Raw genomic sequence first — 275954 nt, 5'->3', positions numbered from 1 at the left:
CATGAACGAAACGGTTCTGGAGGCAGAAGCAGGTGGGGTTTCATACATGAAAAGAGCACAGCAACAGTGTACCAGCTCTGGCCCATGTTCTGACTACCGGCAAAGAGTAGGACCTCGAGAGAAGTGTTGACCGCGTCAACACCATGGTCAAAGAGCTCGCCGAGCGGTCCGGATTGGTGGGTACGACGTCTGTTTTGTTTTCGCTCTTGGTCAGCGTTTTCCATACTTGACAACTCTAGGTATCCTTTCCCACCGCATTCTTTGCCCGTGAACTTACGCCTGCGTGCCGTCGACGGCATCAAACGTCTGGTACAAGAACAAGCCGAGCGCCCAGCTGTAGTAGACCCAAGGTGGGCAGTCCTGGTCGAGAGTGGGGTTGTACCACAGCAGGGTGAGAAGGTTCGCGACGACAAATGTAAATCCGGTCAGGGTGATGAGGTTGGGTGCCATAGACATGGGGAAGATTTTGATGACGACATTGGTGTAAAATGGCTTGAGGACGTATTTGGACAGCAGCGAGTGGTCGACCCCAGAGTACTTGTACTGCTTGAGCGCCGGGAGCTGCTCCTGACGTACGTAGACCATCTTGGGCGATTTTCTAAACTCGTCTGTTTCGTGATGGGCCGTCGTCGCTGTCGAGCTTGAGGGTTTGGTGTGAGCCTGAAGAAAATAAAAACCCGAAAAAAAGAAGTCGATGCGATGCACGTCGAGGGGGGGATCGTCGACTTTTCTTTGGCGGGGGACCCTGGCCGGAAGCAGGTGCGGAAACTAGCGGACAAAGGCGACTAGCTTCGACTTGGGCGTTCAACGACGAAGCTTTCTTTTTGTGAGCTGGTAGCTAGCCCCTACTGCTTGGGAGGGCAGACTAAAAAAGAAAAGAAAAAGCCACCGATGAGATATGCAGACGCTTATTAGTTGATCAAATTCAGATTTCAATCAAGGCGGCAAAGCTCTCTCCTGAAATCGAGGTGGAGCTCATTACCATGTGCAACGAAATGGTAGAAACGTTGTTGGAACCAAATTGCTGGAGGCGGTCGCGTCTGGACATGTTGCAATTTGCAACGCGCGACTTTTTTTTTCTTTCTTTTTTTTTTTCCTCTGTTCCCTTCTTTCCTTTCCTTGGTACCAGTCTTCCGACAACTGTAACGTCATTTGACCACCCCCCTGTCGGTTTTTTTCGCAACACCTTAGCGAGTCTTAAATGCCACGACACCCCGTACGGCGGAGAGACAGGGGTGAGGGGGAACCGGACTGCCGTTTGATTCGGTCGGCACCGCAGCCGGGAATAAACGGCGTGCTCAACGTACCCGTACCTTACCCTCCAGAACCTTTCATCTTCATGTGCCTATTTTACGCAGACTAAAGTCGGCTGGGAATCTGGTTCCATCCAAAAGTGACACTAATGATCGAGCTTTGGCCTCCTTGTGACCATGAGGTTCACATTGGCATCTTGTCGCGTGGTTATACTAAGCTACAGTTCCTAATCCCTTCTCGTCTCACCCACACGTTTTTTGTTTTATTTAGCGTTCCTGCCACCATAGACCGACATCTGGGTCAGTCAGGTTGACAGTTTGGTTTTTGTTGACATGTGCTTTTAGGTTCTAGTCATTAGAACAACTTTTCTCCTACATGTGTGTTCATACCTTAGGCAGGTATGCATGATGATGCTGCATGGCGATGGATTCATGTGCGCTGGCATTTGTGTTTTGTTCTATCATTTGTTCCGAGATCTTCTGGTTGCTTCTTCTAATGAAACCCCGCCGATGATTTACCCGCCCAGAGTCAATCAATCGGATGGATTGACCGCCGCGAGACGAGTGACATGCCCGGACCTTAGGGTTCAGAGTTTCCGAGTCTTTGATCCTTAAACCGACGGAAGGACAAAAAAAAAAAAAAACGATCTTCCGGAGCATTGCTCGACTTTAGACTTTCTCTTTATATAGTGTTTGCATAACCTGTAACGGAACGAGCAAAACGCCTGCTGTTACTTTTTCTGTCAAAGTGACAACTAAACGAAATAATAAAAATGCGTCTCAAAAAAAGTACTACCTCTTCTACTCGACTGATGCAATGACCAAAGCAGCGACCCCTTCTTCCTCGCTGCGTACTGTGATCTTTGTAGTGACACCCGATTTGGAAGAGTATGCCATCCGCACGTTTGCAACCACCTTGCCGCCGTTCACCGTCTTTCCAAGCAGCTTGAGTGTGTGCGTCGTCTGATTGACTGGCACGTCCGTGCCCTCTAGCGCCTGTAGCGACAGGGCCTTGGACAGCTGTTCTGTGGCTTCTATATGGTTGAGAAAAACGACACGTCAGAATTTGTACATTGCAAGCAGACAGTCATGCTTTATAGAAAGGTTGACGCGGTGTAACTTACCTGCTATGCTCTTCATAGCACTCAACTGCAACGTCTCCTCTGCTTCCTCCCCAGCAGCACCGACCTGCTCCCAGAGGTGGTTGAAGTTGCTAGCAAATGTCGGTATAACATAGTCGCTGCCTGATAAGTCAAACTCGGCAACCTCGTACTCGTCTTCGTATCCTTCATCCTCGGGCTCGTTGGTTGTCGGATCGATCTCCTTGGTGGTAAACTTGAGCGAGTTGGAGAAGGTGCTGATGGGCATCGAACCCTCGCCGGAAGCCTTCTTGAATGCAACGTATACCTTGCCTGGCTCGTCCGTAGGCAGCTTCTCTGCCTCGATGATGAAGAGCTCCTCGAGCTCCTCCTCATCTGAAGGTGTAGCGACCACGGACACGTTTTCGAGAACTGTAGAAGGCAGCGTGTTCTTCACCTCGAACTGCAGAACAATGTGTTCCTTGAAAATGTGCTTGACGACGCTGACGACGTACTCGGTTTCTGCCTCGGTGAGTTCCACAATCGGAGAAGACTTGAGCACGCTGCCAAACTCCTTCATCTCTGGGATCTGCATGAGCTCCTGCGCGTACTTCTGCGCAATCGCCGTGGCAGAAGCGGCCGCCTCGGCGCCCGTCGGAGCAGCCTTTGTCGGACCGACCTTCGGGGGCTTCAGTGATGGCGTCGTCGCCGTGAGCTTCTTGGTCCTGTCCTCGGCATCGGCCTGTTCCCTGGTGACGACTGGGATCTTGGAAATGTCGAATGGAGAATCAAATGTAGACTTGTCGTCCGAAGTCACGTACATGACAAGCTGGTGCTCAAAGTACGGAAGCGAGAACATGCTGTCTGTTTCAGGGGTCAGCATTCAAACTCGTCACTTGGAATGTGGTCTCAAAGCATGGACATACCGTTCTTGACAAACTTCTCAGCCAAAGCATCCTCCTCGTCCATAAGACGGAGGTTCAACGCAGCACGATCTCTGACTTCATCGTCGACGTCGTCGAGACAACGGGTGAGGAGCACATGCACACTACGCTTGACCTCCGGGTCCTTTTGACCGACACCGAACTTGGCAAGGGCAGTGACTGCAGCGGCGCGTACGATTGCATTCTCCAGAACCACGCGGTTGTAGATGTAGCGGATGTACTTTGTCGGCTGGGACGTCTTGGGACCCTCAAGGCCTAGGAGGTGCAAAATACGGACGGCAAGCTTAGTGAACTCGCAGTCTTCGATGAACTCGCACAAGTGCGCCAGGGCATCCTCCTTTGAGTCGGGCACAAACTTAATCAAGTCAAACATGCTCTCGACCACGGCCCTCTTGAACTCGTAACCGCCCTCGTCCCGCAGGATACCACTGAGGAAGGCCAGCATGCCGGCTTGTTTGCTGGGGAACTTGAGGCAGAGTGTGCGGATAGCCTCGACGATAGTAATCTTGAACTCATCTGTGATTTCGGACATGAAACCAGTGATCTGCTTCATAAGCCTGTCGACGCTAGCCTCGTTGCCCGTCTTAAGCAGAGTGGTGATGGCAAAAGTGGCAATGGAACGGTTGCTGTTGGAGATGAGAAGCTCAATGTCCGGATTGCACACGTTGACGGTATTCGGCTTGAACGAAGCGAAGTTGTGGAGAATGCGCAGAGCAGCGAACTTGGTGACGGCACGCGGCGAGGTGAGGAAGAGCTGCAGAACGTGTACTGCTTGGGAAACCTCGGCGTCGGTAACATCCCGCATGTCGCAGATGGCCTTGGCAGCCTCAAAGTTGACCATCTCGCTCTTGTGTCTCAACCACCCATCCAGCAACTGCATCATGGGCCTGCGAAGCTGAGGGTCCTCCTCTGCGAGCTGAGCGGCGAGACGGACGAGCATGACAAGGGCCGCGGGGCTCTTAACAGCGCCTGGGGCGCCAAACTGCTGAACCATCTTGACGAGGGCCATGCGATCGTGCATGCGCATCTGGTAGAGGAGGCCAATGGCATGGTACTGCGACATGGTCGAGTTGTTAACGGGCATGGAGCTGGAGGCAGACGAGAAGCCAAGCGAGAAGCCGCCTGAAGACTTGGTGCTGGCAGCAGCCTCTTGCGTCTCACTTTGCCATCTCCTCACGACGTCCCTGGCAATTGGGAGAAGATGGTACGAAGACACAAGGGCAGCCGAGGAAACTGAGGGGTTCTTGTCCACAATGGCGGTCTTCATGACACGCTCGATCGATTGCACAGTCGACGCCTATGTATTGAGCACAAGACCTGTCAGCAACATTGAACCAGGTTTACCGATCCATCGCCTGACATCCCCGAGTAGGAAGTTTGGGTTGCCATACATCGATAATACGGCATAGTGCCCGGATAGCGTTTGGCCGGAAGATGATGTCGGTGCTGCCGCCGGTATCCTTCATGATGGTACTGGTGACCATGATGATGTCCTCTGCAGAGCTGGCGAGCTCCTTGATGACGAGGTGAACCATCTGGCGCAAGCTGGCATCCTTGTTTTGGAAGAGCTTCGAGATACCGAAGAAGAGAGTCGTGGCTTCATTCTGGGGGAACTTCTCGCCCGTGTAGAGAAGAAGGGCGATCTTGGTGAGGAGGATTCGACATTGTCGAGGCTGAATCGGGGAGTTGTTGAAAAGTCGGGCTGATGGCGTGGTGAGCGGTGGCCATGGTCAGCGAACTGTATGTATATATCTCGAATCTTGGGCGACCACCAGTTCTCAATGCGGTGGTGGAAGCTCTATGTCTATGTGCGCCCACTTACCTTCTTGAAAGACCTGGGTCCGGTCAACCTTGACCAGACCATTTTCGGCGTCCTCGTCCTTCTTTCCGTAGTTCATGATTGGCAACCAAACGACAGAAAGAAAGGGTTCAAAAGTGTTGTGGTGGGCGCCGGGCCGTGCTGCTTAGGAGATAACACCTTCAACGTGGTGTTTTAAGGTAGGTAACCAGGCCCAAACCATAATCGCGACGTCGCCAATTCGACCCCACACAGGGATGGATGACCGCCATTGTGGCAGAACTTCGGAAGTGGAGTGGAAGTGGGTTCAATCAGACAAGGCTGCACGTGATTGTTTGAATTATCCTGCACCTCTTTGCTAAATACAATTCCGACTCGACTGCAATTGATACATCTTATCCATGGTCGACCTCGATTCCTTGCTTCGATGTTTAAACACCTCTGTCGGTGTTGAGCATGGTGTACCAATTTTGGTCGACAAATTCTATGCGGCTGTGCTTGCGCCCTGAACACAAAAAAAGACACTAAAACGCACCTACCCTGCACTCGAACCGGCTGGCGGTGACACCGTTGCGTGCAACATTTTCAGCAAGGCGCCACGACACGTCGATATCATCGTCGAGTTGAATCAGGACCCCTTTGGACAAATATGTCATAACAACCTTCAAATTGTCGACAAATTGACGACTTGCTCCGTTGAGAGGTGTGACTTGCTGCTAAACTGTTAAGCAAAACTACTCGCCGCTTGCTCGGACATGTTTGCGATCCTCCTCCACTCGGTTTGCGGACCTAAGGCGGTAGTATGTCAACATCAACAAAACACTGCCCGGGAGAGCTGCGTATCAAGCCTGAAATCTTGAGTTCAAACTTAGCCTCAACCATCTCCCGCGCTGTAGCTTTGATGGCATGTAAATGGATCGGAACATCAGCTCACCTCTGTGCGTAAGCGCCACAACGGTAGTCCACTTATCACACAATACTCAGTGATGCCCTTGGGACTCAATTATTCGGCCGAGCAGGCAGCTTTGCAATCAATGGGATAAGCGAGATTTGGGTTGTCCTATGCAGTCATGAAAACATCTTCCATGGATACTTTACACATCTAGCCCGTGGGAGCAGGCATGGTTTCATCGTCAATTGGATTTTGCACACAGCATTGAGAAGTCCAAAGCACCGCCCCGCTAGGCTTGGTTCCTCATTGAGAGTTAATCGAGTAGTAATAGCTCTAACAGGTAAGCATATCACGTTATTTGAGTATGGTCTCTAGGTAGGCAGTGAATTCTGTTACCACATTTGCATTGTTGTTCTGGCCCGCTGCCGTTATAAGCCGTGAAATTTTACATATCAATAACAACCCATCTCATCAGAATTAGCAGATTCGTACTCTACCAGATTGGAAGAGGCTTGGATGTTCTCGGCAAGCTCTGCAAATATGTTCAAGCCCACTAGGTCTTGAAATAGCAGCAATTGCCGGGATAAATCCAGGGCCGAGCATCCCATGGGCATTTATAACCGCATCTCAAGTACATCTGTATGCCTAAAAGGCTACAGAGATACAGGCTATACTATGTAGAGATGTTATCATGCTTGCACAAGTACAGGATTCATGCGATCGTAGGCGGCTGGTCCTGGTCACCGGACATGACCGGTAAAGCACTTATTACTAGGTAGTAAATAGCAGAAACCTTGATATAAAATTCTTGATATCAGTCTTTTCTGCTATCCTTTCCTTCATTTTGTTCACAACAACTTCCTAATTCCTTTCCTGAAAAGAGAACCTCCCTTATTATAAGTTCTCGACAACAATAAGTACAAAGGCCGACAATTATACAAATTGTCATTATCCAGTTTTTCGATTTTCTCGTAGCCGCTGCTGCTGGTTAGGTCGCCATGCCGAACACCGCGGTGGCCATTCCTGTAAAGCTAACACCAATTCCGTCCGACGACCCGCGACTGCATCGCGACTGGCAAAGTACCTGTCCACTGGTTTGTGAAACTAACGACCCTAAATTATGAAAACGTACAGATCTTGAGAGATTTATATGATAAGGCTCAAGTTGGTGGCGGCACTTAATTGAATCCTGGAATGAAAAGGCTTTTAAATTTACAGAGGGCTATGTAGACATGAAGTGATCCTGGCTCCCTGTTATCTTTGTTTCGTGAAATGTCCTCTATAAGCGAATCATTCTTGCAGAGCCATACGATGAGGTTATAGCTGGACGACTGGGAAAGGGCTTCCGCGTAAGCAGCCAGACCTGAAAAATGGCAACAGAACGCGATTTCATACAGAGGAAAAGAACAACCAGTGGAGGACAGACAGAAAGCGCCCGGAGTAATTTCGTGCGTGATTTGCAATTACTCCGGTCCAGATGGGTAACACTACCTGGTGAGACATCAAAAATCTTTCGTATCATGCAAGGTCATCAAAAGAAGCAAATTGCATCCTTGCCCCGCCTCCTTGAGGACGTAGATTGCCTACCACCACTCTGAATTTTGCTAGCAGAGAAAGAGGCGAAGGCGGTAGAGATTATCCCTTGATAAGGCCATTCCATTGTTTTCTGTTGTTAATACAGGCCGTGAACAGGATTGGCTCTTCTTGTCTGTCCCCTAAGAAGAGAGGATAATAAACAGCAATTTGATGTGAGGGGTCTCATACAGCAGCATGCTGATATGATACATTGTATATTATCCATCTCCATCAGTCTGTACACCATCACTACCTACCCTGCGGTCACCGCCAGTCCTCGACATATAGAGCCCCCCTGTGCAACGTATCTTTGTTTCTCGGACTAAGGATGCAGCTCCGGGTTCCTGGGATAGAAAAGCGGGAAACGAAATTAAGACTTGAAGGATTCAGCTTCTAACGGGAAAAGCGACTGCTGTCAGCCCTCGAACCCCAGACCCATTTAAGGGATTACTCCGTAGAAATTGCGGATTAGACAAATAAACCCTGAATATCTTGTCGAGTACGCGTCTGTTCTGCACACCCCACCACTCAAAGCCCCCCTACCTACACTTTAAACCCACCGTTGTTGGGAGCCGAAAGTGGCTTGCTCACCAACTCGCTTCTCTTGCTGGCGACATTCTGCAGAAAAGGCTGCACAATTCTTTTGCTTTTTCTGATTTTAGTTGCTTCTCGCTTTTATTTCTCTCCCCGTACGGATATCTCCGTAGTAAACTCCTGTTATACTTCGTATCCGTATCTTTGAACTTTTGACTCTTGTCTTTTTTTGTTGCTTTGAGAAAAAAAAAGGCGCTACTGCGCACTGAAGGATGTGTATTCCTAGAGTTCACCGTAGGAGCAGGTTGAATCGGGGCAAATCCGGCGCCAAGTACTAGGCTTCTCAGCTGATAAGCCCCTGTGACAAACTTGATCAGTTCCTACGGGTATACTGGTCAGGGGGACAAAGTAAGAAGAAACTAAAGATGAAGACTTTTGGACGCACGCAAATGTCGTCTTGTCTGCAGCTTTGGCTTGCTGGACATAAACTTTCCAGGTAATGAGTCCAATAATTACCGCGTAGGTACGTGTTGCAGTGAAAGGGGTTACGAATCGTTCTGCGTGGTCGCCGCCCCCGCCGTCCAATCAAGTACTTATAATGCAGGCGGCCGTTTTGGGAAGGTCTGATATTTATTCTTGGTTGGTAGTCAAGGTGACAAAAGTACGGTACTGTACGACAGCCTGTACAGTACTAGGGTTATACGGAGTAGGCGACCAAGCAATGCATGAATAGGTTGTGTGCAGTGTGATTCAGTCTTTTAATGAGATTGTTTTTCTGCGAATGCAACACACCAAGAACCAGGAGTCATGCTAATTGAGGCCACCAGCCATTCAAAAAGGACTTGTTTCTTGCTGCCCAGGCGGTTCATCACAACCGAACTGAAAGTTAAAGAAGCAAAATTTAGCCCAAGGATTATGGAGGGGTAAACTCGGCACGGTGCCTTGCTTGCTTATGTACTCTACCTTAAATTCATTCACAGTTCTCGTCAACCGGGTAGGGGCAGTCTGGCGAGAAGGAGACCTTGGAAAGGACAAAGAGAGATCTGGATCGTAATCCGGGAATCTCGTTGTCGATTTGACATGATGCAGTTAGGTCTGTTCAATCCCCGTCTCATATTACCTTGGAGGCGTTTTACATGTCTTGGATTCGATGGTTGACAGCTGTCAGCCACACACCCAGTATGTGCCTTGGGAGCCTACCAGGTACCGACCACAGATCTAGTTAAGTAAGCGCGCCAGGGAGGGGATGGATGGGTTTGAGGCGTAGGGCACCACGCGTTGGAGCGTGATAATACCGTCGTAGTTGACTGATACCTGCGAGTACTTTATTTATCCAAATTACACAATAACATAGCAGTAGTAAATGTCAAAACGAGGCTGCAGCCTGCAGGCCAGCATGTTGAAAGGCCCGAAACTTCCTTTTTTTTTTTTTTGGCTACGACCTTGACCTTGACCGGTGAATAGAGCACGGAAGACAGATCGCGATCGTCGTCTCCGCGGGGATTGTGATTGTTTGTTTGGAAGGATCTCATGCCCCTCAAGCCTTCCAACTAGCTGTCATTTGACTTGGACTAGCTAATTGAAATCAACCTAGCAACAAAACAAACAGTCTGTCAAACGGCAGCTTTTCACCGGAAAAAACCGACCCATGGACTTGGGCTGGTCTTGGCGAGAGGGGAGACGACGGTAAAGCCCTGTGATTTGTGCCTGTACAGTACTCACATGTTTCGAAGCCCTCGGAAAATTTTGCTTCTTTTGCCCACATTCCAGTTTAGGGGTGAGTTTGGTTCTGTAACGGGGGCGCGCCAAACATGAACCAGATTATGAAAACCCTGTACTGTACATTAGGTTCCAGTAGGATTTGCGCAAATGAGCTGCACCATGCAGTCCGTGGTGATAATCACAGCAGGCCAACACATGCATGCATGCCTTTTACCTTACCAGGTACTGAAACGGCTCTTTTCGGCTTTTGGTGCATTTTGCAACGAGTACACACCGTACCAAGGTGTGTAGGTTGACTGGAAGCAAAACCAGATGAAGAAGAAGAAGAAGAAAAAAAAAGATTGCCTAAAGCGAGCGAGAATGCATAGATGATATACATACTTGGAGACCAAGGTAGCATTATAGGACATGACATGATATCACTACGACAAGCATCTCACTGTACCACCTAGAATACCTTAGATTGTGAGGTACATTATATACTTACCATGTCTCAAACCCTTGCCTCGCCCTTTTCGCCGCCACAGTCCCTGCGGAGCTCCGCATATACAAGAATGCAGATCTCTCCTTCTCCTGCCTATCTCTTGCGAGTTCTCTATTTGTCTGGTTTTTTTTCTTAATTACTATTTACTTACATTCCCTGACCCTCTTTTTAAGCTTGCACCTCCCGCTCCCGCCTGGGTGTCAGACGTTCCCGCAATTCCATCGACTGCAGGTCTTTGTTTTAGGTTTTTTTTTGACTGCCTTGACAGTGGGACCTTGTCAAATCTGACAAGAAAAAAAAAAACAGCAAACAATATCCAATCCAGACGGTCCCACGAGCAATGTATATTCCGGGTCACCAAGAACAGCAACAGCAACAGCAACAGCAACAACCAGAACAGACAATGGCCACAGAGATGGTACAAGCAATGCTGTGGGGGTTCATGTGCTCCGCTGCAGTTGCTGGGTTCCTTGCCGTCATCGCCGCTTTCGGGTATTGTGTGGTGCACTTAAACTCCAGAGACAGAAATAGTAAGTTTTCTATCGTTTCTTTTCTTTTTCCCCATTAGGTCTCCCCCCAAAAATTAGTGCAAGTTGAATTCATGTGTCATGTATCAAAGTCCCAGTTTATATTTCCATATCACAATCCTGGCTTGTCTTATGCGGGTTTACAAGAAGCATCCGCCTTCAATTTAGTATATAATGCACTCACTAACGGGATACTTCGTAGAAATCACCACAGCCCGCGGTCGGTACGGGGACACAAGGTACATATACAGCATGACGGCGCCGCCGATCCCGTATGTCATGTCGGAAGCGGCAGCCCAGTCAGGAAGGGCCCATCACGACATTCACACTCCCATCCATGGAGGTTCACAGTTCAGCATGAAGGAGCTTTACGACATGATGCGCAACAACATTTTCAGCTCGGATAGTGATGGTAGCAACGCAAAAGACGACGATGATTGCGTCAACCAGTATTCCAGCCTGCTCGCAAACGCTGACTTCGGGCAGCACAACTCGTCGTTCGACAGCTTTGGAACGACCACTGGGGGAGAAAACGTTGCCCCTACCCAAAGTGAGGTAGCTGAGCCATGCGTTTCATAGCTTGCGGGTCAACGATATTCGGCGAGTTGCCTGGCGAACTAGATTTGAGCAGCCGATTGTGACGCGAGCCCTATCTCTGGAAGGGAGGAGTGGATTCAATGGTCTCTCCTATACGTCAACGTTTCAACAGGATTTTGGTTTCAACTTTCCTGGTCAAATTCAAACGGATAATGCCGCTCTATTACAGCGGTGTTGGATCCAGCGGCCATTAAGTAGTAACATGTTAGGAAGAACATATCTAGGGGCCAAAGGAAGCCGAATAAACTGTTATTTCTTCTGGCTGAATGTCAATGGTGTGTAACTGAGAATTGCCCTGTGCGTCTCCTCTGATCCAAACCTGGAGGGTGGCTTATCTCTGCTGATGTTGCACCAACGTCGTCGGGTACTCGCATGATCCAAGAAAAACAAATTAGATGACAGGTAAGATTCTTTGGATGAAAGAATAGCCAGAAGTGCACGATGAAATGTTATTAGCATAGATGCATCCGAAATCCCAATAGGTAACTAACTGTGTCTACTCGCTTCGACGACTAGGGGGACTATCCTGCGCCATCTGCCCGTGACTCCCAGATTAGATCTGATACGCAGCATCGGTATGGAAAATAATAAACGCAAAAGTTGAAAATAGCGAGCATTCGTTAGCTTTCGTTGTTTTTACAAGGTGCTGTTTATCAGCCAGGCTCATTGCGCGCATCGACGATATTGACGACGCCACCGTGCGTGCCTCGCCATATTCCATATTGGCTTATACTTCCCCGCCATTTTTTTTTCCCCGAAGCAAAGCAAGCAAGATGTCAGCTCTCAAGCAATCGACATTATGCCATCATTGGTGGCCCCAAGTTTCTGCTTTGACTGTGCAGATTTTTTTGCATTCGAAATCTTGGCCCTTTCTCACGCGATAACTGTCACTTGCTGCAACACATTGGAGTTTTATGAGGAAAAGTGAGAAACAACATGTCCATTCCTCGTTTATTCGGAGGCTCGGGTTTATCAGTATTCGGAGTATATCAAAATGAGTGATCGCTGAAATTTGTTGCACCAGAGCCCAAAAAGAAAGTCCTGCCAGCCTCCCATACCAAAAAGCCTTCGGTCTAGACTCTCGCACGACAAACATAAAAACACCACTTGCGTCTTTCACTGAAGATTTCTCAAAGACCATCTCATTTCATCTCTCCTGAACCAAGAAATACCCACAACAAATAAAAGCAGCCAACACGCAATCCTCCCATAGCCGTTATCAGACGGTTCCGAGAAAGGAACAAGAAGAAGAAGAAGAAGAAGCAATCCTCCGCCACCTACCTTCTCAAGATGTTGCTCAAGCACGCCAAAGCCCTAATGACCTCACTCGTCCTCCTCCTCGTCCTCATCCTACCCACTGTCTCGGCCCATTCCAGAATCCAGGGCAACATCAAGTGCGGCGTGTGGATGGCACCGCTCGAGGCCAACACGGCAACCAAGCGGGCCGCGCTGCGCTCCGTCGCCGAGGCGGCAATCCATCGCCTGTGCCGTGCCGACCGGTCCGACTGCGCCGGCTCGGCCGACGTGCTGCACAACTACTGCAACGACGACGAGTGGAGTGACGACGGATCCACCCACGTCATGATCGACCTCATCACGAGGAATGGGGTGAGGCAGGACAGGATTGCTGTTGATGATTGTCTGGTTAGTTCCTTTTTTCACTCCCCCCTTTTTTTGCTTTTTGTGGCTGGCTTAGCTTCTTTTGCGTTGCTTCTTTTCTCTCTCTCTCTCTCTCTTTTTTTCCCTCTCCTTTTGCCTTGACTGTGTTGTCACTCACTGACGTGTTCCCAACCAACCCCCTCTCTTGATTAGGAAATGTTTGACAATATTTTGAAACACTGCGTTGAGAGCAAGTGGCAGGAGGGCAGTTTTACGGAGGCGAATGGGAACAGGATTGTCAACTTGGTGTACGAGCAGGAGTGCGATTCCTCCCCGACTGGGCTGTGTGGATGATGTTGACGACTAAATGAGTTTTATGAATTGACGAGGAAATTGCTATTGTGTCAACGACGTAGAGAGAGAAAAATGAAAAAAAGAAACTTGTCCAAGCAGATGATGCCAGATGGCAGTACCCTTTGAAATGAACAAAGGAAAGTTCATAATAGTCTAACGTCATCCAAGTAAAAGTGAGAGAAACCTTCCGCAAACCAATCATAATCCATCCAATACTCATTACCATAACCGCCAACACCCTCGAGCAAAAAAGCCAAAGCCCGAGCATTAACATGCCACGCCAACGGAAGTCCCCCAAAGAAAGCCAAGCAACCCCAGATAAAAACAAGTTTACGCAGACAACCACTCCAGATACAGAAACAGGAAGTAAAATAGGGTCAATGGTATCCTTTGCACGCTCCAAAAACTCACCCACCCGATGCCAAAAAGAAAAAAAAAAAAAGAGAGAGAGAGAGAGAGAGAGAGAGAGAGAGAAGAGGCCCAACAGATCTCAAGCCGCAAGCGACTCGGGCCTCAACAGCACCTTCTCCACCAACGGCAGCATGTACCGGCAAGATGCGAGTGCGTTGGCAGGGTACACATGCAGATGCTGCAGGCAGAGAACGACGTAGGAGCGGCCCCTCTGGAGACAGCGTGGCGGTCTGCATTGCTGCGCGGGACTTGCCGACGACCATGTCCAAGCGTGACGTCGCCATATTGATAGGTCGGGATTGCTCAGAGCTCTCAGTTGATGGTGTCTGCAAGGTTCCTATTTCGATTATGGCTGTTAGCAAGGAAACATGCCTAGCTTTGATACACCAGAAGATCTGTTGCAGACTCTGATGTAATTCAGAATGAAAAAAATGTTGGATAAACTAGCGGTCAGGAGTGGGCTTACTTTTGTCGGTGCCGAGCGGCGCTGCCGACGCCTCGGGCCAAAGCAGAGCCATCTCGGGCAGCAGTTCAACGTCTTCCTCTACTGCGTTGGGCCGTCAAAGCATCTCGATCTTGTGCATATAATGATGGCCGATATCTGACGTCCTCGGCTCCATCCTCAGAACAACCCAGATCATGAGTGGTGACCGGCTGGGGTAGAAGAATCCCCAAGGGATCGCCTCGCGGCGCCTGCACTCTAGACGGCCTGGCGCATGAGCCGCAGCATGAAGAGGGCGTTGTGATAGCCGGTGTGCAGGTCGGTGAAGGGCGGGCTAGCGTTGCCTTCCAGCTCCAGCTGGCACAGGATATGGTCTAGCCTTGTAGCAGGAATTCATGAGGAACGCGCCGACACTCGCGATCATGGCCGTCCGCGGCGGGCAGGTGGGACAGATGCCCCGAGCCAAAGCCGAAGCCAATGATAAGTTGGTGGGCATTCAATCGAGGGTAAATGCATGAAAAGAAACGAGGCTCGAGCCTTGAAGAGCCCAGTACGCCGGCATATTGTATGCAAAGGCAGAGGTGCGCGCTGGAGAATTCAATAGTGTCGGCAAAGTCCCGCCAGTGGCTGTTGTTGAGAAAAGAGCGCGGAGGCGCATGATCCTTGACGTACCCCAGTGGAGGGAACCCTGAGGTGTGCCCAGCATTATGGCTGGATGCAACATAGCCACTGGGGATACATAGTCTGGAGAATGGGGCACGGCGTTCGAGCTAAAGAAGGGAGATCGCCACAGCTGCCGCGGGCTGTGAGGCATGCCTGCTCGTAGCGGTAGAGGCTCACCAAGGCACCGACTGGAACCATTGCAGGGAGAATAAAATGGAGAACCACACTGTGGGTATGAGGTGAAGAAGCTGTGAAGTTGTGATATACATGGGCTGATAGCTGTGAATGTCGTAGAAGGCGGAGTAGAAGGATCAATATGCTGGCTCCTCGATAACAAAGGGGACAGGCTCACTTCCAGAGCAAGCTGTGTCTCGAATCATGACGACAATGAGCCGGCCGGTCTGACTGCTGAAAAACGCGTGATCGTGAGCGTCCTGGTGTTTTGATTGTACGACGCCCGCTGGCTGCGCACGATAAAATTGGCTTGGCGGGTGTCTTTGTCGAAGGTGAGGGTCAACCTCACTGGTGACCAGACAGTTGCTCGGCGACGGGCTCGGCGAGCCCTTCTGAAGAACTTGGTAGTCCGGATGTGCATCATGACTGGATCGCTTCTAGCGCTGGCCAGATAGGGCGGAGGTTTAGTTTGGTGGAAAGCAAAGCTGGTGGGTAGGCAAGACATTGGGGAATCAGGGACGAGACAGAGGGCCAGATGATGCCCTTGATATACAGGTTTTTAGTCTTGTCCAAGACCTCTTTCTTTCTCACTTGTGGACCATCAAGAGATAATCCAAAGTGACGCTCTCGCCATGTCTTTTTTTTCTTGGCAGGGTTAGAGGCGAGGGGGAGGGCTCGGGACAGAAAGCGAAAAGTACAATTGCAAGCCCCTTTCACTCTATTGCTTTTCTTAGACAACGAAGGCGAACAGGGCATCAGGGGATCCAGTCTGTTATCCTTGCAAGGACGATTTTGTTTCTCGAGGCCCGGCAAGCACCCCGCCGGCTGATCCGTTGTGCGCATACATTACTTCTCTTCCCCATCATCGTGCTCCTCCCTTTTTTGGTTGTTTGATAACAAGTGCGCTTTCCGAGCCGTGGCATTTCTGCCACGCCCTGTTGGGCAGACCTATTGTTACTTTTCCCCCTTAAGATTCTGCAGGCCTGGATGAAAAAGGGATGGCTTGCGAGCAAGTGTACAACCCTGTAATAATGGGTTATTATGAACAGATTCTTTTTTTTTTTTTTTCTTTCATAGAAAGTGGCATGGCCAAAGTTGCTTCTGGGTGAGGGGTCCTAGATAGTTGAGGCAAGCACTATGGGCTAGATTGCCAAAGCGCACCTAGAATTAGTCAACGTTCAACTACAGAAGTTGCCAAAACCACAATTTCAGGGTCTAGCGTAGTCTAGACAGAAAATGGTATGGCTTCACTAGGGGATCGTACGAGCATGGGCAAGCGAAAAGGGTCCTGATTAGATCAAGTTCGAGTCGGCTCAAACCAACTTCAAGCTTAAATTATTGAACCTCATCTCAAGCATCAGTCAAATCAGGATGCGCTGCTCGCTTTGATTGGCGGGCAAGTTGCTATTTCTTTGATGCAGCATGCAGCTGCTTGTGGTTACTGAGGCCCTTTTTTGTGGGTTCCAAGTGCACAACAGTGGAGACAGGTCCTTTCGAGATAATGTCCTAAGGTAGACCTGCGCCCCACCGGCTCTACGGTCGCGGGGCAAGGTCACTGCCGACATGGACAGAGACTACGGAATCACGCTTGCGTGTTCCGTGGTGGTCAGCGATTAATTGGATGTTCAATCCGGCGATCGCATCAGAAGGCAAAAAGAACGAGGGTCAGCACGAGAGGGTGTGCATGTTTTGCACTTGAACTTCAGTCTGGGCTCCACTGTCACCCAGAAAGCTCGCCTGTCCAAATCAGAGACAAAAATGTCAAGCGGCATGTAGAGCTGGAGCGGAGGGCATTCAAGTGGCCCTGTACCTTAATGCTGTGACCTGGCCCGCTCAGCTGGCAGCCCTTTTGGCGGGTCAAATGATGACGTCGACGAAGTCGTTTGTCTTGAAGGGGCGCTTTTTAGGTCAATCCTACCTCACTTTGAGGTAAGGTGCGTGCAGTACATAAGAAATGTCGATGATGGAAAGTTCAACAAACGGCCCTCTGCATCACTTTTGGTTTATTTTCAAATCCAACCCACCTTTCTCCTGTCCAAGTTGACGTGCCACTCCGCATCATATCCGCAAGATCCTACCGACGAAATTCTTCCAAACTCCATAACCCTCGAGAATTCAAACTCTCTTCACAGCTCTGCTGCCTTCTCAGCTCTCCAGCCCGTGGACCGCCACGCCGAAAAAACCCATCAACCACGCCGCACTCTTTAAAGCACTGATTCGTTGGGGCTGTTTTCTCGCAAGACAAGGGGCAGGTTTGCATCCTTGTGTGGTTCTTCACGAAATTAGGGAGAGCAACAATATTGCTTCTTCGGAACCCCCCACTTCCCATTTATCATAACCTGAATCTGGTGCTCCTGGTAGGCGGAGTGCCTACAACCACATCACGGAACCCAGGCCGCCAATAATTCTCCGAATCCTGTAAGGGAAGAAACGAAATCAAATCATCATGTCTGAAAATCAAGGAATTGCTGCGTCTGTCCAGGCTAGGGCACAAGAGGTCGCGTAGGTTTTCCCGTCGCGCGATATGCATGGCCCATTGATTGATACCCATACGCCCATACTGACGCGCGAAACTCTACCTTCCAAAACAAAACAATAGCAGGGAGGATTTCCAGCAAGCCAAGGATTTGGTCAACGATGCCACCAAGAGTGGCGCGTACCTTTACCCCATCAAGGTTTGTGAACTGAGCAATCAATCAAAGCCCCCAAGGGCACAAAACAAAAGAGTGGATATGGCAGGATCGACGGTTTCCAGATGACAGAGATGAGCTAACAAGCCTATCAACCTTCAACTCTACAGGGTATCTTTTACTTCCTAACCCACCGCTCGCTCTGGAAGCCCTTGCTGTCCCGCATTGGACCAACCATAGCCCTCTCCGTGGGTGTCACGGTGCCCATGTTCATCTTCACCTACGTGCCTCAGCTCACGGTGCTGGTGTTTGTGAACGGGCCAGTTGCCGTCTTCACCACAGTTCTGCTGATCCTAAGCGAGTCATCTACCATTATTTCGGTCATCTCGCGCAACTTTCTCCTGCAGGAAGCATTGCTCGACACCTTTGATGGTACCCTGGTGGCAAGGGGCGCCACCAGTATCGTGCAGGAGGGCCGGGAGCTGCAACCAGGTTCCGACCCCATTGCCAAGCTCGGAAAAATTGTCAAGTCTCCCTTTGAGCGCTTCAGCCCGAAGGCCCTGGTCCGGTACTTTATGTATCTGCCTCTCAACTTCATCCCTGTGGTGGGCACCATCATATTCATTCTCATTCAGGGCCGTAACAGGGGACAAAGTATCCATGATCGCGTACGTCAAACATTTGAGATAAGAGCTTCCCTGAGTGGCAGGACTCCAGACTAACTTGTTGATGGCTGGGACCGAGATAGTACTTCCAACTGAAGTCCTGGTCGGCCTCACGCAGGCGTGCTTGGCTGCACGCTCACACCGGAGCCTACTCGGCGTAAGTGTCACGAACTTCCCAGAACCGTTACTTTGATGGATATAATCGTTTCAGTTTTGCAAACTTTCCCATATTATGTGGCGCTAACGCTCGCCTGGTTGCCGTTCCCCAGTTTTGGTGTGGTAGCCACCCTCTTGGAGATCGTGCCGGTCGCTTCAATGTTCTTCTCATTCACAAACGCAGGTACGTTTGAAAGAGGCCCGGTGCTTTTCATTTTTCACTGTTAATTTTCTTCTCCTTTTCTTTCTTCTTGAAAACCCTGATAAGACATTGTGTACACAACCCGCTGACTGGTGCCACCCCCTCATTTCCCTACTACAGTTGGCGCTGCGTTGTGGGCTGCGGACCTGGAGGCCAAGGGGACCCAGGCAACGGAACCATCGGACCAGCCTGCCTCGAGCAATAACAAAGATGACTGAACTTATGGATACGGAATCAGTCCGGGTCTATAAATGGACTCCAAATCAGTTTTTCGCTTTCTGCGTGTGGCTTTCTAGCCTGTTTGCTTTTTAGTGTTTGGTCGATTGTTTCCCCGCGAACAAACAATCACATCATCCGCATGCTGCCGTGTTGGCTAGGATGACCCGCTCGACTTTGACTTGGAGCTAATGAATGTTTTTCCGGGCAAGGGAGGATGCAGCTGAGAAGTCTCGAGTTTATTGCTGACTCTACTTGCTGTCTGCGTTATCATTTTAGTCTGGTGGGATGCTTTTTCTGATTTCTGATTTATGATCGATCATATTTTCCAAATCAGCTCGAGGCCAATCACTCCTCAGCGTAAGTTTATTGTTTGTTTGATCACTGTAGATAGAAACAAGGCCCGGTATCTCGGTTTCTTCGGTCAGTGCGTTCCGAACCCAGGCCTGATTGCATGACGCCCAGAATGACCAGGGCCTTGTAGCCAATGACGGCTAACCCGGATCCCCGGATTTGTTCCTATCTATTTTCTTTTGGGGGGATCTAAGCACCCATGTCGAACGGCTCGACTGTCTTGGCGACTCGAGGCACACCAAAACCTGCCGTAATAATTTTGCTTCGTTACACTTTGTGGTAGATGGCGGTGCTACTTGGTCTCCGATGCATCGCTCCTTGATGTCCGTGTGTTGATACGATGGTATACTTGGTGTCTGCTGAATATTTTTTTTTATTTTCAGTCCGAGACGTATAGTATCAAAAATGTGAACATACACTACTTGTTGATAATCATGTTACGATGTCTGCCCATCCAAGTGTATAGATATATGTATTAGCTCAGTTTCCAGCACAAGTCCTCGTCAGCCCTCATGGGTCTTGACAGACCGCCTTACCAAGCTGCAATGCCTTAGGGGAACAAGACGCAGCAATACATGCCACAAAAGATGGTGATGGCATGCACAGGTCTCGGCAGCACGATGAACCAAATTGTCGGTCTGCTCTGTACGATTTACTGCAACATTGTACCATCTCGATGGGTTTCCTGTGCTGCTTGGCGTTTTCTTTTAATACGGACTGCAAGCAAAACTATGGGTTGAGTAGGTCTTTTTATTTTGTTTTTGTGTGCCGTGGATTTGATGAGCAAAACACTCACAGAAACAAGACGGCCATGAGGATGTTGGATCAACGTGATGTGACGTGGTTATGGAAAGAAAAAAAGTAGTTATATTACCAGCTACTGGTTCTCAATAGCTTCTCACCGCTTTTGAGCTGGGCAAGAAGTCTAGGAGATGGGTTTCGTCCAGGCGAGACAACATCAGCTACGTATGATGCGGACGGTAGATTCTTGGTGATACTGTCCAACACGACCCAAACTGCAAGCAAGCACCGCATCCAGAGGTTGAGCTGGCGGTGAATAGGCCGCTGTAACTTTGATGTCCCTACTGCCTTGCGCTAGGAAGTCTATGTTTTAATGTATATCAGGAAACTGGATCTTGAGCCGTGCGTCTGGTGATCATTGACTACATGGTTTTTGCACATGTCCACTAGACTAAATCAGGGACATTTATCAACCTTTCCTCGGACTTGAGACTGCTGCTACGCAATCATGTCCTAGTCGGTAAAGTGCACGTATTGAAAGTAACGCACCTTCCCAACAATGCTTGGGTACTCAACCCAGGGAAGTACTTGAGCTGTCTCCAATGGCGTATTCCAACGTGCTCTCGTTCCTTCCCCACTGAGGACTTTTCGAGGTGTACACGAAGAATGGCTAGGTCTTATATTCTCATAATTGCTACCTCTCTCCCTCGTCCACAATCTGTCCTGCTTTTTAGAGCAACTGGAGATTGCATTTTGGTCAGTTTTTGGGATCTTGATTCACACTCGCTCACTTTTGATACGCCCTCACTTTGGAACGTCTCCTTGGGAGAAGATATTCAATTCGAGGCCCTTATCCATAACTCGACCTGCTCTCTCGCTCGCTTGTCCGTCTTTTTGATCAAACACATATCCCGGTTGAGTGCCAAGGACATTCAAGCTCCTTTTCTTGATTGTCCACTCTCTTCATGCTAATGTTGCCTTCTTTGGACTGTTTGCCAAGGCTTCATTCTCATCAGCTCGCCCAGGTCTATTGAACAGTTCTCGGCCGGAAGCAAGCCAGGAGACACAGCAATGGAAATTTCCGACCCTCCCGGCCTGCCTCTGAAGCTTGTCTGGGTGCGGTGCTTGCTGCTAGGGTCTCCACTGATATGCATGGTAGGAGCACGCGATATTCCGGAAGCCCGCAATGGGCAAGTCGTCTCCGCCTTTCATGGCCAGCAACAACAGCTAGGGAAAGAAGCCCAAGGCCAGCAAGCACATTCTACAACCCTGGTGCACAGCCAGTCCGAGGTCTTGGTTGTTGAGCCGCGTGCCTATCCTGCTGACTCGGCTCCGCCTCAGCCGTACGGATATGACTATCTCGACCCTCTGTCCGCGATTTCGACAACTGCAGATGGTATGAGATTCACTAGTGAGATGATTCCAGCCCATATTTGCTATTTCGTCAAAGTATCTCTTCATGATGGTGCTAACAGTTGCTTTGCACATTCAGCTGCTTCTCATCCCAATGCCACAGGTGACGACTCTTCAGTTTTACTTCCCTCGTCAGCCTCATTGCTCCAGGCTCTCAGCCAAACGTTTGCCTCTACAGACACAACGTCCGAGATCAAGTTCACTTCAGCTTTCTTGCCGGAGGTGGGCTCCAGGTTCTTGCCCCTGACGTCGACAGGACCAGCAGCGTCAAACTCCATCTCAACCGGATCCAATACGCTATCAGCTCTGCCAGTCGTGACACCACCTTCCCCCATAGAGTCCGAGATATTCCCTTTATCACGGAGAAGCTCCTCGAGGACCGTTATTTTTGATTCTACAGACAGCATAGGCTCATCCCTTGCTTCGGCTACAAATATCATTGAGACATCTGCTGCTCTCTCCGATGGTCCTCAGCAAGCATCTCAGGCCCAGAACTCTGCGAGCATTATTACGGACGCAACCAAAAGTGATGCGGTATCTGAAAAGAGCACATCTACGAGTACACGACTTTCGGGGTTCACAACATCGGCTGCGCTTCCAGTGGGTGGTACTCGACAGGCAAGGACAGCTTCAGCTACCTCGGCAATAATTACACCTACTTCGGCAGGTTGCAGAGGGAATGAACAATGCCTAGGAAGCGTGTCTGTAGCTACGCCAGCAGTAGTTGATGCTCCTTCTCCAATTACTAGCGGAAACGGCGGAGGATGGACGAGCACCATCGGCTTTTGGACCAGTTCGTGGCACAAATGCTTTAAAGATGCCACTGGCACCGAGTTGAGATCTTGCCCTGTCACCACGGCGAACATGAGCTCAACAGTCACCCCAAATGCAACGATTACCTCAACTACATCTCTTGCGGCTTGTACAGGAGGAATCATGTCAGGATCCTGCATCGGCAGCACCGCGCTACCAATTGAGACCTCGTTGACAGATGAAATCAGTACATCTCGCGTAACGAATGCAAGTGCTTCAAACACGACCTCGACGGCACTGGGCAGAGAAACATCTGCCACTGATGCGTTGAGGACTTCTCTTCCTCCTTTATGTACCTCTGGTGCTACCACAGGGTCCTGCGCGGTGACCACCACACCGTTGCCCATATGCACGGGTGGCCTAATGGTGGGTCCCTGCCTTGTCTCATCATTGCCGACAACGTCTACCTCAAGCCCCGTACAGACAACGACAGAGGGGACAACAGTCGCCTCCTCAACTTTGCCAATCTGCACCGGTGGTGCATTGTCGGAGCCATGCAGAGTTCTGCCACTGCCTACAAAGAACTCGACCTCTGCATCATCACTACCACTGTGTACCGGAGGCCCGATGACAGAGCCTTGTCGGGTCCCACCACTCGGCAACATCAGCAGCAGCAACAGTAATGACATGACTACAACATCGGTTTTGCTCCCATACTGCACTGGGGGCATCATGGAAGGTCCCTGCTTGGTTACTGGGGCTTCAGGGGCTCCCACATCAACAAGGCTACCTGCTTGGACGAATAGTACTACAGCCGTGATATCAGCGACTGGTCCAGAGTTAAGATCGTCACCAACGGACCAGCGTCTTCCGGCGTGCACGGGAGCAATAATGAGTGGTCCTTGTCTTATCAGTGGTTCATGGGGACTCGCGACTTCAACGCTACGTCTATCTACTACGTCTGCAGCTGTCGAGTCTACAGCGCAAGCTCCTGAATCTTTAGTCGCCACTACAGCCAGCGCCCTCGACTTTTGTACTGGGGGAGTGATGAGTGGACCCTGTCTCATCAGTGGTACGGCAGACATGTCGACATTGATGCCTCCGCTTACATCTGCCAACACTACTTGGACAGCCATAGCAACAACCAACTCGAGTTCGGCGTCTACTGCATCTTTGCCCTGGTGTACAGGCAGAGTAATGGAGGGCCCTTGTATTGTGAGTGGCTCTGGGGGTATGTCCACGTCGTCGCCTTCATTTTCTCCCACGAATGCCACTTCTTCGATTGCCCCAACTGCAGTACCCTCCCTGCCAAGTCCTCTTCCGCTTTGTACCGGAGGTATTATGAGCGGCCCATGTCTTGCTAGCGGAACAGCAGGCTTTTCCACGTCGTTGATGTCTCCGCTGGAAGGGTCAAGCTCGAGCGCTGGGCTTGTCACTACCAACACTACCATCAGCGACAAGCCACCTGCCAGTACATCGGTTGCGGAAGCAGAGCCCATCTGTACAGGAGGAGAGATGAGCGGTCCTTGCGTTGTGAGCGGCTCTGTGGCAGCCTCGACGCGCCCGCCGACATCAACGTCTCCCACGCTCAATTCAACAGCAGCTACGACAGCTGGTCCTACTACGTCTACGGACAGTCTTCCAGCCCCATCATCAGGCTTGCCTTCTGAGAGTAGTGTTCCAGTTTGTACAGACGGGGAGATGAGCGGTCCTTGTATCGTCAGTGGGACTCCCGGCCCTGCTACATCGATACCCTCGGTGTTACCTGCAACCACTGGCACGATCTTTTCAACTCAACGAGGGGACACCTTGACAGAATCAACATACATCTCTACCTCCTCTGCGCTCCCGTGGTGCACAGGAGGACTGATGAGCGGGCCCTGCATCTTGTCGGGCTCTCGTGGCAACTCGACTTCAATTCCAACAACCAATCCGATTTGGACCAACGCAACAACGACCGCCGAAGTCACGTCAAGTGCCCTTTCAATCTGTAGTGGAGGAGTGATGGGCAGGCCTTGTCTGGCCATTGGCACGAGTGGGAATGTGGCGACCTTCTCCCCGGGAGCTTCTTCTACCTTTGGCGGATCTGTATCCACACCAGAGATTTCAACCACTCCAAAGGCTTCACCAACCAGCAATAGCATGTCGCCGGTGGCCTTGCCCGGTCCCTCATCAATTACTTTGCCAGTTTGCGTTCAAGGCGCAATGAGCGGGCCTTGCATTGTCGTTGGCACCGCTGGGCTTTCCATATCAACTCCAGGAGTCACTGCCGCCGTATCAACCGTGGCACAATGCTTACAAAGTCCTCCTGCCGCCTCTGGTTCTCTTGAAGGCCCCGGGATGGAAATGTCGACCGGCTCTTCACTCAATTATACCAGTCCCTTATCTGGCTACCCGCCAAAAACAACCTCTTCTCTGTATGATCCAACCGCAGCTGTCCCGAGCATGGAAGTCACCTCAAAGAGCACCAGCAGCTCTTTTGACATGGCTACTAGTTTGGCGGATGCTCTGAGAGGCTCACAGGCACAAATCACTGCGTTGGCTTCGAATCAAACCGTAGCGATCAGCAGTTCCCCGAGAACAACAACGACTACAGAGATTGCAACAGTCTTCGCGGATGTCCCCGAGTCGCCGTCATCGACGAGTAGCTCTGGCGACATGCCGGGGTGGTCAGGCCCAATAACAGGTTGGGGTGAGTTCTTCTGTCTTTCGTGACGAGGGGAGAGGGAGGTTCCGCAGGGAGTCGGCCGCGTACTGACATAGATCGCTAGATGGCGCAACCACATTTTTGACAGAAACCACATCGGCATCGACTGCGTCCAACAGTGTCAGCGTAGCCCTGAGTGGTGGCCGCCTAGGACCGGGATATCCGCCTCCGGGTCACAATCTGCAACGGCGGCCCCAATAACATGGAAAAGACCGAAATTTTGGCACCTCTGCCAACTTTGATATCACTTGATAGGAGGATTTTTTGCTGCGGGCACTAGGTAATTATGTGACAAGCAAACTTTGCATTTGTCGTATGCAGGTTTTAGTTTCGTGTAATCTTTTGCTGCTTTGAAGCCTTTGAAAGGAAATGAGCAAAACATTTAGTGCATAGTTGGCCTTTTTGGTGGAGTTATTTTGTTGTTGTTTTGTACCGATTTTGGAAGCTTGAGATACGAGACATATTCCTACAAGTTGAATCTGAGATATTGTTTTTAGCCAAGGAATAGCCAAGGATCTTCAATTCTTAGTGGTTGGTTGCCGTGTTTGTCTCAAGGCTCAGAGGAATAAAACCAAGCTATGGTGCAATCAGTTTTGACAAGTCACGGCACCGACCAACCGACCGACCGACGAACCACGGACCGGCGGCTATCGGCGGGTAATAAGGGAAATTGAAGTTTTACCACATAAAAAAGTCGACTTTTTCCACGGAATGAAGAGCGTATTCCTAGTTTCGGGTGCGGCAGTCAAGCCTCTCCCGATAAATAAAGAGGGTCTTGTGGTTCAAAGCCGAAACAGATCCAGGGCTGAATGGACGTCTAGGCGTACAAGTGGAAAGGAGAGCACGTCATTGCGGGGGGACGGTATCCTCCCGCCCGCTCAGCGACAGAAACGCGGCGGGGCAAATGAAGCAATTGAGAGCTATCAGAGCCTTCACTGAGGGAGGGGCTAGCCTCGCAACGGGTTCTCTTCGGTTTCTCTCTATCCCACGCCAAGGTTAACGAGCCCGATATACACGACTCGCCAAGTGGTTGCTAGTCTTTGGCAAGTGCCAGTTGGTCTACACAAAAAATTGCCATGAGCACGTCATCGCGACTAATGAGCATCCCATACAATGGATTACATATCGCAGAAGCCGACGGTCACGATCTAGGCTGTATAAGACCCGCTGTTAGCTTTTTTCTTTTACCCGGAATAGTGCCACCGTTGAGAAACCGATTCTTTTGATCTAAAATGCTCCGTCTGTCCATCCCATCTTGTGAACATCTTTAGAGTTTTTTACTTACTTTCTCTAGTCGCGTGGAAGTAAGCCTTGGAAAGAAACACCCACTAAACCGTTAGAATTCTTGTGAACCAAGCTTCCAAACTCGCATCTCACCTTGAACTTCCTTTTTACACAGTCCCCCCCACGCACGCCAATAATGGCCAACCCTCCCCACGGCGGCGTCCTCAAGGACCTGTTGGCCCGCGATGCCCCCCGCAATGCTGAGCTGGCCGCCGAGGCAGAGACGCTGCCCGCACTCCTGCTGACGGAGCGTCAGCTTTGTGATCTGGAGCTGATCATCACCGGCGGCTTCTCTCCTCTCGAGGGCTTTATGAACGAGAAGGACTACAATGGCGTCGTAAAGGAGAACCGTTTAACCGACGGTGCCCTCTTCAGCATGCCTATAACCCTTGACCTGTCGCAACAAACCATTGACGACAACGGGGTCAAGCCCGGTGCGCGCATCACTCTGCGCGACTTCCGAGACGATCGCAACCTGGCAATCCTCACGGTCGAGGACGTCTACCGCCCGGACAAGCAGCTCGAGGCCAAGGAGGTCTTTGGCGGCGACCCCGAGCACCCTGCCGTCAACTATCTCTTCAACACTGCTGGCGAGTTCTACGTCGGCGGTAAGCTCGAGGCCGTCAACCGCCTGCAGCACTACGACTTTGTTGACCTGCGGTACACCCCCGCGGAGCTGCGCACACACTTCGACAAGCTCGGCTGGGGCCGGGTCGTCGCCTTCCAGACGCGTAATCCCATGCACCGCGCCCACCGTGAGCTGACGGTTCGCGCCGCCCGCTCGCACCACGCCAACGTCCTCATCCACCCCGTCGTCGGCCTCACCAAGCCCGGCGACATTGACCACTTCACGCGCGTGCGCGTCTACAAGGCCCTCCTTCCCCGCTACCCCAACGGCATGGCTGTGCTGGGTCTGCTGCCGCTGGCCATGCGCATGGGCGGGCCCCGTGAGGCCATCTGGCACGCCATCATCCGCAAGAACCACGGCGCCACACACTTCATCGTGGGCAGGGACCACGCCGGGCCGGGCAAGAACAGCGCCGGTGTCGACTTTTACGGGCCGTATGACGCCCAGTACGCCGTCGAGAAGTACAAGGACGAGCTGGGCATCGAGGTGGTGCCGTTCCAGATGATGACCTACCTGCCCGACAGCGACGAGTACGCGCCGGTCGACACGATCGAGAAGGGCGTCAGGACGCTCAACATCAGCGGCACCGAGCTTCGCTCCAGGCTGCGCAGCGGTAGGGACATTCCCGAGTGGTTCTCGTACCCCGAGGTGGTCAAGGTTCTTCGCGAGAGCCACCCGCCGCGGTCGCAGCAGGGTTTCACCATCTTCCTGACGGGCTACCAGAACAGCGGCAAGGACCAGATCGCGCGTGCGCTCCAGGTGACGCTGAACCAGCAGGGCGGCCGGTCCGTGTCGATGCTGCTCGGCGAGACGGTGCGGAGCGAGCTCTCGTCGGAGCTGGGCTTTTCACGCGAGGACCGCGACAAGAACATTGGCCGCATTGCCTTTGTGGCGTCGGAGCTGACGCGGTCCGGCGCGGCCGTCATCGCGGCCCCGATCGCGCCATTTGAGGCCTCGAGGCAGCACGCCAGGGAGCTCGTGGAGAAGCACGGCGACTTTTACCTCGTCTGGGTCAGCACGCCGCTCGAGCACTGCGAGAAGACGGACAAGCGCGGCATCTACAAGCGCGCCCGCGCCGGCGAGATCAAGGGCTTCACGGGCGTCGACGACCCCTACGAGAACCCCGTCAAGCCGGACCTGACGGTCGACGTGTCGAAGCAGTCGGTGCGTTCGATTGTGCACCAGATCGTGCTGACGCTGGAGAGCAAGGGGCTGCTTGACCGTCTGTAAAGAAAAGAAAGAGAAAAATAGAGGTTTTTACACTGCTTTGATTTTCATTTCTTTTTTTTTTTCTGGGTCCTTATTACTTCAATTTTCATGATCTAATGAATGGTTCAAAATCTTTTTTACGAGAGGTTGGGTTCAAGGGGGAAAATTGGGTACCATCCCCCTGGTTGTTTTTTTTTTTTTTTTTTCTTGGTGATAAGGAATAGACGGTGAGAGCCCTGGGAAAAGGGATACCGCTCAATGAAACAATATAGCGTGATGATCTATTTTTTTGGTTTTGTTTTTATCGCCTTGGATTGTTTCATTCGCTTTTTACTGATGTATGCAAATGTAAACTTACAAGAATAACTTGAATACCAAACAAGGTTCCGTAGGTAGAAAGGTATGTAGACTGGATAGATTACGGTAGACAAGATCTCCTTCAGCGTCGGTTGTACATCGTCAACAAAAACAAAGATTGATTGACTGCATTTAAGCAGCGCGCGCCGGGCCGAGAGCTCTAGACGCCACTCACGACACCCCCCTTGATCCTCCGAGGGTGCATTGGCGAAAGGGGTGATTGGGAACAAAGCGAGATGCGGCTGGGCAAAGCGCTTAACGGGGAGGATCAAAGGCCATTACGGAATGTGTTACCGGTCACAATGCCTGGCTGCCCAACCGTAGAAATCAACCCAAGTCATCAGCGCAGCAATGCAAGAGCGGACGTGGTGGTGCGTGGTGCTACTTGAACACATCGGACGTGCCCCTCCCTCCACAAGCACACATCCAGGCGCCCGCTTCCTGCGGGTCAGCCCCATATTTCAAGAGAAGTCTGAGCGAATCATCTCTGGCGTGTCCCCCTCTCTTGCCGATCCAAGTGAGCAATCGATCCACAAGGTGCCAGGGGGTAAAGTCTTTGGCCTTAGTTTACCGCCGGTTCAACTGGTTTACTGCTAAAGTCGAGGTAGTGTGATGTGTGGTAGCGTTAGGCTTTGCACACCCCCTGGAACCTAAAAAAAGGCCGACTTGTGACTGAGCTTCACTTTGCTGCATTGCCAACGCGCATCCATCCCCTCTCCAGCTTTTTTTTGTGCCTGCCATCACATCGTGTCGTTTTTTTTCCGGTTCTATCAGGTTCGACTCTTGAGATACCCCAGGGCGCGTCTGATTGTTTTCTTCTTTACAGATTGCCCTTTTTGTTTTTCGGCGATCTTTGATTGGGAGACTTTTGTTTTTTCTTTTTTCTTTTTCTTTTGAGACAACCAACCACCCCTCATCATTTTTTTTTCGTTTTCGAAATCATCCCCGTCTCGTCTTGGGAGCTCCACGCCCCTACACCGCCGAGTGAAGCCCAACCAACCTTGCCTTGCAATCCATAGCAACCACAGACGTTCCGAACCGACCCCCCATTACTCAGCTATCATCTCGAGTTCTTGGGGGACCGTTTCTTCTTCCTCGCACGAACTCTGTTGATTTTCTTCTCTGCGAAGCTTCAAACCCTTTTGTCGTCCCGTCTCTCGAAACGAAAACGTCCAAATTCAGCTTAGCCTGATCTCCAACAACCTTTTTTTTCTCTATCTCGTCTCACAGCACCCTCAAGGGTGTTGGCATGGTCCACCATGCCTTCCAAAGAGTACGACAGGGATAACATCATTCATGTCGACATCGACGAAGAAGAGACCGCTTCTGCGCTGCCGAAGCGGAAGAGCAGCAGGGCCGAACGTCCTTCCGGCGACAGGGACAAAGACCGGGACCGGGACCGGGACCGAGATCGAGATCGAGATCGGGACAAGGACAGGGACAGGGACAGGGACAGAGACAAAGACAGAGACCGAGAGAGGGACCGCGACCTCCGCCACAAGTCGTCACGTTCCTCGAGACACCCCCGGACCTCGGCCGACAGCGATCTGCAGTCTTCGTCCCATTCCCACCGCAAGCGCCGACCCAAGGACCGGGACCGCGACAGAGACAAAGACCGCGACAGATCACGAGACAGGGAACGTCACCGGGAGAAGGACCGCGACAGGTCGAGGTCGAGATCCAGGTCCCGCGACAGGCCGCAGAACCGATTCGATGGCGTGGAAAAGTCGGAGCTGAGCGCGGACGTCGTCCCTGAGATTGCACGTACCCGCGCGCCGCGCCCGTACCCTGGGTTCAGCAAAGCACACAGTAAGGAGAGCGTCGCACTAGACAGCAAGGAGGACCTCTCACAGCAGCAATCGTCCGCAGTGTCGAGGACCCGCCGCAGCAACGATCCGCCGACCCCCGAAGCCACCGACCTCGGCGGCGGCGATGCAGGCAGCGACAAGCTCAAGCGATCCAAGTCGGTCGACGAGAGGAAGTCATCCTCGAGCCTCCGCAAGAGCAACGACCGTCCGCCCAGCCCCCCAGAGACGAACCTATCGGAGCCCAAGGATCGGAGGAGTTCGGGCACTCCAACGTCTACGAGATCGCGGGATCGAGACGACGCAGAAGGAGGCGGAGTTAGTGGGGTGCGCTCGACCGTCACGTCGTGGCTATCGAGAGCATCTTCAAAGCATGAAGATAGGTCCAAGGTCTCAACAAAGTCCAGAGCGTCTTCGAGCCAAGCCACCTACCTACGTGCGCCCACCGAGACGGAGACCAAGGCGACCTCGAGATCAGGTGCTCCCTCGACGGCGTCGTCGAAGCGTACAATTCACGTTCGCACAAGTCGACCAGACCCAATTGACGTTAACCTTTCTCCAGAATCGGCGCAGGATTCGTCCCCCAAGACACCAACGGCCACTCCACAGTTCCCTCCACCGCCGCCGCCCATGTTCGCCGACAGCAAGCACGGCGCCGGTGGGTTGCGCATCCACGATCCGCCAGAGCCCGTGCAGACGCCCTCTCACGAATATGGGCCCCCGCCACCGCCACCCCCGCCTCCACCCCTGAGCATTTCCGAAACCCCCAAGGTCAACTACCTAATGCAGCACGGCGGGCTGCCCAAACCCGTCTCCAAGAACTTCCTAGACGCCCTCCCCCGTCAGAACGGCACCAGGCCCTCCAACCCTCCGCTGAGCGGCACCGAAACGCTCTTTGCCCCCTTCTTTAACCTTCTAGACCAGTATCAGACGGTATTGGAAAACCAAGGGTCCGTTGCCGTGGCCACGGGCCACAAAACCATCGCCAGGCGGATACTGGATCGTCTGGACAATGTATTCACCAGAGACCTGCCCGAAGACGGGTGTAGCTGCGTCATGTGTGAGAAAACTGGCCGGCTTGCCCGAGGTCTAGGATGGGGAGAGGTTTTGGAAAAGTACAAGGGCGAGAACCCACCTTGGCCGCCCTTTGACCTGAGTTCTCTAGGCATTAGAGATCCCGATGAGGTGGTCGACAGTCTTCCGCCGCGACCCGACTCGCCTATAAAGATGGATCCGGATATTGCAGAGGAGTTCCGCGGCCACTACCTACGGCAGAACAAAAAGGTTAAGGCGGCTGTTGACAAGTGGTTGACTAGTTGCGCCGAGGCACCGCCGCCGCAGGAGGTCGATGATGAAACGCTAACCTTTGCCATCCTCACCAACCTCGACATCGAAGAGCAGCCCTACTTTAACGCGCTCCTGGCCGGGTCGAAGGAGTTACAGCCCGCGATGCGCGCACCAACACCGATGCGCAAGAAGCCCCGGCAGGACTTCCTCGTGCGTACCGGGCTCGCCTTGCAGCGCTGGTATGGTCTGCAGCTGGTACCGCGCGACGCCGAGACGGCCGTGTACCTGATCAAAAATCTGCACATGCACGACCTCCTCCGCGCCGTCAGCGATATCAACACCTCCGAATGGGAGCTACTGACATCAGGCCGCTTCGATGGATTTTTGTGGAACGGTGCCGATGATTCGATGAATGATCTGCTTACGCCGATCGCCGAGACGCCTTCGTCGCGTGCTGGAACGCCCAATGCGAGTGGCTTCTTCTCCCCGCGGAACTTCACCCCTTCGCGGGGTCCCACGCCCTACAGCCGTGGGCCGACACCGGCGTCGTTCATCAGCGGCGTATCGTCGGCAGTCGTCGTACCCCCTGGGATGCCGGGTGGCGGCAACAATGGCGGTAAGACTGCCGTGACGCTGGACGAGGAGCTCGAGGTTCAGGTCCTGTCCGAGGTTGAGCGGCACATCTACCAGGGCATGGAAGCGCTCGAGGACGCCTTTGAGGTGCTCCACCAGCGGGCCGAGGCGGTGCGCAACGCACTGCGACAGCGCAACGCAGGCCTGCAGATCGGGCTCTCGCGGCGGCGGGCCGGTAGCACGGCTCTGCCGACGGTGGCTTCTGGCGGGAGTGTCGGCACGGCGGGCCAGGACGGCTCGCCGAGGTTCGATACGTTCTACGGCCAGGACGATGATACGTTCTCGATGGCTAACGAGTCGGATTGGGGCGCGGACGAGTTTGGAGAGCTCCGGCCCGACGACTCGGCGAGCAACATCAGCAGCTCGAGGCACAGGCGGCCCAAGAGGAGGAACGAGAGGAGGACGCCGGCGCCGATTGAGGAGGAGGAAGAGTAATTTAAGAGAATTTTTCTTTGACGTGTTGTAAATGAAAACGAATTTGATGAACTATGACGGGTAAGGGAGGGCATGGCGGTGGTTTTCTGTTTTCGTCTTTTTTTTAAGTGGCATTGACGAATTTGTCTAGATTGCCTTTTTTTTTCTCTCTCTCTCTCTTTTGCTTCTTTCAACTTCTGCAAGAGCATCATGTCTGATATTATCATTGCATCTTTGCGGCGAGATACCATTGCATAGAGACGATTTGAGGACCTCTAAAATGAATATACATTCTCGGGGTTCCATTGCTTTTTCTGCCTTGTCCTGCGCTGTTTTGTGTAAAGGAGAAAGAAACGGACCGTTGTCTATTTGCCAAATTATCTACGCACTTACATACGTTTTTCCTCCCTGGGTTGTGGCGAAACCTGACCAGCATCTTCCCCAAAAGCTTCACGGGCGCCATCCTATGTGCTTATGAGCTCACGTGGGTCAACGGTAACATTCAAAAAACTTGAAAACGCAGGCGTCTGTAAAGGAACAGGATCCATTTAATTTCAGTCCAAGAAATCCTTTTTTGTTTCTCAATGCGAACAAGGCAAAAAGGAGGAGGATGAGAGGTGGGGGGGCCGAGAACACAAAAGCTTACAACAACTGAGCCCGAGGGTGATGATATTGAACGCCAGGCGGCACGCCTCGATGCAAGGGTCAGGTTCGCATTGGAGGGCCTTGTGGTTGGAGGTGGGCGAGACCACGGCGGTGCTGTTGTTGTCGGTCGTGACGTTGACCATTGTTCCCACGTCGGTCTGGGGTGGGATTCCATCTCGGCCTCCTGCTGGTGCGGATGAAGCAGGGGAAGACTGCGAGGGCAAAGAAAGGTTCAACGCTCCTTGGTGGGATGGCAGTGCGCAAGCAAGTGCCACGAAAAGGCAGGCGACGGCGCTGAGAAAGTGCATGTTTCTTGATTGTGTTCTATGATGGAGTGAATACAAGAAAGATGGATGTTGGCAAGGCTGATTTGAGGAATGGATAGAAGCTGTTGATGACTTGCTGTGATGCTGTCTGGGTATAGGGACACGAGGGACTGTCAGAGAGAGGAGAGCGAGGCTGATTTATACAGACGGAATCTCCCTATGATCATTGCTGCCTCATCTATTTGGATCTTGCGACTGGGCAAGCGTATCTTTGTCCCTACTCACAGACTCCGTCTCTTCCACCCATACTTCCCCGCGCTTGCTAGCTGCCCTAGTTCTGCATGAATGAATGTATGGTTGAGGCATTTTTCATCTCGCTTGATCAAGTGTAAATCTAAAACCTTGAACATTAGTCTTGGGTAAGTTGGGGACATCAAAGGTACATATTTCACCAACGCTCAGCTACCTGTATCTCCAACTTCATGCGAATATATCTTGTCTATCAAGAGAAAATGCCTAATAAACTTTGATACCATATGCATATTTTACGAGAAGAAAAAGGGGACTTAGCTCAAAGTGACAATCGGCCTAGATGCCGTACATGTGCCTCTTGATGGGTGGCTAGATGCTACCCGCAACTGGCCTCCCGCGCTTCAAAAGGCAATTGGCTTCTGTTATAATGGTCACATCACTAGCTCAAAGCAAAAAGATGTTTAGCAGCCTTGACGAGAGTGATGGGAGCAACTTACTTTCGTACACGAGCAAGAGACGCTACAGACCCGATGAAGAATTGCGTGAAAAAAATCAGTTAGTGTCTGACGATTTTCAACAGCAGTTGAGAGCCCAGTTGCTTATCTAGCCCAGTTACTCATGCATGCTCAGTGAACACCACATTCCCAACTATCGGTCAGTGGACACTGCTTTTGGGCTTTTCTATACCATTCCAGGCAAGCCTCAGCGAAGAGGCCAGACCACCGCCTCCATAGGAGCACCTGTGAGTCTGGCTTTTGTCCCGCATAGGGTAGTGCAGGTAGCTAGTTAAAGGAGAGGCAACGGATGGCCGCCAATTCAAACAAGCCATCAGAAATAAGCATGACTCTAAATCGGTCGAGTAGGCACCTCAGAGGACAAGATAAGCCAAGCTTTCTCGAGCAACTGGACTAGACCATTAACCAAAGGCAATGTGGTGCTTGACGGTGGATCTGCCTGGTTGACAGATACGGTGTTAGGGCTGAACCAAACCAACAAGACACCTTATTAACGTAAAAGGGACAGCTTATCAAGATGATGATAAAGAGAAAGTCGAAATCAAGGTCATAGCTCCAGAAGCTTGGGACGCAAATCAGAAAAAAAACAATCTAACTCACGATTGCTCCTGAGCTTGCCTTGTACATTAAATCAAGTGTGCACACCAAGTCAAAAGCTTAATCTAACGGAAGCAGCGTTGAACCTACCCTGGACCCATGGACCCACTCAGGGGTCACCCCTCAATACTTGTTCTACCTGGGGCATAGACCCAGTATAGGAGGGAAGTCATCACTGGTCTCTCGACACCAAAAGATAGCAAGCTCCAGGTCGGCGTCCCTTTTGCCTCGAGACCGATGCAATTCAAATATTTTTTTTAATGATCGTGTTTGTCGACCTGGACGATCACATCTCGACGTCGATGAGGCTCCGCATAACAAACCGCGCATAATACCAGCTGTTGATTTTTGTTAGATGGATACTAGTGAAGCTAGCATGTGTCTCTTTTTTCACTGAGATCTGAAGGGCAAAAATTAGACGTCATTACTTCCACTGCATTGTGAAAGTTACTAGCGCAAAGTTCGTGATCTCTAGTTTATACATGTTTTGGCTGTCCCGTTGGTGGGAACGAGATAGTTACGGATTCCTTACCTACCTTGTAACAAGTTCAGTGGGCGAGAACAGTGATCTTGCTTGCCAACACAAGCATATAAAATTGGAAGGTGATTCTCTCAGATTAGGTCTGGATTCACTGTGTTTCTCAATCAGCTCTGCACTACTTTCTCTGGGTTATCAGCCACAAAAACCTATCAATTTACCCTAAATCTCCTGAAACTTTTAAATAATACGCTCGACACTCATCTCTCTCTCCATCTCCACAGCTCTTCTTTCCAAGATCCAAACACCCAAGGCACACAAGCCACGCAAGACCAGGCTACAAGTCGATCCAGCCCTTCCCACAGACAAGACCATCTTTTCAAAAAAAACATGTCTGAGAGCATCGGTGCAGTACTGGCCATCGGCTCGGCCCTGGCCCCCCTCCTGGACCCGACGGGCATATCGCTGGCCATATTCACGATCGTCTCACTCGTCCTGGGCATCGCAGAGCACCCCGCACAGCCCGACAGCCACCGCCAGACGGCGTTCCGCATCCACATGGGCCTGGACTCGATTTCGGGCCAGAACAAGGGCGGGCACATTCCCGACGTGCGGGTGTGGGACGAGCGGGGCAACTGGTTGGGTGCCGTATGGGGCGACGATAAGGACGTAGCAGCGGGCGACTTTGTCGACATCACGGTGGATCTGGACAAGCCACACCAGCCTACGTACTCGCTCTTTACGGCCAACGAGAACGACGTCTGCATAGCCTACGTCACGCAGACGCTGGCCACGGGCGAGAAGTACAGTTGGACGGGGCAGTGGGCGCGAACTTGTTCGAAGCCATGGTACTTTTCAGAAGTTGTCTACGACGGCCGCGACAATCTGGCCTGTGCATGGCTTTCGATGCACAACATTGACAACAAGAGTACCTCGGCGTTGCAGCTCCACATCCACGAGTTCAAATACACGGATGATAACAACAAGTCCCTTGAGTAGTGAGTTTGAGATTGTTGATGCAGAAAAGTTGTCATATGACTCTCGTTGATCTGATGGCTGACCAGCGCCACCATATCGAACAGCTTCTGTGCGGGAAGTCCCACGATGAAATTCTACACACACTTTGATCCAACAGAAATCGACCGGGTAAGATGCTCCAACTCACTCGTCGCCCTTTTTTTTTGCTCCGCCGCACACCAAGCTAATCCAAGCTCCGTGCCTCACCATCGCAGTGGGAAACCCGCAGACCCGAAGACCAAAACTTGACCCGCGCCATCGTCCACGTCCCTGGGAAGACAGACTCGCAACATCGAAGCATCCGCCGCAGCCGGGAGAACAACAGCCTGCAGCCCAGGCAGCTCCCGCCCGTCTCCCGGGCCTCTGGACCGTCCAAGCCGCGCGGCGGCCACAGAGAGCGGCCGCGGTCCGCCCACGGCAGCTGGCTGATCAAGTCGCGGCGTGGGCAGAGTGCGTCAGTGCTGTGCGCGGATCCGGCGTCGTGGGGCCCCGACTTCGTCTCGTACTCGGAGGGCTTGTACTGCAACATGGAGACGAGGGAGGTGCTGCCCCTGTGCGACGCGGCGGCTGGGCTGGTGACGGGCTGCTTTGACGATGGGGTCAACATTGTCAGGAGGAGTAAGGTCGAGAGGGGCGATGTCCTGGACGAGTTGGGGTATGACAAGGTCGACGAGTGGCTCTGAGTATAGCGTGAATTTTAAATCGTGGATCCTTCCTGCATCTTGCATATGTTCAGGGCTCATGGTCTGGTAGTGGCATGTGCCTTTTTGTGCGGTGGCTGAACTTTTTTTTTTTTTTTTTGGGAACGTGAAGATGGCCCATAACTATAAGAAGCCAACCATTTCTGGTAATGCTGCTGGTTGCTTCCAACCATCTGTCCTCGAAACTGGCCATCAACAACCTAATCCATACCATTCATTCATTCCTGTATTTTATCAAGATATGAAGATTTTCGCTTGTGTTCCCTGGCTTCTTGCAGCCATAGCTGTGGCCCATCCAACCCTGGAGGGAACGATGGGCAGCAACAGCAGCAACAGCAGCAACAACAGCAACAGCACTTGGACGCCGCCACTCGGTCCTGTTGACACTCTCGTCAGCCCCAAATGCCCATATGAACCCTGCGAAGCGGCCTGCAATTTCTGGCCTATACTTTTCTCTTTCGGTGCAAGCTGTGGTGAGTTGCCCAAAATATCCCAGATTGCATGTTTGGACTGTTCATTTGTGTGGGAGAGATTGACTGAAACCTTGTTTTGCGATGGCAGCCATCTGCGCACTTCATCATCGCCATTGCTATGGTTGAGGAGTTATACACCGGGAGCGGGGGTGGGTGGGTGAACGTTGGATGTGAGCACAAGGATGGATTCTACGGAAAGCTGGGTTGGAAATCGATTTGCCCCACACCTATCTCCCTACCTACCTACCTACCTACCTACCTAGGAGCTTACAGCTTATTGTACATAGTTCTTCTACACTTTCTGCAATTGATGATGCCTGGCTTTCGGAAGATCCACTGCAAATCCCTTCGAGGTGCACGGCGTGCATCCCGTTCCGCTCGTCACAGGTCCAAGTGACAAGTCGATGGACAACTGCCCTTGTGGCGTAGTGGTAGCGCGTCGCACTTGTAGCACATCTGTTGTGGTCTCCATGCGAAGGTCCCTAGTTCAATCCTGGGCGGGGGCAGGTTTCTGTTTTGGGCGGTGTTCGTTGCCGGTTGCCTTGGTGCGACATCTCCCTGGAATTCTTTTTTTAAGTGGTCACTAACAGATAGATACACACGGCATCCCACAGAGTTGATTGAATGGGGTGTGTTTTGGATGCCTAATGCCTATAAAGGCGATGCTCAATTGGGAGCTATTGCAACTTTGCCGTAGGCGTTGGGGACCAGAATGGTGCGGGGCTACTGACTGTACAACTCACTGGGGTCGGGACGGGTGCGGCTACGAATAGAATAGCGACTTCGTTAACGAAAAGAGGTTTGCATTTCCGTCAAGATTAAAGTTTTTTTTTTCTTTTTTTAAACTTTTCTGTCAAAATTCGTTTTTTTTTTAAACTTTTTTTTTAAATTTTTTAATTTTTTTCGCATCATTTTCTCGTTTTATTTTCGACACAGGGTAATCTTTTCAACGGCGTCTGCTGGGATTTTATAGTCCGCTGCAATCTCATCTTTATGCGTTTGTATATCCATTGTAGTCTCAGTGCTCAGACTAGACCCCCCTGCTTCGCAGTGGGGACCGAGCGCTCCATGTACCTTTCAGCCACATGGCTTTTCGACCAATTACATTGGCCGAAAAGATCGCGCTCGTTCTAGTCTGAGGACAACTTTGGGCATTTCGCAGCTCGTAAAAGGTATTTGCACTGTATTCGCACTGTGAATGCATTGCATACGAAAAAAATAACAGCATAACCACTGTATGTAATTAAATACTCAAATAAAAAATTAATAAAAATCGTAAAAACATGGGGTAACCTACGTTGCGATATTTGAATTTTTGTTATTTTTTTAACGCAGACGGTATGATTATAACAGCTTTAATTACGTGAATTTTCAAATATCAAGTATTATCTTTATTTTTTTTTCTAGTTTTATTAAAATTATTATTATAGATAATAATAATCAATTTCAAGAAACCATATATTGTAGAGCTCATAGTTTTAGCAATTTAACGATGAAAAATGCTAGTCTCAATGCTCAGACTAGACCCCCCTGCTTCGCAATGGGGACCGAACGCTCCATGTACCTTTCAGCCACATGGCTTTTCGACCAATTACATTGGCCGAAAAAATCGCGCTCGTTCTAATCTGAGGACAATTTGTTAGTCTCAGGGCTTATCCCTGAAGCCCAAAGCTCCACAATTGATCCATTTCGTTCGCTTCGCTCCATTTCGTGGCTTAATTGCGGTTTTGCAATGTATTTGTGGGTCCATCCAAAGAACGTTTTGGTTTAGGTTTGAGGACAATTTGTCGATTTTCGCCGTTTATGGCGGTATTTTTGGCCTTTTTGCGACCGACACTCCCTTATTATTCCACAACCACGCAAAATATCGAAAAAAAAAATATCGTTGAAAATAGGAATTGTTAAGCTTTTTTTATAAATCCAAAACTTTTTGCACCCGGTACGCCAATTAAAAGTTGGATATAACCCGCCCTTAATCCGTTTATGGCGGTACTGTTTTTTCGATTTTTTTTTCGATTTTCGATTTTTTTTAATATTATTTTTAATTTTTGACCAAATTTTATACTTTTTGCACGTGGAGGGTCGTATATATGTATATATCGTTCTAAAAAATTTTGGTGTTTATATCGGATTATATAAGCAGTTAAATAAGCGGATAGGTAAAGTATATACTTTTTTATATATAATTTACAATCGAAACTCGCTTATATTTTTACCAGTTTTAACGATAATGAAACCAAAATTTCAAAGATTCGATTACGTATATAAACAAACGTCCAAATCCAATTGTACTTACAATATCGGCTTTGAAAACTGTTTAATAAAAACAAATGGTAAATGTGTATTTTACAAATTTTTTTGCTTTATTTAATTAATTTTATATTATTTTTGTTTTGCAGCAGAATTTTGTGGTTTTTGCACGTGGGGGGTGGCATATATATACTTAATATAATATCACATTTTTGTACGTATACCTAGTTATATAAGCCCTTAAATATACGGATAGGTAAGGTATATCCAATTTTATATATATTTTACCATCGAAATGCTTTTACATTTTTACCAATTCTAACATTAAGAAAACCAAAATTTGAAGAAGTGGATTATATATATAAATAAACGTTAACGTAAAACCCGATTTGCAATACCGGCCCTTCTTATGTTTTTATATAAACAAATGCTAAATTTGTGTTTTTTTTGTATTTTTTGCTTTATTTAATTGAATAAAATTTATAAAAAAAAACTTATATAAAATCTATTAGCAAATTGATTAAGGAATATATCAAGTGAAAATATTTTCATTCTACCAATATTTGCGTAAATTATTTAATTTTTTAACAAATTGTTAATTTATATAAGAATATTAATAAAACTTTTATTTTAATCGATAATTGCATGCACTTTGCAGTATTAGGTTTACTAAGGTATAAAAGCTGTAAACTAAATTAAAATAATTATTGCATACCATTATTTAAAACAAGAATTAAATATAATAAAAAATTACAGATTTTATTTAATATTTTAATATCTTTCCAAATACAGTAGCTATAAAGACGCGGCCGGCATTCAAGTACTCAGCAAACTCCAATAAACTTAACGCAAATTACTATATATTTTTATAATTTTTATTTATTTTTTTATACGAATATTTAATTGCATACTATGGGTACATTATTTTCTTTTACCATTATAATGCGAATATATTGCATTTACCCGCTACAAACGGCAGAATACCACAAATTATCCTTATATTAATAAAATAATTATAAGCGATATCGTAATATTAAATATATTATTAAAAATACCGTTATAAACGGCGAAATGCGACAGATTATCGTTGGTGGTACCGCCATGAACGGCGAAATGCGACAAGATGTCCTCAGACTAGAACGAGCGCGATCTTTTCGGCCAATGTAATTGGTCGAAAAGCCATGTGGCTAAAAGGTATATGGAGCGCTCGGTCCCCACTGCGGAGCAGGGGGGTCTAGTCTGAGCACTGAGACTAACAATTTGTCGCATTTCGCCGTTTATAGCGGTACCACCAACAAAACACCCAATGCTGCGATATCACCAACCACTATTCCCCCCGATATACAAAAAAATAAAAAAATTTTACCATTATACCATATATTTACGCATATTAACCTTTATTCGATATATTATTAAACCAAATAAAACCCGAATCCAATAATGGAAAATATATTTCCAATAATATTAATAAATATACCCGAAAAAGTATTCCCATCCGCGTAATTTATAACCCAATATTTTACATCCGACCTAACCCTATTACCTTTATCGATATCGCAATTATTTTCGTTTTTATCGTTATCCCAATTATTATCGCCCAATAGTATATTCGAAAATAAATAGGAATTTAGGCCTTTTTTAATCGATTAAAAACAATTACCGAAAAAATCCGAATCCGAAGCGGAAATAAACCCCGAAACCAAATTTATTCGCGATATTACCAAATTTTGGCGCAACCGTTACCGACGCACCAATTTTACACAATTTATCCACGTTTGGGTAATAACGGCAAATTTTCACGAAATTACCCGATTTACCTTATCGCGAATATTTTTTTTTAAAAAAACATTACGAAACCCTTAAATCCGAAAACGTTTACGCGTTAATAGGGTTAAATACCGTTTTAATAATAAATTTCCTGCGTTTATTAAAACCGATTTTTTACGCAGGGAATTGCAGCAATTAATATAATATTTACGCTTTTTTAACCGGTTCGAACCCACAAATTTCCAATTTTCGGGAATAAAAGATTATTCCGCCAAAAACGTAAGCGATATGGATTAATTTAAACAAATATTCGATACGTCCACCCAAAAAATTCCGTCCAAAACGCCAATATTATATAAATTTATATTTTTACTATTATTGCATTCCCGGGGTTACCGCCCGTTTTATTTATCGTTACAAATTTCGAACGTGGTACACCTGGAACTAAATACCTTTTTAAAAACTATAAACCCCCCAACGTTAAAAAATTAACGCGTTATATTAATATTGGCAATTTTAACCCACGTGTTACGATCAAGGTATCGGGTAACCTGTTCTTAGGGTAAAGTATAGTGGGTTGAAGCAACTGAACGTTTTGACTGGGTAATTGGGGTTCTCAATAACTGGGGTGAAGTTATAATCGTTTTCAAATAAGTATTGAGGTTAATTAGAGTTTAATTGCTGCTAAACAATCCTAAAATCGAATTTATTTACATAGCAATAAACGCGTTTTATATAAACTATATTCCAAATGTAATTTCCTTTAATTTATTTAATCTGTAATTCCCAATCGAAATTTTACAAATTACTGAAATCACTTTTTTTGGCGATTACGTGGTATTACGTAATCTTTTCCTTTACGTAATTTTGTTTCCTATCGGTCGGTGTTTTCTCAGGTCGAATATTGTCAGGAAAGGTGTAACCCCGCTTGGTTTTACTGGTACTGGCCCAATTTATTTGGTCGTAATATTAGGTTTCCTTTCCCTTGGTTAAATCTTTTTGGCCTTTAAATAGTTTGTATTCCCTTAATTTTTGTTTTTGTTTCCATATTCCTTTTTTGCTAACCTTTTTGCGCCATATTTAATCGCGTAACCAAATTAAAATCTGGTCGTTCGTCGACAAAACGTCGTTACGCTTTTTTTGTTTCCCTTTTTCCTTTTTCGGTGGATATATTTTTTTATTTTTATTGTAAATTTCGCGGTATAATGCGTTACGTAATATCCCCGCAAAACTCCTTTCGTTGTATCGAATATTTCCGTATTAACCGTTTTAATTGCGACGTGCTGGGTATTTCGAATACCCAATTGCGTAATATCGGTCGGCAGCATTCCAAACTTAATATTAAAATAAAGGTTTTGGAAAAAAACATTTTGGTAAAATAACAAAGGATTTAAAAAAAGCAATTAAAGTTTTTCCGTTTGCGAAAATAAAAGAAATTATAGTTTAAAAAAATAATGCGAATTATATTTCGCGGGATTAACGATTTAAAGGAATTGGATCGAATCGAGCGTAAAAAGGTAAAACAGGAGGAACGGCGGCGATCGGCCGAAATTTTTCCTAAAATGTCTTTGGAATCGCTTTTTCCGGATTCCAATTTCGTTTGGGATTCGACTTTCCCAATAAGTCCTTTAAATCCTTTTTTGTTGGACGAAATAAGTGTTTTTACGCAGTATTCGGTCGGTAAATTGTTTTTATCCGTATATTTTGGTTTATTAATATATGCTAATCGTTTTTTTATAAATTCGTTTGGTGGTGTGGTTTTGAATCCTGGTTAATTTTTAGTTTTTAGGAATGGTAAATGGTACTTTTTTAAATCGTCCTTTTTTTTGGTTAATTTGCTCGCAAATCCAATTCCTGGTAATATTAACGGAATAATTCCTGGTAATTTTGGAGGTGGTTAAGGGGTTCCCAAATGTTTTTTTCGTATCCGTAGTTTTCCCATTTAATAAGGTATTTTGTTTTACCGTAATTGCGTTTGTGGTCCAATATTCGTTCGACGTCGTATGTTTCTTTTTCGTCGATTTCGATTATTTTTTATATATTGGTACCGGGTGGTACTGGTTCCAATAATAATACGTGGAACGTTGGGTGGATTTTTATAATTCCTGGTAATAACAATTTGTAATTGGTTTTACTAATTTTTTTATCGATTTTAAAAGGTTTAAATTTTTTGTAATTAAATTTGCTATTTGGTCGTTGTATTTTAATATTGCGTCGAATAAGGTAAACGTTATTTCTTTCCTGGAAAAATGGTCCCTTTATCCGATATTGGTTGGCGTATTTGGTTATTTTTTTTCGTACGAATTCCAATTCCTGTTGGAGTTTTCGGTGGAATTTTCGTAATTCGTTTGTTTGTTTATCGGCTCGTGGGGCCGTAATCGTGGTTTTTGGTTTTCCATATACCGTAGGGTTAAATCCGTAATTGGTATAAAACGGGGTTGTTTTGGTATTTTCATTTTTTAAATTATTATATACGAATTATGCTATGGGTAATAACCGTACCCAATTATCCTGCTTATGGTTTACATAATATTTTAAATATTGTTTTAATATTTGGTTTGCTCGTTTTGTTTGTCCATTTATTTGTGGGTAAAATGCTGTAAATAATTTGTGGTCGGTTCCTAACTATTTTATTAAAAATTTCCAAAATTTTAATGTAAAAAACTTATTTTTATCCGTAATAATGTTTTTTGGAAATCCGTAGTTGTTAACAATTATTCGTAGGAATGTATAAACGATTTTTTCGGCGTTGCTATTTTCCTTATAAGGTAAGAAATAGGCGTATTTAATAAATTTGTCCACTATAATTAATATGCTATTATATTTAATTTTAGTAAATAGTTTTTCGGAAAGTGGTAGTTTAACGATAAAATCCATTATAATGGTTTGCTAAGCCTTATTAGGGGCTGGTAAAGGCTGTAAAAACCCGTAAAGTTTGTGTTTGGCGGATTTGCTTTTTGCGCAGAATTCGCAATTTTTAATGGTTTTTCGTATTTTTTATCGTATTCCTTTAAAATTATAGTGCTGTTTTAACCGTTTCCATGTTTTGGAAATCCCTTAGTATCCGTAAATTTTGTTTTCGTAGATTTTCCGTATTTTTTTTAATATAATTACCGTGTTAATCGTTATAAAATTTCGGTGAATTGGTAAAAGGTTTCCGTTATCGTTTACCGTAAAAATTTTCCGTGTTTTTTCGGGTATTATATTTTTATAGTTTGGTTTTTTGTTAAAAGCGTCGGCCCTACCATTTTTTATTCTTTTTCGGTAAATAATCTTAAAATGGAATTTTAATAGGAATTTTGCCCATTTAATTTGTCGTTTGTTCAACACTTTGCTAATAGTAAAATGGGTTAGGTTTTTATAGTCCGTATAAACTAATATTTCGTGTTTAGTTCCGGATAGCTATAGTTTCTATTTTTCAAATGTTCGGATAATAATTATAAATTTTTTATCGTGGATTTGGTAATTGAATTTTAGTCCATATAATTTTTGTGAAAAAAAGGCGCAAAAATGCAGGCGTTTTTTTTCGTTTCGTTGGTTAAATTATCCTCCGATTACGTAGTCGGATGCGTCGGTTTCGATTTCGAAGGGTTTCGTTAGGTTTAATATTTTAAGGATCGGTTTTTATGCTATTGCATTTCGTAGTTGTTCGAAAGTTTGCTGTATTTATTCCGTCCATTGGAATTTTAAATCTTTTTTGGTTATATTAGTCAATAGGGTGGCGATCGCGCCGTAACTTTTAATAAATTTTTTGTAAAAGTTTACGAATCCAAAAAATACCCGAACGTCTTTTACGTTCTATGGTTAAGGCTATTCCTTTACTATTTGGATTTTTAATTTTTCCATCCTAATTTCTCTAAAAGCGATAATATATTTTAAGAAATTAATTTATTTGCTGTAAAAAATGCATTTTTCGGGTTTAATTAAAAGTTTAGCGTTTTGTAACTTTTGTAAAACTGTGTGGACGTATTTCTTATGTTTTTCCAACGTTTTGGAAAAAACAAAGATATCGTCCAGGTAAATAACGACAAAAATATCTAGGCATTCCTTAAAAACGTGGTTAATTATGGTTTAAAAAGTTACGGGGGCGTTGGTAAAACCGAAAAACATTACCAGGTATTCGTAATATTTTCGTTTAGTGCGAAATGCTGTTTTCCATTCCTCGCCTTCCTTTATACGGATTAAATTATATGCTCTTTTAAGGTTTAATATCGTAAACCATTATATTTGGTAAAATATGTTTCGAAATTCTCTTATTAGTGGGAGCGGGTAGCAATTTTTTATTATAATGTCGTTTAATTGTTTGTAATCCACGTATAATTGTAATTTTCCGTTTTTTTTTAGTACGAAAAAAATTAGGTATCCTACTGGTAATATCGATGGTTTAATATAATTTTTTTTAAAGTTTTCCGCGAAATATTCGTTTAAAACCTCCATTTGTGTCGGATTTAAACCGTATATTTTATGGAATTTTAATTGGGTTTTTTTTTTTAATGGTATTTCGTAGTCGAACGGACTGTGTTCGGGTAATCCTGTTTCGAATTTTTGGTTAAATAACCGTGTATAATTTTGGTATTTTTCTGGGATTTTGCCGTTTTTGGTCTGTTTTTTCGTGGTTTATATTGTGTAATTGGATCGGTTTTGGCCTGTAAATAGTCGCTTTTTTTCCGATATTGGCTCCGGGGTTGGTCGTCCTTCCTGTAAATACGTTATTTGCTTTATTTAATTTTTCCGTGCCCTATATTTCCTATATAAACCCTGCTGTATTGGAGGTCGTTTAATAATTAAATGCTTTTCCCATTAAATTTGGCCTATAGTCCAATTTATCCGGGGGTTGTTTTTTTTAAACTAAAGAATTCCTAAAATTATATTTTTATTCCCTATTTCCGTAATATCCAAAATAATTTATTTTTTTCGTCCATAATTTTCCATCCAAAAATGTACGGTCTTTGTTTCGATAATGCCGTTCCCGTATAAAATTGCCTTTCCTTTTACGGTTTATAATCGATATAGTTTTTCTTTTTATCGCCAAAATATTCGTCGTTTTTTCACAATTTTTGGAAAAATGTAGTTGCTTTATGCTCCGCTATTAAAAAGCGTTTGTATAAGTTTTCCATTAAATCGTATATTTAGGAATATGTGTTCGTGTGCTATTTTCGTGGCTTGCGTGGCGTTTAGGGTTTTTTATTCCGTTTTTATTACTACCGTTTGGTGCCTTATACCGTTTAGCTGTCCTAGTTTTTTGGTTTGTTGGATTCGCGTCGTGGGTCTTTATTTTTTTTATTTCGGGGCGTATGGTTGTTTTTAACGTTAATTTTATTAAATCGGTGCCTTATTGGTGCAGGCGTTTTTCGTACGTTTATAGGTATTTCGTTGTTTTTAACGTTGGAATTCCACACAATTTTGGTTATAGGTGCGGGTTTTGGTTATCGTAATTTCGTTTCGTATTATGCCTGTGTTTTGGCTAATATATGTATTTTGCAAATATTTCGGGTGTATTCGTATTATAGGAATTGTTTTTAGTTATAATATACCATAGGGTAGTCGTTATAAAGGGTAAAAATTACCGCTGGTTCGGTGTTAAATCTTATTTTAATTTCCCAATTGGGTAATTTAATGGTGGTATATATTTCGTGGATGCCTATTATTTTGCGTCGTCGTGGGAAAAAATCGTGGATTATTTTTTTGCTAAAATGCAATCCGTAATTGTTTCGAAAACATTTTGCCCAAAAGATTTTTATATATTTAGGATATTTGGTATTTACAATTGGGTGGTTTCCGAAAATTGGATCGATTAATCCTATGGGGTTTTGTATTTGTATTCGAAATGGTATTCCGGGAAATTGCACTAATTGGTCGTTTCGGTATAAATCGATAAATTTTTTCTTATATATATAAGGGTTGTTTTCCCTTGCTGCACTATATAAGTTTAAAAATATAGTTTTTTTTTCGTTAAATTCGTTTTTTAACTCGTTATTAAATTCGTCCGTTGGGGCTTATTGGATTATCCGGATGCAGTGGGTTTATCCCAATAATTTTAGTTTTAATTTTTTTAAAATATTTAATTCCGTAAGTTCGGGTAATTTGGTGTTTTACCTGCGTAATTGTACCGGTGGTTTGGTTTTAATAAATACACGGTTTCCTATTGCTAAGGTCCAAATGTTTTTAAATTTTTGTAGGTATTATTTTGCGTCCATTTTTACGCTATTATGGATTATATAGTTATCGTCGTAACATATGGTCCAGCTTTTTAAATTGTGTTAATCCGATGGTATTTATTAGTGGGTGGTGGTATTTAATCCTCGTGGTTTTTTGGAATCGGGGTGTAAATCCGGAATGCTTTAGGGACAAAATTTGGTTATATATTCTAATTTTTCGCATTTAAAACATTTACCACTTTTAAAATCCTTGCGAGGTTTTTTATATTGGATCGCGTTAAGGTCCATAAATCCGTTATATATTCCGTAAAAAATATTATATTGGCGAAGCGGTTTGGGGTATTGGTATTTGCGTCCCGTGTTAATTTGTCGTAAAATTGGCCCCTATACGCTGCGTTTTTCGCGTCGTTCCAATTTCCGTTCGTAAAATCGGTTATCGATTTTAACTGCTAATTTTACGTATTCGGTTAAGGTATCGGGTCGTTCTTTTTTAACAAATTCGTTTTTAACTTTTTTTTTAAATCCCGCATAAAAGCGTGCCATTAGGGTTTCGGGGCCCTATAATAATTTAGCGGTAATTTATCGAAATTTATTAATATATTTGGATACCGATTTAGTTTAGGTAAAGCGTACCAGTTTACGCTTAGCTGTGCGTTCTTCGTCTGGGTTGCCGAATGCTCCCCTAAAGCATTTTTCGAAATTTTCGTAATCGTCGAAAATGCGGTTAGTTTTAATTTTACGGTTTTTTTCCTTATTGTGGTCCAAATAATTTCGTAGGATTGGTTCGAACCAGGTAAACGTATCGCCCTTTAATAGCGAAGTTGCGTAAATAACCTTTTTTGCGTTATTATCGAAATTATCCTCGTTAAAATGAAAATAAGCCCGGGTTCCCGTAAAAAATCCCTACAGGGTACCTGGGGTATTATTATAAGGTAATAATAAAAAGTATTTAATATAATTCCTATTAGTTCGATTAATTTGTTCGGTTACTCGTTCCTGGAATTGTCGATTTTTTGTTTGGAACGTCGCGACCATTTAACGCAAGGCGTTAACGCTGGCCGGAACGTTAATGGTAAAAAGGGTTTAAAAGGTGGTTTTATTGGAAGATATTATTTCGGCGATATTGCTCGGTATATTTTAAGGTAAAATACTAAATAGGAGCAATTAAAATATTACGATTAAAATATCGGGTAACCTGTTTTTAGGGTAAAATACAGTGGGTTAAAACAATTAAGCGTTTTAATTGGGTAACTGGGGTTTTCAATAATTGGGGTAAAATTATAATCGTTTTTAAATAAATATTAAGGTTAACTAGAATTTAATTGCTGTTAAATAATCCTAAAATCGAATTTATTTACATGGCAATAAGCGCGTCTTATATAAACTATATTCCAAATGTGATCTCCTTTAATCTATCTGATTTGTAATTCCCAATCGAGGTCTTACAAATTACTAAAATCACTTCTCTTGGCGATCACGTGGTGTTACGTGATTTTCTCCCTTACGTAATCTTGTTTCCTGTCGGTCGGTGTTTTCTCAGGTCGAGTGTTGTTAGGAGGGGTGTGACCCCGCCTGGCCTCACTGGTACTGGCCCAACTTGTCTGGTCGTAACACCACGGATATTCCCCCCAAAAAAGCAATTATTTGCTACGCGTATTCGTATTATATTTTATAAATAATGGAATTCCACAACGTATTGTAAATACATTATCCGGGTTTGGAATATATTTATTTTATAAAATTATTAAACGGTAAACCCAACAACTTATCGCCGTTACCCGAATACGTTATTAACAATATTTATATTTATATTTAGCTTTTACCGCGAACAGCAATAATAATTTTATATATATATATATATATATATATATATATATATATATATATATATATATATATATATTAACATATAAATAAATTTAAAAAGGATCGCTCGTAACCCAATATTATCTTTCGTATATAACAATTTCAATTTTTTGGACAAGGTATAGGACCTTGGATATGGAAAACGTAACCGAATGCAAAATTTAACATCGTGTCTCCTTATATTAACGCCAAAATTTAAACGATATACGCAATCCCAATGGCACGCCACCGTACCTTTCCGCCAAAAATGGTTGCAAACGCCCGCTTTTTTATAATATCCGGACACCTATTACGAAAACGCCAAATATTATATAATATACCAAATTTATAGCTTTTTATTCTTTAACCGCCCATATACGCCTGGAATAATCCCACAATACCTTACCCTCGCACGAATTACACCAATTTTTTATTTTATCCAAACCCCCGCTATTACCGAAAACGAAGGGGAATACGTAGGAATTATCCAAATCCACGAAATCCTTTTTAAACGTTTTTTAAACCTATTATCCGATTATTTCGACTATTTTTCCGTCCTGTTTTTCGTTTATAGGGATTAAAAAATAACGTTATATATCCGTGCTATTTAAGGAACCTATATCGAATTATTTTGACCTTTTAACAAAAAATAATGGATATTACCCGTACCAGCGTTTTTTTATATCGAATTTAATTTTATTAACCAATTATAACAATATTACGCCCCCATTATATTTATAAGTATAATAAGGTTAGGGAAATATAACCAGTTTTAAAAAAATAAAAAAAAGTTTTACCACGTTTTACGGTTTTTATAAAATATATTCCGGTCCCGCATTTTGTACATTATAATTGCTATTTTAATCCAAAACGGATTATTGGACAGGGATTAGATTTTTAAAAACGCTTTGGAAAAGGTTTTTACCGATATATTATATAATACATATATTTCCGTGGTAAACCGTATTTATAATAATATATTCGCTAATTATATTAACGGTTTAATAAATATTGGATTATGGGATATAAAACCCAAAATTAATATCGTTTTCCGCACGCAACGCCGTTATTTACAAATAATTAACTTTTTATAAATAATAATAAACGCGTTCCACCAAAGAAATTACGGCGTATTGGAAATTATAATACCGTAATTAGTCCTATTTTTTTACGGTTGTAAAATAAAAAACTATGGCCCTAAAATGCTATATTTAACCTGGTTATTACGATTAAAGGTTATAAATTAACCGCTACGCACCGGGATTTTAAAATTAGTGTTTGTAAAATATACCACGGCCGGGAGTGGATTTAAACCGGCAAACTTAGCAATTAAATATATTAATAAGGGTTTCGCCATAAATATTAAAAATAACCGCAATTCCACGCACGATTTGCGAAAAACATTCCTAAATTGTGCAGCGATGGGGCTAATCGCAATTACGGTGCGCAAAACATTGGAAAATATCGCCCGTACACGTATTAATAACAAATACCATATAATATTAACCAACCAAAATATAATCCATTATATATATTTGTTATTCCAAAATGGTTGGGGAAGCGAAAAGGCCGAAATATTACCCAGTTTCGATTTCGACGGCCCTAATTTATTATACCTGGGTTTGAAAAAGCTAATAGGCGATAAATTGGAAGTATTTAATAAAAAAATTGTACGCCTTAATAGCGTGCTATTTTAGGCGGATATTAAAAAAACAGGGGCAAATCCAAAAAAGGGATATAGCCGGACAAACGGTTTAAATATTAATGGTATAATTAACACCGAAAAGAATTTGCTGGACGGAATATACGAAAAATCCGACGAAAAAGGCGTATAAAATTTAAAGTAATAAAAAGCAAATTACGTAAATTAAAACGGGTAAAAGCGAGGATCGTTTTATTATAAAAAAGAGTTAAATGGACGAATAACGGTAATTTTACCCGCGAATAACGGAGGTAAAATAGCGTCCGCAAAACCAGTAAATACAAATAAATAAATACCAATCGTAAATTTGGTTTAAAATAAAATGCGAGGTATAACCTCCTCCAAAATCCTCCGTATAAATAACCCGTTTCCTATTTATTTTCCTTACCCAAATAAATTATATTTTCCATCCACCGCCAATTATAAATCCAGCAAAAAAGATCCTGGTAATAACCGTTATTATAATACCCCATTAATTACGAATAATAAATTTATTAAACCGGATCCCAATAGTGATAATTATTATAATATTATATATATAAAACCCCTAATTTTATAGCACTAAACCCCAAAAAAAAACAAAATAAAAAAACCCAAACCGATTAAAAAAGACGAAAACGTTTAATAGCGTTAAATATTTTTTTAAAAATGGGTTTGTTAACGCCACGCCTTTTTTTCCAAACTGGGGTCGCGGTAAACGATCCAGGGACCGAATCATTTTCCTCCTTATCCTTTTCTAAAATAGGTATGCAGGGTTTTTTTAACGAATCGAATATAAATTTATCGTAATTAAGGCCAAAATCGATAAATAAAAAAAACGGAATAACGACCGCTAAAAAATCGGCGTTATTATTATTAAAAATACCTTTTTTAAACGGTTTATTAATTTCCCGGCGTTTAATAACCCAGGAACCAAAATCCTTTATTAGGGCCCCGATAACCCGCGCGGTCGCGGTTTCGTCGTAAAATCCATCGCTATTTTTAATCCATTTTATTAATTTAACCACAAACCCCTAATCCATAATAGTAAAATCGAAATAAGGTAAATATATACAATTAATATAATTAATAAACGTATTACGGCCACTATTTTGTTTTTGGTATTAGTAATTAATATAAACTGGACCCAACGTTAAAATGAAAATTAACGTTTTTTCCACCAAATCCTGTTCGTTAAACTGTTTAAAAATATTTAACATAAACATTAAAACCAGGCGAAAATAAAATTCGCCCATGCGGCGCGTCCTGTTAAAACAAAAAACATTAAAATGCTAGGGGGGTTTTATTATTCAAACGAAACAGTTAAAAGGCCAGAAAAATATAATTGCTATTATTTTATACGCCAAAAATTGTTTAACAATTGGAAACTGGATAATTTTGAGGAAACGTATACGCGTAATATATTTAAATAATATTTATTATATATTAATAACGGCCGGAACAGTAAAAAAAAGGGCATTAACCTTCCGGAATATGCGATTTTTTACCCAATCGAAAAAGGTATTTCGCATTTCGAAAATGCGCCAAATAACAGGTTTATTTTAACCCAACCGAATTAAACGACCATAAATTTGCAGTTGTATATTGACGTTCCATATTAAAGGGATAATAATGCTAATGCAACAATTGGGGTGCAAATTAAAACTAACGTTAAAAATATTAATATTTAGGATATAAACGTTAAAATTGGAGCTGGAATCGGTGAAATCGGAAACGGTTTTATCGCGTTCGGTTTGGGATAGGTTTAATCGGATAATAATTACACCGAAACTGGCTTTTTCCAAAATAAAAGCAATAAAATTAAAAAAATTAGCAAATATATTAAAAATTGTAACAATTGTTACAAAAATGGAAAAATAACAATTATTATAATATTTATTACAATCCAAAAATATAAAAATTGTAATAATTGTTATAATAATTGTAGGGAAGGAAAAGGATTGTAATAATTGTTATTATATAACCAATTTACGTTTAAATCCAAGGATTGGGGGTTATAACCAGAACGCGTTAACCCTTTTTTTTTTCCTCCATGCAAATTTCGACCACGCGGGTAATAAATAGCGATTCGTTTAATATAAAATGGACCATTTTAACCCTGCTGTTACGACCAGACAAAATGGGTCGGTACCAATGAGGCCAGGCGGGGTCACACCCCTCCTAACGACACTCGCCCAAAGAAATCGCCGACAACAGAACATCGATTACCTAAGGGAGAAATCACGTGACGCCACGTAATCGCCAAAAAGGTAATCTCAATAATCTTTAAAAAATCACAACAGATTAGGCGAAATAATCTCTACGATCTGTAACAAATTAAGGGAAATCACATTCGGAACATAATTTATATAAAGCACGCTTATTACCATATAAATAAATTCGATTTTAGGATTGTTTAACAGCAATTAAACTCTAATTAACCTCAATATTTACTTAAAAACGATTATAATTTCACCCCAATTATTAAAAACCCCAATTACCCAATTAAAACGCTCAATTGCTTCAACCCACTATATTTTACCCTAAAAACAGGTTACCCGATACCTTAATCGTAACATTTTAATTGCTTTTATTTAATATTTTGCTTTAAAATATACCGAATAGTATCGCCGAAACAATATCTTCCAACAAAACCACCCCTTAAACCCCTTTTACCATTAACGCTCCGGCCAGCGCTAACGTTTTGCGTTAAATGGTCGCGACGCTCCAAGCAAAAAATCGATAATTTTAAGAACGAATAACCGAACAAATTAATCGAACTAATAGGAATTATATTAAATACCTTTTACTATTACCCTATAATGGTACCCCAGGTACCCTGCAGGGATTCCTTACGGGAACCCGGGCTTACCTTTACTTTAACGAGGATAATTTCGATAATAACGCAAAAAAGGTTATTTACGCAGTTTCGCTATTAAAGGGCGATACGTTTACCTGGTTCGAACCAATTCTACGAAATTATTTGGACCATAATAAAAAAAAAAACCGTAAAATTGAAACCAACCGCATTTTCGACGATTACGAAAATTTCGAAAAATGCTTTAGGGGAATATTCGGTAGCCCAAACGAAGAACGCACGGTTAAACGTAAATTGGTACGCCTTACCCAAACCAAATCGGTATCCAAATATACCAGTGAATTTCGACAAATTACCGCCAAATTACTATGGGGCCCCGAAGCCCTAATAACACGCTTTTATGCGGGATTTAAAAAAAAAATTAAAAACGAATTTGTTAAAAAAAAACGACCCGATACCCTAGCCGAATACGTAAAATTAGCAATTAAAATCGATAACCGATTTTACAAACGGAAATTGGAACGACGCGAAAAACGCAGCGTATAGGGGCTAATTTTACGATAAACCAATACGGGATGCAAATACCAATACCCCAAACCGTTTCGCCAGTACAATATTTCCTACGGAATATATAGCGGACCTATGGACCTTAACGCGACCCAATATAAAAAACCGCGCAAAAATCCCAAAAATGGCAAATGTTTTAAATGCGAAAAACTAGGATATATAACCAAATTTTATCCCTAAAATATTCCGGATTTACACCCCGATTCCAAAAAACTACGAAAATTAAATACCATTACCCACCAATAAATACCACCGGATTAATACAGCTTAAAAAATTGGATTATATGCTACGACGATAATTATATAATCCATAATAGCGCAAAAATGGACGCAGGATAATACCCACAAAAATTTAAAAGCATTCGGACCCTAATAGTAGGAAACCGTATACTTATTAAAACCAAACCACCGGTATAATTACGCAGGTAAAACGCCAAATTACCCGAATTTACGGAATTAGATACCTTAAAAAAATTAAAACCAAAACTATTGGGACAAACCCACCGCGTCCGGATAATCCAACAAACCCCAACGGACGAATTTAATAACGAATTAAAAAACGAATTTAGCGAAAAAAAAACTATATTTTCAAACCTATACAATACAGCAAAGGAAAACAACCCCTATATATATAAAAAAAAACTTATCGATTTATACCGAAACGACCAATTAATGCAATTTCCCGGAATACCATTTCGAATACAAATACAAAACCCTATAAAATTAATCGATCCAACCTTCGGAAACCACCCAATTTTGGATATTAAACATCCCAAACATATAAAAATTTTTTGGGCAAAATGTTTTCGAAACAATTGCGGACTGCATTTTAGCAAAAAAATAATCCACGATTTTTTCCCACGACGACGCAAAACAATAGGCATCCACGAAATATATACCACCATTAAATTACCCAATTGGGAAATTAAAATAAAATTTAACACCGAACCAGCGGTAATTTTCACCCTTTATAACGACTACCCTATAGTATGTTATAACTAAAAACAATTCCTATGGTACGAATGCACCCGAAATATTTGCAAAGTACATATATTAGCCAAAGCACAGGCATGGTACGAAATAAAATCACGATAACCAGGACCCGCACCCATAACCAAAATTGTGTGGAACCCCAACGTTAAAAATAACGAAATACCCATAAACGCACGAAAAACGCCTGCACCAATAAAGCACCGATTTAATAAAATTAACGTTAGAAACAGCCATACGCCCCGAGATAAAAAAAATAAGGACCCACGACGCGAATCCAGCAAACCAAAAAACTAGGACAACCAAACGGTATAAGGCACCAAACGGCAGCAATAAAAACGGAATAAAAAACCTTAAACGCCACGCAAACCACGAAAATAATACACGAACATATATTCCTAAATATACGATTTAATAAAAAACCCATACGAGCGCTCCTTAATAGCGGAGCACAAAGTAATTACATTTTTCCAAAAATCGTAAAAAAACGACGAATACTTTGGCGATAAAAAGAAAAACCATATCGACTATAAACCGTAAAAAGAAAGGCAATTTTATACGGGAACGGTACCATCGAAACAAAGACCGTACACTTTTAAATGGAAAATTATAAACGAAAAAAACAAATTATTTTGGATATTACGGAAATAAGGAATAAAAACATAATTTTAAAAATTCCCTGGCTTAAAAGGAGCAACCCCCGGATAAATTAAACTATAGGCCAAATTTAATGGGAAAAGCACCTAATTATTAAACGACCTTTAACACAGCAGGGTTTATACAGGAAATATAAAGCACGGAAGGACCAAATAAAGCAAATGGCGTACTTATAGGGAGGACGACCAACCCCGGAGCCAATATCGGAAAAAAAACGATTATCCACAGACCAAAACCGATCCAATTACACAATACAAACCACGAAAAAACAGACTAAAAACGGCAAAATCCCAGAAAAATACCAAAATTATATACGACTATTTAACCAAAAATTCGAAACAGGATTACCCGAGCACAGTCCGTTCGACCACGAAATACCATTAAAAAAAGGAACCCAACCAAAATTCCATAAAATATACGGTTTAAATCCGATACAAATGGAGGTTTTAAACGAATATTTCGCGGAAAACCTCAAAAAAAGTTATATTAGACCATCGATATTACCAGCAAAATACCTAATCCTTTTCGTACCAAAAAAGAACGGAAAATTACGATTATACGTGGACTATAAACAATTAAACGATATTATAATAAAAAATTGCTACCCGCTCCCACTAATAGGAGAATTTCGAAATATGTTTTACCAAATACAATGGTTTACGATATTAGACCTCAAAAAAGCATATAATTTAATCCGTATAAAAAAAGGCGAGGAATGGAAAACAGCATTTCGCACCAAACGAGGATATTACAAATACCTGGTAATACCTTTCGGTCTTACCAACGCCCCCGCAACCTTTTAAATTATAATTAACCACGTTTTCAGGGAATGTTTAAACATTTTTATCGTTATTTACCTGGATAATATCCTTATTTTTTCCAAAACGTTGGAAAAACACAAAAAACACGTCCACATAATTTTACAAAAGCTACAAAACGTTAAACTTTTAATTAAACCCGAAAAATGCATTTTTTACAGCAAACAAGTCAACTTTTTAAAATACATTATCGCCCCTGGAAAAATCAGGATAGAAAAATTAAAAATCCAAACAATAAAGGAATGGCCCCAACCACAAAACGTAAAAAACGTTCGGGTATTCCTTGGATTCGTAAACTTTTACAAAAAATTTATTAAAAGTTACGGCGCGATCGCCACCCCATTAACCAATATAACCAAAAAAGATTTAAAGTTCCAATGGACGGAACAAATACAGCAAATTTTCGAATAATTACGAAATACAATAACATAAAAACCGATCCTTAAAATACCAAACCCAACGAAACCCTTCGAAATCGAAACCGACGCATCCGATTACGCAATCGGAGGATAATTTAGCCAACGAAACGAAAAAAAACGCCTACACCCTTGCGCCTTTTTTTTACAAAAATTACATGGACCAGAACTTAATTACCAAATCCACGATAAAAAACTTATAACTATTATCCGAGCATTTGAAAAATGGAAACCACAATTATCCGGAATTAAATGTGAAATATTAATTTACACGGACTATAAAAACCTAACCTATTTTACCACCAGCAAAATATTAAACAAACGACAAATTAAATGGGCAAAATTCCTATTAAAATTCCATTTCAAAATTATTTACCGAAAAAAAATAAAAAATGGCAGGGCCGACGCCTTTAACAAAAAACCAAATTATAAAAACATAATACCCGAGGAAACACGGAAAATTTTTACGGTAAACGACAACGGAAACCTTTTACCAATTCACCGAAATTTTATAACGACCAATACGGTAATTATATTAAAGGAAATACGGAAAATCCACGAAAATAAAGTTCACGGATACCAAAGGATTTCCAAAACATGGAAACGGTTAAAACAGCATTATAATTTTAAAGGAATACGATAAAAAGTACGAAAAACCATTAAAAACTGCGAATTTTGCGCAAAAAGCAAATCCGCCAAATACAAACCTTACGGGCTTTTACAACTTTTACCAACCCCTAATAAGGCCTGGCAAACCATTATAATGGATTTTATCGTTAAACTACCATTTTCCGAAAAACCATTCACTAAAACTAAATACGATAGCATATTAATTATAGTGGATAAATTCACTAAATACGCCTATTTCCTACCCTATAAAAAAAGTAACAACGCCGAAAAAATCGCTTATATATTTTTACAAATAATTGTCAACAATTACGGATTTCCAGAAAATATTATTACGGATAAAAATAAATTTTTTATATTAAAATTCTGGAAATTTTTAATGGAATAATTAGGAACCGACCACAAACTATTTACAATATTCCACCCACAAACAGATGGACAAACAAAACGAGCAAACCAAATATTGGAATAATACCTAAAATATTATATAAACCACAAACAGGATAATTGGGTACGGCTATTACCCACAGCACAATTTGCATGTAATAGCTCAAAAAATAAAAATACCAAAACAACCCCGTTTTATACCAACTACGGATTTAACCCTACGGTATATGGAAAACCAAAAACCACGATTACGGCCCCACGAACCGATAAACAAGCAAACGAACTACGAAAATTCCACCGAAAATTCCAACAGGAATTGGAATTCGTACGAAAAAAAATAACCAAATACGCCAACCAATATCGGATAAAAGGACCATTTTTCCAAAAAAAAAATAGCGTTTATTTTATTCGACGCAATATTAAAATATAACGACCAAATAGCAAATTTAATTATAAAAAGTTTGGATTTTTTAAAATCGATAAAAAGATCAGCGAAACCAATTACAAACTATTATTACCAAAAACCATAAAAATCCACCCAACGTTCCACGTATTACTATTGGAACCAGCACCACCCGGTACCAATATACAAAAAACAATCGAAATCGACGAGGAAAAAACATACGACGTCGAACGAATACTGGACCACAAACGCAACCACGGTAAAACAAAATACCTTATTAAATGGGAAAATTACGGATACGAAAAAAATATTTGGGAACCCCTTAACCACCTCCAAAATTGCCAGAAACCACTCCGTTAATATTACCAAAAACTGGATTTGCGAGCAAATTAACCAAAAAAAAAAGGACGACCTAAAAAAGCACCATTTACCATTCCCAAAAACTAAAAATCGGCCAGGATTCGAAACCATACCACTAAACGAATTTACAAAAAAACGATTAATATATACCAACAAATTAAAACATACGGACAAAAGCAATTTACCGACCGAATATTGCGTAAAAACATTTATTTTATCCAACAAAAAAGGATTTAAAAAACCCATCGGGAAAGTCGAATCCCAAATAAAATTGGAATCCGGAAAAAACGATTCGAATAACATTTTAGGAAAGATTTCGGACGATCGCCGCCGCTCCTCCTGTTTTACCTCCTTACGTTCCACGCGATCCAATTCCTCCAAATTATTAATCCCGCGAAATATAATTCGCATTATTTTTTCAAATTACAATTTTTTTTGCTTTCGTAAACGAAATAATTTCGCCTGTTACGCGTAAATTTGCTTTTTAAGCGCTTTAATTTCCGCATCCAGCTTCGAATACTGGCGACCAATATAACGGATTTAAACAGCGGATAAACCCAATACGTCGCAACCAAAACGGTTGGAACGAACGCATTCCATATAACGAGCAAAATCCTGCGGAAACACCTAATAAAATATTACGCCCTTAGCATAGCAGGGATTACAAAAAGGCATTTCGACAATATCGGTCGATAATAGGGAAAAAAGGAAAACGTGGCGACGTTTTATCGACGAACGACCAAATTTTAATTTGGTTACGCGATTAAATATAGCGTAAAAAAGTTAGCAAAAAAGGAATATAAAAACAAAAATAAAAATTAGGGGAATACAAACTATTTAAAGGCTAAAAAGACTTGGTTAAGGAAAAAAAGACCTAATATTACGACCAAATAAAATGGGTCGGTACTAATAAGGCCAGGCGGGGTTATACCTTTCCTAACGACATTCGCCCAAAAAAATCGCCGACAACAAAATATCGATTATTTAAGGGAAAAGTCACGTAACGCCACGTAATCGCCAAAAAAATAATTTCAATAATCCTTAAAAAATCACAACAAATTAGGCGAAATAATTTCTGCGATCTGTGATAAATTAAAGGAAATTATATTCGGAACATAATCTATATAAAGCACGCTTATTACCATATAAATAAATTCGATTTTAAAATTGCTTAACAGTAATCAAATTTTAATTAACCTTAATATTTATTTAAAAACGATTATAATTTCACCCCAATTATTAAAAACCCCAATTACCTAATTAAAACGCTTAATTGCTTTAACCCACTGTATTTTACCCTAAAAACAGGTTACCCGATACCTTAATCGTAACATTTTAATTGCTCCTATTTAATATTTTGCTTTAAAATATACCGAACAATATCGCCGAAATAATATTTTCCAACAAAACCACCCTTTAAACCCCTTTTACCATTAACGCTCCGGCCAACGCTTACGTTTTGCGTTAAATGGTCGCGACGCTCCAAACAAAAAATCGACAATTCCAGGAACGAATAACCGAACAAATTAATCGAACTAATAGGAACTATATTAAATACCCTTTACCATTACCCTATAATAGCACCCCAAATACCCTGTAGGAATTCCTTACGGGAACCCGGGCCTATTTTCATTTTAACGAAGATAATTTCGATAATAACGCAAAAAAGGTTACCTACGTAGCTTCGCTATTAAAGGGCAATGCGTTTACCTGGTTCGAACCAATTTTACGAAATTATTTAGACCACGATAAAGAAAAAAACCGTAAAGCTGAAATTAACCGCATTTTCGACAATTACGAAAATTTCGAAAAATGCTTTAAAGGAGCATTTAGCAGCCCAGACGAAAAACGCACGGTTAAACGTAAACTGGTACGCCTTACCCAAACCAAATTAATATCCAAATATACTAGTAAATTTCGACAAATTACCGCCAAATTATTATAGGGCCCCGAAGCCCTAATGGCACGCTTTTATACGGGACTTAAAAAAAAAATTAAAAACGAATTTATTAAAAAAAAACGACCCGACACCTTAACCGAATACGTAAAGTTAGCAATTAAAATCGATAACCGATTTTACGAACGGAAATTGGAACGACGCGAAAAACGCAGCGTATAAGGGCCAATTTTACGATAAACTAATACGGGACGCAAATATTAATACCTTAAACCGCCTCGCCAATATAATATTTCCTACGGAATATATAGCGGACCCATGGATTTTAACGCGACCCAATATAAAAAACCGCGTAAAGATCCCAAAAATGGTAAATGTTTTAAATGCGAAAAACCAGGATATATAGCCAAATTTTATCCCCAAAACACTCCGGACCTACACCCCGACTCCAAAAAACCACGAAAATTAAATACCACCACCCACCAACAAACACCACCGGATTAACACAGCTTAAAAAACTGGACCACATATTACGACGATAATTACATAATCCACAATAACGCAAAAATGGACGCAGGATAATACCCACAAAAATTTAAAAACATTCGGACCTTAGCAATAGGAAACCATATATTTATTAAAACCAAACCACCGGTATAATTACGTAGGCAAAACGCCAAATTACCCGAACCTACGGAATTAAATACCTTAAAAAAATTAAAACTAAAATTATTGGGACAAACCCACCGCATCCGGATAATCCAACAAGCCCCAACGGACGAATTTAATAACGAATTAAAAGACGAATTTAGCGAAAAAAAAACTATATTTTCAAACCTATACAGTGCAGTAAAGGAAAATAACCCTTATATATATAAAAAAAAACTCATCGACTTATACCGAAACGACTAATTAATACAATTTCCCGGAATATTATTTCGAATACAAATATAAAACCCCATAAAATCAATCGATCCAATTTTCGGAAACCACCCAATTTTGGATACCAAATATCCTAAATATACAAAAATCTTTTGGGCAAAATATTTTCGAAACAATTGCGGATTGCATTTTAGCAAAAAAATAGTCCATAATTTCTTCCCACGACGACGCAAAACAACAGGCATCCACGAAATATATATTACCATTAAATTACCCAATTGGGAAATTAAAATAAAATTCAACACCGAACCAGCGGTAATTTTCACCCTTTATAACAACTACTTTATAGCATGCTATAACTAAAAACAATTCCCATAGTACGAATGCACCCGAAGCATTTGCAAAATATATATATTAACCAAAATACAGGTATGGTACGAAACGAAGTCACGATAACCAGGACCCGCACCCATAACCAAAATTGTGTGGAACCTTAACGTTAAAAACAACGAAATACCCACAAACGCACGAAAAACGCCTGCACTAATAGGGCACCGATTTAATAAAATTAACGTTAAAAATAGCTATACGCCCCGAAATAAGAAAAATAAGGACCCACGACGCGAATCCAGCAAGCCAAAAAATTAGGACAGCTAAACGGTACAGGGCATTAAACGGTAGTAATAAAAACGGAATAAAAAACCTTAAACGCCATATAAGCCACGAAAGCAATACACGAACACATATTCCTAAATATACGATTTAATGGAAAACCCATACGAACGTTCCTTAATAGCGGAATATAAAGCAATTACATTTTTCCAAAAATCGTGAAAAAACGACGAATATTTTGGCGATAAAAGGAAAAACCATATCGACTACAAACCGTAAAAGGAAAAGCAGTTTTATACAGGAACGGTACCATCGAAACAAAGACCGTACACCTTTAAATGGAAAACTATGGACGAAAAAAACAAATTATTTTGGATATTACGGAAATAGGGAACAAAAACATAATTTTAGGAATTCCTTGGTTTAAAAGGAGCAACCCCCGGATAAATTGGATTACAGGCCAAATTTAATGGGAAAAACACCTAATTATTAAACGACCTCCAGTATAGCAAGGTTTATACAGGAAATATAGGGTACGGAAAAATTAAATAAAGCAAATGGCGTACCTATAAAGAGGACGATTAACCCCGGAGCTAATATCGGAAAAAAAGCGATTATTTATAGGTTAAAACCGATCCAATTATATAATATAAACCACGAAAAAACAAACCAAAAACGGCAAAATCCCAGAAAAATACCAAAATTATACACGATTATTTAGCCAAAAATTCGAAACAGGACTACCCGAGCACAATCCGTTCGACCACGAAATACCATTAAAAAAAGAAACCCAACCAAAATTCCATAAAATATACGGTTTAAATCCGATACAAATGGAAATTTTAAAGGAATACCTCGCGGAAAACCTCAAAAAAGGTTATATTAGACCATCGATATCATTAGCAGGATACCTAATCCTTTTCGTACCAAAAAAAACGGAAAATTACGATTATACGTGGATTACAAACAATTAAACGATATTATAATAAAAAATTGCTACCCGCTCCCATTAATAAGAGAATTTCGAAATATATTTTACCAAATATAATAGTTTACGATATTAAATTTTAAAAAAATATATAATTTAATCCGTATAAAGGAAGGCGAGGAATGGAAAACAGCATTTCGCACTAAACGAAAATATTACGAATATCTGGTAATACCTTTCGGTCTTACCAACGCCCCCGTAACCTTTTAAACCATAATTAACCACGTTTTTAGGGAATGTTTAAATATTTTTATCGTTATTTACCTGGACAATATCCTTATTTTTTCCAAAACGTTGGAAAAATATAAGAAATACGTCCATATAGTTTTATAAAAGCTACAAAACGTTAAACTTTTAATTAAACCCGAAAAATGCGTTTTTTACAGCAAGCAAATTAATTTCCTAAAATATATTATCGCCCCTGGAGAAATTAGGATGGAAAAATCAAAAATCCAAGCAATAAGGGAATGGCCCCAATTATAAAACGTAAAAAACGTTCGGGTATTTTTTGAATTCGTAAATTTTTACAAAAAATTTATTAAGGGTTACGGCGCGATCGCCACCTTATTGACCAATATAACCAAAAAGGACCTAAAGTTCCAATGGACGGAATAAATACAGCAAATTTTCGAACAATTACGAAATGCAGTAATATAAAAACCGATTTTTAAAATACTAAACCCAACGAAACTTTTCGAAATCGAAACCGACGCATCCGACTACGCAATCGGAGGACAATTTAACCAACGAAACGAAAAAGGACGCCTGCACCCTTGCGCCTTTTTTTCACAAAAATTACATAAACCAAAACTTAATTACCAAATCCACGATAAAAAACTTATAGTTATTATCCGAATATTTGAAAAATGGAAACTATAATTATCCGGAATTAAATACGAAATATTAATTTACACGGACTACAAAAACCTAACCCATTTTACCACTAACAAGGTATTAAACAAACGATAAATTAAATAGGTAAAATTCCTATCAAAATTCCATTTTAAAATTATTTACCGAAAAAGAATAGAAAATAGCAGGGCCGACGCCCTTAACAAAAAACCAAACCATAAAAATATAATACCCGAGGAAACACGGAAAATTTTTACGGCAGACGATAACGGAAACCTTTTACCAACTCACCGAAATTTTATAACGACCAACACGGTAATTATATTAAAGGAAATACGGAAAATCCACGAAAATAAAGTTTACGGATACCAAAGGATTTCCAAAATATGGAAACGGTTAAAACAGCACTATAATTTTAAAGGAATACGACAAAAAATACGAAAAACCATTAAAAACTGCGAACTCTGCGCAAAAAACAAATCCGCCAAACACAAACCTTACGGGTTTTTACAACTTTTACCAACCCCTAATAAAGTTTGGCAAACCATTATAATGGATTTTATCGTTAAACTACCACCTTCCGAAAAACTATTTACTAAAACTAAATACGATAGCATATTAATTATAATGGACAAATTTATTAAATACGCTTATTTCCTATTTTATAAAAAAAGTAGCAACGCCGAAAAAATCGCTTATACATTCCTACGAATAATTGTTAGCAACCACGGACTTCCAGAAAGCATTATTACGGACAAAAATAAGCTTTTTACATCAAAATTTTGGAAATTTTTAATAAAACAGCTAAAAACCGACCACAAATTATTTACAGCATTCCACCCACAAACAAATGGATAAATAAAACGAGCAAACCAAACATTGGAACAATACCTAAAATATTATATAAACCACAAATAAGATAATTGGGTACGGTTATTACCCACAGCATAATTCGTATATAATAGTTTAAAAAATGAAAATACCAAAATAACCCCGTTTTATATTAATTACGGATTTAACCCTACGGTATATAGAAAACCAAAAACCACGATTACGGCCCCACGAACCGATAAACAAATAAACGAACTACGAAAATTCCACCGAAAATTCCAACAGGAATTGGAATTCGTACGAAAAAAAATAACCAAATACGCTAACCAATATCGGATAAAGGGACCATCCTTCCAAAAAGGAAATAGCGTTTACCTTATTCGACGCAATATTAAAACACAACGATTAAATAGCAAATTTAATTACAAAAAGTTTAAACCTTTTAAAATCGACAAAAAGATCAGCGAAACCAATTACAGACTATTATTACCAGGAATTATAAAAATCCACCCAACGTTCCACGTATTATTATTGGAACCAGCACCACCCGGCACCAATATATAAAAAATAATCGAAATCGACGAAGAAAAAATATACGACGTCGAACAAATACTGGACCATAAACGCAACCACGGTAAAATAAAATATTTTATTAAATAGGAAAACTACGGACACGAAAAAAACATTTGGGAACCTTTTAACCATTTCCAAAATTGCCAGGAATTACTCCGTTAATATTACCAAAAACTGGATTTGCGAGCAAATTAACCAAAAAAAAAGGACGACCTAAAAAAGTACCATTTACTATTCCCAAAAGCTAAAAATCGGCCAGGATTCGAAACTATACCACTAAACGAATTTACAAAAAAACGATTAACATATACCAATAAATTAAAATATACGGACAAAAACAATTTACCGACCGAATATTGCGTAAAAACATTTATTTTATCCAACAAAAAAGGATTTAAAAAACTTATCGGGAAGGTCGAATCCCAAACAAAATTGGAATCCGGAAAAAACGATTCGAATAATATTTTAGGAAAAACTTCGGACAATCGCCGCCGCTCTTCCTATTTTACCTCCTTACGCTCCACGCGATCCAATTCCTCCAAATTATTAATCCCGCGAAACACAGTTCGCATTATTTTTTTAAACCACAATTTTTTTTACTTTCGCAAACGAAGCAATTTCGCCTATTGCGCGTAAATTTGTTTTTTAAACGCTTTAATTTCCGCATCCAGTTTCGAATGCTGGCGACCAATATAACGGATTTAAATAGCGGATAAACCCAATACGTCGCAACCAAAACGGTTGGAACGAACGTATTCCACATAACGAATAAAATCCTGCGGAAACACCTAATAAAATGCTACGCCTTTAACACAATAGGGATTGCAGGAAGGTATTTCGATAATATCGGTCGACAATAAAAAAAAAAGGAAAACGTGGCGACGTTTTGTCGACGAATAACCAAATTTTAATTTGGTTACGCGATTAAATATAGCGCAAAAAAATTAGCAAAAAAGGAATATAAAAACAAAAACAAAAATTAGGGGAATATAAACTATTTAAAAACCAAAAGGATTTGGCCAAGGAAGGGGAGATTTAATATTACGACCAAATAAAATGGGTCGGTATTAATAAGGCCAGGCGGGGTCACACCCCTCCTAACGACACTCGCCCAAAAAAATCGCCGACAATAAAATATCGATTATTTAAGGGAAAAATTACGTAACGCCACGTAATCGCCAAAAAGGTGATTTCAATAATCTTTAAAAAATTACAACAGATTAGGCGAAATAATTTCTGCAATTTGTGATAAATTAAAGGAAATCACATTCGGAACATAGTTTATATAAGGTACGCTCATTACTATGTAAATAAATTCGATTTTAGGATTGCTTAGCAGCAATTAAATTCTAGTTAATTTCAATATTTATTTGAGAACGATTATAATTTTACCCCAGTCATTGAGAACCCCAATTACCCAGTTAAGACGCTCAGTTGCTTTAACCCACTGTACTTTACCCTAAGAACAGGTTACCCGATACCTTGATCGTAACACCTGCCCGACGGAAATAACGTTTTAAAATTAGTGCAAGTTTTCGAGTAAACCCAGTTAAAAAAACCGTCGCCGTTATATTAAATTAAAGCGTCCACAATTACCGATCCAAAACGGGTTTTTTTTTCCTATAGGTTTTTTTTAAAATTTTATCGGACGTTGCGGTATTTAACTTTAAAATCCACTTTTTTTAACGCCAGCATTTTACCCAATTCCGCCGAATTAACATCCCGGGTATCGTTTTCGGCGTAAATTATTAATTAAAAAAGGTAGTTAATTACCAAAAATTGCAGTAAACGGATAAAACCCATATTAAAAAAAACCGAAATTTAGCGGTTACCAGTTATAACATCCGCATTAGTGGGAATTCCTAATGGAACGGGACCAATATCGTCGGTATTTTCGCCCACGAATGCGGTAATAATGGTTTTAAAAATTGCTTCGGTATTCGTTATAACGTTTTCGAAACGGTGGGCAAATTGGAGCTTTTTAATAATAATATTATAAAACGGAATACGTTTACGGGGATAGGTGATTATACCGTTGGGCAAAATAAACCCGGTGTTTATACCCCTACGTACCGTAAATACGCCCGTATATTTAAAAATTATTAACGATTTTTCGTTTAATGTGGTAGTAGGAATTATAAAATTTAAAATTCGAGGGTAAAATAGCCATTATTTCCAACCTATCGATTTAAATTTTTATAAAGAAATTTTAGTATTTTTATCGATATTAAAAGCGACGAAATAACCATTATTTTCCCAAATATAATCGACCGTAAATATGTTTTTTTAGGACAGGCTTTCAAATCGGGCGAAAAGGATCGCAGTTTTATCCCAAACCAGGGTATTAAAACCAATAATATCCCTAATTTTGTTAATAATCGGCGTGGTAATAGCCATACCCCGATTAATGCAAAAAATAAAACGAAATGCGCGGTATATTATCGATTCGCGGTAGCGGAAATATTAAATTTCGTTTCCAATTACACGTTAAAAAAAGGTACCGGATAGTAAATATATAATTAAACGCCGGATATTTTTGGTGTTTTCGCCCGTGGAAAAATCGGCCTTCCGACCGTTTTTGCGTTAACGGTTCCTAATAAAATTATTTAATTTAAATAAATATATTAATATAACGAAATTATAACAATTATTACAAAAAATATTTATTAAATATTATTTTTAATATCGGAATTATCGTCGAAATTATCGACGTCGGGGGGGCGCTGTTAAAGATTGGAATCGATAATTTTATCCATACATTATAAATCAAACATTTTTTCCGCGTTATAAATTTCGTCCAATTGCTTAATTTTTCGGATTAGGAATATCGAATAAAATATAATAATAACCGTACCCGTAAATTTGGGATTAAATTTGCGGGCGGCGAATTTGGTTAAAATATCGTAAAATTGCGCCTAAATAAAAATAGCAACCGCTCGCGGGGTATCGGTAACGTATATTTCGGTTAAACCATAATAGCATTTAACGTCGAGGGTTGGGAAATTGGTTATTACCTTTTTAAATATTTGCGAAATAAGGTTAACCGGGACGAAAATTAAAATGGGAAAACATCCGTCGGTATTTTGGATAAATCGGTCGTATTAATAACGGATATACCATATATAAATCGCCGTAAAATAAATAATCGTTTTTTTATGCCTATTTCGTTGGTTAATAACCAATTTTTAAAAGCTAATTGCTCCAATTTTAATAGGGTGTGGGTATTTAAACCGAAAAAAAAGTTAATTTAATAAAAATAAAAATTGTAACAATAATTACAAAAATAGGGGTGGGATTGTAACAATAATTACAAAAATAGGGGCAGGATTATAATAATAATTACAAAAATAGGGGCAAAATTGTGACGATAATTACAATTATTAGGGATAATGTATATATAATTTACTAACCAGTTAATGGGGTAATTAATAACGATTAAAAGGAGTATTAGGTATATTTTAGTTAAATTAAAAATATTTACCCTTAATTTTTTTGTATTTAAAACCGATTTTATTGTCGGTATTTAAACCGTCGACAGGTAAGGTGTTTTAAAAAAGGCGCAACTTTTTTATAATAACCTAAATCGCGTCCGAATTAAAAAAATAACCAGTCCAGGGATAATTTTTGGTTAAAATAAAAAATTGCGTATAATATGCCAAAAAAACCGTTAGGATTTTTTCGCGGGCGTCCTCGAAAATTTCCTTTTTTACGCGGTCCATATTAGCAAATCGATTGGCGATAATGGATTGGGTTTATATAAAATTAAAAAAGTCGTTTTATTGGTCGTCGCCAAAAAATTTGGGATAAAATTCGGTAATTTTTATTTTGGGTTTGGTAAAAATGGGATAATGGAACCGCCCTTCGTCGTACAAATTATTAAAAATACTTTTAAATGTTAACAAATCCAATAGGTGCATTTAAATTTAATTTGCACGTTTTTTTTTCTTTTTCAACCGTCCGACTTTAATAGGTTTAAAACGGGACCAGGTGTCGATAACGAATATTATTATCGTCCTATTATAACAGGCGCGGTTAAAACCAAATAAATTGGCGACGTTAATGGTTTGGTCGGTTCGCGAACGGGTAACCAAACGATATTAAAATTGCATTAAATATAAATTATTTAAAACGATAACGTTATCGGCGATAATTATATAATCGGCGATAGCAAATAGGGTGGAAAATTATTCGATATTAAATTTAAAAAGGTTACGGTAATTTCCACCAAAATCGCTAGGATTTTTTTTATTTTTAATAACGATTTTTCCCTACCGGCGAAAAATAAAATAAAAAAAATGGTAATAAATTTTAAACCAATCGTCGATATAATAACCGCTATATATATATAATCCAGGGTTAACGGTTTTAAATTTCAAATCGCCGTTTTTAAAATTAAATCCGGTGGTTATTATCCGCAGGTAAATTAATATCGTAGCGAAAATTGTGGGAATTATAACCGGTTTAAATTTATTTGCGAATATTTTTAGCCCGGGGAGGTTAATATCGCTTTGGCGGATAAAAAGGGGGATAAGGGGTAGGCGACGCCGATTTGCCAAATTATCGAAAATAGGTTTAATACCTTTATCGTTAAATATATCCGGTACGGAGGCCAAGGTCTTTTGCTAAACGGGCATTTTATTATTTTTAATTTATTTACCGGGATTATTTACTTTAAAATAAATTAAAAAACCGAATACGTCGGCGATTAAAAATAAATTAATTAACAATTAAAGTTGTACCCGTTATCCCAAAATATATAAAAGGGTAAAAACCAAATTATAATAATTGTTACATTATAGCAGTAATTATTTGGTATTACCGCAAAAAATTGTAATAATTGTTACAATATAGTAAATAACAGGATATATTAATGCAAGGATTTTAACAACTGTCGTAATTTAATAAAAGGAAATATTAACCTATTATATTAATATATTATACCAAAACATTTATCGTTTCGTAACCAAGTACAACTATTACCTCGTTTATATTCGACAAATTATTATTAAAATAATATACCAAAATCTGGTTATTAACGCATATTTTTGCTGCGGCGACGCCAGCAGCGGATTAAAAACGTTTAAAGGTTTAGGCGATTGGGGTTTCGTTTATATTGCGGAAAATGTTATTTCCGCGACCGAACCAGGCGGGCGGGTTAATATTATTGTTAATTTTAAAGCAATTAATATAACCCAAATGGGGTATAATACGAACCATTTTGGCAATATTCGTATTTTTTACCCTGCGTTAAATTATAATAGTTATCGCCGATACGGATTAGTTTTTACCCAATTAAAAATCCTTCCATAACGGGACGGGTAAATAATCCAGGAAATCCGTATTTTTATATAATAGGAAATAATATTCGGGTTATACGAAATTTACTGGTCCATTATTTAACGTCGAATTAAATTTAGGTTACGTCCGCGATACCGAAATAAAATTGGTTTTAATTGGCCGAACGATAATGGTTTTATATATACGGGGTGCGGGCGGCCTATTTAATGGCGCGGGTGCCGGGTTAATAATAATTTCCGGTTATGGTGCAAAGGGCCGGTTTTTGGGGTTTTTTAATAGCGGGGATAATACGCTGGCAGGTGGTTTAAAGGATATTAGGGGAATTTACAATTGGCGGTTATCCAAATCCGGGGTAAATTCGTTATAATTATCGTCCATATTAATATTATTATCGCCTTTATTGGCGGACGCGGGGGTAGGTTAATTATCGTTTTCGCCCATATAAATATCGTCGTTATTATAATCGACGGGGGCGGGGGCAAATTCGTTATCGCCGGCGTTTATATCGGTATTATTTCCATTTTTATCGACGGGGGCGGGGGTAAATTTATTATCGCCGGAATCCATATTAGCATTATTTTAATTATTATTATTATTATTAGGAATAAAGGGAAAATTGAGGGGGATTTCGGTTATATCCGAATAACCCTGTAATGTAAAACGGTCCAACCGAATAAAATTTAGCTTTAAAATAATTGCAGTATCCGCGTTGTGATTTTCCAAATTTTTAAAATATTGGTTTATTTTTTTTATCCGCGCTCCTTTTTATAATGTAATTATTAAATTGGTAAATAGTTTAATATTATTGGGTATATATTCCAACGTAAATTTGGTGGTGGTTTGGGCGGAGGTTTTGCCTTTTTGGCGTTTTTTGGGAGTTATGGTAATAAAGGAACGTAATTGTAATAATTATTACGGTTTTTGGCGAATTAAAGCAATTATTGTAATTATTATTACAATAAAATTAGTTAATTTACCCCGGATTTAACCGGGTGGGGGGTATTTTTGCGATGCAGGGGCGCTAATCATAATTTACCTTCGTTACGATTGGGTTAATGCCTGTTTGGGTGGGTAAAATATAAATAATTTTATCCAATTAAAAATGTTTTAATTAAATTTCCTAGCGAATATATTTACAATATTTGCTAAAGCAATTTTGCAATTGTAATAATTATTACGTTTATTGGTTAAAAATTAAACGTTGGTTTAATTGTTACAATTTTTTATTAATCGTTATAAAAAGAATTTGGCGGTTGGGAAAAAGGTTTTTATTGTAAAAAAAAAGAAAAAAAGCTAATAAAAATAAAAAAAAGGTATTTATAATTAGGTTTACGTATGGGGTTTTTTATTAATAAAATAAAATTAAAATGGAAACGCCAAAATTTCCGGAATTTAGCCGTAACAATTGTTACAATTCGTAATATCGAACCCTTTTATTTTTAATCGGGGCGCCGTTACGCTGTACCAATTTATATATAATCCAGGTTTTTAATTTACGTAATAATTATTATTATCCAGCATTTGGTCGTTTTATTTAGGCCGTTAATTGGGGATTTTAATATTTAACAATTATATATTTTACGCTGTTTAATCCTCCCCTTTTAATTAATCCAATTCGGCGTCGCTTTTTTTATCGCTCGACCCTTTTATAATCCAGGGTACGTTATTTAATTTAATTAGGATTTAACCTTATTCGCCCTTTAATTTTTAAATTATAAATTTATAAACGTTCCTATATTAAATATTTTTGCAACCGTTAACGTTAACCAGTATTTTAACCTATAGTTATAATACCGTTTAATTCGTTCGTCGGCGTTTATTAGTTTATTTTCCCGAATAATTATTAATTATATTTATCGTTTCCTAAAATACCACCGTATTTTAATTCCGCCGCCTTTTTTTTTATTATTTATGCAAATAGGAGGCGTGATTTCGTATCCCATTTTCGTATATTATTGGGAATTAAACAACGAAATAATCGCTATATTATTTAAATTATTTAATTAATTGTAAATTTGGAACATTTTCCAGCAAATCGTTTTTCGTCTATTCCCGGTTATAGGAATGGACGAATTTTTTAACGATACTAAAAATTATTAGTTTAAATAATATTAATTGGGATAGTAGGTCGTATAACCGCCGCGGGTTTGGGTAAAAAATAGTTATTATAAAATGGGTACCCCATTTGTCCAATTGTTTAAATATATAATTTTTTTTGGAATTTTTTTTGGGTGTTTTAATTAGCTGTTTTTTAGGGGGTAATGCGGGTAAAACTCCAATTTAGTGGACGTAAGCGTTGCAACAGTTTTCAGGTTGGTTTATTGTAAAAAATGGATTCGTTTCCTATATAAAATCCAATATAATTCGTCGAAAATATTTAACGTTGGCGAAAATTTGCATATTTGGCGCCTTTTTTTTTAATTTTTTTTTATTTATTATTTCCTATTACGTTTAATGGGGCGGAACGCGTGGTTTAAATATACCCAAAAGGCCGGTTTATAGTAATTCCGACGCTTTTGCCCGGTTATTGTCGTTTAAATTAAATTTAGCAATACGTGGAAGGTTAATGGGGAATAATCGCGTTTATAAATACGTTAAAAAATTTAAATAAATAATTTGTAAATTTTTAGCGTTTTTTCGTAATACCACGGGTTATTTGGTTAATTTGGTTAATAATTTTAACCTGGTTAATTCGTATTTAACGATGGACCCCTGCGTATTAAAATACTAATAGGGCGTAAAAAAATATACGGTTCCTTTACGGTTAGGCCCGCGTGCGGTTCGTCCGAATTTTTACTATAAATTTGCGGGGTCGTTTAATATTAACGCGCCGTATTGCATTATATATTCCATATTAGGTATATCCATACCCATACCCAAAAATAAAATGGAAAATATAATGCGAACTTTAAAATCCGGTTTGGAAAATTTTGCGTAAATTTTAATTTTGTCGATTTTAAATATAAATATATCGTACCGGATAATTATATCGGTTGCATTTCGTTTAATAAATTTCCTAAATACGAGGTTTTTTATTAGGAATTAGCGTATTTGGATAATACGGTTTTTGGCGTTTATATATATAATAGTTTTAAAAATACGGGTGGCGGATAATAGTATAATATTCCCTATTAGGAATAAAAAGCGCCGGTAATCGTTAATAAGGGTTTTACGTTCCAAACACTGTATTATAATCGTAATTTCCGGTCGGTCGAAAGGCGTTTTAACGAAACGTATTATTTTTTTATAATATAATTGGTTAAAAACGTAAGTTTTAATTTTTGCTGTAAAAGTTGCGGTACACCCGAATATAAATACGTTTACTGGTATAATTGCCCGGACCAAACGCAATATAAAAAACGATTCCCTAAAATCCTTCCATTGTAAAATTATATAAAATTTATTAATGGTAAATAAAACGATACGTTGGTGGAATATAGGGTTTCGAAAAAGTTTAAAAAATCGGTAATTGGTAATTTGTTCCGGGCCTAAAAAAATATACGTATATTTACAAACGGTTTACGGGTTTTAAAAAAGGTTATATTAAATAAAATTAGTTTTAATAATAAAAACCGTATATTTATATTTACGTTTAAAATGGATTAATCGATTAATTTGGGGTTCGCGGCGGGATAATATTATATATTGCGTAATTGTTTTTACTTTAATTTATTTAATAAAATTATTTGGATAATAATAATATTATTGCGAATTACCGAAATAATTTATAATATTATATTTTTCCCGTACCCGGTTTTTGCCAGCAAAATAATATTTTTTATATTATATAAAACCCGGTATATATATTGCATTTAATTATAATATGGGATTCGTGCAGGAGTATTGGGGGGTTTATGGAGGTTTAAAAACTATATAGCAATTGAGGAAACGAATTTATATTATAGGTTTAAATTATTAAAAATTTTGGTTTTGGCGTATAATTCCGGGAAAATGTATACGTCGGAAAAGGTATTTACCGCCGCGTGTGCGGGATTGGGACCGCGAAAAATTGCGTCAATTTGGTGGGAAAACGAAATATATATGGGCGTATTTCCGGATATTATATATATGTAATTTAATACAAATATATAAAAATTTGTGGAAATAATGGTTTTTTTTAATGGGTGGATATATAACGTATTATATAATATATATTTTATACGGATTGTAAAATTAGTGGTTTTACGTTATTTATATTAAAATTTATATGTAAAAATTCCTTTCGTTTTTGCGATTTTCCTTATATAAATTTTAACGGATTATAATCGTTATTGGTAAAATGCGAAATGGGTATTAACGGTATTTATGGGTGAACGTATAATATATTAAATAAAATTTACCTTATACGGATTATAAAATAAATATTTTTGCGATATTTGGATTAAAATTTATATGTAAAAATTCCTTTCGCTTTTGCGATTTTTTATATATAAATTTTAACGGATTATAATCGTTATTATTAAAATACGAAATGGGTATCGATAGTGTTTTTAAATTAATAATGGGGATACCGCTATAAACGGATAAAAAGCGGGTTATATCCAATTTTTAATTGGCGTACTGTTACGATCAAGGTATCGGGTAACCTGTTCTTAGGGTAAAGTACAGTGGGTTAAAGCAACTGAGCGTCTTGACTGGGTAACTGGGGTTCTCAATAACTGGGGTAAAATTATAATCGTTCTCAAATAAATATTAAAGTTAACTAGAATTTGATTGCTGCTAAACAATCCTAAAATCGAATCTATTTACATAGTAATAAGCGTGCTTTATATAAACTATGTTCCGAATATAATCTCCCTTAATTTGTCACAAATCGCAGAAATCATTTCGCCTAATCTATTATAATTTCTTAAAAATTATTAAAATCACCTTTTTGGCGATTACGTGGCGTTACGTAACTTTTCCCTTAAATAATCGATATTTTATTATCGGCGATTTTTTTGGGCGAATATCGTTAAAAAGGGTGTAACCCCGCCTGGCCTTATTAATACCGACCCATCTTATCTGGTTATAACATTAAATCTCCCCTTTTTTGGCCAAATCCCTTTAGTTTTTAAATAGTTTATATTCCTTTAATTTTTGTTTTTGTTTCCATATTCTTTCCTTACTAACCTTTTTACGCCATATCTAATCGCGTAACCAAATTAAAATCTGGTCGTTCGTCGATAAAACGTCGCCACGCTCTCCTTTTTTCCCTATTATCGACCGACACTATCGAAATACCTTCTTGCAATCCCTGTTATACCAAAGGCGTAATATTTTATTAAATATTTCCGCAGGATTTTGCTCGTTATATGGAATGCGTTCGTTCCAACCGTTTTGGTTGCGACGTATTGGGTTTATCCGCTGTTTAAATCCGTTATATTAGTCGCCAATATTCGAAACTGGATACGGAAATTAAAACGTTTAAAAAGCAAATTTACGCGCAATAGGCGAAATTGCTTCGTTTGCAAAGGTAAAAAAAACTGTGGTTTAAAAAAATAATGCGAACTATATTTCGCGGGATTAATAATTTGGAAAAATTGGATCGCGTGGAACGTAAAGAGGCAAAACAGGAGGAGCGGCGGCGATCGTCCGAAATTTTTCCTAAAATATTATTCGAATCGTTTTTTCCGGATTCCAATTTTATCTGGGATTCGACCTTCCCAATAAATTTTTTAAATCCTTTTTTATTGGATAAGATAAATATTTTTACGCAATATTCGGTCGGTGAATTGTTTTTATCCGTATATTTTGGTTTGTTGGTATATATTAATCGTTTTTTTGTAAACTCGTCTGGTGGTATAGTTTCGAATCCTGGCCGATTTTTAGTTTTTGGGAATGGTAAATAGTGCTTTTTTAGGTCGTCCTCTTTTTTTTGGCTAATTTGCTCGCAAATCCAATTCCTGGTAATATTAACGGAATGGTTCCTGGCAATTTTGGAGGTGGTTAAAAGGTTCCCAAATATTTTTTTCGTATCCGTAGTTTTCCCATTTAATAAGGTATTTTATTTTACCGTGGTTGCGTTTGTGGTCCAGTATTCGTTCGACGTCGTATATTTCTTCTTCGTCGATTTCGATTGTTTTTTATATATTGGTGCCGGGTGGTGCTGGTTCCAATAATAATACGTGGAACGTTAAATGGATTTTTATAATTCCTAATAATAACAATTTGTAATTGGTTTCGCTGATTTTTTTATCGATTTTAAAAGGTCCAAATTTTTTATAATTAAACTTGCTATTTGGTTGTTGTATTTTAATATTGCGTCGAATAAGGTAAACGCTATTTCCTTCCTGGAAAAATGGTCCCTTTATCCAATATTGGTTGGCGTATTTGGTTATTTTTCTTCGTACGAATTCCAATTCCTGTTGGAGTTTTCGGTGGAATTTTCGTAATTCGCTTGCTTATTTATCGGCTCGTGGGGCCGTAGTCGTGGTTTTTGGTTTTCCATATACCGTAAAATTAAATCCGTAATTGGTATAAAACGGGGTTATTTTAGTATTTTCATTTTTTAAACTGTTATATACGAATTATATTGTAGGTAATAACCGTACCCAATTATCCTGTTTATAATTCACATAATATTTTAAATATTATTCCAATATTTGGTTTGCTCGTTCTGTTTATCCATTTATTTGTGGGTGGAATACTGTAAATAATTTGTGGTCGGTTCCTAGCTATTCCATTAAAAATTTCCAGAATTTTAATGTAAAAAGCTTATTTTTGTCCGTAATAATATTTTCTGGAAATCCGTGGTTGCTAATAATTATTCGTAGGAATGTGTAGGCGATTTTTTCGGCGTTATTACTTTTTTTATAGGGTAGGAAATAGGCGTATTTAGTGAATTTATCCACTATAACTAATATGCTGTCGTATTTAGTTTTAATAAATAGTTCTTCGGAAGGTGGTAGCTTGACGATAAAGTCTATTGTAATGGTTTACCAGGCTTTATTAAGGGCTGGTAAAAGCTGTAAAAGCCCGTAAGGCTTATATTTGGCGGATTTGCTTTTTGCGTAAAATTCGCAATTTTTAATGGTTTTTCGTACTTTTTATCGTATTCCTTTAAAATTATGGTACTATTTTAACCGTTTCCATGTTTTGGAAATCCCTTGGTATCCGTAAGCTTTGCTTTCGTGGATTTTCCGTATTTCCTCTGGTATAGTTACCGTATTGGTCGTTATAAGATTTCGGTGAATTGGTAAAAGGTTTCCGTTATCGTTTGCCGTAAAGATTTTCCGTGTTTTTTCGGGTATTATATTTTTATGGTCTGGTTTTCTGCTAAAAGCGTCGGCCCTACCATTTTCTATTCCTTTTCGGTAAATAATCTTAAAATGGAATTTTAATAGGAATTTTACCCATTTAATTTGTCGTTTGTTTAACATTTTACTGGTGGTAAAATGGGTCAGGTTTTTATAGTCCGTATAAACTAATATTTCGTATTTAATTCCGGATAATTATGGTTTCCATTTTTTAAATGCTCGGATAATAGCCATAAATTTTTTATCGTGGATTTGGTAATTGAATTCTAATTTATATAATTTTTGTAAAAAAAAGGCGCAAAAATGCAGGCGTCCTTTTTCGTTTCGTTGGTTAAATTGTCCTCCGATTGCGTAATCGGATGCGTCGGTTTCAACTTCGAAAGGTTTCGTTGGGTTTGGTATTTTAAGGATCGGTTTTTATGCTACTGCATCTCGTAGCTGTTCGAAAGTTTGTTATATTTATTCCGTCCATTAAAATTTTAAATCCTTTTTGGTTATATTGGTCAATGGGGTGGCGATCGCGCCGTAACTTTTAATAAATTTTCTGTAAAAATTCACGAATCCAAGGAATACCCGAACGTTTTTTACGTTTTATAATTGGGGCCATTCCCTTACTGTTTGGATTTTTAATTTTTCCATCCTAATTTTTCCAGGGGCGATAATATATCCTAGGAAATTAATTTGTTTATTATAAAAAATGTATTTTTCGGGTTTAATTAAAAGTTTAACGTTTTGTAACTTTTGTAAAATTGTGTGGACGTGTTTTTTATGTTTTTCCAACGTTTTGGAAAAAACAAGGATATCGTCCAGGTAAATAACGACAAAAATATTTAAACATTCCCTAAAAACGTGGTTAATTATGGTTTAAAAAGTTGCGGGGGCGTTAGTGAAACCGAAAAGCATTACCAGGTATTCGTAATATCTTCGTTTAATGCGAAATGCTGTTTTCCATTCCTCGCTTTCCTTTATGCGGATTAAATTATATATTCCTTTAAAGTTTAATATCGTAAACTATTGTGTTTAGTAAAACATGTTTCGAAATTCTCCTATTAGTGGGAGCGGGTAGCAATTTTTTATTGTAATGTCGTTTAATTGTTTGTAATCCACGCATAATCGTAATTTTCCGTTTTTTTTTGGTACGAAAAGGATTGGGTATCCTGTTGGTAATGTCGATGGTTTAATATAACCTTTTTTAAAATTTTCCGCGAAATATTCGTTTAAAACCTCCATTTGTGTCGGATTTAAACCGTATATTTTGTGGAATTTTGGTTGGGTTCCTTTTTTTAATGGTATTTCGTGGTCGAACGGATTATGTTCGGGTAATCCTATTTCGAATTTTTGGCTAAATAGTCGTATATAATTTTGGTATTTTTCTGGGATTTTGCCGTTTTTGGTCTGTTTTTTCGTGGTTTATATTATATAATTGGATCGGTTTTAGCCTGTAAATAATCGCTTTTTTTCCGATATTGGCTCCGGGGTTGGTCGTCCTCCTTATAAGTACGCCATTTGCTTTATTTAATCCTTTTGTGCCCTATATTTCCTGTATAAACCCTATTATATTGGAGGTCGTTCAATAATTAGGTGCTTTTTCCATTAAATTTGGCTTATAGTCCAATTTATCCGGGGGTTATTCCTTTTAAACCAGGGAATTCCTAAAATTATATTTTTATTCCCTATTTCCGTAATATCCAAAGTAATTTGTTCTTTTCGTCCATAGTTTTCCATCCAAAGGTGTACGGTTTCTGTTTTAATGGTACCGTTCCCGTATAAAACTGCCTTTCCTTTTACGGTTTGTAATCGATATAATTCTTCCTTTTATCGCCAAAATATTCGTCGTTTCTTCACGATTTTTGGAAAAATGTAATTGCTTTATACTCCGCTATTAAAAAACGCTCGTATGGGTTTTCCATTAAATCGTATATTTAAAAATATATATTCGTGTGTTATTTTCGTGGTTTGCGTGGCGTTTAGGGTTTTTTATTCCGTTTTTATTGCTACCGTCTGGTGCCCTATACCGTCTGGCTATCCTAGTTTTTTGGCTTGCTGGATTCGCGTCGTGGGTCCTTATTTTTTTTGTTTCGGGGCGTATAGCTGTTTTTAACGTTAACTTTATTAAATCGGTACCCTATTGGTGCAAACGTTTTTCGTGCGTTTATGGGTATTTCGTTGTTTTTAACGTTGGGGTTCCACACAATTTTGGTTATGGGTGCGGGTCCTGGTTATCGTGATTTCGTTTCGTGCCATACCTATGCTTTGGTTAATATATATATTTTGCAAATATTTCGGGTGCATTCGTACCATAAAAATTGTTTTTGGTTATAGTATACCATAGGGTAATCGTTATAAAAGGTAAAAATTACCGCTGGCTCGGTATTAAATCTTATTTTAATTTCCTAATTGGGTAATTTAGTGGTGGTATATATTTCGTGGATGCCTATTATTTTGCGTCGTCGTGGGAAAAAATCGTGGATTATTTTTTTGCTAAAATGCAATCCGCAATTGTTTCGAAAACATTTTACCCAAAAGATTTTTATATATTTGGGATATTTGGTATCCAAGGTTGGGTGGTTTCCGAAGGTTGGATTAATTAATCTTATAGGATTTTATATTTATATTCGAAATAATATTCCGGGAAATTGCACTAATTGGTCGTTTCGGTATAAATCGATAAATTTTTTTTATATATATAGGGGTTATTTTCCCTTGCTGCATTATATAAATTTAAAAATATAGTTTTTTTTTCGCTAAATTCGTTTTTTAATTCGTTATTAAATTCGTCCGTTGGGGTTTGTTGGATTATCCGGATGCGGTGGGTTTATCCTAATGGTTTTGGTTTTAATTTTTTTTAGGTATTTAATTCCGTAAATTCGGGTAATTTGGCGTTTTACCTACGTAATTGTGCCGGTGGTTTGGTTTTAATAAATATACGGTTTCCTACTACTAAGGTCCGAATACTTTTAAATTTTTATGGGTATTATCCTGCGTCCATTTTTACGTTATTGTGGATTATACAATTATCGTCGTAATATATAGTCCAGTTTTTCAAATTGTGTTAATCCGGTGGTATTTATTAGTGGGTGGTGGCATTTAATTTTCGTGGTTTTTTGGAATCGGGGTATAAATCCGGAATATTTTAAGGACAAAATTTGGTTATATATCCTAGTTTTTCGTATTTAAAGCATTTGCCATTTTTGGGATCCTTGCGCGGTTTTTTATATTGGGTCGCGTTAAAATCCATAAATCCGTTATATATTCCGTAGGAAATATTATATTAACGAAACGGTTTAAGGTATTGGTATTTACGTCCCGTATTAATTTATCGCAAAATTGGCCCCTATACGTTGCGTTTTTCGCGTCGTTCCAATTTCCGTTCGTAAAATCGGTTATCGATTTTAATTGTTAATTTTACGTATTCGGTTAAGGTGTCGGGTCGTTCTTTTTTAACAAATTCGTTTTTAATTTTTTTTTTAAATCCCGTATAAAAGCGTGCTATTAAAATTTCGGGGCCCTATAGTAATTTAGCGGTAATTTATCGAAATTTACTAGTATATTTGGATACCGATTTGGTTTGGGTAAAACGTACCAGTTTACGTTTAACCGTGCGTTCCTCGTTTGGGCTGCCGAATGCTCCCCTAAAACATTTTTCGAAATTTTCGTAATCGTCGAAAATGCGGTTAATTTTAATTTTACGGTTTTTTTCCTTATCGTGGTCCAAATAATTTCGTAGGATTGGTTCGAACCAGGTAAACGTATCGCCTTTTAATAACGAAGCTGCGTAGGTAACCTTTTCTACGTTATTATCGAAATTATTTTCGTTAAAATAAAGGTAGGCCCGGGTTCCCGTAAAAAATCCCTACAAGGTACCTGGGGTACCATTATAAGGTAATGGTAAAAAATATTTAATATAATTCCTATTAATTCGATTAATTTGTTCGGTTATTCGTTCCTGGAATTGTCGATTTTTTATTTAAAGCGTCGCGATTATTTAACGTAAAACGTTAGCGTTGGCCGGAACGTTAATAATAAAAAGGGTTTAAAAGGTGGTTTTATTGGAAAACATTGTTTCGGCGATACTGCTCGGTATATTTTAAAACAAAATATTAAATAGGAGTAATTAAAATATTACGATTAAAATATCGGGTAATTTGTTTTTAGGGTAAAATATAGTGGGTTAAAACAATTAAACGTTTTAATTGGGTAACTGGGGTTTTCAATAACTGGGGTAAAATTATAATCGTTTTCAAATAAATATTAAGGTTAACTAAAATTTAATTGCTGTTAAATAATCCTAAAATCGAATTTATTTACATGGTAATAAGCGTGCCTTATATAAACTATATTCCGAATGTAATTTCCCTTAATTTGTCACAAATCGCAGAAATTACTTCGCCTAATCTGTTGTAATCTTTTAAAGATTATTAAGACCACCTTTTTGGCGATTACGTGGCGTTACGTAACTTTTCCCTTAGGTAATCGATATTCTGTTGTCGGCGATTTCTTTGGGCGAATGTCGTTAGGAGGGGTGTGACCCCGCCTGGCCTTATTGGTACCGACCCATCTTGTCTGGTCGTAACACGTACCGGGTGCAAAAAATTTTAAATTAATAAAAAAGGCCTACTAATTCCTATTTTTAACGATGTTTTTTTTTTCGATATTTTGCGTGGTTGTGGAATAATAAGGGAGTGTCGGTCGCAAAAAGGCCAAAAATACCGTTATAAACGGCGAAAATCGACAAATTGTCCTTAGACCTGAACCAAAACGTTTTTTGGATGGACCCACAGGTACATTGCAAAGCCGCAATTGAGCCACGAAATGGAGCGAAACGAACGGAGTGGATCAATTGTGGAGCTTTGGGCTTCAGGGATGAGCCCTGAGACTAGAAAAATGCATGTGATTATCGTTTAAAATGAATATTTTATTTATTCTGATGTATATGTATAGTTCAGTAAAAGATTAAATAATTCACACAATTGTTAGTAAAACCTAGTAAAATTTTAACATTACTACTATTTCTTAATATTATATATAAATATGTTGATTATGCCGCTGTTCAATTGGCTGCGCGCATGAAAAATGCAGCCGACTGCACTTAACGTGCGGTTGCAGGGCCTTTATAAGGCCTGTTCTTAACAAAATATTATTTAGCTTTTTATACGAACTTTATTACATCAAATAATATAAAAAACAGGAAAATGGTAAACTTTTGCCTTTTGTTTTTATTAATAGATAAATAAATTAAATAATAAAAACCGGGGTTAGCGTGGACGTTTGCTTATGTATATAGTCCAACCCCTGAAGATTTCATATTGCTATCGCTAAAATTGGTAAAAATATCAAAGCGTTTCGATTGTAAATTTTATATAATAATATATATATTTTGCCCACCCGTTTATTTAACGGCTTGTATAATGCGGTATTTATACCAGAACTTAATATATCGCTGTATATACGTGTACTATCCTCCACGTACAAAAGTTTTAAAATTTGGTTAAAAAACTAAAATAATATAAAAAGAAATCGAAAATCAAAAAAAAGTACCGCTATAAGCAAACTAAAGGCAAATGGTATCAAGTTCGGCCATTATAATATATAAGAATATAAATCAAATCGCTGTTAATAGTCCTACTAAATACCATTTTTAACGTATACACCGTATATTTTTACAATTTCTTTTTTTTTTTTTTATAACGGAGTATTGGTCGCCGAATTGACGAAAATACCGCCATAAGCTGCGAAAATCGACAAATAGTCCTCAGACCTGAACCAGAGCGATCTTTGGATGGACCCAAAGGTATGTTGCAGAGCCGTAATTGAGCCACGAAATGGAGCGAAGCGGAACGAAGTGGATCAATTATGGAGCTTTGGGCTTCAGGGATGAGCCCTGAGACTATGCGTGATGCTGATGTAGACAAGTCTGGCGTATCACACTATACACAAGCCATTTTTGAATGTCACAATATCAATGAAGCACTTCCGGACAGGTGAAAATATTCGAATTACCCTCATTCATGAATAGTTAAATCTAAATCGTCAAGCGCGTTACGAAAAGGACGGGTACAAGAGTACAACTTGAAGTACCCGGCAATTTCCCCTTTGCAGTTAAAGTTCCTCACCTGGTAATCCCAAAACGAACATGTCGCCTTGCAATCTTGAGTATCCCTCTCTTACCTACTGGGTGTAGATGTAGGCGGACTTGATACCCTTCACGTCGGCGTCCTTGGACTGAGTGTAAATGTAGGCCGACTTGATACCCTCGACGTCGGCGTCCTTGGACTGCGTATAAATGTAAGCAGACCTGATGCCCTCGACGTCGGCATCCTTTGACTGGGTGTAGATGTAAGCAGACCTGATGCCCTTGACGTCGGACTCCTTGGACTGAGTGTAAATGTAGGCCGACCTGATACCCTCGACGTCGGCATCCTTTGACTGCGTATAAATGTAAGCAGACCTGATGCCCTTGACGTCGGCCTCCTTGGACTGAGTGTAGATGTAGGCCGACTTGATACCCTCGACGTCGGCATCCTTTGACTGGGTGTAGATGTAAGCAGACCTGATGCCCTTCACGTCGGCATCCTTGGACTGAGTGTAGATGTAGGCCGACTTGATGCCCTTGACCTCGGCCTCCTTGGACTGGGTGTAGATGTAAGCCGAGTTGATCTTGGGGCCCTGGACGCTGCGGGCGCCGATGGTGATGGCATCCTCGGTGAGCCTGCCCTCCTCGACCTCCTTGAGCATGCGCTTGTAGCCCTGCCACATGTCCTTGGCGGGGTACCCGACGGCGGGGACATCCCTGCCGAGGAACTCACAGAGCGGGGCCCAGCCCATGGAGGGGTCGAAGACCAGCACCTTGCGGTCGGCGGCGGCGGCCAGGACGCCGGCGTTGTGGCGGCGGTAGGCCTCGCGGCCGTTGCGGAGGAAGTCGTCCGCCCACAGGTGCCTGTGGTACAGCTTTGCGAGCTTGGACGGCTCGGCCTTGGCCTTGATGTAGGCCACGTGCAGCGTCTTGCACATGGACTCGAACCAGGCGTCCTCGGCGCGCTTGGTGAGGATCACGTGCGCGTTAGGGTAGGCGGCCAGCAGCTCCTTGTAGAAGATGGAGGCGGGAAAGTCCGAGACGGCGTCGTAGCCCTTGAAGAGGCCGTCGAAGAACTCCTGCGTGATGACCTCGGAGGCGTCCTTGTCGCCGAACTTGGCCTCGATCGCTGTGCACCAGGCGTCGTGGTGGTTGTTGGGTCCAACCGTGGTCATGTGGTAGGACTCGCCCAGCCCAAGGATCTGGAGCGCCTGGCCGATCGCTGTTGCTCCGGTGTTAGTCTTTTGGGCGTCTTAGGGTTGAGGTGAGGAACAAAGAAAGAATTTAGGAGACGGATCCGGCTTACATTGAGTGCCAGTGCGCGGCATGCCGAGTACGAGAACTTGGGGCGCCATTTTTGACGATATTTGTATGGTATGGTAAATTTGCAAGCTGTACTGAGATGCTTTTTTTTTTTTTTTTTTTTTTTTTTTTTTTTTTTTTTTGAGATGGAGAGTATGCAGCGGTTTTGGTTTGATGATTCGAGCATGGCTTCAGTAGAAAGGCGGCCCCTACACTATATATATACACAAGTAGTGTATATACTACTATGCAAAACCTCCCTATAGTCGGTGGATGTGTTTACGGTACTGTCAAACACTAATATTCGGCTAGCGAGTCAACCACACCGTTCTTGTGGAGCCATTTATCTATTAAGGGTGTGATCTTCTCGCTGTCAACAAGAAAACTTGCTTGTTAATTTGGCCCAAATAGGCACGCTAGCCTCAAAAAACATGGTGATGAGTCGTTTTCACCCCAATCGGTCGCGGAGACGTGGTTAAGTGGGTTTGCGGATGCCCGGGAATTGACTCGTACGACTAATCGAGGTTTCCCGGCTCAGCCGATCGAAGGAAATGCTGAAATTGTTGGATCAGATATAATCGTTGCATAAGTAGTAGCAAGCAGCACCCGTGTGCTGCTGCGCTGGTTCACTCCGGGCCGGCCAACCCCTTGAACCAGGCCCCCCCCCTCTTTCCCTCCACTCAGCAGAAAGCCAGCCTCTTGCCCACAAAGACCTGCATGAGCATCCACCATGGCCCTCCAGCTCGAGACAGAGCTAGCAGCTTGGCCTTCCTCTTGCGCCGTTGCCGATAACAAATTTGGCCCAGAGCTGCCGTCGTCCGAGTGCCGAGGCGGCTTCGACTTTACGTTGGCCTTTGAGAATATCGTGTTATCTCTGGTGCCGGGGTCGGTATTCCTAGTTGCAGCCATCATTCGACTATGGCAGCTCAGCCGTGCGCGGGCCGTTTCCCAAGACGAGGGCCTTCAAGCTGGCAAGCTGTGTACCGCCTGCGCTCACGGTGTTGGCCAGCTGACGGTGGTGGTGTTCTGGGCCTTGCCTGACACTTATCGGACCACCGCATCACTGCCTGCAGCTGTGGTGAATCTCCTGGCGGCGATGGCAATATTGCCCTTGTCGTATTGGGAAGGGAGACGAGCACCCAGGCCGTCGGCCGTGTTGAATGTCTATCTGCTCGGCGCTTGCCTGTTCGAGGCGGTGCAGACTAGAACGCTGTGGCTTGCAACAGAGCAAGGTGGTGGTGGTGATCATGTGCGACGGCTTGCTATATCCTTGTCTGTTGTTCTTGGTGTCAAGACGATCCTTCTCGTGCTGGAGGCAGTCCCAAAGACTATAATAGCAACACAAACAATCCCGGGGACACAGAACGGGGACGGAGAAGAAGAAGGGAAACAAATAATCAAAGATAAAAACCGGGAAAGACAAGCAGCACCACGCGAGCAAACTGCCGGAGTTTATGCCCGAAGGACATTCTGGTGGCTCAACAGGATCCTCTGGACTGGTTTTCGAAATAGCAAGCTCCAAGCTGATGACCTCTACGAGATTGACGACGACCTCAGGACAAAGCGATACAGCGAGGCGCTTGCGGACGCCTGGGGACGGGCCGACAAGAACAAGAAGCGTGCGCTCCTCCTAAGCACTCTCGGCGTTCTAAAATGGCCGCTGCTGATCCCCGCACTCCCACGTCTTGCACAGATATTCCTCAACCTCGCCCAGCCGCTCCTGCTTTTACGTGTGCTGCAGCACGTTTCCAGCCCGCCTTCTTCCGCCGGCACTGGAGCCGATGAAAGACAGGTTGGCCAGGGCCTCATCATCGCCACGGTCCTGGTCTACTTTGGTCTCGCTGTGTTCAACGGCTACTACGGCTCCAAGATCAACCGCGCCGTTGTTTTAGTCCGTGGGTCGCTCATTGACCTTATCTACCGGCACATGCTCGAGCTGGATCTGACGACGTGCAAGACCAAGGCCGCTTCGGGCCCCGCCGGGCTTGTCACAATGGATGTGGAGCGCGTTGATCTGGCCGTCGATAAGCTGCACGCGCTGTGGGCCGCCCCCATCGAGGTCGGCCTTGGTATCTTCCTCCTAGAGAGGCAGGTCGGGTGGGCATGCGTAGGGACGGCTGTTGTGGCCGCCGGTTGCACACTGGCCACGACCAGGATCAGCAGGCTCTTGCCCAGCCGTCAAAAGGCATGGAACCAGTCTGTGCAGCGCAGGGTGGCGCTCACCTCGACGGCGCTGAACAACATCAAGTCGATCAAGATGATGGGCGGCTTTGAGCGTCACGTGGCTGGCAGACTGCAGGCGGCAAGAGAAGCTGAGCTTGACGCCTCGGCCTCGTTCCGCAAGTGCATGACCATGGTGAACACGCTCGTAATGGTACCCCGACAACTCTCTGCGCCCCTGGTGCTGACCTTGTATGCGCTAGGTGTCAACAACAACAACAACAACAACGGCACGTTGCTGACGGCGTCGCGAGCCTTCACGACGCTTGCTCTGATCGAAATAGTAGCAGTGCCCATGGGATTGTTGCTCCAGGCGCTCCCCAACATAACGTCTTCACTTGCTTGCTTGGACCGCATCCAGGCCTTTTTGCTGACCAAGGCCCGGGTCGATCACCGAAGGCAGTTGCTGCAGACGGCAGACATGGATGAAAAGCTGATGAATGTGATTGCCGAGACTCCAGATTTGATGGCGTCGTTCAACAACGCCAGTTTCTCCTATGCCACGGGCGAGAAAAAGGATGCGAGCTTTTCGCTGAGCCAAATCAGCATGAACTTGCCCCGGGGCAGCATAACAATCGTGGCAGGGCCTGTCGGAAGCGGCAAGAGTACCCTGTTGAAGGCCATACTCGGCGAGCTTGAGCCGGTTGCAGGAGAAGTCCATGTAGACCGGGGGCCGATCGGCTTCTGTGACCAGAATCCTTGGATAAGCAACGGCACGATACGTCAGTGCATCATGGGCAACAGTGAGTACGACAATGAGCTATATGAAGATGTTGTGCACACCTGCGCCTTGGACCAAGATATGATGCGTTGGGGTGAAGAAGGTAGTGGTGGCGGTGGCGGTAGCGGTAGCGGTAGCGGTAGCGACATGAACGTGGGGAGTCGAGGAATGGCTCTGAGCGAAGGCCAGAAGCACCGGCTAGCCCTTGCGAGGGCGCTGTATTCGCGCGCGCCGCTGTTGATTCTGGACAACACCTTCCAAGCGCTCGACTCGCGAACCGAGGCGGCCATCCGAGACAGGCTTCTCGCTCCAATTTCTGGTTGGGCTGCTCGACACGGCACGACTGTCGTGCTTGCGACGACTTCTTGCGATAATGTCCTGCGTGGACAGGCCGATCAGGTTGTGGTTTTGGACCAGAACGGCAACATGGTTCCAAGTGATGAAGCAAACACTCTCCTATTTAGTGAGGAGCAGTCACCTCCCAAGAAGAATGAGCAGATACAACAGCCAGTTGAGCAGCAGGCCAAACCTAATCTCAAACCCAATGCCGCACTCAACGACAAGACCCCATCAACACAGATAAAGCCAGTAGTAGTGAGCAAAAAGGAAAGCTCCAAAGCTGCCAGTACCTATCGGTTCTTCTTTAGGCCAGTCGGCTTCTTTAGGCTGGCCGTTCTCATCCTGGGGGTGGTATCTCTGGCCGTTCTGACGCGTATCCAACGCGTCTGGGTGCAGTGGTGGACCGAGGCCTCCTCGCGCGATCGCTATCCTACTTTTATCGGTGTGTACTTCACCTTTGCCGTAGGAGGCTGCACGAGCTTCGCCTTTGTCTTTTGGTGGCTCTTTATGTCGGTCACACCAATCACAGCAGGCGGCCTGCATCAGCAGCTGGTGACTACCATCTTCTCGGCACCCCTGTCGTATTTCTCAGGGACGGACTCGGGCATCATTCTCAACCGCTTCAGTCAGGACATGGCTGTTCTCAACGGCATGCTGCCCGTGAGCATCTTCCAGACCACGTCAACCGGTGCACTCATCATCGGCCAGCTCGCCCTCATCATGTACGGCGCGAACTATATGAGCATCTCCTTGCCCTTCACGCTCTTGACGCTGTGGCTACTTGCAAACTTTTACCTGCGCACCTCTCGCCAGCTGCGCGTCCTGGAGCTCGAGCTAAAGGCACCCATATACACGCTGCTGACCGAGACGATGGAAGGCCTGTCAACCATCCGCGCTTTCGGGTGGCAGTCCTGGTACCGCGGCCGCTGCCACGAGAGGGTTGACGGGTCCAAGAGGGCCATTTATCTTTTGTTCATGGTCCAGCGCTGGCTCGGCTTCGTGCTCGACTGCACCGTCGCCGCGTTGGCCACTTTCATGGTCATCTTGGCCACACAGCTCCGCGAAAGTACCAATTCTGCCTCCCTGGGCGTGGGGCTCTCGAGTGTAATTGGGTTCAGCGTTCTCGTCGCCCAGCTTGTGGCGACCTATACCGAGGTGGAGAATTCCCTCGGGGCCGTGGATCGCATCCGGGATTGCGTTGATACCGTGCCGTCCGAAGAAGACGAGTCGAGGCTTGTGCAGCCGCCTGCAGAATGGCCAACGCGAGGCCATCTAGAATTCCGCCATGTGTCTGCCGGGTATGTCGGCAAAGATGGCGTGACCACCACCAAAGTGATCCAAGATTTGAACTTCAGCGTCAAACCCGGTCAGAAGGTCTGGCTATGTGGCAGAACTGGCAGCGGCAAGTCGACGATTCTAAACCTTCTCCTCCGTCTCATGAATGCAAGCTCGGGCGAGATCCTAGTCGACGGTGAAGACATGGCGCGAATCAGCCCCTCGGCCGTCAAGAGAGCGTTTGCAGTCATCCCGCAGTCGCCATTTTTCCTGCCGGGTACGACGGTTCGCACAAGCCTTGGCCTGTACGCTTCCAGCTCGGAGGGTGATTTGGCTCAGATACCAGACCAAGAAATGATCTCTGTCCTGAACGAGGTAGGCTTGTGGGACCACGTAAGATCACAGGCTGGAGAAGTAGGGTTGGGATTGAACATGGACCAGCTTCCGCTCTCTCATGGCCAACGCCAACTATTCGGCTTCGCCATGGCGATGCTGAAAGTGAAGAGACAAGGGACCAAGATCGTCCTGATGGATGAGCCAGCCAGCGGTTGCGACCAAGAGATTGTGATGGAGTTGAGCGCGCTGATCCGACGGGCCTTTGAAAATTGCACGGTGATTGCTGTCACCCACAGTTTGGACATGATTTCTGACGAGGACATGGTAGTGTCGCTTGACAAATAGCTGGTAGATATTCGGTCGTCCGAATAAAAATAGTTGAACTTCCTAGTGCATGTCCACTTTTGTGGGTCGCCCGCTCTAGTACTTTGGTGGATGATCACTGGGAAATCCTCGGTATTGTATGTTATGTTATGCTTTTGTTTTTTTTTTTCAAATTTTCAATTTTTTTTTCTTTTCTGTTGCCCTGTTGATTACAATTGGAGGAACCAAAGGTGTCAAAGCTATACGCCGTGTGATCTCTGCTTGTTAGGTACACCATGGTGTGGCGGCAGGGCTGGAAGCTGCTTTTTGGGATTTTGACCCCCACGTTGGGCTGCGCAGGGGCCCTAAAAAACAGAAGCCGCGCGTTCCACTAAACGACATGCTTGGCGCCCACAAGGTTTTTCTCCATCCCATGTTCGAACGACCGGCCCCGAGTCTAATTCCAGGAATTCGCGCGACTTGCTTCAGCCTCGTCGTTGTGCGAGGCTGTCCTCCTCACTTGATCGTGCGGGGACTTTTTTGCACTCAAAACAGGGAACAAGCGAGCAATATAGCGATAAGTAACAATCGATTGCAATCGTATTTACAGCTATCCGACAAATGACGCCAATGGCCAGGAGGCGCATATAAGTGCCGGATGCCAGGGATGGGAATAATGATCCACTACAAAAACATCCATCCCTCCCCAAAAAAAAAGTGTCAAGCATCGACCGATAAAATGAATGATATGGTCTGCTGCGCGAAGTGAAAAAAAAAGAGGACAAAGGAAATTAAAAATAAAAAAAAACCCATTGGCTCGTCAATCAACCACCACCAGGGCTTCTCAAAAGCCAATCTCATCATCGTCAGGCGGGCAAGGCAAGCATTGCCTGGTGCGCGCAAACAAAGCAGGGGACCATCCGGGAGTTGGTCGCTTAGGCGCGCAGAGCAGCGGCGAACTTGGCGCTCCTGGTCTCGAGGCCGCGCTTGGTGACAGAGAGGCCGTCGTAGGAGTTGATGCAGGTGGTCAGGGTGGTGCTGAGGCTGTTAGCCTCGCGCGTGAGGTCTGTAGAGCGGCTCTGGACCAAGTCGATGATGGAGAAAGCAATGGTCTACAATCCTGGTTAGCTGCGTCTCCTGCTGCTGCATTCATTGTTTGCTCATTACAAGGATCACGTGTTCTGATGTGTTGAGCCACAACGCGGCCGATGGAAAGATGGATGTCACTCACGTCGACAACGGCCTCAAGGCTGCGAAGGACTTGTGCCACAGGCTGTCCAATGAAGGGCACAGTGTTGAAAAGTCCTGCCTTGCCGATCAAGATGTTGAGCAGGGCTTGGTGCACGCGAACAAACTCGCGGAAGGCCTCGAAGATGGCATCACTATCGGCGCCAGCGGGGACGGGAGCAGATCCGTCCATCTGTGCAAGAGCAGTAGTGACTGTCGAGATGATATCCGTGAATCCAGCGATGATTTGGGGGAAAGGACCCTGGCCGATGACGATGAGGGGCCCGTTGATGACGCTGATGGTCTGGGCGGGAGCCTGCAGGGCCTGCGACTTTGCGGTGACCATCTTAATGTTGCTGACCATCTGGGCCGGGGTAAGAGCGGCCTGGACGGCGTTGGAGCCGATGGCCAGGGCGGCGACGGCGAGCTTGGCGAAGGAGAACTGCATATTGAATGGTGTTGGGTTGGGCTTGTTTCAAGAGATGGGAATGAAGCGATTGAATCGAGATGTAGTTGAGATGGGGAGCGAGAGGATGTTTTTGTGGGTGGTGATGAGAGGAGAAGACGGGACAGGAGAAGGAGGATCTTGATGCCTTTTTATACACAAAGATGGCATCACCAACCAGGCCATCTTTCTGATACTCACCTCACTTTTGCCCATCGCAGTTCAAGATCTGGGCATCCAACCCCCACCCCTTCCCCTCTAGCGTCCTCCGCATCTTGGTGTGGCGCAACAGCTCGAGGACGACATGACACCGACTAGCCATAGCAAGCACCCTTGGCATTTCTCTGCTAGGTCTGCCACCGACCTGTCATCCGATAACGGCAACATCGTGAACTTCGGCCCAACTCCACTTTCCCACGAGAAAAAAAAAGCCAATGGCCTCGTTGCGGCCATGAGTGCCGTCATTGGCCGGCCTCCAACGCGTATTAGGAACGTGGCTGGCTGGGCACTATGCGATGCGACGCAGAGTATATCAGGGAGGGGACTTATAACATGGCTAATAGTTAGAGAGAAAGAGAGAGATATCAGGCAGCAGCTGTGCAAAAACGGGCATTGAGCTTGCCCGCAAATGGATGGTCCCTGGGAACGCCTCAACACCTTTACGACAACTCCCTTGACGGGATGGGTCTCTCTCTCTCTCTCTCTCCCTCTCTCTGTCCCCCCCCTCTGTCTCTCTTTCTCTTCTTTTTTATTTGCATCACGTAAAAGATTCAACAAACAATAGCAAAAAACACATCCATCCAAACTCCTCGCCATCAACCCCCGTGTCGCCTTCGCCCAGACCTCGGTCGCGGTGGTTGCCCGTCAAGGTGTCGCCGGCGTCAAACATGGCAGAGCTAACGGTTTTGAAAGCGACCACTTAGACGACGCGGAAACCATGTTAGGGATTCGCAAGGCGCGGGTGGCGCCGTCTCCGGCTCTAGAAAGCTCCAAAAATTCGCACGTGCGTGCGCAAAGAACAGCGACGACCAAACCACAGGTGCGCGGAGCTGTGTCCGAGGAAGGCCCAGTATGCGACCGACCCCCTTGCCATTATACGCGACAAGCAAAATAAAAAGCAAACCAAAAATTATTTTGCTAAACTATTATGGCAGGTGATGGATTCGTGCTTGTTTTTTTTATGCCCGATTATTGGAGCGGGGATGAGAATCGTGGCGTTCTTTTCATATATCGTAGCTGAGATCTGACTGCATGGGTCTAGACATGTTCTTCGATGCACTTCTGCACGTCGTGCTTGGAATAGGACCCCTCCCTCTCCCCCATGTATGGATGTACAGCAAGGGTTGTGCTACAAAACGAAGTCTTGGATCTATACAGCCAAATAGGAGGTCTGGATTTTTTTGGGGGCGTTGTATGGGAGGGTATAGGACAAGTTCGGTACAGGACGAAGAAGTACCCAAGGCTTGAGTGGCAGGGTGATTTTGGATACCGATCCTGTGTGTGCCCACTTTGCACGCTCATACAAGGGTGTCTATTGTAAGTTTTATTCATCTCGGCCGAAATCAGCTCCAAACGCTTGTGATTCCAGTTCCGCTTTCCGACGGGCGAACCCGTTTGGCAGTCTACCTTCTCGGCGATTTCCCCGCACTCCAGAGGAATGATATCCACCAAGTCCAGACTAGCAGTAGAAGGCAAAAAAAGGTTTTGTTTAATTTATTTTAATTCTTTTTAGCCCTCCCGATCTAGCGCCTGTAGAAAACCAGGTTAGGAGGCGACTCCAGAGAGGTTTGTTTGAGGCGGGCGAGGCAAAGAAGCAAGGATCGGCGCCGAGCCAAGGGCGGGGGTGCCTAAGCTGTTCTGGGGAGGCGACGCTAACCTGTACCTGCTTCGATTAAAGGGGCAAAGTCGGCTTCTGCCCTTTTGCTTTTGCATCTTGGTGAATCTTTCAGCCGTTCAGCTCCCGGTGGGGAATGCGATTGGGGCGTTTGTCATCTGGTTAATTTGAGTTTTTGCTTCCCGGTGTCAGGGTCCTTTTTTAGCGCACATCAAAAAGCAAGCGCTTGATAGTGCTCCAACGCAAAGGAAGCTAGCAATATCTTACTCACAGCTGTGCAGCATGTGTGCTTTCTGTCGGATCAATCGGAGGAATCCGCACTGCGCCAAAGCCGTGCCGTGTAATATCGGCTTGCTTTTTTTGATATTTCGGTGAGAAAAAAAAAAATAAAAAAAAAAATAAAAATAAAAAAATCCTTGCTTGATTGTTTGTAAGCGAACAGGTGGAGATGGACCTCTATTCCCCCGAAAAGGGGGAAAGGGACTGCCAAATACTGTCAGGATTGTACTCATGCTTTTGACTGCTAGCTGTGGTCACTTCTACACTTTTGATACCACATTTGCATATCCACAGCTATCGAACTCAGACCGGGATTTCTACGCAAGCAGTACCGGTGGTGCAATTCGTACTTTGGCTGGGCTCCCCATTCACCAACTGACTTCTTCGTAATGGGCAAATAATAAATATGGGAAATGGGTTGTCCTAGGATAACGGTTACAGGCTGAAGGACGCGGAAATTTGGCTTGGAATACTGAAAGGGTGGTTTCGAATCATAAAAGTTTACGACCAGAACCGCCAGTAAGACGAAACTATTTCTAGATTCCCAAACGACGAGTCTAAATTGAAGCGACTTATTCGAACTCAAACGGAGCTGCCTCTATAGAGCGTTCGGGTTCGGGCCACGCTATGATAGAGGACTTCTTCCTCTTCTTCTTATCCTTCTTGGTTGGCAACCTCCAACAATCATCCTCAGGTTCTGGAGGCTCTGGATCAGCCGGAGGATCGAGGGGAACCTCGTCCTCTGCGTCCCTCTCTTGTGGACTCGCAAGGACTGGCACGGGGGGAGGGCTCCTATCTTCTTCCCTTGGCTCTGGGGTGGGTGACTGTGAGTACACGTAAGGAGACGGTGGGTCTGAAGAGGACGATGCGGGTGCTGATAGATTATTGGAAAAAGGGGCAGTTAGCAAAAATGTCAGAAGGTGTGACTATTTTTGTGACGAGTATCTGTGTAACACAGTGCCGGCAGATTTGAGACATGCAAGAAAGCACAGGGGGCTCAGGGAAATCAACAATGTAAAGGTTGCCTACTGGAATCTAGACCTTTGTAAGCAGCGGTCCGGTGACCGTCGAGTCGCTTCAGCTCCACCATACTTGCATGGAGTGCAGAAAGTAGTTCACTGCATCGGACTCGCTCTGCGGCTGCCTGCTCATCCTCGGCAGCCAGTGCAGATACCTCTTCGTCGCTCAGATCGTAAACCGTTTCCGGCGTGAAGAGTGAGGGCAGAAAACAGATGAGCTGGCGCTCGACAGCCAGGTCGCTAACTTCATCGATGATCCTCTTGAGGGCGACCTGCTCTCACCAACGAGTAATTAGCATGGCATGAGCGAAAGAAGATCGTGTCTACGGGATGTCTGGGGCGCCGGAGATTCTTGCCTTGTAGTATGCTTCAGCATAGTCCACCGCGAGCCCACTAGCTTGCTGCTCCATGTCAGGTTCAATGGTTTCCATTTTCGACAGCAATTCCACAAGCCCGCCAAACGTAAAGGCCTGAGAGGAATTCGTTTTTAGCTGTTTTAATGTCAGGTTGGATTCGACAAACTTCTCCAAATTCTTGCGCCGACGTTGGGCCTGGGCCTTTTGAACCATGTCCGTCAGGTAATGGTTGTAAGTAATGGGATGGCCTTTGTAGTGCGGTGCCAGAAGCTCTTCAATCTTGGCCTCAACTTCTAACTTGAGCGAGCCTATGCCCTCGTGGATGATGGCCGAGATGCCGCTCACAGTCTTTGGTAGAGCAACGTGGTAAAGGATGGCCATGGCCGTCGTCGTCACGGCAGCAACCACCAAGTCCGTTGTATCTGCCACAATCGCCTTCCAGGGCCGACACTGCTCCTTGAAAAGGTCTTGCACAATAATGGGGTTGAAGGTCCCAGGAAGCTCGCGGCCCTTGCTCCGGTCCATTAATCTGACGACACGCTTGATATATTCGGACCGCGCGACCAAATTCGAGTTTGCAGGCCGTCGGTGTCCTTCAGTTGGGATTTCATAGTCCGAAATGACTTCTGTCTTTCCGTCACGAATCATGATATCCTTAAAATCTCGCAGCGAGCTCTGCACCACGGCCCTGATGCGCTTTGCGTAGCCCTCGTCCGAGTCGGCATCTGCAAAGAATGCATCGCTGTAATTCCCCTCGACGGCGGCAGTCATGAGCTGGCAGAACCTCTGACTTACACCGAGCAGGTACCTGCGCTGCTTGGGTACTGTTTCGCGTGAGTCGCCTAGCTTCAAAAGGGTCTCCTCGCATTCGCGGATGCGATCTTCCATTTCCTCGCGGAGACTCGGGAGGTGGTGCAAGATTTGCTTCCACAAGACGGCGCTAAGACGTTTACGGAGGGCGGCTACACCAAGGCTTGATGCATCGATACTGCGCCAGGCGCCTTGGGAAAAGAAATCCCTTTCCACTTCGTCGCGAGAAGTGACGCCATTCTCCGAGTTCATGACACGGTGACCCTGGTTCCGGAGGACGTGCCAGCCAAGCTCAAGGACGACGTCCTGGTTTCGTACAAGGTTGAGGTAGTTTCTTTCCGATTCGGAGCCCTCCTCGAGCTTGTCAGGCTTTGTGATGAGACCGAGGGTACGAACTCTCTGGGGGTCCATCTTTCGCGCCAGTTCGGTCACCTCCTGATTGTTGAACTCGTTGCTTGCTGAAACGACGGCGAGGATGATGCTGCGTGGTCGTGACATTGCTTTGCGGACCATGTTCCCAACTATCTTGACATCCTCGACCGACTGCTGGGAGCTGCCAGCCCGAAAAAGGCCAGGCAAGTCCACCATAGTCAAGTGCGCTTGGTTTGGACCGCTGATCTCGACGCGGAGTACATCGGTGCTGAATCGCTTGGACGTACCAAGCCCCATCGCATCCTTGGCAGCCTCAATGACTTGATCCAGAGGGACGTTGGGTGGAAGCTTGTCGCAAAATTCTCGCAGTCTGACGGCATCTTCGACGGTGCGCTCAGGACCTGGCTTGATGAACACTTTGAACTTGTCGACGTGATCCCAGCGAAGAACCAGCTCAGTCACGAATCGTGTGCAAAGGCCATCTCTGGTTGGAAATGGGTGGCCCGAAATAGCCTCGAGCACCGAGCTTTTGCCGGCTGATTGGTCTCCACAGACAATGATCTCAGGGAGGTCGACGACTTGTCCGATTCCGTGGGAGCGAAGTTTATCAATAATGTCAAAGAGCGCCCGATGCTCTTTGGACAGGAGGTCGGCGTTGGGTTGAAGTGTCATGGAGACTGATGTAAGAATTTGAAAGGCAGTGAGTGTACCTGGACAGCAAGAGTAAACAAATGTCTTGCCAGACAAAAGGAAGAAGCCAAAAGACGGACAAAAATGTCCTTTTTTATTCTTTTGCGAATCATAAAGTCAAGTAGGCTTGCCTGAGTGTAACAACCAGTTGCCTGCTTACCTCTCAAGGTAGATAGGCATCCCGTCAAGATCCGTCATTACCTAGAGCTTCGCATAGAGGCGGAGGTACACAGATGGAGGGCCTCCCGCATCGACCAACATGATGCGGTGCAACCAACTCGGCGACTCCATTGGCTTGAATCGTCTGTGAGCACCTATAGCAGGTCTCTTCATGCATGCTTTGTTGGCAGCACATTCTGATGCTGATGGCCAATCAGGCTGTTTGCCGCCCAATTCAACTTGGGCACATACCCATGGGAGTATTTTTTTCAAGACGTGAAAACCACTCTACAGCACATTTCCGGTCGTCAGCAAGTCATAGGAGCGTCCCCTTAATGGCCTAGAAACTTCTCCTTCATGCAGGAGGCCATCTGTTTGTGACTTTTGTGTGGCTCGGAGCAAGCCTCGAAGTAGTTCTATTCGCGGGACGGCCAGTTTGCGGGGTCAGGCTTCTCAATTCTACTCTTGCGTGTGTTGTTTTCAAGTTTACCTATACGATTATGTCTGTTGAAATAAACAGAATAGAACATCGTCCTCTTTTCCCTAGTTTTGCCATTCAGGTCCGGATCGGTTAGTATTTGAATGGGCATTCATTGGGGAAGTTTCGATGTTGTATTTTTACTTTTTTGTTTTGTTTGTATTGCGGAGTTAAATCAAGCAAGCAATCGCGTTGCAGTTCAGATTCAAGATTATGTTGGGTACACAGCCTACATTCTGCATGTTTATCAGCGCTATTGGCAGCGTTCTAGGAGATTTGAAAATCCCTTCCAACAGAAATGGAGCCCATGTTTTGTACTCCGCGACCATGGAAGCTCGAAGCCGCTCCTGGCTGAATATGCGCTTCTGCCAGAGCCGATGAATCTTGGTCCGCGTCACTAGTCTTAGAGCTAGCTTCGGGATCGACGTATGACAGTAGCTCTTTGAGAGATGCGGCTGCGGTTGCTGCCGCGTAGTGCTGCCAAGCGTCACTCTTGTGCGAGTCGGCATAGTCCGATATTCCCCGTATCACAATCCCCGAGTACTCAGTCATCAGCCCGGCGGCTTCCATCTCAAAGCAGAGAATGTCGCCTAGGTCATGGACCTTTTGGTTCCGCTTCGTCACACTCCTCATGACGCTGTCGCCTGATGCAATCAAGCCGTAATGGATTTCAGGACCTTCGCGGGGCGGCCTCGAAACGGCTTTGTTTTTGTCGCATCCGTCACAGGTTGAAGAAGTGGAAGCATGGGCGTAGGTCGCTTCAAAAAGTAGGTCGGTATGCGCGTCCGGTCTGGCGTAGACACTAAGGCGAGGGCTTTTCTTCAACATCATCGACACGTGCTCCTCAATCTTGTTCTCTTGGACGAGATGATCGGACCGCATCATCTCGACGGCGTTTCTCAACAGCGACGGTGGTGCCGACAAGAAACCCTTCAACCGGAAGCCGTCATGTCCATCTTTCCCCAAATCGTACTGAACGACGCCACCATAAGGCCCCTCCGGCATGCTGACAGCCACATCACCGAGGTGAATTTCATGCTTGCTGCTCGGGACGCCTCCTCCGATGCCAACGAGGAAGCGCCATTTGATAGAAGGGAAGGAGCGGGCCATGTTCGTCGCGACAACGGCGGCGGCCCCCTTGCCTTGGATCCCAGGAAGGCAGGCAAGAACTACGTTGTGACCACTGAGTTCGCCGAGCGTGTACATGTTGGAATCGCCCTCGTCTTTCCTAGGCAGGCGCGGGTGTTCCTTATCAAGCATGTAGCGAACGGCGCTCATCTCGAAGCCGATTGCGCAGATAACGGCAACCGTGTAATCTTGACGCAGCGCCATTTTAAGTAGAAGTTGTAATAAGATTGTTGTAATTCAATATCGAAAATATGGTTGCTTGCAGTCACAATCCACCACAACAGACCTTGGCTCGACAAATAGATTTCCTGCATCTTTTCAACTGCATATCGGCGGGGAAGATACGTTGCCAAAGTCGCCTAAATTCTCCTCACAGCGGAAGTTGTTAGCAATACGATACCTTTCCACCATCAATTGCCTGATTTGTTCTGAACCCTTATCAATGCTGTTAGAATGATTCTCGCGGTCTTTATGCAATCCCTTTACGCAATCAGTTAAACTACTTCTGGCCACCGACGAGATAAATATGCCGAACTGGCCGAAACTTGAAGCGACCAGTATATTGCTCAGGATTGTTGGCTCCCACCTCTTTTCATATCCTTATCTAGGCCATGGCCGCGATCGTCCACTTGGTGCGTTTTTCCATTGTTTACACATGGTCTTAAATTCTATTTATCTACTGCTATTGTGCTGCATCTTCCCCCGTGTGCCAATGGATTGGGATCCCATCTATGTTTTCGGGAACGCAAGAAACAAATGGTAGGGCACTAGGCTTAGGGATGTTGGGGACGGCGCCAAGACACCGGGTGGTGACCCTTCAGATTGCTGACCGCTCATCTGGGCGTGCCATAGCCTTGCCTCGCTGAGACCAGAACGATGATCTTATCAAGTTGATTGTCACGTCATTCGAGAAACCCTTTTGTTTGTAAAATCACGCCAAATACACTGTCACAGACCGCCACTCTACAACCAGATCCATTTCGCGACCTCGCGGGGTTCAGCCAGAGTTTCTCTAGGGGCTCATCCGTCCATATGTAGACACAAAAATGGAACGCCTGCCATCACAGCTGAAGCATCACGATAACGCCGAATCCGACAAAGCACCCCGCCCCGACCATGATTCTTGCCGGGAACCAAACCACTTCGCTGGCCAAGGCATCCAGAATAGTGGCCACCTCGCTGCTGGCCGAGATGTAAACATCATCCACAACGGTAATGTGCTACAGTTGCGCGAGGGTGAGGACGACCGAGAGCGTCGGGAACGCGAGAGGCAGGACCGCGAGAGGCAGGACGAACACCGAAAAACAATTTTCGACACGCTGAAATTCGATCAGATGGGCGCGCGCCAGAAGAACATCGAGCAAGCACATTTTCAAACCTGCAGCTGGATCTTACAGGACCAAGCGTACCGCGAGTGGTTGAGGGACGACATATCGCGCGATGTCGGCTACTTCCTATGGATAAAAGGAAAACCTGGTGCTGGGAAGTCTACGATGATGAAGTTTTTGCTCAACCAGGCAGAAAAACAGACACAACGAAAGCAAAGACAGTCGACAACCATCTCCTTCTTCTTCAACGCACGAGGCAACGACATGGAGAAGGGTACCCTTGGTCTATATCGATCATTGCTGGTGCAGCTTCTCCAGCTATACCCACACCTTAAGTCTGTTTTAGACGGATATCCCAAGGGCACTCAATGGAATGTCGAGTCAGTCAGGGGGCTCTTTGGCGATACCGTTAGGCTGCTCTTCGACGAGACCAAGACCGTGAAAGATGTTGATAGGGCCCCTGTTGTTTGCTTCATCGATGCTCTAGATGAATGTGAAGAACAGCAAGTCCGGGATATGATCGCACATTTAAGTGGCCTTTGCAACTTTGGCAATCGGCTCCACGTCTGCTTCGCTAGCAGACACTATCCGCATATCACCACCAGGAAAGGAAGTAGCATCATCCTCGAGGACAGGCAAGGGCATCAGCAAAACATTGCGAGCTACATCGACAGTACTTTATATATAAATGAAGAAAACTGTCTGGGGAGGATCCGGTCCGATCTCCAGAAGAAGGCGTCAGGCGTGTTCATGTGGGTCGTCCTTGTGGTCAAAATACTCAACAAGGAATGCGATGCTGGCCGTGGGCTCGAGTTCCAACTTAGACAGCGGCTTGCCGAAATACCTGCCGATCTTCATACTTTGTTTCAAAATATACTTACTCGCGACACTACCAACGCACCGAATCTCCTGTTATGCGTACAGTAGGTGCTCTTCGCGAGGCGGCCTCTTACCCCGAAGGAGCTTTACTTCGCCATCGTTTCTGGGAGTGAGCCAGAAAACCTAGCCGCATACCATGCGGAAAATATCACAGACGATGAAATCGCCAAGTTTGTGCTCGATAGCTCAAAGGGATTGGTTGAGGCGACCAAATCTAGGCGTCCTACAATCCAGTTCATCCACGAGTCCGTGCGAGACTTTTTACTAAAAGACAATGGCCTCCAAACGATCTGGCCAGATGCTGAGACGAATCCCGAGGGGCAAAGCCACGAGGTGCTAAAGCGAACCTGTCTGTCATATATCACAAGCGACCCCGTCATCTACTTTAACCTTTTTTCTCCGAGGCCCGAAGCTCACTCGGCGCCAGCACCTGCGATCTGTGAAGTCGCAACCACCAGACTGCATTTCCTGGCCTATGCACACGGTAACATCCTTTTTCATTGCGACAGGGCTGAGAAATACAGCTTAAGCCAGAAAGATTTTCTCCAAGAATTTCCCCTTGCGAACTGGGTATCGCAACACAACTTACTGCAGCGATGCAAAACCCTTCACTATACGCCATCAGTCACCTGGCGCTATATTTTAGCCGAGGCCAACCTGGGGAGTCTTATCAAAATTCTACCAAACGCCTTGTCCTGCTTTGAGGTAGAAAATGAGAGATACGGAACGCCTATTTTTGCGGCGCTTGCTACGAAAAGCACTGAGGCTGTCCAGGCTATGATCGAAAGTTTGATCGAAACCTGTCAACAAAAGAACATAACGAGCCAACTGTCAGAGGACCTCTCGCTAAACACTTCGGAGTATGAGCGATTGTCTTATGTTTTTGGTCGGGGCCTCCAGTTCTCTGACGAGAAGGGAATTTTTTATTTTCTGGTCCAAGGAGGGAATGCACAACTGGTCGACCTCTTTTGTATGACGCAACGGGCCAACCTAGAATCTTTGGACAGCACGTGGCTTTCATTTCTCTGTGCTTCTGGGAGAGATGATGATTGTCAAATCGACCTAATCAAACTGCTTCTCGACTACGGCGTCGACGTGGATGCGGTTGATTCTAAAGGAGACACACCTCTCCTTGTGGCTGTGTCCAAGGGCTATGAACATATAGCCGAATTTCTTATCGGCCGCGGCGCCGACGTAAACGCGGTCAATCATAAAGGACAAACGCCTATTTTCTGCGCTTTGAACGGAAATCTTAATTATATCGCGGCAGTTAAACTGCTCATCGACCGCGGCGCCAACGTAAACGCAGTTGATTTGAATGGAAACACGCCTATTTTCTGGGCTTTGAACGGAAATCTTAATCATACCGAGGCAGTTAAACTGCTCATCGACCGCGGCGCCAACGTAAACGCAGCTGATTTGTACGGAAACACGCCTCTTTTCTGGGCTTTGAAAAAAAATTATATCGACGGAATCAAACTATTGATCGACCGCGGCGCCGATGTAAACGCTGTCAATTCTCGCGGAGAAACGCCTCTTTTCTGGGCTTTGGATGGAAAATTTGATTACATCCAGACAATTAAACTGTTTATCGACCGCGGCGCCGGCGTAAACGCAGTTAATTTGAACGGAAACATGCCTCTTTTCTGGGCTTTGGACGGAAATTTCGATTGTATCGAAACAATTAAACTGCTTATCGACCGCGGCGCCGACGTAAATAAGGCTAATCTTGACGGGAAAACGCCTTTGAGTAAGGCTTTGGATGGGGGCGGTATTTCCATTTATCAGCTGCTCCTCGATCGTGCCAGGAATGCGGCTGTTTCCTCGTGATAATTGTTTCATATCTAGCCTTTTGTATAGCGGTATTACGATTGAGATCTGTTCCCAGGGTATGGTATAGTGGGTCGAAGCACCGGGCGTTTTGACGGAGTCTGGGTTATTTGGCTCAAGGTTATCATGGATTCTCAAAGATGCAAGTATCAGATGCAGGAAGTAGTTAGGGCGGCATGCTTAGGAAGCGGCAATGGGAAACATCGAAGAACAAAGTTTGTGTTGGATTGGGTCTGATGTGTTCGCCTATTGGTCCAAGTCTATTGAGAACGTGACTGGGTCCCTACTGTATGTAATAGACGTATGGATGTTGATGCTGCGAGAAGAACTAGTATATGCGCCTTCTTCAAGTCCCCGATATACTAGTAACCAACACATGTCATCCAACGCTATATTCAACTAGGGCAAGTCGACACACCCAGGACACGGCCGCACCTGTATCTCGGGCGTCGTGAACAAGCTCCACGACTCGGACTTTGCCGGATCCGCAAACGGCCTGAGGGCGGCAAAACGCATCCTATAAACCAAAAAAAAAAAAAAGAAAAAAAAACCAGGTCAGTCAAAAGGGTTTGGGGATGCAAAACAGTTTGCTAATCACTGGGAGGGGAGTAAAAAGAGACCACATACGTGTAGTTGCCCGGCGCGATCTGAGACCCATTGTGGCCCAGCCTTCCGAGCCAAAAGAACTGGTTGCTCCCGTGGCGGGTACCGGCGGGCCGGGGGAGCGGTGTGACGAGGCTGGCGTTGTGCCGTCCCGGGACGTAGTTGGCGTCCTGCGTCCACTCCGCAACAGGGCCGATGTAGCCGCCCGTGCCGGGGACGAGGGGCCACGTCCAGCTGGCTTCGGTCCATCCCGCCTCGAAGATCTATGTTTTTTTTGTTGCTTCTTGTCAGCTTCCATCTGGATTTGCCGTTCTCGTGATCAAAGTTGTAAAAAAAGAGTGGACTTACATCCCACCGCACTTGATCGGATCCGTACCGAAGGCTGGTGAAGATCTTGGGAAAGTCCTGGGTGGTGCGGCTAAGGTTGAAGGTGTAGTATGCCTTGACTTTTATATCTACAAATCCCGTACCCGACCTGGAAAAAGGGAAGCCAGTCGCCCATATAGGATTCATCTCGGCTTCGAGGTCCGAGGCCATGCCTATGGAGGGTGGACACCGTTAGTACTGTGCGAGGATTGATGTTTTTTGATGATCGATACCCAAGAAGGAAAACTTACCAAGGTAGGGGACAGACAGCTGCTCGCCGTTGCTGCCCGAGATCAAAACCTTGCCGCTGTATATGGGCAGCACTTTTGCGTTCCATCCCTTGCTGTATGGGTTGGCGAATGTTATACTGAGGATTGATTGGGTTCAGGTCAGTGGGCAAGCTCGCGCGCCGCAGCAACAGGCCGAGATCGACAGACGCAGAACATACCTGACCGTCTTTTCCTCCCCAGCCTGAAGCACAAAAGGCTCAGGCACCTGAGCGTCAACCTCCATGGCGAGAGGGCTGATCTCTGTAAACTTCTTCACCTGGCCCTGGGCATTAAACATCTCAAAGCCCCCAGATGCAGAAACAGACACGGTGTAGGTCACGGCGGAGCTCCCATTGTTCCACACGACAATCTTCTGCTCCCCATGAAAGTTGGCAGTATCGTTGAGAGCCAGGGGCTCAGAGTCGACCGCCGTGTCGTACTTGACGACCTTGTAGGCGTTGACCAGCCCGTTTCCCACCTGCGCCACGCTCGCCGCCACGCCAAAGTCCGTCTCGCTGCCATCGGACCAGGGGAGGGCCATGCCGCTCGTGATGATTCTCCTGCGCACCTGGGCCGCGAACCCGGCTGGGCGGCTCGCCCTGTCCCCGCCGCCGTGGACACCAATATACAGCGCCGCGGTTGCGGCGACGTAGGGGGTCGCCATGCTGGTGCCGCTCATCTGCAGATAGCCACCGTTGAGGTACGTGCTGAAGATGAGCCCGCCGGGTGCGGCAATCTCGGGCTTCGGGGTGAGGTCGTACAGGGGGCCCCATGAAGTAAAGATGCTGGGGCGGCCTCCGGATGGGTTCGGTATGCCCACGGGGGATTCCGGGTCGAGTGTGAAGCTGGCCGTCACGTTTCCTCCGGCCTTCACGGCTTCGATGATGGCTTTGCCTGTCGCGGCTGTGACCAGTCCCATGCTCTGCTTGGCATCGTCTGTGCTCGGGTCGAGAAGTGGGCTGTCGTTGTTGTATATCATGACATATTGAGCGCCGAGGGCGGCGAGGTGACCAAGCTTGACAGCAAACGTGCAGGTTCCACGGCGGACAAGGGGGATTGTGTTTGTAAGATTCCGCGTGCCGGCGGGGTACGGGTTGCATCCGTCTGCAGGATCGCTGGTGTTGAAGTTCATTGGGATCACCGGCCAGTCGCGGATTGTAGATGGCCAGTGTTTTGGAGCAGCAATGTATCCCGAAACAACACTCTTCTTGGTGCCATCTGCTGCGTGAAAGTCAAGAGTGAAGGCGGCCGATGCACTCGAGTTGGCATCGACGGAAGCGACGGCAATCACGTTACGACCCGAAGACCCGTCGCCGATCCAGAACAAGCCCCTGTCGCCTTTGTTATCGGCAGACATGGTGACCACGGTTCCTTGCTCCACGATTCGAGATGCAACCTCTGCCCAGGCAATATCGGCAAAGCCACCGCCGGCCGGGGTCGAAATGCTGATGGTGATAACGTCCATGCCATCGTCATAGGCCCTCAGAAGGGCTTCGATCAGTGTCTCCACGTCGGTCACGTCCAGTGTGCCCATGACCTTGTAGGCATATATGGTAGCGTTGGGGGCGACGCCGGTCCAAGCCTTGCCTACACCGGCAATGATGCCAGCGACGTGGGTTCCATGGCCTCTCTGGTCGTCCGGGTCGGCGTCGGGCTTCTTTGGGTCCGACGGAAACGCCCCATTGCCCACAAAATCCCAGCCTCCAGCAACCTTGAAGCCAGGACCAAAGCCCCCGCCAAGCTTCCATGCAAGTCAATGTCTGGTCTGGTCCACAATCAAGAACAGGTATAACAAGATAGGTAAATATACATACAGCAGGGTGACTGTACGCAACACCGGTGTCAATGACGCCGACCTTGACGCCTTGACCAAAGATACCATCCGCATGAAGCCTGTCGACTCCAGTGGCCGAGTAGACGTCGTACTTGACGGCGGCGGCATCGTCAGGGAAGAACTCGCCGGGCGTGGCCTCCTCAACCGTGACGATCTCATTCCGCCACACGCGTGCGACGTTTGGCAGGGCCGCGAGACCCTTGGCGTCGAGTCCATCTGCGACCTCTACACTGGCGCCGCGGAATATGGGGCTGTCGAAAGAGCTGCGGATTGCGACGCCCTCGAGTGAGGCGAGAGATGCCTCTACATCGCGGGCGGCCAGCTGGGTCTGAAGCAATGGGAGAGTATAAACTAGTTAGTGGCTTCTTACGTTTGTTCGGCAAGAAATATCTAGATCTAGAGTCTAGATTTTCAAAGACGAAATTCTTCGGTGCGCACCGTCTTGTATTCGACAATATACTGGTTCGCTGCGTTCGCGGCTGCCTGTTCCAGGATCTCATCGCGACGGCTCAGCGCATACACACCACAAAGGTGGATGGCTGTGAGAAGGATGGCCGAGAATCGCATCTTCCTGACATGCAGCGAAATATCGCCGGAGGTGAAGAGATCTGGATAGGAGATTGAAGAAGCATGGCTCTCGACGGACGGCAATACTGGTCGTTATCATATTATGTGAAAGTGCATTTGTTTCTTTTTGCTGTTGATGAACTTCCAAGGCAGGGAGGAAGCTAGGAACGCTATTTGGGAAGGTGACATTGCGGGAACGAGGTTTTGCGCCAAGCTTCAACGTCAAGGGTGTCAAACCGTGTGGGCATCCAGGGCGTCGGGCATGATCTGCGATGTTCATCCACAAATACGAGTTATATCGAGAAAAGGGCCCATATAATGAGATGTTCACAGCAAATGAAATGCGCCAAGTCCAGAGAAAACACTGGGACGGATACAGTGATAGTTTAACCATTTCGGAGAGCTTTTGGAAGCATGTCGTCAATGCTCTTCTTCATCAACCTCCAGCAGCGGTAATTGCCTTCAAATGGAATATTTCGGCCCCATTTTTCAAGCTCCACCTCCTTCACGGCAGGGAACCGACCTACGGTACGCTAACATGATTGTAATACGATCAAATTCATGCGCTTTCCCTATGGTTACATCTGCCGACAGAACATGCTGTAGTGAGTCTAAGGTATACGGATATGACGAAATAATCCTGGGTGAGATATTCAACGCAGTCGAGCCAGACTCAAACAGCTGCGAGTTCAAAGTCCGGTCGCGGGACCGGATTGCACATTAAGCCCCTGTGCTGGGGGTTCGGAGGAGGCAAACTCGGTCTGCATGTTCCGTCGCCCACTGTTGGCGATGTGATTGGTCAAGTATGGTCAACCATTCATCCGTACCATCTCCAACACCAAGAGTATACAAATTTTCGTCTTTTTGTTTTTATTTTATTTTTATTTTTTATTTTTTTCTGGCAGGAAGCAACTGCATCAATTATCGGCTGCTCTCAGCGTTCCCCGCGTTCTTTGCTATCCCCGTTTGCAAATTTACTATGCAGAATATTCTGTTTTTTCGTTCTCCGTGCAACCATCCTTAATTGCATCATCTTTGAATGCATCCAAGCCCAGTGGCTTGTCTCGTTCCTCACCATATACTAAACCATCTACCATCCTTCTTAAAGCATAGATGCTGATGCCACGCCTGTCTTCATGTTGTGCTACCAGTGTTCTTGATTGGAAACCGCCAACATAGCCAATTATTTGCCCATTTGCTTGGCACCCTGAATTCATCCTCAGACTACTCTCAAGACCTGCTCGGGCGGAAATGAGAATATATACGCCGATCATAAGCTGACAGTGCAGACCTGATGCTACTTTGTCGGGAGAAAACATGCCAAGGTTCCAATGGCAGGCGGTAGCACTGCGTTGCATCGCATATGAGAGACGATGAACCGCTGCACGACAAGCAGCTCGATGACACGGTGTGGCGGGAGTAGTTGCGGGGGGATGAACGAGAGCGAAGATATATAGACTAGTTCGATTCAGTATGATCCCTTTCCCCAGAGCAGCCAGTGCTCTTCCCTTGTGTGCACACCCCGCTATACGACTTGTCATATTACGCCAGCAAACCTAAAGACGCGATGGCCCGCAGTATACTGAGACAACTTGGCGTGCTTGCTATCGTCTTCTTGGACCTGGGTCAATGTGAGATTGGGAACCATCCATACTTTGTCCCTTGGCGATTGATAAACTTGTCTAACGGCAGTGGTGAGGGAGCAAAGTCGCCGCCGCTACGACAGTAGCATCTGCTGCGAATTCAGTCTCTGGTCCTGTGACCAAGCGAGAGGCGCCGCTGTTCGAATGGGAGACTGTCCACCTGTCCCGATCGAGGCTCGACGCTCTCGAGGCCACCAACGATGCTGCGCTGTTCTCGTCCAACGACAAGGCCAAGCGTGCAAGTAGTTCAGGAGACTGCAAAGTCTTTCCAGGGGATGTCGATTATCCAAGCCAGGAGATGTGGGACCAGTTGAACTCCCTTTCGGGTGGTGCTCTGATCAAGACCGTGCCCCTGGCTGCCGCTTGCGATCCTGAATGGCCGCAGTATGATCCAGTCGAATGCCAAAGGATCCAGGATACCTGGATGGATCCCAACCTACAGTATGTTCATTTTATCCCCAGCTAGATAGACAGATGACGGACGCAAGAGTCTCTTTCTCGTAGGCTGCTCCTATTGACCGCTAGCAAGCGTCTCACATCCAACTTCGGCCATCTGGCCACTCTACCAAGGCCTCACCTGCCTACCGACTGGACACCGCATCGGGAATGATACGTGCACTCTGGGCGGCTATGCCTCGTACTCGGTCAACGTCAGCAGTGTGGAGCACATCCAGCTGGCGATGAAATTTGCGCGCGACACCAACATGCGGCTCGTGGTCAAGAACACAGGGCACGACTTTGCTGCCAAGTCTGTTGGCGCAGGTGCCTTGTCCATCTGGACGCACAACCTGGATGACATTGTGTTCCTGAGGAACTACAGTTATGGTGGGTATAGCGGACCGGCCTTCAAGCTCGGTGCTGGGGTGATGGTGTACCAGATTTACGAGGCAGCCGAGAAGGAGGGGGTTTCTGTCGTTGGTGGGCTGTGTTGGGTGAGTTTTCTTTTTTTTTTTTTTTCGCTCGTGAAGTACTCTGAAGATAAACCTTGGCAGTTGGATCCCAGCTGACCTGTTTCTTGTAGACAGTCGGAGTTGCAGGAGGCTACACTGCTGGGGGTGGTCACTCCATGTTGACTAGCATGTACGGGATGGGAGCAGATCAGGTGCTGTCGATGGAAGTGGTCCTCCCAAACGGCACATTCACCACAGCCAGCCAGACCCAGAACCCTGAGCTCTTCTGGGCACTCCGCGGCGGCGGTGGAGGCACCTTTGGCGTGGTGACATCCATCATTGTCGTCGCCCATCCAAAACTGCCCGTCACCACAATGACCTTTACCCTGTCCACCGGCCCAGAGCTCCCACGCGACACCTTCTGGGCCGGCATCCGAGCCTTCATGTCACACTACGTCGAGTTTGCCGACGCGGGAACCATGAGCTACTTCTTCATGAGGAAAAACCTGACCACGGGCGTCACCTCCTTCATCCTCCAACCCTTGTGGGGCGCCAACCACACCCGCGCCCAGCTCGAAGGCCTCGTGGCCCCATGGCTCGCGGACCTCGCGGACCTCAACATCGCCGTGACCCCCAACATCACCGAGTTCGAAAGCGTCCTCCCGGCCTGGGTGGCCAACTTCCCGCTCGACCAGGTCGGCCGCACCGACGGACACGGCGGGTCGCGGCTCCTCCCGCGCCCCAACTTTGCCGACGAGGACAGGCTGAACGCCACGGTGGCGGCGGTGCGGCACGCCGTCGAGTCGGGCGCCTTCATGGTCGGGTACAACATCAAGGTCGGCGGCGCGTCCGTCGCCGGCCCCAACGCCGTCAACCCGGCCTACCGCGCCGCCTACGGCTTCTTCATCCTCGGCGCCAGCTGGGACGAGACGGGCGACGGGTTTTGGGAGGCCAACGCGCGCGCCAGCGAGGTGCTGACCACGGACTGGGTCGCGGGCCTGAGGGACCTCAGCCCCGGGTCCGGGACCTACCTGAGCGAGAGCGACATCAACGAGCCAGACTGGCAGTTTTCCTTCTGGGGTGAGCATTACGGCAGGCTATTGACGCTGAAGAGGGAGCTGGACCCGGATGGCTTGTTTTACGTCCCGCAGGGGGTTGGGTCCGAGGAGTGGACCGTGACGGGCCAGAGGGAGTGGGTTCCCACGCAGAACGGAAGGCTTTGTCGAGTGTGATGTGTTTTTTTTTTTTTTTTTTTTTTTTTTTTTTTGTTGCTTCAGGGGGAGGGGGGGGTTGTTATGTGTGCTTCGCCCCTTGTGGAATGACAAAGTGCATTGTTTGCAAAGGGCATGCTTTCCGAGCAGGTTTTGTAATATAGCACGGGCCATGAAAAAGAGCAGCCACTTACAAAACCCAGAGGATCACAGGAAATACGTTGATGCTAAATGTTCCTGTGTTTTTATTATTTCCTAAGATACAAAAACCCAGCATCTCTTCCGCCAGCGCCTCTAGTTATACCCTTGCAGCCAGCCCAGAAAAACCATTTTTTGGCTGCAGACTAGATCTCCAGCGCCGAATGCCATCAAAAAGTTTCAAAGCTGTCGTAAAGGAGGAGCGCCTTGGTGGTGCTTGGTTTCTCTTGTTTTATCGCACTTACCGATGAAGGCCGCTGCTGCTCTTTTGTCCATCTTCTTTACTGATCGTCGTCTGCTTCTTTCTCCATTTCCATGGGAGAGAGCCTTTGCGGCAAGCCCAGGGAGTTTTGGAAAGACCACTCGAGCTTGCTCCTCTTGATGTAGTCATTCCATGGATGCAACATTCTACCGGCCCAGCCGCCGGGACATTCCTCTGCCAAGGAATCCAGGCCATTCTTGTGGAGACTTGCCATTGCCCAGGTGATAGTCATCACTTTTGTGGACACCGCTCTGGCAGTCGCCTTGCTTTTCACGAACCACTGCTTGGCATCTTCGAGTATGTCCACCACGGTGTCGGCCCTGTCCGAGGTCCGAGAGCTCAGCGTCCGCACCTCTTCGACCTTGATCAGTTCCTCTCGGCTCGGTCCTCCAACTTTGGTACTCTCCGTGGCGTGCCACTTCACTCGGGACACAATCTCCTCCGGGTCCGGCTTCTTAATGGCGGCACAGGCCTCCAGTCTTGCTAGGACTGAGGCATATGTGCTTGCGAAATCGAGCTCGTACTGCTCCAGCCAGGTTTTGCAAAGTTCGACATGTCTCATACCCACCACTTTGAGCTCCTCGACCGTGGGCTCGTCCAAAATACTGCCTGCCTTGATATCGATGTCGGTGTTCATCTTGCCCGAGCTGTCTTTGTTCATCTTGCTCGAATCGTGTTTTGATCTTAAAAGAAGCTAGCGCAAGTGGCCAGTCTCTCTGTTTTGATTTTGATCTGTTGGTTTCCCTGCCCAGGCAAGTCATTCCCTGTAGGAGAAGTTTGCTCCTTTTATACTTGCATGAGAATGTCTGACTAACACCCCTATCGGCGTAACCAATGTTCTCGTCCAAGATGGCACAACGGTAAAGTCACCCAGGATGAAGAAAAAAGCAAGGCCATCGAGACGAGTGAATAATTCGGATATCTACTTCCAATCATAGAGAAATGAATACACAATTCAATGAGTATAGTCATCCTCCGAGAAAAGAATAAACCACCGCAACTCAATTCCTATCAGTAGCCAAGTTACATATCCTCCTCACTCAGACCTGCAGTTGCGGCGAGCCTGAAAAGTAGACAGTCAGGGGCTTGTCAGCCAAGCTGAGGCTTTGGGCCGTCTTTTTGAGCTCGCCGTGCGCCTGACACTCCTCGTCGTAGTACTTCATGTCGGCCTCGCTGGCGAACTCGCTCTTGGCCACGATGGTGTAGCCCTGCGACCTGGCATCGGGGGCCGCCGCGCCTGCGCACAGGGACAAGATGTACGGCTTGCCATCCTTGATGCGGACGGGGAAAACACTTGTCAATCATTGACTTTTGCGATTGCGTAGTTGGGGAGATAAAAAAAAGAAGAAAAAGAAAAAGAAAAAGGTGAGTAAACACAATGTCATGTGCCTTACCTTGGACTGAGTCTTGGCCATCTGCTCGTACGCCGCCAGGAGCTTCTGCTGGTCCTCCTGGTTAGGCAGCTTGAACATGGTGACGCGGTGGATTCTTGTGCCGGACATTTTGGATGGTTGGTATGAGGACAGTTTCTTGATTGATTGAAGGTGTAGAAGAAGAGGATTAACTTGTTTAGAGGCAAAGTGACTTGGCCTTGGCAGGGTCGACACCAGAGACGAGAGACTGAACTGCGGGGAGGTGCGGTGGAGGGGCATGAGAATCAACGGAGAGCGAGGCCGCGCTAATGTACCCCGGCTACGGTGGTTGTTCCACTTAAAAGTCTGTGGATAGTGAAAAAGGATGATGGAAGCGGGCGGGAGAAGACATGAAGACCGGCCCTTTCGGACGGACATTCGGGGTGGAGAAGCAACTCAACTGCCAGCTAGCTGGTCGGCATTGTTGAATGCACCTGCACCTACAATTACTTGCTATAGCAATTACTGTACTACAACTACCTAGATCGAGAACTAACCCAAGCCCTGCAACACCGGTTTTAGCCAAGCCATCGGAAGAACTCATAATCTGAAGTAGGGATTATTTTCAGCGGATCAACATCTGTTCAACTATCAGCTCAAGCACATGAATCCTAGCAATTCCAAGAACCATAGTCTACCTACGTCTTGGTACTGTAATTATTTTCGCAGCTTAAACGGGGTTCGTTGAGCGAATCTCGTGTCGCCGAGCACCGGGAAGCTCTAGCCTCCTGCAGGCAATCGTCGCATGCAGAAGGGAGTCCCTTGCTGTCCGTCCTATCCGATGTTGCGACGCAGAGCTCGGCTCCGATATGTAAGTTGTCCTAAGCTGTTCAGCATGGCACAGATGGCTTTGTTGAGGCACCCCCACAAGGCTCAAAAGAAAGGTGGGGGAGGGGTCGTTTTGCTGGTTCCTGCCCGACAACGGAGGAACTGTCATTGGAATTTTTTTTTTCTTTTTCTGTTCAATTTGCTGCTTTTTAGCTGCTAAAGATTGCGGCGTTCAACGGGATCAGAGGTATGCAGTCCTGCCAGCCTGCATTCGGCGGAGTTTCTTTGTTCCACCCATCAGATCAAGGTGGTAGGTATCCCGGCCGGGGACTATATTTCTTCACCCAAACACAGGAGACAGGCATGTTTTGCATTGACACAACGACTGAACACATCTTTTATAAGTTCCTTTCCAAACAGGTTTCCGTTCATGATTTCGACCTTTTTTTTCTTTCTTTCTTACAAGTCGACGAGGTTAGATGTGCAAAGAACGGGCGGCTGTTGGCTGCCAGATTGATCCACCTTGTGCTCGAATATTCAATTCTTCCCAAGTCTCAAGCCCAATAGTGTCCAATTGTACACTCTGCAAACCTGGCCTCGGTCAAGGTGAGGGTTGTATGATCCTGAATGCCCGTATCCATTTAGGCGCACCGTAGTTACAACCCAGGGCGCCTCAAGACATCAGAGCAACCAGCCTATCCATCCATGTGGAGCAGAGACGCAGCCGTCTGGGCTCGAATTGTGCCCGGGGGACACAGATCGCAGTTTCCCGGTGCCTGCCTTCTTTCGCAAAAAGAAACGAAAGAGTGAACACGCTTCACTCGTCCTCGTCTGGCGCGCACATTTGATCGATGATCCTCCTAGCCTTGTCCATCTCGCCCGCCTTCAACCCGTGCGCGGCCAAGAACTTGTCCACAGTGCCCCAGCCGTCATTCATGAACTTTTCATAGTCGATGGCGCCGTCGCCATCCTCGTCCACATCCTCGTCGTCGGGGTGCGGCGCGCAAATCTCGTCAATGATGCGGTGCGCCTTGGCCATGTCGCCCGGCTGCAGCTTGAAGGCCGCCAGGAACTCTTGCACGCTTCCCCAGCCCTCAACCATGAATTTGTCGTAGTCTGTGACTGGGCCTGATGCGTCTCTGCTCGCCATTGTGGTTTGTGGATGTGAGGAGTTTGGTGTATTTTTTATTTATTTTTTTATTGTTGGTTTGAATGAACTTGCGAGGTGGCGAGTACGTCTTTGACTATGCTTCCTCAACAATCTTTGTCCACTGTGACGCTGTTTTGGTGAGTTGAAAGCTTTGTTATTTTTTTTTTTTCTCAGTCTGAATTTGACCTGATCATGAAAATCTCTGAATCCGGAAGTTGAGGCTGTACTTGGTTGGGCGGGCAATGGCGTTACGTAAGGCAAAGTGGATCAAACAGCCCGAGATTATAACCGCGCATGTGTTAGTTGACATGAGGTTTTGCAACTGCCAGAGGTGTTTGGTTCAGCAGCTGGAGACAGAACGAACGAAACAAATGGGAGACAAATAGGCTAAGAATCTGTTGTTGGCTATAAACCTATCGCCGTACTGTGACCTTGAACTGCAGGCAGCCTCCCGGACGAGCCAACATACTATTTTAGGTACATCAGTTGCTCACAGGACAAGATCACCCCTCAAAACTCCTTGATATACCTCCTCCAAAGGTCTACTCTCCTTGCGATCTACCGACCAGATCCATTCATGTTGGAGAGTATCGCCATTGCCGCCCGGCACTGACCACTTCCCAAACACATGCAATTCAGGCGTATATTGCCCTGACAGCCTCTTTTCTGCATCTGTTTCCCGTCCTCCTTCGCTCTTCGAATCGATGCCCGAAAGACGGACTTCGAACCTAATATCAGATTGCCCCGGCTGAGTGCTCTGCACGGCAACGCCGCTAATTGACTTTACAAAGTCACGCCGCTCTTCCGAGTCTGCAGGCGCAAGCTTGGCAAGTTTGAACGCAAACTCCTCTGCTTCATCGGCCATAAAGCGCGGGACCGCACCTGCGATCCACAACATCACCTCCCTGAAGTTGGGGTAGAATTCCGCTGGTGGGAACAGGGTGCGCAAGACGTTGGATGGTGGCGGCTCATCTTCGGGGGCGTCTGCATCATCAGAGGGCGGCAAAAGCTTGACGCTAAAACTCGTGAGGAGGTTCGGATAAAGGATGGTTGTTCCGCTGACCAAAACTCGCGCTTTGGGGGTCATCGTCAGCTCCAGCTGAAACTCACGAGGGGTGGTGAGAGAACTCATAAGAGCCTCTGAGGACGAAGCGTGACGCGCAGAGGAGCTCGAGATTGCGATAGACGGCTCGGTCAGCGTGTACGACGCATGCGTGTAGCCGGCAGATTGAAGAACCGTGGTGAGATCCGACATAAAGCGAGTGGCGTTTCCAACCGAGTTCTCGTACTCCAAGTATGCCATAACGCCCTTGATCAATGCGTATGGCTGCCCAAGGCGTGATCGCCGCAGGTGCGGGGGACCAGGTTGCGATCGCATGCGCATGTTGAGACGGTGTGCGTGAGATAGAAGCAGGCTTAACGCACTACTGACAGTCTCAGCAAGAATGTCATCCGTAGACCTGCCGCCGCCTGTGTTTGCCACCGGTTCATCTTCGCCAAGCGTGACCAGACTGAACACAGCTTTGGTATTCTTGTCCATCTCGACCACAACTGTAGACCCATCAAGGCGCACGTTATGAGCCAGAAGAGTTCGGGCCTCCCGATTGATCTCATACCACAGCTCCTGATGGAAAATGGTGTTCCTTGCCTCAAGAACACGAGCTTCGAGCGGCGCATCGGGTGGAGTTGGGTTTGGCAGAGCAGAGCGGCCAACTATTGTCCGATTCCTCAGAATCGATACACGCACCCGCTGGCTCTGTGCTACACTCGCCGCGGCGAGATCAACAGAGCCGTCGGCTTTTCGTCGCATAGGAGCCAGGTTGTTCTTTTGGAACTCATGGGTCGCTAAGCCGCATACATCTAGTCAGCAGAATTTCGCAGGTCATGATTTTGGCGCCATTCAAAGAAGAATCGGTTTCCGTACACTCTGAAAAACCAAATCTGACGCCCAAGGTTTGTTTTTCATAAGGCAGGCGGCATACGGACCAGCCCTTTTCACTGACGCCAAGAACCTCTGCCCAGTATGCAGTTTCAAGCGAGATCTCCTTTTGGAGTCGGGTTGCAGCCACCATGACGGAGTCTACAGTCTTGTCAACTTCGATAAGCTTCCAGCCAGTAGCCATTATCTTGCCGTCAAGTATCCTGGCAGCGGTCACCTGGGGAGCAGCCAGTTTGTCGGCACCCAATGTCCCAGTTAACTTGAGGGAGGCAATGTGAGGAGATATTGTGGTCTTTGCGGTCGTGGGGTTTTCTTTAGACAACAGCAGAGATACCAAATCTTGGGTCATCATAGCGCTTTGATGAGCGATCCTAGTGAGTCGATGCTATATCAGTGCTCATTCTCTGCCTCCCGTGAACACAATAGATTCTGGCATGCATACTCAATGTTCTTCAGCACTTCGTCTCGAGCTTTTCTCAACGCCTCAGTTGTCAGGGTTTGATCGTCTCCTTCTTCCTCCGAGTCGCTGGCCGGGTCGAGGTCCATGTGAGTGCTCGGCTCTACAGGCGGGGTGCCAGTCTTGCGAGCTTCGATCTGGGCCCGGAGATCATCGGCGTTGAGACTCCTGAAGCCGCCTGGTGCGGCATTGGCCCGCGCGATGAACTCGCCCATCGTCTTGGGCTTCTTGTCGCCGGTTGGCCATGGCCGCAGGGAGAACGGCGCAGGTGGAGGCATCACGACTTTGCGGATATCCTCCGTCAAGCCTACAGAGTGCTGTGTAACTAGATGTACCCAAGGCAATCAGATGTCTTGGTGGTTTTGTGCAATCGCATTTGGGAGGATTAAACCGGACTCGGCGCGACGCGCTTGTAGGTCGTTGACCCTTGTCGATCTTTGGCGGCTATTAATGGGTCGAGCTAGTTGGCTTGTGGCTTGTTTGGTGGGGCACTTTCTGATAACGATAACAGCCCCGAGTTGAGAGCATAGCTCCAGTGATTGCACCCCGCCCCAACCAGCGTCGATTCCTTAGACTAGTCTACTGAATACTATCTATCTCGAGAGATTCATTAGCTGCTTCAATTGACCATTAAGCTGCAGTCCCTCGCTCAGATACAGTGCATCAATACTGAATGGTCACTACCAAAACGTACTGCAAAAAAAAAAAAAAAAAAAAAAAAGTTTAATTACCAATGACGCGGTGATTTTTTGACAGGAGCTCTGACGTACGTGCATTGAGGGGCACTCTCGTAGAGATTGAAACCCACTGTGGAAAGGTTTCGTCATCAGAAGCTCCATCTATGGAAGGCAAGGGAAGGGTCACCCCTCCAGTCCAGGTATGATTTTGTAGGAAATTCATCATGGCAGCAATGAAGTTCCCACTACCATTGTAAATCCCGCAAAACTTTTCTTTGCGACCCAACAATCTTACCCACGCAGACCCAGGCTTAGGTTGGCGGCAGGCGCCTTCGTGTGCCCTGTCAGTTACAATGAAAGCCAATAAATTCGCCGAAATCTGGCCACACGCACAGTGTTGGCAGCTTGGTCAAGAGCTCCCCGCGCGACTCCTGATAAGATAGTAGTCTACTCTTCGATTCCATTCGTGGGGCACCGACGTCAGCTTGGAGCATCCTCCAGTTGTTGAACAAACAGCCACGTTCTTGGCAGAGCCCATACTTGCATCTACGATCTTCTTGGGTTTGTGGTTGTACCCAACTTTTCTTTTGCGGTCTGCGTTGACTGCTTTACCCCGGCACCTAGAATTTGTGTTCCTCCTTTCAAAAATTCTCCGTAGACCTCGTCCAGAGCCAACGAAACGATCGAGAGGCCATACGCATACGAATACCTTCCTAGATACGTAATTCATCATGGCGCCCAAGAAAAAAATCGCCGTCATGACGTCCGGCGGCGACGCCCCGGGAATGAACGCAGCTGTTCGTGCCATTGTCCGCATGTCCATACATCTGGGTTGCGACGCATTCTGCGTCTATGAGGGATACGAGGGCTTGGTGCAGGGAGGAAAATTCATCAGGCAAATGCAAGCAGAGGACGTCCGCGGCTGGCTCTCAGAGGGCGGAACGCTGATTGGCACGGCACGGTGCATGGCGTTCTACGAGCGGCCCGGACGTCTCACCGCGGCCAAGAACATGGTGCTCAACGGCATCGACGCACTCATCATCTGCGGCGGAGATGGCTCGCTGACGGGTGCCGACAAGTTCCGCGCCGAATGGCCATCGTTGCTAGAGGAGCTTGTGAGCAAGGGCGAGCTGAAGAAGGAGCAGGTCACCCCTTACCAGCACCTTAACATCGTTGGACTCGTGGGCTCGATTGACAACGACCTGTCTGGAACGGACGCAACGATTGGTTGCTACTCAGCTCTGTCTCGAATTTGTGAGATGGTCGACTATATCGAGGCCACAGCTGCGTCACATTCCCGCGCCTTTGTGATCGAGGTTATGGGAAGGCATTGCGGATGGCTCGCACTGCTCGCCGGAGTTGCCACTGGCGCAGACTTTATCTTCATCCCGGAGCACCCCCAGGAGGGCAACTGGAAGGAGGGGATGTATGCCGTAGTGGAAAAGGTTTGGTTCAGTTCGCTCTACAATCTCGCAACTTGTTATGACGATAGCTAACGCTACATTCCCATATAGCACCGAAAGTTGGGCAAGCGCAAGACAATCGTGATTATCGCCGAAGGTGCCAATGACCGCAATGGCAAGAAAATCACACCCGAGGAGGTCAAGAATCTGTTGGCAGACAAGAAGGGTCTGGCATTGGACACAAGAATTACTACACTGGGACACGTCCAGCGTGGTGGACGAGCGGTTGCTTACGACCGCATCATCGCAACACAGATGGGCGTAGAGGCTGTTAGGGCCGTCATCGAGGCAACACCCGAGACAGAGACTTGCTTTATCGCCGTAAACGAAAACAAGATTGTCCGCAAGCCTTTGATGCAGGCAGTGAAGGATACGAAAAGGGTGGCCACCGCGATTGAGGCTCAAGATTTTGACCTTGCTATGTCGCTTCGTGATTCCGAGTTTGCGGAGCAGTACCAATCGTTCCAAATCATGACCACACCGGAACCAACTCTGCTCCTGCCAAAGGAGAAGGTAAGCGCTACCCCCCGGTTTATATCGAACTTGAGACGTTTTCTCGGTTAGCTAACGACACAAGCGTATGAAAATTGCCTTCATCAACGTTGGTGCTCCAGCAGGCGGCATGAATGCGGCCGTCCGCGCCGGTGTGATGTGGTGTCAGGCCCGAGGTCATGAGGCCGTTGCTATTCACAACGGTTTCGCAGGATTTGCCAGGCACCATGACGACAAGCCCCTTGGCGCCGTTCGGCCGTTCGATCCGCTTGAGGTGGACGGATGGGCAAGCAGGGGTGGATCAGAGATCGGCACAAACCGAGAGGTGCCCAGCCAGTCAGGCATGGAACTGATCGCGAAACTAATTGGGCACTACGCCTTTGATGCATTGTTTGTCATTGGTGGGTTTGAGGCCTTCCAGGCCGTTTCGGAGCTCCGGAGGGCACAAGAGCAGTACCCTTCACTCCGAATCCCCATGGCTTTGCTGCCAGCGACTATTTCCAATAACGTTCCGGGTACGGAGTACTCACTGGGCTCCGACACAGCCTTGAACGCCTTGGTAGATTACAGTGACATGATCAAGCAGTCCGCGGCAGCCACAAGGCGACGTGTATTCGTCATCGAGACGCAGGGTGGCAAGTGTGGTTACCTGGCTACCTTGGCCGGCATGGCCTGCGGCGCAAGTGCTGTTTACACCCCCGAGGAGGGGATTAGCCTCGACATGCTGGCTGCAGATGTAGCCCACCTAAAGGAGATCTTTGCGCATGACAAGGGACAGTCACGGGCCGGCCGCCTTGTTCTTGTCAACGAGAAAGCCAGCAACGTTTACAATGCCAAGCTCATCGCCGATATCCTCCGTGAAGAAGCTCACGGCAGATTCGAGGCTCGCGACAGCATCCCCGGCCACGTGCAGCAGGGTGGCGTACCTTCTCCTATGGATCGCTCGAGGGCTGTTAGGCTCGCCATCAAGTGTATCCAGCACCTGGAGCAGTATGGTCCGAAGCCGCAGGAAAAGGTCAAGGCGGACCCCGGGAGCGCCAGTGTCATTGGAATTCGTGGTGCCGATGTCGTCATGACGCCGATGAAAGAGGTGGAGGACAAGGAGACGGACTGGCCCAACCGCCGTCCCTTGAACGCTTTCTGGACCGAGATGAAAGAGAGCGTCGATATTCTGGGTAACCGAGGCCCTTACCCCAGGCCTGAGCCCACTTTGAAGGGACTCAAGGCTAAAGATGTCAAACGTGGACTGGAGTAGAAAACCGGTCTGGTTGTTTAAGCATCCGCTCCATGTTATTTGCTTGGCTCGGCGTGTTGATGTGTGGTGTGTCAATCAACACAGCCGGCACAAAAATATAACTAAAGCACGGTTTAATGACAATATGACGTTTGGAAATTATATCTTATTCCCCTTGGCTTGGATTTGCGGTTTTCGTTGACACTCCTAGCTTGAGATTCTGAATTGCACTAGGCTTGATTTTTTTTTTTTTTTTTTTTTTTAACGCTGTCTTCTCACACACCCGTTCACGCGCACATACTCGCCGTCTCTTCACTGCAACCTTGTCTGACTTTTGTTCGTAACCTATTCTCTTTGCGCTACTGCTGGTATATATATGAAAATGCTGTCTTTATCGCGTCCATGCTTGTAATGTCTCACAGGACAAGGGAGAGAGAGAAGTTCTGACAAGGGTCTTACTCAGCGTGCACCCGAGTGAACCCTTCTTGTGGCTGGCATGTTTCTCCACCCCCATTGTACTGGTGATCTGCATTGGTGTGGAGTACGATGGCTTCACCGATGCAAATTTTGTTTTTCCTTCTCTTTACAAGATCAAGTTCGCCTTTGCCAATCATCTTTTGTTCTTTTGGGTTTTTCTTGACAGAAGTTGAGCTGTCTGCGACACCAAAGAGGACATAAGCTTGCGATGTGGAAAGGATTTCCCTTCGTATCCCATTCCCCAAGATCTCAAATGTCGAAGAGACGAGGGCGTGGGGTCCTCTTATGCGCACAGCTGTGGGGTCGAGCAACGCCCAGCATTGCAATTTTCGCGATATGCTTACCCCATCATTATGTGCTTCAAAGGAACTCCATTGGTGTCCTCGTAAACACAATTTCTCTCATCAAATGGAATCATTTCTTCAACACCCTGCTCTTTTATATGATACCTGGGCATTTAATATTCAGCCCCCTTCGGGCCCGAGTGCCCTCCCCTTCGGGCCCGAGTACTCCGTACTGTAAGCTCGGCTATCCACTCCCTCTATTCTCGTCAAAAGTTTGGGGGCTAGATTACCCAGATGGTGAAAATTTGGGCGGCTAGATGCGTCCCCGGCACCCCTCCCACCCGCTCAGCCCTTGTCTGGAACTCAGCCTCGAATCTCCAAAATATGCAGGTTGCTTATTCACCCCATGTAGCATCCACTACCAGCCCAACCCAAATTCAGGTAATTATTGGCGTAGGTGAGAGAGGGACGAGGTGGTGAGGAAACCCAGACTCACAGATTGTTAACACCATTGCCCAGCTGTCGCTTGAATGACTGCAAGCTCAGCATCAAGAAATGGGCAAANNAAAAAAAAAGAGGGCATCATCAAAGTGATAATCACGGTCCCCTTTTAATGACATGCTTGGGGCAATACTAAGCAATCCCACATTTTCGTGGCAAGCCTTGCTACTTATTGCTATTTTCAATGTATTCTTCTCATGTCAGCGATAAGAGAGATCTGGAGCGTAGAGGTGGTATCCATTCCCGGCCCCTTCATTACCCGTCGGAATCCCTCCACTCATGGGTTTCCCCTTCTGGACACTTGCACACGCTACGGTTCCTCAATGAAGAAAATGATCTGGGGCGCCTTTTCTCACCCCTAAGGTTGCTCACCATATTTTTCTTGTCTCCAGTGTTTGTTTTGTTCTCTTCCCCAGATGCTACACTGTCACTCGCAGTTTCCTCCAAGTCAGTAACGGTACATATACTTGAACCCCAAGTGCTCCTTTTGGGGTTTCAGCAAACGCTTTCAAGGGATCTATTTCCTCTTGAAGACCGAGGCGCCAAGGTAGTATGCCTGTTGACCTCTTCAGGTGATTTCTTGTGCACAATAAGACCAACCAATAGAGCTCCGTGGGTTTACGAGCAGACAAAACAAAGCAAGAAAAACCGCGGGGATGGTCACCCTGGCGAGTCCCCGGGCACTGCCCTCGTGCCTTGTCCTCTTGTCCCTTGCGGTGCAGCTATGTTCTGCGTCGATGGCGGCGTGGTGGGTTGGCGACAAGAGAGCGCCGCAGATTCTACGTTGGAACGCAACCCTGGGCGCTATAACGTACAGCAGCTGCAATACCAAGGACACGCCTGTGTTTCCTCTCGATCCTCCAAACGTCCTGGACGTGGCTCAAACACCTCGCAATGGGACCTCGTTGACGGGGCAGGGTTGGTGGAATTCCAAGACTACTGCTGTAAGTCCTTCTCTCTATGTCTCTTCTCTTCACACTAGTTCAGAATGTTGGAGGGCTCAGTGGTGCTCATTTCAGAAAACCCCCTGCATTTCTAGGCGTCGATTTTTTACCAAGCCGACGATGGCTCTTTGATCAACACTTACCAGGAGTGCGACATGAGCACGGGCAAGTTCCGCCGCCTGACTACCGAAAACATCAGCAAAGATGCGCCGTCGCCCATCCACCCAGAGTCGGGTCTGGCGTCGGTCGTCCTTGCGAACGATGGAACTAATGAGGGCTACCGTGTTTTTTACCATGACGACAAGAAACAGGTCAACGTGATCGGGTTCAGGCCTGCGACCTCAAAGTTTTACTACAACGGCATCGTGTCGCAGGATGTGCCCTCGGGTATGGCCCTCGCCGCCGCGTTCAACTCAAACAAGAACTATTCGGTCGTGTTCCCCAGGGACGGTGAAAATCTCGAGCACGCGCGTGCGACGGCTGATGATGGCAGGCATGGGATCAGTAAGTTTTAAGATGGTGGCAGAAAAAAAACAGGCATCTCGTGGGACCATACATGGAAGAGGGGGATGGATGCCCTGCTCAAGGCGGCATATACTGACAAGGCCCACCCTGTCCCAGCAATCCTACCCCGGCCTCTCAAGCATTCCAGCGTCGGCAACATGACGAGCCTGGCCAACCGCACAGACCTCGTCCTCGACAACGACTTCAACGTGACCTCTCTGCGCCTCCCCGGCTGGACCTCGAACCCGAAGCTCGCCTTGTCGACCGACAGCGGCACCAAGCGCAACGTGTTTTGGCTTGGGTCCGACCGCCGCCCGCACAAGCTCTACATCACGACGCAGGGCTGGGCGCAGTCGGACCCCAACGTCAGCGTGGACGAGTGGCCGACCGCCGACGCCGGCTCGGACCTTGCCCTCGCCTACGAGCGCGGCACTGACAACGTCCGCCTCTACTACGTCGTCGGTGGCCGCCTCACCGAGCTCAGGCACGACAAGGCTCGCTCCGGAAACGGCTACGAGTGGAAGATCGCCGCGCCCCTGGCCGTCGTCGCGCCCCCTGCCGACAGCTCGTCCAACGGCGGCGGCAGCAGCTCCACGGACTCTAACAACGCCAGCCCGACCACGGGCCAGGAGACGGCAGACTCGCAGTCCGGCGGTGACGGCGGTCTGTCGACGGGCGCCAAGGTGGGGCTCGGCGTTGGCATCGCCCTCGGAGTCGTCGCGGTGGGCGCGGCCTTGTTGAGCCTGTGGTACGTGCGCCGGCTCAAGAGGACGCAGGCGGCGGCCAGGGCCCGGGCCGACGAGGAGGAGGAGGAGAAAAGGCGGCGTTACGAGCAGGCGCAGCAGGAGCAGCAGCAGTACAATCCGTACCAATACCAACAAATCCAACAGCAACACTACCCGCAGAGCAACGGGACGAGCCAGTTCGGCAGCGAGATGGGCAGCCCCGAGACGACGTACCACTACGGCGGCTACGTGTCGGATAAGAAGGTGCCGCTCGCGTCCGCGTCGCCCGTGCCGCAGGAGATGAATGCCACCCCAGCCGTCTACGAACTGCCCGAGCAGAGGCGCGCGACCGAGATGGACGGAGGGATCGATCTCATCTCGCCGCAGAGCACGCTCCGGTGAAGGACGCCTGTTTGTCGGTAATCTTTGGTGGATTAAAAAACTCGGGCAAGTGGGATAGATCTTTCAAGGGTGTGCGGCGTGGCGTCGTACTAGCGTTGTGGCTTTTGTGTTTTTATCCTTCTTCTTTGGAGTCATTGTTCGATCCTCTTTGGCTCGGATGGCGTTATGGTAATGTTTTATGTATTGTATCATGGAGGTGACGGCTGCGTATTCCCAGTTGTTCAACTACTCATATAACTCCCGATCTTTCTCAAGTTCATCATGTCACTGCTGTTGTACTTACTTGCCAGCTGATTTTTTTTGTGTATGAAATCTGCGACTGGCCGAAGCCCGGTACAGCACCTGTCCAAAAACAACGCAACGATGCCAAAATCACACCAAAAGTCGGTATTTTCACAAAGCCATAACTTTTCCGATATACAAGTCCCAAATCCGTCACTTGAGATCCAAATAGACATCTAATAAAATAAATATATGTTAAGATCTGAATTTCATTGCTTTCAGATCATGTAGTTGGTGAATTTGTGAAACAAAAATGTCAAAATTTCAAAAAACTGCATCCATTATACATCCCCTATAACCCACAGTAACGGCATTTTTTCAACTCTTGTTCGTTTATCTATATTCATACTTACGATTACGATCTACAATAAATTTGCTAACACTGGTATACAGTGGAAGTTAAGGCTTTAAACTTTATATTTAATCTTTTTTTTTTGGAACATTTTAAACCGATTTAATTATTTGTTGTTGAAAGTAGCGAGTTTTGGTGTAGTTTTGGTGTAGTTTTGGAATCGTTGCATTATTTCTGGACAGGTGTTGTAATATGTATATCTGTTTTCTTTCTTTCACATCGTCGCGATGCCACTTCGTGTCTAAATTTGTAGGCCGTTAATTCATCCCGTCTCTAATATCTACAATGTACTAAGACATCAACGCACTGTAAATCCGACAGAAGCGACGTCAAGCCCATAAAAGTCAAGCGAAGGAACCACGACAATCCCAACATGATCAAAACATATTGGATAAATAGCAGTCTAGACTAACGGTAAAAGAGGTAAATGTTCCATCAAAATCATCAAGTCATAACAAATATAAACCCCAAAACAAATGGTAAATGACATGTGGTCCACCAAACCAAGAAGCGGATCAGATGTACAGCTCAAAAAGAAGAGTTTATCCCAGACCATGGCTCATAAACAAAAAAGAATAAGAAAGCAGCCGGGCCCTCCAGCTGAACGTTGCAGAAGAATAAAGACACTGTCCGTCTCTTGTCATTACATTTTCTTATGTTCGTTTCTTAGCGTATATAGCCACGGGGGCGGCGGTCATAAATGACCTCTCTGTCGACATCGACCTCGAAGTCGCGGTCGTAATATTTGTCTCCATGCCTCCTGCTGGTACGGCGGTAGTAGTCCACGTCGCGGTACTCACGATCCCACTCAATGTCGCGCAGGTGTCTCCTGCGGTGCCGGCGAATGTCGTCCGACAGTTCGACGAGGCGAAGAACGTCCTCCTGTGAGTCGTATTAGCGAATAATCCCGACGGCGATTTGATTTATAAACAAATGATCGGCAACTTACGTATTTCAGATACTGCATCACATAAAAGAAAAGTTCCGTCTCCTCAAACTCGTAACCCATATCGATTATTGCATCGCGGCAGACGAGGTCTTTGGTTATCTCAGTCCACATCGATTCATCTTGGCGCCTTGATCGTCGCCGGGACGTTTGTTCAATCTCGATATCCGTCGTTCGCTTGTCCCGAATCTCGACTGCGAGACGGTCGGTCTCGGTACGATCCCGATCACTAACGCTGGTGTAGGAGTCGTCATCACGATCGCGCTCCGGTAGAAACTTGGCACGCCGGACGCCATTGTAACGTTGCCAGGTCACCTCGGCTCCGCCGCCACCCACGCCGTCCATGCGAACACGCTCGGTTCCCGGAGGGACGTCAACAATGGTCCAGTCGCGGGTGGCACCGTTCCACGCCTCACCCATGCGGCCGCGGTTGTCAATGCGGGACGTGATGCGGTCGGACTCTTCCGAGTAGTCGGGTCTCCGAACAGGGGGAAGCGAGTGCGTGTGGCCATGGCCCTTACGGAACTCGGTACTGATGCTGGTAGAGCGGTGTCGGGAGTTGTTGTCGATATCAACACGTATCTTGCGTTCGCGCTCTGTCTCGACGACACGTGGAGAGGGAGATGGACTCCGTGGACGGGCAACAACTAGAGCACCACGGTCCCGGGACACGGAGCGGCGGCGGCGTGTCTCGTGGATGTCGACTTCCGTACGGTCGCGATTGCGGGAGATGTCTATCTCGGTGTCGCGGGTGGTGGTGACTTCAAAATCACGAGTTTGTTTGAGAATTGGACGTGGTGGCGGCGGCGGGGAGCGCGGTTGGGGGAGGCGGATGGTGCCTACTGTGGAGTCAGCGACTGGTTGATCGACAGTAACATATAAGCAAGGTAGGCTTACCATGGTCAATATTCTTGTAGTGCGTGATAACCTCCCTCTCGATGGTGGGCGCGCGAATCACCTCGGGCACAGGAGGTGGAGGAGGGGGCGATGGGCTTGGGGATGGCATACGCTCCCTGGATCGAGAACGCTCAATGATGCGAATGCGCTCTCGTTCAACCGAGGGCGACCGACCGCGCCGGATGATGCGAACCGGCGATGACTCCCGTTCATGTTCCCTGTTGATTATCCGCGTGCTGCTCCGAATCCGCTCGACAGAGGGACTCCTCCTGTTCTGCTCCATGATCCTAGTTTCCCTGATATCAACCCTCTCTCGGCCTGGCGGCGGGCTGGGGCTGCGGCTGGGGCTTCTCGTCCGGCGGATGAAACTGCGCTCCTCTTGGAACCTGACTTGACTGGGCGACCTAGCCTGTGGCCTCGTAACAGTCTCCACCTCACGTTGACGCAGGACTAGCGGGCCAGAAGACTCTGCTTGGCGACGTGACTCTTCCCGCCTCATAAACGAGGGCAAGCGAGAATCGGAGTCGTTATCCCGATCACGCTCCCGCACAGGCATCCTCCGGTCGTCACGGCGGACCTCTTGGAACCGCTCGTACAGGTCCGTGTCAGAGCCTGCACGGGGACGACGGGGAGGGCCCGTCGAGTAATACGACTCGCGGTCGTCATAGATTATTTCACGATCGCGGTGCGACATGGCGACGGCTTGAGGCTTGAGAGGTAGATTCAAGGGTTTTTATTGAACTTTGGTGGCTTCTCTGACGCACGTAGTTGAGCGCGCGGCTGTCTATTCCGACAGATTTAGAGGTTTCAGGAGGCGAAGAAAGTCTGTGCAATTGAAGCTCGAGGTGTTGATGAACACGTATGGTAGCAGTTGGAAGCTCGACGTGTAGGTGAGTGCGTGCAGTAGATCGCAGTGTGTTCGGACGAGTTTGTGGTCAAGGTGTGTTATGTTGTGTTGCTTGGGTTGTCCCGGCTCAGGCCAAGCAAGGTCCGGTCTGCCACAGCTGCTGCTTGACAGCTAGCTACAAGCAAGCAAGCAAGCAAGCAACAAGGAGCGAAATACAGCGACCTAGAGAGGGACAAAAGGAGAAGGAAAAAGAAAAGTGCCAACTTGAAGTTGGGAGAAATGAGACGATAAGAGCCGAATATAGGGGCTTTCAGGGTCTTCGTCAAATCGCAAGCAGGCGAACACACTTGGACGGAGACGCAGGGAACAGGAGCGCAAAAAAAAGAAGGGCGGATGGAAAGAAAACGTCGTCATCCAAATGTGGTCTGCCCGCCCGCTTTGCTCTGCTTGGTTCGGATGAGAGAATGACAGTGGAGGGTGGGCTTGGAGGGGTTGGGTTTGGGTTTGGGTTTGGGTTGAAGTGGGCAGGGGGGTTTCGGCCAGCATTGCCAACATGGAAGCTGTGCTAGTGTAACTACCAGGATACCAGGCGACCCCACCAGGTTCGGACGGTCGGGCAGGGGTTGTGGACTGAACTTGCTGTTTCTGCTTAGGAAAAGCATTTTGTGGCAGCCTTTGGCAGCGGACGGCAGGGATGCGCATCAACGGGGCGGTAACCGGGCAAAGACAGAAGCGGAGGCGGGATATTCTGGGAATCAATGCAAAACGATCAGGAAATAGCAACAGGAGCTGTGAGCCGTGCAATTGCCGCGACATGGGATTGTTTTGTAGAGCTGGGTAATGTTTTAAACCGTCTGGAGTCTTTTGATTTTTTTCTCTTTTGCTTCTTTTTTTTTTTTTTTTTTTGTCTCACCGTTATTATTTTGCTTGTCTTTGGATGGCCGTTTAAAAAGCACTGCACTGCACTGCACAATTTTTGCTTACGGCACCGCCAATGCCCAACTGCCCTTACCTTAATTAGGCGAGGCGGCCAAGGACTTGGTCGTAACCATAACCTAGAGTGAGAAGAGTAGTCCGCGGTCCGTATTACAATCCCACTGCAGATGAAGCCGCCTTTTTTTTTCTTTTCTTCTTCTTCAACAAGCTGATCAACAATTACCAAGACGCCAAACTCATGTAGGGATCTTGAGGGAGAGTATTGCACATCATCCACCTGCATCATCCACCTGCCCATCAATCTGTGTGCGGCACACCTGAAGTAGCTTTCTTCATCCAGACACACCCTCGGTGCAAATGAACCCTTGGACAGGGTGTGACAGGTAGTGGCAGTCGCGGGGCCCAACATGTCTCAGCAGAGACCCCCAAGCCCCGCCGAGTCGTGCTCGTGCCCATGTTTGTGTGAAGACGATTGTCCCAATTCAGCAAGACTCTGTCTTGTGAACCCAGAAGTCGTTCGACTGTTTCTTTCTTTTTTTTCTTTTCGATTTTCTTGCGTTTTCTTTTCACTTCCCCTTTTTCGATGAGGGTTCTTGAAACGTTCTTTGGTACCCGAAATCATGGAACCAGGTGGAAATCGCCGTCATCGGCGTAATCCTTCTTCATTCCAGGAATCCTCCCCAAGCTTGCTACGTGGTATTCGATTTCGTACCGTCGTACTCTGTATGGTACCCAACGGACCCAGAGAGAATGACATTAATGACTCGTCCGTGCTATAAGGTAAAGGCGTAGCTACACTCGAGCCTCGTCTTCCTGCTGGGTTATGCCCTGACACAAGAGTACGAACTGGCTGCTGACTGGCTTGATTGGTTATGTCCAACCAAGCTGACTCTGACGCAATTGTGCAGTTGCTGCCGGGATCCACTTTGTAGCATTTGACTTTTGTTTCCCAGACAAACCTGAATGACTTGACGTTTTCAATTATAAAATCTCACATATATGGTCCATTACCCAGTAATACCAAAGAATGAAGCCTCTCTGTCCTCACGGTATGCACATCAGCCTGGTTCTATTGAATGCGACCGGCCGGAGGCTCTTAATACTGGCCAACTAATACGCGATTCTGCCACTATGTATGTGCTTGGTCTAGTTTGCGTCATGTAGACCAGAAGGCAGCTTGCAAAAATATGCGCCATCCAGTCGCTCGGGCTAATAAATTTACCGTCACATGGCAGTTGACTAATTTCTAAGTACTCATACTATGTATGGTACGGTACAGTCAGAAGGGCAGGCGAGACAGGTAAGCACTTTCGTCTGTGACCGTTGAACTAATGAAGGAAATAAAGAATTCGCTTGTCTTAGAGTAATGATAAACAATGTTAAAGATTACCAACGGATTACAAGAAGAAATCGTTTCCAATCAATCATGAAAAAAGAAAAAAAAAAAACACACCTTCCTCAAAAGCCACTTTGCGGATATCAGGATGGCCATACAAGCCATGATATCATGGCATCTTTGTCTTCCTTGTGTGTCAAGCCTCCTGATGCAGGCAGACGCAATCGAATGAACAACCGATAAAGTTGTGGCTTTCGAATCACTTATGGCTGCTATCCTTGTCGGAAAGTGGACCTACGACGGGGCTATAGGATCTTATCGCACCTACAAGCAAGCTTATCGGTTACTGCCCCGCGATTTGATTCCTCAGGGATACGATGGATTTGGATGGGTTGGGAATACCCTCATAAAAAAACCCTGAATACGACTTAGTTGAGAAAAATAAAAACAAAAATCTTACAAACAAACCCCAATATTACCTGTTCACCTAGCAAAACAATCCAAATCAAGATGAAGCTCAAGGAGATTCAGCGCTTGGAGCTGCCGCCATCGGCAGACATGCACGTGCATTTGCGCCAAGGCCAGGTTGTTACTTGTCGTATTGTTATATTCTCCTCTACTAGAAGTGAAAGAAATTCGCTGACATTGTGATTTTATATTCAAGCTCATGGAATTGGTCGTCCCGAGTATCCGCAAGGGGGGTGTAGATACTGTTTTCGTCATGGTACGGGACCATGGCTCCTCTCATCGCCCAAGCCCCGATAGCCTTGAACTAAGAATATATTCAAAATGGTGAATGAACGGCTGATATATCAATAACACCAACTCAGCCGAACCTGCAACCACCGGTTACTACCGTAGGCCAGGCTCTCGAGTACAAGTCAAGGCTCCAGGCTCTTGACCCTGAGGTGACCTACCTGATGTCCTTATATGTAAGTTTGTATTTAATCCTCTTAGCTGAGTCTTGGTCAACCAAGAAGGCATAATTGTCTTGTTCTTAGGACAGCATCTCATCACCACAAAAACGCAATCCACAAACAATAGCTCCACCCCTCAGTGACCCCCACCGTCATCTCCGAAGCCGCCGCCGCCGGCATCACGGGCGTCAAGATGTACCCGCAGGGCGTGACAACCAACTCCGAGGCAGGCGCTGGCGCCGACTTCCTCGAGGCCTACTCGTCCGTCTTTGCCGAGATGGAGCGCCACGACATGGTTCTCAACCTGCACGGCGAGGTGCCCGGCGTCGCCCCCTCCGAGGACCTCTCGCTCGAGGAGGCCTTCCTGCCCGAGCTCCACCGCCTGCACGCAAAGTTCCCCAACCTCAGGGTCGTCTTGGAGCACTGCTCGACCGCTGCCGCCATCGACGCCGTCAAGGCCTGCGGGCCTACTGTCGCGGGTGCGTATAGATGACTGCTCTTTTGTTTCTCTTTCTTTTGCCCAAATTTTACTCTCTCTTTTTCTTCTTTGGTCGTTCTTTCTGCTCGAGGAATACTGTGCTTACGATACCTCCCGACCGTTCTCCCCTTTTCTTGCAGGTACCATCACGGCCCACCACCTGTACCTGACGGGTGATGACAGCGAGGTCGACCCGCATGCCTTCTGCAAGCCCATCCCCAAGAAGCCCAAGGACCGAGACGCGCTCCTCAAGGCCGCAGCCAGCGGAAACCCCAAGTTCTTCTTGTAAGCACCGGCCGTCCCCTCGATTTTCTCATTTTAGCTTCTACTCGTGTCTAACCTAAACCCCCTGATGTTTTCTCGTTTCTTCTCAACCCCCCCTTCTTCCAGTGGCAGCGACTCAGCCCCCCACCTCCTGCCCACCAAGTCCAACAAGCCCGCCCCGGCCGGCGTCTTCACCCAGCCGTTTGCCACACAGCTGGTCCTGCTCGCGCTCGAGGCCGCCGTCGAGCGCGGCGCCGTCGACGAGGCCGACGTCACGCAGGAGCACCTCGAGCAGTTCCTTAGCCGGGCCGGCAGGCGCTTCTACAAGCTGCCCGATCCCGCGCCCGGAAGGATCGTGCTCGAGAGGAAGGGCGACAAAATCCCCACCAGCATCAAGAGCGACGATGGTGCCGTCGAGGTTGGCCTTTCAAAAGCCGGCGCTGATGTCTTCACTCTGCAGTGGGTTTAAGAAGAAGAAAGAAAAGTGTCAAAAAGGTGCTGTCTTGTATAGGCCTGGCTATCTGAGCCTGTAGACGCGGTATCGAGTGGAAAACAGCGTAGAGAAAAGTGAAAAGTAGATCTGAATTTAGAATGACATTCGGGCAGTTCACTCTTTCCCACCTACCCACGACGGCACGTACTGGTAACTAGCTATGTGTTCCGTTACGATACAAGTACGCCGCCAAATAAACCGTTTCATCCGAAACCATGCTTGGCTTCGTCAAGACACCGCTTGAAATGACAGGACAACATGATAATAACTGACCGCAAAAAAACAACAAAATAAACAAAACTGCAAGGCAACGCTTGATTATTTCTGCTGCTCCGAACAATGAAACTGTATCCATACGGCATCCTCAGGAGGTATCTCGTTAACAACGCAAGGTAATATCAGGCAACGAAATCAGGACAATTCGGCATTATCGGAACAGGCCGTGTCAACTGCCTCATGGTGGGTAATGTTACAATAGCTTTGCTGTCGCCAGTGTGATGAGCCATTGACTGGACTTCAGATGACGAGAACTCAGGAACTGGGTGAGACTAAGTCAGTACTGTATGTATAACTTGCGGACGAAACCCATGTAATTTGAGCAGTAATGACGGCAACAAGCTCACCTGTTCTGACCACGGCCAGAGCGCCTTCTGCCGTCAGTCTTTCCCTTAGCTGCAGTCTTCTTGGGTGCGGCAGCCGCAGACTTGGGCTCGCGGCCACGTTTAGCCGGCTCGGGCTTGGACTCAGTGTCGTCCTCGGCCTCGGAGGCCTCCTCATCCTTGACAGGTTCAACGACAGTATCGGACTTTCTCGGTCGTCCACGTGCCTTTTTGACCGGAGCCGGCTTATCATCGTCTTGCTCATCAGCCTCAATCTGCTTTGTGGCACCCCGCTTGCGCTTAGCAGTCTGCTTCGGCTCAGCAACAGGGGCCGAGTCAGATTCCTCGTCCTTCACAACGGCTGAAGCGTTGGACTTACGTCCGCCGCGGCCATTCTTCACAGGCTTCTCCTCCGACTCTGCCTCACCCTCGATGGGAGTGTCTGTGGATTTGCCATGGCTGGCGCGGGCGCCCTTCTTGGTAGCGGGCTTGGCTGGCTCCTCCACAGGTTCTTCTTTAGCTGCAACAGAAGCATTGGACTTGCGGGGACGACCCCTCTTCTTGGGTGGTTCGGAATCTTCGTCCTCTTCGTCCACCTCGGCCTTCTTGCGGCCACGGCCCTTCTTCTTGGGAGCCTCTGTTTCCTCCTCTGCCTGTACCTCGTCGTCGTCTTCAGTGCTGGCCTTCTTGCGTCCACCCTTGGCCCCCTTCTTGGATGCCGCAGCCTTGGCCTTGGGCTGTTTGTCGTCAGCTTACGAAATACGGGTACTCAAAGGCACGCAAATGGGCAGAGCTGGCGCGCTAGTCCAGGTTCTCCTGGATGACATACCTTTTGTTTCTCTCCCTCCTCCTCCTCCTCATCATCATCACCCTCGACTTCAGCCTTCATCTTGGTGACCTTAGCACGTCCGCGAATGCCCTTTGAGCCAGGGACATTGAATTTGGGGTCCTGATGGGAGCAACAAAGTCAGCCATCTTTCCAAACATACTGGCAGCCTCAATTACGAGGACTTGTCTAGATTTCTGGCTTTTAAACTCACGCCCCTGAAATCCTCAGGGTCAATGTGGCCCTGCTCGACGCAACGGCGAATCTTGGCCTGCAGTTCGGGGTGATCACTGCAGAGGGTGTCAGCAACATCTGCCACTAGCTTCTGATCATGTATAGCATGAGCACCAACTTTAGCTCGTCATAGCCGTCGAGCAGATCCCAGTTGAAAGTGCCGTCCTCCTGCTGAACTGCATCGCGGACGTTGCAGAGCTGGAAGCCGGAGACGCAGCCCCTTTGGGAAAACATTCATGTCAGCAAGTAGATCAAAGAGAACACGCGAGGCCAGGGAGGAAAAGCCCAAAGATCGCAAACAAAATCAAGGTGAATGAATGGCTTGATGAGGGACATTATTACCAGTGTTTCCATTTCCAACTTCCATGCTCCGAGTTGGGAATGACAAACCAGCTGCCGAAGCGCAAAGTGCCCTTCGTGCATTTGTCGCCGGCCGCCTTGCACACCGTGTCGTTGCAGGTGGCCCGGTTGTTGGGCGATAACTCTTTGGGTTGATATCAAATTACGTCAGTGAAAGGCGTTTTGCTTCAAACACGCGATCAGACCAAACAAGCTTTTATATCGGCGATTTTCGATACCGCCCCGTTCGCTAACAGCATCGAGGATCACAAGGACAGGCACGTTGGCAAAAAAAAAAAAAAAAAAAAAAAAAAAAAAAAACCCACCGATTGGGTAGGACTTTTTTTTTTTTTTTTTTTTTTTACTATGTCTGCTGCCGTTTGCTTGTTGAATGGTTTCGCTCACAGGCAAAACAGAAAAAGTGTCGCGAAATCACTATCTGCAATTGCGCGGAACAAACAAAGCAGAATGATGGCGCGATGACGCGCTGCCCCAGAGCTGGAGAGCTAGTCTAGTGCTTTTGCTCGAGCTTGAGCTTGAGCCGTGAGCTTGGCCGCGCGGAAAAACACACAAACCAAACCGACAAAACAAAACAAAAACAGATGGCCTTGGATTGCTAATTGCAGATTTCTAGATGAAAGAAGTTTCCGCGTCGAGAATTGATTTTTGTTCACCTCTGAAGAAGACAAAGACGGAAGGCAGGAAAAAAAAAAAAAAGTTTGAGAGCGGCTGGCCGAAAGTGTTGGTTGCACGGCACGCGCAGAACAGTCGCGTTCCCCTGAAATCGGCAACGAAGGCGCCCCACCCTATTTTGCCTGCGGGTGCCTAATTCGGCAGGGCCGTGGCAGTCTCTTTGCTTTTTGCTGAAATGAACAGGCGCACCAAGAGACTTGTTAAAGGAAATTTGGAAAAAGAAAATGGTGTACTCATCTTGAATGTTTAGGATTTGACTCATTCATCAAGTATGTGCAAGAATACTGTGAAAAACTATTGACAATTTATTCATATTCAGCCTCTCTCATCCAGTACAGATACCCTGTCCCTGCACGAACAACTGTTGCTCGTAAAACTCTCTACCATAAGTTTGATGGCAACCCACTACCTTTTACCATGATCACAGTTATGCAGGCATTCGCAATGCCCCTGCGCTAAATCGATCCCAGAAAGAAGGAAAAAAAAAGGATAAAAACCGTAAAAACCGTAAAATCGAGATGCCAAGCCATATAACAACTAAATCTAAGCTCACACTCACGCTCACAGAAAAGGACACCACCCAATATACATGGCCGTCAAGTTCCTCGGATCAATAGCCTGCTTGATCAGCTCCTCTACCTGACCCTCCACGCCCAGCGGGATACTCTCCTCTGGTAGCAATCCCTTGACCTTGCGCCTGATGCTCTCCACGACGCTGTGCGGGTTCAGCCTCACCGTCCCGTGCCCACCCACCCGGTCGCGCTTCTTGTCCCTCTGAAGGTCCAGCGTGGGGTCATAGATGAAAGCCTCAAGAATCGTCATCAACGTTTCCTCTTGCTGCCGGAGGATACTTAACGTCAGCTCGCAGCACTTGCGGAAGGGGCCCTCGTGCCCGTAGATGCCCATTGCGGCCCTCATGTTGTGCGTCAGTCGGAACGGTACGCGCTCCGGAGTCGCAAACGTAAGGCCCTTGTCGAAGAGGCAGTTGAAGTCGACGTGGAAGACGCCGCCATTCCCTTCCTCAAGTAGGACGTTCTCGCCGTGCCGGTCCCCGAGTCCCAGGATTGTGCCCACCATGGACATGACCGCACAGGACCTTGTGTATTTGAGACGAGCAGCGAACCATGCTGACGGCTCCGGGAACTGTGACATAAACCACGAGGGCAGCACTGCAGGGAACATAGCAAGGACCTGGTCTGTGAACACCCGGACGTTCCTGCCATCTCCAGCTGCAGCATCACGCATCAGCGTCTGGATCTGCCCGTAGTTAGGGGAGATCCCCTTCGCCTTGTATATGTTGAGCAAGATATCTCGGAGAGTTTTGAGGCCATCAACCCATTCGATGATGCCGCACTCTTCATTCAGCGGTGTGACGGCATAGGTTCGGATGTACAGTCTCCTTCGACTGCTTTCGGCATCACGCTTCAGAGATCGGTTTATCATGCCGTTGAATTCCATTAGACGCTGATCCGTCCGCAAGTCGTCCTTAGGCTTCACCAGCACACCGTAGATGTTGCCGTCCGACCCGCGAGCCTGTAGCTTTCTCGGCTTGGCCAGCGAACTCAAAACTAGGACTTCATCAAGGAACGAATCCAGAGTTATCAGGTCCTGGCTGAAAGCCTTGTGCTTCCGGACATTGCCCGTCAGGGCTGGCAAAGTTGCCGTCAGAGTTTTCTCGATCGGGACCACCAAGGGACACGGCGTGCATTTCGAGTTGAATCCTAAATCCCGACTAAGACTGGCAACTGTTGTCCTGTTACTTTGGAAATCGCCGTTGTTGCATGCTGACAGAAGCTGTTCGGCCAGCTTTTCGCCCATCCGCATGAGCTGCTTCAGATCAAAGCTGGCACCCTCCACCTTCCTGCCGTTACCAAATTTCGACAGTACCGAGATGATCTGGACAGCTCTGGAGCGCCTCTCGGACGGTATCTTAGAGGTCATTACGCCTAACAAACTCCAGAGCGATTGTCGAGGATGCGCTTCGACCACTTTTACTATGATTGATTGCAAGAGTTGGAAGACTGCCGGGTGAGGGTGGGCTATCCGTGCTACAATCTGGGGGAGTGCCGTGTAGAATATGTATGCTGGCATCTTCTGCATGTGTTTCGTAAGGTATTTGTGTAGCTCCTCTAGCTGCTGCTTGCGCCGCTGATACAATTCGCGCGACAGCGACACCTTACCCTCCGGTGCCTTGTCTACTCGAGCTCCGAGCTCTAACCACAAAGTAAGGATCCGCGGTAGGGTCTGATAGAGGTACTTTGTTCCATAATTAAGAGAACGAATGTAGTTCTCAATGACCAACTTTGCCGTTTCTCCACTCAGATACTCGTCACTCTGGTCATCAGGCTTGAGGGCCTCTTCTGACTCGAGTACCTTCTTGTAGTGGCGACCAAGGTAGTAGTGGCCCTTCTCCCACTGCGAGTGCGTTTTTGCCGCAGTTTGAAACTGCTGGCGAAGGGCACTGGTATGGGTCTGGCCGGCAGACTCTTGCCATTTCGCTAGCAATAGGTGTGCCTGGGCAGTCAGGAGCTTCTTCTCTGATTCGGGATTTTTGCTCGATGTAGGTGGGACGGAACCCAGGCCAGGGCCTATGAAGTTGTTGCCTTTGATGGCGCTCTGCAGGACCTGAATTGCTTTGCGGTGGTTGCCTTCTTTCCATAGTAGTCTGGCGTTGTCGATCGTGGCCAGTCCATCTCCTAAGCGGTGTGCATGGAGTACGGCATTGAACGACTGATGCATTGATCCCGCTTTCCTTGCGAGACGCGCACTCGTCAACCAGAGCGAAGAGATGTCGCCATCCCCAAAATCAGGCCGCATCAGCTCCATTGCCGCCCTTCTAATGCCCAAAACATATTGCTTGTCGTTAACATAAGCACCAATGACCTCTAGCCGACGGTTAAGTGTTGTCAACACAGCTTGCTGGTTCACAGCCTCATCACCAGCACCCCCACGCTTTTCTGCGATGAGCTCTAGATCCGCCAGCACGTGCGCTTTCAGCATCGCATCATGAGAAGCTTGCAGGGAAGAAGTAGTTGACCATGACAATGACGAGCCAACTCTCTCCCTGAGAAGCTGGACGTAACCATGAAACTGGTCACGGCGTCCCTCTCGTAGACAGATCAGGGCTTGACCAATTCCCAGGTTGAAAACCTCAGTGGTGTCACCCGCATTATATGAGGCCAAATACTTTTGCAATGTCTCCCACCGGCCTGTTGCCCACGACGCCTCGACAGCAAACGGAGCGATCCTATTAATCGTAGTTGGTGTTGTCTTGATGCCTTCCACGTAGTTCAGCAAGACATCTGCAAAGGAAATGTAAATCATTAGCTGTGCTGCAGTTGACAGAATGGTATAGAAATGGACGTTGTCGTGTTTGTCTTACCGTATTGCCCAGACTCCTTAAGACAATTGAGGAGGTCAAGCTGAGCATCTACATTTCCTGGCTCCTCCGCCAGCTGGATTTCGTACCATGACTGTGCCTGTGACCACCGACCTGCTTTCCGGTGGCTCAGAATCTGTTGGTTGAGATCGACTACGCCTAGGCTGGCTGAGATACCCTCCAAGCCATCTGGCTCATCGATTTGCGTATATATGAACTGCAGTTCTGACATCAAACGTGTTGTTTCTTCTGGGTCCGCTTTGGCATTATCCCGCATTTTGGCCGCGTGTGGCTCGAGGTGAAACAGAGCCCTTGCATACTGTCCGCACTCCATGGCTCGTCTTGCGAGGAGGTCAGCAGGTATTGAGTTGATGAGCTGCTCTACCCTCCGTATAGCCTCGCGGCTATGACTGTCCTCATGTTTGATTTGCACTTTTCGTGCCTGTAACCATCTCATGGAGTAGTCTAAAACCCGGAAGGCTGCCTGTATCGTAGTGGCAGAGTTAGTAATAGTCGCCTGCAAAACAGCTCGTCAGAAAAAAAAGACACCAACCTCGCAATATTGCTTCATATTATCCCGCTCCGCATAAGAGGCATTGTCTCGCAGCTCCAGCTGCAGAATACTCTTCAACTCTTCAAGCACATTTTTGCGGTCTTTCTGGACCGTGTCATCCCCGACCACTATATGAACCACCAAATATGGAAGTAGAAATTCCGAGACAATCGGATCTTTCACTTTGATCACGCGCCGCAGCGGCTCAAACAATATCTGCGCAAAAGGATTCTGTCCTTTGTGCAGCAGGTCGAACACGAACGTCCGGAGCCAGTTGGCATACGGCTTGTTGGGGCGGAAAAGAGGATACTCAATATTGTCGCTCGGTATCGCATTAATGCGGTATCGCGAGCTCATAAAGGGCTGCAGGACTTCTCGTACGCTCTCGGGCAGCGCCAACCACTTCTGGTATACATGCGCGCTTTCGCCCCCTCTGAGCACGTAAGCTGTTTTGAAGTCGGTCCTTTCGAGAAGCTCCTGCATAACGTAGGACAAGAAACCTTGGAAGCTGGTGTCGGTCGTTGAAAGAAATGCCTTGACCAAGATCTCCTCTAGAATGAATAACACAAAGTTGGTAGTTTCGCCAGCATCTTCGAAGTTTCTAGCTACAACGAACTGGCGACTCTCCCGAACGGTTTCGAGTCGATTTGAATCAAGGCAGCCAACGTTTCCAAGGCACTGGACACATAGACTACTGATCTCGAGATGGACGCTGTTATACCTGGCAGAGCAATCGAGCAGAGCCCGCATTAGGGTAGTAACCGATGTTTCAGGCTTCTCACTAATAGCCGAGGCCTGCAAGTAGGACTGATTCGCGCGCAGGTAAGGAGATAGCTCCTTGAGGGCTTGAAGAACAACACCTGGGTTTTCGTTGCCGATCCTCTTTGCAAAGATCAAGAAGGCATCTCTAGTTTCCAGGGGAGTCCTGAGAGAGTTGAGACGAGCCTCGATATCAACAAGGTCGGAGAGCTGAGCAAAAGATGGCAGCTCATAGATTTTTGCCTGAAGCATATCCTGATTGTTCGTAAGAAGAGAGTTCAACATCTCCTGGCAGACGGTTTTGGTTGTTTCATCGAAAAGATGCCAGTAATGGCCGATAATGAAGAAAGTGGTTTCCAGCAAAACATCAACGTCGTCATCTTCGAGATTCTTGAGCAGTACGGCCCAGCAGGACATTGCAGCGGGTCTGAGATCATCATATGCTAGGGCCGTAAGTAAAAATGCAGTAATCTGGCAGTCACAAAAATTAGCTGTACGCAATCATGCAGATGTTTTCCAGCTTGAAGTTTTGTTCTACTTACCTGGGGCCTGACAATTCTTATGAAGAAGCGGCCTAGCCTGATCATTTCCTCCATGGCTCGAAGGGATCTTTTTTGCTCGTGAACGGAGCAATGCGTAGGGGAACTCTCCTTCAGCGTTTCAGTGATATGTGATGTCAAGCCTAGTGCGTGGATTTGGAGATAACGAGCCACCATGTCCTTTTTCTTCTTGTAATCTCGCTTCAGATGGTTATCAAGGGTAAGCTCTGCCATGAGCAACAGGGCGGAGCGGACCTATGTGTTGTGGCAAGTATTAGCATGGGAGAAGATGCTCTGGGGTTTGTTAACAGCCAGAAAAGACTCACGCGAGCTTTCTTCTCTTCGTTACCTTCACCTGCATCTCGCAGGAGTTCCAGCACCGTAAGGACAGGATCTGCGGCGATCAGAGCAGCAAGTTCCGTATTGTTAAAGTGCGGCGAAATTTGCCGCAAGCTACTCAGAACAAACTCGTGTGTGTCAGGAACGTCTTGGACAAGTAGCAATGCAAGAATGTAAGCAAGATTGTTGCAGTCGAGAATAGGCTGCCATGCAGCTTTCTCGCCGCGAGCCTCGGCGATCTTTTGTACAATCTCCCTCTTCTTGGTCAAAACAAGCCATGGCAAGGCGTACTGCTGAATCGACAGCAAGTGATTCGATACGCTGATTTGTAGTAGCTCTGCGGTGAGTCGTGTGGTTTGAGGCCTAGATATCATGTCTTTGACGGTTGAGAAGGCTATACTCCTCCAAAATGGGTCGAACAATCGCCGCGGCGTTGTTTTACGGGCTGCAGCAAGGTTCAGTATCTGGTTTAACGTACCTCCTGTCAGCCATGCACTTGTTCAAACAACGCACGATAGGTGGTGCACTTACTTCGTTGAAAGCAAACGCTGAAATCATTGTATTGCTGTGTCCCAAAAAGTCGAGGAGTTTCACGAGGACTAAGCTCAATCCTTCATCGGACACAACCCTACGAAACGTTAGCTGGAAGTAGGGCAGGGCAACAAACAATGGGAGCAATACGTACATTCCAACCTGGCCCCACGCCATTATACATGTTTCATTCAAGTGGGCAATGTTCTTATCAGAAAGGGTCTTCAGAAGACCGAGTGCGATCGACTTGTTCCGCGCAACCAAGTCTCTGGTCCCTCGTGTTGCTGATTCAGAGCCCTGCAAAAACACGGCAAGAGTCCTCCTAAAGCGTATGCAATCAGCCTCTGTAGGCATCTTATAGATCAGCCAGCAAACCCGATTTATACTTACCCAGCCGCAATACGCAACTCCCTTACGGAGCTGTTCAGTGACTGAACGCACCAGTGACCAGTCACCGACTTTTCCAGGTCCAGCAGATCGGGGTCTCTAGTATGCGACACTACTTTCCTCAAGGCCATCATCGCCACGACCCTGGACTTCTTAGAATTGGTTAGAGAGGGCAGTTTGACGATGTGCCCAAAGACCCTGGCAACCATTGACTTTGCGCTAATGTCGAAGCACAATGGAGTCTTGCGGCCCCTGTCATAAAATGAGCAGAATGTGCAGTGTAGATTTTGCGTGTTGGAAGTGCTGCTGGTCATGGTCAGGGTATTGTCGGTAGCACAGGATACATAGGAAAGTAGTTCGAGGACTTGACAAGCGTGATGCTCATCGAGTGACGACAGGCCATTCCTGCGAGAGTCAATTTATGAGCATGCACGGACTTTAGTACCCATCATGATAAACTGAGGACTCACGATATAAGATTCTCAAGCAAAGTGTAGTCTTGCAAAGCATCGGCATTGAAGATTCTGCAGATAGAGCTTAGGAGGTGAGGAAGTAGTCTTGGTTCTGTTGAAAGTTTCCTGCGCTTGGCCGATGGCTGAGATTCACCGACAGGCTTTTTATAAAGTTTCAGCTTTGCAACACATTGCCTGAGTGATGGTTCGACAAAACTGTCGAGCTGAACGCCGGGGTGGAAGCTTCCCGGGTCTGTACTAGAGCTCGCGTTGGTCAGGAGGCTTATACAATGCTGTAGCGGTATTTGCGTTAGCAAATGTGTTGGCCTCTCTCTGGCCAGTTGATACTGGTCTCATAACTCACCGTAATGTCTGTGCCAGGTCCAAGTTCATTAATCTGTGAAGCCAGGGTGCCCAATGGGTTGAGTATCTGGGAAACGGCAAGCCGGCTAATTGGTTTGTATCTAACTGCAGCATGACTGATGTAGACAAGAGCAAAACTAAAAACTTTCCTGGCCGCTACACCATTATCATCGGTGGCGAAGAGCTCTGAGGCCGGTTCCAGAAAGCGGCCGCACAAAAGAACCAAGACACTAAACGTTTTATAGTGAACGTCGCTGCTTGTGACATCTAATGGAGCGTACTGGGATGCTATTAAATCCACAAGGCATTGCAGAACGGCGACCGACTTAACATCCAAGCCGTTTGCATAGCTTTCGTGCACGCCGTAATACGACTGCAACGAATCGACAAGCCACGGTATGGTCTGTTGGAAAGATGAAGCAAGAGCCAGCTCAGGTTGACTGGTCGATACGACGGCGCCGCATATTATGCAAAGAACAGATGATGCGTTTTCAAGTGCATGTTTCACTGTAGCTACCTTGTAGGTGCAGTCCTGAAAGGACGCATCGGGCAGGAAATCCTTGGTGGGCAATTTTGAGGGGAAAGCAGATTTTACACTGATGAGAGGAGTTTCAAAGAGATGACCCAGAGTAGCTATTTGAGCAAGTTAGTCTTGCATCAAAATCCAAAAGGCCACTGGACAAAGGAAACTCACAGTCAACACATCCTTGGAGGTAGCGCAGAATCCCGGCAGTATGGCCCCACAGGTCGCAGTGCTGGTTCGCAGTAAGCAAAACAAAACGGCAAAGCTCCTCAATGGGATGGGACACGGCTGATGCCGTCTCCATGCCGAGAAGCCTCAAGACTCTGGGCAAGATCCAAAGCCACAGAGGCTCGCTCTTGCGGAACAGAAAGGTGCCCTCCTCCGCGACGTAAGCAAGGACTGCAGGGGTTTCGCGAATGGTCATCTTGAGAAAGTTGACGGCCTTGAGGGTTTCGGCCTCGAGCTGCTTGATCTGAGCACGCGATACGAATGGATCGCCCCATTTAAGGCCATCGAGCGAGATGAGCCCAAACACGTATATCAACATGTGGTTGTGCTCGATGCGATCTTGGGCCGTCTTGAGCAGCTCGGGATCGTTTTTTATACGCTCTATCACCGGCAGGAACTTCTGCAGCTCGGCGGTTTCGTCTGCAGCGCGGGACGACCGCACCGAGGCGGAAAAGTTCTCGACAAGCTGCGCAGCCAGCGTTGACGGCGGCGGCTGGTTGGGTGCCTGGGGAGGCGCCATGGCAGCCGAGACTCTCCGCTCGACTGCCTCGACTCGGCCAAATGACTCTGGGGCCATTCTGCAGCCCTCATTTGCTTGTGGGAGAGCTGGTGACGGCAATGTAAAGAGTGCAACCTGTCGCGGGGTAGATCTGACCAAAACCAACAATGGAATGAACAGGCCTGGCGCCCCGATTGACTTGGACGCGCCGTTGGGTACACACGCAATCACGTGAGCCCATTAAACTTTCTTTGGCTGGCGGGTCCTTGTGCATGCGTCACGGTGGGGGCCCCACTCTGGGCAGAATCTGGAGATCAATCTCAGCGCGACGCAGCCTTGCATGTTTACTATGTTTGATGTGATACTGCATACATCGTAACCAATGTAAGAAGAGGTGGCCTTGGGAACAACATCGTGCACACTGTTACGATACGGGCCTTTCTTCTCCATACTCGGCTTGTATTGAATTTCAAAAGAACGCGAACCCCAACGACAATGGCCATCTTTTCCAACAAAAAATTCCGCGGCGCCGCAGACGCGAACAAGCTAGGCATCAAATACCGTACCGCCATGCAGAAGTACCCATTCTTGCTCTTCGGGCTACCATTTATCAGCATAATAGTCGCGGGGTCGTTTGTCCTCACCCCAGCGACGGCCATCCGATACGAAAAGCACGACCGTCGGGTCAGGCAGTTGACCAAAGAGGAGGAGCTGGGACTGGGCAAGGACCGGAGGCAGGTCGACATCAGGGAGGAGTACTACGTAAGATAAGAACAAAAAGACAGTTGGATTGTACGGGTATGACTTCTCATCGCTGACAACATTTCCCATTTGCAATCGAACAGAGGCTCGCAGCCAAGGATCTCGATAATTGGGAACAGAAGCGAGTGGAGCGGTTCAAGGGCGAGAGCGATGGCAAGCTATGATGATGACAACTCAACGATTCAACACCACATACTCATGCGTGGAGCAATGGATGACTCCCAAGTCTTCAGCGAGAGCCAATAGATGATGTGGCCGCAATGATGGGCGCAAGTCAGACATTACGAGCAGATTCCATCCCTAGCCAGGACGATCAGTTGGCAGTGCTGTGCCGCTCTCGAACACACGTCGAGTTGGCGGGGTTGAGAAATGTGTCTCTTTGAAATCAAAGGGACGCTGTTAGTGGTCGATCAACAGGCCTTTCGCGACCGGTTTTGCTCAACAAGCTCCTATGGAGGTCTTAGCGGGTTTCTCTTGAAACTTTTCTTATTCATTTTTTTTTTTTTTTAATGCGGCGTCCCTGACAAGCCTTAGAGGGCTTGTCAGCCACGGGCAGTTATGCTTCGGCCGTGTCGTTTTACATTGGTTATCAGATGTGCTACCGTACCTCTTTTGCCATTAGCCACGGTGCCAGGCACCAAGCGCGTTTCTTTGAGCTTCCAGAGCTATAGCCTATAACCACGGTACTCGATAGGGTCTCACCAAAAGCGGTAATCATCTTACCCCTGAGCTGCAAGGGTGAGAGTAAACTTTATTGTTTCCCAGAGCAGAACCTTCGAGGTCTTGTTTTCTGTAACATGTCGAGGAAAGTCTGGGGGATCACCAAAACACTAGTCATGAACTTTGAAGTTCCGGGGGTCGTCCGTGAGGCGGCGTCACAGGCGGCCTCGGGCCGCCCGCGACCGGAATGCAAATGATATCCAATCACAACCATACTCTTTCTTTGCCCCTCGTCGATTTTCCAAAGATGCTTTTTTCTGCCACGCGAAGCAATGTGATGGTTTGTAAATTGATGCTTATCGCGTCATTGTTCATGCGTCGACACGTCTCTTTGGCGTCCTTGCGGTCCAGGTCGCATTTAGATGGAGATGTTTGGCATTGGCGGTCGTTGATCGGAAACATGTATGCAAATCGAGAGAAACTCTACGAGTCTGCTCAGCTATCGTCGCCGGTCCATCAGTAGCGTTCTCGGTTTCCAAGTTTTTTTTTCCCCCGCCCGCTGCCGAGTAGGGCTGTGAACGATAAGCAAATGTTTTGGGGGCGAGGAAAGTGCGGTGCAATGTCGGTGTGATGCTCAGGTAAGATACTATTTGAGATATTCTGGCTAGCTAAAGAGGTAGTAGTATAGTCTTTGTCTAGTCCTGTGCCCGGCTCGTTCCCGGAAGCGCAACCCCTCTCGGCCGGCCTCCTGAATAGGATCTCGGCCAAGTCCCGTATGGCTTCGAATAGCATTCACCTCGCCTTGCGAGTTGGACCTGCGCTAAGCTGGCGGTGGCGTCGTTCTAGCTCAGGCCAGGCACAGAGAGTTGTTTGAAGTTTATTACGTGTAATGCCAAGCGCGTTTGTCTGTTTACTCCCAGGCTTCAATCACGAAGTTCTTGGATTGTTACGCTAGTTTTAGCCGTGAGATGATAAGCGAGGGGCAACAACAGCAACAGAACAAACAAACATTGACTTTGGATTACTCGTGTCAAGACAAGGCGAGAGGTGTGTATAGGCACGGCCCGGTTTGAAGCTTCTTGTGCCACATTTCCCGGGCTCGCGCCGCGGCAATTATTCTAGCCCGCTGTTCACACCCACCTGGCAATTCCGTACCTGACAGCTTTCCATGCGGCCCCCCTGACTACCCGGAAGTTTTTTTTTTTTCAGTCCAATTGGGAGAGGTGCAGATGATGGTAACATCGGACGTGCAGGAACACAGTTTTCGCACTTGAACCTGCGTTTGCCTCAAAATGCCCGCATTAAATCCCATGTTATCGAGAAAAGGTGGGTGTGGGGTTTTTTTCGATATCACTTTTTTTTTTCTTCTTTTTTTCTGATGCAGCTGACCTCTCTTAGCAACGCCCGATCAAGGTACACGATCTTACAATGGAGTATTAATCTTACCATGGACTATTATAGATATTGAATCAGTCACTTGTCTGTTTGATTTTTTATTCTTCTGGCGACTCCCGCCTTTCCAAATCTCTTGAGCTTCCATCACCAGACCCAAAAGCAAATGTTTCGGGCCGTCCGAGACTCCCGTATTTTATCTGGGCTGCTCCGGATATCCTGACGTGCTTTTCTGATTCGTTCCTGTCTTCATGATCATGTGAAGGTATTAAGATTAGGAGAATACAGCCCCAGTTGCCAAAGAAGCCTGCCGAACGAGCCGACTGCAAGCCCGCGTGGAGGAGAACGAAAGTGGGGACTTGCTTTTCGATAGCTTCAAGTTTATCTAAAGCTAACAAGGGCAACGTCGCAGCGCTACCCAAAATGCTAAGCCTTGGCGACTAGGTAAACATAGTTGTGAATTGGGGCCTTGAGACAAAAAAAGAGTGTCGGTTGCATTGAAGAATTTCCCATGGGAGGGTCGGATGAGTCTTTAGAAACAAGTCTACCGCGTTTAAAGTGCTCACCCTTGCGTAATATCGTCAATGCTCGCCATGCCAGGCTCATTGGCGATGATGCTGATGATGCGGATGATGCGGATGATGTTGTCCGAGGCTTCGGTACGGATATGGTGGACATCTCGATGTTTTTTTTTTTTTGTGCGAAGGATTTAGGTCTGGGACGGGTGGCGCTTGGTGGCTGCCCGACCAGGGCACCAGCGACCTTGATACCAGCCTATCAATCGCGGACAATTCGAGTATACTCAAGAATAGAAATTGTACTAGCAGGCTCGGTGGCCCAGGTTAGGCAAAGATCGGTCAGGTAATACCGTGTCGTCTAAATCGTCTCATGTTTTTGCCATTGGCGTAAAACACACTTTGGGATAGCCAAGATGCGATATTACCGGTATGCTGCGCAAAAGCCTCGTGTGCCTGGATATTAATTACCCTATTCTGAAATAGTCAATACTACTGTACATTATATACTGTACCTGGGTATGAGCCTTTCATTTTTGTCTGTTTTCACTCTGAGAATGTGGGAAGCACCAGTGGCGAAGCTGTTTCATGGCATCTTGCTCGGGGTTGCCTATTGGGCGAAGCATGAAAAACAATGATGTATACGAGATCCTGTAGGTGGGCAGATCTCTTGTTTCCATCAAGATTTACCATTGCACCGTTTCAACCGTGTAAGCAAATCACGAATCCTTTCCCTCTCATTCCGTCGGACGCGAGAGATGCCCAATCATGTTTGCCCGATGCGATTCTGTACGATCAAAAGAATCATTCAACAATCAATCATTCGAGAAGTGGACAGTTGGTCATTTAGTCAATGAATCATCGCCCACTACCCGAAGGATGGCGGGGATGGGATCTCATCGTGTTCCGGAATAGGTGCGGTGCAGTACTTTGGATGCCTGCTTGCATGGGTTTTCGCATACGAACCGTACCGTAATTACTGGCCTTTTTTGTGCAAGGAGCTCTCAGTCCGTCCGAACGCAGCGGGTTTGGTGGTGTGCTCTACCTGCAATAAGCTCTCTTGCTCTTGCTATTGTTTTCCAAGCGCCCCTGTCCCTGACCGTACACCCCTGTCATGAACGCCACCCTTGTCCATCCCATTTTAAAGCGGGCACAGCGTGGCAGGGCGAAAACTTGCAGATACCTAGGGGAAAAAGAAAAGAAAAAGAAAAGGAGGAGACAAGAGGGGAAAAAAAAGAAAATGGAGAAAAATAAAAGCATACAGTAAATATTACTCAAGGTTTGGACGAGAAACGACAAGCTGCCTTGTTGGGTCACCAATGAGCCATCCCCGTTTGCCCCGACATGATGACTCTACCAAGAAATTCAGAAATGTGAATTGACCTGAAACGGATGATGAAGTCTGGATGACAGAAAGTCAACATCTCACGTAACGTCTTGCGCACTGCCCTCGTCTCTCTCAGCCCTTTTTCTTCTTCTGTTGTTTTGTTCTGTTCTTCGAATTTCTCTTTTTTCCTCCTGCCATCCCTGCTCAATCTTGGCAAGCGAGAGAGGTAAGGTGTAATTACTTACTATAGTAGATCATTAGCTGCCCCCCAGTTCCCATCGGACGCCATGGCACCCCCTGTTCCAAAAGGTCTTACCGGATGACATAACGCGCAAAGCACGGCTCATATGACGTATTCCCATTTTTTTGCACCATCTACAAAGTACAATGCTATCTGTTTTGATCCTCCAGCTTGGAAACACATAACGAAAACGAAATTCCTATAATGGAAGTTCTTTTTGGACGGATGTAGATGTTTTGGATAGACGACATATCAAAACAAGCTGCAAATGGAAGGCTAGGTGAAGTCTCAGCCTGGCAGGGGAATTGAAGCCAAAAAAAACAAAACAGAAAAAAAGTTAATTGTCACCTATCAGGGTTACCACGAGAAAGCCTATTCCCGAGGGGACCCCAATGTTCCGCGTTGGGTATTAACGCGCCTACTAAGTACCTAATCCAGCATAGGCTTAGGTGGGTGGGTCTTGGTGTGTATCTCGCATTCGGTGGTCTTTTCCGAGGCTTTTTCACACCTTGGTTTCCACGCAATTCTTGCCTGGCGGGCGGCGTCACTCTGTCATGACTGATTGACTGACTGACTGTTTGACTGCATGCATGCGTGCTTGCGTTGCCGCAAAGCGTGGCTCATCCCGTCTGCACGGATGGCCTTTGATCGTTTTAGTTTTGCTTGCTTCCTCTCTTTTGTTTATGTATCGACGTCAAGTTCGAGGCTTCGAGTCATAAGTGTTTGCTTGTGCACCTCGTAAGGCATCTGAGCAACAAGAAAGAAAAGGAAAGAAAAAAGAAAAAAAAAAACCGTGCTTCCCACTACCTTACGTACATGGCGCGATCAACTCCCATACCCGATGATCGGTTTGGTGCTGCTTGTACATTCCAGGCCAGGCCATCCACCGCTCTGTGGATTTTTTTTTTTTTTTTTTTTCTTTTCATCATGTCAGTGTCACTTCTTTCTTCTTCCTCTCCATGTGGGGTACCTGATGATAGGCTTGCCAAAGATGCACTTACTATGGTAGTGGGCTTGGTGGGCTTACGACGTATACTCCACTCGTCCCGGGCTTCCCACCCCTGCAGGGCAGGCAGACCTGCATGCCATCCATTCCATCACGCCGCACCCCCTCTTCGACTCACACCCTTCCTTGCTTCGTGACCACTACCAAATTTCCCGGCGCTGCGGTTAACTTGGAGGAGAAGAGCAAGATTTGACTAGGATATTCCACTCCGATCTGCTTGCCCTACCTGCTTTCACCGCATGCATACATACATATATCATCATAGCCTCCCCACCCTCACTCGGCTATGGTTCCTCCTTGGCTTCGAACAAAATATTCCACTACCGAACCAGGTTCAATTTCTCCATATATATCAGAGGAGGATCAGCACTCCTTTCCTGATCCTGCCCACCTTACCTCTCTACGAGTAACTATATTCCAACTACAAGGCCAAGCCCATTGCCGGCGGTCACCCACACTCCTTTTCGGGGGAGTTGAGAGAGAGAGAGAGACAGCGAGATAGAAAAAGGGGGGGAAACACACATTCACTATCTCCCTCCAGTTTTTAAATCATGATCGGCCATCAGCATCAGCATCATCATCACAGCATGCTCTCCCAGGCCGGCCACCGACTCCTCCGCAAATGCCGGAGCGAGAAGAAGCTCCGCATCAGCCCACCCATGCACGTTCGCAAAGACAGCACCGCCAGCACCTCATCCCTCAGCTCCGAGGCGTCGACGGCAGCAAGCTTCTCGACCCCCACTTACCACCATCACTCCCGCTCCCCGAGTGAGCACGAGAGGCAGTCGTCCGACTGGGACCCTCTCAGATGCCACCCACCACTGGACGTCGACAGGTCCCCCTATATCCCCATGCCGCGGCAGGCACCGCTGCAAAGGGGGAGTGGCGGCGGTGGTCACGATGACAACAGCTACGACGATGACGAAGACGACGACTATGACATGCAGACCCCTGTGGCGGAGCACGATTTTGAAGACATCATCGATCACTACGCTATGACGGCACTCCGCCCTCCGCCGCCCCTCGCCAACCGGCGTCCACTCTTCCAGCGCATGAAGACGGCCGAGATGGACATCCATGAGGGTTTCGATTTTGGATTCGCCGCCGCCAACCGCGACGGCCACAGGCACGACCACCTGGCGCCTCGCACCACGCCTCCCCGGCCCCTGACCTCGTCCACCATGGAGTCGGACCACTCGGGCACCTCGTGGCTGAACCTTGACTGCTCGCGGGACAGCGTCCCCAGCGAGCTCATCCCGTCGCCCAGGAGCAGGCGCCCGCCCTCCACTCAGCCCGACACCCCCGCCCACCTGCTCAAGAGGGGCGAGTGGAAGAGGAGGGGCATCGTCTTCGTCTCTGAGACCGACAAGGTCACCGAGGAAGACTGCTTCGACATCCCGTAAAAAGGAGTCCAAACAACTGTAACTGCAAACCATGCCAATATTCTTTTTTTTTAACTCTTATCTTGTATCTTGTTTGTAATCACTCCTTTTTGAGCAACTGAGCACAATACCCCACCCCTTTCGCAAACTTTCCTATGTCGGCCTTCTCTTTTTTTTTTTTTTTTTTTCTCAGCAAGCGTTTTATTTCAGTCTTTTCCCTTCCTCCTTTATATCACCTTTATCCTTTTCCAACACATTCGCTACTATTTCTAGGGCACAAACATGGCTTTACTGCAAGGCGTTCATCTTCAGGGGGGAATATCACGGTAACGACTATATTGTATACAAATACCCAGGGCGGCTTTTTTTTTTCTCTCTTCAAAGACTTTTTTTTCCAAAGCACGCGCTTTCATCTTTCCCCTCAATATCTTACATCGGCACCTCGGACTTTTCTGCTTGCCAGAAACTACCGTCGGCACATTGTAGTCTCTTTTTGTAACACTTGGTTCTAGTTCTAGGCATTCGTCCCACATTGGGCATAGCTGGAAGCAGGCCTTCGTTTTTTTGGTTTAGCTAGCGAATAAAGGAAAAAAAAAAAGTTACATCAAAGTAACTTGATTACAAATTATTTCATCCAAATCTCCGACGGTTCCGTACGAAATATAAAGAAAAGATAATAAATTAAAAGTGCTAAAATAAATCCATCGTCCGTGCTTCCCGTTGAACGATCGGGTTTGACAGGAATGACGTGTATTTCCTCCCCCTTTAGGCTTGGTGCCACGTTCAAGTTTACGTACAAAAAGTGCGAAGCTAAATTGGCCTGAGACGAACCGGCATATCATCCGTACACATGGTGACAGAGCTGACAAAAAGCGGTAGCACAATCTGTCACTTTGGCAAGACCGGGTGAAGAAAAGGAAAGAGGAAAAGAGGAAAAGGGGAGAAGAAGAAGGAAAAAAAAAAAAAAAAAAAAAAAAAACGAACCCACCATTTACAGAGAGGTGCCAAACACAGATCTACTGCTAGTGATAACCTGCAGCTCACAGATGTTACGGTATCTGACTTTTGTCACATGATAATTTCGCCAAGACAAAAAGATTGCCTCAACGACGCATCCAAGGCATTCCTGTTGATAGTCTTTTTGCCAAGGTTGTGGCTTTGCAAAAATGTTATAACATGGTATCACGAAGCCTGGGTATACCCCAATCAGTCCGTCCTACAAGTCAAGCGGCCTGGGCCTTTGACTTTCGGATTATCTTGCTAGGATCATGGGATCGTGGTTGGCAAGGGTGCGAAAAAAAAATTATATATAATAGTAATAATAATAATAAAATTATATCTCATTGCCTTCCATTCCGATGTTGAAGTTTCAAAAGCGGAGCCAGGTGATGAAGCCGTCGCAACACACAATACTGCCTAGTTACAAAATCAAGATCATGTGACAATCAGATGCGTGCGAAGCGGTTTTCAACAGCTTTGGGCTGCTTATCAAAGTTTAAAGCTTATTTAATATGAGGCCACTACGTCTGTATTCGATGGGTAGAATTGCTTTGGTCCACCTGTCTGAAGACCAGTCACCGTGAGAAAATCAGGCGTAAGGAAAGTCAGGACTATCAATGGGGCAGTCAAGGCTTCCTGCATTTGAGCACGTAAACCTGCTCGCCGACCTCGACGCATGCCTCTCGGTAATGTCCAGTGTGCCAGTAAATGTGTAGATCGAATCCAGCCAAATCATCAGATTATGAAAGCCAGTGATTGGCTGTTTCTCTCAGTGACGAACCTCGCGGGGAAGAGAAGAAAAAAAAAAAAAAAAAAGGGTTTCGCGATTCAACTCTACCTAACCATGGCCTTAGCTCCTTTGAAGAGCACGAAACAGATGAAATGTATCGTGTAAGAATGCAATCATAATCAGAAAAAAAAAGGCCTGTAATTACTCTTAAAAGAAAGTTCATAATCTCGTCTCTGCTTACCCGCTAGCAAACAAGCAGAATATCAACGTTGACCTGAGTTGGATTGCTGATTGAGCCCAAAGAGGTAACCAAGCTCTTGATCACTAAGTCTCGCCAAGTTTTTGGCCTCGTCACCGTTCAGTGCTGCCTCAACGAGAGTGCGCTTCTGCTCCTGCAAATTGATGATGCGGTCCTCAACTGTTTCCTGGACAACGAGACGCTGAACATGTACCGAACGCAGCTGGCCCATTCGGTGGGCCCGGTCGACTGCCTGCATCTCAATGTATGGGTTCCAGAACGGATCCATGATGATGACTTGTGATGCTGCCGTCAAATTGAGACCAGCGTTGCCAGCCCGCAGCGAGACCAGCATTATGGTTGCATTAGGATTAAATTGGAAATCTTGCACAGCCTTGTCGCGTGCATCACGACCAAGACTGCCATCGTAACGACATACCTGAAGCCCGAGGTCATGCCGGATCCCCACCTCAAGCAGGTCGAGCAGGCTGGTGAAGACGGAGAAGATCAGAGTCTTTTCCCCCTTCTGTCGGATTTCGCTAAGTAGCTGAGTACATTTGCTGATCTTGGCCGATGTGATCCAGTTGTCGTCCAAGTAGTCAAAGTATCGCTTGCGGGAGGCTTTGTTGCGCTTGGCATCCTTGCGTAGCTCAGCCAGCTGGTGAGGCTTCACCTCCTCCTTGGCCTTTTTCTTCTTCTTCGATGCCCCACCCGACTTCTTCGCCTTGGCCTGCGTCTTAGACTTCCTCTTCTTGGAGGGCTTCTCGACAGGTGAAAGTTCTTCATCATCCGAATCCATTACTACAGGTGCTTTGCCCTTGCCCTTCGTGAACTTAGGCTGAGATGACAAAGATTCGGTGTCGGAGCTTTTATCACTGTCGCCGACAATAAAATCCTTCAGGTCGCCGTTGTCGTCAACTTCATCTCCGGACTCCGTTTCAGACCCTGCTGTATCAGAGTCCGAGTCGAAGCCCTGGGCCCACTTGTCCTCTTCTGACTCTGCTTCATCTTCTGGCGAGTTTGTCTCCATGAGCTCAGGCATGTGTACTTGCTTGAAGGTACCGTAGTTAACGACCTTCTTGGAGTCAATCTGGCCACGACACTCTGGGCATTTCGCGCTGTTGTTGTCTCCTGACCTCAGTTCCGAATTGCTAATCCACTGAGTCAGGCACTCGCGACATAGGGCATGGCCGCAAGGAAGTACAATAGCCGGGTCCTCAACAGCATCCATACAGATGGGACAACTGAAGGCTTCGATTTCCTTCAGTCTGCGAACGACGTCGCTTGACATTGACCTTGCCAGCCCCAACAGATGCTCTTCAGAAACCTCAGGGTCCATGGTATACTCCACGTCAGTGTTGAGCTGGGGATGGCAAGCCGCCTGCCTCAGTCGGAGGAGCAGCACCAGTGCATGGGCATAGTTCTTGCGAAGCGTTCCACGCCTGATATACTTGTTGATCTGATTTCGCGAGCTTGTTTCCAGGTCCCTATAGAAGCTCGCCTCGTCCTCGGAGAATACGACATGAACGACCTCTTCAAACTTTGGCGGCAGTTCCAAGATAGGTTTCCCATTGATCTTGGATGTCTTTTCACGTCTTAGCATGATGGCCTTTAGAACAACCTGAAGTTGCTTGATGGCCTTTGCCGTGCGCGAGGCCATGCTACGATTGGTCGTGCCCTTAGGTGTGAGACAACCGAATGCCTAAAGGCATGAAAATGTTAGCATTAGTCTAGAATACATCCACCTCAATAATACGACTGAAACTCACCGATTTAAAAGCGGTTGCCGAATTATATGGTGCAATCCTCAGGAATCTGATCAGTGAAAAGAGCTCGTGAGCTCCATTCATCATCGGGGTGCCTGTCAAGCACCAACGATGCTCGCTTCGGAGTACTGACACGGCCTTCGCTGCTTGTGTGTTCTCATTTTTCACACACTGAGCTTCGTCCAGGATGATTCGCCAAAATCGAGACTTGGAATGTAGCAGCGGGCACTTCTTCTGTAAAGTGGTGTCTTCTGCATACTCTTCAGGTGTCTTCTTGAACTGAAGCTTGTACAGCTCCATGCGTTTAAACTCTGAGGCAAGGGTGCCATAAGTAGTCATGACTACATCAAACTTACAAAGTTCAGAGTATGGCTTTTTGTGGGAGCCGTGAAGAAGAAAGACGCTCATTCCTTTATCCGGCTTCAGTTTGTTGGCAATTTCAGCCTCCCATTGCTTGATAAGAGCCACCGGACCAATTATGAGATTGGTCTAAACCCATGTTAGTAAAGAACAACTGAGTTCATACCTGGAAATGCTAACCTTCACGTCTGAGTTTGGACTTGGACGCGACACCATGAGCGAAAGTGTCGATACAGTCTTGCCAAGACCCATGTCATCAGCAAGCAAGCCGCCCTTTTTGAGCTCATCCGTCTCCATATTCTTCATCCACTTCAATGCAAGCTGCTGATGTGGGAATAGCGGAAACTTCATCGCTTCGGGCGTCTCATCTACCTCGCCCTCAGCAAGGTCCTCGTCTGGCCGAATGGACGCCAGCATGTCCCTGATGGCCTGCTCTTCTTTCTTGCGATAGTCGTCTGCCGGATTGTAGTATGGGTGACCCATTCCATTGTGATCATCGTCTGATTCCAGAAAATTGGCCAGGCGTGATGGAAGTGGATTACCATTGCTGTCCCTGAGGTTGAGGTAATCGAAACTACTGGTCTGATTGATTAAATTTCCAAGGCCGCTGAATGCAGACGAAACCATCGACGATGTCGAACCCCAGGAGTTGAGTTGATTAAAAAGCCCACCCTGCAAATTTCCAGGGCGATGCATGTTCGCAACTCCTCTAGAGTTGCTTGGTATCACCTGAGCAGCGGAGGGGACCGTCAAATTGGCGAACGGGTTAAGTCGGCTGGACCAAGGCAAGTGTCCAATGTTATGAGACGGCTGGCCTGGCTGCTGACGGGTAGAGGACCTGGGAGGTAGGTTATTCATGCGACGGAACTCGTCTTCGGAATCAGAGCTGACATATCCGCCCGGGATCTGTTGCTGCGTGGGCAAGACATGCTGAGTGGATGAAGCACTCGGCGCAGGTCTACTAACTAAGTGAGTCTGACCGTACGGCGAATTGTTCACTGAATTATGGAGTCGATACGGATTGCGAGAGCCGTGTGAGTCGTTCCGAGACTGAGTGCTTTTCTGAGAATGCTTTTGAATGGTGGCGTATATATCGTCGTCGTCCCTAGGTGAAGAAAGAACATATCAGTTATCGCCCGCCATAGATGCGCCCTGTCTGATAGTTGATCATTACCCAGTAAGGTCGATGACATCTGAATTTTGGCCACGATTTAATTTTGAGGGCGTCGCGAAAGCGTCGTTCGAATCACGTGTTGGCGTTGTCATCCTCCCAGTTCGCTGAGACTTGGAAGTTCCTTCGGCCGGCTCCGTCTTCAAGTGCTCATGACCATTAACAAGCGTACTATATGTCCGCTTCCGGCTATGATCGACTCCAGAGCTATGCGAGCCACGGCTATTGCTGTCCTTGTCAGGTATGAATAACTTGGAAGTCGAAACCTCGTTTGATGGCGAGGCTAGGACCGAAGGTTAGTGAATTGTCCGCACAAAAGGGATGAGCTGAGAGCAGTGAATTGGGGTCCAGAAGTGTTCGCGAGTAACGGTTACAGTTAGTGCAAAAAAGCACGAGTTATCACATACCAGATGAGCTGTTGCCGATTCCATTTGTAGTAGCTATTGAGTAGGTAAGCTGGTGTGAATTCCAAGCGTAGAAGGACCGGATCTTACCAAGACTTTGTTCAGCAGCCCTTTTGGAGGACACATATCTTGCCCGAATCTCAGCCATGCAGGTGCTCACATAATCAAAACTTGCGTTTGACAGAAGAAGAGACCGAGCGATAGCTTCAGTCATGTTGAAATCATCCTCAAACTCTTCATTGATGTGATCGATAGCTTCTTCAAAGTCTCTTAGCAAGTTCGCGTTCGGGACACCACAGCGATGGAAGTCCTTAACCTGAGACTGGATTTGCTTTGTTAATACGCGGACTCGCTTTTCAAACCCGGTGATTACGACATTAATCTCTGTTGCCAGTCCCGATGATGCTGTCTGCTGAGTTTGCGATGGAGTATTTCCTGATGGTCGAGGTTCTGAAAGACATTAGAATATATTCAAGGGTTTATTAGGGAAAGGGTCGTGTCGGTGACAAACCTCTATTCGTATAAGGAGAGACGGAGTTAGAGACATGAGATTGCCGAGATGAATATTGAGATGATTCCGGCTCTGTTTGGGACGTGTCAATAGATACCCGATATTCAGCTTAACAACGTATGGCAGATAAATGATAGAGTTTGAAGCGAGAAAAATTGTGTGGGTTACGTTGAGGTATTAAGAATAGTGCAGAAGAAACCAAGTCAAGGATAAGTAGAGGATATACGCGAACCTGTTTCTGCCTGGAAAGAAGTTGAGCCAGAGGCGGTGGGCTGCCACCTTGCAGGACTTTGCAGTGCCCCTAGTTCTATTTCGAGATGATTGGTATCAGCAACAGAAATAACAAGATGGCATCCCACAGCAGGCAACTAACCTGGCTTGACATGGCGAGATGATGAGCCCTGGTTTCGTTGCATGGAGGACAGTTGGTGCTGAAGTTGACCAAGCCGGTCCTTTGCTTGCTGGATTTCCTCGGGATCCGCTGAGATGGATCCCATAGAATGATCATCCTCAAGGGAAGCGACCACAGCCCGCTGGAGATCTATCTCGTTGCGTAGATTATCCATCTCGGCCATTTTGCTCTGGAGAAAGTGAGCATGAAGGTTGGAATAATGGATGGGGCTGGATGCCCTGAGCGTGGTTTCTATCGCACGACTTGGTTGCGAAGACAGTAAGACGCAGACTGCCGCCGTGCTTGGACAGTTGCTTCATCAAGTGGCCGAATAGAGAGACTGTAATAATCAACGGATAGGCATCTATCTCCCTCCTAGTTTGATTTGCCACAGTTAAAAAGTTCGAGACCAGATGCTTATGTGGCAACGGTGGTCTGCCTTAACGTAGCAGCTGCCTGGCGTGGCGGGGTTCAGGCGAACGAACCCCGAAATTCCATCTGGCGTACTTCTGAGGACTATTTCATCCAATCGATGGATTTGCGCTCCGCCTTACGTCTTGAGCCCTGCCTTCAATTATGGTTCATGACAGAGGGTGAACGAGCACCGAAAAAAATATTGACAGGTTGGTGGAGGTCTGCGCCAGACGAGAGAAGGTTGTTGGTGCACAGAGGAAAACAATCCATGAGCTAGGGTGGTTTAATCCAATGTAACTTTGACTGCGAGCCCTACTGTCCATCGGTGTTGCTTAAGCTCGTCATCAAGATAGAATTAAGCAACGGTCGCGTCAGCCGCGTCCCACATCGAGACAAGTTTGGCACAGTGTTAATAGCTGATTGCAGAAGCGGCGGGGCTAGACCTTCTCCGCTGCAATTGCGGGATTGGCTGTACCTGGCTGTATCCCCATGTTGCTAGGGACCCTTGCAATGATGCCAGGGCGAGATATTAGCCTGTTGGTTAGGCCTGGTGGCCAAAAATTGGGGTCTCCATCCTTTAGAAATTGCTAGCCTGCAACATCAAAGTCGGCAAGGTTGGGTATTGAGTAATGGCATGGTGGAAATATGGTCCCTATATAAAAACTCCACTGCGGTAAAATTAATCTTCGGGTACATAGTCCAAAACAAAACGTCTATCAAGTGACTTGTTTATTAGAGTACAACTTGGATGAAGGAAAAAAAAAACGCTAATGACAAAAAAACTCAGTTAAACTAGCCAAGAAGATGTATGCGCACATCAAGCACTCTTCGAATTCGCCGTGCTGGACCCTCCTCTATCTGGGTGTGCGATCTTCCCCCAGGCCTTACTGACTTTACCTGTAAACCACTTCCAAAGGTCTTCGAGCTTCTCCTTGGCGGTCTTCGGCCGACTTGCACCATCCTTCCCATCACCACCACCGTTGTTGCTGCCCGGAGATTCTGTCTGGGTCGGTTCCGGCACATGATCGACACCGACCGACTGCGTTGGGGTTTTCTCCGTCGCCGTACTTGACGTGACGGGATCCGCAACATCTGGTATTGGTGACTCGGGGCTGTGCAGCCCAATGGGCTTGAAGGGCAATCTTAAAGTGCCGTTGTTCGGCACTGGCTCGAGTCCGACTGAGTCGCACAAAATATTGTAGACCTCAATATTTTCTGCGTGGCGGTTAGCTTGCATGACGCTGACATCAAGGTGTGCGTTGTTAAGAACAGGTTGGCAAAGCTTACGAAACGGTTCCAGCTTGCTATTTGGTGCATGTGGAAATGCCGGACCCCTCGCAATAAAGATAGCCCTCATCAAAGGATGCTCGTTGTCGTAGCCATGCAGTCCACGGGGGTGGTACGCCAGGTCTTTTGCCTTGGCCTCCTGAAGGTCGAACTCTTCCCGCTGCACCACGTTCCACCCCGTTTTGGGAACTACCCAAAGTGGCGCAATGCGGTCGTTGTTGGAGAAGTGGTATCGCTTGGGCATGTTCAAGTCCTTGAGGTAGATGTCAACGTTGGGATTGTCCTTGGTGTTGCGAACCAACTCGTCGTACAGAGACTGCAGGTCTTCTGGATTGCGCGGCCTCAAACCGACTAGAGGCCAGCCGTCGATGTGCTCAACCTTGGACAGGTCAACAAGATCATCAAGCTGAAGAAGACGCGTTCTATCCGTTGTAGCCATGCCGTGATCCGACACCACAATGACGTTCACGAGGCCAGTCAGGTTCCTTTGCTCAAGTCCTTTGAAAATGTCGTCCATCATGCCGTCCACTTCCTGAATAGTCTTCCTTATCTCCGTGCTGTTAGGTCCATAGGTGTGGCCATCCGCATCGACGTTGGGAACATATGCTGCAATAAGTTGCGGGCGCATATCTTTGGGGTCTGCCTTTTCGTCCTCCATGCCCGGCTTGTCCAAAAGTTCGAGGATCCTTGATACCTTGCCGGAAAGCTTCTCTTTGCCATCGTATTTGTCCAAAAAGCTAGGCTCGATACCGAGGATATGTGCTTCACTGCCTGGCCACATGTGGATGGCAGTTCGGATTCCTGCCTTCTCTGCAGTCGCCCAGAAGGGCTCGCCACCCCACCATTTCGGGTCGAGACTCCGGCCAGGGTCCGTGTAGTAAAAATCGGTCTTCAGCGCAGGATCATAAAATGTGTTGCCGACTACACCGTGACTCTCGGGATATAACCCGGTGACAAGGGTATAATGGTTCGGGAAGGTAACGCTCGGAAACGATGGTAGCATATATAAGGGCGACACGCCCTCCTTGACAAAAGCGTTCAACCTTGGTGTCAGCCCTCGGTTCAAGAAATCCGCCCTGAAGCCGTCTAGGCTGATAATGATTGTCGTCGGAGCAAATAGTGCAGTGCCGTTGCTGGTATACTGCTGTTGCTTGTGACTCTTGTCCTTCATGGACAACTTCCATGCCCCCAAGGCAAGCAGTGCAAAGATTGCCGCGATTATTGTATGTATGAGGGTCCACTGGCAGCAACTCCACCTTCTTCGTTTGGGCTCTTCCAAGAATTTCATCCGCAGCCTGTCGACCTCCTCACTGTCTTCCCTCTCGCTGCTGTCACCCGTCTCGCTCCCCTCCTTCATGCCCCCTTCCTCCATTTCATACATCAGCTCGCCGTCCTCCCCATGCTGGGCCTCGGCCAGCAACCGATCTTTTTTCATCTTGCGCCTGTTTTTCCTCTGCTTCCTCTTATCAACCTTCTTTTCCCTTCCGTCCTCGTTGTCTCCTGCAGTGGACGACCGCAACGAGGTATCGCTGTAGCGCCGTATCAACTTCAAGGGGTTCGGTATTGTGAGCCCGCTCTCACGCCTGCCCTTCTCTTGAGTGCGTCTTCGTGCATCCAGAACTAGCTTATCTGTTTCTTCCTCCTCCATGAATACAAGGCGGTCGTGCGCTCGAAGCTCTCGGCTGTTGCGCGCCCGCTGAAGGAGCATGTCGTCGTCGCTATCGGCTTCCTGATCGCTGTGGATCGACCGCGCGTCGGCATCGTAGTCTATAGGGGACAGAAAGGAGTTGTTATCCCGGCCGCCCGCGGGCGGTGCTGGTCTCGGCTTTTGCAGAGGCATTGTAGGAAGCTCAGCGAGTTTTGGGCTGGCTGCAAAATGATGGATAGCAATTTGTTTGAGGGCCGAAAGGCTGAGCGAGCATTAAGCGTCGAAGAAGCCCTCCCTACAAGGGCTTTATGCCATTGGCAAAACAAGATTGGAAAGACAAACGACAATACCGGGGAAGGCAGCTGAAGTTGTTTCTAGGACGGAACAGATGATCGTCTAAATGTTAGGATGAGAGCGCTACTGATTGATAACAGGGGAATTGGAGATTTTAGTGGCGACATCCCCAGTTAGGGATGGTGGAGCGACGAGTCGCGTACAGTACAGATCCTAGTTTCTTCACTGTCTATCCCTTGCCTGCATAAGGCTGTTTGGCCAACACACACTCAGCCTCCATAAGACCTTGGAGTGTCCGGCTGACAAAAGCTGTTGCGAAGACCATGTGAGACAACGCCCTGCATACTGACAAGTGGAGAAACTGTTTGACATTTCGTAAAATCGCTAAATATATGTTGCAGCCACAGATATTAGAGAACCCAATGGAAACCATACGTTTAGTATCCAAGACTAGGGTTGTTCCCAGCCTTTTCCAACAAAAAAAAAAAAAAAAAACGCCAAACAAATTTCCAACACCAACACCATACCGACGAGAAATCCGACATACTCAGCACCAACAGTAGTAGTAGTTGTCATCCCAAACAGTATTGGATGTGCTTAAACCCTTTTGCCACCTGAAGCTGGGGATAGAGCCGTCTCGCTCTGTGAACACCACCTTGATGTCATTCTCGTACGCATTGCTCGTCGCCTTCACTCCTGATGTCGTAGCCTCGTCCGGGTTCCACACAATGACGGATTTCATCCCTGTTAGAGACGCTTCAGCAACCGCTGCGTTAAGTAGTGCCCAGATGTGTTCGACTCTGCGTGCCTCGGATTCCGGGGCAGTGGTGACGATACGGAGCACCACAAGTCGCTGTTTCTTGTGGACCCATGTGATCCAGCTTTTGCCATCGAGTGTCCTTGCGCCTCGGTGATCAACCTCGGTGTTCGAGTGTAGCTTCATGAAGGTGTCCTCAGCCGCAAATTGCTGCTCAAGCTGCGCGAAGTTAGGAGAGAAAGCCAAGTGTATCTTCCCGTCCGCGGGGCAGTTCTGCAGCCGCTGTTTGAGGTTGGCAATGTCGAGGTCGCACAGCTGTCTGATTTCGTCTAGTGCAAGCCATCTTGTTTTGATATTGCAGCAAGATTCCGGATCCAGTATCTTGCCCTCATTCAGCAAGGTCAAACTGGCTTCCTGGTGGGGAAAGACGTTCCAGCCCATGTTCGTGTAATACAGTTTGCCTATGTCACTGTAGAGGACCGAACATGCCGCAGATTGGTTGTCCATGACTTCCTGGAGCTTCTTGAGCATGAAGTTCGCCATACCCAACCGACGGTAGTTGGGATTGGTAAAGACACTGGCAACTCCGAACGCCGTTGTTTCCTCAATGCTATCAGGCTTGCCAGCCTCGGTGGCTCCAGGAATTTTTGGTTCACGAATGAAAACAGTCTTCCTGACAGTCTCACAGCCCGCAACCACTTCCGAAGGGTCGGACTTCTTATACAAAACCCAGAACTTGATGCCATCGTCTCTCGCAAGTTCCGTGCGTGAAAGCATCTCTCCAGCCTCCATGTACTGGGCTAGGGTTAGAGGTTTGGACCAGCATTCGCTGTTCAGCTTGCGAAATATAATCGCCTGTTCTGGAGTTGCCTCAGCAAAGACAACATCCAAGGATGCTGTGGGCATCGGGATGCCCAAGTCCATGTCCCCCATGACGATCGAATGAGGCAAAGACTAAGTAAGGGTTTTGTTGTGTATGTCAGCGTATTTCGACCGCAGCTGAAGAAAATTTAGTCTGTTGTTCGTCTTTATATAAAATGAAAAAGAAACAGTGAACAGATATGTTAAGATCCAGCGATGTTGAGTCAAGTTTCAAACTAAAAGCGCGTGGTGACAGCTAGACCCACGCCAAGGATGCGGACTGCAAATGCGAAGGGAGGGATAGTGGGGTGCAAAGGATTATATTGTAGAAGCAATAAAATGGAACCTCCTTCGAAGCCAAGTCTCGGACTCTAGCAGAAGTCGAGTGGATGGACCAGCAGTACAAAGGGTGCAGTAATCGATTAGAGACAAGAGCGCCGCTTACATTTGCCTTTGTGGTGCTGTTATTCGATGAAAAGGGGGAACGGAATTACTCTGTAAAATGAAGCTTGAGGTAAAAGGCGGCTAGCAGTTTGACCCCGCCAAAAGTTTCCCAGGTGGCCGCGATAAGTGCTTCGAGATTTTGCAGTTGCTGCCGGCAGGCAACAGTCCACTGAGAAAGATGAAACTCGAGCAAAATAGTTCAATTTTCCCGGGTGAATGTCGCAAGGCTTGATATTTACGAACGGTATAGCTGTCAAAGGGGTGCATGAGGCTGTCGATTCGTGCAGGTAGGTGTATGCACCCTCAGTGGCACGTGTAGCGCAGTACTTTGCCAAGACGCTTAGCCACGAAGATCCGAACTTGAAACTAAGTTGATTGATGCTGAACCGAGTTTGATTCTCTGTGCACCAAGACTAAAAAAGATGACAAATGGATACCCAACTGCACGAGAATGGGGGTTTTGAACTTTCAAGTATGTAGACATGAAAAGGAGTCGAGGTCAGCTGGCACTCGTGGGGGTCAGACGTGGGCTATCTTGGAAAGTGACTGGTGCCCAAGCTTCCTTGCTAGCTAGTCTAGCCATCCTGAGATGACTGCGGTATAATGACGACTGTCGAAGTAAATATGATTACTGATAAGGAGGCGGAAAGATCTCAGCCGGGGTAGGACGTGGTTGAATATCATTTTTTAGTCCATTGATATCCAACATATCTATGCAATGGATTGAAAACCTGTAGATCGGCGGTGCAGCTGAGGACTGTCTGTATGGACGGTGTCGTCTACCCCCAGTCGCGGCGAAATGGTCCAAGGCATTCTGCGGTGAGCAGGAAAACAAAACAAATAGCAAAAAAGCGTTAGCGTTACAGATTCTATCAAATTGTAATGGGACACGAAATCTATTGTTAATGCTGCTGCTAGTTGATTACCGCGATCCCAACACCAGCATACGGATTGATAATGCTTCCAAATTCTAAGTTCTATATACATGAATGACAAGGACTTACCCCACCTAACAGCGCCGGCACGTGATATGGGCCACTTTCTGGTCCACTCTAAGAATTGTGGAGCTGCCGCGGTCTTAGTAGGGCATGAAATTTTGCTCACGCACGACGTCCCCTCTTATGCCCTCAAGTCAAGCAAACCGACGCCACGCCTAGATTCTTGTCACAAATCGTGAAAAGGTAAGCCATTTCTTTACGACACTTTTGAAAACGACCATCACGACGACGATACCCTCGACCTCAGAATCATACTCTCGCTCACATCAACGACTACTAGCCGCCAAAAATGGGTGATATCAGCATCGTCGCTGCCCAGTGGCCTCAGGTCGAGGTCGGCCGCGTTATCCTGATCAATGACGGCCCCAACGCTGGCAAGCTCGCCACCATTGTCGAGATCATCGACCACAAGCGCGTACGTGGAAAAGTTCCCTGGATTTGGTGTCGCGGTGCTGGTAGTTGGAAGTTGCCGTAAATCGGCAATTCTGGAACCAGGATGTTGCAACAATCCAGACTAACATGCAACTATGCCAATTGCAGGTCCTCGTCGATGGGCCCTCCTCAGACTCCAGCCTCGCCACTGCGAGACAATCCGTTCCTCTGAGCCAAGCCGTTCTTACCGCTCACGTCATCCCCAACCTGCCCCGTGGTGCGCGGACAGGAGCTGTCAAGGCTGCTTGGGAGAAGGCTGAGGTCGATTCGAAGTGGAAGGACAGCAACTGGGCCAAGAAGGCCGACCGCAAGGCTAGGAGGGGCGCCCTCACCGACTTCGACCGCTTCAAGGTCATGCGCCTCAAGAAGCGCGCCCGCTTCGAGGAGCGCAAGGCTCTGGCCAAGGTCAAGGCCTCGGCATAGACAACAACGACTTTGACGGAAGCATAAAAAGGAATCTTTGGGACTGTTTCGGCGTGGCTTGCATCGAGGGGACGGGCGTCAAATTAGAGCAGACTTGGAAGGAAAGGGGCTTTTCGACGCGGTTTCGGTTTGCGGAAAACGGTTTTCACCTCTGGAATGGATTGCATGATCATATCCAATCGGCATTAGGGCTATCGCGATTCTTTTGCACTTTTTTCGGGACAACCCTGTACAGTCACGATCATCTTACGAGATGGCGTGTCGCGGCGTAAAATGAGGAAATCTTTTGAGCCAAACGACCGTCGGCGCTTGATATTGTGACAATCGGGGCGGTCGGGTGATACAGAAGGGAGCCGGGCAGACTGATTGATACACTGCGAAGCTACCATCCGTTTCGTTTGTGGATGCCTCGTGCTTCGAAAGCTCGCAAACAAAACAAAGCATTCTTACATAATGATATGAAGAACACCACGGCCCTACACATGAATGCATCTAAATTGTAAAGAATGAAAACTGCTATGGCCATTCGCCTTTTACTATTCCCGGGAGTTTTGCAGCGACGTTTACAGTTCCTTGAACGATTCCTAGCAGTGTCACCTCCCCGTAGGTGGCAATAGACTTTGAAGCTGCCATCCAGCGTCTTCATTGGCTTTGATGTGCGATGGACAGTAATTACCTTACCTCCGCCTACATCTCGTCACCTGAGGTGGGTAGTGCGCATACTGCGGGTTGGTTGGTTGGTGGGTGGAGTTGTTTTGTGTGCATTGACCACCCGCGAAATTCTAGGGTTGTGAATTCTTCTGTGTCTAAGCACTTTGCGTCCCACATCTCAGTGCGCTTTGGAGTAACGACGAGACCAGTAACGCAGGGCGGTGATAATCAGAAACAGAGTAAGTAGGAAATTGCTGCAGAATTCATCACGATCGATTGAATTTACTTGAGAACGACTTTCAGGCTGGGAGCATTGATTAGGGGCATAAAAGCTGGTAAATTCCAGGTGCTCACAAGCAATCGACCTACCTACCCACCCTCGAAATTTCGCCATCTTTGTTCATTCTGTGAAAGTGGGCAGAGGTTCAGGCTTGCTCGACCCTCTAAATTCTGCACTGAGCACCAAATTGCACATTCATTTCCGCTAACCAACGAACCACCCCGCAATAGTCCCTCAAAATGGCCAACCCTAGAGTCGAAGAGCTTCCCGACGAGGACCCCAAGAAGACCACCGTCGATGAGCACGAGGATGACAGCAGCTCCGACTCTGATGGCGAGGAGGAGACCAACCTCCCTGCCGGATCGACCGCCGTCATTCACTCCCGCAACGAGAAGAAGGCTCGCAAGGCCATCGAGAAGCTGCACCTGATCCGTGTCGACGGCATCACCCGCGTCACACTCCGCCGCCCCAAAAACGTAAGTCGAGTGCATGGGAAGCTACATTGGGATGCGTGTGCAGCAAGAGGTGGACATTATGGGGAGCAGAGGCCCCTCAAAGTCCTAGATGACATGCGGGGGGCTTCAGACTTGGTGCAATAGCTGTTTGGCTCTGCGGTCTACACTTTTGGTTCAAAGGCTGACTTATGACTTAGATCCTCTTTGTCATCAACAACCCGGAGGTCTACAAGTCGCCCAACAGCAGCACCTACATGTGAGTAGGCTCCCTTACTAACCTGTATCGCGAGTCGCAAGTTCCGTGTCTGACTCGCCCCTATCGTCACAGCGTCTTCGGTGAGGCCAAGATTGAGGACCTGAACGCCTCGGCCCAGGCTGCCGCTGCCCAGCAGCTCGCTTCCTCGGCCGGCCACGACCATGACCACGCCGGCCACAGCCACGGCGAGGCTGGCAAGGCCAGCGAGGGCGACGCCAAGAAGGAGGACGACGATGACGACGAAGAGGTCGACGCCGACGGTATTGAGGACAAGGACATTGAGCTCGTCATGACCCAGGCCGGCGTCTCGCGCACAAAGGCCATCAAGGCTTTGAAGGAAAATGACAATGATATAGTCAACTCCATCATGGCTTTAAGCGTCTAGTCGGGGATGACGGTTTAGTTGCTAGTGTATCTTTAGGCTGAGGCTTTCGGCCGTGGATGAGCGTTTTCGTTCGCCTCCTAGGCATGATTTGATAGGAAGTCCGGGTATTATGTGGCTCATGACCGGAACGACCATGAAACAGCAATGAAAAAAAAAGAGCATGGCTGAATACTTCTGACAATTTCAGTTTCCCTGATGGTGATGATAACAAACTCTTGGATGTTGTGCCTCTCGCTATGGTTACATATGAATCTGAACGGTGTCTGTCTTGACGTACACCCTGCTATTTTGTAATCTCTCCAAATTGGTGTTTACGCGCTGCGATTTCCTGTGCGAGACATGCTAATCAATCCGATATATAGTTCAAAGCGAGACACACGGTCTTTGTTTTATTGTTGGTAGCTTGAATGACTAAACCTGCAAATGGCGTGGATTCCAGACAGTTGGTCACGTGATGGGTGGATCACCCTGGCTTGTCCGAGTTTGCTGTAGGAACTTCGGCAAGCATCATCGCGACAACGACGACTTGGTCTTCAATCTCCACTCCTTCAAACACGCACATTAACCGCAAAAATGGCCGCAGTAAGTTTTCCCGTACCAATTGATGATCTGGAGTCTGTCTCTGGTATTTTTACACCGTCGCCGTCATGCAATCGCTGCCCAAGACCCCGTTGGTCAATAGCCAGCAACCACTCCGAGAACGCCCGAGCTAATTTTGCCGAACCCCCAAAAAATAGCGAAGCGCAGCTCTCAAGATCGACTGGGCACAGGTCACCACCTCCCTGGGCCTCCGTGGCCAGACGGCCGCCTCTCTTCAGGCGTTCAAGAAGCGCAACGACGACGTGAGGCGCAAGGTCCAGCAGCTGTCTCAGCAGCCTACCCAGGTCGACTTCGCCCACTACCGCTCCGTGCTTAAAAACCAGGCCATCGTCGACGAGATCGAGAAGCGCTTCAAAGCCTTCAAGCCCGCCACCTACGACGTCTCGCGCCAGCTCAAGGCCATCGACGCCTTCGAGGTCGAGGCCATCAAGAACGCCGAGGCCACCAAGACCCAGGTGGACATGACCCTCAAGGACCTGCAGAAGACGCTCGAGAACATTGAGACTGCCAGGCCGTTCGAGGACCTCACTGTTGTATGTGGAGGCATTGATTGGTTGATGACCACACGCGTGTCTATGTTGATACTGATGTCTTCTTACTTTTACAGGACGAGGTTGCTGCTGCCGAGCCGTCGATTGACGAGAAGACCGCCAAGCTGGTCTCCAAGGGCCGCTGGCAGGTGCCTGGATACAAGGCAAGTTTTCAATCCATGTTTTTACCCTGTCCTCAATTGGGTTTCTCTCTTCTTAAAGTTGCTAACAATCCCTATAGGAGAAATTCGGCGACCTGTCCGTGCTATAAGCACCTCGACCGCGACCTTGTTCCCTTTGTGTACTCTAGCATTGTAGATAGGCGAGATCGAACCGGCAGCATCGGAAAGGGGCCGACTAGACTATTTCTACAGAATTCTGCAATCTCACGCCATATCTTTAATCACCGCCTAGCTACACTATCCATACCGTACGGTGGATAACTCTAGGATGTACATCCCGTATTCGTGACTAGATTTATCGCTGTGAAGGATAAACAATGCTTCAAAGCAGAGCGCAATGTCTTGATTCCACCCTCAAGCGAGGCCAAGGCTTGACACGAGGAACACATGTCCTTCTTTTTAAGTTATGGCTACATGCTTGTCAATTTACTTCTACTTGCACCAAACTTGAATATCCAGGGGTCTTGACTGTCTGTGTCTGGTTAATTCATCATCCCTTTTTGATATCCAATAAAAACCTAGCATCAAGGTGCGTTCATCTAGCTAGCATTCCACTTACCCATGCCGCACAAGGCCATATTCGGCATACTTTTAACCCAGCCTGGGGGGTTTGCCATGATGAACAGCTTCATGTGCGGGGCTCCGGCTGAATTGATTCAACCGTTGGTTGGGAACTAAGCGGGCAGCTGTTTTTCATCAAGGCTCACGACATATGCATCCGCGGCTTTCTAGACCAACCTTCATAGCAAAATATGTATCGCCCAATTACATAGGACGACATCAAGACCTGTCGACACGCACCGGTAGACCTTGGCATATTTCATGTGAGGTTTCGCACTCAGTGGCAGCTACTACTGCTAGTGGAGGAAACCCACGGCACCTCTCTTGTTCCTCTTAGTGAGCTACTTAGGACCGACGGGTCATTCGTCTCAACAACCTGTGCAGTCCATCCACCGGTTTCTGAGACGGCTCTCGTCAGCCTGACAGGTGTCTCAGATGTCGACTCGACGGGTTCCTGACTCCTTGATCCTCAAGACCGCACCACCATTGGACCCCGCATGGATAGCCTATGAGCAGTCGCAGCCGCCATTCGCCCCGCCGGACAACATCTTAGAGCGGCAGAAATGGTACGCCGAGCACTGTCGCTCCAGGCACGCAAGTCTCTTCGCCCCGGGCATGCCAGACCACCACCTGATGCAGGACATTGACACGCGATGGCTCGAGGTGCCGACCTCTAACCCAGACGAAGATTACACGATCCCCGTCCTCCAGTACAAGTCGGCACGTGCCACCGCAGCTCCAGAGACGGTGGTGGTCTACTACCACGGCGGTGGGCTATTCGTCGGCGAGGCCGACAGCGAGGATTTCTCGTGCCGCAAGCTCACCAAGAGCCCCTGCGTCGACGCCGTCTACTCGGTAGGTTACCGGCTCATGCCCACGCACCCAGCCAGCGTGTGCGTGTCGGACGCGCTCGATGCCTTTCGCCACGTTGCCGAGCATCTGCACCGCGATGCGCGCGTCGTGGTGGTGGGCAGCTCCAGCGGCGGCGAGCTGGCGGCGCTCGTGGCCCAGACCGCTGCTGACTCGGCCTCGCGGCAGGGCGCTCTGTTGCAGGGTGTGCTGCTGCGCGCACCCGTGACCTCGGACGCCTTCACGGGGTTGAATCCACACGTGCCCGAGTCGGTGCGGCACATGCACACGAGCGTCGGCGAGTCGTCGTTTGCCAACTCGATGCTCCGGCCCTGGAAGAGGGCGGTGCCGAGGGACGGGCTGCCGCTCATGCCGCTCGAGGCCCCGGACGAGGTGCTCGGCGCCATGCCCAAGACGTGGGTGCAGGTCTGCACCAACGACGTACTCTACTCTGACGGAGTGTGCTATGCCCGGAGGTTGGAGGACTGTGGGGTCGACGTCATGATTGATGTCGTGGTGGGTTGGCCTCATACGTTCTGGCTGAAGGCGCCCGAGTTGGAGGAGGCGAGGAAAGCGGATTGCAAGATGATGGAGGCGCTGGCTTGGGTTTGTGAGTAGGAACATTAAGGAGTATTGCTAGTTTCTTGTTCCTGAGTGAGTGCATGAATGATGATACGAGCAATGCCCTGTGATGGCAAGCACAGCCTGTAGGTCATGGAAAGGAGGACATCAAGGATACTCAAAGATGACAAGATATGCGTTCTCTTATCGGTATCCTACACAGCCATGAAATCTGGATTGACTTGGATTATTCCACGTATTGGATTCAGCGGGACAATTTTGTATTGTTACCCGAGCTGCATCAGCTTCGGCAATCAACACCCGTAACGTGATATATTCTAGCTGTTCTTACTCTTTGATATCTGACAGCCAGCAAAACAATCAGGAGATCTGCAATCTGCCTATCCTTGCCTCTGCTTTCGTAGAAATCTTGCCTGGCTTAGTCCAGTTTTGTCAGAGGAAGCTTAACGAGTATATTCCTATGCAAACTTCTTCGGGTTCATATTTAGCCAGTTGATTTTCGACGGAATCGCACTTGTTTATTGTCTGTGTCCACGCCCGCGCGGACATTCCCCATTCAATTCCTTTCTTCGTAGGGTCTCTTCATGGCGTTGAAACAAGCCAGCCCACATCTGGCCCAACATTTTCATCAACGTATGTTGATGAAGAAGCCACTTCGCAGCTGCAGCCTCGTGAATTTCCGTTCAAGGGTTTTGAACTGCTCGAATCTTTCTTTCCAATACAAGGGCCCGATGTAGTCCATGGCGTTTTTATTCTCTCTTCAATTAGCTCCAACGTAGAAACACTTCAGCTCTGTCAACTAAGAGGCGTGTATTATGGGTAAATTGATCTGTCCAGAGTACAGCCAAGATTACTCGCCCGAGATTGTCTGCATGAAGAATCACAAGAGATTCGCAGTGGTAGTACTAAAGATCTAAACAATTTCACTTAGCCCAGCTGACTAGCTGCTAAACTCAACGGGTACAAGATATTCATTCTGGAAATCTTCTACTTATAGTATGCAGACCAAATCAATCCTGGCGGAGTATGAGGAACACGAACATATAACGCCATTGACTAGCAAGACAGCCGAATCGTCTAGTTCACATATTGAGGGTATCCTTCACAACTGAGGCTTGGGCTGGCTTGCCGCGTCTGCGTGATTTTGGTTGCCCCCGTACCATTACCCAGATCATATCATCCCGCAGCGTGGGTGAGGCCATGCTGTTGAGTTGAGATGAGATTGTGACCCTGAAACCGTGAGCCTTGCGCTCAAAGCATACTTACATCAATAAACGATTCTCTGACATCTTATCCACCTTTGGTTCTGCTACCAAAACCCCCTTTGGGCATGGGATGTGCTAGAAGCTAAGCCTTCATCCAGATTTATGATTCTCGAACCAGCATCTAAGTATGGGATTTCATATAGCCTATATTGTTGCACTATTAAGCTCGCCTCCTCTGGACTTTTTTCGAAGCGAAGCTCCACGTCAGCAAAACACAGGATGACCGACTGCAGCTGGAAGGGTTTCGTTCCGCTCCCTTCAGCAACCAGCCAGGAGGGGGTTTTGCTTACGTGCCTGGACTTCATTCGGCCTCTGTTACGGTGGGGTCCGCAACAAGGGCCTTCAGCGCTTTAAATATTCACGGATCCCTGGTTCATTGAGACCCGCGAAGCCCTGTTTGGCCCTAACACAGATGTATCAGAAAGCCCAGGGTTTGCCAAGCAAAATGCCCCCTTTTCTTTCCTGTTATTTCCCCTTCCTGGCATTATAATTGTCAAACAAGTCATACACTGCCACATACGACCATACCCACTGGAAAATACGGGATCCCGTCCGCTCTCCCCTAGTCAAACCAGTGAGGGCCGAACTAGTACTCAGGTGGGTGACCACTGGGGAATCCTCGGTGTTGTATGTTTTTGACTTTTTCGTGCTCTGTTTTTTTTTTTTTTTTTTTTTTTTTTTTTTTTTTTTTGCCCTTTTTTTCAACAGGAAGCCAAGCTGCTTCGGGGACGACAGCTACAGCGACTATAATATCTTTCACCTTTGTAATATTATTATATTTTTATGTCCAAGAACATGTATTCCTTTACGGTTTATGCCCCTTTATGCCGAAAACTGTATTAGCATATGGTTCCAGGAACCCGTCATGCTGTTCTGTATAGTTTATCGAGTTTCATTTCGTGCTTTGAAAGACTCGAATCAGGTTCTTATAGCAGTCCACGCACTGCCCACTTTGCTAACCAAACTATTAGCAGTAGAGTGTATGGAAACTGTTGTGTAGAGAGATCTTGGTATCACATGACCAGAAGAGCTCAGTCAGCGTTGGGACCACCATATGCGCTGCCACGATCGTTAATCTAGATAGCGCACGTTACAGCACCTGTCCAAAAATAACGCAACGCGACAGGGGTATTTTTACACCGCGTTTTGGATCGCGTTACCCTCCCAAAAACTCACCCTTTTCAATCCACCACAACTCAGCCAAAACATGTCAGACGAACGTGTTTTTGGGCTTGCCTTGACCGGAAACCGCCAAAAATATGATAAATTCAAACCAGAAACACGTACCGCGATAGTGCAGGCGAGGACGCTAGGGCAAAATTGTCAAAAGGTGGCCGACGCGTTCCAAACCACAAAATCTACAATCCTGCGTACAAAACGCAAATGGAACGAACACCGTACCCTTTAACACCTACCTAAATCCGGCCGGCCAAAGCTATTTACGGAAAGAGATACCCGTAATTTAACGCGTATAATGCGAAATACCCCTAAAATCAACTGGTATACCCTCCGCACGGAAATGCAAAGGGTAAATAACCGTTTTATTTACCGCAAACGCTTTAAAAAGTAAAAAATTTTGCATTGGAAGGCCAAAAAACGCATTTTATTGTTTCAGGGGTTTGTTAAAAAGCGTTTAAAATTTATACATAATTGGGAGGGTAACGAAAAAAATTTAACTAAAATACGTATATATAAAATAAAACTATTCCCAGTTATTAATAACGCGTATTTTATAGGTTATATATAACGACGAATATTCGGTGTATAACGCCCGTTTAAGGGGTATATTATAAGTATTCGGATACCCAAACGAACGTTACAAACCAGAAAATATATATAAAATAACGCACGGCAAACCTTTAATTACAATTATATTTTGGGTATATATATGGAAAAGGGGTAGGTCTAAGCTAATCGCTATACGCCGGGACGAACGGCCAGGTAAAAAAAGAGGTTATTCGTCCTAAAGCTATATTAATGCGTTAAGGGAAGGTTTAATCCTTATATATAACGGAACGAGGCGATTTTAACAAAATAACGCCGGTATATATAAATCGGTGCAAACCATAATTTGGATCCTTAATAACGCGATCGAATTAATCGATTGGCCGTTTTATAACCCAAATATTAACCCTATAAAACACGTATGGAAGCTGTTAAAAAAATAATAGAAAAACAGCACCCTTATTTTACTGAGTTAAGTGAAAATAGGGCCGCGATAAAGGAATTTATTAGCCTGGCCCAGGTTACGTGGAATGGGTTGGACCAGACCAAGATTAATCAGCTATTTGAATTTATGCCCCGCAGGATTGCAGCGGTGCGCGAAGCCGAAGGTTGGTATACCAAATATTAAAGAGCATTGAAATAGTTTCATTTTCATGTATTTATTTTATTTGTAGCCCTAAAATTGAATGTGTGGACTTGCACCAAAGTTTGGTGGTGCAGATAATAGGGGGGGTTGACCCCTGTCGCGTTGCGTTATTTTTGGACAGGTGCTGTACCTGAATGTATTGCTTTCATACCAATCATTGAGGCTGCACATGTACGTTAATGTGCGTCAGAAACCAGACTTTCAATTTATCGTATAAATAATACAATTACTTAAGAATAACAACTCATGAATATGGAATTTTAAAGTTTCTAGTGGGATAAAATGGCTTTTGTATTTGTTGTTTGGGGGCTTTGGTTTTTATCAGGCTCAGGCGCTTCTACTACCGCAATATAGGAGCCCCCGCAGAACAGTGATATGGTGCGTTTACATGCTAATTTAACAGAAGTGACAGTGACGTTATCATAAAGTAAAAATCACTGTTTTTCTTTTTTTTTTTTCTGGTTTTATGATCTGTTGGTTTGTTATACTCTGTTTGCTGAACCACTATTCCAACGAAGACCTTGTTTATTATAACCCTAATTTAAATTATGACAAGTATATGGATCATTCTTATACTGCGTCTTACGCGCCAACAACGTTCCTTTTCATACACAGCTTCGCTCCTTATTAAAAAACAAAAAAAAAAAAAACAAATTATTTGCCAAACAATTTTGAAAAAAAAAACCGCTATAAAAAGTTAAAACATACAACACCGAGGATTCCCCAGTGGTCACCCACCTGAGTACTAGTTCGGCCCTCACTGATTTGACTAGGGGAGAGCGGACGGGATCCCGTATATTCCAGTGGGTATGGTCGTATGTGTTATTGCAAAACGTACAGCCTCACTATAGTCTGGGATTCGGCGAAAAATTCAGTCCCCTGCACGCAATCCTTGTTTTGGGAATATTATAAAATTATACATAACCCTGTGCACAGGTATCGCGTTTGAAGAAAAAAAAAAGCAAAAAAATACGACCAAAAATCAAAAACATACAACACCAAGGATTCCCCAGTGGTCACCCACCTGAGTACTAGTTTGGCCCTCACTGGTTTGACTAGGGGAGAGCGGACGGGATCCCGTATATTCCAGTGGGTATGGTCGTATGTGCTCGACCACGTCGTGCCTAGCTTCTATAACTATACTGCACCATTGCCTATCATCTATTGGGAAAAATATCTGCGGTTATACTGCAGGTCGGCACCATCATCGCCGCGCCTAATTGCCTCGCCTGCCTGATTTCCCTTCGTTCCTTCTTTCACCCAGCTTACCGGAACCCATATTGCATCCTGGCCATTTCCAGCATAAGTCTAATATGGTTAGATGCCCTGATGTTCAAGGGACACGGCCTGCTGGTGCCGTTCCCTCCTGGCCTCGCTTATGCTCCTTGATGGCCGTTTTCCCGCTGCAGTCGACGTCAAGTAATGCACTAGCTCGAGCTGCTCCTCCCTGCCGACGCTGACGCGCATGTAGTGTACCCAAGCCCGCAGCCCGGTCTAGTAAGCGGCGTTCTCTTCTTTGCGACCCAGGACCGGTCTGACCAGGAGTTGTATAAACTTGATTTGAAAGAGTATTGGATGACGGGAAAGACCACGCCAGAGAAGGGGTAAGGAGCGAAGCGGGAAAGCACCGGGCTTGAGACGAGAGCCGCCGCACTGTCGCTGGGCAACATGGCGAAGCCGTGCTGGCAAGCAAGCTCGGGATATTGGCAGAGGTTCTTTTGCATCGTTGCGCTCCAGACGAATCCCTACGTAAATGGGATGCTGGAGCTGCTGTCAAGTAATCATATTCTTCAGCTCAGCGAGCTCTCGTCGCCTGAGGAACCTCCATGCTCGAAGCTGACCCAAGCAGCTGCTTATGGGAGGAAAAAAATATAAAGCTGCAGGTCAACAACCAACAGGAACGCAGAAAAATCTCCATCATCTAGACATCAACATTCTCTAATCCAAAAATGCGACAGCCCCATAGTGTCTCCCTTCAGCGTACCTCACTTCCAACAGCTCCTTTTCAAGTCCACAAATATGAAGTTCAACGTCCCCTCCACTCTCGCCGGCTTCAGCGGCGCCTCTGCGGCTTGCAAGTTTGGTGACAACGAATTGGAGTGTCGACCGTGAACCCCTACATGAACATATGCTTCAAGATCGACGTAGTATACTCACAGAGAGAACGAGAAGAAAGCTGGATATCCATTGTTTGTATTACAAAAAAAAAAAAAAAATATCATCACGTCCGATCAATCGTTACTGAGAAGCTTCTCCACTGCCCACTTGACGGAAAAGTTACGCAAGTCTGAATAGTGCTGTCCAACTCCGACAAATAGGACAGGAACATTGGTCGCATGCACGATACTCACCAGTGTTCCTACCATTGTGCCGACTGTATCGCACTTGGAAATGATGAAACCATCTAGAGACCGGCCTGATCCAAAGGCTGCGTTGAAGTTGCGCGCTTGAGCGACCGAGTCCGTTCCGACAAGGGCCTGTGAACAAGATGGGGGTTAGTGCCGCGAAAAGGAAGGAGCATGAAGAATCCATATAGCTTAGACATAATCGTCCTGCTTACCTCTCCAACCATCAAAATCTTGTCCGGTTGCGCAAATTTGGCAAACTTCTCCAGCGACGACATGAGCCTCTGGTCGTTATGCCTCCTTCCTGCCGTGTCGATGAGGACGACATCAAACCCTTCCTGCGCAGCATGGCTCACGGCATCCTTTGCCACAGCCGCCGCATCTTTGCCGTATCCCTTTTGATAGAGCTCGACTTGGCCACCCTCACGTGTGGTGAGCTCCTTGAGGTTGCGGACGTGAACCGCCAACTGCTCGACTGCACCGGAACGGAAGGTATCTCCAGCCGCGATGAGGACCTTGTACTTGTTCTGCAAAAGGAAGAAGCAGATCTTGGAAAGGTTGGTGGATTTCCCGACACCGTTGACACCCACGATAGACATGACGTATGGTCGCGGTTTGCGGAGAGACGTCACAGGAGGTTGCGTGACCGAGTCGATCTCACGTAGGAGGTCGAGTGAAGAGGTTGGGGTCAGCATCCGCGTGAGAGATGCTTCCATCGCAGCCTGTACTCGAGTATTTATGCCTGTAAATCGTGAATGCACAATGTCAGTAAGGGTATACCAACATGTACGGTAAAGTTGTTGCATATAGGGTCATACTCTCAAAGCTCCCCGTCTTCACTCCGACGAGTTCCTTCTCAACACCCTCACATAGCCTGACGGCGGCCTCGCGCGCTACGTTCTTGCGCAACAAATGATCTTCCATGCCCTTCATGGCCTTGTCCAGATCTTCCCTTGTCAGAACCTTGCCTCCGACGACGTTCCTGAATAAACCCCCTATCGTGCTGAGACTGGACCCAATAAGTCCAGCATCCTGCTTGGCTGACGAGTTCGCCTGGGCTTTGTTCTTCTCCGATTCCAGAATGGAATGCACCTCGTCACCCAAGTCCCTGAGCACGAACTTGCCCTTGGTCTTGGTGCCCCATGTAGCAGCGTCAACCTCTTCAAGAGCAGAAGACCTGCCGACTCCATCATCAATGTCGCTAGCAGCACTCGCCTGGGAATAGTCAAGCTGCACATCATCCTCTTCTATTGCCAGGCCGTCGGCGTCCCACTTTCTCCCCTTCTTCCCAGTCGCTTTAGCCTTGGCTTTCCGCGCCGGTGAAGTCTCATCTCCCGATGTGTTGGCCGATTGTGCCTTGCGCGCCCTGCGCGACATCTTCGCCAGCGGGCCTGCCTTGGCAACGAGGAGGTGGTTTGCGCCAGTGCCGGGGGTGGCGGGGCGCGAACCTGTCGGGGATGCGACGGGGCTCGAATCGACCGACTTGTCCTGGGCGGCGGCGCCAGCACGGTTGCCCCGATGATGCAGCCCCGGCGCGGACGGGAGTGGTGGTTCCACGCCGAGATTACCGGACACGAAAGAATCCTCGAGTGGGCGCGCAGTCTCAGAAGCCCTGGACTCCTTTGCGCCTTCGAGCTCCCTGACCTGTTGGTTGAAGTAATCGTCGAACCCCGCGCAGTCTACGATCGTCGTGTTGGGCTTGGTCAACTGTTCGCCGTATAGGTTGACGAATATGGCGCGGATGTTGTCAACGAGCTTGTCGATCCATGATAGGTGGAAGAGAGATCGGTATACGGCAACGAAGATTAGGCCGAGCTCCTTGACGAAGGCCCACCGCAGAGTATGGCTGTCGGTCCGGTAGGGTGGGTTGGATGAAGCCGAACTGCTCTCGCGTGTGCTACCGGCGCCGGCTTTCTCTTCTATAAAAACATCTGAGATAAAGCTGTTGATGACCGAGGGACTGACCGGGGTCAGAGTTCGCGACCAGAGCACCACTCCCGTTGTGGTGACAATTTCGAATGTGTCGAGCATAGTGGCGTCGTTGCCTGGACGGCGATGGATCGATATCTGGGGTCTTTAACAATGGCAATTTTTTTGTTCCAAGAAAACCGACCGGAGAGGTTGCGCAAGGAACAGATGGTCGGTTCAAAGACGAGATCGGACAGCTAAGATCCCATATGGACTGGGTGTCACTGCCACGACATGGAAGTGGGAGGCCAATTGGGGTAAGTCGAACCCCAACCTTCCAAAGGGTTGCGCGATAAGGCTGAATTGCTGGTTATCGGGCCAGACGCTGTCATGTCAGACCGTGCGGTAAACAGTGTCAAGTCAAAGCTTTGCGGTTGGCGGGCACAAGACGGCCTGTTGAGGACAGCTTCGATCCATTTTCCAAACTTCCTTGGAATATAGGCCCATTTCATCAGCTCCATCACTTAAAATCAACCGCTTGCGCGCGAACAAATTTGGCGATACGCTGCGGCTACAAGCTACCTCCGACATCACCTCCAGAACCGACCCTTTGGGCGCTCACACAGGATGCAGCGGCCACAGGCATACGGGCAATCGCCCCCTCTACACCACCCGGTCCCCCAGCATGTATCGACCGTACCACAGCTCCGATCTCCTCCCCCTCCAGTATCGCAATCATCGCAAAGCGGCCAAGGCTATGGCGGCAGCCCATATCCCCAGCAGCAAGGCGGCGCCGGGCCGCAGAACATGTTTGGGCAGTACGGCCAGTTTATGAACGATCCGGCAGCGCAGGTTGCAGCGCACTTTGGAAGCACGGCTTTTAGACAGGGGCAGGAGCTTATTGACCAGAACGTGGGTCAATCCTTGCTTTCAGTCCTTCTTGCTCAGCTTGATGCGAGCAATCAAACATAAGAGGTGTGGCACTGACTGTCAAACAGATTAACCGGTACCTGAGCGTGCACCTGCTTAAACACTACTTCAACGTTACAAACTCTTATGTCATCAACAAAATCTACCTGGTTCTTTTCCCCTGGAGACACAAGCCATGGTCGCGCAAGCCAGCTATGGGCCCTGGCGGTCAGGAGGGATATTTGCCGCCGAGAGACGACGTCAACAGTCCAGACATGTATATTCCTGGTTGGTGCTTCCTACTCCCGTAATCCAGTGAACTTTGCTAACACGCAAGCTTAGTAATGTCTCTGGTGACTTATATCCTCCTCTCAACCGCTATTGCTGGTCTCAGGGGACAGTTTCAACCGGAGCTTCTCGGAAACACAGCGGGAACGGCGCTCATTGTGGTTGCTGCTGAAATTATTATCCTGAAGCTCGGGTGCTACATTATGAGCATATCCAATAATTCGCAACTACTGGACCTTGTTGCTTACTCTGGATACAAGTTCGTTGGCGTTATTGTTACTGTCGCTGTTGCTGAGGTTATGAACGGTGGCAAAGGCACCGGCGGATGGTCTGGCTGGTCTGTATTCATTTATACGTTCTTGGCCAACTCACTTTTCTTGGTAAGTCGCGTCATGCTCTATATTCACATAATTAGTAGGATTATTTTGCCTACTGGATTGTCTGAAATGCTAACAAGACTGCAGATGAGGTCGCTGAAGTACGTTCTTTTGCCTGAAAACGCCGACAACAGCAGGATGCAGACAGACACCCGGGCCAAAAGGAACCAGCGGACGCAGTTCTTGTTCTTCTACTCATATGTGGTGCAGCTTTTCTTCATGTGGATCTTGTCTAGGCCATGAAAGGCCATGACTGTCGGCAGAAGAATTCGGCGCTTTAGCAGGAAATCATTAACCTGTCGTAGGATATGCGAGCAGGGTGAACCTAAGACTAGTCTAGAATAGATGAGGCAGAGTGTGTTTATATTGCCCGTCTCTAACTGGAGGGATCCAATGGACTTAGCATCAAAAAGCAAAAGAAAAAAAAAAAGCAAGGACCCTGAATGAACAAGCTTCAAAGGATGATATCCCTGACCGCTTCCTCATTGTTGTCAAACACAGAACCATGAGCATTAACATGGCTTGACGATAATTGCCGCCACGGGTTGAGAGTACAGGGTAGGCCCATGATTCGTTTCTCGAATCCAGTAGCAGCCGAATTTGCGGGGTCCTGTCCCGTTTTGCCCTAAGAGAGCGAAAGATTGGGGTTACATTGGCATCGTGCTCTCGAAACCTTGCTGCCAAGTAGATAAGAGGTGGCCTTCGTCGCCCTAAACATTTATTTGAATCGTTGCGTGCCTGAGTTTGCTGTCTTCTTTTTTTTTTTTTTTTGCCCTTCCTCTTCTAAGCAGGAACCAGCGCGAACTTGCATCTTGAATAGTTCTCGTTTTGTGTTGCAGGACTTGGTGTGTTGTTGAAAGTTAAAAGAATACAGGTTTGCGGGCCGATCTGTTTCTGTATCGCTACTTTGATACCTCCACCAGGCGGGCTTCATCTCATCTACACGCGCGATCATCCTCACAAGCGATCATGGCACTTCCTCCCATAATGACGGCGACGCTTCAGTCGTCGGTCCTGGGGGCTGTCGCAAATTTACTTGCTCAAGCGCTTACCGCCTTTAGGGACGAGGTGAGCATCGTTCGCATTTTTGTTTGTCTGAAGATTTCAAGGAGCTGATATGTACCCTCAGGAGAAACTGGTAGTCGACTGGATCCCTGTTTTCCAGTTTGTACTCTACGCGGTCCTCAGTACACCGCCCAACTTCATGTGGTAAGTCTACGTTGCACACGCATGCGAGACACGAAGAGTGTCAAATGAAACAAGTGGTCACAAAGCAACACGTGACATGGTCTACACTTGGGTTCCCGGGTCACTCGGATCACTGCCCAGGCTAACATCAACACCCCAACCCCAGGCAAGACTTCCTGGAGTCAACCTTCCCGGCCACCAAGAAGGTCGTCCCTACCACTGAGGCCGTCGCCGCGGCCTCGGCCAAGGACGACAAGGCCCTTGACCGCACCGCCAAGAAGGGACAGCTGGTCGAGCCGGTGCCAAAGCTTGACATGAAGAACACCATCATCAAGCTGATCCTGGACCAGACGATCGGATCTGCTGCCAACACGTTCATGTTCTCCGTGTTCTTTCACTCGGTCCAGATGGCCATGGCGCACCGGCCGCTCGGCGCTGAGCACAGCATGATGTTCCTGATGCGCAGCTTTGCGCGCAGCGGCAAGGACGACAGGCCGGCACTTGACTTCACGGCGGTCCGTTGGGATGAGGTGATGCCCAAGGCTAAGGCCGAGTTCATGCCGCTCCTAACGGCCGGCTGGAGGCTCTGGCCCGTGGTCAGCCTGATCAACTTTGCGTTTGTGCAGACGGTCGAGATGAGGAACCTGGTGGGAGGACTAGCTGGTATCGCCTGGGGCGTCTATGTCAGCCTGTTCACGGCCAGTAACTGAGGTTATTTTTGCACTGGTAGAGTGCATTCAGCTGGCTCAATCTCTTCTGGTCGATATACCTCTTCTCGGTCTATTTTTGGGCAGCTGAGTATTTTACGAGGAGGATTGATGGATGGATTGATGCAGCTTCCGATGACTTGACTTCGCTCAGTTTTCGTGATGCCTTTTGGGGTTTCTCTTTTGTTATCAATACGAGTGAAACATTTGCGTGCTATGGATAGATAGGACTGGATGCTTGCGTTTAGACAACTTTAATTTAGCTTGTGAAAGGATTGCGAATACTCACTCGTATGTCACCTGCGAGAAGCATCCAATCAAGAAAAAAAAAAACAAAGAGAAGAATTCAGTAAAAAAGAAAAAAGGGAAAAAAAAAACTTGATTTGCACTTGTTTGACAACGGTAAATACCCTAGTCTAGCTCATGTTTGTGGATAGTCTTGTGTTTCAGTACGGACGTTGTGCAGTTTTTGCTCTACTTTTGGAGCTTGACCAGGTTGACGGTACTACTACAAATGCATGCTATAAGCAAAATATCTCCTGCAGACAACACCGATTCACCATAATTGAACATTCACGTGGCTAACTTGGCAGAAAGTTTCTCCATAGGTACAGACGTACATAGCAAAGTAATTAGTGGAGGTCAAGCTCTCGCGAAACCTTCAGCATGCTACCATATTCCAGACCGGATTTGGAATGAATGGCGCCGACCCCGCTTGTTTACAACGTCCTCATAGTACCACCAGAGAACCTTGGTACAAGCGATAGCTTCCGCTTAGATATGCCCACATCATTGCCAAGACAAATGCACGAGGCTGGTGCAACGGGGACCCCATCGCGACCAATTGAAAATCTACCCGAGATGAACGGGGCCCGAGGTTGCCGGTTGACGTCACTGTGGCTCTCATTCGCACAAAAGCTCTTTCTGCTGATGCGAAGACTTTTCTTCCTTGCTTGCCAACGGCCAGGTTACTAGGATGCCCAGACCGGTCATCGAGATCTATTGTATGAATTTTAACTTCAGACGGGAGCTGAGAGGTCGGGCTTGTGGTTTGTTCCATGCAGGGCTCATGGAAGCTTTCCGAGGCGCATACCCAGTTAATTGCCTAGGCTAGCACAGAACAAAGCCTGATAAGTTACAACGGGCGATCTTTTCGGTCGACTGCTCTTAGTCAGGTACAAATGCGCCTCTGGTCTTTTTAGGAATGAAGAGCTACAAGTTGACGGTTTTCAGTTTTGCGTCAAAGTGTTACTAACCAGCTTAACAAACGAAAAATCAAAAGTTGCCGGCCTTACTTTTACCCAGAAACCCAGATACCACACGTTAGAACAAACGTTTTCTTTTTCTTTTCTTTTTTCTTTTCTGGCTGTTGCTCGATCCATCGACGCCAGCCGCCATCGGCCGGTTTTGCGGGTAAGGTCCACCCCGGTTTCATCAACTGTTGTCTGTTAGCTTCGTGAACCCCCCAACCTTGAATTCACGATCATACAAACTATGTCAGTTGTCATCCCTTCGCAAAACGACAAACATCCCCTTGACAGATCTTTGATCCAAAAATTTCCCTTTCACAGTCGAAGCACGAGTGCGATGCATAACTTTGACTAGTAAATCTTGTTAAAACAGCAATGAATTCTATCTGCGAAATCGATAATTTAGCCTTTGTTTGTTTGTAGAGGGGAAACCGCGTATGCTAATGTCGATCTCGATGTACACATCGATAGGCGGCCAAACGACTACCACCCTAGTGAGACCAATCCCTGTTCATTGTTGCCAAGGGTCCAAGGCCTACCAGCCCGAGTAGTACCTTGGCGGAAGCAACCTTGCCCCGAAGAAAATGCGATTTTGTTCTAACTTTTCAGTCGGCCGTCTTTATCAACGCGCGCGCCTTGCGCTTTCTCTGCCCACTCATGCCCCGACCTGCAAACAAACACGAGTTGATGCGTTGAGTAACTAACCAATTACCTACCTACCTACCTAGGTACCTTGGTTCGTGATTGATGTCGAGGTTAAGATATTAAGGCATCGAATCACTAAGGTACCTTACCTACAGTACCTGCAAGATAGCACCTTTTACCGGGTAGCTCCAAGTCAGTCAGTCTGTTTGTTTATTGCTGGGGTAGGTACCTACCTGTCTTTCCCATGCCATCCCCCATCATCTTGCCTCCAGCCACAAGCAAACCCCCCGAGAACCCATCCACTCAGCTCAAGGTCAGCCTTGCATGAAGAATTGAAGGTAGAGCGATCCAGTGTTGCTCTGCCGTTGCACCCCTCACCAACTCGGGGACCTTCCATGTACCCGTCCGCTCCAGCGAGGGATCCTCTTTTAGAATATCCACCACGGTAGAATCAAGCAAAGCCGGCCCGCCCATTCTCCGCTCGTCACAATCTCCCTTTCTTGTTTTCTAAGTCATTGAACCCCTTTGCTATTGGTGCCCAATAATATCTCGTCGTTTCCTTTTTCTTCCTTCTTTCCTTTCACTAGCAGTCAAATCGCCCCATCAGTACACGAATTTGGGGGATGGAATCTGTTTCGCGTCTTTTCATGTCCTGTCTGTTGCTTTTGTAGCTCATGCCCGCCGCCAACGAGCGCATCCTAGTCCAGACCTAGTTAAATCCTCGACTCGCATCTCCCGGTCCTTGCTCGACGCCCGCCCCCACGAGCATCGAGAGGGGTTTATGGATCAGCCATGATGTCAGCAGATTTTGCGAGCCTCAGCATTGCCGAATTCCTTACCTTCGACCCAAGGCCTACTTTCGTTGTCGAGCTCGATGGTCCCGGAAATAAGTCACTGTCATCACCCACCATAATATACTTCAACCCAGCTCTCAACCGCAATGCAAATCTTTCGGCGGTTATATCGGAACTGCCTCGAAATCGCCATGCGGAGACATGGCGGTGGGTGACGGCGCACACAACGCCTGGCGCCGAGTCCTCAAAGCTGCACGTCGGCGTGTACTGGACTCGAACTACTATACAAGGCCGATGGGTCGTGGTCAGTGGGAACGCACAGACCCCAGACCCAAGACAGCATAGCCCACTGTCGCCTCTTCCAACACCCCCTCAAGATGCCAAGGACTTTTTGCCCAAGAGCATAATGACCGGTGGGCGGGAAGCTTATGACACCGGACTCCCACTCGAAATAACACCCGACGAAGAACCGCGAACGATCGAATTGGTACCCGCCGGAGGCTCAATCGACAATCAAGGGGGACGAGATGACTCGGCCCATCAGGAATGGACCGTGTCGACTTCGGGAGCAGACGAGGAACCCTTTTTCAAAACCATCACTGCATATGACTGGGCTTCCACACCCCTTGGCCCTCACCATACTTGGTCTCCTCGGCTCCAACATGCTGTCAACCAGATCATGGTGGACTCTCGATGCCTAGCTATATATTGGGGAAGCGACTACACGGCAATATACAATGAAGCTTTCAGCACCCTATGTGGCAAGCGGTACAGCACTGCTCTGGGCAGGCCTGTCGATGAGATCTGGCCAGAGAAAGGCGAGCACTTGAGGGCCAAAATGGCTGAGAGCGCCCGCCGAAAGCGTCCAAACTGCATTGAGGAAGAGTGCGGTGTCTTTGTCGGAGGGGCAGATGGGTCTCTGCGTGAGACGTATCTGAAGTGGTCACTGATTCCGATGACAGAAGATGGCAAGGTTGTGGGATTCATACACTCTGTCATGGAGATCACCTCTATGCGGCTATGGGAGCGACGCATGAAAATGCTCATCGATCTTGGAGAGTCACTAGTCACCGCCAGAGACATCAAAGCATACTGGAGGAAGACCATCGAGCATATGGAGGCCGTAAGGCCTACCTACGACGTCCCGCTAGCGATTCTGTACTCTGTCAGCTGCAGGAGGAACTCCGGAGACTCGTCCGGCCTGAACAACAAGAACGAGGCTAGATTGTGCTATCTCGAAGGCTCGCTGGGTGTTCCCCGGGGCCATCCGATCGCACCGCCTAGACTGAACCCTCAAACCAGCGATAGGGGTCTTGCTGTAGCTTTCAGACTGGCCCTTCAAGAACTAAAACCCATCCGGATTAGAATGGATGGCGAGAGCTTCCCACCGCAACTCCTCGAGGGTCTTCGGTGGCGTGGGTTTGGTGACCCCTGCCAAGAAGCTCTGGTCTGTCCCATAAGACCAACCAAGGACGAAGAAATCATGGGGATCCTAGTTCTCGGCCTGAACCCTCGGCGGCCTTACGACAGTGGATACCGGCAGTACATCTCTCTTCTCGATCAGCTGTTAAGGACATGCTTGGCCTCGACCGTCTTACTTGAAGAGGAGGCACGCAGAGGCAAAAAGGCCGCCAAGCAAGCGGCCCAAAACCAGGCCATGCTGATGGAGCGCATTGGAGAACAGGCCAAAGAAGCCAATGAGTTCATGCAACGTTTTGAGTCGGTGGCACAGTTTTTGCCGGTCGGTGTAAGCTTTGGAGACGGCCAAGGAAATATTACATTCGCCAACGATGCCTGGTACAGGATTACCGGGATCCAGCGAACCCGGCCACAAAACGGTCACATATCCATGGAGGATTTCTTGGCTGTTGTCTTGGACGAGGATCGCAAGGTCGTAGTGCGTGCCTTTGATGGCATAAAACGAGGCGAAAACGCGACGTTCGAGTTCAGGGTCAAACGATACGACCGCGACGAAGAAGGAAACGGAGCTTTGACGTCCTTGTCTGGGGTTCAATCTCCAAGCTTCGAAAAGGCAGGAATGGATTTAGTAGGACTTGGCGACACCAGGGTGTGTCTTGCCTCGGCCAAGCCAGAGATGTCCACCAACAGCAACAAGCCCATGCGCATCATGATTTGCTTGACCGACGTGACGCTACACAAGAGGACGGCGGAGGAAGCTGTGCGTAGGGCACAGCAAGCCGAGAACCTCAAGCGGATGGCCGAACTTGCAACTGTCGGAATGTACGGTATGGATCTGGAGGGGAGGCTTCTTGAGGCGAACAATGTTTTCTACGAGATGTGCGGCATCAGAAAACTCGACGACCCAAAGTCAAGCGGCGAGGACACCAAGCCATTTGATCAATGCGTTGTTGCCGAAGATCTTGACGTCTTGAAGGGAGCAATTTCTCGTTTGGTCAGCGAAGGAAGGACACAAACTGCCGAGTTGAGGTTCAAGAAAGACTGGTCAATCGAGGACGAAGATAGCGGTGTCAGAGTTGTGGCCCCTCGGTGGATGGTTGCGACATTGATGCCTGTGAGGGATGCAGATGGTGTTATCTGCTCCTTCACAGGCTGCCTGAGTGACGCATCACTGCAAAAGTGGCAGTTGGAACGGGAAAGGCTGCGCAAGGAGGATGCCATTGAGTCCAAACGACAACAAGAGAGTTTCATTGACATGACGTCGCATGAGATGAGAAACCCGCTTTCCGCAATCATTCATTGTGCCGATGCTGTAATAGCATCGCTGACCAGATGCCAGAGGATTGAGCAGCGTGCTCTAGGCAATGAGAACACGCAGAGCGGGTTGTTTCCAAAGCTCGAGAAGCTGACAGTTGGCCGTGGAAACGAGGGACGCGACTGGGCCAAGGAGACTACGAGTCGAACAACAACCGAAGTCGCAGAGAACTCGTTGTTGGCTCATCCCAGCAGCTTCGGGGCCTCCGCCGATCGTCCCCAGCTCATCAAGAACGGCATTGACAACGCAGAGACGATTATTCTATGTGCGCAGCACCAGAAGCGCATCGTTGATGACATTCTCACTATGTCCAAGCTCGACTCGAAGCTCCTGGTCGTGACCCCCGTGACGGCCGATCCAATCCAGATAGTACAGGAGTCACTCAAGATGTTTGAGGTCGAAGCTCGTCGTGTTGATATCGAGTTGAGGATGGCTGTCGATCAGTCATATCGAGATTTGGACATTGAGTTTCTGAATCTGGACCCCTCCAGGGTAAAGCAGGTTCTCATCAACCTCCTAACCAATGCGCTCAAGTTCACCTCCGGATCCGGGCCTACCAGGGTGGTGTCTGTGGGAATCAGCGCGTCTACGAAACGACCGGACGAGGGTACGTCGGCTGTACAATTCATCTCTCGAGAAGAGGATTCGGAACCGGACAAGAAAGGAAGAGGAAGTGATGATGATGACGACAACAAGCATGTGGATGGAGGGTGCGACAATAAGAAGACTCGAAAAGGGCCCATTTACATCATGTTCAAAGTGAAGGACACAGGACAGGGCCTGAACGAACAGGAAAAGAAGATCCTATTCAAGCGATTTGTGCAGGCTTCATCACGGACGCACGTTAAGTACGGCGGGTCCGGACTTGGCTTGTTTATTTCGCGACGACTGACTGAGATGCAAAATGGAGCGATCGGTGTTGCATCCTCGCCTGGCGTTGGGTCAACATTTGCGTTCTATATTCAGACTTCATGGCCGGATCAGGATGCACTTGAGGAGGCACGCAGCTCAGCCAAGGTCCTGGCCGCTGCCGCTGAAAGTTCCGGAACCCCTATAAAGACCAACTTGCCGGTCAACAAGCAACCTCCGGTGACCTCATCTCGCATTCCTCCGTCGCCTCTGCAGGAGGACATTGGCGTCAAAGGCATAATGATCGTGGAGGATAATCTGATAAACCAACAGGTCACGCGTCGAATGCTCGGGGACCGTGGCTACGCCGTCGATGTTGCGAATCACGGCTTGGAGGCTTTGGAAAAGCTCAGGACGTCGAGCAGATTTGTGGGCAACGATTCAGATCTCGCCAGGAAGGACGATTTGCCCAACATAAGCGCCAGTAGCCACAATGGGATTGCCGCAGCTGCCATCACTGCTGCTGTATCCACGACCAGCGTCGAGCCGACCAGCAAGTTTGAACTAGACATCATCTTGATGGACATTGAGATGCCTATACAGGACGGTCTTGCGTGCACGAGAGCAATCCGAGAACTGGAACGGCAGGGCAAAATCATCACACGGCCTGGACTTGGGACCAGCAGGTTACCAATCATCGCGGTCAGTGCCAACGCGCGCATGGAGCAGATTCTCGAGGCAAAGGCCGCAGGCTGCGATGACGTCCTGGTCAAACCTTACCGCATGCCCGAGCTCATGGAAAAGATGAGAATAGTATTGAACAGCCTGAGGGCGACTTCACCTGCCGAGAGCGAGTGACCAGCAGAAAGAGGAGGGCTAGCAAAAGCCCAGCTGGTATAACAACCCTTCGCCGGATTTATCGTCCTTCTTTTCTGGCAACATGAGTTTCCCTTTTTGTTTTTTCCCCTCCGCTTTTTTCTTTCATTTTTTTCTTCATCTTGTCCTCGGTGTATATCCCCCACAAATATTTTCACGCCATTCTTCATGACTTTGCTTACTCTTATGTGAATGATTATGGATGGGGTGTTAGCAGGCATCCCACGCATGGATTTTCTTTTTCCACGATATTTCCCTCAGGGAATTCAGAGGGCAGGGATTTCTTTCTTTCTTTTTTTTTTTCTTTCCTGTGCTATTAGTTACCTTACTTATGACGATCACCAAGTGCGGGTGTTTTGGTGTTTGGGAGGATTTCATGTCACGAGAGGGGATTCTGCATCACGACTGGCATTGCCGTGGAGTTTGTTTTTTTTCTTTTTTTTTTTTTTCTCTTTCTCTCTCTCTCTTCTTCGAAGAGAGTTTTGATTTTCTTTGCTGGGAGACAGGTCGAGTCTCGCGAGGTGAGTGGCACGCACGTCTATAGAAATCATTAGAAATAGATGGTTGAGCCTGATAATAAAAGTCAGCCTGGGCTGTCCGTGCATGGACAGCTCAGTGACATGCAAACATAAATACTGCAAAAATTCGTCAAAAAATGGTCGTGGGTTTGTTACAGGGAATGAAGGTCCTCTGTCCGTACCGCCAATCAAGCTGAAAAGATTGAATATCGAACTGGAGATTGAAGCTGGTTGAGGCGTCTACCTAACGAGTTTGAACATCAACCATGTCAATGTGACTTTTTTTAGCATGCACGTTGCTATACACTTGGGGAAATTGATACAGCTGTGCCTTGGGGAACCTTGAAGAGTTAAACTATACGGACTGCGGTAAGAAGGTCTTCTATAGTGCTCAAGCGGGTATGACCAGCCGTCCGCTAGATGTATTTTCTGGGCATGCAGAAATTGAATCAGAAATGCCTTCGCTTTCTCGCCCCATTGCTCCCACTGGGTCAGGCTCTGTCTACCAGAGGAATGGATAGGAGTGGCAGTTGTATTCCAGACTTGGCTGCTACTGCCCAGGGAAGCGCTCCTGGACCAGTCGGGCTTCTAAAGAAGCCGATCTGGTCACGACTGCCGGTTCATCTTGACCTAGTGTGAATTCTGCGGTTGTATCTTGAATACCTGGGTGCATATTCAGTGGCGTCCCCTGACGGCCACAATATGTGTTGACTTTCACACTTGCAGGATTCCAGCCGACCTATATAGGACAGGACAATCATAGTCATGCCGGCCATGTTGGCTTTTATCGCGCCTTTAATTTTTTTTTTTTTTTTTTTTTTTTCGCCTCCGAATTTTAAGTATGAGAAGGATGCCAGCCGCCTAGTTTTCTAGGTTGTCAACGAGCAGATAAGGACTTTACAACCCACCAAAGTGGGAAGACCACCATACATCGCCTTTTCTTTTTCATGGTCTCCTTGAAGACTCGGCCCGTTCGCTCACTCACCTTCAAAACATCCGCGTCACACTGTCTGCAGGGTTTGGGTGGTGTAGCAAATTCTTGCTGCGATATACAACCTACCCGAGACACGACTTGAGGCAGAAACACGAGCAAAGAAGATAGGCAACAGAAAGCATTGACCCTACAAGAAGAACAGACCCGGCCGGCAAAGGGCTGGCCAGCAAGACGATGGCGACGCCGCAGACGGCGCCGCAGCATTTAAATTATCGAAGCAGCGGCTACCGAATATACGCCGCACCCGGACAACTCGCGAGACACGCGGCCGGTCGAATTCGGTGCCGTGTCGCGAGAAGCCGAGTAAACTGTTCCCCAATGCGAAGAAGCGCGCCGAGCAGTCCGGGGATGGAGAGGATGGCTTGTCGACGCCCGTCCGGAGATCAAGCTGCTCGGCGTCTTTTCACCGAGGTCGCAGGCCTGCGGTTTGTCGGTCGGTCTGCTCATGTCACTGGCCAGCTTGTGGCTATATTGGGAGGATTTGTTTCATTTGACTTGTCTATTGTATTCGGAAGCAGGTTTGAAATATTGTATCGGATAAATTATTTTTTTTTTCAACAATGTCAAATGTAGGGGGAGGCAACTGTTGGTTTTTGTCGCTGTGCACAAGACATGATATAGACATCACGGCTATTGGGGCAAAATCTATTTGGTGTTTCGTCGAGAACATGATGCATTCCCTGGCGATAATCAAACCCTGTTAGCATAGTCGTATGCAGAATCCGGCTTGGCGATTGGCCGGAGATGTTAAAATTAGGTGATTGTGTGTGATATGGGGAGCCTTGTGGAGACACCGAGGCCGTCCAGGGCAGTCCTGACAAGACCAAGGCAGTGAGTGGAGGCGAAGAAGCTGGGCACATATGAAGAGTTGCCTGCTTGAGCAACGTTGTCAGCCTTGAAGCTGATGAGGAGGGGGCAAGATCTTCTTCCATGGCAGGGATTTGGTGTCTTTTTGATCCTCCCAATTGTCAGCACATGGTCTGTTGCTCTGCTATTTATTGTTGTTGGGAATCCCATTTTTAACCAATTTGGGGCCTCGGGAGAATTTTTCTGGTCAGCAGTCCTCAAAACCAAGTCAAGATTGACCGCTAATCTGACTTGGAATGTGCTTTTCCAAAGCTGCCAAGCTGCGCGCAGCACGGCAATATTCTGACGGTCATAAGCGTCGATCGGGGGTCCTTGGTAAGCCAGATTCAAGGGGAGCAATGAGGCACAAATAGATAGATGGTGGTTGATGGTACTTTTGCAGCAACAAACATGCTATTCACCTGGCGAAAGTGAGGTGGGGCCACCAATTGTGGAAAACGCCGGCCATGATTTTCTTTTGCGAGGCCTCCCTCAATGACGCAAAGTTGAACCAAACATTCCAACAAGACCAAACTCCCGCAACCAGATTCTATCTGTCTGACCAAGCTTCAATGAGCTTTCCACTTATTCGTTGGCAGAGCAATTCTTTGCCCAGAACCCAACTTTGAGCGGCCATTCCCACCCACACCCCTCGGGATCGCTTACTACGAAATACTGTACTGTTATGACATTGTTTGGTTGATCAGTCCACATGCTGCGCAGTTCATGCGTATGCTTGCCGCGATCAACCATGGAGGCGCAAAGTCGTGTGGTTGGTAGGCAGTGCTATAACATGATGCTATGATTTGAGTGGTTCGTCCTGTTGAACCGTGAGACAAGCAGAATCCGTCTGATTTATTGAATTTACAATCGGAATCATCAGTCAGGCAAGCCTTGTCTAGGCAGCCCTAGCAGCCCGTTCTCGAGCCGGCCAAGCAATATTAGATAAAGATATTAAATAAAGATGACTGAGTACCGACCTGACTACTATTCCTCACTATTAGAAGGACGACAACACGGTCGAAACATTGCAAAGTCACAGTGAGCACACAGCCAGGACTTGGGTGGTCCAGTCGGGATTTGCCGTTCTGAATTACCCAAGGTAGTCTGAACCTTGCTTGCGTACGTCGTTGCGGCTGGGTTCCATTGTTCTACTGTACTTCATACCTACCGGTACTAACGGGCCTAGCAAGCCTAGCTTCCCTGAAGGTTCCATCGTATGCAGCTTGGACAAGCCAATCGACATCCAAGCACCGATCAGCAGGGGAACCAGCCAATCAAGCGACGAGGGACCGCCCCAAAATCCCCTTCCTTGTCAACCAACGTGCTGTACTGTACATACGTAGCGGCATCGGTTGGAGTGGAGACCATAGTTCAAGTACCTTGACCCCCAAATCAAGTTACATCGTAATTATTTGCGGGTAGGTGTATGCATGTTGACGGGAAGACGCAGGAACAAGGCGTGCTGTCAAAAAAAAAAAAAAAAGACATAGGGAGAGACTTGGACAAAACAATGGGCACGGATGAAATGTATGCGGGTGAACGTTCGATTTTGTAGGTAAGTGAAGATCCTAATAACAAGACCATCTCTCGCAAAACAGCGGAGGCACTCCTGTTTTTTTTCTCCAGTTTGAAAATAGGGCGAAACAGGTGAAGATGGACTCAGGATGTCTGAGACTGCAACCGTGGGCCGGGTCCTATTGGGCCTCAAGGTTAAAGTGCAAACGTGGTAGTAGGCAAGGTAGGGTAAGGTAAGGTACAGAGTATTAAGGTACGAGTGGGTAGTACCAAAGTAGGTAAGTTACCTACAGTAGCTAGGTAAGTTAGGCACCCCAGGTACCTCGGGCTACCCTGTTGAGGCCGGACTGGGGATTTGACTGGGTTGAGTTTCAACTACTCGGCAGTCTGTCTGTGAGGCACGCCAAACGCAAGTTGGTCAGGCTGCTTTGGGCTGTAGAATTGTCTCTGCCGCAAAGAGGAATGATGGAGAGAAACCCCATCGTATTCGGTAATGCCGTATTTCTAAATGCTGAAGATTTTGGATTTTCGTCCTTGAGGATAGTGGTGTGCATTACAAGGTGACGAACGTACGTACCTAGGTTCCCAATGTATGATAGGCAAGGCAAATAAAATATGCGCCGTTTTTTTTTTTTTTTTTTTTTTTTTTTTGGACGCAATCAAACAATCGTAAAATTCCAAGCCGGCCTCCGGCAAGCGAAAAGAAACCACAACGGCCCGCCACCATCCGCTCCCAGCTGTCCCCGGCAAGTGGATCCTGAACCCCCCACTGCCGCTTCTGCATCGAGGCTGGCGAGAAGCAATTTCGCAGTTTGCGGACTCAGCAGCACTCACTTTCGACTCGACCTAGACCAACCAGCATTCTCACTCGCGTTTCCTCTTTGCTTTCATGCATTGACTGGTCCTTTTCAATCTCAGAGTGCAGCAAACAAATTATCTCTTTGCCACTTTTTCTTTTTTTTCCGTCTTCTTCTTTCTTCAATTTTACTAATTGAATATTTACTTCACTTCTTTTGTTTTTTTCTTTTTATTTGCTTGTTCACAAACAAATCTGTCCCCCCGGGGAAAAAACCGTTGCCCATCAAGTACCGTAAAACGTCCATGCACCCTTTTTTTTGTACTGTTTTGACACTCGACAGCCGAGAGTTGGGTTGCAGCAGCTGAAGTTGCCTACCCGCCCAACCCCCGTTCCCGAGGGAAGCCCTGCCGAAACGTTGATCAGCAGTCACCGAAACCACCCTGCGAACCACCTCACAAAAAGTCGCAGCCCCCGATTCTCTTGTTTGAGAATTTTGTTACCCGGAGTACATTTATCTACTTAGCTTCAGACGACTCACTGCCAAGAGTATCGTCAACTTCTTAGCGCTAGCCGCCCAGGTGCCGCCAACCAAAGCAAAGTTGTGTTCCTTGGTCGTTTTGTTCAGCAATCAATCCCCGTTCCTCATTAGCCTGCCGCCCTAATCGCTCGGTGTCTTTGTTTGTTTTTGCGCCATACGAATGGACCTCGACGAGCAATACCACGCGACCTGACCTGTACTGACTACACAAATACGAACGCCTGCGCACACCAAGGCGGCGTTTTACAACAAGCTTTTATTATTATTTTTTTTTCTTGTTCAAACGCTCTCTCTTCCAGGGTTTTGGGTGACGTGGAGAGAAGACGAACAACAAGAGGCAGTGCCAGAGATACGAACAGTAGACTGCCGGAAGAAATCAGACGAGAAAGCACGCTAAGGGCGATCCAGAACCGGGTAGGTTCGCCGGCGTCTCAGTCATGTCATACGACGGCGGCTACCCACAACAACGGCCCTACAATGGCCCAGGTGCGCCACGTCCGCCTCCGCAGCGACAGTATCCTCCGGGCCCCAACGGACCGCCCGGTCGACAGTTCGCAGGGCCGCCTCCACAAAACTACAACTCACCTCCGCAAGCCTACGACCAGCAATACCAGGATGGATACGGTGGCTATGATGATTATGGTGGTCGTGGCGGAGGGTACGGTCCCGAGTATGACCAGCAGTACGACGACATGAACTACCAGAGAGGGCCACCTCAGAACTACCAACTCCATGATCAATACGGGCCTGGGCCTGGACCTGGGCCTATGGGACCAGGGCCAGGGAGGGGCAGGCCGATGCAAGGCCCCGGAGGACGAGGAGGTATGCCGCCGCGTGGGCCTATGCCGCCTCGCGGTGGTGGACCTGGGCCTGGGCCGGGTAGAGGATTTCATAATGGTCCTGGGCCTGGTCGCGGGGGACCAAACCCTCTTCAACGCTCTGCAACAGCGGATCCGTTTGGTGAGTATGAACCTTCCATCTCTCGTCTCGAAGTCCCTTGAAGGAATTAGCGTCTGACCACCTTTGCAGGTCGTGGCAGCGCACGCGGACCCATGCTTAGCCCCCAGGAAATGGGCTTTGGGGGTGCTTTCCCTACTTTTCCCGGCCAGCGCAAAAGAACGGAAATCGACGAAGAGAATCAGATTCTAGAGAAAATGGGTGGTATGGCTATCCAGGATCGCACAGGGCTAGGAGATGCGCCGCCGCCAACAGCAAACAGGGGTGGCCCTATGGGTCCACCTGGTCCCAACGATGGGCCTAGAGGTCCGCCGCAGCGAGGCTTCAGCCAAGATGGTGGACATCAAGGCCAGCGCGGACCGCCAGGTTCAGATGAAGGCTACGGCCCTCCTGGGGGTTTCAGGGACGAGTTTGGGCCTCCGCAACGAACCATGACCATGCCTAACGATCCAAGAGGCGGCCCTGGCCCGCGTGGCCCTCCGCCTGGGCGCTCCGAGACTACACCTTATCCTGGGCCTGGGCCTGGGCCAGGACCCGGACCGGCAGGGCGGGGTATGGGAATGGGTCTACCGGCTAGACCGTCAACGGCACAGGGAATGCGCGGCCCACCACGGGGCTATCCAGCCAACGGCATGCCCCCGCCTCCAGCTCCGCTGCGGGAGGACGGTCAGTACCAGCGGGGCTACGATAATCCTAACGATGGCTATGGCCCGCAAGCCCAGAGGCCAGTTTCTTTTGACGATTTCTACGACTACTATGACAACCCTCCCCAACAACAACAGCCACCACGGAACGACGGCATCGCCGAAATTCCTGACTTTAATCGATCGGCCAATCATCTCCGCAACGGCTCAGTAGACCAACATATGCGCCAACCTCCTGGAGGCCCACAAGAACGTGGCAGTCCAGGCAGACAGCCTGATCTCAACAGGACGAAATCACAGCCTGATCTACGGCAATCTCAAGCAGCTGTCTTTGAGATGGTAGGTGACGTGCCTCCGATTCCTAATCAGTACAAGCCATACCAGGCTGGTCAACCCAATGGTCCTGGTCCTGGTCCCGACGGTTATGACCAAGGCTACGATCAGGGGTACGACCAGGGATACGATCAGAGGATGCCTGGCGGCCCAGGGCTTCCGATGGGCGCTGCTCCTGTTCGACACGGGAGTGGCGCATCAACACAGTCTGCTCCCCTGCCTGGTCAAAATCCAGACTCGCTTCCGTCTCACCCAGCCCCGGTCCGGCCTGGATTGATGCAGAATTCGGTCGCAAGTCAGATGATCAACAAGCCGCCGCCTGTCCGGCACTATAACAACACGCCGCCGATGAACTCGAACATGTCCGCCCCACCTGTCTCTCAAATTAGCGCCCCTATGGCACCACCACGGCCTGAGCCGCAAACTTCAGTCACTGTTGAGGAGCTTGAGCACCTCAGGGCGGTCATCAAGACAGACCCCAATGACCAAAACTCGGCGCTCAGGCTGGCTAAGCGACTTGTCGAAGCCATGGATGTCTTGGTACCCAACATACCTGATCCTAGGGGGCGGCAAAAGTCGCGCGAGCGTTATGCAAACGACGCGCACAAGATACTCAAGAAGCTTTCTCATGCACAAAACGCAGACGCTATGTTCTTTATGGCTGACTGCCTAGGTCGGGGCGTCTTCGGGCCGGAGCCTGACAACAAGGAGGCCTTTACTCTATACCAGTCGGCAGCCAAACTCGGCAACGCAGCCGCGGCGTACCGGACGGCTGTTTGCTGCGAGATTGGTCACGAGGAAGGCGGTGGAACTAGGAAGGATCCACTCAAGGCAATCCAGTGGTACAAGCGTGCGGCCATGCTAGGCGACACGCCTGCCATGTACAAGGTCGGTATGATTCTGCTCAAGGGTCTTCTTGGGCAGCAGAAGAACCCCCGCGAGGCGGTTGGCTGGCTGAAGCGGGCGGCGGAGCGCGCGGATGCCGAGAACCCACACGCGCTGCACGAGCTGGGTCTCCTTTACGAGAGCGCGCAGCCCAACGACGCCATTGTGCGCGACGAGGGCTATGCTTTCAGCCTCTTCACTCAGGCGGCAGATCTGGGATACAAGTTCAGTCAGTTCCGGCTTGGAGCAGCTTACGAGTACGGTCTCATGGGGTGCCCGATCGACCCAAGATCCAGCATCATGTGGTACAGCAAGGCGGCGACGCAGGAGGAGCACCAATCGGAGCTGGCACTGTCAGGTTGGTACCTGACAGGGGCTGAGGGCGTCCTGGCGCAGAGCGACACTGAGGCGTATCTATGGGCGCGAAAGGCGGCGCTCGCAGGTCTGGCAAAGGCCGAGTATGCCATGGGTTACTTTACCGAGATTGGCATCGGCGTCCCTGCTAACCTGGAGGATGCGAAGAGGTGGTATTGGAGAGCTGCTGGTGAGTTTTTTTTTTTTTTTTTTTTTTTAGGGCTTTGAATCGGATTAGGAATCAAATTGCTAACTCGAAGTCTCTCCTTCTTTTTTCCCTTTTACAGCCCAGGATTTCCCCAAGGCTCGCGAACGGCTCGAAGATCTCAAGCGGGCTGGCAAAAACGGCCCGACACGGCAACGGGAACGTATATCTCGAAGCACACCAAAACAGGAGGGAGAATGCGTGGTCATGTAGTCGGCATCAGTTAGAACCCTGAAAGCAAAGGGAAAGAGGCAACGCGCTGAATTTTCTCGACTCTATATCATTCCTCTCACCTTATTTTTCATGACGGAAATCTTACAAAGACAAGATTTCACAAATGTTTGGAGTATGTGCGTCTTTTGTTTTTGAATTTAATCAGGGGAGTCATGGCTATGGAAAAAGGCTTCCTGTTATGTTTATTTCTGGCTCGAAAGAGGTTTGAAAGACCAAACAAGAAGAGGACGATGGACACCATTTTCTTATGTTTTTATTCTTTCTCAAAGACGAAACGAGGGGGCTGCATACCGGGTAATTCATGTACGTTGTATGGTATTTCTTCCGGTCTAGGAGTAGTAGCATAGACCTCTGGGCAGTCTGGCGTAATATTTCTGGGGTTCAATCGGCTACTATAAACTACCATAATACGTCCGTTGTCTACTTGCTGCGGGTGCATTCCAACGATGGACACGTCGCCAGGCATCATCTGGTTTTTCCATTGTTACCAATGCCGGTCAACTAAAGTCCCTACTGTGACGCCCACTCTATGCAACATCCTGCTGCATTGGATGCAACTCTACCACTAAGGGGCTTTGCGAGCTTTGTGGTACACAATGGACAATTTCACCGTAGGCAAGTCAAACGTGTTCATCTCACGAGCAGCGAGAGACGGATTATTTGAACCGTTCAATGCCAAGCCCTATTAGGCAGGTTTGTACAAAGTCTTCCTCGCATAACCCATCCCCGCAGTTCCGGTTGCAGCCTTGCCACCACCAGAAAGTGACCTCTCTAAGCCTCGTGTTCAATCTCACGTCAAGGCCAAAAAAAAAAAAAAAAAAGAGCAAAGCATAAAAAAAAAGGATATGGCATGCAGACGCATGCCAAAACCCCGAGTGAGGCCGGCTCCGTCCAGTCTCGGATATATCACGGCGTTTCGACACCACCTTTCTCCCTTTGCCAATGCAGCCCGCATCCTCCCTATCCCTCTTAGACCCGGGGATTCGTCGGTTTCTTTGACCCCAAAATCCCCCGCATGAGGGGAGGAAAGCTGCGTCTCTAGTCGCTTTGCTGTAGTTATCTCTCACCAAAGACAAAACCCAGATGGCTAGTTAGGTAGATTGCATGGTTGCGACTAAAATGATCGATTCCAGTCATCTGTTTGGGCGCATGCCGCGTGTCTTTTCGTCTGCATCAATTGGTCTCTCTCTGAAAGAAAAAAAAAAGCGAGTGAAAAAAGATTATAAACAATTAATTATTTTCTTTTTTCTTGTCTTCATTTTTTTCTAAGAAGACTTGACAGCATCCTTGACCTCCTCAACCTTCTCCTCAATGGCCGGAAGGACGGCATTCTTCTGAGAAGCCTGGTACATGAGGATTCGGGAGACCTGGATGGTGCCGACGATGCCGAGGAAGAAGTTTACGGCAGCGAGACTGTGATGGGGTGGGTGAAACATCCCTGCGTTAGTCATTGTAACAAATAAACGTCCGGGACGCCAGGATTACCCCAGGGCATGTAGGAACTCCCAACAAAAGGTGTCGGAGAACGGGAGGAAACGTACAGGTAGTTCTTGGGCTTGATGATCAAGCACCAGCGGGTCCAGATGAAGCCCGTTGCCGTCAGGGCGGCGTTCTGGGTGAGCGAGAGCTTCTCTGCTGGGCGGAAGAAGTCGGACACACCGGCGAGGACGACAGCCCACTGTGTAGAAGTTGTAGAATTGTCAGCCCCCCTAAACCACAGTAGAAAGGCTGTAATAATTCGTAATCCCTCCGTGATACGCGTGGCCGTCGCTCCACATCTTGAGCGCATCCAGGGTGTGACAGTGCCGTGCAAAGCGAGATAGGCTATCGTCAACGAGCAAGAAGACCAAAGCCCTTGCTTGGCGTGGGTCGTGGCACCCCTCCGGATCGGTGGAAGTATCATGGAATCGCGAACTCGAGACTATCGACATACCTTCATGACGGGAGCCCTATGCGAAAGGAACAACAAAGCAGTATTAGCATGACCCCGTACACAAGATTACTGGGATTGGGAATCACGCTGCAGTCCCCTCCAGATAACTGGCTGTTTTACCCAGAACAAACAGAAGGACTCACCAGAAATGCACAGTCTTGATACCAATCGGGCTGTCCCACATGCGCTTGAACCAGCTTGGGTTGGCCTCAGCCTCCGGGGCGGCGCTGCTCTGCCACCTCCTGCCGGCATGCTGCTTCCATTGCTGCTGACGGAAGGCGGCGCGAGCCTGGGCGGCGATCTGGCCGGATCGGAAGACGGGGCGAGCCGTCGTGCGGGCGAAGGTTGCTGCTGCAGCCGACATTTTTCTTTATATTTTTTTGTTGTTTATCGTCCGTAGTTTTTTTTTTATTTTTTTTTATCTCAGAACGCTCTCGGGGGAATTCAGATTCGTCCGTTGGTTGTAGGTCAACTGTTAGCTGACACCCGCCCCTGCGTAAATTGAGAGATAAAAGGAAAGAGAAAAAGACCAATGATGCAGGCAAGACAGCTCCGATACGGATTCAACGGATGGACGTAGAGATGCGAGAAGTGTTGCTTGATTTTCTTTGGGGGTACAGGCAGATGTTGAGTGGAGCCTTCTCCGATCCGGACTCCGGAGATAAAGCGGTCTTTGGGCCTCGCAGCTGGTCGCATTGGGAGGACCCAACCAATCAAAGGCCGACAATTGCAAGGCTGTAAGCTGCCAGGTCCAAGGTCCGTGCTTTGCACTGGGGGGGCCCTCCGGTAGCTGTTGGAACGAGACGAAAGCAAGTGCGCATGTTGAGGTGCAAACCGAAAACAACAACGTCACAGCAGCGAGACAGCAACGCAACGCCCCCCTCAGCGAAAGCCCTGCGCTGCCAATTGACATCGAACACGCGATACACGGCAACAGGCTACGATTGATAGACGTGCGACGTACGAGAGACGACCAATTGAGCCGAGTGGAAAAAAAAAACATTTATCACACATCACGACCACGAAACAATGTCGGCCAAGTACGCCTTTACGCAGAGCCTCAAGGAGGTCCGCTTTCTCTTCTGCCAGACCGCCGACCACAGCGCAGGAGTCAGGTCAGTTTCTTGAGCATTCATCTGCAAAATAACTGGCCCCGCAAAAAAATTATAGGCCATTTGCTGATGAACGATCATTTTAGGTCGTTCCTCATGAGGGCATACCCGACCATGAAGAAGAACAACCCGACCACCCCCATCCTGATCCGCGAGGCCGCCGGCACTATCCCCAAGGTCTACGCGAGGTACGACCTCGGCGTCGAGAAGAGCCAATCATTAGAAGGTGCGTACTCGTGAGGCACCTGTAGCTGTGTATTCGTGTGGGATGGGATCACTGTGCAAGAAAAGTGTTTATCTTGTTTTATTATTCTTTCCTGCTGACTTGAAACCACCGCCTCCTGCAGGACTTTCGGATAAGCAAATCGAGGAGGCGGTTACGGGGCTTGTCAAGCAGGGGCAGTAAACAAAAGAGGGACGATTGTAGAGATGGGCCTACGATCAACCATCGATTGGAGACAGGGAAGGTGATTTGGGTGGTCCGCAACGGGGGAGGGACTGCCACTTTGTACATACAACCTGCGACTGCATACCGAAGCTCCAGGCTCTGGTACTTTGGGTGGAAAATCTTGGAGGGGGAGGCCAGTTACTCACCTGTATAAAACGAACTCGGGCACTGTTTTTAATTGCCCTTTGCTTTGCTGGCATACGTCACTATCGTTAAAAGTGAAGATTAAAAGAGTAGCCAACGTTAATGAGGTGAGACCAAGGCCTCTGCAGTGGTAGGTACCGATCTCTTGCTGAAAAAAACAAAGGGAGATGAAGAAAAGAAGCTAATTCATTACATGATGTCACCAGACTCGGTTGATTCATACCCATACATTCATTCATCTACCCATTGTGACTTTTCATTTCTTCATATATCACCCACATTTCCTTCGCAAAATCCCGAAGGTTAATCTCCATTCCCCTCGTCGCATCTGCTAAACAAACTTTGTCGGGTTTCGCACTCTGCAAGACCGACCCCTTCTTTTTTTCACCCATTCAGTTGGCACTACTCATAGCACGGGTCTTGTGCTGCGTCAGCTTCATGCTGAGTACCGCAGACATGGGCCCTTTTGAACCCTTACCCTCGCCGGCAAGGGCGTCGACGATGGTGCTGGCAGTCTCCTCACTGCTAACGGGCGACGATGCCTTCTTTGCGCTGTCGCGCTTGAGGCTGCCACCGCGGGGCGTCAACAATGGCGCATCCTGCTGGTCCGTCGGAGGTCTGCTGGGGAGGCTGGGCCAGGCCCTGTAGGACTCAGTGGGCGGGATTGGGCTTTTGTTGCTGTCGGCGCTGGTCTTTGCCGCCGTGGACGACATGGACGAGTCACCACCAGCCGCCGAGGCGGAGGCGGCCGAAGCGAGCCTGCTGCTCCTGTCCTCCTTCTGCGACCGGCCCTTGAGCTCCGTCATGACGTTGAAACGGTGCTTGAGGAACGTCTCCCCCTTGCTGACGTCTAGCTTGTCGCCCTTTTTGTAGGCGGGCTCGGGGGGCGTTGATGGCGTCAGTGGACTATCTGCATTGCGGTTGCTGCTGCCGGTGCTACCATGGACTGCTGCTGCTGCTGCTGCTGCTGCTGCTGCTGCTGCTGCTGTATTGCCCTGCGATTTTGCGGTTTCTTGCGGCTTCTGGACGCCATTGGTATTTTGAGTGCTCGCAGCGTGAGTTCCCGTCGCGCGCCAGTTGGTACTGTTTATGAACTCGTTGCTCGCACCGGGATCAGCGGGCTTTTCTTGCTGGTTCTGCTGGTTCTTCTGGGACTTTTTGGTCGTCTTTTTCTTCTTCTTTTGAAATTTCTTGGGCTCCTGCTGTTCGGCAGGTTGTGAAGCAGCCCCTTGAAACAAGCGCGGCGGCTGTCGCGATCCCTCAGATACGAACACCTGAGCATTGGGGTTGAAGCTAGGCTGCCTGCTGGATGGCAATGGTGGGGAAGGAGGCAGCTTGACTGTACCCGCTTGCACCGGAGGATAATCAGAATAAGATGTGTCCTTCTTTGGCGTGGCAGGAGGTGTCAGTTCGCGTGCAGCCGGCGGCGGCGGCGGCGGCGGTAGCTTGCGCTGGTCTTGTTGATCTGCAACAGTGGCTGCATTAGGAGTGGCGGTCCGCAAAGGCGCGGCTCGAGGAAATGGGTCGAAGCCGGCCGGCAGCGTGCTGCTCCTGATCGTCTGCGTGATCATCAGCTTGGGAGGAGGCTTGCTCATGACCGAAGAAACCGGGGGCTCTCGGTCGCCCAGCCGCCGAGAAATTTCGTCCTTTTGCGACGCAAAGGGCGAGTTCTCGGGCCCAGTCTGGTCCGAGGGAGGAGCAATCACGGGCATGTTGTCATTGGCTAGCGCCGCGGCTCCTTCACTGCCCGCCCGCGTCTTGGTTACAGCCAGATCAGCCACTTCTTGCGGTGGTGATGGTGGTCCGTTGTCGGCTGGAGACTTGGTTTCACCGGCTGCATCGCCAGCTTGCTTGTTATGTGCCGCGGGCTCTGGGGTCACTCGACCAGAGGGACCAGATACCAAGCTCATTGTGCGGCTCCCGTCGCTGATCTCCGAGGGCGCCTGCAACGTCTTTTTATGGTTGTTACGCTTGCTCTTCTTTTTGCTCTTACCCTTCTTGGGCCCGCTTTGCTTTTCATCTGCACCCGCCGTGACGGGAACCTGTTCGCAACCATCGGACTTCATTGCAGGATTGGTCAGTTTCTCATCCACATGCACCACGGAGCGCCCATCGGGCTCCTGCAAGTCTTCAGCTTTGGTAATTTTGGTCGATACTACAACGTCGTCACCTTGCTCAGCATCCGGCGAAAGCTCCATGGCCGCTTCCTTCACAGTGCCTGCGTAGTTGTCGGCAGACATCATCCACTCGCTGTAGAGAGAACTCGGACCGGGATTCTTCTTGACCCGGATGCGAACGGTCCCATAATCGATGATATTGCCGTCGCGGACCTCAACCTCAAGCTGAGACCGAGCCGGCGAGTTCTCATTGCTGGCGCCGTTGAAGGATGAGTTGGGCGTCAGTACCACAAAAGATGAAGTGGCGGTGGACGATCCGGAATCGGCCTTTTCAGTCAAGTCTGTGGCGATGGCCGCGGAAACCTTCTTGGGCTCGTTGGTCTTGGTCTCTGTGTCTTTGCCTTTCTCAGCGGGCTCCTGCTGGGTCATCGAGCTGGCCGCATGAGGCGGTTGGACCTTGCTGCTGGGAAGTTGTTTCTTGGGAGAGCCTTCTCGAGATACCTTCCTACTATCGTGGCGACTGTCTTGTCCGGTCTGAGATGTGATGCTCTGCCCTCCATTAGCGCTCGTAACTACCATTGGCTTGGCTGGCAGGCTATGGCCAGGCCCAGCAGTAGCCGCAGGGACCGCAGGAGGCGCGGATAAGCCAAGGAAGACGCCGGCCTGCTGAGGTGGATTGTGAAGAGCAGGCTGCGGTTGGTAAATGAATGTGGCCTGGCCTGGCAATGAAGCGGGAGCTGCCGAAGGATACGTCGTCACAGAATTGAACGGTGGCTGATTGTGGGCATAGGCCGACATTCCACTAGGCAAAGGCGCCATTTGATACGACAGCCCTCCCATGTTATACATCGATGCCTGTACTGGCGGGACGGGCATGTTTAGGTTTGCCGACTGAGGTGGAGTCGGCAGACCAGTCTGACCGGGTCCGATGCTGCCGTATTGCGGTTGCTGCTGATCCCGACCTAGCGTCAATTGGGAAACGTGAGCAGGCTTCTTCGGATGCTGACCCGGGTTAGGACCGTTGCCATTGGGCTGCTTATTGTCGACAGGCCAAGAGGGCTGCGCCATGGAATTGTTGCCCTGAATTTGGTGCTGATGTGACGGCACAGACCCCGAAGCAGCGACGCCGTTGGCGACAGAGTTGCGACGGCGGGTCGGAGAGGCATGATAACCAGCGAAGTGCTTGGATCCCTTGGGATGCCTGACGCGGATTATACTGTTTCCCAGACGACATGGCCGTGACGGTAGCATATCCAGAAGCACGGTTGGCGGCACGGAATCGCTAGAGTACCTAGAGTACCGGCAAGAGACAACAAAGTTAGAAGATCAAACTCAGGGGGCCATCGGAGAAAAAATGTCAGCACAGGGCGGATACTAACCGAACAAGAGCCACCTGAAAATTAGATTTTTGATAACGCTTGTTCGACAAGATGCTTGCATGCTCAATCTGTCCCCAGTGGCTAAAGATCCTGCGCAGGCCATCCAAGTGAGACTCGGTCACAGACTCCTTGTCAAAGAAGACGATGAGGCTGCGGCTCTTGCCACAGCACAAGCGGCATTCGCACTGAGTCGAAGGTTCAAATGGGCTGAGAGAAGCATTGGCGCAATGTTGTTGCTGCCTGTGGGTGTGGCCGTTAATTTGGCCATGGGGTAGGTTCTTCCGGTCCTCCAATACCGATGATGAAGCATGTCGGGTCTCGCTGTTGAGTGACAGATTCGAGCCACCGTCGTGGCAGGTGCTGTCACGACGGGAACCGGAGCGGCACACGACAGGGCCATGAATGGAGTTGGGTACGTCACGGGGCTCCCAAGTTCCGTTCTTCTGGGGGCTTGTGCTCGAGTTGCGTGAGCGATGAGACATGTTGCCAGTCGAGGGCTGTTGCACATGCCGGGACTGAGCCTGCTGCTGCTGGCTGGTGCTGTTGTAGCTCTCAATATTGTCGGCAGACGAGGACGGATGGAAGCGTACCCGATGATTCTGATCTGGTAGCACAGACGGAGGCTGCATCTGCGGACCTTGATAGCCTTGAGGGACTGCCACAGGGAACTGTTGATGGGGCTGGAATCCAAGAGGGGCAGACGCTCCCCGTTGGACAAGCAGCGGCGGTGCTGGCACTCGGCCTCCTTGATCTCCCTTGTCAGGGGAATGTGAGCCAAAGAACAGAGGCACTGGAGCATTGAGTGCAGGCTGACGATGCTGAGGAACCTTGGTCGGGGAAACGTGATTGCTTCGGCTCTGGAACCGCCTATGTTCGGGAGTCTTTGGGTGGTCGAGTTTGTTGCTTTTTGCCTCTGCTTTGAAACTGCCTTGAGTCTCGTCACTGAGAGTGCTGCACACCACCGGTGTCGAGGCCGGCATCTGAGATGATTCAGGCCGAGTCGACTGTGTCTGGAAATATGAGACGGCTGGTGGAGCCGAAAGTGGCATGTCAACATAATGGTCATTTATAACCTCAGGAAGGTGCAAGGTTGGCTTGGACTGGGTAGTGAGAGTCACGCTGCTGTTCTCTGCTGACGACTCTGTCAGTAGTTTCTCACGCAGTAGACCAGTCCGTATCGCCAGGATTGCCTTCTGGTTTGGTGTCAATGCTTTAAGATCAAAGACGTTGGATGCATCATCCAGTACAGTGAGGATGCTGTCAGTGGTCTTGCTCCTCTCGAAAGCTAGAAGCTTATCTTTGGCATCATCAAAGTTGGCGAGCCATTCATGGAGAGCCAAATCCATCAACTTTTTCCACTCGGCCTCGATGTCCTCGCGGATGTGAAGGTTCATCTCGTAGAGCACATTGACCACGCACCAGGCGTTGTAGGCACCCATTTGGTAGATGTCCTCTCCGTCAAAGTATTCGTACAGATCCTCCCATTCCTCTGGGCGCTTGTTTACTTTCTTACAAATATCTGGGAAGCTCCTTTGAAGTTGCGCCGCCCGATACCAGGTGTGTTCAGAGGTGTCGGCATTGAGGTTCCGATAGGGGAGGAAGCCGCGTTGAAGCCGAATCCCTGAGGGCCTACCATACACTCCTCGCCCCTTCTTCATAGCGACGGAGAAACTATAGGACCTGTTCGGTGGACAGGCAAAGTAGAATCCCGGTTCCGGATGCTTGAGATCACCGTTTCCCAAGGTTGGGTTCTCAATATGTGAGCCTGGTTTGTATGGGCCTCCCAGCTGGAACGGAGAGCCCAAACCCTTTTCACGAGCGGACCGCTCAAGGTTCTGGCGAATCTGGTCGCTAGGGATGGGACAGGCCATCTTCGATAGTTGTCCCCTGCTGGCTGAGATGAGCAAGGAGAGTAAGTGATGGTGGTGTTGGTACCGGTGAGATGAGTTTGGGGGTCGTTTCCAGAACGTGAATTGATCAGCTCAGGGCAGATTTTGGTTGCTGCCAGCCCAGGGCGTCCGTGAGATGAAAGTGAACGCAAGATAAGACTGCGAGCAATCAAGCTGCGTAAAGTACTGTCGTCAAAAGAATGCAGAGCCGCAGACAAAGCTAACCTGAGCAGAGATGGCAGAAAAGATGCAGTTTGCCACCTGAAAGAATGACAAGAGATAAATGCAAAGCAGAAAGACGGGGTGTGAAGGAAGACCAGAGAAAACCACCGATGACGAAGGGTTGTCTGTTGAAGTGACGAGTGTGGATTAATAGAGCAGAAATCTGGCGAAAGAAGGAATTTTGAAGAAAGAGAGGGCAATGTCAGATTCCTATTGAACAAAGCAGATCAAGGCAATCATGAGAAAGGAGCCGAGCAGACGGATCGTTTTCGGTGCGGTGATGATCCGATGCCAAGTAGTGGTTATGGTACGTACAAGGCGAGAGAGAAGGCTAAAGAGTAAAAACAGCGAGAAAGGCGGAAGTGATCTGCCAGCAAACCCCAGCCAAGAGGCAGAACGCGGAAAAGGCCGAAAAGGTGACGTGAAAGTGAGAGCAAACTGAGAGTCTGCCAGGAAGGATGCCGACCAAACTGTTGGCCAATGCGTTGACTGTTGACTCCCAGCCAGCCGTCACCTCTTCAGCTGCTCCAAATGCTAGACAGCCCTCTTCGCACCTCTCAAGTACAAGAATGTATGTCTTGTTTGTATTAGAGGAGGCACTGCTCTTAGTGCTGGAGTGCTTCAGCGTGCGGCAGCCTACACCCGGCGGTTGACCCAGTCAGTACTGGCTCGTATTCCTCTGGCGTTTGTCTCAAGCCTGATAGAAGGTAGAGATCACAGAAAACGCTCAACGAAAGTATAGAAGAAACATATGAAAGAGAGAAGCCCGTCTTGATCAATCCCTCCAATAACCCCCATGCCATTTACAAACGCGCCGGAACCCGTATCGACAATCTACAGATGCAAACGAGGCCATAATAACTAGAAGGGAAAAAAACATCGTTGGCGGTTATTAATCCGTCCAATCACCCAAGTGCAAACAAACAACAGGAGCGCCATGCCTGGGTCACACCATGCACCGCCATATTTGCCGCCAAGCGGCATTACCCGTGCAAAAAGGAAAGTCTCTATCTTCTTCAGAAAAAATATCTCTTCACCACAGAATAAAACAAAAGAGTGCTCGTGGTAAACCATACATAGCCCCTACAAGTTTGATAAAGTAAGGGGAAGTCACCTGAAAAGAGAGGATTTCAGCACATACGCTTCATCATTGAGACTGAACAATCTGTACAGGTCTTGCCAGGAAACCAAAAGTGTGGCGCTTCATTATATCGCGCCGGAATCTTTTATGTGGTTTGACAAGTAGTTGCAAGCAGCGCATGGCTATGGGGACTGTTAACACCAGCAAGCCACTTATATCTAATCCTTCTTGAGCTCGTTCAGCATCTTTAGGATCTGCGACTCGTTCCCTCCAATCGCGGCCCTTCCGTTGTTCCAGTCCACAACCTGCAAGCCCAATATCGTCGTCAGTGAATTCCATTCGGCCGACACACGTACACAGGGTAATCAGCGCAAAAAAACAACCAAAGAGAGGGGAAAACAACGCACCACAGGCCTCTGGAAGCTCTCCTTGTCGAACTTGTACTTTTTGAGCGCCTCAGTCACGGAGTTGGCGCCCTTGACGAGCTCCGGAATGGCAGGCTGGTCAACGTATTCCAGGATGGTCTGCAGCTGGCCCTCGGTGGGCAGGTCCTCGGTCACGTTGAGCTCGAACTCGGGGCGCGAGCGCTGCGTCTCGTTGTGTGCCGTGTGGTCGCCGGCCTGGTCCTCGGTCGCCGTCTCACTGGCGCTGGCTGCGGTCTGCTTGAGCAGCGTCAAGACCCTCATCGAGGTCGGGCTGCTCGCCTTGTGGAAGAGCGTCACCGTGTCGCGGGGTTTCTGGCGATGTGAACGATTGGGGACGCGATTAGCGATTGGATATCCTCAATTGAATTTCTTGTCAGCTAAGCTGCGCTGATTTGAGGCTTACAAATGTGCGGAACATCTTGAATGTCGGTCGCTGCGAATCGTTGTTGGTTGTCGAAAGATAACTTCGAGGTTTATTGACGATTGTGTGTTGCTGGAAGCTTGTACCTGGTTGTCGTTGCTTTTTTTGGCTGGCACAATGATGTCGTTATTACCTTTTCTGGCCGCGGCCGAGCTACCGAGCTCCATAGCTCCGACCGGAGCACAGCTTTGGAGCTTGGGCACAGTGGGGTGCCTGGAATACGGACGGGCCAGCGGACAAGAGCACCAACCAGTGTCTTTTGACAGGGGGTGTACTAACTAACCGTGGGTGCAAATTCAGTGCGCGCTTATGCCTGGAGACATGACTACAATATCACAGTACCATGGTGAGAACAAACGCCCAATGGACAAATTCACGATCATGGACAACAGATATTTATTGCATTAAATCCAAATGGATTTACAGGTCACTATAGTCACTAATAAGCTATCAACCAGGTGCTGGTTTCAATGTCTAGCCAAAGATGAGCCGACTTGATCCAAGATACAACCAGCAGTTATGTCTTATGAGCGAGCCTCGAAAACTTGGAGGCTGCTTGAAGTACAGCTTCCTAGGATATCCCTCTATTCCAAGAGGCAGCAAATCCACCAACATTTACCTAGTCATGAAAAAAAAAAAAAAAAAAAACCTATCATCTGTGGCAGCAAATGTTAGCAGTCAAATCACCAACTTAGAACTGCAGACAGCAAAGTCATGTAGCCAAGCAAGAGTCAGAATATGTAAGAAATTGAATATCAGTTATCCACCGGATATAGCCCTCCGGCGAAAGAGGGCCACCCGAATGGAATCAATCGCAAATTTTTCTCATCATACGAGGCGGCACGCTTAAAACGTGAGGAAATGAAGACATTGTAACTTACAGATGAAGATAGAGGCACTGGCAAGCTCATGCATCAAAGCAACAAGCTTGCCAGTGAGGTTGTGTTGATTTCAACACGACTCTGGGAAAGGAATGCGGGAGAGAGAAAGAAATTTTCGAGGCGTGGATCGAATAAATTTGAAGGTTCTGGACTCATCACGTGATATGGAAAGAAGGATCTATGCTCCGCTTGTGCTTCTGCTTTACGTAACACGATCCCCGTTCCGGTTCCATCTACTATACTCAGTTTAGACTTCACAACCTACTGCGTACCACGGACAGGCCATGCTCCTCAATGAGCTTCTCGGCCGCAATCATGCCAATCTGGTATGCCGTTGTTTGTGTATGTGCACTAGATTCGGGCAATGTCAATAAAAAACCAGATATAAGAATGCTTTGCGAAACAAAAAAAAAAAAAAAAAAAAAAAAAAAAAATAAAAAAAAAAAAAAACTTACCTCGGCAGGATTGGCATGATGCTCATATCAGCGACCCGCAGTCCTTTCACACCATGCACACGGAAATCGGTATCGACACAGCTCAGATCACCTCCATCACCTTCACCTTCACCATCCGCCTTGGTCGCCATCACGACAGTTCCGCACATGTGCCAAGTGCTCGAGATGGTGTCCCGCCAGAAGGCCAAGATGTCCTCTTCGGAGTCGCTGGCAGGCGCAAACACGGCCTCGACGTTGTCCCTCTGGAACGCCTCGCTGCCCGCCACTTTGAGCAGCTCCCGGGTGGTCTCGATAGCCGCGCGCCTATCGTACGGCGCTCGCAAAAAGTCGGGCGCGAACCTGAGCGGCATGGCCGGATCCGCACTCTGCAGCGTGAAGGCGCCGCGGCCCTGGCTGTTGAGCAGGATCAGCAGTACCACCGACAGCGCTGGCAGCTTCTTTGTCGTCTCGTAGTACATGGGCGCCGTCACGTTCCAGACGAGCTCGTACGTCGGGATCGTCGGCTTCTGCATCCGTCGTCTCTCCTTCTCCGGCAGCTGCTGGAACTCGGCGCTCCTGAGTGTTGCATCGTTCTTGAAAAAGCCCATGCCCAGCTGCGTGCCCAGAGTCACGTACTCGCCGGTGCGGTACAGCTCCCAGTCGCGCTTGGCTTTTTCGATCCTCTTGGGGTCAGAGTAGAAATCCGGCCTGAGTGAGGTGTGGTCCTTACGTTTCCACACAAAGGTGGCATGGTAGTGGTCGGCGTAGTTTGCCCCAACACCTGGTAGGCTATGCAAGAGCGGAATCTTAAACTTGGTGAGCTGATCCCCCGGCCCGATGCCGCTGTGCATGAGTATTTTGGGTGAGTCCATCGCTCCTGCGGAGATGATTACCTCTTTCGATGCGAGCAACTGCCGACCGTCGATGAGCTGGACGCCAACGGCCCTCTTTTCCTCGTCGAAAAGCACACAGTGCACGGGGGCCTCTGTCATGATGTCCAGATTTGAGGGTCTTGGGAAGAGGACATCTGCCGCAGTGACCCGCACGCCTCTGTACTCAGTTGAAGGGGTGACCAAAAGACCCAGCATGCTTCCGTCCGAGAGGTCTTTGTTCAGCGCGTACCCGTTCTCCTTCCATATGTCTATCATATCAGTAACCTCGGGGTCCCATTCAGGAGGGAACGAAATATGGAGCGGACCGTTCGTTCCATAAGTCGTGTCCTGGGTCGACTTGATATAATTCTCAGCGCCCTTGGGCAGCTCTTCCAGCCTGGCATGAAACGACTCGATGCTACGAAAGCGTTTGACCGTTCTCTCCCACTCCCAGCTGCTGTCTCCTGTCAGGCGAACCATCTCATCCATGTCGTCTTTGGGCCCTCGCGTCCAGCAGCTGAAGTTGACTGCAGAGCTTCCGCCAAGACCTTTGCCTCGGTCGAGCGTGATGCCACGGTCGCCTAGGCTCTCTGTAGGTTCGCTCTCGTAACCCCAGGTCTGCGATTTGTCTAAGCGCTGCAAAAAGCGATTAGACGACATGCGTCTGGTTATATCGGTCCCATCGTCGGCTCCTGCCTCGACGAGAAGCACGGAGGGTTGAGCGTTGCTATCGGCCAGGCGAGCAGCGATGGTGCATCCTGCCGGGCCGGCGCCGACGACTATGAAGTCGTAGGTTTTGTTGGTCTTTTCCATCTTTTGCGGATCTTTTTATTGTTTGCTGTCAACTATGCGCTGTCGTAGTGTGGCTTGACCGAGGATTACTGGCACGATCTACGAGGTTAAAGGGGAAAAATACGGGCTTAATCATCACTTCTGGTAGTACGAAATGCATACAGAAAAGATCAGCTATATTCGTCCCTCGGCTCAAACAGAACGAACCCCTCCCGAGCTCCCTAAGAGATGAGTAACAGCCAGCTCACTCATCAATCACACCCTCTTTTGTTACGCGGAGAAACATGATAATGGCTGCAATGATGGATAGAGGCGGGCCACAATTTCATATGCACGGCCGACCAGCGTATTGCGTTAAGAATACTGCGCAAAGTACACTACAAGTATAAACTCGGCGCCTTTCGAGGGTCGCAGCCAATGATGTTTCTTGATCTCGTGCAGATAAGTCTGCGTCCAAGCATCCAAGCATCCAAGCTTCACCTTGGCGCGGGGAAGAAATAAATTTAGTACGGAAACTGAAATGGCGGATCAGCCCTTTGGACAAAGAAACCTCAACAAAAAAAAAAAATACCGACCTCGGCAAGTATAACGTGACATTGACTTGGGGTGTCTGGGGTCGTAAGAAAAGTTGGGACAAATCGTATCATGACACAGATATTAAGAAATTATCAAGGTCAGACAGGCAGGTATTATGTTACTTGCCATTGGCTGCCAAAGCAAGAAACTGGATCGGCCGGGCTGACAACGTACCGCCAAACTTATCCAGCGAATTGCTGATTAAGGTCCACGCATAGCCAACCGCGGCGATTGGGCAATACTTCCCCAACGGTGAACCACTTCGTGCCGATTCTCGGGTCGATATCTGACCTTGACCGTCGGAGAAGGCCCTTGCCGACGAAGGCAGGTTGGCCGGGCTGACAAATTGACGATGAGCCTGACATCGAGAGAAAGTCTCTCCCCCGAAGGGGCACCCTTCAGAATCTCGAGAGCGTTCGCGAGCGTCTTGTTTTGTCTGGCTTACACGGTGGAAGCGCGACGACCCCTCAGCTGCTCGTCCAGCGAGTAAGGCTGAGCGCCTGCGGTCAGCGTGTTGGAAGACGTAGGGACGGCGACGACGTTCTGGGTCTTGTCCAGTTCAGGTAGGCGTAGCCGATTGAGGCCACGCCATGGCCTCTTTGTCTTTCTCAGGCGGGCGATGAACTTGTGACAAGTCATATCAGAACCTGTGTTGGTGGTAGAGATCCTGCCCGTCGCAAGGGAAGTTATCGCTTCAGGTTACCCTAGGTCAAGCCTTCAGCTTTGGGGTTTCTGGGGAATAGCGGACATGCTCGCGCTTTGGTGGGCTGAATTAATTGGGTGGGCCGTTAATGGTAGGAATTGACGATGCCCGAACAAAATCTCTCTCTCAGCTCCCAAAGTCCCCTGTTCGCCTATCGAGCACGACCTGGGTTGGTGCCGACAGCCTCGATAGGGTCTGCCCTCCCCAGTTGTCTTCAGCTTCTCCGTTGATATCCTGCCTGTGCTCAGCAAATCCAACGGTTCCCCCGCCACATGCGGCCTCCGCAAATTATGGCAAAAATTATTGTTGCGGTAATAATGAAGAATGGCGTGACCTCGCCGCCCACAAGTACTAGTGCGCAATTGAGTCGCTACGCCACAGTAAATACCTGGCGCATCTGCCAATGGCCGCATCGACAGAAATGACGACGCGTCAGTCCCTGAAAATAGCCCTTGAGACAGCTTGCTTTTTTTTGGGGAGCTACTAATAAAGCCCGTTTGGATCAGCCCATCTCCAGTGCTGGCTTGCAGCCAGGCCGTTAGCCCGGAGAGACGCCAGGCGATGCGCCCATCAGCAATATCAGAGGGTTTTAACCTCATCACTGATAGCTTAGAGCCCGAGGCGAATATTGAAGCCTTCCGAAACGGTACTGGACCAAAAGAAAATGAGTGTGAAGCTGGGAGGCCTGCCTGCCCCGTTTTGTGTAAGAGGTCTGATGCAGGCCATGAGTCGGAGCGGAGATTCCTAATCAATCTAGAGCAGCTAAACGAGCCCTTTCTTGGCGCTTCGGTCGGATATGTACGTCTCTAGATAAGCTTGCGAGCATCTGCTGTTCCCGAGGCCTAGTACATGCAGCTTGGTCAACAGCGAATCGCTAGGTCCGCTGCCTTGGCGACGGCTTTGAGGCTGATATCTTAACGATGGACAAAAGGCGATGGCTATCACCATTGTAACCGACCAAGCCTAGTACAGGAATGGCCCTGTCTGGGTTTAGGCAACTCCAGAAATGATATGTGGAGACGTCTAGGCTGGTTTATGCCCAGGAAATTGAGAACAGAACATTGATGGAAGACAACCCTTGAGAATTGATCAATGTTCAGTCACTACCATAACCGACATCAGCATGGAGACGATTTGACAGTTCAGATATCCCACCCTAGCCAGAGCCAAGGTCCGTCGCACCCAATGTTTGAGTGTTGAAGTGCTCGGTCTTAACTTGCGGCACCCTTGGATATGGAACTCTGTTGCCTTCAGGGTGTACGTAACACTGGGCGATTGCACTGATATGTACACGGGTCATCGGCTGGACCCAGCCAGCACTGGTAATGTGTGTGTGGATGCCCCAACGGCGTCAAAGAGAGCATCAATAACAATCTTCTGCGTATGGGGCAACGCCAAATTTAGCTTTGCTGAATTCTTGGTGGGAGTGATCGCTGACTTGTTAAGCAGCACATTATGTGACACCTCACTTTTTTTTGGGCCAGCAAATTAATCCTGATAAACCCACCCATCGTACGCATTGATCTCTTTCATCACAACATCACAAAAGGGTGTCCGAGATGAATACATTGCTCAAAATTTCGCCGGGATTAGCCCTTACCCAGTTCTATCTCTATGAGGCTGGCATGTCGTCGAATACTTGGCCAGAGCTTTTTCGCCGGGAAGCGCTGGCGTATGCCGGACCTAGAGGCTAGACTAGGTACCGAGTTAGAGCCTCAGTAAGGTCGCATGAGGAACGGTCCGGAGCTAATTGATCAACCAGCGTAGATACCCAGTTGAACCCCTAGTTTTCTGACGTAGGGTCGTTCTCTGAGCCATGGCGCAGAGCATCAGGACAAAGTTTTTGCCCCCGGTAGACAAACTAGAATCCTCGTTTATCTGTAGCGAGATGTGATCGCTTGGGCTCCAAGTGGCCCTCGAAACAGATCCACACGTGATGCGGGACCGCCCAGACGCGGCCTAGCGATACACGACATGACTGATATATTGGAGCCTCGCACGGGCGCAGTGAAGTATTTCTGGGATTTTTATCGCCCTTAGATCAAAGAACTTGGGCATATTATAGGAGGCAGATCCTGCTTAAAATATGTGATGGGTGTGGCCTTTGACAATGGTCTGGTCGGTCAATGGTTGAAATGCAAGGCCTTGCAACTTCCATTTTTATTTTGTGCTATGTTTTGCCAAGCCCAAGGTTGGCCGCGTCCAGCACACGAGCAGTGTCGTGCCTCGCTTCGTACGAGGAGGAGAAAAGGCCTGTAAGACCACAGCGGTTAGCTGTTACCGTGTGATCAGGCGGGTCGTTATGGATCTTCGCAGTTGAGCAACACCTACACCGGTGTGCTTCATCTTACAGTCACAACGCCTCGCACACAAGCGAGTGGAGTCGACCGGTGAAGGGGGAAAGAATGGGGGGCATCGACAGGGCTGGAAGCGATTTGGGGAAAGTGGTGGGGCGATGAATGCGTGTGATTAATCTCTGTCCTTTTTTTTTTTTTTTTCGCTATGCAAAAATCCCCGAAGAAATCAATCCTGTCGGTACCAGACTTGGTCCGAAAGAGGAACCGACGAGGATACACAAAGTTTGAACCTCGAACAATCTTCGAATAGCATCGTATATGTTTGCCGTATGCGTACGGAGTAGGTCACCATGGCTTGCATGGCGCCATACGACAGACAGCAAGCACCATGCAACGCACTTTGGTGCGGTGCAAGCAATGTCTTTGTCCGATGAACATGCAACGATTGCTGCCAATTGGGGAGGATTGCTTAATTACCAACCTAAGTGCCTACGGAGTATCTGAGGAGTCCGATACATGTTTTTTTTACGTGTTAGTCTTTTGTCGGTCAATTACTTCCGCTTAAATAAATCGAGAAGAAACATGCAGCCAGCCAAGATCAAGTCGATTTGCCAGCCCTTCCAGGCGCTGTTTGTTTTTGGACAGAATTGAAGCCGCGATTGGTTGTTAGTTGTGCCTCGGTCTATTGGGCCCATCTGCCATGCCTATGCTCACAAAAGATGTGGTCCCGAGCCGGAAAAAGTGTCCAAAGAGTTTCCGGTGAGGAATCACGATAGACAAGGTGAAGCAAGGCGAGACAGGACAAGGCGGGTGGACCTGGGTCGGGTTTCTTGCTTTTTTGTTATACATGGTACTACTACACTAATGTTAACCAACATTCGCGGGGCCTTGGGTGGGCTGACCGCTGTTTCTTCTTGGCCAACCAGGTCGGACGAGGGGTCTGTCTGGCATCGGCGAAAAGAAAAAAAATTGCAAGATTTGAAAAAGCAAACATTCTATGGACGGGGCAATACGGACGGTATGATGCGTCGAAGCATCTTTTTTCATTGAGATGGATGGACGGGAGGTTGCAGAACGTTCCATCGCGCTCTTCAGGTCTAACATCTTAGGCAACAATGGATATCTACTATAGTAGTTAGTAAAAATCAAAAGAGCAAGGAAAAAAAAAAGGACTTCAGCTTTCTTTGTGCTTCCTTCCATATGCTTGATTTAGACTCCAGACGGCGGCAGACAAAAAAAAAAAAAAAAAAAAAAAAAAAAAAAAAAAAAAAAAAAAAGCCATTGCGAGGTTGTACATACGGGGTGTTACCTAATAAGGTACTCACGGCTAATAGCTGGCTTAAGAGGGCCTGGTTATGCCGCGTCGCATCGACATGAAAAAGTTGTCGACTACCAAACTTGTCCGATCAAACACCCACCAAGGAGAAGGGAGATTGAATAGACCCACCGATCCGCAGAAGTGGAGGCTTAAGCCCGGTTTGCTTGTCCATATCCATGTTTGCTGCTGAAGCTGGAATGACAATCTGGTAAAGCAATTGAGGGAGATTGTTTAGTTTAGACAACCACGCCGTGCTTCCCTAACATTATGACTTGTCGCGTTGCTATTTGACGAGCAAACAACTGATAACATTTGCAAAAGCAGCTCATCAAACGCGGTGCGCGATTCAACCAAGACAAATTTGAGCTGGAAAAGGAACCAAGAACGAACTGAGTGAGCAATGCGATCAATCACGCACTAGCGGGGCACACTGCATGAAATTCCCCGGTTGCAGCTCACCTCTACGCCACTTTTTGCTGCTCTCCTTCTCTCTCTTCCTCTCCTCTTTGGAACAACCCTTGCTCTCAATTCACACCTTGGTGCCTGTCCCCCTTGTCACATTTGTCGCAAGGCTCGCCTGCAAAGTACGATTACCAAGGCCTATACAGTAACATGGACCCCCAAAGGATCTCCGCCGTGACCAATAGGCGGCTCTACCTGCGTGCTGGACCTGGTTTTTGAATTTTATGGCACCGATCTGGCGCGGTAAAAGCTCCGAGAATGATACTTTACCACGAGACGAACCCATCAATCAACCAAACTTTCGTCGCCAAAACTATTCATTTATTTGCCCTTTTTCTTTTGTTTGTAATTTTTTATTTTTCTCTCCCCATCCTGGGGCCACAGATCGCGATGCTTGCCACAGCATAAAGTGAATGACGAACACTGTCCTCCGCGGGCTTGATTTTGTATTACGCCCTGCATGTCCTTTTTGTCCGGTTGGCCAGTGCCATCTGGGGCTGGCTTTTGGGCCTTGACTTGTGTTTGGACAAAGTAGCAAGCCTCCAAACATTGCTGCTTGTGTTTTTATTTTTTATTTTTTTATTTTTTTTTTCTCCCTTCTTATCTCCGCTTTTACTCCATTGCTATATTTGCTTTTTTTTTTCTCCTCTCGATTTTTTCCCAAATTTTTTTTTTCTGGTCCGCTGTTTTGGCCAAACATGGGAAGCATGGCACAGAATATGACAGGTCCCGTCCAAAACTGATCTGTCGGCAGGCATTCCAGGTCGCAAAACGCTAGTTAGCTCCAACTCAAGTCCGGGGCTGACAAGGAGTTGCGAGATAGGGGACGGCCCTTGCTTGCTTCTGTCTCCTAAACGGACATGGGAGTACGCAAAATGAATGACACAAAAAACTGCCACCCCCAAAAAATGTAGGTTTCCGACAATTAAAGTTGATTTTATTCCAACGACGCTATTTCCGCCCTTATTTTTCACTTCCAAATAGGACGGACTCCTGTCACACCTCTGGTTAGTCGAGCTAGTCAAGTCAAGCTTGCCCAGTCGCGGCTGTACACTGTACACACGTCTTGAGAGCCCCTTGACTATCTTCTGCCGCTGCAAAGTGCCGTCCCGGCTCGAGCTTCCTACGTCCATTCGACATTTTGACTACTCGTTTTCCTTGTTAATATCTTCACCGCTGTCTTTTTTTTGGTCTCTTGCCGTTTGCCGCAATCAAGCGTGCCAGCATATCCGCCCGTTCCCGTTGCCACTCTAGAACCTCGTTTCCTCAAGCTGCTAAACAAGGCCGTTTGTTGTCCTGCTCCCTCGACTTGATTTGTTTTCAGCCAGCCATCCAGTCCTTGATCGTCATTGCTACGGAGCAAAAGTAACAAGCACTGCTGTCCACTACCGGCTACGAATATTTAAACCACGACATCTCCTCCGATTCAAGACATCTGTTTTTCTTGAAGGCACTAGCAAGAACCCTAACCTCCTCAGCTCCAAACCTCCAAACCTTCAGCACACAGGCAATCGCTGCCAGAAGTAACTTCAACAGCTTGCTAGCTTTTGACGCATCAAACCCCTATCCCCTATTTCTTTCTCTCTCATACGTACAAACCCAACCCACAGCCAAAATGGTTTGCCAGGCACGCCACACAAAGTACTCGGAGCCGGTTGCGCCACCATTTGCCATGCCATCCACACAGTTCGATGTGCGCGACCTCGAGCCCAGCCGGCCCAACATCCCATCATCTGCAGACACAGGGATCCGTCAAAAGGCAGGAGTAAGTGGAATGCTTTACCTCTGCTCAGCCGATCAGTGGATACAGCATGCTATCCTACAAGGGCACATTGGACAAGAAAAAAAAGTGCTGACTATTGCGCGCAAATCACCAGATCCCGGGCGTTCGCTGTCCCACTTGCGCCGCCAGTGGCTCCGAGGTCTGGGTCATTCAGGGTCGCGCTTGTGGCACCTGCGGTACTCCTTGCTTCTGAGCCACAGCTCTATCTCTCTCCCAAACTAGTCTCTTCCTTGGGAGCGGGGTTCTGAGGAGGAAGGGGACTAGATACACGCCACTTGCTTTGTTTCTGCTATCCTCTTTTTTTGACTTTTTCTGGCTTTGCTTGCGCATCTCTGGGACATTGGAGTAAGGACTTTACTGGGTTGGACTTTACCAGGCGCATTTTACATTGGGACTCAGGACAACAAAAAAAACTTGTTTTCTTCCCTTCTTGAAAGCTGTATTATTATTAGGATTTACAATGAGCTTCACTTTCCCCTCCTGGGTTATCTTTTAACGAAATGTTTACTGCACACATCTCTTTTGCTATCATGTTGCTTCTCAAGTCATTGACATCAGCTTGATATTGTTTAGAGATCAATTCGATAATCATTGCAATCATTCGCACCCCCTGTCACCACAGCTGAGAGATATGCAGTGTCTCTTATGTGTGGTGAAGTTGCAATCAGGACAGAAAAGTTGCAGCAGGAGTTTTGGGGAAAACATAGTTATGACAAGGTCGCACAATAGGCAGATCTGTGCACCTCGGCTCGCCTCGTCCGGCACGGCGGTCATGCAAAAATGTCTCGCGTGGAACGGATCCGGTCGGAAAGATGGCAACAACTTTTTTGTGCTACCCTCGGCTTGGGCTGTCTTTTTGTTTCATTGCGGCTTTTTCTCCCGGTCCAGAAAAATCAACAAATAACCGCTTGACGGCCCGCTTTGACACATGCCTTGCCCAGCCTTGTATATCGTCAGTGTCACCATGGATAGTTGCAGCTCGGAAAGAAGGGTCTGGAATTGGCTGCCACGGAACAAGGGGGGGTTTTTTTTTCCCTGGCCATGTTTTCAGTCAACAGAAGCTCTCATGTCAGAGACGGGCCGCCCAGACGGGTTCCGGGTCGGATAAGCAGGCGTGGCGACCCAAGCTACGCGCGCAATGCTGCTAGCGGTGGCACAGGGTGGCTGATAGATGTTGCACAACAGGCGAGCTTTTGGTGAGTGATCAACTCAGACAGAATGAGAAAAATTCTGTCGTTGTACAAGTGGTAAATAAGTTTTTATTTATTTGATTTTTTGTATATATTAAGGGTGGTTAGCCATAGATGAGTACCATATCGAGCGGAAGTCTTTTTTCTTCATCACGTTGCGGGGAACCGCAAGGGGTGGAAAAGCACAAGCTTTCTTTCCTTTGAGTGAGACAGGATCCGCGGGTAGCGAGGGATTTCCTTCGCATGAGGGTTCGCTCATGTGACACCAGGTTGTTTAAATGTACCTGTAAAGCGTTTCGCCAAGGCTTATGTTGTCATCTCCTATTCACTGTTACAGCAGAATATGTAATGGCCCCTGGTTAATCAGCCACAAGACTTAATGTCGACCAGTTTCAAGTTTGAGAAATGAAGAAGACTGCTTGAAACTGCAAAGCTAGGAGTGGCTGCGTATCGCGATACGTCGACAATACGCGGGAATTCGTTGCCACATGGGTTAGCGCGATTTTCTCAATTGATTATCTGGAAGCCAAATTCAATTACTTGTTGGTCAATAAGATTCTTTTTGTTTTTAGGAGACGATGATGATGAAGGAAAGACAAATAGTATTTTGAGTCAGGGCCGAATTGAGAAAGATGAGTTCTAATAAGCATGACCGAAAAGAGGTTCGGCGGCAGGCTTACCGGTAGAGTACCCCACAAGGCACTTAACGGTAGCAACCCCACTAATAACCCTACCCCTCAACGGCAGCTCCGCCGATCTCGAAAACTTTCAACCAAGCTTGCACCTGCGCGTCGAACCGCGTCACCACCATTGACATATCGCTTTGATCTCAGCGGCAAAACATCCCAGACTTGACACACAGCATAGATATTCTTTTGGCTGGGAGACACAGTGTAAAACTATCAGTTTTAATTGCCCTACCGGGGTAGCTCAGTCGCACACAATGGCCTCAGCCTCGACGACATCGAACACACCGACGACCTTCCCCCGCTCAACCTACGCAAAGCTATCCCCTCACCCCTTCCTTCTCGCCAACCTCGCCCCGACGGACAACTCTCACCCACCAGCACGCACAAACGGCCGCGCCCAGACCGAGAGCCGCTCCGTCAACGTCAACACAGGCTCGCTGTCGCACGCGCAAGGCAGCGCCGTCGTCCGCTGCGGCGACACCACCGTTATCTGCGGCGTCAGGGCCGAGATCCTGCCCGTGTCTTCCATACCTAATTACCGCGCCCTTGATGAAGACACGGCAGCACCGGTGTCCGGCGCCGAGAGGGGTCGTAGGGAGCTCAAGGACTACGACCTACTGGTTCCAAACATAGAGCTCGCCACCGGCTGCGCGCCGCAGTTTTTGCCAGGCGTGCCGCCCACGACTCTCGCGCAGACGCTGAGCAGTCGCGTCTACTCGCTACTGCACGCATCGAACCTGCTGTCGGTCGACGATCTGCGCATCATTCACACCCCAGCGGCAAGGAGCAGACACGATGATGGCGACGAGACGATGGAGGACGAAGTCGACGACAATGACGACAAGAAGCCAGAGACCAAGGCCTTTTGGACGCTCTTCATCGATGTGCTCTTCATCTCATTTGACGGCAACCCGTTCGACGTGGCCTGGACGGCCATCCTCGCCGCTCTGCGGGACACGAAGCTCCCGGCCGCCAAGTGGGACGAGGACAGGGAGATGGTATTGTGCTCGCGGCAGGCGCCGGCCAAGCAGCTCAGCGTGCGTGGATTCCCCGTTGCGTGCACGGCGGCCGTGTTGAGGCGGCGGCGCGACGACCCGGATGTGGCCGGCGATCAGTACTGGGTTCTGGTGGACCCGGACCGGCTGGAGGAGGGGCTGTGCGACGAGTTCGTGTCAGTCGTCGTGGACGGCGAGACCGGGGGTGGTATTACAATCCTCAGTCTGCTCAAGTTCGGAGGTACCGCTGCCGGGATGGAGTTTATCAACCGGCTGGTTACAGTGGCGGAAGCGAGGTGGAAGGAGGTGAGGGGAGCTATGAGGTAAAGCCTTGGTGGAACAAAAGCATGTAAACAAGATATGTGTTGATGATACCCTCGGATTGCTGGAGTAAGACAAAAAAGGACATTCACTATTGGAACAAAATTCATCATGAGTTGAGCATGCGCCCCAATCACTTTGCTTCAGCATCATCGTCACAGCGATAGACATCACCCCCACCGCCAGACTGTTGATCAACTCGTGACATCAATAGTGATGCCGAGAAGAAAAACGAACAAAGACTTCACACTACGCACCAAAAGATCAACAAAGAGCTACTAGTCAACAGGCGTGCGCACAACTCTTTCGAGGGGGTGTATCTTCCAGGCAGCAAGAGGCACGCACTGTTATGTGATCGTCGATGATGAGGCCCACACCTCTCCGGCTCAACTCTTCAGGAATGATCTACAAGGCGGGGTCTGCACTAGAGTCTTGTCGCTTTTGACGGGCTTTGGATTCGTTTGTTTGCAATTTATAACCAGCCCACCCTTATAGTATGGACTCACGAATATCTGCCTTGTCGGCGCTTTGGGATGGTGCCCGCTGGACCTCTTCGGGCACTCCGACAGGGACCTTCATTTCCACCACAAAAAGCTCAGGGGATTGTTGGCACGTTTATGGTCGGCGATGTTCGGAGATTTCGCCAGGGGGCAGGGCAGAGGCTGAATTTCCTTCCTTTCATGGTCTGGACCCTTTTCACCCTTCTGGATCCTTTCGCTTGCTCTGGAACTTTCTTTATGATGCGGTCAAGGACGCCGTCACAACAGGTACGGAGCTAGGTTGCGTAAGCTTCTGCAGGCCTGCCAGGTACGCTTTCTGGTGTCTGCATGGGCTTCGTTTGGTAGTTATCTTTAGTGAACGGTATCCATAACCCTGGCTGGTCGGAAATAAAACAAAATACTTGACAGGCTTCGGGAAGCTTGCGCCTATAACCTCCGTAACCCTCCAGGGCCTATTGCAACGTCACGGATGCGGCGGCACTCGATGATAGCGTTAGACTCCTAGCTCAGCGATGGAGGACAGTGTTCGGATCTTTGCTACATACAGTTAGTTTCAAAGAAAGCGCCTGCGTGCTGGCAGATGCATTGTTCCATACCGGAAAGGGATAGAATAGAATGTTAGTACAGAAGACCCTTACACCATTACGGAGGAGGTGAGTCTCCAAACAACCTCAGATGTCCGTGTGTCTGTCTGTGACTGGCAGATCTTACGCCTCGTATTCCCAACAAGTCGAACCTGTTTGGTCTATACGGAGCGGCACATATCGTGGCAATGCTTTGCCTCCATCCTGCAGACATTCCCCCCACACACTATAAGTGCATGGTAGCCAAGTTTGGTAAAGTCCAGCGAGTATTTCGGTAGTCAAATTGAGGGCATCACGTAGGATATAGTTTTGCCTGGCAGTCAATACATTATGTTGGATAGCTCACCGCACTGCAGGCATTATCTGCCCCTTATCTCGCTGCAGTCTAACGCTTGTTTATGAGCGGTGAATGCTACCCTGAAGATGACTTGCCAACGTTCAAGAGCCTGCCCCCGGTGATGCTTGTACAGTTGACCTTTTTTTTCCTATTTTTTTTCGCCTATTTCCTGATTTACAGATCTTGGCTAGCATGGAGATACTTGCAAGCTTGCTGGCTACTTGCAGAAAAAAAAAAAAAAAAGAATGAATCATCATATAGTGGGCCAAAGCGAGATTACTGATAACTAGATCGATGATAATGTTTATTCATGAAAATTACCGATTTAGAGCTCCCTCAACCGTGGATCTCCTCTGTTCGGAACTGTGTTCCTGCGCGTCTCCCCGCATATTTTTTCCATCTTTTTTTATGTCTCTGTGGGCACACCGAGTTTCTCGCCCCCTTTTTCTCTTGGCAGGATCGGTTCACATGTCATCCGCCCACGGTCCGAGCGGCGGCCCCGTACGGTTGTCAAGTTGAACCACCGAACCAGGCTACTAAAGATCTGGAAGAAAGGCCGGGAAAGGTCCTCACTGCATGCTGAAATTAGTGTTTCAGAGGGATTTGTTATGGCATGCCTATGGAGATTGGACGACTTGGAGATTATGCACAGCGGGAAGCAAAGCACGGGAAATGGATCCCAGAGTACATATCTGCGTACGTGGCAGCGGCTGCTTCGGATGTGTGCTAGACAAGCTATGCCCCTGCGCCCCCTGGACAGCCCTATTTCGTATGGCGGCCAATCCTGTTGTAGAAATTAGGCAAACCAGGTCAGCCTAGACGTACTACTACTTTGGTTGTTGGGAGATTTGATGAGGGCATGTCGGTCAGAGGAAAGGGGGAAACAGACAAAGCTAGAATGTGAGAGAGGGAGAGAGAGGGAGAAAAAAAAAGGTAGGATAAAAAGAAACTGAGCAGCGTCATCAAAGACGGAGCGCCAGAAGAAGTTAGTCTAAATGTCATTATAAAAGCGGACCAGATCCGTTCTCGCGGGCCTGCTTGTGAGGGTGTGATAGCGAAGAAGGAGTGCATCAGGGGTCGCGACCACTTTGTCGAAAGCATCCTCTAATACTGTCTTCTACGACCTCATCCTGAGCTCTAGCTTATCTAGCCTCCTCAGCTTATTTCGGTAGGCGACGTCTTCTCATACGATGTTTGAGAACCTGACGTGACTTGCAAAGCCTAGTTCGCAATGCCAGTGGCACAGTTCAGTTTCTAGACCATCATCCGCTGCCCAGGGGGTGCTTTCCAATCACATTCTGATACTTGCCTCCCGCTAGCCCATTGATATGTTTCGTATGAAGCCCTTTTTTTTCGCACGAGCACCATCTGCGCTCAGAATAGGTCATAGTAGCGGGTAGTAGCTGGGTTTAACCTCCGAAGGAGACTGTATTATGATCTTCAAATGCGGAGGCTACAAGACGCCGCCCCCCCCCCCCACCAATCCCACAATCAGTTCATCCATGTCATCTGCGCGATCTCTCTCAGCTAATTGCAGGGCTTTTTACGAGAGGCCCGCAGAAATCCCACGAATAAGAGAGAATCATAGCATACCAATCCAACTTTTTTTTTTTCTCCTATCGTTAGCAAGGTACCAGGGGGCGAAAGGCTTGTGCGGATGTTGGGGTTAATGTGACTTGGGTGTATCTTGCAGGTTAAGAATACGGTAAGGCTTTGCGTCTTCTAACAATGGGCCGAGAAGGAAAGGGAAAAATAAAATAAAAATCAAACCCTAGATAGCATTAAGTGGCCCTCGAGGGTTGATGAAGGAGGATGCTTGTTTTTGCTCATCAATGCGGGGGCCCTGATGGATCTTTGCGGTGCTACGCTACACTTACAAATCTTGTACAAATCGAGGGCCCGCAGGGATACCATTGCTAAGTGCTAAGATGTACTCTTTGTGCAAAGAAGAAAAATAATAATATGATGTGCACGTAACAGTTACCTCAGGTACCATCACACCCCTGAGCCGGGTTCCGCATGAACGAACATGGAGGCAACTTGGAAAGCTGTACAGTGTACAGTACTTTGTAAGTAGGACACCTGGGTGCGCAGCCCTGCATATATGGAGAGTGGATGAGCCCCATTGGATTAACACAGGGCCGCTGGTCCCGGCAGGCAAGAACCAGTGGTCGAGCTGCTGGGCAGGGCCAGGGCCTGCCAGTGCCAAGTCGCTGCGATACGGTGGTAACTTAGGTAAGGCAACTATAAACTATAGGTTTGGCAGCTCGGTTGAGTTGTCCAAAAACGGGTCTTGCAGGAATTGTAGCTGGAAGAGGTCATTTTATTAAAGGTATCCCCGTATCTTATGTGCATCAATACCGTGCTAGGTTAGGTATATTGTAGCCTGTAGGTACAGTAGGTACAACCAGGTAGGTACGTATGTACCTTAAGCGAACAACTGAGTCCTTTTTCGAGTCTTGCCTGCCGGATTGCTCTCTTGCTCGGTTTGATGGGAAATCCTTGGCCCCCATAGACGTGGTGGAACCCAGGCGTCATTGAGAAGGATTCGGGTCTTGGACCGTACAAGTGCCCTTTCCCCACGCATCAGCAGCAATATCACAAAAGGTCATGTTCCAGATCGCTGGGTTGGGAGTAAGCGGGAGGGCAAGGTCACATCGCAAATGTATGCTGTTGATCAGGGTCAAAATTAGCTATCTGTCTATGGCTGACCTGGTAAATTGACAAGGCGGATGGCAGGTCCCAGTATAATCGAATAATCGATAATCTCGGCTAGAGCGAGGTTTAAATGGTTTATAATCCAGGTACATAGTAGGTACCTTACATACTGTACCTACCTTATCCTAGCATGCCGTCACCGGGCTTCCGCAGCGGAGAGCAAACAAGGTTTCAAGGCCCTGTTCGGAAGCGTTTGGGCAAAGTCGAGTCCGTGGGTTACTGACGAGGAACAAAAAGGGTAATCTTAATCCTGTTTTGAGGAAATGATATGCTTGCTAGAGTGCCTATTTTGGCCCTTGGTGCAGATGCTGTCCTTGCCCAGAATGTCGCCATTCGTCCCTCCTGCGCCCGTGTCCCTGCAGTTATTTTTCGGAGACTTGCTAAATACGCCAGATACGGAAGGTACGACGATATGTGGGAAGGTTTCGGGTTTTCGACTCGGCATCTTCTCGCCCTAGCTCCGTTCAGTTACTCCGCCGACTCCACTTTGATTGTAACCTGTCTCCTCCTAGTCTCCCCGGTTGTTCTTAAGCGAGAAGGTTCCGGTCACTTTTTTGACAGTTTCTTCTCTTTGGGCCTAGTTGGGTATATTCTAACCGAGAAGGAACCCACCACTTTATTCAATTTTCTTCTCCTTTTTTCTGATTTGACCAAGGATACATCCCCTGCTTCAAACAGCCCAACATGTCGATATACACTAGCTCTGAAAACCTTTTTTTTTTTTTTTTTTTTTTTTTTGCCAACGGGGTTATTACTTGCACCGGGACCCCGACGTATCTGTTGGCATTATTTGGTAAGCAGGCCGGCTGGGACAATGCATCCTTGGAGGAACGACGCATGTTCTCTGACTGGCAACAAAAGAACAAAATGAGTAGTGAGTCCTCTATATACAAATCCAACCAACCTCGGGTATTTTACCAACATTTGCCTGATTCAGAACGCAGTACTGGTGACTGTTCGGCAGAGGCGAGTTGAGTTAGCTCGGATCGTCGTCTTGGGCAAATTAGCCCGGATCGTCATCAAGGGTCATGTCTGAAGACGAGACCATGTTCACGCCTGTAGAATATCCTTGGCGAGGATGTTGTTGTTGTTGTTGCTGCTGCTGTGGAGAACACTCCTCAGCGTATACTGTACGCGTACGGTCAAAAACCGCAGCAGAAGCAGCCGCAGCTGAGTTCTTGTATCTCCATTCGCTTGAGTGCAGCTACCTGCGGACCTTGATATCAAGGTGAATGGCGAATCAAGTGGAGAGATGGGTCTCCTGCTCCCCTTGCACCAAGATAGTAAGCAGTACTACGTGCTGATGAGCACAACTTGTGGGGTAACATGTGCTAAAAGTTCTAACTTGATACACTTAAGCAACAGTTCTTCGACTGTATAGGCTAGTCCGGCAGTTATTATGGACCGGGCTGTTTGTTTTTTGAGTGGTCCGTATGATCCTTGCCTGTCCAGACGATCATTCTTGTCACTCATGCGAACATGTTCTGGACAGCCGGCGGGGGGGCCCTCTGAACATGGGGCTTGCATCCTGGTTCCAGTAACAAGGTATTGTCAGCCCCTTGCACTTGTCCTAGCCCCAGAGATGTGATGTCCTGGTGGCTTTTGTGCATGGCATGACTCTCGGTTAGACCCCATTTGAGCATGTTGTCTCCGTGCATGTCACTATGTAGATGATGATGCAACTCACCTCCGACAATGGCTCACCTACGTGCGGAACAATCTCTGTTTGGCTAGCGGAACGTCAGTCAGCTTTGACAGACACATCCTTTTTTTCTCTTTGCTTTTTATATGAGGTTTTAACTGATCAACATGTTGAAGTTGCTTTGTTTCCGTCTTGGAGCTTGAAACTTTCACTCTCCCCCACCCCTATCTCAATCCCAATGACCTGATAATTTTGCTTACGAAGTTGACATGGGCGTGGAGTTCTTCTTGTTCGTATTATATGGAGTATGCCTGTGAACTGTGACCAGTCACTCATCCCCTGGCGCTACTCTGTTCTGCCCGACCCTGTTTGTTATCATCCTCCCCCGCTAGTGGCTTGTACCTATGGCGCCTTTTAAACGTGCAGAAAGTGGCTACTTATCCCGCTCTGCCCCTTGACTAATGGACTGGCTCTTTAAATGGCTTCTGCCCGCTGACATCTTGGTCGGCTATCTTCTCTGCACCTGGGTAGTGTTTTAAAGTTCTTACCGTCAAGGAACCAAAGCAGCAAAGAGAAAGAGAAAGAGAAAGAGAAAGAGAAAGAAAACAAAACAAAAAAAAAAGACGATGAACCAGGCCCCTGATGGAAGATGGATAAGGGTGCCCTCGGCCCCGACATCGCCGGCACAAACCTCGCACAGGAATGCTATCAGATGGCCTGAACAACTGCAGACGGCCCATCACTTGGACGCCAGTCATCAACTACCCGGAGCGCATTACCAGCAGCAACCACAACGGCCTACAATACCTCATGATCATCCTTCCTACCCGCCCAGACCGCCACACCAGCAGCAGTCTGATCAGAGCAATCTCGGCTTCGAGAGAACCTACGAGGTCTCGTCAGAGTACACCGTCAGTCCCAGCCCTCCGAGCTCCGCACACCGTTTGCATCAGCACACCGCTGCTCCCTTACCGCCTCGCTCCCCTCAGCCACAGCCGCAGCCGCGCGATGACACACGAAAGATGAGCTTCGACTCTGTGCTTCAGCTCCCGCCAAGACGGACTAATGCACGAGCGTCCCAGGCTTGCAATACCTGCAGGAGGCTCAAGACAAAGTGCGACATGGCTAGACCTTGTAAGACGTGTCGGGACAGAAAAGGCGATTGCATTTACTCCGGGTCGGTATCAAAGTATCACGACAGATATTCACAGTTGCTGTTTGACGGACTTCAACATGAAATTGCAAGACTCCAAGAGCGAACAGAGCACATAGAACGCCTCCTCGGCATCATGACAGCACCAGCACTCGACAGAGCTCTCACGAACAGCACGATAGCTCAGAGCGAGGCTTTGACAATCAGAGAACAGTGGCATCCTCAAACGGCGAGGCTAGAGCCGGGCATGCAGGATGCCCTCGCCACAGAAATGGTGGGCAGGTCACTTGGAAAGGCACCAGCAAAGATTGACACGAGACCTCTCATGGGCCCCGAAGATGATCCCATCATGACAAACCACCCAACCTTGGCTCAAGAAATCCTACAGTGGCCTGCAGTCAGTCAGTTTATCCAGAGACTACTAGCCAGTGAAGGCATCCAATCCCCTGCAGATTTCCCACTCGCCCAAGAGCAGCAGAGAGATCGACTTTGTCCACCATTTGGAACAGGCGTGGGCTACCAAAAGACAGACAAACCTGCCGCCATGACTCATTACGAGCTGGAACCAAACGGACCCTCCGGGCCGCCGCTGCCAAATCGCATCGACTGGGCACCAGCCAGTGGCCCATCTGGCCATTTGAGTCCCGAAAGAGCCGGATCGAGCCCTCAGGGGAGTACGGAGCCTGACATGAACGCAGAGACAGTCTGGAGCTTGGTACAAAGCTACAAGAATAACATACAAAACATGCACCCACTTATGGGCCAGGAGGAGCTGGACGCCATGGTCAACAAGTTCCTCGAAAACCAGTCCAACCCTGCAAAAAAGCAATCAGGCGCGGCGGCCAAGCTTACTGTCAGGAGGCTCAACAAGAGGAAGCGATCTCCTATTTGCAATGGGCAAGATCTTTCAGCATCTGAAAGCTCCGATTCGCACACACCACGACATGCACAAAAGCTAACGAGGTCGGATGTTACTATTGACGACGCCGTCATCCTGTGCATACTAGCTCTTGGCAAGATCAGCTGTCACAAAGAGAGGTTGTCGGACAGTTTCTTTGGGGACTTGAATTCCTGGCAACAACGTCTGTCACCCACACGACCAGAACAATACCCGACCCCCATGTCGCAAAGCTATCCTCTGCCTGCGACATCACATCCAGACCAACACACTACAGCGAGTCCGAGAAAACACACTCATGACATTCCGGGTCTAGAATACCTCATACAAGCCACCGAGATCATGACAAGCCAGATGCATGGCTGCACCCTCAAGCATGTTCAGGCCTGCATACTTGCTGGGCTATACTACGGACAGCTTGGTCGCGCATTGGAAAGTCTTGAACAAGTTCAGCAAGCGGCCATGAAGATCCAGCAGCTGATCAGACCGTAAGGCGCCTGAATTCATATCATGTTCCCGTGACACTAAACATAAGACTAACATCGCTTTGCGCCCAAGTTATCTTTATCGCCTTCAGTACATGGGAATTTGTGAAGTGAAGGACAACCAACTAATTTTTGCTTTTTGGACGTGTTTACAACTGGAGAGGTCAGCACTATATCAAATGGTTTAGATACCTGTGTTTGCTGATTGCTGACATCCAAGATGGGGAGGGAGAACAGTGAAATCCTCGACCAGCTACGTCTCCCACGATCCGGAATTCTTTTGTACGAGCATGTCATGCCCAAGCCAAACGCGGTCAAGGCTCTGCAGACCGGAGTTGAACAAGACGTAATGGAACATTACATGGCGCAGCTCTATCTCCGGCGGCAGCTCAATCACATTCACGACATGCTTCAGCCGTCCTGCGAATCCGATCATATGCTGCACAGGCAGCCAATGTCCCCAACAACGCCCCTGATACGTGCATTCAAGCAGTGCCTTGACAAGTCGGAGTGGGCTTCCGAGCGTCTACAATTTGACGACAACGATGCGCCCTCCCCCAACCTTTTGCAAGCTCGGCTGCGTGCCAAGTACTGGAAGGCGCTTGTTGCCACGTTTAGGCCGGTAATCCGGGCCATTGTCAACATGCCATACGAAATGCCGATGTACAAGGTGGAAGAGAACGAGAACGTAGGTGGGGAAGCAAATTTGGATGACCGAGTCGATGGCTCCTTGTACCCGCTCGACCCGATGATGCTAGAGCATGCCCGTCAGGCCGTCAAGGCCCTCGTGGAAAGCACAAGAGCCTTCCACGCCATTCAAGACGCTCGCCTCGTCATACCGGATGTTTTTGGCACGGCACATATGTGAGTTCTCACCGCGAACCATCACACCTGGCCTATTTACTCTCCATAACCTCATTGCTGACTTGAGTCACACAGGCAATGGAGCAACTTGATTACACTGGTCGCCATATACCGCGACCCCCGCATCGGCCGCCTGGTCGATGGCGTCACGCTCAGAGACTTGTTTCGACGGACGATAGAATTCCTCGGCGTGGTTGTGCACGCGCCAAGCTCGCTTTCAGTCATCCTGCGAATCCTACAGAGGCTAGAGATGGAGCTGTTTGATGGCAGGACAGAGCGGATCCCGTGATATTTTTTTTTTGGCTTGTTTTTACAAAAAGAAAATGGGTTTCCAAGTTAATTAGACACGCCGATACATGTGGCGCGCAGGGGGTACATAATCTCTAATTGTATATTACCCACATATACCATTCCGCATTTATCTTGGGAGGAGCTTCTGGGAAAGAAGAAGAAACAAACAATCAAAAAAGTTGGATATAACCTTCCCACGCGAGTGCTTGCTTGCTTTTGATGCTTGGACAAACAATACATTACACGTGGGATGGCTTGCGTTAAGCTTGGTATGTGGCCTGTATTGAAAATTACCAAGTCTACTAACACTCAACAAGGAAACCAGACAAACTGAGCAGGGGCTGTAGTCGAGAACAATTCCGTTTGACATGACCAGCCTCAGAAATGCCGTCTCCATATAATACGGGATACGGCGCCAATCTTCCGCTTTCGGCGTCGAACGGGTCCAAAAGAATCCCCCAGCTCGCACACCCCAGTAATCTACAAGGCTTTGCGGCCTTTAACGAAACTGGATCCTCCGTAAAGCCCCATACTACGAGCGGGAGTGGCTTAATTACTTGTTGATATGAATGGGCGGGTTTTAAGCCGCGGCTGAGGTCAAGGTCCTGGGGGAGCACAAAGTTTCAGGGACTGCTCGTTTTTAAGTGGACGTTGTGGCCGTTGTGGGATCAAGTATAATGCCTTGCAGCATTATTAGACTTAGACTACTAGTTCTAGTGGAATAGACTAGCAAATAATTGAAACAAGAAACGAAACAGTTTGGGGCTCGGTCCTTGAGCACCGTATGTCCTTTCAAGCTTAGTATCTACCTACTAGGATATACAATTAAGACCCTTGTGGATACGGGGGAGTTTTTTTTTTTTTAATGGTACCATAGAAACACCTGCACATCAATCAACCTTGCCCTTGCATTCGGGGGAAGGGCGGTCCCGATAAGAAAAAAAAAACCATGGTTTGGAATCCCATGGAGAATACTACGGTATTTGACAGGTAAACTGGGAAACGGAAATTCGGACTATCCGGCGCATCCCGGAACTAAGTCTCGGTGACAGGGTCTAGACACCATCGTCCAACCTTTTTGTTAGGGGGTTTATTAGACACCGATAAAAGACCGAAGAAGGCTGAGAGGGTAATGTTGCAAGGAAGTCTCGATTCTCGACAGACAGGGGGCAGACAGAAGAGAAAGAGCGCGAGGGAGGAAAAAAAAAAACGTGGTGGCTTCTACCATGATTGCTTCTTCGGCTCCTCATCAGGTCAGGCATTTTTCACAAGGACAGTCGGCAGTTAAACGCCTCTCTTTAGCGCTCCCCTACCCTCCTTGTTCTCAGCTACTTCGTAACAAAGTGGCGGAATATTGCGCGATGGCCCAGGGGTAGTGGTTTCTGCTTTTGCTTTTTCGCTTTTTGGTTTGCCTCGCGGCCCTTTCTTTTTCTTTTTGAGGAGGTCCATTGATGGAGAAAAAAGAAAAAAAGAGGTCAAGGTTGCGAATGTAACCATAGAATTCCCAACCCCCTGAATGGATGTGTTACGAGGGTTCGATATTAAAATTTTCTTGGGTTCGAATAAAAACCCATAAACTTTTTTTTTTCTCTTTTTTTTTTTTTTTTGGGAGATATTTGGGGGCTATACAGCCACGGCAGTTGCACAAAATTCCAAGAAGCAATTCCCATGGCTCCAAATGCAGGACGAGTTTTTCCTGTACCTGTACTAGTGCCTACTTCAGTCCACATGCATATTGTTGATTCAGGGGTCGTTTGAACCTTATGTAGGAACGTGATAGGACGGAAACATTCCCTCCATCCACGTTCCCCCGAAGTGGAGGCCTCCCTATGTACCATTTCCTTATTCATCCATCCTGCTGCAACACTGGCTGTTTCCAGCTGAATTCTGTCACAATCAGTTGTTGATATGCCGGCAGCTGGAGCCTGGCGGGCGGGGTAAAAGCTGATTGCTGCCATATAATACACCCTCCACTACCTATAAGTTATGTATACGACGTATACTATCCTGCGATATATATCTATATAACGTCTCCCGTTATGAGGAGACGGTTTCACTACCACATGGCCCCCCGCTTGGATGAGTGTACAGCAAGGATGTCATCATGCTTCGTTTATTCTCTAGTCAAGCCCTCCTTTTGGCGAGGCGCATAATCAAGAAGCAAGTTGCACTGAGATAATGCAAGGCAGACACGAGTGTCGGCTTCCATTGGGTTTTCTTGTACATTTATTCAAGGGGCCAAAGCAATAACAAACAAAATGCCAATTGAAACCGGGGAGCAGATGCAAGCCAGTCAGCCTTGTGTGTCAACCACACGAACTCTTTTACGACGACAAAACTTTTACTCAAAAGCAAATGACAAAACCAGCCAAGCAAACACTCCACAAAGCACGGCACCAATTTCGCGCCCAAACTCTCTTTTGAGGTGAATTTATACTTTTTAATATTAATTAAGGGCATATAAAGTGTTTGGTCTTTTTTTTTTTCTTCTCTATTTCAAACTCCACCATATATTCGAAACAAAGGAACCAAAAATTTTCCTTTCAAAACAATGGGGGCAGCCCTCATGTCTCCCCTTTAAGCGCTGTCAATGACAACAGAAGCAGTAGCAACCTGGGTGCACAGCAGGTCGCCGCGGCCGCCGGTGTGGCAGTAGGTGAAGACGTCACCCACACCGTACAGGCCGACGCCGGGGCCGAGCTCCTTGTACAGGCGGACGCCGTAGTCGGTGGCATTGCCCTTGACGAGGGCGAAGGAGTAGACGCTGTCGCCGCACTTGGCGATGGCGGAGGTGGGAAGCTCCGGGTTGTCAAGGCTGCAGGACAGGTTCGAGGCGGCGCCGCCGTTGATCTTGAAGTTGACGTTGGTCGGCTTGTTTTCGACCGTCCTGCGCACCGAGAAGTCGCTGATCGCGATTGTCTCGGAGTAGGGGGCCTGGGCTTGAGCAGCCGGGGCGGCGAGGGCGCCGGCGGCGAAGAGGGCGGTGACGGTGGCGAAGCGCATGGTGAATGTGAGGGTGTTTTTTTTGTTTGTTACAGGTTTTAGTAAACGAGTGTTGATTAGTGTATGGTGTTTGCGTTGGGAATGAAAGCGAGAGTGTGTGACAGTTGGATGGCTTGTGGATGGGGAGGAAAAGAAACTCCGGGAAAGGGGTGAAGATGCAATTGTCACTTGCCTTCATATACAGAAATCTCTAGCTCGGTCATTCCTCACGATGTTACGCTGTCCCGTTCCCGGCCCGCATACCTAACCAAAAACAACCAGACAGGCCTAACCCAAGTCGACGTCATTGGACAAAATGAAAAAATAAGAGGGTGTGGACCCTGAAGGGGCCGCTACGTAGTAAACATCGACATTGACACCCATCATCTTTCTCCTGACAGCGGCAGGTCCCCACCAACTGGGGACCACTGGCAGCTTGGGTATGGCATGCCCCGCTGCATACGAAAGTTGCGCTCCAATTGATTCTGGTTTGCAATCAGGGGAGAAAAGAACTGCCTGTTTGTTTACCTTTACCTAGCGAAGTTACGAGAAGGACTAGAGAGAGATCGTCAACCAAGCATACCTTACCATGGTACCCAACTTCCGGAGAAGTTTTCCCGGCCCACCTCGTATCTAAATTCAGCATTCGACTGCATAGGGGAACCCCCGATCACAGCACTGTAGGGTGTTCAAAATCTTGCTTTTACCAGGTAATTGCCTGTCGATCAAATGACAAATAGTTAGAATGGTCCAGTCATTTCAACTCACCGAACGACCGGAGTTCGGGCTTATGCATTTTTTTTGACAGGCCGTCAAATCCCAATTGCACACCCATTGGTTTGCGACACTTCTCTTCCAGCCTGGATTTTGTTTGGTTCGATCGGGTTTCCGGCAGAGGTGCGGGGAAACCTTGATATTCTTATTCCACTGCACGGCACCCTTCAAACGTCATTCAGTTCTGATACGAGCTCAGTCTTTTTTATCTTAATTTATTTTTTTGCCTCGTCCTTTCCGCTCGTTTATTATGCCCTACAGTATGCAATATGCTTTACACATCGATACGATTTTCAATGGCAGCCTGCCCCTTCTTGACAACACATGATGCAGCAACACGAGAAATTGTCTATTGACTTGCGTGGCCTTTTGAGATCTGCAAACTGGCCCACCTAGGCCCGCTTTCGCGAAAGTATACGAAGATCTGGTCGCAATGGCATGACCTCGCGCGGATATGACTGGTTTCGGTGTAGCCCAGCTGCGAGCGGTCTACGCTCTTGGGACTTCGGCAGTCGGGCAAGAGTTTGCGTCTCAAAATCGACCACCTTCTTGACTGCGTCCATTAGACAGCGATATATTTATTTTTGCCCGAGTGTTCGGAATTTGCAGGATCAATCTTGTGGTTTTTTTTTTTTTTTTTTTTTTTTTTTTGGGTGAAGGATGCCGTTATGTCATTTGAACGGCGTATTTCAGCTGTGCATCGTTAATATCAAGAAGCCAAGGCCAGCTGTCTGTCACCAGTCTCAAATGTAATGCTGTCAGGCGCTTCCAAGGCAAACTTCGTCGTCTGAGAACCGTCAATGCTCTATAAGAGGCTAGGAGGTTGTCCCATAGTCATTCGTCGTAAGCATGGCATTTATCCGACTGCGTTGTGCACGACAGTGTTATCGCAAGCGAATGCTAGACTAGACCAAGCTTCCATGATAACATGGAATGGGTGTCGATTCCACTGGTTAACTAGGCTCTCTGTGGTAAGAGTCGGCGAAGGTTGCTTGAGTCTTGTGCGGGTTGGGCCCTGAAGGGCTTATCAACCTCGACAGTCCGGCTAGCAGTACGAGTGCATGGTCGTCGATAACTCCAGAAAATCTCTGCTGATGGGTTTCCGTATGTTTTGCAAAGGATTTTGGAAATGATCCAAGTTATCAGCCTCTGAAATTATTGAGAGTAGATGAGCACTGCCGAGTTGCCACTATATGAACATCAAGTGCAACCGGAAACCAGTGCCTTCCTTTATCAAGTCGTCCCGGAGGCAGTCCGGTCGTTCGTTGTCGGCTGTGTCTGCTCTGCGATGGCACATGCTGCTCCTTTCAGAGCTTTGTAACCATCGTGTTGGCATCTTGAGTGTCTGCGGTCTATAACTGGGGGAATCGTTTATCCTGTCACGGCGGCTTCGATGTGGATGGTCTTGCTTAGCGATCGAACATCTCTGCCAATCAACTATGTTAGAGGCGCTGGCTTTCGACACCACCAAATTTTCAGCAGTCTGCAGTGATGAAATTTTGCTGTTGTAATACTGCTTTAATGTTGAGGAGGCTGTTCTGTGGGTGTTGATGCGATTGTGGCAATTTGTGCCCATTTCTCTTGCCGAGGCATGGCAGTTGTGTCCGACTTGATTGAGTTTAGGCAGAGTAGTGGCAGTCTTGTTTTTTTTTCTGTCCGTTCTAGGACTGTATGGGAGAAACACACAGAATGTGACAGTCCAGCATCCAAATTTGTCTTAGAGTAGGGTGAGGCAAGATCGGATCAAGCGGGCAATAAACGGCATCCGCCAGGCCAAGATTAGACACAGCACACGTGTAGTTTGTCTGGATTTTCGTTTTGCCAGTCCTTTATCAAGTTTCATTATCCTACTGTCAATCATCAAAGTTGACAAATCCAGTCTCCGGGCTTTTGGATATCTGCAATATATCAATGAGGTTGTCAGCGCATGGCCGGCTCACGGCATTACCACTGCGGTGTCCCTGGTTCTGGTCAAACGCGAACCCCAGAGGCATGCATGACTCGGCTTTGCTTGGAAACTTTCTTTGCCAACAGTGAGCTTGCGCGTTTGCGTAGGTCAACATCAGCATTTCCGGACCTCCCAAGGCCCATGGTTCGAGAACTGTCGAGCAAATAAGATAGGAAAGCAAGCATATACCTTATTTGGCGTAAACTACAAGAGTTATTAAGCCTCGAATCAATAGTAGATGAACTAAGAGCAACCGATCTGCCGTTGACGACGGGTTGTTTCCCAGAGCTCCATGGCCCCACTCGCTCTCTGATGAATCGATTGTTGGGGGTAGTGCGGGGTAATTTTACTAGGAGCATGACGTATTATGGTACAAAAGGTGCGGAGATCAAGCCTCGCCAAGGTGAAGGCCCCGGTTGGCAAATTCCACATCAGGTCTAGTCTGATTGGATCTTGAAAAGTTAGCAATCGAATAGGACTCTGTTTGATAGGGATGCAAAGTCTAATCTGTGACAAAAAGCTACCGGCACAGCCTCACCTTGAACCACCTCCGGAGTTAAAAAAATCCACGCGGCTAATTCGTTCGTGATTGAAAATCTCTCCGCCTTGAACGACGTCCCACACAAAGGGAACAATTGTTACCCTTTCCGGCGGCCACGGTAACTTTCCCGAAAACAAGAAAATAAAAATAAAATAAAAAAAGGACAGGGAAAAGAAAATTACGGATTGAGTTCTTTCTGCACTGCACGAGCAATGCGCAGTTCAAGAGTGCGGGTCGTACCGGGCTCCTGCTGGCCCTGCAAGAAGCGCCGGGTGAAATGCGACCTCGCCAAGCCCGTGTGCCGTCGGTGTGCCGAGGACGGCGCCCAAGGTCAGGAGGATGTCCGTTGCGACTACAACACCCGTCTGATTCGCTGGAGCACGCGGCCACCCGTCCGCAGCAACCCCTCGCCCGCCACGCCCCCAACCGTCTGCTCCTCGGTCATCTTTAGCCCAGGTCTCGCAAACGATGGTGTGCTATCGCAGGGCGAGAGACGGGCCCTCCAATACTTTCACGCCCGCATCTGGCCGCTGCTGCAGTGTGCAGAGGCGCCCAGATCACCGCCGCTGCCTTTTGCCCTCGAGAACCGTGTCGTGCTCCTCACCACCTGCGTCCTAGCCGACTCGCACCGGCTGCTGCAGGAAGGTCAAGAGACCGAGGTGGTGAGGCGGGGTGGGCTGGGGCCGAAACGTGCCGAATGTCTGGCTGAGATACGGTCCAGGGTGGACAGCTGTCTCTTCGACAAGAGACCGCCCATGGTTCTTCTCTTCGCCGTCTTGCTACTCTACCTTCACGATGGCTTTATAGAGTTTGTCACCGGTTTTGTGTCTACGTCCAGTCATCACAAAGGCGTCATGGCCCTTGTTGGACAAATGGGCGGCATTGAGCGCGTTCTGAGGAGGAGCGAGCCGTCATTACAACTGCTTCTTGCCGAGTTTGTGTCGGCAGACCTGACAACGTCTTTACTCCACAGCCGTCCGCCCTCGTTTCCTGCCTCCGTCTGGACCACCGTCGACGAGGGCGCCGTATGGTGGAATCGAGACCCCCTGCAGCGTGCATCACTCGCCAAGGTCTTCGGTGACATGAGCGCCATGTCTTTCTACCTGGAAAGCATCCGGAGCGGACAGGTCGAGATGTCGATGGATACCGTTCGCATGTTTGAACAGTCATTTCTTCCCTCATATGCAACCCCAGGAATCAAGTTAGAGAAAACACATTCCAACCCTCCATCGCCGACCAATGACGACAAGAGAAACATTATCACCGCCAGGGAAGACGTCACAGCCGTGCACGCTTTTGCACTCATCCGTGCCTTTCAACACGCCGCACTCATCTTTTTATATCGGGCAATCTGCAGGCTACCCATAATTCACCCACTGGTCCAGCAACACGTCCAGGCTGGAATTCAATCGCTTTTAGAAATTGACCGCAAGTCCAAATCACTAAACTGCATCATATTCCCACTATACGTTGTCGGCGCCCATGCAAAACTACCTGAACATCGAAATACGGTTCTTGACCTGGTCAACCTGTTGTACGATAATATGCGGTTTGCGTCGGTCAGGGCTGTGATGAGGGAGCTTCAAACTGTGTGGAGTGCCAACGTCGAGGACCTGACCTGGCAAGAACTTTTTGGCGGATTGGACTCTAACGTGCTGGTTTTGTGAAGCCGAGTTCTAACATCTGGCAACATCCCTGCCGAGTAGCAGTTCAAGCACCTGTTTACAAACCCTTTTCGATGCATTAACTGGAGAAAATAGTTGGTATGGTTGCGGAGATCTTTGTGATCTCTGACTCCTCGTTCGGCAAAGATATGTTGTATCAAAAAAAAAAAGCAAAAAAAGAAAAAAGAAAAAAAAAAAAAAAAAAAAAAAAAAAAAAAAAAAAAAAAAAAAAAAAAGCGCACTCAAAAGACTGCGATGGTCACACAAGCGCGGTATCCACCAATCTTACGCGTCTATCGCCTCGATTCGATCTATCCCTTATTCAATCTTTTGTATGGGTAATCTAATTACCGGAAAAGGAGAATGCCTTGATATACAGCCTATCGAAGGTGTTGATTTGCCCAGACCCCTCTTTCAGTTGCGGAGCCCTTTGATAGCAACATCGGAGGTGCAACATCAGAGTTACGCAATCGTATATCGTTGGCATTTTCGCCGAGAGAATCCTAGTTTGGTCTTGGACACTTTGCAGTGGCTGGCAATGGCCCGTCATTTGACGTTGTATCCCCCCCCACTCGTCGGGTACTAATCAGATAGGGCACCTGATAAAGACTTCTCGATGGAGCTGCGCCAGCTTACCCCGGGAATTCGGTACCGCTCCGCTTCGACCTGGCATTCCTACCCCCACAATATTGATAGGACGCGGGAGGCGTCATTCAAACCTGCGTGCTAGAAACCTCGGTGGTTGCTCTAAAGTCATTCACGACGAGGCATGGACTTGTCGCCATACATCTGATTCAACCGACTCACGCCGGGGGCGGGCATTCTGAGAGCCGCGATACAAACGAGGTTTCAAAAACACTCTTTTATGCATAAGACAACATCAGGGCACAACCTGGGAACGGCAAAGACAAATTGCGCCAACCACAACACCCAAAATCCTATCCGTTAGCAACACCTCACCTTTTCGATGCGCAGTCCCGACACCGAGTCGCATGGGAATCAGGCACCCCGTGATGCCCAAGCCGAGGATGATGCGCACTCACTTGCTGATATGGGACACTCTCAGACCCTCAGTCGCAAGTTTGGCAGCTTGAGCTTGTTCTTCCTCTCCTTCATCGTTCTCGGAACATGGAGCACAGCAGGGCAATCTCTGAGCAGTGCGCTCGGCAGTGGTGGCCCAGCACTCATTCTGTGGGGCCTCGTGCTGGTGACCATATGCAATGTTTGTGTCGCCGTCTCCATTGCCGAACTCTGCAGCAGTATGCCGACAGCATTGGGACAAGCATATTGGGTTTCGCGCCTGTGGCCAGGTCAATGGGGACGGTTCGCATCCTACATGTGTGCATGGATTAACACGTTTGGATGGTGGACGTTATCAGCCTCGCAGTTGGCCTTTATGACCTCATTCCTTTTGAGCATGAAGGTCAATTACGACCCAGAGTGGTCAGGTGCTAGTCTAGGCTGGGTCCAGTTCTTGCTCTACTTCGCCATGTCCATGGTCGGCACCCTAGCAAACATTGGCGCCGGGCGCCGCGACGCGATCCTCCCGTTCATCAACAACTTTGTGGGAGTTTGGTTCGTCGTGCTATTTTTCGTCTTTTCCCTTGCCTTGGTCATTGCTGTCGGCACCAAATCAGATCAGCTGTCGTTCCAGCCTGCTTCATTCGTCTTTACCGCGTGGATCAACCAAGATGGCTGGAGCGACGGGGTAGCCTTCTTCCTTGGCCTGGTACAAGCAGCCTTCAGCTTGACGGCGTTTGACGCGGCGGTGCACATGGTCGAAGAGATCCCGGCACCGCGCAAGAACGTGCCCCGTATTCTGTGGTCCAGTGTGACTTTGGGAGGCGTCACTGGGTTCTTCTTCATGGTGGTCTGCATGTACTGCATCCAGGATTTTGATACAGTCCTCAACGGGCCCACCGGTATCCCTTTTGTTGATTTGCTGGTGCAAACCGTTGGGCTGCAAGGCGCGACGGCGCTCCTGTCACTCTTTATCTTCAACGGCATTGGCATGGCTTTCAGCATCATCACCAGCTCCTCACGCCTCACTTGGGGTCTGGCGCGTGATGGAGGTCTGCCGTGGGACGAGTACTTTGGCCATGTGGACAAGACATGGCAGGTGCCGGTGCGCGCCCTCTGGCTGCAGGGTATTCTTACCGGGCTGGTTGGGCTTCTGTACACATTCGCCAGCACCGTGCTTCAGGCCATCCTCAGCGTCACCACAATCGCGCTGACAATCTCGTACGCTATCCCGATTGTGGTCCTGCTCGTCGTCGGGCGGGACAAGCTGCCGCCAGGCGGTGAATTCCCACTTGGGAGGTTTGGGCCGGTCATCAATGTTGTTTCGGTGATCTACTGCTGCGTCACGACCGTCTTCTTTTTCTTTCCCGCCAGTCCGGACCCGACGGGAGAGAACATGAACTACGCCATCGCGGTTTTTGGGGTCATGATGGTGATTTCGCTCGTATTATGGGTGGTTGAGGGCAGGCACAAGTATCTGCGTACGGGACACGCGGAGGAGCGGATGGAGCAAGCCCGGAGGCTCGAGGTGGAGGTTCTCCAGGGGATTGGAAAGAATGAGGGTGAGAAGGCCAACGGCGATGACGGCAAGGATGGCAAGGAAAGGGGGGCCGTGTCGAAGTAGAGGGTTGAGACTTTGCTTTGGTGACATTTGAACGGCGTGTGTATGTGTGCCTTGTTGTTATTGTTGTTGATTTATCCGAACGCATGTATATATTCAAGGGCATTGGCTCTACTAATTATCGTAGCCAGAGTTTTTTTTTTTTTTTTTTTTTTTTTTTTTTTTTTTTTTTTTTTTTTTTTTTTTTTTTTTTTTTTTTTTTTTTGTGCTTTCCCACATTTTTACGAATGTGGTTTGTCTTAGCGGAGTTGTGGAAAGTGAGTTCAACCAGGATTCAGTGCCGTCATGTCATGATATAAGTCACATGCACTCTTGCGTCTAGTTGGCATGGGTTCATGAGTCCTTTTTTTTTTTGGCACTACTAGTTTTTTTTTAGAGAAGATGGCAGAACTGAGCGATTATACCATTTCACACCGCTGACAAAATATATTGCATTCTTTGGTCATAGTGAATAAATGCATCGGTCACACTGCGTACCCAAAACTTCATGACTCGCCTATCTATATCGTCGGCTATTACCTCGGTACCTTGTCTTTTTTGGACTCTTGAGTGTTTTGTTAAGAGCAAATCTAAGCTACAACCGAGCTTAACTGGTTTCCGGCGCATGGGAAACGTTAGGCTGTTTGTTTGGGTCTGTCTGATAGGCGAAAAGGTGGGATCATGTTTGACAAGCCCCACAGTCCTTATTTGGGTGGCCACCTTGCCTCCATGTTTGGTTTGTGGACAGGAAGGAACCATGCCCCAACGTGTTCGGTGAGGTGGTCTGAAAACCTGCCGAAACGGGTAGTTCTCCAGGGTCTTTTTGGGTTATCTCCGGTAGCGGTTACCTTTTTTTTTTTTTTTTTTTTTTTTCTTGGGTGGGTTGTGGAATGTCATTCTTCGATTGGTTCTCTATACTTCTACGGGCGGGCTGTCAACTGTTGTTATTATCCAGTTTAGTAATGCCCGCAACCAAGCTTACGTATAGTTTGGCCTAGACATCAGGGGAGTACACGGTTCTTGACAACATCTCTTGAAGGGGAGCAAATCTCGGCTCCCCCCGTAATGTAACTGAGATAAAAATTATGGTACGATACAAACAAACATGCAGCACGCGCGACGGACCAAAACGCATCGATCAATCAGGACCGCCGCATGATAACAGGAAAGACCTGGCCCCGACTCGATGGGCGGGTTTTTTCTTCCCTTTGATCGGGGGTGGCCCCACAACAAATTGTGAGGATACCACGTAGTTTTAGTAGTGAAAGGGAAAGGATTTGGGGACTCGCATCCGTTTAGGGGTTGCATGGAGTTTGGTGATTTCAATTCTAATTCGCTGTCGTCAATCGGCAGTTGCGGGGGGGAATTGGGATTTGCTTTTTTACAAAGTAGACGCCAAGTACATCTCCATTACTCCTCCGGCTACAAGTTTCGGAGCCGGGGAATCGGGTTGACGATAAAGAGCACTTGAAGGCGCGCTCATTTTTTTTTATGGTTTTCTGCTCTTTAATTTCAAAAAAAAAAACCTTTTTTTCCTCGAACAATCTATTATATTCTCTACTGCACATAAGCAGTTCAGGGTCACATCAAGAAAATAAAACCTTATTGGGTCCCCCAACCCTCGTATGGCACAGTCCCTGAGCCCAGAAAACCACCAAAATGATTCCAGACACTTCATCTATAGCCGGTTATACAATTTTTCGGGAAGAGCCCAACGACGCCGCTCCAGACCTGACTAAGCAGGGCCCGGTTCATCCTCTTGGTGAGTTTGATTCTTTTCTTTTCTTTCTTTTTTCCCCTTCTATCATTTCGTCTAAGCAACTGAATACCAAAAGTTAACCTAAAATTGCTTTTTTTTTCTTGGCCCCCAAATAATAAGACCCTCTCTCCATCGAAGAGATACGTGCTGCAACCAAGATCATCCGTGAGTATGCCACACCTAAGAAGCTCAAGTTCAACTTCCTCTCGCTGCGCGAGCCCGCCAAGGCCGAGTACCAGGCCTTCCGCGCCGGCCGAGGTCCCCGCCCGGCCCGCCGCGCCTTCGGCGTCGTGCTGATACGGGGCACGCCGGATTCGGCCGAGGTCCTGGTCAACCTGGACCGGCTGGCCGTCGAGCAATGGCAGGATGTGCGCGACGTCGGCCCGATGCTGACGCTCGAGGACCTCGACATCTGCGAGCGCGTGGCCCGCGCCGACCCGCGGTTCCAGGAAGCCTGCCGCGAAGTCGGCATCACCGACATGGAAAAGGTCTTTGTCGACGGCTGGGCCATTGGCTTCGACTACCGCTGGGGCATGGATCGCCGCCTGCAGCAGGGGCTGGTCTACTATCGCAACTCGCCCAACGACAACCAGTACGCCCACCCGCTCGACTTCACCGTCGTCATCGACACCGAGAAGGAGATCGTGCTCGCCATTGACGTCCGCCACGTCAACGGCGAGCGCACCAAGCCGCCGCTGGCCGAGCACAACTACACCCCAGAGTTTATCTCGGCTGGGTACCGCCACGACAGGCTCAAGCCCGTTGACATCACCCAGCCCGAGGGCGTCTCCTTCAGCATGCGCGGCAACGAGCTGTCGTGGGCCGGCTACAAGATGCACATTGGCTTCAACTACCGCGAGGGCATCGTCCTCTCTGACGTCAGCATTTTTGACGAGCACGAGCAGCGGGAGCGCACCCTCTTCAACCGCATCAGCGTCGTCGAGATGGTCGTCCCTTACGGCAACCCCAGCCCGCCCCATCACAAGAAGCACGCCTTTGATGTGGGCGAGTACGGCTCCGGCTTCATGAGCAACTCTCTGTCGCTCGGCTGCGACTGCAAGGGCGCAATCCACTACCTGGACGCCGTCCTGGCCGTCAGCACCGGCGAGCCCGCCCTCATCAAGAACGCTGTCTGCATCCATGAGGAGGACAACGGCCTCGCGTACAAGCACACCGACTTCCGCAACGGCCAAGCCATCTCGGCCCGCGACCGCAAGCTCATCATCTCGCAAATCATCACCGCCGCAAACTACGACTACGCCTTCTACCACATCTTCAACCTCGACGGCACCTACAAGCTCGAGATGAAGCTGACGGGCATGCTCAACACGTACTGCCTGCACCCGTCCGAGTCTGCCGCACCCTACGGCACCGAGGTGGCACGGGGCCTCACCGCCCATCACCACCAACACATCTTCTCGCTCCGCATCGACCCGGAGATCGACGGACCCAACAACTCGGTGGTGCAAAACGACGCTGTCTCGTCCGAGGCACCGCTCGGCTCCGCCGAAAACCCTTACGGCAACGGCTTCTACTGCAAAAAGACGCCGCTGCTGACCGCCAAGGCAGGCGCCGCCGACTACTGTCACGAGACGAGCCGGTCCTGGGACATCATCAACCGGAGCAAGCTGAACCCGTCGACGGGCAAGCCCATCGCCTACAAGATCCTCAACTCGTCGTGCCCCCGCATCCTCGCCAAGCCGGGCAGCATGGTGTGGAAGCGCGCGACGTTTGCGCAGCACGCGCTCTGGGTCGTGCCCTACGAGGACTGGCGCATCTACCCGGCCGGCGACTACGTGCCGCAGTCCCAGGGCGAGCTGGGTCACCCTTTCAACCCGACCGTGGCCGATTGGGCCGCGCGCGACGGCTCCATCGACGACACCGACATCGTCTGCTACATCCAGTTCGGCCTCACCCACTTCCCCCGCACAGAGGACTTCCCCATCATGCCCGCCGAGCCCGTCAGCGTGACGCTGCGCGCCTCCAACTTCTTCGTCAAGAATCCTGCCCTCTGGCTGCCCCCGACCCAGCTCGGCGACGGCGACAAGACTTCGCGCGACGCGTTCGCCAAGGAGGCGCAGGCGTCTGCTGCTGCCGGACCCTGCTGCCAGGCTCCTTCGCTCAAAAGCAAGTTGTGAGTGTGTCGGCCGTGTTGAGCTCTGTTGTTTGTTTTGTTTTCTGTGGTTTTGGTGCATGGCTGCATAGGTTTGAGCATTTGAGTTAAAACCGTACGATCGATCTACTGGTGTTTTGCCGCGTGGTTTCTTTTTTGTTTTCTTTTTGCATATTGCTTTTTCTTTTTGTTATAGATGCGGCTTGTATATGCCGTCTTCTTTGGAATTTTTGCATAACTCCGTCGTACGATGACGAAGTCTGGTTGTTTTAGAGGGAATTTCCTGAAATGACTTGAAAGCCTGCTTTATCTTGCTATATCAACTTGTTTTCCGAATGCGGGGTGGGTTTCCCTTGTACAAAGTCAGTTCACTCCATTGGTGGGTTTTTTTTTTTTTTCCAGATGGTGATTACCACATACGCACTTGGGATGAAGAAATATATTATCCAACAAAGAGAACATAACACTGGAGGTATAGAACAGTAAAACCAAAGTTTACCAAACCAAGTCAAAACCAGCCCACAAATCCAGAAACCCAAAAGCCTGTGGCTGTTTGCACCCGAGCTAGCGCCAAGCATGACATAGGAAATATCCAAAACCAAAACATCACCGGTCCTATTTCACCGGATGACCTTGTCAATCTTGACAAGCAGCTTGCCCTCTGTCCGCTCGCCCCTAGGCCCCATCAGCTCCACGAACCTGTAGCCCTGCCGCAGCCGGTCGAGCCTGTAGCATGCCCACGAGGACAGCTCCCCGTCGTCCTCGACCTTGATTTTGACGAAGCTGAAGCGCTCCATGACGTTGGCCACGTCTTTGAAGCAGACCGACTTGCCCTCGTGACCCCAGTCTGGGTTGCTCGTCTCCCGGCTAGGAAGGTGATGCTTGATCGGGTCCTGGCCCTCAACGCAAAGACTGATACTGATCGATGGGTCGAACGAGCTCACCGTCTCGCCCACGACCGGTCGTATATTTTGTCCCGCAAACGCCGTTATCCTCAGCAGCTCGACCGTCTTGGGTCCGAACGAGTCGTCAGGGAGTCCGCGCATCGCTGCCGGCTTAAGTGCCCACCCAGCCTGGTCCGCAAACATGGCATGGTTAATCATCATCTCGCCGTCCAGCGTTTGCCAGTTCATGGCGACCATCTGCACGCCGCGACGCCAGCAAAACACCGGGTCCATATTGCCGCTGTCGACGCGCGATACCGGGTCGGGGTACGCCCGCATCAGGAACGACTTGTTATGCGACTTCATGCCCTCGGGGTCCTCCTTGGCCCAGCGCTTGATGTTGCCCTCGCTCAAACTAAATATATGGGACGGCGACTTGGCCACCCGGGTGCCGAATCCTGCAAAGTGCTTGCTGTGCGTGTATACTGCCAGGTTGCTGAGCCGAGTCGAGATCTTGGGCCGGTTCGAATTCGCCCCTGCTTCCTCGTCCGAGCTACTGCCTGGTGCAGAGCCTCTGATGAGCGCCGTGAGCGGTATGCCAAGAGAGTCGGCAGTGCCGTTCGAATTGGCGACGACCGAGGCCTTCTTAACCTTGATAAGTATCTTGTCCTTGAGCTCCTCCAGAGTCGGAAGTCGTAATCTGGGGTCACAGCCAAAAATCTGCTCTTGCAAAAGGTGATCTCCCCATTCCTGTTGCATTATTTCCACCATGAGGTCTTGCTGCTGCACATCCGCGTGCACTTCAAGACTGATGATGATGGGCAGGTGGTTTTTGACAAAGGCGGTTTTGCGTATCGTCCGACACACATCCCGGAAACCAACGTAGTTGCCCAAAGTCCAATCCCTCTGCGCGTAAGTATGCGCGTGCATAACGACGGGTTCCATGGATGGGTTTGCGAGCGACCGTGACCGCGTGCGGGTATGGATTTCGGGGACATCATTATCCTCTGGGTCGTCCACAGCAGTGTTAGAGCCAGTCGTGAATGTCGTGTCACTGTTCCTCGTTAACGGTACTTCTAGATTGTTGCTGTTTCGACGGTCGCAAGGTGGGACTTTGAGTGTCCTTGTCCTGTTGGTCGTCGTCTGAGAACTGGAATACGACTTGCCCGTGAAAACTTGTTTCAGAGACTCAAGTCGCTCTTCGAATGCGCTCGATATCGATGAGGCCGACAGGTGTCTCTTGTGGCCTGGTCGCGGCGACTTGGACCTGCTTGGAGTTCGCAGACCTGATGCGTATTCGGGACTGTTCCACACGTCGATCTCGATACAGCGGCAATCCTGTTCAAGCGCCTATGGGTTTGTGCAACGTTTTATGTCAGCAATGTTTCAGCCGGACAACATGCTGCAGCTCCAGACAGCTCGAGGGGGCCCCATCGTTCCCTTACCGTTTGGTATGCTTCGACCGAACTGACAGAGGTCAGCTGGTTTCCAAGGAGATATGTGTTGTGACTACTGCTGATAAAGTAGTGGCTAATAGGTTTGGACAGGTCCTTCTCCGCCGGGTCGATCTTGGTCTGCGGCTTCATACGATACACGTACGACCACGTCTCGAAGAATTGGTACAGATTATACGTCTCTTTCTCTAGGGGCTTCGTCACAACGTCCCCTTGGACATCCTCCAGAAAAGCCTGAAACCTCTCCCTGGATACAGTCGCCTCGCCCGGTCCGCACAGGTTCTTGAATATTCTAACAATGTGGCTCTCGAATCCCGGGCAGATGGTCATGTTGCTGTCGATGGCGCTGTCGATGTGATCGGTGGCTTTCGGCTTGTGGAATCCGCCCTGGGTCGGAACCATCAGGGTGGTCATGTTGACAAGCTTGCGCAGCGCGCCGCCGGCGTCCTGGTGGCGGCCGAACGTCGGCATGTTGTAGCGCGCGGAGGTCTGGTCCGAGGCGATCTTGGAGGCCTTTCGGCAAGGCAACTGGAGGCCGCGTGTGGGGTAAGCGATTTGGCTTCTGTATCAGGCAGGGCTTGTACTAATCGAGGGCGGCGAGTGCTCTGCTCATATTGTACAGCCTTTGCGATTGATCGTATAACATTTGGGATCCTTGGATGGATCGGATGGCAGAAGGTGTTCGTCGCATCTTTTGACAGGAGGGAGGAGAAAAAAAAAAAAAAGAAGAGGAAATGCAGCGGGAGCACACCCCCGTGGTTGGGTGGAAAGGCTGAACTTACAGAGAAGCACATTGTCAATCAAGGTGGGACGAAGCCCAGGGCCGAGACTGCGAGAAGCTGTAGTGGATGCCTTCTTGGCAGCGACAGTCAGATCAGGGCATGCAGGGCCGCGACAGGGGGGTCAATCGCGTGCAGTTTGTCGGTTTGGAGGCGGGGGAGGCCCCGCTGCAATTGGAAAGTAGAAATCGATTGAATGATTGAAGGCAGAGCCGAGAAGTACAAGATTCAATTCTGCAAGTTTAACGACGCAAAGGGAACAAAAGGGATAGAAAATAAGGTTTGTTTTTTTCAAGTAAAAAATTTGGGGACCTTTCTTTCTTTGTGTCCTCCCCAATGTGTATTGTAATTAATTACCTAGGTCGGTATCCAAAAGCGCGAAAGGGGTGTCAGCAGTCAGGGATGCGCTGTTGGAATGTTCCATGCTTTTACTGCCGCCTAGTAAGACAGACAAGCTCTCAGGTTCAGCTGGATTCTCGCTTGCCGCACTATTTAATATGGATGGCCCTGGTAGGTAACGCTCTCCTTAATGTTGCTTGTTTGAATCCTGTGGATAATTGGAAGGGAATACCAAGGTCGGAGATCATTAGTCCAGGTACTAAGCTCAAGCACGGTTATTCTAGTTTTGTTCCCGATGACAATTGCGCGGCCGCCTAGAATGGATCCGGTAAGACTACTACATCACTTTTCCTGTTAGTCTCCCAAGTCATTAGTATTCTTCTCCGTGTATGCGGGTATCACAATGCGTTTACCTATACGGAGTGTTGACAAGAATTAAATCGTCCCACACGTAGTAATCTTTACAGCCTCAAGATCGTCCTCGTTTTGCCAAGTCGAGAGGTCGAGGCTGTGTCTTACAGGGCTGGGGGGGGATCGTCCCGTTTCCGGGATGGGTGCACAGCGCCTCGACAGGTCCAGACATTTTACCAGCACATTGCAGCAGTAATTATTCCTCAAGCCACAGTCAACAAAGACATGCATGGAATTGAAGAGGCTTGGAGTAAGTGTGGATTGTATTTAACCATTTGAAATTAGTCTTTACCAATAAGCAACACCATGATTAACCGGCCAAGTCCGATGGGGGTTGCTTCAAATGCGTCTTCCCGTCACATTTCTCCGATAACGTAGGTGCAGCCATCCTTGCCGATCCAGACTTCGTGCACGCGACCAGCGTCGACATCGATCCGACTGCCCACGCCAAACGTCTCTTTGGTAGGATTATCATCCTCTGGGTAGGTGATGGTCAGCTCGCCATCAAGGATGAGATGAGTGGTGAGGCCGTTGTGGGTATGTGGAGTGTAGTGTGCATTTCTGAACGGCATGTTAATATTGCGGCACTGGATGCATGAACCGTGGATACTTCATTAAAGTTTAAAAAGGGCAGAACAGTCGAATCGAGACATACGGTCCATCCGTCCAGGTGAATACGTGGGGGAATCCCCATGCCTTCACTTTGGCTTCTGCTTCGCGTCGCGACATGGCTTTATCCAGGTGGTTTGCCATTCAAATAGACGATGGTGATGAATGCGATAGCCGAAAGATTTGTCTACTTGTAAAATATGAGCCCAACTAGCTGGGTGCGTTTCAATTCAGCCGTGCATATCTTTGTCTTGTACGATGTAGGATTGGGAGCGATGACGATGACGCCGTGGACGGCTATAAGTGGGGGCATTAAGGAACCCAGATCCACCATTCTCGAACTGGCTGGATACAGGGTGGGGCCGTAGGCAGCGATAATCCACGTCCAGTTTTGACATTTGAAGTCAAACCCATGTCACTTCACTTCGTATTTATCCACCCGGGCTTTTCTTGTGATCTGATCTTGTTCGTGTCCGGTTTTATAAGTGACAGAGACAATCATCTTGCTAATCAAAATCACGATGTCGTTTTCGATAAACTTTTAGGAGCTCTTTCTGAAGTCCAAACTATCGGGTGAGCTTGTAGGACGGAGCCAATGGACATCATGCTTAGTGAGACATTCAAGTAATGTTTCTCTCTCAGAAATATGTATTGGCTACGAGGCGAAATCCTGGGGACCCAACTTCCTTGAATGCAGTTTCTGGTTTGAGAATTATTCGCAGCAAAGAAAGCATCAAAGTAGTATCCATTGACCTTCTGCGCATATGAGCTCATTCGGCGCCCACTGTCTTTTGCCTCGGTCTGCGTCACGTGTGTCCAAGGATCTGTGATTCATCTGTATCTGTATCAAAGCATACATGTGGGCTTCAAGATCTAGGTTCTACAGCCTAACCCTACTGGCGAGGTTTTAATTCTTTGGACGATTTAACTTGCGGTCACTGAAAGCTCTAGATCTCCCTCACTATGTTTAGAGGCTAGCTCTAGAAGTAGGCCCGTACAGATGAAAGAAGCTGAGGGCATTTCCTTTGGTCCACCCAAAATCTCCAAGTTGCTGCCTATGGTGGACAGGAGGTCGAATGATCTGCTCAAACCACCTCCTATAGAATGATATGGCACCTGAAATTACATCAGTCCGCTTTCATCCCTGTATTAAATTTACTTCACCGCCATGATGAGACCATATTGATTCCAAGATATCCTTTTCATGGTTACTCTCGTGATAATGCAATAAATAGTCATGCAGCTGGCCTGGGGCTATCACTGCAGAGATCTATCGTTGTTATAATTATGCAGCGTGATAGTCTAAGGCTTATAATTTAGTGTCGATTACTATGGAGTCTCACTGTTTTGATACGCAATGCTCATACCATTCACTTGGAAGAGAGCCTTGGGTAGCTTAGTGCTGGACTAATTATTGGATAAACTCAAGGAACAATTGAGACTCCTGATGGAAAAGAGCTCAAAATGACTGAGAGTGGCAAGACTTCAATTGGAAATGTGGAGAGCTTGACTCTACTAGAAGTTTTTTCCTGAGTGTGGCTAAATGCGAGGTGTATAAGTGACGATGGGGATATATAACCATGTCAGTATATATAGTCTGGCTTGTGTGTGAGTGCCGAACAATCTTGCTCAGGCTGCCGGCTATAATTTTCCTTGGCTCGTCCTCGAGAGCAGGGTTCGCAAACGCTGTGCTACAACCATGTCCCACACGGCGTTCTACCGACTTCATAAGTAGGGGCAAGCGTATACAAGGGCGAAAGTACAAAGAAAAGCAAGAGATAATCAATGACAAAAGCCATACATGGATATATTTTAGCCCGGTATTACGAACACCGCACACCATCATAACTGGGGATATTATCAAGGTACAAATGAGCAGATAACAAGGCAAACAAGGCTACCAATGACACGAGGGAACACTGAAGCAACGAAGTCATGCGGCAAGATAGAAACGTCCAAGAAAACGTAAGATATGCAACTGTTAGTGGGCGCGATCTTGTTGACCAGGTCGCAGCAGTCCACTTAACTTGCAGCTTTCCCTTATCTGATCAGTTCGCAGAAAGGGAAGTATAGCCCTAGAAACTCTCGGTCCCATCCTCCGCCATCATATCGCCGAGGAACTCCTCTCAACAGAGATTATGACGCTTTGCCCTTAGAGTACATGCTTGGATTTGACGGAGAGCACGCTGAGAACTTCCTATTCCAAATCAGCTGCAACAAAGCCAGCCGGGCGAGCATGGCAAACGATGTTTCCCGTCAAAATCTGGCCGCACTCTTTTTAGGCAGTAAAACCATGTGACTATTATACCAACCACGATAAAGCACTTTTTGCCCAGGAACATGATGCTCAGTAGCGTAGGCGGAACACAGATACCACCGCCGAGCCTTCTAGGGACTGATTACTGGGCTTGAGGCGCGATGGGCAGCTCTGAAGAGATGTTGGTCAATAGAAACTGGATCGGATATAGAAACCCAACGGCGTGGTCGTAACCACGAGGGCAGCCAGTTACAGCTATTGATAGTAGGGTGTCTGTCTCGCCCCTTCAGGTCGATTAGCAGCACGCAGCCGAGTGGCTCATTCATCATCATTGCGCTTTGCTTAGTTCCTTCTCGCGGAAGGTTATTTTTGTCCTCTGCACTGCCAAAATAGCGACTCCGAGCGAGAATAATATAGATAAAGTTTGTGAAGGGGCGACGAGGGCATTTTGTCGAACAACTTTGGGGCTACGTTACACATGACCGAGCAATTCCCGACGGGGAGGTGGAAATACATGCCAACTATACTGGCTAACAATCTTGATTCTCTGTACATACAATCCATTAGTTTTCGTTATCAATTGAGCCTGGACACACTTACTATGATAGTCGACTTGCATGTCTTCACGTCTCTCTGCTCGTCTTTTGGCTTTGCAAAATATAACAAGCCTGTCACGCTTGATCCTCTGATCATGTTTGTTCTTTCGTCGTTGATGAAAGGCAAGTATGGGCAAGATTGATACTCAGTTATGCTGCCTGTGTTTGTTAGAAGCAATGGACGCCATCAAGTCAAAACAATTTCACAGAGGCATCATATAATAGGCCTGATACCATCAGCAAGGTATGTCAATTCGTATCTGGACGGTACACAGATGTGCTCTACTAATGGGTTGACACATTTTAAGTGATGAATGTCTGGGTTGGCATCGCCAAGTCTGTTTTGTCAACACCCAAAATACTCGGTTCGTTTAATAGTTTCGAAGTCCTTCCGATCAAACAGACAAACGGACTTACTTGTTCAAGGGCTGCCTGGGACAATGACGGGCAAAGAATATCCCGAAGAATAAATTTAGCTACGGTACGGTAACGACAATCATTTAAAATTAACAAACAATGAATCGATGGGTATCGCTCTGCTTCCGCACAGGAAGATACCTACATTCGGTTTCAAACACATCATTCTATTCCACCTGCAAAAGGTCCGAGATACCCGTCAAGTTAGTGGTGGGCATTTCCGAGGACTTGCTCCGTTTCTCGTATATGTATGCTCTGCTTGGCTCAAGCCAAGGAAAGACCAGCCAACCTCACAAGTTCCAGTAATCTGCCCCAGTAAGAATGAGTTCCGGGCAAGCGCCCAGAAGTTCAAGAAATTCAGCATCATTATGATGACCGAACAGGCCCAAAGCTGCAGTCCACAACAAGCAACAAACCTCTATGTGGGGATGCACCAAGCCTAGAAAGTAAGGAGCAATATTGACAAAATTTTTCATCTCCTAAGAAGTCCGCTCTACTACATCTGGAATGGGTTTTCGCGCAAGGATGTGTAATTGGAAAAGTCGGGGGGAAAAGAGCCTCAATTACCATCGGCCCGAACGCGGCAATGGATGGCGGCTCTTTTTTTTTTTTTTTTTTTTTTTTTTCAGGACGACTTTGGGTTCGGATGACATTGAAACTGGCTGCCACGACTACATCAACACTACAAGGTACGGAACGTGGGCGCTGGAGATATTCCAGAAACACATTTTTACCACGGAGGACCCTGGAAAAAGGCAAGGGACAAAGGATGCTGTCGCCAGGGAGTAACACCTGCATCTTACTGGTCGACGCGCAAGCCTGTTGCCGGAATCGGCAAGGTGAGCATCGGGAAATGGAGACGCTGCAGATAATCGGAACGCGAGATATTTTTTTTTGGGTTATATAGCCACCGAATAGGGAGAAAAAAAAACTGTGACAATTTGATTCAGGAGGTAGTTTCAAGGGTTAGTCAATAAAGGCTGCATGGAGCTGATGCACTGGAAAATAAGATAATTATTCAACGAGTTGGGGAAATGGAGGACATGGAACAAAACAGATCACGAAGCACGCATATGCAAGGTACACAGTTAGCGTGCGAAGGATCGAGTCGAGTTCGAATGTTTACGTACCTGGAACCTAGAGATGACCTCATCCGAGCGAAACCACTGGTTAGAATCTTTGTCTGATGTCGTGTCTTGAATTGACTTGAGTAACCAGCCCATGACAGGGGAGTAAAAGTGAAGAGCTTAGTCAAGTCTAGGTCTAGAAGTCGCTCGGGACAGTGAGAATACAACAAGCAATAATAACAGTAGAGGCAGTAGTAAGAGTCGTTTCTAAGATACTTTGTATGCACCTCATCGGGCTAATATGTCCATTGTGGGCACAAGGCTGGGCGGGTGGAGAAGACAAGGGGAATCAGATCATGAAAAAGAGACGATGCTCAGAAGGATCGTCAAAAAAAAAACCAGCTACTTTCCAGTCTTGTACGTGCAGGCGGCTGCATCCATCCCCTTTCGGGCAGGCATCGACAAGGTTCTGCACCCGCGTATTTGTCCCGTCTACTGATCACCACACCAGATACCATATGGGGAGTAAAAGAACAAGCAGCAAATCGATCAACACTTGTCTACCGGGCGGGACGAGGCATCTCGCAGCCTTTACTATAGTTGGATTGGACGGGGGACTGATTACCGTCGTCTAAACGAGTACCGGCAACGAGAAGCGATCCACGGGTATTTTTTTTTTACTGCGGGTTGGCTGCGGGGAGAGCTTGTATTTAGCCAGGTGTTGGAGTTAGAAATTTTGGCTGCTCGCGAGCGCAGTTTAAACACAAGCACAAGACTAGTTAACTATACTAGCTAGCCTTGTTTATTTGTCTTGAATTGGAATATACATTAGTGACGCAAACAAAACGCCATTGCCTGCTGCCTCAAACCTGGCGCGACTCAGATCTTTTGCGTGGCGCGTTGAAAAGTCCGACGACACATAGCGGGTGGAGGCCATGCAACATTGTGAACACGATTACTTTACTTGGAACACAATTTTTCGATCTTGATTTCGAGACGCCATGATGTCGTCCGACAACCTGCAAGCTGCAGCACTTACCAAAGCAAGCTTGGCCTTTGCTGATGGCGAAAAAAAAAAAAAAAAAAAACGCAGTTGGCACACAATGTGTGGGAAGAATAAATAAAATCCTTGACCGTAACTGGAATGTATGACGTCTATTCTACGATAATGGATCATAAAATTGAACGATCAGGGTGTGGAGAGAAATCAACGTGGGGGCCGGATTTTTGCTACGCTGGAGCCAAGTCTGTGTGCAGTTCAGTTTCCTCTTCTAAAATCGAGACTAGGCCTTGCTCTTTTCGGTTCCGGTACTAATTATTGATGAACTTTATAGAACCAAGGCCTAGATCGATCACGAAATGGAAAACTACGGAGACTAACGGAGTTGTCATACTACCAGTACTAAGGTAACTAGTAAGGTTTGCGCTATACATAGAAAAAGACTGATCCCGCTCAAATTGCAAGCGCTCTCGTTTCTCCGTGGGACTAGAAGGTAGCGGATGCTGGTGGATGGAGACGCGCAAGCGACAAAGGACCCATTAATGATCTTCACAAATGACAAAATGGAGCCCAGACTCGCTCGTTGATGTTAACCCAGAAAAACCCACGGATAAGTAAACTGCCGAGATCGCGATCATGATTGGTCTTCCGTTCTTGCTGGAATGCAAAGTCGGTGAGAGAGGCGCACGTTTGCCGTGGCGTCGTATGATTTGAGGCTTGTTTCGGGAGCAAGCCCAAGGCTCTGGGTCAATGTGGCTCCCTTCTTCTACTCTTTTCTTTTCTCTCTCGGACAGTTCGATGCGCATGCACGTGCTGGAACCGATAGGCCTAGGCATGAACCGATACTGTTAATGCGCGCAGTCGTTTATGCTCCCTTGGAGAATTTCCCGGTATTCAGTTCCGTACCCTGCAGAAACAACGCCCATTCGGCGGTGGGAGGATGAGGTGACCGCCGCTGAGGCTACTTGTAAAACCGTACGAAGGAAAGAAGAGTCCGCAAAGCTTATGGCGTACCATTACCCCGCCGCGGCTGGCATGGATGATATTGGGAGATCCATGTTCCTTGACTTTGAGTCGGCGTGCATTCGGTGGTTTGTTTTTCTTCATCCTACTGTATCATCGCTTCTTTTGTTATCTGGCCTCGGTGACAGATAAGGTAGGGACACGGGTGATTAGGTGCGGTACTGATAGGTTTACGATTAATCAGTAATTAACTTGGATGATTTGTTATATCCAAGAGGCATGGTGCAAGTCATTAACATACAGTAGATGCTGATTCATCTGCCACCACAAAGTTGATGGCATGAGATTTTTGCTACACAGCCAAAATTACTCGCAGGAATATGAAACAAACCGAGCCTCAAGGGCTACCTGTCAGCCGCCGCGCTTGGCTGAGGGCCAAAAAAGAAATAGCGGAGCCCGACCCAGACTTCCTTTCCTCTGCTTCTCATTCTTCATGGCAGGGAAGCCTCGTCCAATCGCCGTCGAATTTACTCCGTAGCGTACCAGCAACTGCCCATGTAGATCCGACGGGGCGGGCTAGATGAACATGACCGTCCGTCCGTCCGTCAAAAAAAAAAAAAAAAAAACCTTTTGCTACTGTACTGTATGCATACAAGGTAAAGTGCTCAGCAGGTTTGGAAAGCCCCGTCCCTAGTTTCATGGGTAGCGGTAGTTTAATGGACGTGCGTCCCGTTTTGATTGTCAGCGCAGCCAGAGCCCCTACCGAGTTAATTGCCTTGACCATATACTTGCCTAGATCGAAAGGCCAGTCACCTGCAACTTGGTGCAAATGCAATTTGTTACAAGCTTACACCCCCTCCTGGTATTGGTTGGTGAATAATGACCGAGACAAAAATGTCTGCAACAAGTCGCACTCAACCGCTACTCACATCACATTGGTAATAGGCCAGAAGTGGACGAAGGAATTGGCATGGTTGCATCGGCGTCCGGGAATGGTCTTGAAAACAGGATTTGTCCCCGGAGAGGAGAAACCCTGCTTTTTGGTTGACACAAATTTTGATGGAACCGCTCTTTGAGATGGTTTGGTTCACCAAGCCTACCTAGTAAAAAGTAATAATACTCTACTCGAATATTAGGTGGTATACGGTAGTGAGCTAGCTGCCGTTTTTATTTTATTTTATTTTTCTAATCATCAGCAAAATCCTAAGTAGTAGAGAGGATCTACTCCGTATTCTCGAGGCTACTGCCTGCTGTGACCATGTCAATTCTTGTGTGGGTCTGTGTTTACTTTTGAGGTCATCTCTGGTTAGAGGGGTCCGAAACATCTCGATCAACGGCCTGTTCTCCTCTTTTCATATCTGGTCCTCCTCTCAACCCCCCTCATGCCCAGCCAACGAATATGCTAGCCTAGTACCGTAGAAGTGAACTATTTCCTAACAAGACCATGCATTTTAGGGATAACAAAAAGCCCGAGTCCACTAGTATGCATATGCGACGCATCGATCAAATAGGATGCTTCCCATGCCCTTTGTTGTGAGATATTCACCACGAAAAGTACATACACATACAAATGTACGTGGTACACTCAGACCTGCTGGATGCGCGGTAGGTCTGATATATTGGATGATGTCGGCCCTTTCCCCCCGGTGGGTTCATCGTCCTTTCACGAAATCCTGTCGTGTTGGGACGGAGCCATTTTCGTCATTGACCGATCATTTAATTATTATAAGCAAAATCTGCTATCAAAGCGGGTAATCCACGCGGAAAATGGGCATGACAATGCCCACCGGCAGACTGGTCTGGATCTTGTCATTCTGCAGAGGAAACAAGAAGACTGTACGGTGCAGCAATTGAACGACGGCGTGCGCCGACGCCTCATAGTCAGCGATGTCGCCATTTGGAGCCCCTCTCTAGCTCATTCCCTGCAATCTGTACTGTATGTGTGTGTAGCAGTAGACAAAAAAAGCCAGACTTGGCGGGCAACACCCCTGCGGCCTCTGATGCTTCACTGACCATTGACCGACACATGGAACAAACGCCAGCCAGCAACTGGCTGATGGTTCCAGCTGGAACTTTTTTTTTCCTCTTTTTGGCGGCCGCAAAACTGGAACCTCGACAGCTTGAGACGAGGCTTGGCCAGGGGCCAGATTTTTTCAATCGTCTGGATTGATTCTGCTATCATAAATTATTCGTCTCGTAATCCTTATGGTAAAATCTCCCAAGTTGACGTGGTGGGTTAGTGACGTACCCGTTTTAGTCCTTTATCTTATTGCCATCTTAGCTAAATTACTTGTATCACGACTAATAATGTCAATTCGGTGCCTGACTTGCGTTCTGATGCAGGTAGTGACCGGCACACCTTAACCGCCAACCAGCTCGCGAAATTTCTGGGCGTTGTTTCCCGACAGTGTACTGGTACGTACTGTGTACAGTACTAAAACCCAGACCTGACAAAGATCCCGGCAACTGCCCTGGACCTGGCCCCAGCCCCAAAAAATGCAAGCTCCGCTCCTTGACAGCTAAAGGCTCAGCCTCTGCATCATCGCGAGCCCACACCTCTTTTTCTGCTGCTGGGTGATCGTTCCTGGCCAAGCAAACCAAACCAAACCGAGCAGGCCGGCTCAGACCTCCAACCAACCACGGTCTCTCTCTACCTACGTCTCCGGCTGGTTTCCGTTTTCCAATTGCGCCCGCCAACCACCTTAAACACCACCACTCTCCATTCCTCGTCCGTCCAGGCGGGGCTCCTGAACCGGCACTAACACTTTTCTTTTCACTTCTTTTTGGGGAAACTCTTTATCCTTCACCCTTCTTCCTCCCGTTCCTCTGCAAAACGTGTGCCGCCTCTTTTCAGACCAACGGCCCTGCATTTTCTCCCCTCCCTGTGGACTACAGCAGGCCGCATTGTCGTCCCGCCTGCCTCATTGGTACCTGTCGTGTGCTTATAGGCGGCATCAACCGGGACTGGCTACATGAACTAGGGCATTGCTCTGTGTTGCCTTTGCCGCTGTTCCTCGAATTTGTTCTGTGTCTGAACTGTCTTGTCTGTCTGGTGGTGGTCGTCTCTGGCACGACCCCTGGGACAGGGTGATTTGCGGGCATGGCAGTTTCAACACCCGTATAGCCAATTTCAAAACCGCTTCTTGCGTGGTTGGCCACCCGACAGCAGATTTGCTGTTCCTGCCAGGTCCAGGCTTCACACTCACACCACCGGTTAAATCATGGGGAATACCCAGTCGTCAGAGTCTAGCCATGGGCCCGACTACGAGAGAAAGGCTCCCGCGAAGCTGGTCAAGCAGCGATACGATGCAAACGCCGACGACATGCGCTTCTTTTCCTCGTCTTCTACCCCCGGTCTCATTTTGGCGAGTGGTCACCCAGCTCGTCGCTACACCATGCCGGCGGCACAGTCGCCATCTGTAGCCTCGTTCGACCACTCAGTGCCACTTCCCACACGCCAAAACAGCAGCACAGCGCTCAATCTACTTTCGACCGGCCGCGAGGCATTGTCCAATGCTGGCAGTAGACGAAACTCGATGGCCGAGGAGAAGGGGAGAAAGGACCGCAACAGACGGAGCATCTTCCGATCAAAATCGTCAGCCGAGACGACTCGACGCGCGAAGCCAGAGAGACGTAACACCATAATAGCGACTTCGGCCCCGCCATTACCGCCCATTGAAGGTCAGGGGGTGGCACTACCTCCGAACCGCATGTCCTTGTTTGCTGGGCCAAGCGACTCGCCATATCTCGACTCAGCCGACCCCGGAAAGTGCGTGGCCCTCCCCAACTTGCTGATACCCCACTAGAAGCGTGCTAACCGAGACATACACACAACAGCTGGCATATCAACGACAATCGAACCTCGTGGCACTACGATCTGAAGACTTACGACGCTAAGCGGCTTCTTAACCTCGTCCAGGACAATGCAGACGCGTCCCGGCAGGAAGAGGGCTCGGTAGGTGTTTCAGCGGCCCAGTCCGAACAACGGTTTTCGGTCGTGTCGGAGACGACGTGGAAAAGTTCACATCCTGCACAGCTTACCGATAACTCGCCTCTTCCTCGAGTCAACTCCGACCTCTCGATGTACACCCCTGTTAGGCGCCGCTCAGTAATTCAGACTCCAGGTGTTGCCACAAGGCATAACAGCAGCAGGCCACCATCAGTGACCCACCGCTTGAGCCATCCTCCTACCCCGAGCAACCTTTCACGCCAGCCGTCATTCGAATTCGAAGCCCGTGTAAAATCGATGCCGCCACCTCCCATACCAATGCCTGAAATGCCTCCAATGCCCCGTGTCCGGGATCCAGATGAGCCTCTGGGGTTGGTTACACCTTGCGAAGGTGACTATCAAACCATTGGAGCTTTCAAGTTGGGAACTTTGAGGATCACAAACGGATGCGCTAGCCCTATTCCCGCAAGCCCAGAGCCGGACGAGAAACACATGATCAACCCGCCGGCTCCGTCTTCACCGCAGCTGATGAATAGTTCAAGCTACTTGACAGAGAAACTCGCCGCAGTGGAAGCATGTCGCGATTCGGACGCCAATGTTGCCGGAGGCATGGATATAATTATGCCAGGCTTAAGTTCTACGCAGGCTGATAAGATGAATTCTCGATTCAGCATCGACTTTATCGAATCGACTGCGGAGCTTCCTGAAACAGTGGTCGAGAATCAGCTCTTCGATTCCAACGCAGCAATATTCGAATCCTCCCCGGCTAGTCCTTGGCTGCAGACAACCTCAAGGACGAATGCGGTAGAGGATAACCTATTTGACGACGATGTGCAACCAGAGTATTCGATGGTAGAGAAGCTCGACTTGCGCTTGGATCCAAATGCAAAACGCGACCCGAAGAGCGATAATCTGACCCAGGGCTTGGCAAGAATCTCTCGGTCAGACAGTGGATTTGTGTCAAGCTCGAATTCGGAGTATCCAACCCCTCAGAAGGCACTCAGCAAGACGGATTCAGGTTACAGCTCCAACATTTCCCTGCGTTCGCTGCGAGATGGGCCTTCGAAGGCCAATCCTGAAGGTGAACGTTCGTGGACAGTGGCCTTGAGGAGGATGTCATCTGCCGGTTCGGCTCTCGATGCGCCCGTTCCAGACTTGAAATTGGATTGCACCCTGGAAGGCTCCAACCCAGAAACTGTTGCTGAGCCTCTGAGATCACCACCGCCCCCAACGCCGCCCCCTAAAGATTTCCCCGTGGCTGCTCTAGGTAAAACAAGCTCCTTGAAACCGGGTCAAGCGGTGACTTGCCAACAGACCGGAAATACTGGGAGCAAACCGGACGCCCGCGATGTTAAACCGGACACCCTTTCTCCGGCTAGCAGTTCACGTACCTGGCAGGTTGTTCCCGTACCATCAGGGTCACCAAGCTCTCCACCCAACGCAACTTCTGAACACCCTGGCTCCGCTCTGAGTATCGGCAGTAGCCCGGTCAAGCCTGGCAGATTACAGAGGTTTCTCAGCATCGGAAGCTCGGGTCGGTCTAGAACGCTGACGGCACACGCCACCCATGTTGCTGAAGAGATCGACATCCCGCCCGTCCCAAAACAGATGCGAAGAAACTTGCGCACCCATTCTGGGCTTTTCCCGATGACAACAAAGAGGCTGGCAATCAGGCCACAGAGGAGCAGGGATACCCTCAAAACCATCATCAGCGTGGGAAGCCTGGAGGTGCATGCTGGCGCCAAAGACCCTCTTCCGTACATTCCATCATCAAACCCGGCTAGTTCCAGTACTGTAGACTCGCCGCCTCGCACCGCTGTGGACCATAGACAAACTTTTGCACCATCTTCTCTCGGCCAGGTTACCTTTGCCGAATCTGAGGCTGTTGTCGAGCCAGACCTGATAGCACCAAACCCTACGAGAACCCCCAGCATTCCCAGGAAACCTGTTCACAGTCGGAGTGAGAGTGTAAAGAGGATACTGAGCACCCAGTTCCACAAGAAAGAGCCTGCGGCCCCGTCAGACATTCCTCCTACGGCTGACCCCAAGCCCCTCGATTGTGGTGCTGACAACAGTAATCTGGGCAAAAACATATATGAAACAGAAGCCAGGGCAATTACCGAAGAAGGCAGGATGCAGGGCTTGTTCTCTTCACCGACTGGCAGGGCGAAAAGTTTGACATCGCAGGTGGAGCGCAGCTGGAGCATCAAAAACTGGGCGTCACCTTCTCCTACACTCTCAAGCTTTGGGCCGCTGGATACTTCTATGCCACAATCACCCGCATCGATCCCGAGTCCCTTAATCCCGGAAATCATGCGGAAGAAGAAAACCACCACTCCTCCCCCAGTAAGCATGAGAACGCGAAACCAGACGACTACTCGAGCATCACAGCCACTGCGGGCCCTGTCGACGCCGTCTTCTCAAGGACAATCTGATGTGATGGCAAATTCGTCTAGACGGGCTATAAGCCACGAGGTTCTTAGGCAGTCACCCTCATCTTACGGTCGCGAGGGACCTCATCAGCAGTTTTTGGCTGGCCTTGAGGGTTCTCATTTGCCTGCGAACGCATCGCCTACCAGTCACCCCCAATTTATGGCCCCCGACTGGCCTATCAGAAGCGAACATGCCAGCTTTAGCAAGCGACACAGATCAACAGGCCAAGTGAACAACACTGAACTGTTCATCGCAGAGCTGCCAGCGGATAACATAACCCAGAGGCACTCCATATCTGGTGCGGGAGCATACCACAGGCCTGACTCCTCGCACCGCGCCGGCCCAGACCCTCGTTTCGGCCAAGACTTGGCCTCTCACAATTCAGTGCGACCGCCTCCTGCTCACGCAAACCAGCAACGAGGGATTCTCAAGCAACAGTCGTCTCCAAACTTCGATCCCAAGTGGAGCCGCGCTCCGTCGCAGCAGTTCCAACAGCACTGGGAGCAGCAGGAACAACAACTGGGTGGGCGCTACCACCCATACGTTCCTCGGGCTCACGGTCGGAATCGGAGCATGTCTTTGGCAGGACCTGCTAGTGGCCAGTCGGGCCAGGGAGTCCCGTACCGAATCCTTCACAGCTACAACTCTCCGGCTTATCGGAATGCGCCCATCTGGGGCTAAACAGACGTTGGCGTTTCCTGAGCTTGGAATGAATTTCCTTGACGCAAAGGAGTGTCCATCGACACACAGGGTATGCGCCACATTAGATGGCCCTATATCTCTCTCTTTTCATTACGGAATAAGGCGAGCACACACAGCTGTCAGGCTCATCCTTCCACTATCGCTTGGCTATGGGCCATCTGGAATCCATAAGCCCCATATTCTTCTTTTCTTTTTGTCGACAAAAAACCAGTCATATTATGGCGTTGATCATTTCTAATTTTACCGTCCAAGAACGATTATGGCTGCCGCTTACATCTACCGCACATATATACCCATGGCATTTCGGCCTTGTATTTTTACTGACGATACACAACAATTTCATGAAGGATGTTTCTTCATCGGCCCATTGTTTTGTTTTGTCTTTTTCTGTTCTTCCATGCTTCACTGGCGTTGCTTTTCTCTTTCTTTTTCTGCGACGAATTTCCTTGGTTGTTTAGGAGTATGGGTAAATAAGCCCCATGCTAGGTCACAAGTTTAAACTTCTAACGTTGGTATTGGAGAGCTCAAACGTAACACTTGGCAATAACTGGGACCGATCGCAAAACTATATACACTGGATTTGTTCACCTTCATACTGGGAATTTTGCTTTAATTTTCAATTTTCTGCGGAATACGGTGGGACTCAGGCGTTCTGTAACAGCGGGAAACATCAGACTGATACCACGTGTTGAAGGGGACGCCAAGGTGGTATTCTGGACATCACCAGAGAGGCTCGATTGGTAGTTTGGTCGCAAGTCGGCCTGTGTATTACTATGATGAATCCAACGGACCATGAAACCTTATATTTCTCACTATCCATAACCGGGGGCGTCTGATGAACAACTATGCATCTGTCAAGTCTAACTAACCTTCTGGTAGTTAAGATCAGGCGATGGGTTTCGCCACTATCATTTGGGATGATAAGGACGTTGCCGAGTTACGTGAACCCTGAACCTGGCAATACCCTGCATCACCGACTCAGTAGGGATTGCAACCATTCGCTACAAAAGCAAAAGCCGGCGGTCGGTCGGGGAGAGAGGGGGTGGTTGCGTGGCTTGCGTGGACCATTGTAGGTACCGGTAGGTTGCGCCAGCCCTCCTTTCTCTGTCTCTCTCCTTTTTTTTTTTTTTTTTTTTTTTTTTTTTTTTGTCCGAAAGCCAAAGAAAAAAAAGCCCTGAGGCTAGATTACCGTGCGAGAGAGAGCTAGATCAGACGTCCCTACGTTGACGTGGCCGATGTTTTTGTGCAAGCATGGCTTGCATGGGTCGGTCCGCCAGATGGCAAGGGGGGGACACGTATAAAAGTAAACGTGTTCGGGCAATAGTTGCTACTAGGCAAAGTGTCATGGGCGTTGAGACGGTGTGAGGCTTTTTTTTTGCTCCGCGTGCAGGGAATGCATGTATCGACGAAAATTCACTGTGTCCGGTGTAGAGAGCTGGCGCTTAGGTGGCATACCGTGCGTTTGCTTACAACGGACCTCGTCGGGGCTGGTTCCGATGAAAATTCCTCCGGGTGGCTACCTGTTGCTTGTCGGCCGGTGTTTTTTCTTTTTCCTTTTTTTTTTTTTTTTTTTTTGTTCTTCCCTCACTGGACGAGGATACCTTGAGTCCGTACCAGGTCACTGCTTGTAACCTAAATCCTGCAGTTGTTCAGGTTGATAATGAGAAGAAAAAACCCCGCTGATTAGCTTCCCGGAGTACCGACATGGCGGTCGGCGACATGATTACTATATACTGTATATAATAGGTACGGTGTGGGAAGTTGCAAAAGAGCCTGCAGGCATCATACAAAGTACCAACCAAACAAGGTTTATATCTCAGGGTCGACCGATTGGCCTGCATAAGCGCTTCAGCTGGGGTCACGCGTGAGCAAGGCAAGGCAAAAAACAAACATTCATGGAAGGAAGCCTAGGAGTACCTCCACCACTGGATTACAACGGCAAGTCTTACAGTTACTGCTCAAATAGGTGAGTAGATAGGCAGATAGCGGATCAACAGCTTGGCAGCTGGAAGCACAGCCAAACGTCTGGGATATTATTGCCACTGATCAGCGTCTCCCCCTTTTTTTTGTTTGATTGTTTGTCTGCGGAGTATTTTTTTTTCTCTCGTTATTTCGCTTGCTTTTTCTTGGTTCAGGTCTTGGGGAATGTTTCAATTTCCGAAAGAGAACCATTTTTGATTGCAGAACATAAGCCACGAGGCTGGGCTGTTCTCCATTCTCATAATCAATTACAGATCTTTGTTTGCTGGCAAAAACTGGCTGGGACTTTGGAACGACAGCGGAACTGGGAGGCGGGGGCGAATTGTCAAGTCCGCTAGAGCCCCCCACAGACGTGGGCCTAGCGGGATAGCAAGCGCCTACGGACCACACCAAGAACACTCTCGGACGTTTGGGTGTGATTCTGTTTACCACCGTGGGTATTTTCTTTAATTGGACTTGTTTGTTTTGTAGTCACGCAAGGAAAAGCCTCCAAGAGAATCCTTCGTGTTTTTTTTTTCTCTGGTCTTCTTATCCACGGCACCAGAGAAATTAAATGGCGCACCACATATTCACACGCCGAGCAGGGGACGACTCGGCGGCACCTGCAGCCCAAGTCCCCAGGCGGGTTTTACAGCGCCGGAGCAACCCCGCATACAAGCACACCGGCGGCCAAAGAGCCCCACAGACGGCCGCCGCCGCCGCCGCTTCTCCTCCTCCTACCAACAGCACAACAACAACGACGACATGGGACCAGGCAGAAGAAGACGGGCATCTTGGGTCTATGAGCATAGCCACGCAAAGGCGCCAGTTGCAACAACAACAACAGCAGCAGCAGCAGCACTACTCCCCGCCGCCAGAACCAGAACCGTGCCTCGCGCCGACGGCGTCGCTGTCTCTGTCCCTGTCGCCGTCGGGCTCGCCTGCACCGTCCGTCTTTAGCAGCACGAGCGGCGGCGGCGGTGGGTTCGACTCGCTCCTCGCGCACCACATGACGGGTGAGCAGCGGGAGCTGGCGGCCAGGCGGAGGGGACCAGGCGGAGGAGGGGCAGAGTACGCATCGCCGGCCCGGCTTTGGATGCTGGGGCGGAACGGGTCCGGCTGGGGCGGCTCCGCTGCCGACTTTGGGGGCCAGCAGAGGCCGACGAGGAAGCTGGTCAAGGAGCCCGGGACGGGCGCGTCGGCGCGGCCGTCGTTTTCGCTCGAGATCCCTGGGGAGGATGGTGACGGCAGGAGGAGGGGTGGCAGGCCGAGGGCGGCGACCGGTGGTGCGGAGATGAGGGTTTCGGCTGATGACAGGGGTGGCGCGGGTGGTTTGATGAGGAGGAGGGTCGTCGATCGCCTGCTTGGACTGTATCGGCGAGGCGATAGGTGAATGGGGAAGGGGCTCGGGGTTGCTTTTGCTTGCATATTGGCTGGTTCCTGTTTTCCTTGGGTTGTGTTCACTTGGAGTTGGTCTTTTTTTGTGACCAGTCACGGTCATCTTATCAGGTTGCTTGTCTACCAGAATAGGGGGTTTTTTTTTTGTCGCATCTACACGAGGTCATAGACATGTACCGTTTGTATTACTGGCTAATATTTTCACTAACAAGCTGGACTATAGAGCATTTGTCGCTGCAAGCCATCTTTGTCAAATCTAATTGCACACCCGGACTTGGCTCCCAGGGCGAGGCTATCGCTCAATTGACTCGAATAAGGTCCTTGCCTTGAAGTGATATAACAAAGTATAAGACCGATCAGAATGTTGTCTGGTTTTGTATTTGCACGTTAACCCGTATAAATGTAGTCTCAGTGCTCAGACTAGACCCCCATGCTTCGCAGTGGGGCCCGAGCGCTCCATGTACCTGAGATCAACTAACGTGTACGTTCGTGTGCGTCAAATAGCATGCCTAGATTAGGGGGGGTTGGTGGTTGGGAGAGTGTGGGGGCGAGAGCAGTCGAAGCTGCCGTATCTCCACCCCAAGGTCCCGTATCTGGGCCGAGGCACATATACCTCATAATACGAGTAAGAGCGTCTTCTGGGACAACAGTTGACAATGTGTGTTTTGGCGGATTTTCGCCTTAGTAATCTAAGTACATGTCAACTCAGTAAATCTCACAATCTTGATCGCACAAGTCGACATCAATTTTGATCGCACTTGCAAGGTTCTGGCCGCGGGGTAGCTTCGTCCCCGCCTACATGGACCAGGAAGTAACTCGGTGATAATGGCGGCCAGCAACATCGGCCAGGTGCAAAAGGGGCTCATAGCCCTGGCAGGCGTAGCGGCCTTGGCCACATTGCTGGCTTCCAGGCAGCAGCAGACGAAACAGCCATGGCTCGACGGTCCATCCAAGACACTTTTGCCTGAGCTCTCGGACAAAGACGCCGAGGCGCTGCCATACCCGCCAGATGCACTACCCGGAAGGAGAGACGTCCCGACCCCATACGGTGTCATCCGCGTCTTTGAATGGGGTCCCGAGGATGGCGAGCGTGTCCTGTTTCTGCACGGTATCAGCACTCCCTGCGTTGCGCTCGGCAGCATGGCGGCTGAGCTGGTCGACATGGGAAAATGCAGGGTAATTCTGTTTGGTGCGTCTCATTTCTGTTCCGTTTCCCCCTCCGTTCACTGACGCGGTATCAACTCCGAATTACCACAGACTTATTTGGTCGAGGCTACTCGGACGCGCCGTCAGATCTGCCATACGACATGCGCCTGTATACAACCCAGATACTACTAGTCCTGGCCTCGTCCCACCTCCCTTGGACAGGTGACGAGGGGTTTCATCTGATCGGGTACTCATTCGGCGGCGGCATCTCGGTCCCCTTTGCAACCTTCTTTCCGCACATGGTGCGCTCGCTCATCCTCGTAGCCGGATGTGGACTCATCCGCGAGAGCCACGTTGGCTGGTGGAGCAAGCTGCTCTACTCATCTGGGTGGTTGCCCGAGGGGCTATTACAGCGGCTCGTCAAGTCAAGATTGACACCGCAGAAACCTGGGCCGAACAACGACCAGCAAAACAGTGTGTTGAAAGAGGAAGTGGTCACGGAAGCTGACAAGGCACCGCCGCAAGACCTCGAGGTCAGGCCGCAGGGTAACAGCGACGCCAGTGGCGGTGAGTCGTTCGACAGGGCCGTGCTCCCAGGCGGCGCGACCGTCTCCTCCGTCATGAACTGGCAACTGCAGCACCACTCGGGCTTCGTGCCGGCGTTCATGAGCACGATACGGCACGCGCCCATCTACGAGGAGTGGGGTCACTGGCGACGGTTGGGGTCGCTGCTGGCAGAGCGGAGGGTGGTTGGGGGGCCGACGCCGCGAGGTTTGGTGGGAGGCAAGGTACTGTTGGTTCTCGGCAGGAATGACCCCGTGATTGTCAAGGAAGAGCTCGTACACGATGCAGCCGAGGCTTTGGGGCAAAATGGGTTTGAGGCCGCTGTGCTCGAGGGAGGTCATGAGGTTCCGCTGAGCAAGGGGCACGATGTAGCTAGAGAGATCATTCGATTCTGGGAGGACACCAGGGCGACTGATGCCGTAGACTTGGCTTTGTCTGAGAATCGTGGATAGAATTGAGCTGTGTAGAAGGACAGGACATGGAAGAAACCAATAGATGATAAATGTATATAGATGAGCCACCATTATCTAGATCGGTTCAGGTAAGGGAAGCTGGATAAACAAAAAAAAATCAAGTATATATTGATACATTGAGAGGTTATCCAAATAATATGCCTGGAGACAGTATATCATCTGGAAAAATATATCCAATTTATTTTTTTTCTTCTTTTTCTGTGAATGATCGTTTCAGCGGTATTTTATTTGGTAAAGCCAGGCGCAGCGATCCCAACGAGATACGTAGAGTTTGTGAGCCACGAACGTTTGCAGTCGGCCTTGACCGGAACGGAAGCCAGGATTCTCTTGGAGACATCTTGATGAATTGATTGATTAATCGAATGAATTGTGTCGACCTTTCGAGCCACCCTCACACGTTGGAGATTTAAGAGCAGAAGATACAGGAGGACATTGTCAATCTCCCACCCGGCGCTGAGCATATCCTACTGAAAGGAAACTCCGTTGCTAAAGAGCCGTCAAGATTGAAGCGCTTCATCGCAAGGCCGAGCGGTTGGTTGAGGAGAAAAGAAAAAAATTTCCCTTGCAAACCGCGCCCACTCCTTGGGTTATCTATCCATCGCGTCAGGTGCAAGCACGCCCCGCAAAGCGCATCGGACGTACGTTCCTCCGGGTAAGAGGCCCCGCCCTTTGGTCCCACCTCAGGCTTGACGCGACGCCTACATAAAAATTCTTGTCATCAACCAGCCTTTCGATTTTCCTCTTCTCATCCTTTTTCAGAACAGCAATTCGGCAACATGGAGTCGTTAAACGAGACGCTGTGGGATGTCGTCATTTGCGGCACAGGACTACAACAGTCCCTTCTTGCCCTGTATGTCACTTTGTTTCCCTTATCGACCTCTCTATCTCTGCCTCGTTCCATTCGCCCTTCTAACTAACCTAGGCCTGATTGTGTGTGACGCAAAGTGCGTTGTCGAGGTCTGACAAGAAGGTTCTTCATCTTGATCCAAACAACTTCTACGGCGGTCCTGAAGCGGCCTTGACCCTTCAGGAAGCAGAGGAATGGGCCAGGACGCATTCATCACAGGAGCAATCCCCTAGTGGGGATCCGAGTCGCTCACCAGCGTCTTCGACTTTTGCATCCGCCAGCGTCACGAGGCCGCAACATGGCGATGAGGCAACAGGCGGTCTTTCGTCCCACCGCGCATACTCACTAGCCCTCGCACCTCACATCATCCACGCTCGCTCGCGGCTTGTCGAGCAGCTGGTATCGTCCCGCGCGTTTAGACAGCTTGAGTTCCTGGCCGTGGGCTCGTTCTTTGTTCTCTCCTGCTCGTCCTCCCAGGATACGGCAAATCCCCTAAAACTCACTCGCATCCCTTCAACCCGTGAGGATGTCTTTTCGGACAGCTCGATCCCCGTCCGCGCCAAGCGGTCGCTGATGAAATTTCTCAAGTTCGTACTGGACTACAACTCAGACCCGCACACCGAGATCTGGCAGGCCGAGGCCGATTCGCCGTTCGCCGGCTTCCTCGAGACCAAATTCAAGCTTGATAAGGACCTCCAAGCTTATGTCCTTACCTTGACCCTCGCGCCAGACGGCAATGCCATCACAACCAGATATGGCTTGGCTGCCATTCACCGTCATCTTACTTCAATGGGATACTTCGGTCCGGGATTTGCTGCTGTCTACCCCAAGTGGGGCGGCGCGAGCGAGATCGCCCAAGTGGCCTGCAGGTCTGGCGCTGTCGGTGGCGGCGTCTACATGCTTGGTACCGGGATCAAGGACATCAAACCCGCAGAGTCGGATGAGTCTGAAGTGGATGCGCTCAGCATCGAGCTCTCGAACGAGACCGTAGTGAGGACGAAGCTTCTCGTCCGTGGCATGGAAAATAGACCAGAGGTTCCATCCGACACAGCCCAGGCGACAGACAGGCAATCTCTGAGCAGGCTGGTTGCGGTCGTGAATTCGCCACTGTCCTCATTGTTCGAGACGGTGGTGGAGGGCGCACCGCTACCGGCGGTTGCAGTTATCGCATGTGCTCCAGCTACCCTGAACGGCATTGGTGACATTGGTTCCCAAGAGTATCCAGTATACATGATTGTGCACTCGAGTGACACGGGCGAATGTCCCTCAGGTCAAAGTAAGTAACTCTGCACCCTATACTTGGCTACATACACTTTCTCATTTTCCTTGCGAGCACTATGATGATCAAACCATACGAATACTTATCTACATTATCGGAGCACTGGCTTTGACGATAATATCCTCTGACAAACTGATGCGCTCAACACAACCCTCTTTCATGTTTCACCATTTTCAGTTATTGAACGATATGCTAACAAGGATGATCGTTCGTTCAGGCTTACTTTACCTCAGTACTCAGTCGACCGCGGGCTCGCAAAAGATGCTTCAGCAGAGCATCGAGCCGATCCTAGCTTCTGTGGCCAGTTTGAGTGGTACATCTCCACCTCGTTGTCTTTGGTCACTGTCGTATGAACAGACACGCGAAACCTCGTCCACTCGGATCGATGGCAAAGTCGTCACGGTTCCTGGAGTGCCGCTTACACTTGCTCTTGGCGATGACACGCTGGATCCGGTCTTTGAGGCTTGGAAGGTCGTTATGGGGGAGGACGTTGATCAAGAAAGCTACATGAAATTTGCTGACCGTGAAGGCATGGGTGACGAAGACCATGATATGTAATGCGTGAAAGACTGCACCTCTCTTTTGATTTAGTATCTTCAATAATAGTTATCATGATTATGACTATGAATCTTGAGAACCAATGCAAAGAATGTTTTGATATGCTCGAAGCTATTTGGGCTATATTGCAAATGTATTTCCTCATCTTCGTTTTGCTCTGCGACCTTGTGCCGTCCTCTCCCAGGTAACTCTTCGATATGCTTAAAAGTCATTCCCAAATCATGATCCATTTTCATTTCGTAGATTTATGACAGACCAAGGCGCGGTATTCCTGTCATGCCAAACAGTGTTCCCGACGCATAAGTCGAGATCCGAAAACAAACACCGAGGCCCCAGATTTGATGCGATTCCCGTTCCAAGAAAGCAAAGAAGTGAAGATAGTTGTTGAGTCGCGCTGTAATTTCAATTTAGTACCCCATTCGCATCGCACAGCTGGAGGGCTTTCGAGGTGCGACGCGCGGGCTTGGTGGTCCATCATCCCGATTCCTTGTGGTTCTTTTCTATTCCTTTGTGAATGAGGGTTGCCGTGATGGAACCGGTAAGGTAAAGAAAAAGTAAAGAAAGATGAACTGAAGAGAATTAGTAAGGAGAAGTGCGTGATCGGATTACTGTCGATCATCCATAGTGCGTTCGCAGGGCGTTAGTGTCGGAGCCCATCTTATCATTATCGTCATGATCTGCCTTACCACCAATAACAGGGAGGTGGTATGCAATCTCCTCGCCTTCTTCTTCAGAGTGTAGGGCGTCGATACACACACCGACTTCAATTTTGCCAAAAGGAAATATATCGTCACGGCTTCTGCCCTCTTGGTCGACCTTGATAGTGCGGTTGGTTGACAGGCAAAGGAGCTGGTAGAAGGCAGACGCCGCGTTAAATCGTGCAGTAGAGCTTGTGGGAAATATATCGGCGAAGTCAACCCAAAGTTCGTTTCCCTTGCTACGTGGGGTCCATGTCTCACGCGCATGTGCTTGGACATAGGACAGAAAGTCACAGCCCTCAGTGCTGATGTAAGAACTGCTCTGGTTCACGGCATCCTTGAAATGAAAGCCGGCTGGAGCGGGCGCGCGGTCATCGACAGAGCCCATACCAGCGCTGTCATCGAATCCTAGGCCATCGTTGTCGCTAAAACGCACAAAGTCTTGGACAGCGCTGCCTCGATGTTGGAGCGGGCTTTCTTGGACTTGGCGAGGGCCTTGGCCTACGGCAGGTTTCGCGCTGCTGCCCTTCATTGATGATCCGTGTAGTATGGAGTGACGGTGCCAGGGCGGATGCTGGTCTGATAGCGGCTCGCCTATCTCACGACCGACCTCAGGTAGAGGATCGAAGTCGCCAACGTTGAGTTCGTGGGCATCGTCTTCGACCTGCCGGTCCGGAGAGAGTCTTTGACGGGCCTCCTCTCCACCGTCAGTTCGGAGACGGACACGCCGGCCTTCTTCGGATTCGGCATCTTGGTTGTCGCCGAAAGCTTGCGAGGCTGATCTGCGCCGACTATGCGGGTCTTCTTCGACGATGCGGCCGAATACTGCCATCTGAAGACCATGACCGGCAAAGTGCTCAGCTAGCTCATGTTGAAAGCTTGGAAGGCCCATGTCCTGGCCAACTCCACCAATGCCGCGACCAAACATGATGCCGTATGCGTTCTGGGCTGCTTGGTCCTTTGTTACTTGATCCCGGCGCTTTCTGTGACGCTCGTTCTCTTCCTCCATCCTCTGCACATAGTTATCGGTCCATTCTCGCAATTCGGTTCTGCTAATTTCGGTGACTGTATCTGGGGCAAGCGCCTTCCGCCGGCGTCCCTGTTTCCTTGAAGCAGCAGTAGCAGCAGCATCGATTTCTGGCTGCCCATTATAAGGGTCCTGCTCGTGCTGTCGGACCGGAAGGGCATCTGCATCCGGTAATGGCGCATCGCCATGATGAAGAAGGGCATCGTCTTGAAGCATGAGAGCAACAAAATCATCCGAATGGTGATGTGGGCCTGGGTGATCTATCATATGCTGGGCGGCGATAGTGAAATCGGCCTGAGGTAGCTCCAGATCCGGCTCTGGATGTTCGTGGATGTTTCCGTCGGCGTCAATAGTAAAGCCGGCGTCAAAATCTTCCAGGCGCAGAGGCAGCTCATCCTGAGCAAACATGTCCGCCCCACCGTGTGGTTTCTGGGCAGAACTGTCTCCCCCAAACGGATCTGGGCCAATTTGGCCTCCAAAGAAGGAAGCCGCACCAAAATCCATGGGCAGTGAGTTGCTTCCAGATGAAGATCGTTGCTGCGAAGAAAATGGTGAGAGTTGAGAATACCTGTTAGTGAACTGGGATTCGAAAGCAGCTGGCTTCAAGTTGCCCAGCTCATCAAGGTCAAGCGGAGGAAGGTTGAGGAAGTTGCTGATGTGAAACTCAGGATCGTCTTGAAGAACCAGATGCTTTCTCCTGAGGCCGTGGTCAGTTATGGATGGAACAAGATCAACAGTTTTGGCAGAAAATCGTTCTGTTTTGCACTCACTTTGCTCTACCGGCATTGGGATCCAAGGCCCCAGAGTCCAATACGCGTAACAGACCTCGCATACTGATCCGGAACTTTTCGGCATCTCCCAGCACGTATTGGCATTGCTGCTGGTAAACTCTAGACACGCCATAGAGTAGGCTTGCCTGGAGTCTCAAGGCGATAGGTGCTCCTGGAGGCTCATCGATGGTCACGCACGCCTTTGGGACATTTACTTCCTGTATTGCCTTTCGAGACACCTTGCGGTTGACGCAGCTCTTGTCCAACGTGGCAAGAACCCTGAAGATATAAACTGGTTAGCCTACGGGATTCTCGCAATATAATGCGAGGAAACAAGGTGAGCTGCATCTTACCAGACGGTCGCAACGCCATGCTTCTGGCTCGTCAAGACTGAGATGTTCGGGTTGAACTGTCAGCTCGAGGCGTGGAGAGCAAGTGGTGAGCAGTTACTTGTAAACTGGCTTACTCTCATGGCTGTAAAACATGGTTCTGACGCAATGCCCTATTGGCTTGTCGCAGCCGGTGCGCTTTCGATTGCTTTGGGCGAGTTGTTTACAGATTTTGCTGTCGATATGGGTACGAGGTCAGAGGTGAAGTGAGGCCAAAGTGAATGGCACCTGTACAGGGTATCCGTCCAAGAGCAGATTCACCAACGTGAAAACTAGAATCAGGTCAACAAAATAAACAAAACGACTTTGAGTTGTCGAAAATGGAAACTTTCATCAGACCGAGATGAGCTGGCCTTGTAAGGGGACAAAAAAAGTGACGAAAACAGGGGGATCGAGGGCTGAGGAGATGATAGAAAAACAGGCGCCATGTCCTCCCTGGCTGTCTTCGTTGTAGGTATGAGGAGCGTCCCCTGAACAAGTATTGGCACGTGTAATTCTGGTGTGGTGGCCTCAAGCACGAGTACTCC

The 275954-nt window shown here is 48.2% G+C and overlaps 64 protein-coding genes across 64 annotated transcripts in view; 37 read left to right on the top strand and 27 right to left on the bottom strand.

Moving 5' to 3' along the window:
* PpBr36_09809 (uncharacterized protein) overlaps window positions 1-639 on the bottom strand; it is a gene marked incomplete at both ends in the record, with an annotated part of 1469 nt that extends 830 nt beyond the window's left edge. Inside the window, 2 exons of the mRNA XM_029896928.1 lie at window positions 47-189; window positions 278-639. Of these exons, the coding sequence (XP_029745283.1) occupies window positions 47-189; window positions 278-639 (505 nt within the window). The remainder of the gene's footprint in view (window positions 1-46; window positions 190-277) is intronic.
* Window positions 640-2054: 1415 nt separating this feature from the next.
* Window positions 2055-5174, bottom strand: PpBr36_09808 (uncharacterized protein; the record flags this gene model as incomplete). Its single annotated transcript, XM_029896927.1, has 5 exons — window positions 2055-2287; window positions 2378-3196; window positions 3259-4573; window positions 4668-4978; window positions 5099-5174. The coding sequence occupies 5 exons, from the start codon at window positions 5172-5174 to the stop codon at window positions 2055-2057; spliced, it is 2754 nt and encodes a 917-aa protein (XP_029745284.1).
* A 5447-nt stretch (window positions 5175-10621) lies between these two features.
* PpBr36_09807 (uncharacterized protein) lies at window positions 10622-11387 on the top strand (the record flags this gene model as incomplete). The annotated part of the gene is made up of 2 exons (XM_029896926.1): window positions 10622-10811; window positions 11011-11387. The coding sequence occupies 2 exons, from the start codon at window positions 10622-10624 to the stop codon at window positions 11385-11387; spliced, it is 567 nt and encodes a 188-aa protein (XP_029745170.1).
* A 1295-nt stretch (window positions 11388-12682) lies between these two features.
* PpBr36_09805 (uncharacterized protein) lies at window positions 12683-14287 on the bottom strand (the record flags this gene model as incomplete). Its single annotated transcript, XM_029896924.1, has 3 exons — window positions 12683-12940; window positions 13907-14106; window positions 14236-14287. The coding sequence occupies 3 exons, from the start codon at window positions 14285-14287 to the stop codon at window positions 12683-12685; spliced, it is 510 nt and encodes a 169-aa protein (XP_029745282.1).
* Window positions 12696-13358, top strand: PpBr36_09806 (uncharacterized protein; the record flags this gene model as incomplete). The annotated part of the gene is made up of 2 exons (XM_029896925.1): window positions 12696-13049; window positions 13218-13358. 2 exons carry the CDS (start codon window positions 12696-12698, stop codon window positions 13356-13358), a joined length of 495 nt encoding a protein of 164 aa, XP_029745289.1.
* A 3207-nt stretch (window positions 14288-17494) lies between the features above and the next one.
* PpBr36_09804 (uncharacterized protein) lies at window positions 17495-18919 on the top strand (the record flags this gene model as incomplete). Its single annotated transcript, XM_029896923.1, has 6 exons — window positions 17495-17550; window positions 17648-17723; window positions 17849-18346; window positions 18427-18500; window positions 18613-18683; window positions 18822-18919. 6 exons carry the CDS (start codon window positions 17495-17497, stop codon window positions 18917-18919), a joined length of 873 nt encoding a protein of 290 aa, XP_029745287.1.
* Window positions 18920-21083: 2164 nt separating this feature from the next.
* On the top strand, window positions 21084-21817 carry PpBr36_09803 (uncharacterized protein; the record flags this gene model as incomplete). The annotated part of the gene is made up of 2 exons (XM_029896922.1): window positions 21084-21408; window positions 21576-21817. 2 exons carry the CDS (start codon window positions 21084-21086, stop codon window positions 21815-21817), a joined length of 567 nt encoding a protein of 188 aa, XP_029745162.1.
* Window positions 21818-21907: 90 nt separating this feature from the next.
* On the bottom strand, window positions 21908-24322 carry PpBr36_09800 (uncharacterized protein; the record flags this gene model as incomplete). The annotated part of the gene is made up of 2 exons (XM_029896919.1): window positions 21908-23962; window positions 24014-24322. The coding sequence occupies 2 exons, from the start codon at window positions 24320-24322 to the stop codon at window positions 21908-21910; spliced, it is 2364 nt and encodes a 787-aa protein (XP_029745159.1).
* PpBr36_09802 (uncharacterized protein) lies at window positions 22529-22861 on the top strand (the record flags this gene model as incomplete). Its single annotated transcript, XM_029896921.1, has 1 exon — window positions 22529-22861. The coding sequence occupies one exon, from the start codon at window positions 22529-22531 to the stop codon at window positions 22859-22861; it is 333 nt and encodes a 110-aa protein (XP_029745286.1).
* PpBr36_09801 (uncharacterized protein) lies at window positions 23099-23848 on the top strand (the record flags this gene model as incomplete). The annotated part of the gene is made up of 3 exons (XM_029896920.1): window positions 23099-23124; window positions 23194-23409; window positions 23554-23848. The coding sequence occupies 3 exons, from the start codon at window positions 23099-23101 to the stop codon at window positions 23846-23848; spliced, it is 537 nt and encodes a 178-aa protein (XP_029745281.1).
* Window positions 24323-24383: 61 nt separating the features above from the next.
* Window positions 24384-25086, top strand: PpBr36_09799 (uncharacterized protein; the record flags this gene model as incomplete). The annotated part of the gene is made up of 2 exons (XM_029896918.1): window positions 24384-24870; window positions 24950-25086. 2 exons carry the CDS (start codon window positions 24384-24386, stop codon window positions 25084-25086), a joined length of 624 nt encoding a protein of 207 aa, XP_029745221.1.
* A 1219-nt stretch (window positions 25087-26305) lies between these two features.
* On the top strand, window positions 26306-28027 carry PpBr36_09798 (uncharacterized protein; the record flags this gene model as incomplete). The annotated part of the gene is made up of 1 exon (XM_029896917.1): window positions 26306-28027. One exon carries the CDS (start codon window positions 26306-26308, stop codon window positions 28025-28027), a length of 1722 nt encoding a protein of 573 aa, XP_029745222.1.
* Window positions 28028-29622: 1595 nt separating this feature from the next.
* PpBr36_09797 (uncharacterized protein) lies at window positions 29623-32523 on the top strand (the record flags this gene model as incomplete). Its single annotated transcript, XM_029896916.1, has 1 exon — window positions 29623-32523. The coding sequence occupies one exon, from the start codon at window positions 29623-29625 to the stop codon at window positions 32521-32523; it is 2901 nt and encodes a 966-aa protein (XP_029745208.1).
* Window positions 32524-33083: 560 nt separating this feature from the next.
* PpBr36_09796 (uncharacterized protein) lies at window positions 33084-33455 on the bottom strand (the record flags this gene model as incomplete). Its single annotated transcript, XM_029896915.1, has 1 exon — window positions 33084-33455. The coding sequence occupies one exon, from the start codon at window positions 33453-33455 to the stop codon at window positions 33084-33086; it is 372 nt and encodes a 123-aa protein (XP_029745210.1).
* A 2190-nt stretch (window positions 33456-35645) lies between these two features.
* Window positions 35646-36955, top strand: PpBr36_09795 (uncharacterized protein; the record flags this gene model as incomplete). Its single annotated transcript, XM_029896914.1, has 3 exons — window positions 35646-36253; window positions 36338-36401; window positions 36488-36955. The coding sequence occupies 3 exons, from the start codon at window positions 35646-35648 to the stop codon at window positions 36953-36955; spliced, it is 1140 nt and encodes a 379-aa protein (XP_029745383.1).
* Window positions 36956-37214: 259 nt separating this feature from the next.
* PpBr36_09794 (uncharacterized protein) lies at window positions 37215-37513 on the top strand (the record flags this gene model as incomplete). Its single annotated transcript, XM_029896913.1, has 2 exons — window positions 37215-37446; window positions 37470-37513. The coding sequence occupies 2 exons, from the start codon at window positions 37215-37217 to the stop codon at window positions 37511-37513; spliced, it is 276 nt and encodes a 91-aa protein (XP_029745386.1).
* Window positions 37514-84529: 47016 nt separating this feature from the next.
* On the bottom strand, window positions 84530-85789 carry PpBr36_09793 (uncharacterized protein; the record flags this gene model as incomplete). Its single annotated transcript, XM_029896912.1, has 2 exons — window positions 84530-85656; window positions 85741-85789. The coding sequence occupies 2 exons, from the start codon at window positions 85787-85789 to the stop codon at window positions 84530-84532; spliced, it is 1176 nt and encodes a 391-aa protein (XP_029745206.1).
* A 677-nt stretch (window positions 85790-86466) lies between these two features.
* PpBr36_09792 (uncharacterized protein) lies at window positions 86467-90972 on the top strand (the record flags this gene model as incomplete). Its single annotated transcript, XM_029896911.1, has 1 exon — window positions 86467-90972. One exon carries the CDS (start codon window positions 86467-86469, stop codon window positions 90970-90972), a length of 4506 nt encoding a protein of 1501 aa, XP_029745207.1.
* An 893-nt stretch (window positions 90973-91865) lies between these two features.
* PpBr36_09791 (uncharacterized protein) lies at window positions 91866-92605 on the bottom strand (the record flags this gene model as incomplete). Its single annotated transcript, XM_029896910.1, has 2 exons — window positions 91866-92042; window positions 92162-92605. 2 exons carry the CDS (start codon window positions 92603-92605, stop codon window positions 91866-91868), a joined length of 621 nt encoding a protein of 206 aa, XP_029745380.1.
* A 2682-nt stretch (window positions 92606-95287) lies between these two features.
* On the bottom strand, window positions 95288-97944 carry PpBr36_09790 (uncharacterized protein; the record flags this gene model as incomplete). The annotated part of the gene is made up of 3 exons (XM_029896909.1): window positions 95288-95589; window positions 95745-96006; window positions 96118-97944. 3 exons carry the CDS (start codon window positions 97942-97944, stop codon window positions 95288-95290), a joined length of 2391 nt encoding a protein of 796 aa, XP_029745205.1.
* Window positions 97945-98866: 922 nt separating this feature from the next.
* On the bottom strand, window positions 98867-99931 carry PpBr36_09789 (uncharacterized protein; the record flags this gene model as incomplete). The annotated part of the gene is made up of 1 exon (XM_029896908.1): window positions 98867-99931. The coding sequence occupies one exon, from the start codon at window positions 99929-99931 to the stop codon at window positions 98867-98869; it is 1065 nt and encodes a 354-aa protein (XP_029745013.1).
* Window positions 99932-100773: 842 nt separating this feature from the next.
* On the top strand, window positions 100774-103764 carry PpBr36_09788 (uncharacterized protein; the record flags this gene model as incomplete). The annotated part of the gene is made up of 1 exon (XM_029896907.1): window positions 100774-103764. One exon carries the CDS (start codon window positions 100774-100776, stop codon window positions 101980-101982), a length of 1209 nt encoding a protein of 402 aa, XP_029745012.1. The 3' UTR covers window positions 101983-103764.
* Window positions 103765-104163: 399 nt separating this feature from the next.
* On the bottom strand, window positions 104164-107442 carry PpBr36_09787 (uncharacterized protein; the record flags this gene model as incomplete). Its single annotated transcript, XM_029896906.1, has 7 exons — window positions 107275-107442; window positions 106817-107164; window positions 105182-106743; window positions 104985-105100; window positions 104716-104906; window positions 104392-104630; window positions 104164-104281 (listed from the first exon to the last, which is right to left on the bottom strand). The coding sequence occupies exons 1-7, from the start codon at window positions 107401-107403 to the stop codon at window positions 104164-104166; spliced, it is 2703 nt and encodes a 900-aa protein (XP_029744989.1). The 5' UTR covers window positions 107404-107442.
* A 1528-nt stretch (window positions 107443-108970) lies between these two features.
* Window positions 108971-111168, top strand: PpBr36_09786 (uncharacterized protein; the record flags this gene model as incomplete). The annotated part of the gene is made up of 4 exons (XM_029896905.1): window positions 108971-109034; window positions 109103-109487; window positions 109576-109978; window positions 110068-111168. 4 exons carry the CDS (start codon window positions 108971-108973, stop codon window positions 111166-111168), a joined length of 1953 nt encoding a protein of 650 aa, XP_029744988.1.
* Window positions 111169-111626: 458 nt separating this feature from the next.
* Window positions 111627-112268, bottom strand: PpBr36_09785 (uncharacterized protein; the record flags this gene model as incomplete). The annotated part of the gene is made up of 1 exon (XM_029896904.1): window positions 111627-112268. One exon carries the CDS (start codon window positions 112266-112268, stop codon window positions 111627-111629), a length of 642 nt encoding a protein of 213 aa, XP_029745007.1.
* A 379-nt stretch (window positions 112269-112647) lies between these two features.
* Window positions 112648-113259, bottom strand: PpBr36_09784 (uncharacterized protein; the record flags this gene model as incomplete). The annotated part of the gene is made up of 2 exons (XM_029896903.1): window positions 112648-112878; window positions 113002-113259. 2 exons carry the CDS (start codon window positions 113257-113259, stop codon window positions 112648-112650), a joined length of 489 nt encoding a protein of 162 aa, XP_029744987.1.
* Window positions 113260-114604: 1345 nt separating this feature from the next.
* On the bottom strand, window positions 114605-117656 carry PpBr36_09783 (uncharacterized protein; the record flags this gene model as incomplete). Its single annotated transcript, XM_029896902.1, has 4 exons — window positions 117319-117656; window positions 116874-117247; window positions 115432-116782; window positions 114605-114926 (listed from the first exon to the last, which is right to left on the bottom strand). The coding sequence occupies exons 1-4, from the start codon at window positions 117609-117611 to the stop codon at window positions 114605-114607; spliced, it is 2340 nt and encodes a 779-aa protein (XP_029744991.1). The 5' UTR covers window positions 117612-117656.
* A 1085-nt stretch (window positions 117657-118741) lies between these two features.
* PpBr36_09782 (uncharacterized protein) lies at window positions 118742-121220 on the top strand (the record flags this gene model as incomplete). The annotated part of the gene is made up of 3 exons (XM_029896901.1): window positions 118742-119455; window positions 119525-119986; window positions 120051-121220. 3 exons carry the CDS (start codon window positions 118742-118744, stop codon window positions 121218-121220), a joined length of 2346 nt encoding a protein of 781 aa, XP_029744990.1.
* A 1897-nt stretch (window positions 121221-123117) lies between these two features.
* On the top strand, window positions 123118-125036 carry PpBr36_09781 (uncharacterized protein; the record flags this gene model as incomplete). Its single annotated transcript, XM_029896900.1, has 3 exons — window positions 123118-123405; window positions 123501-123909; window positions 123943-125036. The coding sequence occupies 3 exons, from the start codon at window positions 123118-123120 to the stop codon at window positions 125034-125036; spliced, it is 1791 nt and encodes a 596-aa protein (XP_029744993.1).
* Window positions 125037-126336: 1300 nt separating this feature from the next.
* Window positions 126337-128207, bottom strand: PpBr36_09780 (uncharacterized protein; the record flags this gene model as incomplete). The annotated part of the gene is made up of 3 exons (XM_029896899.1): window positions 126337-126552; window positions 126620-127455; window positions 127514-128207. The coding sequence occupies 3 exons, from the start codon at window positions 128205-128207 to the stop codon at window positions 126337-126339; spliced, it is 1746 nt and encodes a 581-aa protein (XP_029744992.1).
* A 2935-nt stretch (window positions 128208-131142) lies between these two features.
* On the top strand, window positions 131143-132760 carry PpBr36_09779 (uncharacterized protein; the record flags this gene model as incomplete). Its single annotated transcript, XM_029896898.1, has 6 exons — window positions 131143-131220; window positions 131297-131356; window positions 131463-131564; window positions 131677-132028; window positions 132168-132312; window positions 132418-132760. 6 exons carry the CDS (start codon window positions 131143-131145, stop codon window positions 132758-132760), a joined length of 1080 nt encoding a protein of 359 aa, XP_029745089.1.
* A 643-nt stretch (window positions 132761-133403) lies between these two features.
* On the bottom strand, window positions 133404-134925 carry PpBr36_09778 (uncharacterized protein; the record flags this gene model as incomplete). Its single annotated transcript, XM_029896897.1, has 5 exons — window positions 133404-134120; window positions 134213-134332; window positions 134424-134499; window positions 134562-134663; window positions 134786-134925. Coding segments are annotated over 5 exons (1155 nt in total), but the record flags the coding sequence as incomplete, so codon positions are not given.
* A 1111-nt stretch (window positions 134926-136036) lies between these two features.
* PpBr36_09777 (uncharacterized protein) lies at window positions 136037-144105 on the bottom strand (the record flags this gene model as incomplete). The annotated part of the gene is made up of 10 exons (XM_029896896.1): window positions 136037-138777; window positions 138858-139338; window positions 139408-140637; window positions 140709-140960; window positions 141032-141508; window positions 141576-141897; window positions 141966-142367; window positions 142433-142707; window positions 142779-143410; window positions 143472-144105. The coding sequence occupies 10 exons, from the start codon at window positions 144103-144105 to the stop codon at window positions 136037-136039; spliced, it is 7446 nt and encodes a 2481-aa protein (XP_029745091.1).
* Window positions 144106-144522: 417 nt separating this feature from the next.
* Window positions 144523-144953, top strand: PpBr36_09776 (uncharacterized protein; the record flags this gene model as incomplete). The annotated part of the gene is made up of 2 exons (XM_029896895.1): window positions 144523-144789; window positions 144873-144953. The coding sequence occupies 2 exons, from the start codon at window positions 144523-144525 to the stop codon at window positions 144951-144953; spliced, it is 348 nt and encodes a 115-aa protein (XP_029745092.1).
* Window positions 144954-150481: 5528 nt separating this feature from the next.
* PpBr36_09775 (uncharacterized protein) lies at window positions 150482-151333 on the top strand (the record flags this gene model as incomplete). The annotated part of the gene is made up of 1 exon (XM_029896894.1): window positions 150482-151333. The coding sequence occupies one exon, from the start codon at window positions 150482-150484 to the stop codon at window positions 151331-151333; it is 852 nt and encodes a 283-aa protein (XP_029745093.1).
* Window positions 151334-153304: 1971 nt separating this feature from the next.
* PpBr36_09774 (uncharacterized protein) lies at window positions 153305-161423 on the bottom strand (the record flags this gene model as incomplete). Its single annotated transcript, XM_029896893.1, has 9 exons — window positions 153305-154981; window positions 155049-155534; window positions 155586-156510; window positions 156580-156859; window positions 156984-157415; window positions 157724-157798; window positions 157865-158134; window positions 159194-159511; window positions 159584-161423. The coding sequence occupies 9 exons, from the start codon at window positions 161421-161423 to the stop codon at window positions 153305-153307; spliced, it is 6303 nt and encodes a 2100-aa protein (XP_029745094.1).
* Window positions 161424-162072: 649 nt separating this feature from the next.
* PpBr36_09773 (uncharacterized protein) lies at window positions 162073-163215 on the bottom strand (the record flags this gene model as incomplete). The annotated part of the gene is made up of 1 exon (XM_029896892.1): window positions 162073-163215. The coding sequence occupies one exon, from the start codon at window positions 163213-163215 to the stop codon at window positions 162073-162075; it is 1143 nt and encodes a 380-aa protein (XP_029745095.1).
* A 1254-nt stretch (window positions 163216-164469) lies between these two features.
* PpBr36_09772 (uncharacterized protein) lies at window positions 164470-164764 on the top strand (the record flags this gene model as incomplete). Its single annotated transcript, XM_029896891.1, has 2 exons — window positions 164470-164488; window positions 164604-164764. 2 exons carry the CDS (start codon window positions 164470-164472, stop codon window positions 164762-164764), a joined length of 180 nt encoding a protein of 59 aa, XP_029745096.1.
* A 110-nt stretch (window positions 164765-164874) lies between these two features.
* PpBr36_09771 (uncharacterized protein) lies at window positions 164875-165440 on the top strand (the record flags this gene model as incomplete). Its single annotated transcript, XM_029896890.1, has 2 exons — window positions 164875-165000; window positions 165126-165440. 2 exons carry the CDS (start codon window positions 164875-164877, stop codon window positions 165438-165440), a joined length of 441 nt encoding a protein of 146 aa, XP_029745097.1.
* Window positions 165441-166610: 1170 nt separating this feature from the next.
* Window positions 166611-170807, top strand: PpBr36_09770 (uncharacterized protein; the record flags this gene model as incomplete). The annotated part of the gene is made up of 6 exons (XM_029896889.1): window positions 166611-166847; window positions 167024-167082; window positions 167155-167461; window positions 168205-168600; window positions 168675-168746; window positions 169767-170807. 6 exons carry the CDS (start codon window positions 166611-166613, stop codon window positions 170805-170807), a joined length of 2112 nt encoding a protein of 703 aa, XP_029745301.1.
* Window positions 170808-175724: 4917 nt separating this feature from the next.
* On the bottom strand, window positions 175725-176131 carry PpBr36_09769 (uncharacterized protein; the record flags this gene model as incomplete). Its single annotated transcript, XM_029896888.1, has 2 exons — window positions 175725-175901; window positions 176036-176131. 2 exons carry the CDS (start codon window positions 176129-176131, stop codon window positions 175725-175727), a joined length of 273 nt encoding a protein of 90 aa, XP_029745305.1.
* A 507-nt stretch (window positions 176132-176638) lies between these two features.
* PpBr36_09768 (uncharacterized protein) lies at window positions 176639-178783 on the bottom strand (the record flags this gene model as incomplete). Its single annotated transcript, XM_029896887.1, has 3 exons — window positions 176639-176884; window positions 176968-177494; window positions 177571-178783. The coding sequence occupies 3 exons, from the start codon at window positions 178781-178783 to the stop codon at window positions 176639-176641; spliced, it is 1986 nt and encodes a 661-aa protein (XP_029745304.1).
* Window positions 178784-179287: 504 nt separating this feature from the next.
* Window positions 179288-182132, top strand: PpBr36_09767 (uncharacterized protein; the record flags this gene model as incomplete). The annotated part of the gene is made up of 7 exons (XM_029896886.1): window positions 179288-179572; window positions 179659-179857; window positions 179912-180237; window positions 180322-180464; window positions 181158-181302; window positions 181364-181443; window positions 181589-182132. The coding sequence occupies 7 exons, from the start codon at window positions 179288-179290 to the stop codon at window positions 182130-182132; spliced, it is 1722 nt and encodes a 573-aa protein (XP_029745309.1).
* Window positions 182133-184819: 2687 nt separating this feature from the next.
* PpBr36_09766 (uncharacterized protein) lies at window positions 184820-189259 on the top strand (the record flags this gene model as incomplete). The annotated part of the gene is made up of 1 exon (XM_029896885.1): window positions 184820-189259. One exon carries the CDS (start codon window positions 184820-184822, stop codon window positions 189257-189259), a length of 4440 nt encoding a protein of 1479 aa, XP_029745308.1.
* Window positions 189260-191107: 1848 nt separating this feature from the next.
* PpBr36_09765 (uncharacterized protein) lies at window positions 191108-191362 on the top strand (the record flags this gene model as incomplete). The annotated part of the gene is made up of 1 exon (XM_029896884.1): window positions 191108-191362. One exon carries the CDS (start codon window positions 191108-191110, stop codon window positions 191360-191362), a length of 255 nt encoding a protein of 84 aa, XP_029745307.1.
* Window positions 191363-194927: 3565 nt separating this feature from the next.
* PpBr36_09764 (uncharacterized protein) lies at window positions 194928-198081 on the top strand (the record flags this gene model as incomplete). The annotated part of the gene is made up of 3 exons (XM_029896883.1): window positions 194928-195450; window positions 195520-197853; window positions 197951-198081. 3 exons carry the CDS (start codon window positions 194928-194930, stop codon window positions 198079-198081), a joined length of 2988 nt encoding a protein of 995 aa, XP_029745306.1.
* A 1286-nt stretch (window positions 198082-199367) lies between these two features.
* PpBr36_09763 (uncharacterized protein) lies at window positions 199368-200399 on the bottom strand (the record flags this gene model as incomplete). Its single annotated transcript, XM_029896882.1, has 4 exons — window positions 199368-199515; window positions 199644-199780; window positions 200036-200051; window positions 200179-200399. The coding sequence occupies 4 exons, from the start codon at window positions 200397-200399 to the stop codon at window positions 199368-199370; spliced, it is 522 nt and encodes a 173-aa protein (XP_029745312.1).
* A 665-nt stretch (window positions 200400-201064) lies between these two features.
* On the top strand, window positions 201065-201749 carry PpBr36_09762 (uncharacterized protein; the record flags this gene model as incomplete). Its single annotated transcript, XM_029896881.1, has 4 exons — window positions 201065-201150; window positions 201234-201373; window positions 201495-201549; window positions 201686-201749. The coding sequence occupies 4 exons, from the start codon at window positions 201065-201067 to the stop codon at window positions 201747-201749; spliced, it is 345 nt and encodes a 114-aa protein (XP_029745311.1).
* A 382-nt stretch (window positions 201750-202131) lies between these two features.
* On the bottom strand, window positions 202132-207106 carry PpBr36_09761 (uncharacterized protein; the record flags this gene model as incomplete). Its single annotated transcript, XM_029896880.1, has 2 exons — window positions 202132-205147; window positions 205236-207106. The coding sequence occupies 2 exons, from the start codon at window positions 207104-207106 to the stop codon at window positions 202132-202134; spliced, it is 4887 nt and encodes a 1628-aa protein (XP_029745244.1).
* Window positions 207107-208645: 1539 nt separating this feature from the next.
* Window positions 208646-212273, bottom strand: PpBr36_09760 (uncharacterized protein; the record flags this gene model as incomplete). Its single annotated transcript, XM_029896879.1, has 5 exons — window positions 208646-208732; window positions 208835-209164; window positions 209256-209285; window positions 210427-210505; window positions 210610-212273. 5 exons carry the CDS (start codon window positions 212271-212273, stop codon window positions 208646-208648), a joined length of 2190 nt encoding a protein of 729 aa, XP_029745310.1.
* Window positions 212274-214620: 2347 nt separating this feature from the next.
* Window positions 214621-214850, bottom strand: PpBr36_09759 (uncharacterized protein; the record flags this gene model as incomplete). Its single annotated transcript, XM_029896878.1, has 2 exons — window positions 214793-214850; window positions 214621-214746 (listed from the first exon to the last, which is right to left on the bottom strand). Exons 1-2 carry the CDS (start codon window positions 214829-214831, stop codon window positions 214621-214623), a joined length of 165 nt encoding a protein of 54 aa, XP_029745124.1. The 5' UTR covers window positions 214832-214850.
* Window positions 214851-219223: 4373 nt separating this feature from the next.
* Window positions 219224-219584, top strand: PpBr36_09758 (uncharacterized protein; the record flags this gene model as incomplete). The annotated part of the gene is made up of 2 exons (XM_029896877.1): window positions 219224-219373; window positions 219486-219584. The coding sequence occupies 2 exons, from the start codon at window positions 219224-219226 to the stop codon at window positions 219582-219584; spliced, it is 249 nt and encodes an 82-aa protein (XP_029745404.1).
* A 1940-nt stretch (window positions 219585-221524) lies between these two features.
* Window positions 221525-222592, top strand: PpBr36_09757 (uncharacterized protein; the record flags this gene model as incomplete). The annotated part of the gene is made up of 1 exon (XM_029896876.1): window positions 221525-222592. One exon carries the CDS (start codon window positions 221525-221527, stop codon window positions 222590-222592), a length of 1068 nt encoding a protein of 355 aa, XP_029745118.1.
* A 6401-nt stretch (window positions 222593-228993) lies between these two features.
* On the top strand, window positions 228994-232056 carry PpBr36_09756 (uncharacterized protein; the record flags this gene model as incomplete). The annotated part of the gene is made up of 3 exons (XM_029896875.1): window positions 228994-230906; window positions 231141-231767; window positions 231843-232056. 3 exons carry the CDS (start codon window positions 228994-228996, stop codon window positions 232054-232056), a joined length of 2754 nt encoding a protein of 917 aa, XP_029745119.1.
* A 2579-nt stretch (window positions 232057-234635) lies between these two features.
* PpBr36_09755 (uncharacterized protein) lies at window positions 234636-235061 on the bottom strand (the record flags this gene model as incomplete). Its single annotated transcript, XM_029896874.1, has 1 exon — window positions 234636-235061. One exon carries the CDS (start codon window positions 235059-235061, stop codon window positions 234636-234638), a length of 426 nt encoding a protein of 141 aa, XP_029745116.1.
* A 3454-nt stretch (window positions 235062-238515) lies between these two features.
* Window positions 238516-239970, top strand: PpBr36_09754 (uncharacterized protein; the record flags this gene model as incomplete). Its single annotated transcript, XM_029896873.1, has 1 exon — window positions 238516-239970. One exon carries the CDS (start codon window positions 238516-238518, stop codon window positions 239968-239970), a length of 1455 nt encoding a protein of 484 aa, XP_029745117.1.
* Window positions 239971-240934: 964 nt separating this feature from the next.
* On the top strand, window positions 240935-242611 carry PpBr36_09753 (uncharacterized protein; the record flags this gene model as incomplete). Its single annotated transcript, XM_029896872.1, has 1 exon — window positions 240935-242611. One exon carries the CDS (start codon window positions 240935-240937, stop codon window positions 242609-242611), a length of 1677 nt encoding a protein of 558 aa, XP_029745122.1.
* Window positions 242612-244246: 1635 nt separating this feature from the next.
* On the top strand, window positions 244247-246484 carry PpBr36_09752 (uncharacterized protein; the record flags this gene model as incomplete). Its single annotated transcript, XM_029896871.1, has 2 exons — window positions 244247-244349; window positions 244467-246484. The coding sequence occupies 2 exons, from the start codon at window positions 244247-244249 to the stop codon at window positions 246482-246484; spliced, it is 2121 nt and encodes a 706-aa protein (XP_029745123.1).
* A 595-nt stretch (window positions 246485-247079) lies between these two features.
* Window positions 247080-251055, bottom strand: PpBr36_09750 (uncharacterized protein; the record flags this gene model as incomplete). Its single annotated transcript, XM_029896869.1, has 4 exons — window positions 247080-248693; window positions 248789-249359; window positions 250687-250887; window positions 250982-251055. The coding sequence occupies 4 exons, from the start codon at window positions 251053-251055 to the stop codon at window positions 247080-247082; spliced, it is 2460 nt and encodes an 819-aa protein (XP_029745121.1).
* PpBr36_09751 (uncharacterized protein) lies at window positions 250552-250925 on the top strand (the record flags this gene model as incomplete). Its single annotated transcript, XM_029896870.1, has 2 exons — window positions 250552-250576; window positions 250705-250925. 2 exons carry the CDS (start codon window positions 250552-250554, stop codon window positions 250923-250925), a joined length of 246 nt encoding a protein of 81 aa, XP_029745120.1.
* Window positions 251056-260456: 9401 nt separating the features above from the next.
* PpBr36_09749 (uncharacterized protein) lies at window positions 260457-264298 on the top strand (the record flags this gene model as incomplete). Its single annotated transcript, XM_029896868.1, has 2 exons — window positions 260457-261004; window positions 261073-264298. 2 exons carry the CDS (start codon window positions 260457-260459, stop codon window positions 264296-264298), a joined length of 3774 nt encoding a protein of 1257 aa, XP_029745332.1.
* A 2554-nt stretch (window positions 264299-266852) lies between these two features.
* Window positions 266853-267671, top strand: PpBr36_09748 (uncharacterized protein; the record flags this gene model as incomplete). The annotated part of the gene is made up of 1 exon (XM_029896867.1): window positions 266853-267671. The coding sequence occupies one exon, from the start codon at window positions 266853-266855 to the stop codon at window positions 267669-267671; it is 819 nt and encodes a 272-aa protein (XP_029745331.1).
* Window positions 267672-268501: 830 nt separating this feature from the next.
* On the top strand, window positions 268502-272543 carry PpBr36_09747 (uncharacterized protein; the record flags this gene model as incomplete). The annotated part of the gene is made up of 4 exons (XM_029896866.1): window positions 268502-268865; window positions 268934-269805; window positions 270830-271982; window positions 272203-272543. The coding sequence occupies 4 exons, from the start codon at window positions 268502-268504 to the stop codon at window positions 272541-272543; spliced, it is 2730 nt and encodes a 909-aa protein (XP_029745338.1).
* Window positions 272544-273158: 615 nt separating this feature from the next.
* On the bottom strand, window positions 273159-275523 carry PpBr36_09746 (uncharacterized protein; the record flags this gene model as incomplete). Its single annotated transcript, XM_029896865.1, has 4 exons — window positions 273159-274965; window positions 275039-275317; window positions 275392-275428; window positions 275505-275523. 4 exons carry the CDS (start codon window positions 275521-275523, stop codon window positions 273159-273161), a joined length of 2142 nt encoding a protein of 713 aa, XP_029745337.1.
* Window positions 275524-275954: the final 431 nt, after the last annotated feature.

Source organism: Pyricularia pennisetigena, assembly GCF_004337985.1.
Source record: "Pyricularia pennisetigena strain Br36 chromosome 7 map unlocalized Pyricularia_pennisetigena_Br36_Scf_7, whole genome shotgun sequence".
NCBI classification, from domain to species: Eukaryota; Fungi; Ascomycota; class Sordariomycetes; order Magnaporthales; family Pyriculariaceae; genus Pyricularia; species Pyricularia pennisetigena.
This window is presented reverse-complemented; position numbering and strand designations above follow the sequence as displayed.